Here is a 243,793-nt window from a genome sequence, read left to right on the forward strand (position 1 = left end):
AGAGTACTGTACACCAAGAGCATTGTGCACCTAGAATGACCAACACCGAGAACATTATACAGCCAGAACCAACAACACCTCGAGCATCAACACACACAAAATGCTGGTGGAACACAGCAGGCAAGGCAGCATCTATAGGGAGAAGCACTGTCAACGTTTTGGGCCGAGACCCTTCATCAGGACTAACCAAATGGAAAGATAGTAAGAGATTTGAAAGTAGTGGGGGGAGGAGGGAATGCGAAATGATAGGAGAAGACCAGAGGGAGTGGGATGAAGCTAAGAGCTGGAAAGGTGATTGGCAAAAGTGATACAGAGCTGGAGAAGGGAAAGGATCCTGGGACGGGAGGCCTCGGGAGAAAGAAAGGGGGGAGGGGGGAGCACCAGAGGGAGATGGAGAACAGGCAAACAACTAAATATATCAGGGATGGGGTAAGAAGGGGAGGAGGGGCATTAACGGAAGTTAGAGAAGTCAATGTTCATGCCATCAGGTTGGAGGCTACCCAGCCGGTATATAAGATGTTGTTCCTCCAGCCTGAGTTTGGATTCATTTTGACAGTAGAGGAGGCCATGGATAGACATATCAGAATGGGAATTAAAATGTGTGGCCACTGGGAGATCCTGCTTTCTCTGGCGGACAGAGCGTAGGTGTTCAGCGAAACGGCCTCCCAGTCTGTGTCGGGTCTCACCAATATATAAAAGGCCACACCGGGAGCACCGGACGCAGTATACCACACCAGCCGCCTCACAGGTGAAGTGTTGCCTCACCTGGAAGGACTGTCTGGGGCCCTGAATGGTGGTGAGGGAGGAAGTGTAAGGGCAGGTGTAGCACTTGTTCCGCTTGCAAGGATAAGTGCCAGGAGGGAGATCGGTAGGAAGGGATGGGGGGACGAGTGGACAAGGGAGTCGCGTAGGGAGCGATCCCTGCGAAAAGCAGAAAGGGGGGGGAGGGAAAGATGTGCTTGGTAGTGGGATCCCGTTGGAGGTGGCGGAAGTTACGGAGAATTATACGTTGAATCTGGAGGCTGGTGGGGTGATAGGTGAGGACAAGGGGAACCCTATCCCGAGTGGGGTGGCGGGTGGATGGGGTGAGGGCAGATGTGCAGGAAATGGGAGAGATGCGTTTGAGAGCAGAGTTGATGGTGGACGAAGGGAAGCCCCTTTGTTTAAAAAAGGAAGACATCTCCTTCGTCCTGGAATGAAAAGCCTCATCCTGAGAGCAGATGCGGTGGAGACGGAGGAATTGTGAGAAGGGGATAGCATTTTTGCAAGAGACAGGGTGGGAAGAGGTAGCTGTGAGATTCTGTAGGCTTATAGTAGATATCAGTAGACAGGCCATCTCCAGAGATGGAGACAGAAAGATCAAGAAAGGGGAGGGAGGTGTCGGAAATGGACCAGGTAAATTTGAGGGCAGGGTGAAAGTTGGAGGCAAAGTTAATGAAGTCAACGAGCTCAGCATGCGTGCAGGAGGCAGCGCCAATGCAGTCGTTGATGTAGTGAAGGAAAAGAGGGGGATGGATACCTGTATAGACTTGGAACATGGACTGTTCCACAAAGCCAACAAAAAGGCAGGCATAACTGGGACCCATGCGGGTGCCCATGGCTACACCCTTGGTTTGGAGGAAGTGGGAGGAGCCAAAATAGAAATTATTGAGAGTAAGAACTAATTCCACTAGACGGAGGAGAGTGGTGGTAGAGGGGAATTGGTTAGGTCTGGAATCCAAAAAAAAAGCGAAGAGCTTCGAGACCATCTCGGTGGGGGATGGAGGTATATAGGGACTGGATGTCCATGGTGAAAATAAGACAGTGGGGGCCAGGGAACTTAAAATCATTGAAAAAATTCAAAGCATGAGAAGTGTCACGAACATAGGTGGGAAGAGATTGAACAAGGGGGGATAAGACAGTGTCAAGGTATGCAGAAATGAGTTCAGTGGGGCAGGAGCAAGCTGAGACAATAGGTCTACCTGGACAGACAGGTTTGTGGATCTTGGGTAGGAGGTAGAAACGGGAAGTGCAGGGTGTGGGAACTATGAGGTTGGTGGCAGTGGATGGGAGATCCCCAGAGCTGATAAGGTTGGTGATGGTATAGGGAGCAATGGCCTGGTGCTCCTTAGTGTGGTCATGATCAAGGGGTAAATAAGAGGAGGTATCAGAGAGTTGTCGCTGTGTCTCGGCCAGGTAGAGGTCAGTATGTCAGACTACAACAGCTCCCCCCTTATCAGCGGGTTTTATAGTGAGGTTGGGATTGGTGCGGAGGGAGCGGAGAGCAGAGCGTTCGGGAGGAGTGAGGTTGGAATTGGAATAGGGTGTGGTGAAGTCGAGACGGTTGATGTCCTGTCGGCAATTAGCAATAAAGAAATCCAGAGCAGGCAGAAGACCAGAGCGGGGAGTCAATGAAGAGGAGGAGGGTTGAAGACGGGAGAAGGGGTCATCGGTGGGGGTAGGAGAGTCCTTGTCAAAGAAGTAAGCTCGGAGACGGAGCTGGTGGAAGAAGAGTTCAGCGTCATGGCGTACGTGGAACTCACTGAGGTGTGGGCGAAGGGGGACAAAGGTGAGGCCCTTACTGAGGACAGAGAGTTGAAGGTCGGAGGGAATGGTAAAGACCCGGCACGGATGAGAGATGGGATCAGAGGGGGGAGGGAGGCTGGTAGTGTCAGTGGAGAGGGAAGGGTTGGGGTGAGAGGAAGATGGAGCCTCTGAGGGCCCAGGAGCTGACGATAGGATCTGAGGGGGAGGGGATTGCATAGTGGTGGTGGGGAAGGGGAGACGGGAGTCACAATCGCAGCATGTGAAGACCCGGCCTGGAGTTCAAGGCTGGAGTCGCAGTCGGTGGTTGCGCAATCGCTTTGAAGCTGTCCGTGGTCGTTGGAACCCGCGATGACAGTGCTGGAGTCCGGATTTTCAATATGCTCTGGGTTGCTGGGGCAGCTGAGATCGACGGCCGGGGCAAATCAATATGCTCTGGGTTGCTGGGACAGCCGAGATCAACAGCCAGGGCGAATCAATATGCTCTGGGTTGCTGAGGCAGCCGAGATCAACGGCCGGGGCAAAACACCTCGAGCATTGTACACTTAGAACCAACCCTTGAAACAACACTTACAACATTGTACAGCTAGAACCAACAACAGCTAGAGCATTGTACACGTAGAACACCTAGAAACAACAACACTTACAACATTGTACAGCTAGAACCAACAACAGCTAGAGCATTGTACACCTAGAACACCTAGAAACAACAACACTTACAACATTGTACGGTTAGAACCAGCAACACCAGGAGCGTTTTACAACTAGAACCCACAACACATTGTACATTGCACACCTGGAATCAGAAACACAATGAATATTGCACAACTAGTCTAATCGACACCTAGAAGATTGCACATTGAGAACCAACAGCAGGTTCAATGTTGCACACCTGGAAAGAGCAAAACCTGGGACGTTGCACCTCTAGAACTAGTAACACCCAGAACATTGCATTTTAGAATGAGCAAACATTAGTCCATTGGACCCTCAGAGCCAGTAATGTACGATTCAGTTGCTCCTTTATGACTCCTTTCACATGGCTTAAAGGTCAGGCCTGTTTTTGTTGGAACAGGAGTAAAGGAGGGAGGGAATCAGATACTGGGAGCAAGGGGGATGGGCAACAAAGGAGGAAACTCAGGGTCAGGGTCACAGATGAGGTCAAGTGGTTGAGAGAAGGATATTATTTGCCGGCTGCAGGACCATCCTCCAGTCACCTCTGTGGAAGGTGGACCTTGTTGTGCATTACAACATGTCCCGGGTCTGCTGCACTGCTCCAAGCTCGCATTGTAGTGGGATTCAGGGCACCTCATGTGTTACTGACGTGGACTTGGTGTTGGGTTCACAACATGAATTACACAGTTCAAGTTTTTAAGAAATGCAGATTGATAGGGAAATGGTTGTCATTGTTCTTCACTCTAGAAGATATCAATTTGCAGTTGGGAAAAACATTATGCATTTCAATTAATGGGCAGCTATGAGATGGATAATGTACTGATATACTACTTCAAATTATTGCTTTCCTATATTATACACCTTTGGTTAAAATCATATGATACAGGGTCCATCAGGTTCCATGGGATCAAAAGGTTCCCCAGGCCCCAAAGGTGAACTCGGACTTCAGGGAGTGAAGGGTGAGAGTGGTCCCAAGGGTGAACCAGGACCCATGGTGAGTTATCTGCCTTTCCATTCCAAGTTGATACTCAAATTCCCTATCAACTTTGAGGAACTGAAATGATTTACATCTGTCATTCTGCAAAAATCCTTGTCTAAACAGATTGAAAGCATTTGATTTTTGTGGTAAGTGCAATGTCTGTAATGATTTCTAATTATTTGAGCGCAAAACAAAATTGGCTACAGATTCAATTCTAGTGTGTTCAACCCATCTATTCAGATATAAAATCAATTATGTGCAAAACATTGTCAAAGTAGAAGGGCTTAGAAACCCTTGTAGAAGGCAGAGCGTTTTGGGTTGTGCAAAGTAATTTACTCAGAAGAGCAGTCCAGGGTTTGCACATTCTCCTTAAAGTCCTCAGATTGTTATCTGCATCCTACACATGGAGCTGAAGAGCCCGACTGACCTCAATCAGAGTTTCTGTTTTGTTCTGTACCACTCTATGAGTTGATGATGTTTGTAACCTCCATCTGAGGCTCTCTTGTCCCACCATCAGAACCTTTCATTCCTTTCGCCACCACTTACGTATCCTCCTTCCTCTTCAGCTATCCAAACAACAGAAGTCATCTCATGCCTGCCTCATCATTCAACAAGATCATCCTCCTTTCCTTATTTTGTTGTTTGAGTCCTGTAACACATAATAATCTATGGATCTTGTCCTGAATACATTAGCAACTGATCTCCAGAGTCCTCTCACGTCATACATTCCAGAGAGTCACAGCCCTCTGGGTGAAGACATTTAATCTTATCTCAGGTCTTATCCTTTATTTTAAAACTGTGTCCCCTGGTTCTAGACGTTCCAGCCAATTGTCATATCAACCTTGCCTATCAGAAATGTATGGAATTCTGTGAAATCACCTCTAAGCCCTAGTATGGGTCTATTTACCTTCATTTCTACTGAAAGAACAACATCTGCACCCCAGAAGTCTATCTGCTGAATATTGGCTTCACTCCATTGAGCCTATTCTTCCTTGCCTGGGGAGGCCAGACCCGTGCACAGTGTCCCAGGTGTACAGGGGCCCTGTGTGGTTATGTGCTTTAACTTAGTTTCATTAATTTCAGTCTCCATCTAGAATAACTGACTAACAAATTTCATACTTCCAGGGGCCAGATGGAGTATCTGGAGAACGAGGCCCAACAGGGAAACTAGGAACGAAGGTAGGTGGTGACATTAAATCCCTGGCACGACTAAAATTGTAAAATACATAGTAGTTTACAATGCTCGAGGCCTTCATTATGAACTTACAATTGGAAATCTATCCAATTCACTCCAATCTGTCCAATTAGGGTCCCACTGGTGAGCAAGGACCACAGGGTGAAGCCGGACATCCAAGCAAAATGGTAAATACTAATTCCTTTTTCGAAACTAAGACACAAATACCCTCTTCCCTGCCATATTTTAAATGTACTTTGTTTCCACCTTCAGGGTCCAAGAGGCCAAGAAGGCTCTGAAGGCAAAAAAGGGGTCAAAGGAGAAAAGGTGAAGTGATTTCAAAGAATGGTCGAACCATTTAGTCACGTATGGTGGTTGAGGCTTCACGTTCTCTATTCGGGAAGTTATGCTGCAGCTTTATAAAACTCTGGTATGATTGCGTTGGAATACGGCATTCTGTTCTGGTCACCCCACTACAGGACAAATGTTGAGGCTTTGGAGAGGGAGCAGAAGAGGTTTACCAGGATGCTGCCTGGACTAGAGGGCATGTGCTACAAGGAAAGTTTGCGCAAGACTGAGTTGTTTTCTCTGGAGCAGGGAGGCTGAGAGGAGACCTAATAGAGATTTATAAGAGGCATAAACAGAGGAGACAGACACTATCTGTTTCCTTGGATCGAAATGTCTAATACCAGACAAGATGAGAGGAGGTAAGCTCAAAGAAGATTTATGGGTCTTTTTCTTTTTAGTACACTGCCAGGGATGGTGGTGTAAGCAAGCATGATAGAGGCATTCAATAGGTTCTAAGGTAGAGAATGAAGGGTTATGGACACTTTGTAGAAAGCAGGAATACAGTGCAAAACAGAAAAAAAATACTGTACATTACAATAAATAAATACAGGGGAATTATGAGGGTGTGTCCCTGGTTTAATCTGATGGCAGAGGGGAAGAAGATGTTCCTAAAATGTTGAGGGTAGGTCTTCAAGCTCCTGTACCCCCTCGCCGATGGTAGTAACAAGAAACAGGCATGTTTCAGAGGGTGAGGTTTCTTAGTGATGGGTGCCGCTTTCTAGAGATACTGCTGTTTGAAGATGTCCTCAGTGGTAGGTGATGGAACTGGTTGAATCTACAACCCTCTGCAGCCTCTTCCAATTCTGTTCATTGGACCCTCCATGCCAGGCAGTGATGCAACCGGTCTGAATGCTCTTCACCGTGCATTTGTAGAAATATGCTGGTGTTTGGTGACAGCCCAGATCTCCTCGGACTCCTAATGCAGTAGAGATGCTGCCATACCTTCTTTGTGACGGGTCAGATGACATGTCAATAGGATCAGTTCTACACAGTGTAGAATGGTGAAGGAATTGAGCAAATTTAACTTTAAATTCTGAAGTTAACCACAAATTAAAATACAGAGCACCAGAGTTTGTAATGCCAGAGCAGCATCACTTTCTGTAGTTCAGGTGGTTGCTTCTCAGCTTCCAGTCTGTTAATAAATGAAAGCTTCCAGGCTGATTGTGGTAAATATTTCTGATTAATCAGCAGATCGTAGCAAGGGCCACATCTGTACTCAGCCAAAGTAATTTGCTCAGTGTCATATGGAAACATAAGATATAGGACAGAATTAGGCCATTTGGCCCATCGCATCTGCTCCACCATTTTATAACGGCTGATCCAATGTTCCTGTCTGCCCCAGTCTCCAGCCTTCTCCCCGTATCCCTTCATACCCTGACCAGTCAAGAACCTATCAACCTCTGCCTTAAATATACATAAAGGCTTGGCCTCCATGACTTCCTGTGGCAAAGAATTCCACAGATTCACCATTCTAGCTGAAGAAGTTCCTCCTCATCTCCATTCTAAAAGGATGCCCCTCTATTCTGAGGCTGTGTCCTCTGGTCTTAGACTCCCCCACCACAGTAAACATCCTCTCCACATCCACTCTATCAAGGCTTTTCATAATTTGATTGGTCACCCTTCATTCTTCTGAATCCAAGTGAATACACTTCTCAACGTTGCATTCCATCTGCCATGTTTTTGTCAATTCTCCGAATCTCTGTCCTTCTGTAGCCTCTGTACTTCCTCAAAACTACCTGCCCTTCACCTATCTTCATATCATCTGCAAACTTTGCAAGAAAGCCCACAATTCCATCATCCAAATCATTAACATGTCACATAAGAAGAATTTGTCCCAACACAGACCCCTGTGGAGCATCACTAGTCACTGACAACCAATCAGAAGAGGCTCTCTTTATTCCCACTCTTTGCCTCCTGCTAATGAAACACTGCTTTATCCATGCCAGAATCTTTTCTGTAATACCATGTGCTCAGAGCTTTTTAAGCCGCTTCAAAGGCCTTCTGAAAATCCAAGTACACAACATCAACTGATTCTCCTTTGTCTATCTTGCTTGTTGTTTCTTCAAAGAATTCCTACCGATTTGTCAGGCAAGATTTTCCCTTGAGGAAACCATGCTGACTACGGCCTGCTTTATCATGTGCCTCCAAGTACCTCGAGACCTCATCCTTAATAATCGACTGCAACATCTTCCCAACCACTGAGGTTTGACTGACCAGTCTATAGTTTCCTTTCTTCTGCTTCTCTCCCTTCTTGAAGAGTGGGGTGACACTTGCAATTTTCCAGTCTTCCAGAACCATTCCAGATTGCTGTGATTCTTGAAAGATCATTATCTCTTCAACCACCTCTTTCAGAGGTTTCTCTGGGGTTTACACCATCTGGTCCAGGTGACTTATCTACCTTAAGACCTTTCAGTTTCCCAAGAACCTTCTCTCTAGTTATGGTAACTTCACACGCTTTATTCCTCCTGACACCTGGAACTTCCACCATACTGCTAGTGTGTTTCACAGTGAAGGCTGATGCAAAATGCTTATTCATTTCGTCTGCCATTTTGTTGTACCCTGTTACTACCTCTCCAGCATTGTTTTCTAGTGGTCCGATACCCACTCTCGCCTCTCTTTTACACTTTATGTATCCATTGAAACTTTTGGTAGTGTACTTTCATCTTCCACCTTTACCTTCTTAATGACTTTTTAGTTGCCTTCTGTTGGTTTTTCAAAGCTTCCCAATCCTCTAACTGCCCACTAATTTTTACTCTTATTATATGCCCTCTCTTTGGCTTTTATTTTGGCTTTAACTTCTCTTATTAGCCACGGTTATGTCAACTTTCCTTCAGAATACTTCTTCCTCTTTGGGATGTATATATCCTGTGCCTTCCAAATTGCTTCCTGAAATTCCAGCCGTTGCTGCTCTGCCATCATCCCTGCCAGTGTTCTTTTCCAATAAATGCTGGCCAACTCCTCCTCAAAGTAATTCCCTTTACTCCCCAGTAACGCTGATTCATCTGACTTTAGCTTCTCCTTCTCAAATTTCATGGTAAATGTGACCATATTATGATTACTTGCCCCTAAAGTTTCTTTTACCTTACAATCTCCAATAAATTCTGATTCATTGCACAACACCTAACTCTGTCTTCCTGCCTGTCCTGTCAATACAATGTGCATTCTTGGACAATAATCTCCCAGCTATAATCTTTCAGCCATGATTCAGCGATGCCTGTAACATCATACCTGCCAATCTGCATCTGTACTCCAAGTTCATCTACCTTATTCAGTATACTGCACACATTCAGATACAACACCTTCAGTCCTGTATTCATCCGTTTTGATTTTGTTGCACTATGCTCAACCGTTTGAATCCTACAGTAACTTTGTCTGACAACTTACCAACATCTACCTCCACAACCTCTCCACGAGCTGTTCCCATTCCCCTACAACTCTAGTTTAAACTCCACCGTGCAACAGTAACAAACATTCCTGCTAGGATATTAGTCCACTCCAGTTCAGATACAAACCGTCCCTTGTGTGCAAGTCCCACCTCCCCTGGAAAAGAGCCCAATAATCCAAAAATCATATGCCTTCTCACCTATACCAACTCCTTAGCCACATATTAAACTGTATAATCTCACTAGCATGTGGCACTGGTAGAAATCCTGAAATCACAACCCTGGAGGTCCTGTCTTTAACTTAACACCACCTCTGTGAACTCCCTGTGCAGAACCTCGTCACTCGTCCTATCCATGTCATTGGTACTTATATGGAACACAACTTCTGGCTGTTCACCCTCCCACTTAAGAATGCCCCAAACCCTGGCACCCAGGAGGCAACGTACTGTCCAGGAATCTCGTTCTTGCCCACAGAATTTCCTGTCCATTCCCCTACCTAATGAATCCCCTATCACCATAGAGTGCTTCTTCTCCCCACTTCCCTTCTGAGTCAGAGAGCCAGGCTTGGTGCTGGAGACCCAACCACTTTTATTTTTCCTCTACTAGGTCATCACCCGCGACAGTACCCAAAGTGGTATACCCGTTGTCGAGGGGGATGGCCACAGGGGTACACTGAACTGGCTTCTTAACCCCTTTCCCCTTCCTGACTGTCACCCAGTTTCCTGTGTCCTGCACCTTGGGTGTAACTACCTCGCCATATGTCCTATCTATCACCCCTTCAGCCTCTCAAATGATCCGGTGTTCATCCAGTTCCAGCTCCAACTCCTTTACGCAGTTTGTTAGAAGCTGCAGCTGGGTGCAGTTCTCACAGTTGTGGTGATCAAGGACACTGGAAGTCTCCCTGCTTTCCCACATCCCACAAGAGGAGCATTGCACTATCCTGCCTGGTATCTCTACTGTCCTAGCTGAGCAGATATAAAGAAGAGAAGGAAAAAATAACTTGAGCTTTTCTTTCCTTTGCTTTGCCTGAGTGAAGCCCCTCATTGCTGAAGCCGTAAGACCACCACTCTGACTCTGTCCACTCAGATAACAGCTGCTGTGCTTGCCCTGCCTTCCTTTAATTTGCTAATCAATCCCAAATGGTTGGCCATTGCTCCAAGCTCTATTACACTGTTGTGACCCACCCCTGCCTTTTATCCTCGGGATGACGACCTGATTGAAGTCCTCTCCTCTCCAAACTTCCGATGTCCAGATTAGCCTCTGGTCAAAACTCTGTATCCTCAGAAGTTGCCCATTTTTTTTGTATGATTGAATGTGCTGATGTTGGAAGAAAGGAGGCAGTTAGGCTCTAATTCAGGATTTTGACCCTAAAAGTCAACAATTCTATTCCCCCCGCTACTCTGACCCCCCAAATTCCTCCAGCAGATTGTTTGTTTCTCCAGAATCCAGCATCTGCAGTCTCTTGTGTTTCTCTGAGTGTTTTCTCTGAGCCAAGCAATTTTCCAAAGGCGTTTGATAAAGTAGATGCTTCCCTTCTCAGGAATCAGGAACCAGGGGTATAGTTGTTGAACCAGTTAAGACAGAAATGGGAAGGCTGAGATCTTTTCCAAAACTTTGACTGTTTATTCCCCTCCATAGATGCTGCCTGACTTCCTGAATTCCTCCAGCATTGTGTTTCTCAAGATTTAGAGCATCTGCAGGATCTCTTGTGTTACTTTTACAATAACCTTGGTATTCTCTCAACTATTCCTGTTTCAGGGTGATAACGGGCTTGATGGAATTCCAGGACACCCGGGGAATCCAGGAAGAGAGGTATGCATCAAAATCCTAACAACAAGTTCCTCCTAGACTAAAACAAATCACATTTCTCAGTGACTCATGGTAGTTATTATTCTGGTGACATTCTTTTCTCTGTTCTAGGGGAGGAGGGGAAAAGCAGGACCAAGAGGACTAAGAGGGAATAAAGGACTAAAGGTAAGGCACAGTATTTTGTGTTTTAGAAAGCCTTCACAATTCAGGTCAAAGTTCCTGCTGAGAAAGTATGCCTGCAATTAAAACCATTATCAAGAGAGTTTCTGTATCGTCCTGAGGCTTTGGATATATGCCATGGCAAAGCTATTCAGAATACAGGAAGAGAAGGGTCTCGGCCTGAAACGTTGACTGTTTTTTATTTCCATTACTGCTGCCCGAGTTACTGAGTTCCTCCTGCATTTTGTGCACATTGCTCTAGATTTCCAGCATCTGCAGAATCTCTCGTATTTAAAAATCTAGAGTAGACATGTTGCAAAGGTCCAAAATCAAAATCAAAAAAAGAGAGAAAATTGGCTTTTCAGCCTGTCAAGAGAAACCGAGTAAGGAACATTATACTGGGGGCTTCAGCCACTGATAGTTCTTTACAGATTGCAATGAGCATTGAATTAACAGATTTACTAATCTGTCCAATCCCTAAAGACACTGGAAACATACTGCATCAGTGCCATCCAACACATACATACTGCTCACTGCAGAGAACAAATCTTCACCTTTGTTTCCGTTCCAGTCTTTGATGATGGCGGCTTGCCGGACAAAGTAAAATGAGATCAAAGGAATGACGTAGATGCTGGAAATTTGAAATAAGAATGCAAAGTGCAGGAAAAGACTCAGTAGATTGGCAGCACCTGTGGAAAGAGGAACGACTATTGTTTCAGGTCGATGACCTTTCGTCGGAGACCCCTCCTTAAGAGATCATCAACTAACACCCTATCTTCAATGTATTGAGTCCCATGGCGCTCAGATCCTATATTTACACTGCAGAGACTCACCGCCCTGTCTCCGCTACGTTGGTTTATTATTATTGTCACGTGTAGCGAGGTGCAGTGGAGAACTTTGTTTTGCATGCCAGCCTACAGATCCCTCACAGGTCAGAGCATTGTAGAAGGAAGAGGAGCAGTAACACAATCGTAGACTGCAGAGTCAATGTCACAGAGAAACTGCAGTGCGGGCGGACAATTAAGTGCAAGGTCTGACGGTGTAGATTGTGAGATCAAGGGTCCGTCTGATCATACTACGGGCCAATTCAATATACTTATAGTAGTGGGATAGAAGCTCTCCTTGAGTCTGTTGTTACATGCTGTCAGGCTTTTTAATCTTCAGCCTCATGAGAGAAGAGAGAGTGTTTGGGGTGCATGGGGTCTGTGGTAATGCTGGCAGCTTTACTGAGGCAGAAGGAAGTGTAGATAGGGTCCACGGAGGGGAGGCTGGTTTCCATGATAGACTGAGCTGTGTCCACAACTCCCTGCAGCTTCCTGAAGTCGTGGGCAGAGCTGATGTGATGCAAAGCTCTGAGGCATCTGCAGGGGAACCCGGTGATTGTCGCTCCAACAAATCAAAAGAAAGTTGGAAAACAAGCTAGTTGTCCCTGGTGCTTTTCAAGGGCAGGCATCATTACACCAGAGTCCACATGTACTGAAGTCTAGGCCCCCTGCTGCCATTGGTCCATGGAAACCTTACAGCAGATCACTTTGGATATCCAGTTGACCACAGTAGTGGGCTTGAAGGTTTCAGAAGGAGGTGGTCGTTTCCTTCCTACACACCAAGAAAATCTTTTTTTTTTAATAGATAAGTAGTGCAAAGAAAGAGCAAAATAGTGAGTAAAAACACAAAATGCTGGCAGAACTCAGCAGGCCAGACAGCATCTATGGGAGGAGGCAGTGACGACGTTTCGGGCCGAAACCCTTCATCAAGAGTGCAAAATAGTGAGGTCGTGTTCATGGGTTCATGCTTCATTCAGAAATCTGATGGCAAAGGGGAAGAAGCTGTTCCTGAATTGCTGAGTGTGTGCCTTCAGGCTCCTGATGGTGACAACGAGAAGAGAGCATGTCCCGGTCTGAACAATGACGCTTTCTTGAGGCATTACTCTTTGAAGATGTCCGTGATTGTGGGGAGGCTAGTGCCCGTGATGGAGCTGGCTGGATTTACAATTCCCTGCAGCATTTTCTGATCCTGTGCAGTGGTGCCTTCATACCAGACAAACAAAGCAACCAGTCAGGATGCTGTCCGTGGTACCTCTGGTGATATTTGCTTCAGTGACATCCCAAATCTCCTCAGACTCCTAATGAAATGTAGCCACTGCCACACTTTCTGCATAATTGCATCATTATATTGGGCCCAAGATAAATCTTCTAACACGTTGACACCAAGGAACAGAGAGGATAGGGAAAGAACGAATCTTGGATTTTGAACATGGGTGAGTCGGCGACAAGAACACCGTTCAGATGGGATGTGCATGAGAAGCTGTTGTTGGGGGATGGAGGCCTCAGAGGATGGGTGGAACCGTGGTACAGACTCTAGATCCACTGCATCGGAACGTCAGTTACCTGGGTTCATTTCTGAGCTCAGTGTTGTCAGTGTGGAGTTTGCACGGTCTCCTTGTGAGCACTTGGGTGTCCCCCCATATTCCGAAGATGTGGGCCTAGAGGTTCATTAGACTCTGTGAATTGCTCATCGTGGAAGAGTGGTAAGATCTGAAGAGATGCAGGGAGAACTAAAAAATAGGATTAGTGTCAATGGAAGGGTCAAAGGTCAGTGCAGATTCAATGGGCTGAAGGGCCTGTTTTACTGCTGTTTCTCTTCATGTCTCTGTGACTGTGAGTTGGAGAGATGGGGAGGGATGTGGCCAATGAGTGATTTGCAAACAAAGGCAGGAACAATGCTGAATTCAGCAATGCCTCCAGAGTGACTCAGTTCTCCCTCCAATGAATAGATCACTGTTCTATTGTGAGCACTGTATTAGCTGTTACATACATGAGCCACGGCTGTCTTTGACCATTGAAATACTGACTTATTGTTTCTGAATTTCAGGGCCCAAGGGGCGAGAGGGGACCAGCAGGACCATCTGGATCAATCGGACCTCCTGTAAGTTGTGGCTCATTAACATGGTGCTGGGTTAATAGTTAGCTTAAGGCACAGGAGCAGACATGATCAAGAGGGTCAGTTGTTCAGTTCATCCATTAGAATGGGGAAGAAATGATAGATAGATAGATAGATACTTTATTCATCCCCATGGGGAAATTCAACTTTTTTTCCAATGTCCCATACACTTGTTGTAGCAAAACTAATAACATACAATACTTAACTCAGTAAAAAATATGATATGCATCTAAATCACTATCTCAAAAAGCATTAATAATAGCTTTTAAAAAGTTCTTAAGTCCTGGCGGTTGAATTGTAAAGCCTAATGGCATTGGGGATTGACCTCTTCATCCTGTCTGAGGAGCATTGCATCGATAGTAACCTGTCGCTGAAACTGCTTCTCTGTCTCTGGATGGTGCTATGTAGAGGATGTTCAGAGTTTTCCATAATTGACCGTAGCCTACTCAGCACCCTTCACTCAGTTACCGATGTTAAACTCTCCAGTACTTTGCCCACGACAGAGCCCGCCTTCCTTACCAGCTTATTAAAACGTGAGGCGTCCCTCTTCTTAATGCTTCCTCCCCAACACGCCACCACAAAGAAGAGGGCACTCTCCACAACTGACCTATAGAACATCTTCAGCATCTCACTACAGACATTGAATGACGCCAACCTTCTAAGGAAGTACAGTCGACTCTGATCTAAATGTGATCTAAGTGACTTTGACTGTGGAATGATTGTTGGTGCCAGACCATGTGGTTTGCGTATCTCAGAAACTGCTGATCTCCTGGGATTCTCATGCATAACAGTCTCTGGAGTTTGCTGAGAATGGTGTGAGAAACAGAAAAACAGCCAGTGAGTGGCAGTTCCGTGGGCGAAAATTCCTTGTTAATGAGAGAGGTCGTAGGAGAATGTCCAGATTGGTTCAAGCTGACAGGAAGGCAACAGTAACGCAAATAACCACACGTTACAACAGTGGTGTGGAGGAGAGCATCTCTGAACACACAACACGTTGAAACTTCAAGTGGATGGACAACAGTAGCAGAAGACTACAAACATACATTCAGTTGCCACGTTATTAGGAGGTGCCCCCTCTCTAAAGCTTCCACATCCTTCCTCTGATGAGCTGACCAGGAACTGAACACAACATTCCAAGTCTTGTCTAACCCAAGTTTTAAAGAGCTCTAATATTTCCTCGTTGCTCTTGAACTCAACTCCCTGAATAGGGAAGCCCAACACACCGTACGGCTTTTTAATTGACCCATCGACTTGTGCTGCGTCGTTGAGGGATCTACAGACGCGGACCCCAGGATCCTCCTGTTCCTCCACGCTGTTAAGAACCCTGCCATTAACCCCGTGTTCGGCCATCAAGTTCAACCTTCCAAAGTGAATCACTTCATACTTTGCCGGACTGAACTCCATCTGCCACTTCTCAACCCAGCTCTACATCTTATTTTATATCCCATTAGAATGTACGTCAATCTTCTACACCGTGACATACAAATACCCTCTGCACTGTAGAATGACGTGACTCTGCACATCCGTATTCACGTCATTCTACAGCTGTTCAGTAAGCGAACATCCTGACAAGCTGCATCACTGCTTGGGACGGAAGCTGCACTGCGGCGGGCAGGAAAGCTTTAAAACGGGTAGCCGGAACTGCCCAGCGTTTCACCGGCAGCAGCCTACCCGCCATCAATCACGTACACACAGAAAGGTGCCAGAAAAGGGTCAGTGACATCATGAAGGATCCCACCCACCCTGCTTATGGACTGTTCGTCCCACTCCCTGATGCACCATCAATAACTCTCGGAGACGTGAGGCGAGATAGAGGCTTTTATTGGCTGGAAGAAAGCACAAGCAGCAATTGACCACCACACTACATCCTGGAGACTGAGGCCGGGGCGGAGTCCCCAATCACCTTTATACTGGGGTCCGTGGGAGGAGCCACAGGAGCAGTCAGCCGGGGGGGGGGGGGGGCGTCCAGACAGGTATATGTAGTTCACCACACTCCCATCAGGGAGGAGGCTACATTCCATCCACACCAGGACCACCAGACTCAAAAACAGTTACTTTCCCCAAGCAGTAAGGCTGATCACCACCTCCACCGCCCCCCCCCCAAAAAATTATTGCTTGTTGTTTCCTGTCACCTTATGTACAGACATGCCCATGCTTCTGTACCTGGCAACACTTTGTGGAATATACAATCAATGGATATAAGCAATCTTATGTATTTATATTTATTGTGCTTTTTTAATTCTCTATCTTTTGTGCTGCATCTACCTCATTACAAAATAAAGGAATAACTTGTGCTGAACCTTTTAAAGAATAACATTGAAAACCACAAGGTAACCTTTCATAATCAATGTAAATCCTATGTTGTTTTGCAGGGCATTCCCGGAGCAAGACCTAAAAAAGGGGGTCAGGGGGTGAAAGGTCAGAAGGTAACAGTTGTGACTCTTACCTGTGTAACATTCTGATTGGACTGTCAATGGGGGGGGGAGTTAGAAGGTAACAGTGGTAACACTTACCTGTGTAACATTCTGATTGGACTGTCAATGGGGGGGGGAGTTAGAAGGTAACAGTTGTGACTCTTACCTGTGTAACATTCTGATTGGACTGTCGGGGGGGGGGAGTTAGAAGGTAACAGTGGTAACACTTACCTGTGTAACATTCTGATTGGACTGTCGGGGGGGGGGGAGTTAGAAGGTAACAGTTGTGACTCTTACCTGTGTAACATTCTGATTGGACTGTCAATGGGGGGGGGAGTTAGAAGGTAACAGTTGTGACTCTTACCTGTGTAACATTCTGATTGGACTGTCAATGGGGGGGGGGAGTTAGAAGGTAACAGTTGTGACTCTTACCTGTGTAACATTCTGATTGGACTGTCAATGGGGGGGGGAGTTAGAAGGTAACAGTTGTGACTCTTACCTGTGTAACATTCTGATTGGACTGTCAATGGGGGGGGGAGTTAGAAGGTAACAGTTGTGACTCTTACCTGTGTAACATTCTGATTGGACTGTCGGGGGGGGGGAGTTAGAAGGTAACAGTTGTGACTCTTACCTGTGTAACATTCTGATTGGACTGTCGGGGGGGGGGAGTTAGAAGGTAACAGTTGTGACTCTTACCTGTGTAACATTCTGATTGGACTGTCGGGGGGGGGGGAGTTAGAAGGTAACAGTTGTGACTCTTACCTGTGTAACATTCTGATTGGACTGTCAATGGGGGGGGGAGTTAGAAGGTAACAGTTGTGACTCTTACCTGTGTAACATTCTGATTGGACTGTCGGGGGGGGGGGAGTTAGAAGGTAACAGTTGTGACTCTTACCTGTGTAACATTCTGATTGGACTGTCAATGGGGGGGGGAGTTAGAAGGTAACAGTTGTGACTCTTACCTGTGTAACATTCTGATTGGACTGTCGGGGGGGGGGGGAGTTAGAAGGTAACAGTTGTGACTCTTACCTGTGTAACATTCTGATTGGACTGTCAATGGGGGGGGGAGTTAGAAGGTAACAGTTGTGACTCTTACCTGTGTAACATTCTGATTGGACTGTCAATGGGGGGGGGGGAGTTAGAAGGTAACAGTGGTAACACTTACCTGTGTAACATTCTGATTGGACTGTCAATGGGGGGGGGGAGTTAGAAGGTAACAGTTGTGACTCTTACCTGTGTAACATTCTGATTGGACTGTCGGGGGGGGGGGAGTTAGAAGGTAACAGTGGTAACACTTACCTGTGTAACATTCTGATTGGACTGTCAATGGGGGGGGGGAGTTAGAAGGTAACAGTGGTAACACTTACCTGTGTAACATTCTGATTGGACTGTCAATGGGGGGGGGGAGTTAGAAGGTAACAGTGGTAACACTTACCTGTGTAACATTCTGATTGGACTGTCAATGGGGGGGGGGGAGTTAGAAGGTAACAGTGGTAACACTTACCTGTGTAACATTCTGATTGGACTGTCGGGGGGGGGGGGGAGTTAGAAGGTAACAGTTGTGACTCTTACCTGTGTAACATTCTGATTGGACTGTCAATGGGGGGGGGGAGTTAGAAGGTAACAGTTGTGACTCTTACCTGTGTAACATTCTGATTGGACTGTCGGGGGGGGGGGGAGTTAGAAGGTAACAGTTGTGACTCTTACCTGTGTAACATTCTGATTGGACTGTCAATGGGGGGGGGAGTTAGAAGGTAACAGTTGTGACTCTTACCTGTGTAACATTCTGATTGGACTGTCAATGGGGGGGGGAGTTAGAAGGTAACAGTTGTGACTCTTACCTGTGTAACATTCTGATTGGACTGTCAATGGGGGGGGGAGTTAGAAGGTAACAGTGGTAACACTTACCTGTGTAACATTCTGATTGGACTGTCAATGGGGGGGGGAGTTAGAAGGTAACAGTGGTAACACTTACCTGTGTAACATTCTGATTGGACTGTCAATGGGGGGGGGAGTTAGAAGGTAACAGTGGTAACACTTACCTGTGTAACATTCTGATTGGACTGTCAATGGGGGGGGGGAGTTAGAAGGTAACAGTGGTAACACTTACCTGTGTAACATTCTGATTGGACTGTCAATGGGGGGGGGAGTTAGAAGGTAACAGTGGTAACACTTACCTGTGTAACATTCTGATTGGACTGTCAATGGGGGGGGGTGTGAAAAGTCAGAAGGTAACAGTGGTAACACTTACCTGTAGAACATTCTGATTGGACTGTCAGTCTTCTTCACCTCACATCATCTCAGCAAAGTTTTATCCTTGTCCCAGGGATCGAGAGGTGATGCAGGAATTTCAGGACCTCCCGGTGACCCAGGCAAGAAGGTATGTGGAGGAAATTTTAAATTTTATTTGTATCTTAATATCACGAGTGTAGCTTTGTGAAACGTCTTAGATGAACAACACAGTAGATTGTGGCTAAATGATGAACATTCAAAGTTCAAAGTGAATGTATTACCGGAGTACATATATATCACCATATACAACCCTGAGATTCATATTTTTGCAGGCATACTCAATAAGTCCAATAACATAGCAGAATCAATGAAAGACAGCACCAACTTGGGTGTTTAACCAGTGTGCAAAACACAGCAAACTGTGCAAATACAAAAAGAATGAAATAGTAATAATAAATAAATAAGTAATAAATATCAAGAACATGAGATGAAGAGTCCTTGAAAGTGACTCCGTTGGTTGTGGGAACAGTTCATGATGGGGCAAATGAAGTTCTCCCCTCTGGTTCAAGAGCCTGATGGTTGAGGGTTAATAACTATTCCTGAACCTGGTGGTGTGAGTCCTGAGACTCCTGTACCTTCTTCCTGATGGCAGCAACGGGAAGAGAGCGTGACATGGATGCTGTTTTCCTGTGACAATGCTTTGTGTAGATGTGCTGAATGGTAGGGAGGGCTTTACCCATGATGGACTGGACCTTTCCACTGCTTTTTATAGGATTTTCTGTTCTTCAAGGGCATTGGTGTGAACCATTGATTTTGCAATGGGTCTGAGCTGCCCTGAAGTTGAAAATGTAACTAATGGAAACCAGATCCGGTATTCCAGCTCTCTGCCACTGCCTGTGCCTTCCGAGGCAGATTTTCTGCTCCTTCTCATCAACAATAACTTTGTGACTCACAAATTTGGAAGTTCAGTATTTTCTTCCATGTCTTAACTTCAAAGTGAAATTGAATAGCAGTATTTGTAAAAAGGTTCAATTCTGAATGATCTGTTTGTGTCTCTCTGTTTAAGGGGAAACCAGGACTTGAAGGCTTACCGGGAATATTGGGCCAGAAGGGTGAGCAGGTAATGGAACCCCAAATGCAAGCAGAACCTGTTGAACTCACTCAGCAAGTCGAGCAGCATTTCTGGAAAGGGAATCTCCATTTCTTTCTGCACTGATGCTGCCCAGACTGCTGAGTTTTTCCATCATTTTCTGTTTTTATTTCAGATTAACGTTTCAGCCCTACTTGCAGCTAAGCAATGAAATGTGAATTACAAGCCCCGCTCTGGGAGAGCTGTAAAAAAATTATCCTGAGCACCACCCTGGAGTGGTTTCTCCTGCAGCTAACAGACGTGTCGCCAGATCATCTCCTTGAGCAGGGCAGTAAGCACACCAGGATAAAGCTGCAGCCGATTACCTGTGCACAACGTCGGCAATACACACCAGCACCCAAAGGCAAAGAAATGCTGGGTTAGAGATTCTTCCCCTGTCTCTGCGCTGAATGGACAAACATGGTCTTATGGAAATGTGGCATTGAAAAGCAGGCTTCATTTCGCACACACACTGTCTGTTGATGACAGAAGGTAGCTTCCATCCTACCTACAATTTAGACACATGCATCCGAAGGCTCAGATTGACCACCCGTTTAACACCGCCCATTTCTACTGTCTGTGCCTTCGTTACAAAGTTAAATGCCAGCAATCTCTTTTAATTTGGCTTCTATTTCAGGATATGGACATGGTTAGCAAAGCCAGCACATAGCTCCCTTATTAGAGACCTCAAAGGTGCTGTTAAGCCAGTTTCATGATCCACTTCAATCCTTTTTAGTGCCTTTAAGGTTTGGTGGGTCATTGCAGGCTGAGGCAAAGAGTCAGTCTGGTTGATATTGGGCTTGAGTCGTGAATGGACCAGTGTGGGGAGTGCGGCTCGAGAGACTGAAGTGAACCAGCTGTCCTTCAGTAACAGTCCAGGAGTTTCATGATCTTGATTGTCACAAGGATTATTTTTTAATTGCAAGTTATTTAATTAATTTCATTTAAACTTCACAGATGCCAATTTAACTTGGCATGTTAATCCACTGTTTGGGATTACCAGGCCAGTCACTTACACACTGCAGCACCAGTGTACCCACCTCCTGTGTGCTTGCAAAGCTTCCTGGTCCTTGCCGTGGCAGTCAAATTAAAACTGCGTTGACCTTCTCAAAGTCAGTTTGCATCAATAGACACGCTTTAGCGAGCCTTCCATTGTTTAAGTAAGCATTCATTTATGAAGCAGTCACCTCTCTTTGGCTGATCTGTGGCCAGATTATCAGTTTTCTGGTTGGTGCATTTTAATGAATGTTGCAAAATGTGCTGAGGTGGTGCTAGTTTAGACTATCTGACTAAAAGTCTGTAACATGAGATTCAAAAATTTAAACCAGAAAATTCTAGAAATATTTGGCAGGTCAAAGTCAAAGTTGAGTTTACTGTCATATGCACACATACTTGTATGCCCAGGTGCCATGAAAAAACTTACAGCAGCATCACTGGTACAGAACATCGGATAAGCAGTAGAAAGACATAAACTAAGCATGAACTATACACAATTTTTGCAAGGAAGAATGCAGTGTCCAGGCTGCAGTCGGTGCTGCCCTCTAGTGCTCGCTTGGCAGAAGACAAGCTCTATTGTGGTCTGCCGATTTCGGCAGCGTTGTATGGCTTGAGTTTGGACTCTTCTATTGAATGGCTGTATCTTTCTGTTTTAGACACGCTGTGTGTGATTTGTGCCGTGTGTGACTGTTGGTACTGTGTTTTGCACATTGACCTCGGAGCAACGCTGTCTCGTTTGGCTGTATTCATGAGTACTCATGTAGTTGAATGAAAGTTGAACTTGAATTGAATTGAATTAGAACAAACAAGTCCATTTTAGAGCAAAAGCAAATCGGAGAGGTTATTGTGTTACTAAACTGTAGTGCTGGGGCTTTGCTAGTTGGTTCAAGAACCAAATGGTTGGAGGAAGAAGCTGTCTTGAACCTGCTGGTGTGGAACTTCGGGCTTCTGTACCTTTCACGTTTCGTATCAGGCCGTACCTGAGATAAGAGAAATAGAAGATGTTTTAGGTGCTGACGATACTAAGCTGAGAGGCAACGTGGACTGTTGGAGGATGCAGAGAACTTTCAGGGGATATAGACAGGTTAAGTAAGGGGGTGAGTCGGCAGATGTGCAAACGTGAGGTCATTCACTTTGGCCAACAAAAAAGCAGAGTATGTTTTGATGATGAGAGCTTAAAAGGTGCTGGTGTTCAGAGGGACCTGGGTGTCCTTTTACACAGATTACTGCAAGTTATTGTGTAGGTCTGGCAAGCAATTAGCAAGGCAGATGATATGTTAGTCATTAGAAAAGGTTTGAGTAACACAGCACAAAATGTCTTGCTGCAGTTAAGTAGACCTCCGTTTGTGTATTAAAATTGAATTTACCTTATTCCGTAAATCCTTCACATGCGTGAAGAGTAAAAACCTTTATGTTTTACATAGACCATAGAACAGTAGAGCGCAGTACAAGATCTTTGGCCCATGATGTTGTGCCAATTTTTTTAACCTACTCCACAGTCAATCTAACCCTTCCATCCTACACAGTTCATAAATCTTCATTTATTTTTCATCCCATGTGCCTAAAAGGCACTTAAATATCCCTAATGTATCAGCCTGTATCACCATCCCCAGCAGTGATTCCAGTCACTTACCACTCTCTGGGTTATAAATCTACCCCTAATGTCACCCCCTAAGCCCCCTGAACCTTGCCTTAAAAGGATCTCCTCTAGTTTTACCCATTGCCATGCTGGTAAAAAGGCACTGGCTATCCACTCGATCTATGCCTCTTAAAATCTTATTCACCTCTATCAAGTTGACTCTCATCCTCCTCGACTCCAAAGAGAAAAGCCCTATCTCACTCAAACTATCCTCAGAAGACATATCCTAGTAAATCTCCTCTTCACGCTCTCTAAAACTTCCACACCCTTCCTCTGATGAAGTGAACAGAACTGAGCACAATATTCCAAGTATAGACTAACCAGAGCTTTAAAGAGCTGTAATATTACCTCATTGCTCTTGAACTCAATACTCTGAATAACAAAGGCCAACACGCCATACACCTTTTTAACCGCCCCATCATCTTGCACTGCAACTTTGAGGGATCTATGGATGTGGAGCCCAAGATCCCTCTGTTCCTCCACACTGCTAAGAATCCTGTACTCTGTGCATTAACCTTGTACACTGCCTTCAACTTTATGCTTCCAAAGGGTGTCACTTCACACTTTGCTAGACAGAAGTCCATCTGCCTTTTCTCAGCCCAGCTCTAAATGCTGTCAATGTCCTGTTCTAACCCACAATGACCTTCTACATTATCCATTGCATCAACCTTCATATCATCTGCAAACCATTCCACTTCCCACCTAAGTCACTGATTAAAATCACAAAGAGCAGGGGTCCATGCAGAACACCACTAGACACTGACCTTCAGGTAGAATGTGATCCATCTATTACCGCCTTCTGCTGTTTGTGGGTTTGCCAATTCCACATTCATGCTGCTGAGTTTCCACTGATCCCATGTTTCATAGATTTCTAGATGAGATTTCCATGGGAATCTTGTCAAACACCTTACTAAAATCTATATACACCACATCCACCACTCTACTGTTATCAATTTGTTTTGTCACCTCTTCGATAAAGTCAGTCAGGCTCCTGAGGCATGACCTGTCCCTCATAAAATCATGCTGACTATTTCTAAAAATATTATGCTTCTCCAAATACTGATAATTCCCCATCCCTAAGAATCCCCTCCAATAATTTGTCTAACTGACATTAGACTTACTGGTCTATAATTCCTAGGATCATTTTTATTTCCTTTCTTGAACAAAAGTGCAATATTTGCCATTCCTCAAACCTCAGGTCCTCCAATCCTGTGGCCAGTGAGGATACAAAGATCATCTTCAACTCCCCAGCAATCTCTTCGCTCGCTTCCCGTTGTCACCAGGAGTATACTTCATCCAACCCAGGGACTTACTTATCCTATTATTGTTTCAAAAACTCCAACACAGCCTTGACCCCAACATGTTCCAGCCTATTGCTCTGTTCTGTGCTGAACTCACATTTATCAAGGTCCTTCTCCCTGGTGAAGACTGAAGCAAAGTATTTGTTAAGGACTTTCCCTACCTTCTCTGACTTCGGGCATGTTATCCCCTTTATCCCTAAGCACTCCTACTCTCACTCTGGACATCCTCCTTTTCTTCCCGTATGTGTAGAATGCCTATCCACCAAGCCCTTTAAACTCTCCTAAACTCTTTCTTAAGGTCCTTGCCAGCTACATGATAACTCTCAAGAGCACTGTTTGCTTTTTGTTTCCTAAACCTCACGGGAGGCTAATCTAGGAGATTAAGATGCAAATTGAATATCTAGATTCAGAACAGTCTTGCACATAGAAGACAGAGGGTTGTGGTTGAAGGGGCTTATTCGAGCTGGAGGTCTGTAATTAGTGGCATTCCACAGGGATCTGTGCTGGGTCCTCTGCTGTCTGTGATGTATATAGATGACCTGGATGAAAATATAGATGGGTGGCTTGGTAAGTTTGTGGATGACACCAAGGTTGGTGGAGTTGTGGATAGTATAGAAAACTGACAAAGATTACAGCTCAATATAAATTAGTTGCGAATATGGGCAAAGAAATGGCAGATGGAGCTCAACCCAGATAAATGTGAGATGCTGCACCTCAGTGGGGCAAATGCAAGGAGACAGTACACTACTAAGGGCAAGATCCCTGACAGTGTTTCTGAGTGGAGAGATCTTGGGATCCAAGTTCATAGCTTCATAAAATTGGCTACGTCGGTTGATAAGGCTTATGGAATGCTTATTTTTATTAGTCAAGGAACTGGGTTCAAAAGTCAGGAGGTTACGTTGTGACTTAATAAAGCTTTGGTTAGGTAACATCTGGAGAATTGCATACGGTTCTGATCGCCCCACTCTAGGAAGGATGTTGAGGCTTTGGAGAGGGTGCAGAAGAGGTTTGACAAACAGACAGACTTTATTGATCCCGAGGGAAATTGGGTTTCGTTACAGCCGCACCAACCAAGAATAGTGAGGAAATATAGCAATATGAAACCATAAGTAATTAAATAATAATAAGTTAATCATGCCCAGTGGAAATAAGTCCAGGACCAGCCTATTGTCTCAGGGTGTCTGACACTCCGAGGGAGGAGTTGTAAAGTTTGATGGCCACAGGTAGGAATGACTTCCTATGACGCTCAGTGTTGCATCTCGGTGGAATGAGTCTCTGGCTGAATGCACTCCTGTGCCTAACCAGTACGTTATGGAGTGGATAGGAGTCATTGTCCAAGATGGCATGCAACTTGGACAGGTTCACCAGGATGCTGCCTGGTTTAGAGGGCATGTGCTATCACGAGGGTTGGATAAACTTGAGTTGTTTTCTCTGGAGCACTGGAGGCTGAGTGGAGATCTAACAGAGGTTTACAAGATTATGAGAGGCATGGATAGAGTGGACGGGGAGTATTTGTTTCCAGGATTGCTATATCTAATACCAGAGGGCATGCATTGAAGGTGAGATGGGGTAGGTTTGTGGGGGAGAGGGGTAAGTTTTTTACTCAGAGAGTTGTGACTGCCTGGAATGTGCTGCCTGACATGGTGGTAGAGGCAAGTACATTAGAGGCTTGTTAGAGACATTTGGATAGGCACATGGATGTAAGGAAGATAGAGGGATATGGACATTGTGTAGGTAGAAGGAATTGGTGTTTGGATGTTTTTGATTTGCTTTTTAGCTGGTTCAGTACAACATTGTGGGCTGAATGGCCTGTTCCTGTGCTGTACTATTCCATGTTCTGTACATCTCTCTTCCTCTTGACTAAAAGTTCCAGCTCTCTTGTCAACCCTGGTTCCATCACTCTACCATCTTTACCCTGAGCTGAATACTGTGCTTAGGTCAGACCTCTACAACTGAGGGTAAAGGCACATATATTGGAAGCTCATGTGTAACTAAGAAGAAGAATATTGTTCATTGCATGTGAGGCCTCCTCTAAACGCAGATTGTGTGGAGGTTTCGAAGTCTGCAAGGGTGATGCCCAGTTTCCATTTACCTGTCATGAGAACAGCATTATGGGTAGTTCAGCCATGACTGATCTACTCCTGACCTCAGCCCCACTTCTCCGGAGACGAGGGTGCTGATGATGAACAGCTGCCTCTGAAAATAAATATCTCTTCTTTAGGAAGTGTCAACCTCTTAGTCTGAAACTCAGCCTCCAATTCTTAATGTCCTTTAGAGGAAATTATTCTCTTAGCATCCACTGCTAGGCCCTCTCACTATCTAGATGAACTCTTGATCCCTTGATGATCTTGCACCTTATTGCCTGCCTGCATTGCACTCTCTCTGTAACAGTAACACTTTATTCTGCTCCTTGTTGTTGTTTTCCCTTTTATTATTGGTTTGGCCATGAGACTAAGTGATAAACGAGGTGATCTTGTCAGTGAGTGAGTGAGTGGGAGCAGTGAAAGAGGTGAGACTGTGTGCAAAGGAGCGTAGACAAAATAACAAAAGTGTAGCAGACAGACAGCCAGACAGGTTAGTCTGGGTACAGCCTCCACTCCCAAAGGAGGCAGACAGTCAGACAGGTTAGTCTGGGCACAGCCTCCCACTCCCAGAGAGGGTAAAAAGCTGAGTGGGGAAGAGGAGATGCAGAATACAAACAAGGTGAACCAATATCATAGATAGTCCACCGAGGCGATGGAGAAATCAGGGTGCCTGGAGTTGTACAATTCAATATTGTCAAGAAGGATGCCTCCTGCCCAGACAGAAGATGAAGTGTTGTCTCTCAGACTTGTGGTGGACCTCACTCTAACAGTACAGGGATGACAGACTGACAGGTCAGTGTGGGACTGAAGTGGGAAATTTTTCAGTATTTCCAGCATTTTCTCTTTTTAATTTAGATGGAATTAGAATTAATTTATTTTTGCATATTCGTGCATACTGTTCGTTACATGGTGTATTGAGGCAAAATAATGACAGATTAAGACAATAGACAGTAGGTGCAGGAGTAGGCCATTCAGCTCTTCTAGCCAGCACCACCATTCACTGTGATCATGGCTGATCATACACAATCAGTACCCCGTTCCTGCCCTCTCCCCATATTCCTTGACCCCGCTATCTATAAGAGCTCTATCTAACTCTCTCTTGAATGCATCCAGAGACTTGGCCTCCACTGCCTTCTGGGGCAGAGCATTCCACACATGATGTACAATAAAGTGTAAAAACTACAGAGAAAGTGCTGTGCAGGTGAACAATAAGGTGTAAAATCACTACCAGGTTATTAAGGTTATTATTACAAGGTTATCTTATATGAGGCCTGTTCAAGAGTCTGATAACAGTGGGATATGAGCCTTGCTTACAGGATTTTTGTATCTTCGGCCTGATGCAAGAGGGGAGAGAGGAGAATGTCCGGGTGGGTGGGGTCTCTGATTATGCTGACTGCTGCCTTGCTGATGCAGCAAGAAGTATAGGCAGAGTCCATTGAGGGGGGCCTGGTCTCTGTGATGTGCTGAACTGTAGCCAGCACCTGAAAGGTTTATTTCAATCTTCATTTACTTGTGCTTGAGTTATTAACTGTAATATTTTAAGCTGAAATTTGGATGCATTTTTTCATCTGTTTTTACTCGGTGATAAGGAGAGAGGTGTTTCGTCCCCGCAGTGGGGGAGTTGGAACTGTAGTTCCACACTCGGCCAGAAGAGGGCAGCTTCGAGCCACAGCGGTGAGGCATATCAATCAAAGAGAACTAATTGCCTTCCAACCCCCATCCCTACCCCTACCCTACCCTACCTCCGCCCCTTACCTCCATTATGGACTCCGATTATCCTGGGACTGCCAACACTGCAGTATGAATCTGATACCAACCTGACTGGGCAGAGGTTGGATGTCCACCTGATTGGCTGATTAGATATTTGCATTAACGAGCAGGTGTACCTAATGAAGTGGCCACAGGGAGTAAATTATTTTTTGGGCTTTTAATTATTTAAGCTTAATTATTTAGACTTTAAATTATTTTCCTAAGTATTTAATTGATTTTATTATATTTTAATTTTAAAATATTTTGAGTCACGTAACAGTTTTAAGTCTTTAAATCGGTTATTCCCAGGGAGGACCAGATGGTTTGATATTATTGAGAGTCAGATGTATTTAATTTAAGATATGCTTGGATAAACTTTATCTATTTGGCATTGTATAGTAAATCAAAGTGGCATTGTTTGTGTTGGCAGGGAGAAGCTGGTCACCCTGGTGATGAAGGAAGGAAAGGGTTGCCAGGAGTTCTGGTAGGTTGTGCACGTTAATTAATGCGGTGCACTGTTAAAGCTTCAAGTGGTTCACATATTTTAATCATTACCCAAATTATTTGCCCAAGGTTCAGATCTTGAAGGAAGTGTGGTTGTGTGCTGCTTATCTGGTACATATGCTGCCCGGCACAAGATCCCAGCAAGGCACATGTCCAGTACCTGAACAACAGGGGCATGGAAGAGATATCCCAAGAGATACACCTTAGTCAATAAAGTCAGAGAGCAATACAGCACAGATACAGGCTTTGGCCCAGCCAGTCCACACCTACACACCAGTCCTCATAGAGGGATCAGAAGTGGAGAGAGTGAGCAGCTTCAAGTTCCTCTGTGTCAAGACCTCTGAGGATCTAACCTAGTTCAACATATCGATGCAGTTATAAAGAAGGCAAGACAATGACTATGCTTCATCAGGAGTTCAAAGAGATTTGGTATCTCAAAAACTTCTATAGGTGTACCGTGGAGAGCATTCTGACAGGCCGGTCACTGTCTGGTATGGGGGTGGGGGGGGGGGGTCTACTGGACAGGGCCAAAAGGAACTGCACGGGGTTGTAAATCTAGTCAGCTCCACCTTGGGTTCTAGCCTACAATGTAGCCAGGACATCTTTAGGGAGTGCTGTCGCAGGAAGGCAGCGTCCATTATCAAGGACCTCCAGCACCCAGGGCATGCCCTTTTCTCACTGTTACCATCAGGTAGGAGGTACAGAAGCCTGAAGGCACACACTCAGTGATTCAGGAACAGCGTCTTCCCCTCTGCCATCCGATTCCTAAATGGACATTGAACCTGTGAACACTACCTCGCTTTTTTAATATATATTCTGGTTTTTTTTACGATTATTAATCTATTCAATATACATATACTGTAATTGATGTACTTATTTATTGTTGTTATTATTGTTTTATTTTTTCTTCCCTATTATGTATTGCATTGAACTGCTGCTGCTAATTTAACAAATTTCTCGACACATGCCGGTGATAATAAACCTGATTCTGACTTCCACGGTGCCCACCCAGATAGAACCAATTTCCCACGTTCAGTCCATTTCTCTCCAAGACTCGCCCCTGCATGTACCTATCCAAGTGATACCTGCCTCAGCTACTTCCTTCGGCAGCTCGTTCCATTTAACCGCCTTCGTCTGTGTGAAAATGTTGCCTCTCAGGTCCCTTTTAAATCTGCCCCCTCCCTCACTAAACCTATGCCCCCTAGCTTTGGACTGTGGAGAAAATTCTAATATCATGTCTATGTCACAGTTTGAAACACTTCTATATGGTTGCCCCTCATTCTGTCACATTCAGGGAATTAAAAACCTCTCTATAAACTTCTCTCTATAACTCAGGTCTTCTCGTTATGCCCTGAAGCCATCAGGTGAAGCTCCAGCCAGATCTCATCCCAGGAGATGGCTCCGTAACACATTTTGTGAAGCCATTTCCTCCAAGCTCCAACCCTGAGCTCAGGCGCACGTTCCCCCTGGGGCCACAAGGGTTTCCCCTGGGTGCAACGGTTTCCTCCCTCATTCCAAAGTCATGCTGGTTGGTGGATAATTGCCCCTAGTGTGTGTTTGAGGGGTAGAACGTGGGGTGAGCAAATGAGAATATCCATATTTAGCATAGATTGGTGCCTGATGGCCGATGCAGATTCAATGGGTCGAAGATTTCTTTGCTGTGTGACTCTGTGTCAGTAGATTTGAAGGAGAAGGTTCAGAGGATGTTGAACAACATTAATAGAAAACTATTTTTACCTGGCCATAATCTGTAATGAACTCAGTTCTTTTTCCAGCTTTTCTTTTTGGGAGCGTGGCATGGTCAATCAAATATGTTCGATACAGATTATTTCATGTCATGGAAATCAAGTTCAGTGTTTTGTTCTCTCCTACAGGGTCGCCTTGGACTTAAGGTAAGTGGTTTGCCCCCTGTGCAGTGAGTGTGTTGGTGCACAAGTTACTCCTGTAGTGTTGCACTTGTGGTAAGTGTTTTGCCCCCAGTGCAGAGAGAGCATTGGTGTGGAAGTCATTCCTATGGTGAAGGTCCATTTCATTGACTTTAGTTGTGTACAGAGTGAAAACCCTTTCCTGTCGGGTGTATACTGCCTCTGATCCACAGACAGGTTCCCCCCTCCCTCTCCCCCATTGGATTTAGCTGGATGTTATATGGGTAATGAGTTAGAATTGGAATGTGCTTTGTGCTAAATGGACACCAGGGTTCTACCAAGATCAGGTACAACTGAAACTGATGAAAGTTGTGAATCATGTCGAAGCCCCCATGGTGAAACTCTCCCGCCTGTAACATTTGCTCAGGGTTTCCCATTCAGTGCTACGTTGCCCCAATGTTACATTGATTTTAGATTTACCTACCCACTATCAGCGATTATCAGTTCAACACTCGGCGGGATGATGGAGTTGGAACTGCTTCATCAGTGTCTTGCGAACTGTTCAGGTCGTTACGCGGTGCGTTGGGGTGGAGCGCGGCAACACGGCAACAGAATTCAGAATAAAGTGGAACCGAGGAAGTGTAGCGTAGGTAGGCCATCGGGCGCGAGATCATAACGAGGTCGATTGTGAGGCCAAGCGTCCAACTTAATTGACATCTCAGTGGGGAGAAGCCATCTTTGAGTTTGAGCCCAGGAGCACGTGCTTTCAGGCTTGTGTGTCCTCTGCCCTGGGGAATGGGGGGGGGTGGCAGAAGAGAGGATAAGTCTGGGGTGGATAGGGTCTGTGATTATGCCGGCTGCTTTACCTTTTCAGAGAGAAGTACAGACAGATCAAAATGCAACTAAAACTGAACAGGTTTACCATTTGTTCTCAGGGACTTAAAGGATTTACAGGAAGCCCAGGAAGAAAAGGCATTCGAGGACCACCAGTAAGTATTGAACTTTGTTCCATGTGTCCCTCCAGGTGGGCTGGACATCAAGCACAGTTTTATACTCATAATATCTGCACTTCATTTTAATATACAGTACCCATAATGTTTCAATTCCCTATTGGGCGCTGTTGGATTACAGTCTAAATTGTCATTTTTATTGTGTATTAGCTTTCCTTATAGGTGGTGATGTTTGTATAATCATCTGTTTGTAAATGTTCAGTGATTCAGAGAGCTGCTTCTGTATTTTCTGTACTTCAAGGAAATTTGTAAGCCTGTTGCACACTGGCATAAATTGAACTGTATCACAGATTGTTCTTATCAAAAGAATCTCCCTCATCTACCTGCGCTAGTTTTCAGAATGAAAATGACCATTGGGCAACGTTTATTTATTTATCTATCTATCTGTCTGTATTTAGTGACACAATATGGAGAAGGCCCTTCCAACCCATCGAGCCAGGCTACCCCAGCAATCCCACAACCCAGATTAACCCTAACCTCATCACGGGATAATTAACCTGCAGCACGTCCTTGGACTCTGGGGAAAACACTGGAGCACCCGTTCCACAGGGAGGACTCCTCACAGAGCAGTGCCAGAATGGAACTGTGAACTCCGAGCCGCCCCGACATGTAATAACATCGCGCTAACAGCTACACCTCCATGGCGCCCAGTTTTTCAGCTCTTTTCTTGTTCTCTCCTCCCTCCGTACTGAGAGTAGAGTGAGTTGCTTACAGTTTGAGTTGGAGACCTGCAACTCTGCTTTACTGTTGTACCTTTGTTATGAACGTCGAGTAAAGCAACTGCGACCACAGATTTTCCAACGCTTTCGTGACTTCCGAAGACAATATCATTTCCTTGTCTCCCTTGTCGCTGCACACGCTGTCCCCTCTGTAGATGAGGGACTGAGGGTAACAGTCTCCAGTTGACAGCTGATGTCGGGGTGTTGGAATGAGGTGATCATCCATACAGTGAAAAAGCGGAGTGAAAGCGGAAGGAGAAACAAGTGCTCTCGGCAGGCGTGAGGGAAGTGAGGACCATGCAGGCAGGCAAATACAATCCAAAGTCCCACAACTTTTAGGGAAGAAGAAACCGGGAACTGTTTGATGCCACTGAGAATACAAAGATGGGAGGGAGTTATACCGTGAGCTCCCTGTTGTCTGCAACCAACTGAGTGGTCCTGGTTTTAATTAAAGATGCCAGATTTACCCCCTTCCCTCTCGCTGGGTGTTACCTACCACCTGCCAGGTTACACACTTTCCCCTCCCCCACCTTCTTATTCCAGCTTCTTCCCCCTTCCTTTCCAGTCCTGATGAAGGATCTTGGCCTGCAACGTTGACTCTTTATTCCTTTCCGCAGATGCTGCCTGCCCTGCTGGGCTCCTCCAGCATTCTGTCCGTCTGTCTTTACATTTCCTTTATCTTCTCTGCTGGTCCATCGGGATTCCAGGGGTCCTGGGGGTGCCTGATGAACCCGATGCCGGATCGACGGCCTCTTCTGCACGCGAGCAGGAGGAGCTGGGCGGTCGTGAGAGGGTGCACCTTTCCGCTGGTGACGTGTGTGCTCCCCGTGCCGGGCCCCGACCCAAATGCTGCTTCTCCACGTTGAGCAGTCGCAGGCCGGGGACCGCTGAGAGTCGATAGAGATCACTGCCTTTCCTCAAGGAAGCTTTGACCACATTCTTTAACCTGTTGCCTGCCTGGTGACTTCCTCCCAAGGAACTGTGGGCCTCTTTCAGGAACCTTATGTGACCTGCTCAACATAAGCCAGGTGATAATTGCGGCCCCTGTACTGAGGAAACTCGAGGGATAGCGGATGCTGTCAGCACACAGTTTGCTGGGTGAACTTCGCGGTACGTTCCTCCAGCAGGTTGTTAATTGCTCTCCACCGGGGAGATCAAGGATCAAGGATAGCTTTATTCACCAGATACATTTATACGTATTAGGGATTTGCTGCTGTGTGTTAGCAACAAGAAAACAGGATTCAACAATGAATAATGATGTATAAAAAAGCTAATAAAGCCATTGGCCTGGCAGTAAACACTGACACTGATTTACCTGGCCCTCCTGGAGTTCTAATACACTATGAAACACCTTGGTAAGCAGCAATTCACCCCTAATAGTCTACTAAGCCCCTGTGATGATGTACATTTGGAAAGTTAGAGCAGTGAAGGCTTTCTATGTCGCTGTTTGTCCTATCAAACAAGAATGCTCCTGCTGCAGAGACGGCATCTAGATTGAGGAGATGCGCAGCATCAGAAAACGTGGAAGTTGATTTGATTGTTTGACAAGACTGTTTTCCTCTCTCTCAGGGTCCCCCCGGTCCTCCTGGTCTGCCTGGCCCTTTGCTGAAGATATCTGGAGAGGATTTCCAGGTAGGGAGTTGATGTTTTCCTACACTGTACACAGGTTCTCGTTCGCCGGGCACCAGCGCAGGAGGGCAGTCACATCCCATTCCTCTCCTTGGCCCTTGAGCCAAAGTAAACTATTACAGTAGATGGTGTGGCCATGAGATCAGTGTCACTGATTCAACATACCCACTACTTCAGCCTCAAGTCCCAGTCCTGCGAACCTAGAAAGATGGACCATGTGCAATGATTCTCCTTCCTCTCGGGATCAGGGTCACAGTCCCTCAGTGACCGCAGTTGCTGAGCTACAGACTCGGCATAGCTCGCGTTCACACCACGCTGAGCCACCCCTCTACCAGCTGCTCCACAGGGGCTAATATGCAGACTGCCTACGTCATGCAAGGCCCTGCAGAACTTTTCAATGCTCCCGCCTCAACGCAGATCTCACAGTCGCAGGAAAATGAGGCAGCAGCCTGCACAGTTTCTCAGCCAGAGAACACGGCTGAAGAGCAAGTAAACAAGCCCTCCACAAGGATTCTGGTCTAATGCACTGAGGGTTGAAGGGCTTCCAATTCACAGTTGTCACAGACCAAATACTGGATGTACAGAGGGATCTTGGGGTCTAAGCCTGAAAGTGCCCCCACAAGTAGATGGCGGAGTAAAGGTGGCAAATGGCTTGTGCTTGCTGATAGGGTTAGGGCATTGAGCATAAGGGTAAGAAAAACGTGTGGCAGCTATATAAAACCTTGGTTTAGCTATATAGAGTATTTTGTCCCATTAGAGAAAGGATGGAGAGGTTTTGGGAAAGGACACTGAAGTTTACCAGGATGTTACCTGGTATGAGCTGTCAGGAGAGGCTGGACAAACTTGTTTTCTCTGGAAGCTGAAGGGTGACTCAATGTAAGTTCATGATGTTATGAGGGGCATAGACAGAGTCTTTTTACCAGGGTATAAATATCAAAAACTAGAGGGCATGCATGAGGTGAGAGGGGGAAATATTGAAGGAGGTGGTAATAAGGTGGGAGGTATAGAGAAGAATTTCCCCAATCCCATCACTGGAGGCTCCATTGCAACCTGGACAATCATGCTGATGGATTCCAAGATGCAAGGTATGAGAAGTGGCGGTAGGAATATCACGCACCATTTTTTTGAAATCGTCTATATTTGTCCTTTCAATTCATAATTCAAGTCAGAATGACTGATGCCTAGATGAAGGAAGACAAATTTGCTGGTCTACAAACCAAACAGGTTATCAGTGCCAAGCTATTTGTAAAGAAGTCTAATGGGACCAGAGGAAATCGTATGGAAGGCATTCAAAGATACTGAAAATTTTCTTGGCAACTACAGAGCACCAGACCACAAGCAGCTGGTTGACAACACGTTTCAAGCACACAAAACCATGAAGTGCAACATGCCACTAAAGATTCATTTTCTGCTTTCCCATTTAGACTTCTTCCCTGCAAATCTTGGCGCTGTCATTGACGAGCGTGGTGAAAGGTTTCACCAGGACATTGCGGTCACGGAGAAACTGTATCAGGGCAACTGGAACCCATTAGTGCTGGCTGATTATTGTTCAACACTTAAGTGAGAAGCCTCAAACACTGAGTACAAATGAAAATCCACAAAACGTTTTTTGCCTTGTTGAGCTATTGCAAAGCGCAATATTTATATTCAATAAAAGTCAATTTCTTGTTTCTCCAAATTCCTAAATGATACAGGTAGCCTTCAAGTATATCTGTGTTCAGTGTCAGGTGGTCTATCATAAACAAAAAAATATCTGAGGAAGCTACACTTTCAAAAAATTTTATAGTGCAGTGTTATCATCCAGTAGCACTTACATCCACAGGGATGAAGTGTTTTGAGAAGATGGTGATGAAACATATCGATTCCTGTCTAAGAAGTGACTTGGATCCACTCCAATTTGCCTACTGGAGCAACAGGTCCACAGCAGATGGCATCTCGTTGGCTCTTCGCTCAGCCCTGGAACGTCCAAACAGCAAAGATGCAGACATCAGGATGCTCTTTATCGACTGTAGCTCGGCATTCAATACTAACGTCCCTTCAAAGCTACTCAATAAGCTCCAAGACCTTGGCCTCAATACCCCCTTGTGCAATAGGATCCTTGATTTCCTCACTTGCAGACCCCAATCAGTTTAGATTGGTAAAACATCTCCTCCACAATCTCCATCAGCACAGGTGCACCACAAGGCTGTGTGCTTGGCTCCTGCTCTACTAGCTTTACACTTACGACTGAGTGGCTAAGCACAGCTCCAGTGCCATATTCAAATTTGCTGATCTCACCACTTCGTGGGTCAAATCACAGCATGGCAGCATAGTGGTTAGCACAACGCTTTGCAGTGCCAATGATCCGGGTTCGATTCCCACAGCTGCCTGTAACGAGCATGTACGTTATCCCCGTGACCACGAGGGTTTCCTGTGAGTGCTCCGGTTTCCTCCCATAATCCAAAAACTTACCAATTGGTAGTTTAATTGGTCATTGTAAATTGTCCCGTGATTAGGCTAGGGTTAAATCTGGGAATAGCTGGGAGGCACGACTCGAAGGGTCAGAAGGGTCGATTCCACACTGTATCCCAACAAATAATTCAATACATACCAAAGATGGTGACAAACCAGCATAGAGGAGAGAGATTGGACATCTGGCTGAGTGATGCCACAGCAACGACCTCTCACTCAATGTCAGCAAGGTCAAGAAGGCTGATTATTGATTTCAGGAGGAGAAAACCAGAGGTCCATGAGCCAGTCCTCATTGGTGAATCAGCGGTGGAGAGGGTCAGAAACTTTAAATTCCTTGGCGTTATTAGTTCGGAGGACCTGTCCTGGGCCCAGCACGTAAATGCGTTTACAAAAAATGCACAACAGCGCCTCTACTTCCTTAGGGGTTTGCGAAGATTTGATATGACATCTAAAACTTTGACAAACCTCTATAGATGTGAGGTGTAGAGTATATTGACTGACTGCATCACAGCCTGGTACGGAAACACCAATGCCCTCGAACAGAAAATCCTACAAAGAGTAAGGATGTGGATCAGTCCGCCATCGATAAAGCCCTCCCCACCAGTGAGCACCTCCACACAAAGCGCTGCTGCAGAAAAGCAGCCTCCATCATCAGGGATCCTCACCACCCAGATCATGTTCTCATCTCACTGCTGCCTTCAGGGAGCAGGTACAGGAGCCTCAGGACCCTCACCACCAGGTTCAGGAACAGTTACTACCCCTCAGCCATCAGGTTCTTGAACCAAATGGGATAACTTTACTCAACTTCACTTGCCCCATTACTGAAATATTTCCACAACCTATAGACTCACTTTCAAAGACTTTTCATCTCAGGTTCTCAATATTTATTGCTTATTTTCTATTACTATTCTTTCATTTTGTACTTGAACGGTTTGTTGTCCTTTGCACACTGGTTGATCGCCCAAGTAGGTGCAGCCTTTCATTGATTCTATGATGGTTATTATCTTATTATGGACTTATTTAGTATGCCCACAAGAAAATGGATCCCTGGGTTGTATATGGTGACATATGTGTACTTTGATAATAAATTTACTTTGAACTTTGAACCAGCACAACTTAACCATGTTTTGGGGGGCAGCCTGCAAGTGTCGTCCTGTAATCCGGTGCCAGCATAACACGCCCTCAATGTTGAGCAGAACGACATAAGCAGCAACAACAATGACAAAATCAATGAAACAGGCTTCTTTCCCACCTCACACTACACACACTGACAGACCTCCGTCACACAGAGACAGGTCTCCGTCACACAGACAGACCTCCGTCACACAGAGACAGACCTCCGTCACACAGACAGGCCTCCGTCACACAGAGACAGGTCTCCGTCACACAGACAGGCCTCCGTCACACAGAGACAGGCCTCCGTCACACAGAGACAGGTCTCCGTCACACAGACAGACCTCCGTCACACAGAGACAGGTCTCCGTCACACAGACAGACCTCCGTCACACAGAGACAGGCCTCCGTCACACAGACAGACCTCCGTCACACAGAGACAGACCTCCGTCACACAGAGACAGGTCTCCGTCACACAGAGACAGGCCTCCGTCACACAGAGACAGACCTCCGTCACACAGACAGACCTCCGTCACACAGAGACAGGCCTCCGTCACACAGACAGACCTCCGTCACACAGAGACAGACCTCCGTCACACAGAGACAGACCTCCGTCACCCAGACAGACGTCCGTCACACAGACAGACCTCCGTCACACAGACAGGCCTCCGTCACACAGAGACAGACCTCCGTCACACAGACAGACCTCCGTCACACAGAGACAGGCCTCCGTCACACAGACAGACCTCCGTCACACAGAGACAGACCTCTGTCACACAGAGACAGACCTCCGTCACCCAGACAGACGTCCGTCACACAGACAGACCTCCGTCACACAGACAGCCCTCCGTCACACAGAGACAGGCCTCCGTCACACAGACAGACCTCCGTCACACAGACAGTCCTCCATCACTGTGGTGAACTACATATTCCTGTCTGGACATGCCCCCTGCTGACTGCTCCTGTGGCTCCTCCCACAGACCCCTGTATAAAGGTGATGGAGGTCTGAGCCCGGCCTCTCAGTCTCCAGGATGTAGTATGGTGGTCACTCACTGCTTGTTCCTTCTTCCAGTCAATAAAAGCCCATACCTCGCTTTTACGTCTCAGAGAGAGTTATTGATGGTGCATCTGTCACACAGACAGACCTCTGTCACCCAGAGACAGGCCTCCATCCCCTGGACAGTCGGCCTCTGGACTCCTTGGCCCTGGACACTCAGACACACAGACGTAGGGTCCTCACCCTCCAGACCCTGGCCAACACTTGCAGACATTGGGCCTCCAACTTCAAGACGCGCCAAGGGGCTTTAACTTTCAGGAATTACCTCTGGATTCGCTGACTTCGGAATCAGAATCAAAATCAGGCTTAATATCAGTGGCGTATATCATGTAATTTGTGGCTTTGTGGCAGCAGTACAGTGCAATATGTTTAAAAAACTATAAATTACAATGAAAAATATACTGTTCGTGGGTTGGTTCATTTTCCATTCAGAAATCTGATGGCAGAGGGAAAGAAGCTGTTCCCAAAATGTTGAGTGTGTGTCTTCAGGCTCCTGTGCCTCATCCCAGATAGTAGCAATGAGAAGAGGGCACGTCCTGGGTGATGGATGCTGCCTTTTTGAGGCATTGCTCTTTGAAGATGTCCTTGATGCTGAGGAGACTAGTGCACATGATGGAGCTGGCTGAGTTTGCAACCCTCTGCAGCTTTTTCCGATCCTGTGCAGTGGCCCCTCCATACCAGACACCAATGCAATCAGTTAGACTACTTTCTATAGAAACTTGCCAGAGTCTTAGGTGACAGACCAAATCTCCTCAAACTCCTAATGAAATATAGTCTCTGTCTTATCTTTATTGTACAGTAATTGTAGCAATATGTTGGGCCCAGGATAGATCAACAGAGATGTTGCCACCCAGGAGCCTGAAACTGTTCACCCTTTCCACTGCGGATCCCTGGATGAGGACTGGAGTGTGTCCCCTCAACTCCGCCTTCCTGAAGTCCACAATCAATTCCTCGTTCTAACTGACACTGAGTGCAAGGTTGTTGTTGCAACCCAACTCAACCAGCTGATGATATATCTCACTCCTGTACGCCACCTCGTCACCATCTGAGATTCTGTCTACAGCAGTTGTGTCATCAGCAAATTTATAAATTGTCTTTGAGCTGTACTTAGCCTCACAGTCAGGGGTTTGGGGAGAGTAGATCAGTGGGCTATGCACACATCCTTGAGGTACACCAGGGTTCTTTGTCAGCAAGCAGGAGATATTATATATGCATTGACTGTGGGTTCCTGGTGAGGAAGTCAAGGATCCAGTTGCAGAGGGAGGTACAGAGGACCAGGTTTTGAAGCTTGTTAATTACTATTGAGGGTATGATGGTGTTGAATGCTGAGCTGTAATCGACAAGCAACAGCCTGACATAGGTATCACTTTTGTCCAGGTGCTCCAAGGCCAAGTTGGAAAGCCAGTGAGATTGCACCTTTGTAGACCTATTGTGGCGATAGGCAATTTGCTGTGGATCGTTGTCTAGGCAGAAGTTGATTCTAGTCATGACTAACTTCTCAAAGCACTTCATCACAGTAGAGATAAGTACAACTGGGTGATAATCATTGAGGTCACTCACCCTGTTTTTCTTGGGCACTGGTACAGGTCCATAATCCCTTATCCGAAATCCTTAGGGGCCAGTTGCATTTTAGAATTCAGAATTTTCCGGGATTCTGGATCCCTCCTTATTGGTTCCAGGACCCCTAGCAGATACCAAAAAAACACATATGCTCAAATCTCTCATTTAACCTGTCTTAGTGCAGGTGGACTTTAGGACCCTGCGGAGCACCAGACCTACACACATCCTCCCGTATTCTTTAAATCATCTCTAGATTACTTATAATACAGAATACAATGTAAATGCTATGTAAATAGTTGTTATACTGAATTGTTTAGGGAATAATGACAAGAATTTTTTTTATTTCCAACAAAATCATTCAATAAAACATAAAAATATATAGTTTCAAACGAACCGAATCAAACACGTGGTAAATGATTTATTGGAATAAATGGAGAATGTCACTGTCACTATAAAAATTCAGTAACTTGTCTTTCTGTTTCTTTAAATCATATACAGTGGTAGTTCCAACATCATATTCTTCAGTAAGACGCCGCACAGACACACCACGATGAAGCTTCTGCAATAACTCCACTTTCTGCATATTTGATAATGATAGTTGCTTCCTTCTCCTTTTCTCATTGTTACCCACAGGGGTATCTGCAGCCCTTTTTGACATTTTCACAGTGAAATTAAACAAAGTCAACAGTGAACACAAAATATCAGCGAACAGCAAATGCACGTGTAACCAGTACGAGCGCTGAGCCGCAACTGACGTCTGGCGGCCTCTGCTGGTGCTGCCACGTCACACCTGAGTGACGTCAGCTGTTGGCGAGAAAATCTTCGGTTTTCGGAGCTTTTTGGATTTCAGAATTTCGGATGAGGGATTGTGGACCGGTATGAATGTCGCCCTTTTGAAGCAGGTGGGAACCTTCAACTGCAGTAGTGAGAGATTAAAGAAGTCCTTCAACACTCCCAGCAGTTGAGGTTCTCAGTGCCCTACCAGGTGCACCATTGGGGTGTCACGCCTTGTGGGAGTTCACCTCTCGAAAGATGTTCCAACATTGACCTCCAGAGATCACAGGGTCACCAAATGCTGCAGGAATTCGCACAGGTGTAGTGTTATTCTCCCTTTCCAAACGGGCATAAAAGTTGTTGAGCTGATCTGGCAGTGAAGTGTCACAGCTATTCATGGTGTTACGTTTTACATTGTAGGAAGTAATGGCCTGCAAACCCTAGCTTCAATGGAAATCTTTTTTTTTCCTCTTAAAATAGCTTTCTGTAGGTCATATTGGCCTTCTTGTATACTTCTCGATCACCGGTCTTGACCGCCACAGGTCTGGCCCTCCAGAGACTGGGAATCTCTTGGTTTATTCACGGTTTTCGGTTTGGGTATGTCCAGCATGTTCTTGAAGGCATGCACTCATCCGCACGGGTCGTGCATCTTCAACTGTGGCATCTTCATTGATATTCGAAGATGAATATCTGAACACAATCCAGTTCTTAAAGCAGTCCTGTAATTGCTCCTGTAGTCCTCCTCCCTTGACCATACCTCATAAACCATGTGTGACAGAACAGTATGACATGGCTATAAGCACTGGAGCCCCATGTGGGACTGTATTCTTCTTCTTCCTGAAGAAAGAGAAGAAAGCCCCTAACTTGGAGTGGAGTCATCGCGACGCCGTTGTGACAGCATTTTTTAGCAGGCTTTCTTGACGCTCAACCCAGCACGGACGGAAAGCATGCAAGGGAGCTGGCTGTATTCGAACTCGGGAGCCTTCGCTCCGAAGTCCGGAGCTGATGCCACTACGCCACCGGCCGGCTATTGGCCCTGAGGTAATCAGTTTTATATTTGCCAGCAATATGGTAGGAAGTGGAGGTGTCAGGGCCCTGCATTTCAATCTTACTTGCAGCCCAGCACTCTTCCCACGTTTCCCCTCTCATAAAGGAAAATTGCACTCGCAACCACAATCTGCAGTCTGGTGTCTACTGATTTTGAGGATCGATAGATTTTTTAAAAACACCTTATAACAATGTTGCTTACTGAAGTGACATGTCTGTGACTGTGGATTTCAGCTGCAGTAGTCCTAATCAGGAGTACTTGATAATTCCCTTCAGAGCTGCGTGCAAAGAATTTCTGGCGCCATCTTGGTTCTTGCGGTGCACCCACTTCGTTGGATAAATTGTGAACTCACAAAAAAGAATCATACAGTAGAGATGACTCAAATGACTAAGATAGAATTCTTTAAAAATGTACAGGTGTGTGGATTGGAAGGGTTTTGATGGGTAGGAAGGGATAGGGAGAGAAGGAACAAATGCTGGTCAAGTAAGACTAGCTCAGATGGGCATCTTGGTCAGTATAAACTAGTTGGGCCAGGTGGCGTATTTCTGTGCTCTATGGCTCCATGAGAGATGGGTGAGGCAAATAGATTTTACACAGGGAGTTGTGCGTGCCTGGAACACGCTACTAGGGCTGGTGGTAGAATCAGATACAACAGTGATTAGTTAAGAGATGGTGAGATAGACACATGTGTGTACAGGGAATGGAGGGATATGGATGATATACAAGCAGAAGAGATTTAGTTTAATTTGATATCGTGCCTGGCACAGATATTGTGGGCCAAGTGGCCTGTCCTTGTGCTGTGCTGATCAATGGTTTGTGTAACTCGGTGCCCCACGCCCAGTTACTGGTACACTGCACTCCTCTCCGGCAGGTGGCTGTTGTTTCAATTGATGTTCCATTCATGTATAAATTGAAGGGGAGTGCAATAATCTGGGCAACGTTTTCATGAAAAGACCTGTTTCTATTGTTGCTCAAGGTAAATTACTTCAAAATTCTGAACATAATTCTTAGAGTGCACCCATACAGTTGGATCAATCATTCTTATGATCTGATATTGCTAAGGCTGTTGTGTTTAGACTCCTTGGAATGGTGAAATAAAACAGATTGTTGATGGTAACTGTGGAGAAACAAGCTCAGCCTTTGGTAACTTGTCCCAGAACTTTAACTCTGTTTCTCTTTCCATTGATGTTACTGGAGTTGCTGACTATTCCCAGCACTTTCTGTTTCCATTTCCCATTTCTAGCATCCAAGCTACCTAAGAAGGTCTCATTCTGTTTGGGTCTGGCATCTCCGAGTCTTTCTGTCAGTACCTCCAGTTGAACTTTGTCTTTTTGTGTGTTTCCCTCTAGCCGTCAGTCTGTGGTTTTGTATTGCCATGTGCTCTTGTTTGTTTTCATGCCCCATGTGCCCCTGTCCCCACTCCTGCTCTACTCCGGCCCCTGTATTACTGAGTACGCCGTCTCTCACCTGTTTCTCATTATTACCCGTATTGCTGCCACCTGTGTCTCATTGTGCTCCACTTATCATCTGCCTCTCTGTTTACTGCTCAGTGTATTTCAGTCCTGTGTTTTCACCTGTTTGTTGCCAGATTGTGCCAGTGAGTTTTCCTGAGCCTTTCCAGCATTTGTATCTGAACTCTGCCTGTTTCCTGATTCTGCTTTTGGATTTCTCTGGAATTTTTGATCTGCGCCTGAACTTTGACGCTGACTTTGTGGCCGCCCCCCCCCCCCCCCCAAGGATTTGCTACTCAGTTAATATCACAATGTGCACAGTACACGGTCTGCGATTGGGTCCCTGCTTCAGCGTCCTGACACTTTCTCAACCAACTCCTGTTTTGAGCAATTGCCTCTGATGTCAAAGAAAGTCTAGATAAATCGTCATTTAATTAATTTAAGTTTCTGTACGCTGACACCTGGAAAATGTTTTTTACTCTAAGCACGAAGGCTGTGTTACAGCTCCGCATTGTTACTGCATATCACACTAGTTGGTTATACCGGATGGCTTTACCACAAAGCTCTGGTTATCATCTTCTGTGATCTTTTCAGGGTTGGCATTGTAAGATATCATATCAGTGAGTTAAAACAGAACCTTTAACACTGACTAAGAAAGTTAGTTTTTTTTTCCTAAGCTTTATACACCATTGTTTTAATCATCGATCTTTTCAATATATCTTAATTTTAAGTGCCATGACTAGCTCAATGCAGTGGGTCTTGTGACTGGAGTGTCAGAGTAACTTCTTTACTTCCATCCACATTAAGTTCTTAGCAAGCTAACCAGCACGATCGAGCTCTGGATCTCCGCAGTGTTGGTGAATACCGTCTATAGTGCTTGCAACCAGCATCCATTGCCACTGGAACAGCTGTATGTCAGAAAGATGTGGATCTGCGTTAAGGGTGCTTGGATGTTGACTAAGAAATAGAAAATAGTAAATCGTGAACAAATACAGCAAATCATAAATCACTTCCATCTGCTAAATTGGAATTTCCCTGTGGCCAATTTTAATTCCTGCCTCCACTGCTGTTCCAGCATGTTAGTCCACGGCCTCCTCACTTGCCACGATGAGGCCACTCGCAGGGTGGAGGAACAACACCTCATACTCCGTTTCAGTAGCCTCCAACCTGATGGCATGACCATCGATCTCTCCTTCCAGTAATTTTTCCCCTCCCTCTTCCCTCTTCTCTTATTTCCCACTCTGGCCTCTTGCCTCTGTTTCTCACCTGCCTATCACATCCCACGGTGCTCCTCCTTCTTCCCTTTCTCCCATGGTCCACTCTCCTCTCTTATCAGCTTCCTCCTTCTCCAGTCCTGTATCTTTCCCACCCTCCAGCCTTTACCCATCACCATCTAGCTAATCCTCCTTCCCCTCCTCCCACTTTTTTATTCTGGTATCTTCCCCCTTCCTTTCCAATCCTGATGAAGGGTCCTGGCCCAAAACATCGACTGTTTATTCCCCTCCGTAGATGCTGCCTGACCCGCCGAGTTTCTCCAGCACTTTGTATGTTGCTCTAGAATATAGTAAATTATGTTGGTGATTTACGATGATCGAAAAGCAGGTAAGCACATTGTCTGAATTTGTTGATTTGATGAAGACAGTACGAATCACTGAGTGGGCTGTGCAACATACAAAATCTCTGATTGTGAACATGACTTCACAGTTGCCAGTGCCTCACAAGCTCGGGTGACACAGTTCACAGGTAGGTGATGCTAGTGATCTGCACAATCTCGACGAAGTACAGGCAGTTATTGTCCTCCCATGTCTTGTGGCTGAAGCCATACATCTAGGGAGTCACAGCAGGGATTTGGCACATTCTGTTTCCATACGAGCTTCCGTTAAAAATTGCACCCCTCCAAAGGCATTGAGAAGTGTTATGCAAGAGCTGAACCCTTGTAATGCTCCTGAGATAAGGAAACATATAAATATTCTGTGCTTTTGCGTTTGTCTCTTCTGACAGCTGATGATGAACAAAACCCGTGGCTTGGATTCCAGGAGCATATGGAAGGCTTTGGAAGCTTTAAATATGGAGATTCGGCATATAGTGGCCCCACCCACTGGAACCAAGGCCAACCCTGCCACAACCTGCAAGGAACTACAGCTGTGTCAGCCCCAGCTCCGTGATGGTAAGGACCAGTGTTGGGATTCAGGCCACTTTTCCCTGTGTGCCCCTCCTGTTTGTAGTTGAACACGTGCCATCTCCCACTTCAAGGGGTGTGGCCCTCGATGGCTCAACAGTCCACAGCATATTTCTGTAAGACCGCCGTCCGTATAGGGGAAGAATTAGGCTATTCGCTATGGAGTCATCCCCGCCATTCCATCATAGCTGGTTCACTTTCCCTCACCTGCCTTCTCCCCCATAACATTTGGTGCCCTTACTAATCAAGAACCCATCAAACTCTACTTTAAATATGCCCAATAACTTGGCCTCCACAGCCATCTCTGGCAATGAATTCCACAGATTCACCACCCTCTGACTAAAGAAATTCCTCTCAATCTCTGTTCTAAAGGGATGTCCTTCCATTTTAAGGCTGTGCCCTCTAATCCTAGACCGTAGAAAACATCATCTCCATGTCCATTCTATTTAGACATTTCAATATTCAATAGCTTTCAATGAGATACACCCCTTATTCTTTTAAGTTTCAGCGAGTACAGGCCCAGACCCAACTAAAGCTCCTCATTCCTGGGATCGCATGTGAGAATGTCCTCTGGGCCTTCGCCAATGCCAGCTCATCCATTTTTAGATAAGGGGCCCAAAACTGCTCAAAAATACTCCAAGTGTGGTCCGACAAGTGCCATATAAAGCCTTAACATTACATCCTTGCTTTTATATTCTAGTCCTCTCGAAATAACATTGTATTAACCTCTCTCACCACTAACTCAACCTGCAAGTTAACCTTTAGGGTGTTCTGGACAAGGACTCCCATCTCTTTGTACCTCTGATTTCTGAATTTGCTCCCCATTTGGAAAACAGTATACGCCTTTATTCCTTCTATCAACGTGCATGACTGTACACTTCCCTACACTGTATGCCATCAGCCACTTCTTTGGCCATTTTCCTAATCTGTCCAAGTCCTTCTGTAGACTCCCTATGTCCTCAAACCTACCTACTCCTCCACCTATCTTTGTATCATTCACAAACATAGCCACAAAGCCATTAATACCATCATCCAAATCATTGACATATAACAGGAAAAGGAGCAGTTCCAACATCAACTGCTATGGAACACTACTAGTCACCAGCAGCCAACCAGAAAATGTCCCCTTTATTCCCACTCTTTACCTCCTTCCAATCTTCCATCCATGCTAGTATATTTCCTGTAATAGCATGGGCTCCTGTCTTGTTTAACAGCCTTGTGTGCGGCACCTTGTTAAAGCCTTCTGAGAACCAAAGTGAACAACATCAAAATTATAGACCAGTGAGTCTTACCTCAGTGGTTGGTAAGCTGATGGAGAAGATCCCGAGAGGCAGGATTTATGTACATTTGGAGAGGTATAATATGATTAGGAGTAGTCAGCATGGCTTTGTCAAAGGCAGGTCGTGCTTTACGAGCCTGATTGAATTTTTTGAGGATCTGACTAAACACATTATTGAAGGAGGAGCAGTGGATGTACTGTGTATGGATTTCAGCAAGGGATTTGATAAGGTACCCCATGCAAGGCTTATTGAAAAAGTAAGGAGGCATGGGATCCAAGGGGACATTGCCTTGAGGATCCAGAACTGGCTTGCCGGCAGAAGGCAAAGAGTGGTTGTAGACAGGTCATATTCTGCATGGAGGTTTGTCACCAGTGGAGTGCCTCAGGGATCTGTTCTGGGACCCCTACTCTTTGTGATTTTTATAAATGACCTGAATGAGGAAGTGGAGGGATGAGTTAGTAAGTTTGCTGATGACACAAAGGTTGGAGGTGCTGTGGATAGTGTGGAGGGCTGTCAGAGTTTATAGCGGGACATTGATAGGAAGCAAAACTGGGCTGAGAAGTGGCAGATGGAGTTCAACCCAGATAAGTGTGAAGTGGTTCATTTTGGTAGGTCAAATATGATCGCAGAATATAGTATTAATGGTAAGACTCTTGGCAGTGTGGAGGATCAGAGGGATCTTGAGGTCCGAGTCCATTGGACACTCAAAGCAGCTATGCACGCTGACTCTGTGGTTAAGAAGGCATATGGTGTATTGGCCTTCATCAATCATGGAAATAAATTTAGGAGCCCGAGAGGTAATGTTGCAGCTATATAGGACCCTGGTCAGACCCCACTTGGAGTATTGTGCTCAGTTCTGGTCGCCTCACTACAGGAAGGATGTGGAAGCCATAGAAAGGGTGCAGAGGAGATTTACAAGGATGTTGCCTGGATTGGGGAGCATGCCTTATGAGAATAGGTTGAGTGAACTCAGCCTTTTCTTCTTGGAGCAACGGAGAATGAGAGGTGACCTGATAGAGGTGTATAAGTTGATGAGAGGCATTGATCTTGTGGATAGTCAGAGGCTTTTCCCCAGGGCTGTAATGGTTGCCACAAGAGGGCACAGGTTTAAGGTGTTCGGGAGTAGGTACAGAGGAGATGTCAGGGGTAAGTTTTTTACTCAGAGAGTGGTGAGTGTGTGGAATGGGCTGCCAGCAATGGTGGTGGAGGTGGATACGATAGGGTCTTTTAAGAGACTTCTGGACAGGTATATGGAGCTTAGTAAAATAGAGGACTATAGGTAAGCCTAGTAATTTCTAAGGTAGGGACATGTTTGGCACAGCTTTGTGGGCTGAAGAGCCTGTATTGTGCTGTAAGTTTTCTATGTTTCTAACTAACTCTCCTTCCTCTATCCTTCCTGTCATTTCCTCAAAGAATTCCAACAGATTTGTCAGGCAAGATTTTGCCTTAAAGAAACCTTAGTGACTTTGGGCTATTTGATTACATGTCTCCAAGTACCCCAAAACCTCATCTTTAATAATGGTCTCCAACATCTTGCCATCCATTAAACTTAGGCTAACTGGCCTATAATTTCCTATCTTTTGCCTCTCTCCCTTCTTAAACAGCAGAGTGACATTTGCAATTTTCCGTTCATCCAGTACCATTTCAGAGTCTATTGATTCTTGAAATGTCACTACTAATGTCTCCAGTTTCTCTTTCTGAACCCTGGATGGAGTCCATCTGGTGCAGGTGACTTATCTACCATCAGACCTTCCAGCTTCCCAACCATCTTCTCCTTAATAACAGCAACTACTCTCACTTTTGCCCCCTGATCCTCTCGAGTGTGTGGCATATTGCTGTTCTCTTCCATTGGTGCAAAATACTTAGTGAGTTTGTCTGCCATTTCCTTGTCTCCCATTACTACCTCGCCAACATAATTTTCTAGCTTTCGGATATCCGCTCTTGCCTCTCTTTTACTCTTCATATATCTGAATAAAACTTGATATTTCTTTTCTATTATTGGCTAGTTTACCTTCACATTTCATTTTTCTCTCCTTATTGCTTTTTTCATTGCCTTCTGTTTATTAAAGCTTTTGATTCCTTTAGCTTCCCACTAATTTTGCTACATTGTATGCTCTTTCCTTTCCTTTAATGCTGCTTTGAATTTCCTTGTCAGCCATGGTTGCATCATTATAACTTTAAAATGCTTCCCACAAGAAAATGAATCTCAGGGTTGTATATGGTGACATACATATATGCACTTTTATAATAAATTTACTTTGAACTTTGAGCTTTCCTCAACTCTAGGATGATTCAATCATGTGCCTTCTGAATTGCTCCCAGAAACTCCAGCCATTCTATTCTGCCATCACTCTGCTAGTGTTCCCTTCCAATCAGCTTTGGCCAGCTCCTTTCTCATTCTTCTGTAGTTCACTTTACTCCACCGTAATACTGATACAACTGATTCTATAGCTCCTATCTATCACCTCCTCATTCTCCTCATCATGCTGGAGCTCCAGTTCTCTAACACAGTTTGTAAGGAGCTGCAGCTTATGCTGATGTAGTTATCAGGGAGACTGGAGGTCCTTCTGAAGGAAACACTACTGACCCTGGACCCACTCTCAATGCGCTAGTTATGCACTAATGGACAAAGGAGTAAAGAAACTTGTCCGAAATTTCCCTTAGCCTTTCCTCGTGTCATCTAAGCCTCTTGAGCAGAAACCTCTAGTTAACCACACTAACACTGTCCCACTCAAACAATGACCACTCACACAAGAACTGCTCCATTTAAACCTGACCTCTTTACTTGTCTTTGCCAATTGCCTAAAAAATTTCGATGACTGAAGCCAGCTGAGAAGTTCCGAAAGGCCCCAAGCTCTTTCAAAACTTTGCGCTGCCTCACCGAAACGAGTGGCCTGGTGCATTAGACAGTGGAGATTGTTATCAGGGTTTACAGAAATATATTGATCAGCTGGGTAAGTGAGGTGGCAAGTGGAGTTTAATTGGATGTGAAAGCTGAAAAGACAGCTGAGGATAGGACTTTCATAGTGAATGGTAGGGTCCTGGGAAGTGCTGTAAAACAGAGGAATATATGTATATACTTCCCTGAAAGTGTGTCATAAGCAGACAGGGTATTGACAAAGGCTTCATCAGTCAGTGTATTGGGTATCAAAGTTGAGATGTTATGGCACACGTGTACAAAACATTAGTGAGGTTGCATTTGGAATATTGTGTTTGGTTTTGGTCACCCTGCTATATGAAAGGTGTCATTAAACTGGAAAGAGTGACGAAATGGTTTACACGGATGTCGCCAGGGCACGAGAGGCTGAGCTCTGGAGAGAAGTTGAGCAGGTTGTCACTTTGTCCATTGAGGAGGGATCTCATAGAGGTGTATATAAACATGAATGCACACTGCTATTTCCCCAGAGTTGGGGAACTAAGAACTGGAAGGCATAATAAGAACCTGCGGTGCAACTTTTTCACCCAGAGTGATCAGTATATGGAATGAGCTGCCAAAGAAAATGGTTGAGGCAGGTACATAAACATTTAAACGTACCTCAGATAAGTACATGAATCGAGGGATATGGGCCAAATGAGGGCAAATGGAGCTAGCTTAGGTGGGAATCTTGGTTGGCAGGGATCAGTTGGGCTGAAAAGCCTGTTTCCTGTCTCCCACCCCCCATCCTCATCACATTCTACAGGGGTTGTATTGACAGCATCCTGAGCAGCTGCATCACTGCCTGGTTCGGAAATTGCACCGTCTCAGATCACAAGACCCTGCAGCGGATAGTGAGGTCAGCTGAGAAGATCATCGGGGTCTCTCTTCCCGCCATCACGGACACTTACACTACACGCTGCATCCGCAAAGCAAACAGCATTATGAAGGACCCCATGCACCCCTCATACAATCTCTTCTCCCTCCTGCTGTCTGGGAAAAGGCTCCGAAGCATTCGGGCTCTCACGATCAGACTATGTAACAGTTTCTTCCCCGAAGCTATCAGACTCCTCAATACCCAGAGACCGGACTGACACCTTACTGCCCTATTGTCCAGTTTATTATTTATTGTAATGCCTGCAGTTTTTGTACACTTTACGCAGTCCTGTGTAGGTCTGTAGTCTAGTGTAGCTTTCTCTGTTTTTTTTACGTAGTTCAGTCTAGTTTTTGTACTGTGTCATGTAACACCATGGTCCCGAAAAAACATTGTCTCATTTTTACTGTGTACTGTACCAGCGGTTATGGTCGAAATGACAATAAAAGTGACTTGATTTGACTTCTCTGCTGTTAGATCTACAAATCCGTAAATGTACAGAGAGATCTTGAAACTCTGACTTCTTACCTAGAAGTGATAGAATGGATCCCTAAGAGGCTTCCTGCAAGGGTATTTATATTTACCAGCCTAGAGCGACTGCTGCAGTTATCCGTGTTGTTATCGATGATTCTCGTGTTTCAACTTTGCACCAAAACACTTAGGGTGATTCATTCATCAACTGCCTTCAGACAAGCCCTTAGGAATTCTTCGTATAATGGTACCGATCTTCAATTCCTGAGAACCATTGGTCCCTATGTCCGGGACAAGCTCTTCATTCCAGAGTAGCTCCAGAGCTCAGTCTTCCATAAGGAGCCTGGCTCCCCGATCAACTCTGTGTGTGTGTGTGGGGGGGGGGGGGGGGGGTTGCTGTGCAGCTCGAGCAGCTGACTGCACTCGTAGAACGGTGTTGAGGCCCCAACTCCCTCATACCCTCCTCAATAACTGACTGGTCCATTAGTCCGGGGGGGGGGGGGGGCACTGAAAATCTTCATGAGGTGGGATCTGTTGTTGGAACAAGGCTCCAGAACGAGCAATGGGTAATGTACCATTTCTTCTCCAAAGGATTCTTTAGAATTCTGCTGCCCCCAGGGAGCTGTGGACCTGTGGCTTTGAAACAGGCAGATGCTTGTCTTGGGGAGTTTGAGGGTTATGGGGTATAAAGAGGAGATTGAAATGATGACCTGTGTCAGACCAGCAGTGATGTTTTCTATTAGATGATGGAGTTTGCTGGAGAGGCAATGTGGCCGATTCACATTTCTTATATTATTCATTGTCTCTTTATCAATAAGTGACTACAACCCTCGGTTCTTGTGCCACTTAAAGGGGTGCTCCGGATGTTAAGTGTAAGACAGCTCAGATGGCTGTACAGGACGAGGTCCGTAATGTTGGGCATGAACTTTGTGGCTTGTGGCACCTTGTCTTTTACAGCAGTTCTAGATTGAACTACATTATGGACAGTTTTGTCCACTGCTATCTATTTGCTGCCAGTTTCTCAGCTTCTATCCTATAAGTAGGCCATACGGAATCTGTCTAAATGTTTGGCAGCCTCCATAAGACAGTCTGCATAATCAAAGACCCCACCAACCCCAGATATTCTCTCTTCTCCCTTCTTCCATCAGGGAAAAGATACAAAAGCCTGAAAGTACAAACCACCAGGCTCAAGAACAGCTTCTAACCCACTATTATAAGACTTGAATGGTTATCTAGCATAATATATGGAGTCTTGACCTCATTATGATCTTGCATTTTATTTTTTACCTGCACGGCAATTTCTCTGAGGGTGTTACACTTTATCCTTCATTCTGTTATTGCTTTACCTTGTTCTACCTCAATGCACTGTGTAATTAACCAATCTATATAAACAGCATGGAAGAAAAGTTTTACACTGTACCTCAATATATGCGACAACAATAAACCAATATCTACCAATTGCAAGTCTTTGAAAGTGAAAATTTTTGCTTTCCATTCATAAAAAATGATCAGGCAAAAACAAAATTTGAATAATATTTTCTTTGAATTTTTTTGTTAGGTTTCTATTACATTGACCCCAATCAGGGCTGTCCTTATGATGCTCTTCTGGTGTTCTGCAATTTTACAGCTGATGGAGCTACGTGTTTGCCAACCAAGGAAAATGAGGTACTGCAAGCTGAGCAGATAAAGATCGGATGATAGATTGTGTTGTTATTCCATCATAGAGCAGGAGCTATCTCCTGTCCATTAGTGATTGCACAATGATTATGGTTGCAGAGTTCATTATTTAGGGGTAGATTGTTCTTCATCTGGATAAGCTGGAGGAAACAGCAAAAAGCAATCTGCTCTGTAGGTTGAGCAGTACTATAGGGAAGGGGTTCTAAGGAGTTATCAATATTTCAGGTCAAAATCCTGCAACAAATTGAAGGAAAGCTGAATTCTTCTATCAGCAGTAATATCTGGCACATAGAACACCTCCCTAAATCTGGACAGCAATATTACAGACAACAACACACACAAAATGCTGGTGGAACACAGCAGGCCAGGCAGCATCTATAGGGAGAAGCGCTGTCAACGTTTCGAGCCGAGACCCTTCATCAGGACCCTTTTGTGTGTGTTGTTGTTTGAATTTTCAGCATCTGCAGATTTCCTCGTGTTAGCAATATTGCAGCATAGTTCCAGTATCGGAATTATACCGTATGACATCCTTAAGCTATTCTGGACATCACTGCGGTGGGCAAAGCAAACAGATGGAATTCCATTCCCAGACTAAAGGCAACGTGGTCAAGGGAAATAAGATGGCAGGTACCAGACAAGTATTCAGGCTGTCACTGAGAAAGCAGAGGAGCTGGGGTTCTCCTGCTTCGAGGGGAGAAGGTTCAGGTGAGTACGAAAGATACTGAATATTGCAAGGGGCTTTGATCAGCTGATCCTCCGGGCGGAAGGACTGTGAACAAGACGTAGGTTTGTGATGGGTGGCAAAGCAAATGTGTGAGGAGGTGCAAATAAATACCTGTGCTGTGTACATTGTTCTGGCAGAACAGAGTGCTGGGAGCAGAGTCAGTGTCAGATTTCTGAAGGGAATTCGATAAGTACTTCAAAAGGGAAGTTATGCAAGGCTGGACAAGTGTTTGGGAGTGGGATGTTTCAAAGAGCATGTGAGGTCTGGAAAGGCCAACTCTATTGGTTCCACGTTGGAGGAAATTGGCTTGCAGGTGGCAAACTATTCTGTTCCTTTTTGGCTTTCTTTTTAAAAAGAAAAAATCTTTACATGAATCCTATCACTTTCAACATATTGTCCAGGTACCTCCAAAAGGATGGTTCAAAGAATATTCAAAGAAAAGTACATACCAATGGTTCAGCTCTACTGAGGGAGGATTCTTGGTGAGATAACTTTACAATCCAAGATTTAAAATATTGTTTAAAAAATTTCCAGAAATATCAGTGTGCCAGACGTTTAATTTCTAGACTTATATTGTCCACACCTTGCTTTGAATTTATGTTCACAGTTTGAATATCCTGGAGTGAATATTGTACAGCTTCGTTTGTTAAAACTTCACAGTACGTATGCCAGCCAAAAAATAACCTACAAGTGTAATCCAGGCCTTAATTCATTCAGAAAAGACCACAGAACTATTCAGTTCATGGGGGACAATCGAAAGAAAATATACAATGGATACAAAGGATTCACAATCAACTCTGATGGATGCTTGGTAAGTTTTTGGTATTTTATTAATCAGACTTTCTTCACCACATGTCAAACATCAATGAAATAAGTCACGGAAGAAACAAAAATTTCAACGTAGAAAGTGATCTGTTTCTCCTTGAGTTTCACTTGTTAACTGCACCGCTCAAGAAGAATGAAGCAATAAAAGTAGACGAGGACTTGATGGGTCTAAGATCAATATAGATTCCCATGGACTGATTTCCTGCTGTGGGAGTCAAGGTATTCGCAATCCCACAACGAGTGAGTGTGAGTGTGAGTGTGTGTGTGAGTGTGTGTGTGTGTGTGAGTGTGTGTGTGTGTGTGAGTGAGTGTGAGTGTGTGTGTGTGTGTGAGTGTGTGTGTGAGTGAGTGTGTGTGTGTGTGTGTGTGTGTGTGTGTGTGTGTGTGTGTGTGTGTGTAACTCCTGTGGAGCCCTCATTACAAGCCTTTTGCACTGATCTTTTTTGGCCATTGCTCATCGTACGGCGTGTCTTGGGCATCTGAAACCTGGCAGAGCCCATCCCTCTCCAGGTTTTTTTTATGAGGTTGAGTTGCTAGCTCGACTCTCAACCCAGGCACGGATGGAGAGTGTGGAGATGGAGCTGGCCGGACCTCTCGCCCCGAAGTCCAGCGCTGATGCCACCAGCCGGCTCCACAACGAGTGACAGAATGCACTCTGAATACTGGTCTGGGTTATCGACGAGGACAACAGCGGCCAGGACTCCACTTAACTTAAATGACAATTTGATTTTTTTACTGTATGGTCTTAGCTGACTTCAAATGAGATGGTTCAGCAATTACATTGTGGACCTCCCTTTCCCCTGACATGCCAACAGCTGTAACGGGTGGGATGTGTCTATTAGTGAAACTTCCCTGCACTATGGGTCTACGGTTTATCAGACAAAGGGGAAAGAAGTATCATTCTTTGACTTACTTTATCTTCGTATTTTCACTTTAATGTCTTCAATTATTTGTGTGTTTTAAGTAATTATTTTACATTGACTGCATCTTTAATAGTTTTTACACGGATTTCAATGACAGACCAATAGGGTGTCATCTTGCTGACTAACCCACCACCCCATCCATGGCTACACGTGTTCTACAGGTGCAATCATACTGAAACATCACTGTCTTTGAAGTAGAGACGGCTAGGAGCTGTGGCCAGCCCTTTGTCAAGGTGTCATATGACACCTTATTTGTCATATAAGGTGTTGTTCCTCCAACCTGAGTGTGGCTTCATCTTGACCGTAGATGACCGTAGCCCTTTATCATTCTGATGAACCCCTCCTGATGAAGGGTTTCGGCCCGAAACGTCGTTATTACCTCCTCCCATAGATGCTGTCTGGCTTGCTGAGTTCTGCCAGCATTTCGTGTTTTTTATTTATTTCCAGCACCTGCAGATTCACTCGTGTTGCCTCTAAATGCTCCTTATTGCCTTTAAAACATCATGTTTAGCGGAGCATGGTTTCAGTCCAGTCACAATGAAACAGACTGCAAAATGTGGACCTGAGACTCCTTCTGAGTGACATTCAGCTTGTTGCTGAGAAGCTGATATCACCGCACCCATCCACCTCATTGAAAAGTGAAAAGCAGTGAAGTATTGAATAGTTGGTCTACTAATGAATGCTCTAAAATTGTTGATGAAAATCATTTGCACTGAAATTAAATTCAGAAATAATTTGTAAATATTTGTAGCTTTAAATAAGATTTGAATAATTTTTACAATTATTTATCTTTGCTTTGAATTTACAGTTCCTATTTTCATTCTCTGCGCATCGTAAATCAAAATTCTTTATAGTTTTTATGTAATTTCCTGAAAGGGAGAGGGGGCACTGGGAATATGGTCTGGGAGCCAAGGGGGAATAACCCAAAAAAGTCTGAGAACCACTAGACTCTGGTTGGATTACCTTTATTATCTAATAATTTGTGAAAATATTTCTAGAATTGATGGAATTTTGGGAGGTGACAGTGTATCCACTCTCTCCATAGTCACCTTTCTAAAAACATTAGGATGCCGGGTAATACAGTGGACTGAAATGCTTGAGCATATAGACATTAAGAAGAAGGATGTGCTGGAGCTTTTGAAAAGCATTAAGTTAGATAAGTCACCAGGACCAGATGAGATATGCCCCAGGCTACTGCGGGAAGCGAGGGAGGAGATTGCTGAGCTTCTTGTGATGATCATTGCATCATCAATAGGGACAGGAGAAGTACCAGAGGACTGTAGGGTTACAAATGTTGTTCCCTTGTTCAAGAAAGGGAGTAGAGATAACCCAGGAAATTATAGACCAGACAGACTGACTTCAGTGTGGGCAGGTTGTTGAAGATCATTGGATGAGCATTTGGAGAGACATAAATCTGATCAGGGATAGTCAGCATGGCTTTGTCAAAGGCAGATCATGTCTTACGAGCCTGATTGAATTATTTGAGGATGTAACAAAACACATTGATGAAGGTAGAGTGTATTGAGGTGTATAAGATGATGAGGGGCATTGATCATGTGGATAGCCAAAGGCTTTTTCCCCAGTGCTGAAATGGCTAACACGAGTGGGCATAGTTTTAAGGTGCTTGGAAATAGGTACTGAGGGGTTGTCAGGTGAGTTTTTCACACAGAGAGTGGTGGTGCGTGGAATGCACTGCCAGCAGTGATGGTGGAATGGATACAATATGGTCTTTTAAGAGCCTCTTAGATAGGTACATGGAGCTTAGAAAAATTGAGGGCTATGCAGTAGGGTAATTCTAGGCAGTCTCTAGAGTAGGTTACATGGTCGGCACAACTTTGAAGGCCGAAGGGCCTGCAATGTGTTGTAAATTTCTATGTTCTATGTTCTATAAAAGTGAGATTTCGCCCTTATCGGCCTCTCTATTTCCTCTTATTTTTGTTTATTATTGGGCTCCCCATTTGCTCCGGATCTGCTCTCCTCCACTGTTTACACTGTGACTTCCATGAAGACAGGAGTCAAAATATCTGCTTAGTGTCTCTGCTATTTTTTCATATCCCATCATATTTCTCCTGTTTCAGGCTTTAAGGGAGCCATGGGAACAGTAGTTAGATATATATCTATCTACCTATAGAAGAATTTCAATTTTCTTTTTTTTTGTTTCTCACTAAAATGTTCTTGCTCTCTATTTCTCCTTATCAGTTTCCTGGCCCTCTTTTAGCTGAGTTCGTGAATGTTTCCTGTCCTTGGGTTTACTGCATTTTCTGGCAAAGTCACAAGCCTTTTTTTTTTAAATGTCCATTTCTATCTTTAACACATTTTGACTGCTGGACCGTGTTCCTCAGTGTGTCCCCGCAAGAGCCAGGGCATCCTGCTGTCAGAGCCTCGAAGTTTCTTCCCAACATCTCTCATTGAATCCATTCCAAAAGCTGTTCAATACATTGGAAATCATTCAGATCAACATCAAATGAAAATTGTTTAAAATAATTTATTAAGATAGAAATTAATTTAAAACATACAATCAATAAAATAAGTAAACAGAAACATAATTTTTCATTTAAAGCTGGCAACCCTATTCAAATGAATGTGCTTGTGTTACGTACGTCAGTCATGGCTGGTGTGAAGCTGAGGGACCAGATGTCTGATCTTCTGCTTGTTCCCGTGTTGTAATGTGCAGATGTGGAAATCTTGAACAAGCTGGCCCATCTACTGTAATTAGTCAGAGTTAGAGCCAGAATCAGCCCACTAAATCCGCACCAACCATTAAACACCAATTTACACCAATCCATTTCCTAACCCCATTTTATTCTCCAATGTCTCCATTAACTTCTCTGAGCTTCTAACTCTCATCTGCACACTAGAGGCAATTTAAGTTAATGACCTGCATACCTGCAATTTAAGTTACTACCCAATTAAGGTACTAACTTGCACATCTTTAGCAACTGATTGAAAGCCATGGGGGTCTCAGGGAGAACATGTATAACCATAGCTGACCGGTGGTGTAGTGGGAACCGCACCAGACTTCGGGATGAGTGGTCCCAGCGACAACACTTCACGTAGATGTGCTCAATAGTGGGGAAGGCTTTACCCATGAGGGACTGGCCCATATCCACTACTATTTGTAGGAGTTTCCGTTCAAGGCCATTGGTGTTTCCGTACCAGCCTGTGATGCAGCCAGTCAATATGCTCTCCACCACACACCCAAGTTTGTCAAAGTTTTAGATGCCATGCTGAATCTTCGCAAACTTCAACGTAGAGCTGCTGCTGTGCTTTCATCGATGTGCCCAGCCCAGGAGAGGTACTCAGTTGCTGATCCTCTTCACCTCTGATCCTCCAAAGAGGACTGGTTCATGGGTCTCTGCTTTCCTCCTCTTGAAGTCAATGATCAGCTGACAGAGTAAGAGGTTATTGTCGTGGCACCACTCAGACAGATTTTCAGTCTCTCTCCTACAGGCTGATTCGTCATCGCCTTTGATTTGGCTGACGGCAGTGGTGTCCTCAGCAACCTCAAATATGGAATATGGAGCTGTGCTTAGCCACGCGGTCATAAGTTTAAAGCAAGTAGAGCAAGGGGCTAAGCATACAGCCTTGTGGTGCATCGGTGCTGATGGAGATTGTGGAGGAGATTTTGTTGCTAATCCAGACTGAGGATCCAATTGCACAAGGAGTTATTGAGGGCAAGGATTTGAAGCTTGTTGATTAGTTTTCAGGGATGATAATATTGAATGCTGAGCTACAGATGATAAAGAGCATCCTGAGATGCATGTTGGCTCTCCAGATGTTTCAGAGTTGACTGGAGAGACAATGAGATGGCATCTGCTCTGGTAGGCAAATTGGAGCAGATCCAAGTTGCTTCTCAGGCAGGAGATGATATGTTTCATCACCAACCTCTCAAAACACTTCATTACTGTGGAATTACAGTGAGTGCTATCGGATGATGGCCATTGAGGCAAGTTACCATATTCTTCTTAGGCATCAGGGTAAGGGAAGTCAGCTTGAAGCAGGGGGGTGCCTCGCACTGCTGAAGTAAGAGGTTAAAGATCTCAGTGAACACTCCAGCCAGTTGGTCAGCACAGGTCTTTAGTGCTTGGCCAGGTACCCTGCTGGGCTGATGCTTTCTGTAGGTTCACCCTCCTGAAGGCTGCTCGCATGTCAGCCTGAGAGACTGAAATCACAGGACCATCAGGGGCCGTGGGAGCTTTTGATGGATCCCCCATGTTTTGATGATTAAAGTGAGCACAGAAGGCATTGACCTCATCTGGAGGCAAAGTCTTGTATTGCCTGTGTTGCTTGATTTTATTTTGTCAGAAGTGGTAGTATTCAGGCCCTGTCACAACTGTCAAGCATCCTTCATTATTTCAAGTTTAGTCCAGAATTACCACTTCATCCACGAGATGGCTTTCTGGACAACATACCTGGACTTCTTGTAACTTTCTTGGTCACCGGACTTGAATGCCTCTGACCTGGCTGGACCTCAGCAGATTGTAGATTACATGGTTCATCCAGGGCTTCTGGTTGGGGACGACTCTGACTGGTTTTGTGGGGACACACTCGTCTACAACTGTTCTAATAAAGTCTGTGACAACAATGGTGTATTCGTTCAGATCGACAGATGAGTCCTTGAATATGGCCCAGTCCATTGACTTGAAGCAATCCTGTAGCAGCTTCCCACGACCACCTCTTTGTTGTCCTAATCTCTGGAGCTTTGCTCCTTAGCCTCTGCCTGTATGCAAGTAGGAGGACAGCCAAGTGATCTGATTTACCAAAACACAGCCTGGGCATGGAGAAGTTGGCACTCTTTATATTAATATAACAGTGGTCTTGTGTGTTGGGATCTCTGGTGCTACAGGTTATATGCTGAGAGTAATTGAGTAGGGCTTTCTTCAAACTAGCCTGGTTGAAGTCCCCAACTATTCTTGCCCGTGTATGATTGAAAAAAGTCGTTTTACTCTCATTTAATGTGTTATTTATTCCATGTTTCTGATCATATGTATAAATATTATATTTCTCTGCCCAATTATAACTATTATAATATTTTAACAATAGGCTAATTTTAATGTCTTGTTATTCTGTTTCAGTTGAATGACTCTGGGCCTCACACAGTTGAGTTTGAAGTCACTACCGATGAAGTTGACCTACTCCCTCTGAGGGATTTGGCAGTGTTTAATAATGGTGCAGAAACTCAGGAATTTGGCTTTTCTATTGGCCAAGTGTGTTTTTATTAATCAGTCCAGCCTCGGGGAAGCCGTTGCAGTTCATGAAACCTGAGTCAACCAACCTTGGCGGTGCAGGTAAACCTGGCATTGCAGGAAAAGCACTTTTTTCCAATGGCAATTTTGTAAAGATTTTGGTTTCCTCTCTGAGGTCTTGATGAATATTTTGGACTAACTCCCTACTGAATGGCCAAATGTTGTTTACATTAACGGTGCAACTCGAAAACATTCGCTGGCAACTTTTTCAGCCATTGCCACCAACCCGTGTGTTGAACTGTGCTGTTTAATGGTCAAAGATGGATTACGGTGTGTCCCCATGTTCAATTCTGCACTTAAAATGAACTTTTCAAGACCAGTTTACAGAACGTTGATCTGGCAGTTTACAAAGGAGCATATGTATAATGAGCTGTTTGGAAACAGTTGTATAAAAGCATTGCTATTTGTCAGTACTTTACCATTTATACTTCACCTAAACTTTAACTTTCCAAATGTTAAATGTCGGGGTTTCAAAATCATTTCCATGTTTCATCCTGTGCCATCAGAGCTTTGTTCTTAAGCAGTAGCTGTGATGCCACAGGGAATTTCCAGGTGCCTACTGAACCATCATCTCAATTTTGTTGGTGGATTTGATACAGTTTTCCAAAGTTCAGAATAAGACAGCCGAACTATTTCAGTGGTGATGTAACTACTGGAATTAAACAATGCAATGATGTTTTCTGTTACACATTCATAGATAATTCACCCTTTTTTTTCCTGTTCGGAAGGCATTCTATTGAAAAGTATTTCATGTATACAGCACATTGTACAGTTGATCTGTAGTGAGCATGAAGAATCTTCCAAAAGAGAATGATCTTGTTATTTTTGTCATTGACTATGTTGTAAAAGCTGATCGATCTGACTTGCCCATGTTGTGGGTATCTTCTGCATACTCATTGTAACATTATGAAAGAAATCTCTGTTGTCATTGCATTTCAAGACAAAAAGATAACCCGACTGATGCTCAAACCCTTCTGTGGAAGAAAGACAACATTGTGCACAAAGCCTTTGCTAGCTTTGCGATCTTTGCACATTGGCAAACTTGTCTTAACTAAACGAGTCTTCATTTTAATCTTCTTGTTCCGTTTTGATACCTATAAGATTTATACTTTTTTTGTACATTAGGCACATTTAGAGCTCCCTCTGTAATATTGATCATGTACAATAGTCCGAAGAATTGCTGGAATTAAAACCAGACAGGCTACGCCAGAATACTTAGCTGACAAAGGACAGCTGTTCTGTGTTTTTCAACAAAAACCACTGTAGCTCTTGTCGTTTTCCGTACCATGCATCCTGGTGCTTACACAACAATTTTAAATGAAAGTAATATGCTGGTCATTTTTGCTGATAAGAATGTGTTTTGTTAATAAATCTACCTTTAAAATGATGTGCTGAATAACGTCTCTACATTCCTCTCACTTTGTTGTAGAAGCTAATTCTGCTGTAGGTAACTTTAATTGGAATCAATTTTGTTTTGGAAAACTTCAATAACTTCAGATATGGTTTCTATCTTACATTGATATACCTCTTCAAAGGAAAGAGGAAATTTATGTGAACATTGATGAATTATAGAACAGGAAAAAAACTCAAGTATTAGCTTATGCCAGGGGGAATACTGGGGATCTGGGAAAACATTTTCACCCAGAGTGTGGTGAGAATCTGGAACGTACTGCCTGAGGGGGTGGTGAAGGCAGAGGCTCTCACAGCATTTAAGAAGCATTTAGCTGAACATGTGAATTAACTTGACTTTATTTCTTACATCCTTCACATACATGAAGAGTAAAAATCTTTACACTACATCTCCGCCTGAGTGTGCAATGTGCAAATTGTAGTAATTTGTAATAAATGGTATGTACAGTAAGATGTACAACAGAATAGCCACTATAGCTTAGAAATACAATTATATCAGCGTGAATTAATCATTCTGATGGCCTGGTGGAAGACGCTGTCCCAGAGCCTGTTAATCCTGGTTTCAATGCTGCGGTACCATTTCCCGGACGGTAGCAACTGGAACAGTTTGTGGTTGGGGTGCCTCGGGTCCTTTTTACGCACTTGTTACTGTAAATGTCCTGAATATTGGGAAGTTTGCATCTACAGATGCGCTGGGCTGTCCGCACCACTCTCTGCGGAGTCCTGCGTTTGAGGGAAGTACAGTGATGCAGCGAGGATGCTCTCAATTGTGCCCCTGTAGAAAGCCGTCAGGATTTGGGGACTCATGCCAAACTTCTTCAACCATCTGAGATGGAAGAGGCACTGCTGCGCTTTTTTCACCACAGAGCCAGTATGTACAGACCAAGTGAGATCCTCGGTGATGTGTATACCGAGGAACTTAAAGTTGTTCACCCTCTCAGCCCCGGACCCTGATCCCCAGGTCCTAGACTCCAACCCCAGATCGCAACCCCAATTGCCAGTGCAAAGAAGGTGATTGGACAAGTGCTGGGAAATGGCATTGGTAAGGCCAGTACAGGAAGAACAGCGCAGACAAAGTTGTATGGTCACAATGGTATGGTCAGTACAAGAGGGGGAGCATAGACACAATGGTATGGTCACGTTGCTAAGGTCAATGGAAAAAGAAATGGTATGGCCATAATAGTCACATCGATATGGTAGCATTGGTATGGTGAGTACAAGAAAGATAGCATAGACATAATCGTTGGTCACATTGGTACAGTCAGTACAAGAAAGGCAGCACAGACACAATGGGTTAAAGGTCCTGCTTCCATGTCCTACTGCACAAACAGTGATGACTAAGTTAGATGTATCTTTCTTTCCCAGGGACCTTATGAAGGGAAAAAGATCGGTGTCAATTGTGTTGAGGAGTGGGGTTGAACAGGTAGATTTAAAACTTTAATGTTTTACATCATAAAGGAGGAAAGTAGGTTTTTGGGAAGGAATTGGTAAACACTGGCAGCTAACGATGTGTCACCTGTTACGGAGCAATTGAATTTAAGAATAATCCTGAGGATGAGTTGGACAACAGATGCGAGTAGGGTTCTAGGAGATTAAAGGAATAGAGAGGGGTGAGACAATGGAGAGATCGGAAAACCAGGAGGCACAGAACCAAATTCACAAGTTTACCAATGACAAGATTTGATGGATAAACAGATCTTGGTCCAAGTGAGCCCATGGGTAACTGGGTGCCCTGAAGTTTATAGAAAGCGAAAGAAGGGAAACTAGTCAGAAGTCATTGAAATCATCATCTCTAGAGCTCAGCAAGCTGTGCGCATCGGTTAAGCCACAGATAAGTTGGGGAAGGGTGCTGCTGGAGGGAAAGTGGACATGGACCATCTTAATCTAGAGATCCAAAACTCAACTCAGATGAAATGTGAAGTTCATGAACCAGTGGGTTTAACTTTGACATTTCCTGTGCAAATTCCACCGATTTTCTAATACCTTTGTGCGGCAATTTGGATAGACAACAGCAAATTAAAATCAAATAGCACTAATAAACTTTTTCAAACTGAACCCGTCTACAAAGGGAAGATAAGTGCTTGCTGTGTAGCAGGTTAACAAATGTCTGGGTTGTCTTTGGAAGCTCCGTGGAAGCCAAGTCCAAGCAGAGGCAACAGAGGAAATGAGGCAAACCTAAGCTGGGTTCAGCACTGGGGAAGGGAAATGCTAGCAGGGGAGACACTACCAGCACAGTGTAGAACTCTGGGTTGGAAGGGAGGTCAGTTCGAAAGGGTACTCCGAATAACTGAAGCTTAGCAGGAGCAACTGTCAGGAGGGGATCTAAAAGGGGATTAGTAATTAAATAACAGGGACCCTTCTGAGTTGATTTCCTGCACAGTTTGGGAGCTATTCAGAAGCAGACTTTACAACCATGTTGGAAGCCACTGTCTGTAGCCCTAACCAGATGCTGGCCACTCAAGAATGCACAAAAGTCCTAGACGTCACATCCAAATCTTCCTTTATTATCAGTTGACACCCACATCCAGGCCCTCCACATGCGAGCACGTTACCTGCACAGATAGACCTGGCGTGAAAATAGCAGAGTTTGGCATCCACTTGGGAATTCTCATGGAAATTGGATTGCAAAGGGAACAGAAAATGCTGCTTGTTAATCTGATTAGTTACGTTGTAAAATTACTTGGATTGAGTTCTATTTTTAAAATAATATGGAATTCAAGCTCTTTAATGTATATTAGAGCGTAACATCTATGAAGTGCCAACGTATATGTAACTGGGTCACCATTGCAGCTAGCAAGGCCACTGGTGATGGTGATAGTGACCATAAAATGTTACTTTAGCCACTTAACACCCCATTTACCAGGAGGTATTGTCATTCCTATGCTCATTGACTCTGGTAATCATATAATGCCAGTACAGATTTTAAACCTCTCTCGAGAGGATGTATGGCTCGCGCCTAGGACCCGGCTGGGTATCCTGTCAAAGGTGAAGTGCGTAGATAGTGATCAACAATGTGCAGTAAGATTTCAGCGCCCTGTGATTCACCATCAATAACTCTCCGAGATGTGAGGCGAGATATCGGCTTTTATTGACTGGAAGAAAGAACAAGCAGCAATTGACCAGCATGCTACATCCTGGAGACTGAGGGCAGGGCTCAGGCCCCAATCGCCTTTATACCGGGGTCTGTGGGAGGAGCCACAGGAGCAGTCAGCGGGGGGTCTGTGGGAGGAGCCACAGGAGCAGTCAGCGGGGGTCTGTGGGAGGAGCCACAGGAGCTGTCAGCGGGGGTCTGTGGGAGGAGCCACAGGAGCAGTCAGCAGGGGTCTGTGGGAGGAGCCACAGGAGCAGTCAGCAGGGGTCTGTGGGAGGAGCCACAGGAGCAGTCAGCGGGGGGGGGGGGGGGGCGTGTCCAGACAGGTAAATGTAGTTCACCACACTCTGTGAGAACCATCCCACTCCAGCTCCCCAAAGGAGACTGCAAACTCCAGTAACTCAGGCCAGCTCACCCCTGGGGCATGAATCAGATTCTGAGGGTTCAGAAAATGGTATGATATTGGTAGAAGATACGTCAGAACAGGGTGTACAGAGTCTTGACCCTAGCCTAGACAGCATATCCTCTGAGAGTATGACACCTTCTGGAACTGAGACGGGGGAGCCGACGACTGCTAATGCAGGGGCGGAGGTCGTTAGCCATCCTGAGACAGCACCCCGCAGGAGTAAACGAGTAAATGCTGGACAGCACCCTCACCCACATCACGAACCAAGGTCAGTCCTTGATTTGGGTTAGGGTTAGGGTCCATCAGTCCAACAGCAGTGTCTGAGATACTAGCTAGTCTTAGTTCAGTTCTCTTTCGAGAAGCAGTTAAGGAGGTTAAAAGTACCCTTGCAGTGAGCGAGTAATCGAGGACGAATACTTGAATGCAGGGGAGAATGTAACCGGGTGACCGTCGAACCTTATCCATTATCGTTAAAAGTGTACTTAGGCATCCATCTGGGTAATGCTAGAATAGTTGTCTGTGCCCTTAAGTGGAGACAGTGACGTCATTACGCACGCACGGGATAGTGGGAAGACCATTTTGTTTTCGGCTGAAGGAACTGGTGGGGCTTTGGGATTAAGTTCCTCCCAGAGATACTGGGCATGGTGAGGAAAAGTGAGTATTAATTGACGATATCCATGTGAATTCATTTATGCTTGTTGGCAAATCGAGATTATCGGTACTCTGACATGTTTTACATGTGGATGCTTTAGATTTTCACGAGTGAAGGCACTGGCACTGGATAGCGTGGCTTGCAAAGTTCCTCACCGGCCAAGTGGGTCAGTCTTCCTGTAATTTAACTACCAGGCAATATCTTGTAAAAGTTGTGCCGAAGTGTAGCTTTTGTCTAACTTTATTGTCTCATGACTGATTGTGAATGTAACCGCGTAACATGAACGTTTAGCCTCTGTTTGGAAGTTAAGCATGTGTGTATTAAAAGGGAGTAGACGTCTTAGAGGGGCTGTATTCGCTTACTTTTTTCGCTGCTATGTATAAGGTACAGGGTTGGTGGGATTCTAATGTTGTTTGTATTGTATTCCTTCAGAATTGCCACTACCGTATTAGTTTTGTGCGGTTTGCTTTATGTATTTTTATACTGCATACGCAATCCGTCGATACACAAGGGTGTGGATCGAAGGTCAAACTGAGATTGTAACGGCAGGAACTGGTTGTAAATTCATTTGTTTTGTTTTAAGATCTTCTTCCGGCACTAAAACATCTAAAACAGATAAAGGAATTAAAACCCAAAAAAAGTATTTGTTGTCCTGAGTGTGTACTTTTCCCCAGGCTACAAAATATAATAAATATTTTCCACCAAATATGTCTTCCTAAACCATTAAACCACTGGGAATCCTGTACACATCTCTTGGAACTGCAACATTTTTAGAATTGACATAATCCAGTCAAGAGGAGGAAGGAAGAATCCTGAAGACTTCAGAAGCAAGAATACCACAGGGTTCTTGAGAGTTATAAGGTAGCCAGAATGGAAAGCTAGATGGGGACATGGGAAGCCCTGGGCAAGTAGGATTAAGAAAAATCCCAAGGTGTTCTACATGTACAGGTATATGAGGAACAGGAGGATAATTAGAGTGAAGGTAGACTGATCAGGGATAAAAGAGGAAACATGCTTAGATTTGGAGGAGGTAAAAGAGGTCCTTAATGAATTATTTGCTTCAGAATTTGCCAGTGAATTCCCATCACCTGCTTGCCCTTCCTGACAATCTGACTGCACGCTATCCATCTTATCCTGATTCCCTTCACTCCGGTTCCCACTCCTCTGCCAAGTTAGATTAAACTCTCCCCAACAGCTCTAACAAACCTGCCCACGAGAATATTGGTCCCCTTGTATTCAGGTGCAACCCATCACTTTTGAACAGGTAGTACCTCCCCCAGAACAAATCCCAATCATCAAAGAAACTGAAGCCTGCCCCCTGCATCAACTTCTCAGCCACGCATTTATCTGCCAAATCATCCTGTTTCTACCCTCACTGGTGCGTGGCACAGGCAGCAATCCTGAAATTACTACCCGGGAGGTCCTGCTACTCATCTTTCTACCTAGTTTTCTAAATTCTCTTTTCAAGACCTCATTGCTTTTCCTTCTTATGTCGTTGGTACCAATATGTACCAAGATATCTGCTGCTCCCACTCCCTCTCCAAAATGTTGTGGACGGGATCTGAGACGTCCCTGACCCTGGCACCTGGGAAGCAACATACCATCCAGGTGTCCCGTTCACGTCCACAGAATCTCCTGTCTGTCCCCCCAATAAGAGAGTGTCAGGGGGCAGATGTAAGTGTAGTTGCTATTACTAAGGAGAAGGTGCTTGGAAAGAGCATAAGACTATTAGACCATAAGATATTGGAGCAGAATTAGGCCGTCTGGCCCACTGAGCCTGCTTTGCCATTTCATCATGGCTGATCCAATTTTTCTCTCAAACCCAATCTCCTGCCTTCTCCCCATATCCCTTCATGTGCCAACCAATCAAGAATCTATCAACCTCTGCCTTAAATCTACATGAAGACTTGGTCTCCACACCGGCCTGTGGCAAAGAATTCCACCGATTCACCACTCTCTGGTGAAAGAAATCCCTCATCTCCATTCTCAAGGGATGCCCCACTAATCTGGGCCAGTGTCCTCCGGTTTTAGACTCTCCCAACATGGGAAACATCCTCTCCACATCCACTCTATCAAGGCTTTTCACCATGTGATGGGTTTCAATGACGTCACCCTTCATTATTCTGAATTCCGATGAACACAGGCCCGGAGCCATCAGACGCTCTTCATATGACAAGCCATTCAATTCTGGAGTTAATTTCATGCACCTCCCTTGACTATATACTTTCCAACACTGTATTCCATCTGTTATTTCTTTGTCCATTCTCCTAATCTGTCCAAGTCTTTCTGTCGCCTCTCTACTTCCTCAAAACTACCTGCCCCTCCACCTATTCTCATATTGTCTGCAAACTTTGCAAATAAGCCATCAATTCCATCAACCAAATTATTGACATATAACGTAAAAAGAATTGGTCCCAACACAGGCCCCTGTGGAGCACCACTAGCCTCTGGCAGCCAACCAGAAAAAGCTTCCTTTATTCCCATTCTTTGCCTCCTGCCAATCAGCCACTTTTTTATTCATGCTCAAATCTTTCCTGAAATTCCATAGGCTCATAACTCGTTAAGCAGCCTCAAGTCAGGCACCTTGTAAAAGGCCTTCTGGAAATCCAAGTACACTACATCAACCAATTCTCCTCTGTCTATCCTGCTTGTTATTTCTTCAAAGAATTCCAGCAGATTTGTCAGGCAAGATTTTCCCTTGAGGAAACCATGCTGGAAATCATGTGCCTCCAAGAACCGTGTGACTTCATCCTTAATCCATCATCTTCCCAACTACTGACGTCAGCCTAACTGCCCTTTAGTTTCCTTTCTTCTGCCTCTCTGCCTTCTTGAAGAATGGAGTGACATTTGAAACTCTCCAGTCCTTCGGAACCATTCCAGAATGTAGTGATTTGTGAAAGATCACTGCTAATGGCTCCGTGATCTTTACAGCCGCGTCTTTCAGAACTCTGGGGTGTACACCATCTGGTCCAGGTGACTTATCTCCCTTCAGACCTTTCAGTTCCCAAGATCCTTCTCTCTAGTTGTGGTAACTTCACACACTTCATGCCCCCTGACATCTGGAACTTCCACCGTACTGCTAGTGTCTTCCACAGTGAAGACTGATGCCAAATACTTATTCAGTTCATCCACCATTTTGTTGCCCTCCATTACTACCTCTACAGTATCATTGCCCAGCAGTTTGATATCCACTCTCAGCTCTCTTTTACACCTTACATATCTGAAGAAAGTTTTGGTATCCTCTTTAATATTATTGGCTAGCCTACTTTCATATTCCATCTTTACTTTCTTAATGATTTTTTAGTTCCGTTCTGTTGGTTTTTAAAAGCTTCCCAATCCTCTAACTTCCCACTAATTTTTACTCTATTATATGCAATCTCTTTGGTTTTTAAGTTGTCTATGATTTCCCTGGTTAGCCACAGTTGTGTCAACTTTCCTTTAGAATTCTTCCTCCTCTTTGGGATGTATATAACCTGTTGCCTTCCAAATTGCTTACAGAAATTCCAGCTGTTGCTGCTCTGCCGTCATCCCTGCCGGTGTTATTTCCTGATCAATTCTGGCCAATTCCTCTCTCATGCCTCTGTAATTCCCTTTACTTCACTGTAATACTGATACATCTGACTTTAGCTTCTCCTTCTCAAATTTCAGGGTGAATTCGATCATATTATGATCACTTTCCCCTAAGAGGTCTTTAACCTTAAGCTCTCTAATCAATTCTGGTTTATTGCACAACACCCATCCAGAATAGCTGATCCTCTAGTGGGGTCAACCATGAGCTGCTCCAAAAAGCCATCTCAGAGCCATTCTAAAAATTCCCTCTCTTGGAATCATCACCAAGCTGATTTTTCCAATCTACCTGCATATTGAAATCTCCAATGACTATTGTAACATTGCCCTTTTGGCATGCATTTTCTATCTCCCGTTGTAATTTGTAAGCCACATCCCTACTACTGTTTGGGGTCTGAATACACCTCCATCAGACTCTTTTTGCCCTTGCAGTACCTTTGCTTTATCCACAATTATTCAACACTTTCCAACCCTATGTCACTTCTTTCTAATGATTTGATTTCATTTTTTACCAATGGAGAAACAATGCCCCCTCTGCTTTCCTGCCTGTCCTTTTGCTACAATATGTATCCTTGGACATTACACCCCCTGCTATAATCTTTCAGCCATGATTCAGTGCTGCCTACAACATCATACCGTGCTGAAAGGTTATCCACATTATTCAATATACTGTGCACATTCAAATACAACCCCTTCAGTCCTGTATTCACTCTTTTCGATTTTGTCCACCTTTTACGTTGCAACTCATCCAGTTGACTGAAACTTTGCCCTATCAACAGCCTCTACTCACTACACGTTGCCTCTGTTTGTAAACCAGCCACCTCACCTTCAGCACTATTATCCACCTTTCCTACGATGCTTCTTTCATTAAAATATAGTGCATAGTATGGTGCATCGTTCCCTGAAGGTGGAATCTCATGTGGATGGGGTGGTGAAGAAAGCTTTTGGTATGTTGGCCTTTATAAATCAGAGCACCTAAGAGTTGGGATGTAATGTTAAAATTGTACAAGGCATTGGTAAGGCCGAATTTGGAGTATTGTGTAGAATTCTGGTCACCGAATTATAAGAAAGATGTCAACAAAATAGAGTACAGAGAAGATTTACTAGAATGTTACCTGGGTTTCAGCACCTAAGTTACAGGGAAAGATTGAACAAGTTAGGTCTTTATTCTTTGGAGCGTAGAAGGTTGAGGGGGGACTTGATAGAGGTATTTAAAATTATAAGGGGGATAGATAGAGTTGATGTGGATAGGCTTTTTCCATTGAGAGTAGGGGAGATTCAAACAAGAGGTCATGAGTTGAGACTTAGGGGGCAAAAGTTTAAGGGTAACATGAGGGGGAACTTCTTTACTCAGAGAGTGGTAGCTGTGTGGAATGAGCTTCCAGTAGAAGTGGTAGAGGTAGGTTTGATATTGTCATTTAAAGTAAAATTGGATAGGTATATGGACAGGAAAGGAATGGAAGGTTATGGGCTGAGTGCGGGCCAGTGGGACTAGGTGAGAGTAAGCGTTCGGCACGGACTAGAAGGGCCGAGATGGCCTGTTTCCGTGCTGTAATTGTTATATGGTTATATGGTTATAGGCAGCTCAGGACACTAGTCGTACCGTGCTCAACCTTTTGATTCCTGAGGTCTTACCAATATCTCCCTCCACAACCTCTCCACTGACTGTTGTGGCACTTTGGCTCCCATCTCCCTGCAATTCTGATGAAGGGTCTCGGCCCGAAACATGGACTGTTCATTTCCACGGATGCTGCCCGACCTGCTGAGTTCCTCCAGTGTGTTGTGCGTGTTTAATGTCAGAGAAATGTATACAATATACATCTTGAAATGCTTTTTCTTCACAACCATCCACAAAAACAGAGGAGTGCCCCAAAGAATGAATGACAGTTAAACATTAGAAACCCAAAGGTCCCCCGCCAAGCTGCCCTCCCTCCCGCACGTAAGTGGCAGTGAGCAACGATTCCCCCCTCCCCCACCGGCAAAAAAGCATCGGCACCCACCACCGAGCACTCAAGCGTGAGCAAAGCAACAACAAAGACACAGACTTGCAGTATTCCAAAGACTCCATTGTTCACCCGGCATTCGACATCCCACAGGCATTCTCTCTCCTTAACAAGGGAGAAAGAGATTTCTCCGTTTCACAGCAAGAGAGGAGAGTTATAACACATAACTCGCTGGTTTATGATGTTAAAAGTCCGCTGTGTCGGTTTTTCCGAACACTGTGCCCGAAGATCTCAGGTCTCTGGGCACACAGCCAAAGATCTTCCAGCTCCTACGACACACCGGTCTGTTGGGACACCGACCTTTGATCCACCCATCTCCAGAGCCCCGAGGTCCTAGCCCTCCAAATGCAAGCTGAACTCTCAGGCCGTGCCCTGGGCATGTCAGATAACGGCCAGTCGTGACAACCCGAGAGCGGGTCCCATTCCTGCAAAGAACCGAAGTCAGCGTGTAACTCCAGGTCAGGGACTTCAAAAGAACACGGAAAGGGAAAAATAGAGATATTAAAGATGGAAATAGAGCAGTTTCCAAAGATGCAAGAAAAGGAATCGCCATTTAGTGCCATCTTGACTAAGCTCCGCCCTCCTAACTTGATAAGCCAACTGGCCTAATTCTGCTCCTATGTCTTAGGGCCTTATGGTAGTCTCCCTCAAAGAAGCCATGCACATTGAATGTGTTGTTAAGAAGGTGGATGGTGTGTTGGCCCTCATTAGTTGGGAGATTGAGTTCAAGAACTGTGAGGTAATGTTGCAGCTCCATAAAACTCTGGTTTAGACCACACTTGGAGTTTTGTGTTCAGTTCTGATCCCCTCATTACAGGGAGGAAATGGAAGCATTAGAGACAAGGCAGAGGAGATTTACCAGGAAGTTGCCTGGATGAGAGAGCGTGTCTCATAAGGAAAGCTTGAGGGAGCTAGAGGTTTTCTCTTTGCAGTGGAAGATAGGTGACTTGATCAAGGTGTACAAGATGATAAGAGGCACAATTGAGTGGATAGCCGGAGTGGTAATGGCTAATAAGACAAGGCATAACTTTAAGGTAATTGGAGGAAAGTATAAGGGGATGTCAGCTATATGCTTTTTACACAGAGCGGGAGCGGGAGATGCATGGAACGTGCTGCCAGGGGTGGTAGTAGAGGTAGATATATTGTGGATATTTAAGACACTCTTTGATAGTGACAGAGGTTTGGTGATGGCCCAAGTGCAGAGGGAGAGATGCAGACTCAGAATGAACAAGTCGCTCAGATTTAATTAGAACTATACAGATCAAAGGAAAATAATAAACATTAGGCCGACAGGGCTGCTAACTAAAAACTCAGAAGCAGTAACTTTGACCTAAATTAACACTGCTCCTTTAACAGTGTCTTCTTTCCCAGAATGTGGGCAAAGGTAAGCAGGGAGCATTGTTGTCACTGTGCTTTGGTCAGAACTTGACAAGACTGAAACAAAGGGAAGCGAGTTAAATACAATTACAGAAAAAGCTAATTGTCGAGAATGTCCATTCTCACATGAGTGATTGCTGTCATATCTCAACTGAATGTTTGCGAGGGGGCCTAGTCTCCACAGTAGAGTCCCTGGTTGAGAGGACCCCCACCTCCCTAGGCCCAGCTCCTGATGTTCCCTGGATGAGAGACTTGTCCAGGATGTTACCAGCCAGAACCCAAGAATGTTCCTCTGAGCCGCATCCCCCACAATCCACGAGGTATTGGACCCTGCCCCGCAGCCAGCGAGATGCCAGAGGGTGCCGCAAAGAATAGTCCAGAGACCCACCCACCAAGCTGGGAGGAGGTGGGTCACCGGCTTCATCTGGGAAATCTGGAACACTGAGTGAACCCTCATGGATGACAGTCGGCACAGCCTATAGGAAGCTCTGCTGATAGCCCTCTGCAATACGAATGTTCCCACATAGCGTGGGCCATCTTGCAGCTCTCAACTTTCAAAGGAAGATCTCTTCTCTCTGGTTTGAGAGGCCTCACCTGTTGCCGGAGCTGATTGACTTGCTGTTTCTGGGTGCACAGCAGAGAAGCCCTGGCCCATCTCCATGTGCACTAGTAGCCTCGGACCAACTGTTCAGCAGCAGGGGTTCCCATGTCAATCTCTTGGTCAGAGAAGAGAGGTAGTTGGAATCCCTTTTGACGTTTAAGGGGAGACGTGCTAGTGGAGGATGTCTGGAGGTCATCATGGGTGATCTCTGCCCAACCCAGTTCAAGGCCCAGGCTGTGTGGTTGGAAGTGACAAGGCGGCGCAGGGTACACCAACTCTCTCGGTCTGGCCGTTTGATTGTGGGTGGAAATCTGATGGGCTGTGCCTCCCCAAAGAGACAGAAAGCCTTCCAGAAATGGGACGTGACCTGTGGTCCTCTGTCCTGAGGGAAGTCATGCAGCCTAAACACATGCTGAACCATGAGAGCGGCGGTCTCACGAGCTGAGGGGAGCTTGGGGAGGAGCAATGAAGTGGGCTGCTTTAGAGAACCGGTCCACGACTGGCTGAGTGGCAGTGTTCCCATCTGACAGGGGCAGTCCAGTGATGAAATCCACCGGGATGTGGGACCAGGGGTGGTGAGGCACAGGCACTGGGCAGAGCAGACCTGTACGGTGCTGATGTGATGTCTTGTTCTGAGCACAAGTGAGACAGGCAGGCAAAGTCTCGGTCATCTGGTGACTTAGACAGCCATCAAAATAGTCTTCTTATAAAAATTCCAGGGTCAGTTGAATCTCCAGGTGGCCAGCCAGACAGGAAGAATGACTCCAGCACTCGGGGGTGCACAGCTGCAAGGACAAATGGCCTGTTGGGAGGTTCCCCACTGGGCCTGGACCTGATGGCTAAGCAGCCTTTGCCCCTGTTTCTTTTCCCCAAATCACCAGAGCAGCTATGCATGCAAAAGGAAGGGTGGGCTCTGGATTGATGTTGCTCTCAGATGTCAAACTGGTAGGTGAGAGCATCGGCCTTGGTATTCTTGCTACCAGGACGGTAGGTGAGGGTGAAATCAAATCGGGTGAAGAAGAGCCCAATGGGCTTAAAGGGAGTTGTGTCTCTCGGCATGACGAATGTAGGAGAGGTTTTTGTGATCTATCGGTGCCATAAAGTGGTACTCTGTTCCCTCCAGCCGGTGTCACCATGCCTCCAGGAACCTCCTTGATGACCAGAAGTTCTCAGTTCCCAACATCATCGTTGAACTCTGCAGGAGTCGAGCCACTTCTCAACACAGCCTTCACTGACTCTTTTCCTAACTGACCAACGAATTTCAGGACCATGGTCAGCTGTTCTCTCTCTGCTGGATCCATTTGGTGGTTGATGCTTGCTGACACGGCATTCGGTGATGGTGCAGAGGGAGAGACACTGAAGTGGAATAAACAGTTCACTGAATTTTATTGTACAAAACAAAAGAAAAATAATAAATATTAGGCCTACAGGGCCACTAACTAAAACTCCTGTACTAAAAACCTAATGCTGATGCTACAGCTCGGAAGCAGTAAATTAATATCAAATGAATACCACTCCTTTACAGTGCCTATCTAAATTGTAGCATCCTTTCCTGGACTGTAGACAAAGGCAAGTAGGGAGTGTTGATGCTGCTGTGATTCAGTCAAGACTCGACAAGACTGGAACAAAAGGAAGTGAGCTAAATTCAGCCACAAAGAAACCCTAACTGGCTGGAATGTGCATTGTCGTGAACGTAATTGCTGACCCCTTTCAGCTGCCCACTGCAAACTCGCAGACTCCGTGGTTGTGAAATTCCTTTCTTTACCTTGAGAACGATACATGTAAGCTTGTCTCACACACAAGATATAGCCCCTCACCAGCAATAACCCTGGAATGGTTCAGATTTGTTTGTCGAAACTTTCCTGAGTGTAAACACTTCGGGAAACATGTCCTCAAACTGATGAGTGGTTAATACTTACAAACATTCCCAATTGGTACCTTAAAAATAGTTCAAAATAATGGATTAAAATTACATTTTAAATTATGTACGTGTGTGTCCCTGACTCAATTATCCCTCATCCTATGACTACTTCATCAGAAGCGTATGGCTTTTCTTCACTCCACAGAACTTTTACAGTTTCGTAACTGCATGAACTTGGAGGAACAGACAAAAAATGCCGGAGGGACTCAACAAGTCAGGCAGCATCTATGGAAATGGATAGACAGTCAACATTTCTGACTGAGACCCTTCATAAGGACTGGAAAGGAAGGAGGAGAAAGCCAGAATAAGAAGATGGGAGGAGGAGGAGGAGAACAAGCTACAGGGTGATAGGTGAAGACAAGTGGGTGGGGGAGAGGGGATGAAGTAAGAAACTGGGAGATGATAAGTGGAAAAGGCAAAGAGGTGGTGAAGAAGGAATCTGGTAGGAGAGGAGAGTAGATCATAGGAAAGGGAAGGAAGAGGGGCACCAGAGGGAGGTGATAGGCAGGTGAGGAGAAGAGGAAAGAGTGGGGAAATGAAGAAAAGGGAAAAGGGAGGGGAAAAATTACTGGAATTGGAGAAATCGATGTTCGTGCCATCAGGTTGGAAGCTGCCTAGATGGAATATGAGGTGTTGCTCCTCCAACCTGAGAGTGGCCTCATCATAGCAGAAGTGGAGACCATGGACTGACATGTCAGAATGGGAATGGTGATAGGAATTGAAATGGTTGGCCACAGGGAAATTCCACTTTTTGCAGATGGAACTGCAAAAAGCAGTAGCCCGATGTACATTGGGTCTGGCCAAGATAGAGGAAGCTGCACCAGGAACAACCTCAGAAAGGACTATTTGGGAGGGAGGAGGTGAATGGGCAAGTGTAGCACTTCTGCAAAATGGAGATTGTTGATAATCATTTATGCTGGAAATGTAAAAATGAGGTAAGCACATATTTTCACTTCTGCCATTTTTAGGGATAAGTGCCGGGGGGAGTTTAATAATGGACAAGGGAATCAAGAAGGCAGAGAATGGAGAAATGGGGGAGGGGGTAGGTAAAAATGTGTTTTGTGGTAGGGTCCCTCTGACGATGGCAGAAATTACGAAGAATGATGTGTTGAATGTGAAGGCTCATGGTGTGGTAGATGAGGACAAGACGAACTCTATATCTGTTAACTTCATCCCTGTTAAGATGTCAGTTATCTCCTGATTTTGTCATATTGGATGCCAGCAATGTCTGCATGACTGGTCATTGTATAGGATAGATATTCTGGTTCTGTGCCTTTCGTTGCCCTTTTCCAACTGGCCTCACCCCACTCGGTGATTGTGAGGATCATCGCACATCCCCACCCTGCTCCTTCTCTTTGCTGCACCGTTGGTGAACTCAGAAATACTGTATATCTGAACCATTACTCATGGAGTTACAGAAACAGGCCCTTCGGATCAACAGAATCAGGTTTAATATCACCGATACATGTCACGAAATGTGTTGATTTTGGCAGTCATACAGTATAATACATAAAAGAACTGTAGATTACAGGAAGAAATATATTTATTCATTTATATACAAATTAAATCAAATAAATCGTGTAAATGACAGCAAAAATAGTGAGGTAGAGTTTATTGGGTTGGTTCATTTTCCTTTCAGAATTATGATGGTGGAGCAGAAGAATCTGTTTCAGGCTCCTATACCCCCTCCCTGATAGTAGTAATAAGAATGGAGCATGTCCTGGGTGATTGAGGTCCTTAGCCACCTTTTTGAGGCATTGCCTTTTGAAGATGACCTTGATACAGGAGAGGCTAGTGCTCACGAGGGAGATGGCTGTGTTTTCAACCCTCTGCGGCTTTTTCTCCAATTCTGTGCAGTGACTCCTCCATTTCGGACAGCAAATGGAATGTTGGCCTTTATTGCTAGGGGGATTGAAACTAAGAAGTTATGCTGGTGAGGCTGCACCTCGAGTACTGTGTGCAGTTCTGGTCTCCTTGCTTGAGGAAGGATATACTGGCTTGGGAGGTGGTGCAGAGGAGGTTCACCAGGTTGATTCCAGAGATGAGGGGGTTAGACTATGTGGAGAGAGATTGAGTTGTCTGGGACTGTACTCACTGGGATTCAGAAAAAGGAGAGGAGATCTTATAGAAATATATAAAATTATGAAAGGGGTAGATAAGAAACTTGTTTTCACTGGTAGGTGAGACTAGAACTAGGGGGACACAGCCTCAAAATTCAGATGGAGATGAGGAGGAACTGCTTTTCCCAGAGAGTGGTGAATCTGTGGAATTCTCTGCCCAATGAAGCAGTGGAGGCTACCTCAGTAAATATAGTTAAGACAAGGTTGAATAGATTTTTGCATAGTAGGGGAATTAAGGGTTATGGGGAAAAGCCAGGTAGGTGGAAATAAGTTCATGGCCAGTTCATCTGTGATCTTATTGAATGGGGGAGCAGGCTTGATGGGCCAGTTGGCCTACTCCTGCTCTGATTTCTCATGTTCTTATGTTAGATGGTGATGTAACCAGTCAGAATGCTCTCCACAGTACACCTGTAAAAATTCGTTAGAGTCTTTGGTGACATTCCAAATCTCCTTAAACTCCTAGTGAAATATAGCTGCTAACATGCCTTTTTCATAATTACATCAATATGTTGGATCAGGAGAGAAAAAAACATCGATATATAGGACCCAGGATAGAAACTTCATCAATATGTTGGGCCTACTTCCATGCAAACCTCATTGCTCATGTGTATCAATACAAACTATTGGAGAAAGTGCTAATTGAGCTCCAACAATAGGAATCAGGACTGGCAAATGGAAAGCTAATGTTTTAGGTTGAGGCCTTGCTTCAGTCCTGATGCAGAATCTTGACCCGAAATGTCATCAATGCACTTGCCTCCACAGATGCTGCAGGACCCACTAATTCTTCCAGTCCCCTATTTTTCTTGCCAGGAGTAGATGAAATCTGTAGGGAAGAGGAATGAGGGGAAGGATGAAGGAAAGGGAGAGCATACTGGGGAGGACTGGTGAGAGTGGGATAGGTGTGGGTTACCTGAAACTGGAAAATTCACTGTTCGTATCACAGCAGAGTTTCCACCTGATACGTCAGCAATTCCTTTACTCTCACTGCTGCTACTCAACCTGCTGAGTTGCTCTAAAGCAGGGTGATGCATTATCAAAAACCTAGCAGCATGAGACATGGAACATAGAACAGTACAGCACAGTACAGGCCCTTTGGCCCACAATGTTGTGCTGAACTTTTAACCTACTCTGAGATCAAACTAACCCCTTCCACATAGCCCTCCATTTTACGTTCATCCTTGTGCCTATCTGTCACAACCACTGATTCTGCCATGGAGTCTGAATGCCCTTTCAGGCGGGCAGCTGGAAAAAGACCAATTGTGCACCTGAGAATGCACGTTCCACCCAATTTGTGTGTCTTTGTAATTGTTTTTAACTTCCTTCCTTTTGCTTCAATCTTGTCGAGTTTTGACTGAAGCGCAGTGGTGGCAATGCTCCCTGCTTATCTCTGCCCACAGTCTGGGAAAGAAGACCAGTGCTTTAGATAGATGCTGTTAAAGGAGCAGTGTTAATTTAGGTCGAGGTTACTGCTTCTGAGCCGCAGTTATAGCGTGAGTTTTTAGTCAGCAGCCCCGTTGACCTATCGTTTATTATTTTCCTTTCATCTGTACAGTTCTAATTAAAATTGAGTGACCTGTTCATTCCAAGTCTACATCTTTCCCTCTGCACTTGGGCCATCACCAAACCTCTGTCAGCAAGAGCTGACCAACAAAATGGTCCCATCAAAGAGAGAACAGCTGAAACTGGCTCTCAATTTCATCGGTCGGGTAGGAGAGAAGTTGAAGTCAGTGGAGGCTGGGGACGCAGAAGTGGCCCTCGCAGTTCGACAGCTGCTTTCAGAGTGGCAAGCCCAGCCCAAGCCGAATTTTGTTGCTCGGGTGGAGAAGTTCAAGTCAGTGGAAGCTGGGATGGCAGAAATGGCTCAAGTGGTACTCTCAGAGAGGCAAGCCCAGCCCAAGCAGGTAACAGCACTCAGAGCGATGGCTTAGTAACTTGCCACAGACAGCCAGAATCATTGCGGCTCTAACTGCTGCTATTCAGAATCAGAATCAGGTTTAATATCACTGACATACATGGCGAAATCTGTTTCTCTACAACAGCAGCACATTGCAATACACAATAATAAAAACTGTGAATTGCTGTATAAAGTTTTATCTATATCTAATGGTTCCTTAAGGTTGTTATAGCTAGGGCTGGTAATGGGAACAAGCTCCCACTACCTGTTAAATGCTCCCAATGGCGTGTGCCTCAGATAGCCTCTGACAACCAAGTCCAGCTCCTGGCCTTCACGTGTGGCTTAATTTGAAGCCTGGCGGAACAGTTTCTACTGACAGAAGAGACGAAGGCGGGTTACTGGTGCCCAAAAACCAGTTGCTTCAGGCAGATGGGGCTTGTCAGCTGTGGTTGGCAGCTCATCTAGGAGAAGGAAAGCTCTGATCGCAAACCTCTGCAGACTGGTGTCTAAACCCACTCATGGGGAAGGCTTTGGGAGTAAACCCCGAGGGAAAAATCCAGAGCTAGGGTCCCTAAGGCAGTCCCACATTGAGTTCAATGCTGACTGGCAACTCCCGCGATGCTGTTGGTACCAAACTGTATCGGTCTCTGCCGTTCCTTTGGGTTCATCAGCTGCGTGGAGAAGAGGAGCTTGCTACACGGGTAACAGCTTGCTCTCCATATCGTACTGCCCAGGCTTGTGCATCTAGACAGCTAGGACGCAGTATCATTAGTCAAATCTGACCAATAGAGGCCTCAGATATATAAATATATATATTATATATGTATTTAATAGTAAATTAAATAAGTACTGCAAAAGAAGTGGTGAGGTAGTGTTCATGGGTTCAATGTCCATTCAGAAGTCTGTTGGCAGAGAGGAAGAAGCTGTTTCTGAATTGTCAAGTGTATGGCTTCAGGCTCCTGTCCCTCCTCCTTGAGGGTAGCAATGAGAAGGGAGCATGTCCTGGGTGATGGGGGCCCTCAATGATGTATGTGGCCTTTTTGAAGCATCACTCCTTGAAGGCATCCTGGATGCCAGGGAGGCTAGTGCCCATGATAGAGCTGACCAAGTTTCCAGCTTTCTGCAGCTTATTTCAATCCTGTGCTGTGTTCCCCCATCCCCTCCATACCAGACAGAGGTGCAGCCAGTTAGAATGCTCTCCACAGTACATCTGTAGAAATTTGCCAATGTCTTCGGTGACATGCCAAAACTCCTCAAACTCCTAAATGAAATATAGTCGCCTTTGTGCCTTCTTTGTAATTATAGCAATACTTATTTATTTATATATAGCACAGAATAGGCCCTTCTTGCCCTTTGAGCCTTGACACCCAGCATTCCGATAATTTAACCCTAGCCTAATTATGGGCAATTTGCAATGACCATTTGGACTGTGGGCTGTGGGAGGAAACCAGAGCACTCGGAGGAAACCCACGTGGTCACAGAGCAGAACATACAAACTGTTTACAGACAGTGGTGGGCATTGAACCCGGTGTACTGGTACTGTAAAACGTTGTGCTAACCACTACGCTACTGTTGGGCCTATGTTGGGCCCAGGATAGATGCTCAGGTATGTTGACACCATGAACTTGAAATTGCTCACTCTTCCCGCGTCTAATCCCTCTACGAGAACTGGTGTGTGTTTCCTCATCTTACCCTTTCTGAAGCCCACAATCAGCTCTTTGGTCTTACTGACACTGAGTGCAAGGTTGTTGCTGCAACACCACTCAACCAGCTGGTCTATCTCGCTCCTGTACACCTTCTTGTCACCATCTGAAATTCTGCCAGCAATAGTTGTTTCATCAGCAAATTTATAGATGGCGTTTGGGCTGTGCATAGCCTCACAGTCATGAGTGTAGGGAGAGTAGAGCAGTGAGCTAACCGCACATCCTTGAGGTGCGCCAGTGTTGAATAGGAATATTTTTCCAACACCAACTATTCACCCATCTAACTCCTCTCTAAATTTTCAGTCAGTCTTAACTTAACATAGCCTAATGTTCTTCACACGTGGTGACTTCTCCATCAGCCAGAACGCCCATTGCTATCTGTCTATCCAGAGATGGTTATCACCGTTTCCTTTACCAAGCAACCTGCAGCTGGCAGCTTCTGTCATGCTGATTTATCTACACCAGATCCACGTCTTTCATATCATTTTTAATTGTAAACAAAAACACAAAATGCTGGCAGAACTCAGCAGGCCAGACAGCATCTATGGGAGGAGGTAGTGACGACGTTTCGGGCCGAAACCCTTCATCAGGAGTCGGGTTTCCGCCCCATTAGACACCATTTGTGTCTAATGGTGAGCACAAAACCACGTTCGGCTCCACTTCTCGACCAACTCGCAGATTAAAGCATTGATCAAGATTGAAGTCAACAAGGCCAAGAGCAGGAGGCAAGCAGCCGTTCAGAGCCATCTGCCTGTGTTTGACCGGTCTCTCTATCCACCTTGTTGACTGCTGCCTGAGGAAGATGCAGGAGTCTTGGGTCTTGGACAATGTTTGATTGGCACGGTTTGTAGATTGGACTCATTTTTAGAGGACTGCAGTTTATGTTATATAAGTTTCTGGTTATAAGTTTCTCTTATTTTTATTGCTATTTTGCTATTTTTATCAGGGCAGAGCCGTTGTGTCTCACAAATGACACATGCTAAATTTAACTGAACTAAAATAAACTGATCATTTCTAGACTGTTTCAAGGACTCTGTGGTTTGATGTTTACTATTCTCTGTGCTATTCGCTCGTTTTTTGCCATGTGCGCGATTTGTTCCTTCATTTCTTTGCGTTCCATGGTGTTTGTTTCGTGACTGCCTGCAGGAAGATGAATCTCAGGGCCGTACACAGCATACATACTTTGATAATAAATATACCTTAAATCTTTGAATCTTTGATCTTTGAATATTACCAATGGTATTCCAATTTGTGTGAGTCATTGCAAATGTTGTAGTCATTGTTGTTGCAAATGGTTGTTGCCATAATGACTTTCCTGCTATTGTAATGGCTGTAGGTGTAGAGTTAGGTAAGGGAGAAATACAAAGAGATCTAGGAGTCCTTGTTCATCAGTCACTGAAGGTGAATGAGCAAGTGCAGCAGGCAGTGAAGAAGGCTAATGGAATGTTGGCCTTTATTACAAAGGGAATTGGGTACAAGAGCAAGAAAATCCTCTTGCATTTGTACAGAGCCCTGGTGAGACCACACCTGGAGTATCATGTACAGTTTTGGTCTCCAGGGTTAAGGAAGGACATCCTGGCTGTAGAGGAAGTACAGCATAGATTCACAAGGTTAATTCCTGGGATGTCTGGACTGTCTTACGCAGAGAGGTAAGAAAGACTGGGCTTGTACACGCTGGAATTAAGGAGATTGAGAGGGGATCTGATTGAAACATATAAGATTATTAAGGGATTGGACAAGATAGAGGCAGGAAATATGTTCCAGATGCTAGGAGAGTCCAGTACCAGAGGGCATGGTTTGAGAATAAGGGGTAGGTCATTTAGGACAGAGTTAAGGAAAAACTTCTTCTCCCAGAGAGTTGTGGGGGTCTGGAATGCACTGCCTTAGAAGGTAGTGGAGGCCAATTCTCTGGATGCTTTCAAGAAGGAGCTAGATAGGTATCTTATGGATAGGGGAATCAAGGGATATGGGGACAAGGCAGGAACCGGGTATTGATAGTAGTCGATCAGCCATGATCTCAAAATGGCGGTGCAGGCTCGAAGGGCCGAACGGTCTACTTCTGCACCTATTGTCTATTGTAGCTGCTGAGTCCCCTAATCATTTTGTGTTGTTTTTTCTAGATTTCCAGCATTGCAGAATACGGATATGATTTATGAGGTTATTTCTGGTTATCTGTGAACTTTCTTGTATCAAAAGTTTATGAACAGCATCATGGAAGACTTGCATTTGTCTGTGAGTTATAGGAGGTCCTATCTCTAGACAAAAGGCTGAGCAAAACACCCGAGTGTTTTCAGCAGCTACTTCTCAAGGATAATTATTTTTTCCTGCCACCCTGCATATCTCTCCTTTCTCACTTTTTCTTTGAATCTTTACTAAGTTGTTTCCATGTATGCATCATGAAGTTAGTATACCAGTTAGTATCCAACTGTAGGAGACATTTGAATTGACTTGATTTCACATACATGAGGAGTAAAAATCTTTATGTTATGTCTCCATCTAAATGTGCAATGTGCAATCATGGTAATGTATAATAATTTATAATAAATACAACAGTCAATGTAAAATAGAGTACCCTCAAGTTGGCGTGCGTTCATCAGTCTGATGTCCTGGTGGAAGAAGCTGCCCCAGAGACTGTTGGTCCTGGCTTTTATGCTGCAGTACCGTTTCCCAGATGGCAGCAGCTGGAATAGATCATGGTTGGGATGGTTTGGGCCCCCAATGATCATTTGGGCCCTTTTTACACACCTGTCCTTGTAAATGTCCTGAATCACGGGAAGTTCACAACTACAGATACGTTGGGCTGTCCGCACCACTCTCTGCAGAGTCCTGCGATTAAGGGAGGTACAGTTCCCATACCAGGCAGAGATACAGCCAGTCAGGCATGTTCCGTTGCTTTAGCATTTTGGTACGTTATTAAAATACAACTTGCAACCATACCTGCAGGGAGCGTGAATATGTAAGTCAATGCTTTACAATACCTTGCCAAGGTCAAGGCTGATGTGACTTTTTTACGGGAGTGCGGACAACCATACCTCTGCAACTGTTTGCGATGGTGATCTGTGTGGTTGGGGTGTGGGGGGTAGCAACAATGGTTGTGCTTCCAGCCTAGAGATTCTCCTACAGGGGGACAACTTCTCAATCACCAATGTCAGAGGGGTGATGAGGCGGGGAAGGGGGTGCACCTCCTTGTGACAGACATAATGTACTGAAACACTCCGCTCCGACTCATTAACCTTGCCCGTGCAGAGTGACTGGCTGTCCTTGGGCAGCTCCCACTGCTGCTGCCGACATTCCAGTCGGTTGCTCTAACCAGTGACTTCAACAGCATCATTAATGCAATTGGACGATCCAGTAGTGGGGACTGTAGGGTGGCCAGCACCTTCAGATTCCTGATGGAAATGGTTAAAATAGCCGAGCTGTGTGACGTCTTCAATACTCCTGCAGGCAGGCCACCGTCACAACCCACGTGGTCACAATCAGATGGCTCGGTCCACTCCCAGATCAATTTCCTCTTTGTGTCAGAGCCTGTCACGGTCACATCATGCCGGTGTTCCTCTCTGACCGCTGCCTCCTCCTGTCCCTACAGCAGGGGATGGAAGCTGAATGTCAAGCTGCTGACCCCAGAGAACACTGACCCTGTTTGATTATCCTCTCACAGGTGGGAAGCGACCAAGGAGAACGTCAAGGTCTTCTTCATCTACAAAGGCATTCAGAAAGCAAGGCAGGATGAGAGAGCACAAACTCTAGACAGAGTTGCAACAACTTCTCCCTCTCCATTTGGGGGGGGGGGGAGGGGTGGATATGAGGGAAGAGTCACAGGAGGTGAGGGGCCAGCAAGGCCAGAAGTTCACTGCCAAATCATCCAAGATCATCTTCCGATCAGGGGTCTGCACCATAGAACAGGATGAGCCACGCTCACATTTATTCTTCCAAAAGGTTCACAGGGGGAGTTCTGAGATACACAGCCTGGACAAAGAGGATCGGCTCAGTGGCGTCCTCACATTTGGATATATTGAGGATTTGCGGACACCTCAATGCCAGCCTGTATGATAGAAAAGTCACAGAGAGCACACCCCCTCTGAGGTTTCTGTCTTCTATAAGGGAGATGTTAGATGACAGCAAGTGAGAGAGTCTGACCAGTCTGAAGGAGCTGACTGGCTCCATTTGTTCCTTTACTCAAATAAAACTCCTGAAAGTGAGTTGTACTCGGCTCCATGGATTGGATGGCCGTAGACCTGCGTGACACGTACAATTCTATGCACTAGCTGGCAGCTTGTCACACACCATGAGGAAAAACACTACAACCCACATCTACGAGCAGAAGGGGGAAAGGGATTATATCAGGAATTAGAGACCTCTTTTATAGACTACAAGACCCTGTCCAAGGCCTTCACCAACAGGACCAAGTCTGTTCTGGGACAGATGATCTATCTGGACCAAACTTGTGTTGTACCTGGCAGGAAGATCTTTGACAGCTTTGCTCTGCTCAGGAGCACCATAGCCTACATGCAGGTCAGGAGGTGGATATCTGCCTGGTTCTCGAGAAAATTTTTGACAAGGTATCACACACATACATGGTGGACATTCTCCGCAAAATGGGCTTTGGGTTGGGAATCAGCCCAAATTGGAACCAACAGTTCTACACAATCAGCTGTAGTGCAGTTCAAATCAATGGGTGGGAAACAAGTCTGGAGTCAGGCAGGGTTGCCCGCTCTCCCCTGTCTTTTATGTGTGCTGTATAGAACCCTTCGCTGAAGCCATCAGGAAGGACAAGAACATAAGAAGAGAGACCTTGCTGGGCAATGAACGGAAGTGTTACGTACCCCGTAACTGGGTGTCTGACCAGCAGAGAAAGAAGAATCCATTGGAATCTGGTGGTACCAAACTAAAAGTGTTTATTAGTAAACTACACAATACAATATCAAAAATGCAAATATACATATAAAACAAGTTAGCAGTAATAAACCTAAAAGTGTAGGAATAATAATAATCAATAATACACAAGCTCTATCGATGTCTAGGGGTAAATGAATTGTCATAGGAAAGTATAGAGTTCAGTTCATAAATGCTGAAGTAGTTATGGTTGTTGTATTGAAATCGTTGAAGAGAGAGAGAGAGCGAGCGAGATGTAACAGCAACAGCTGCGGCAGGCAAACCTTTTGTGGCTTTCTTAATCCGTCGTGTCATTGTGGCCATTCAGTTATGACCCCTCTGGTCTTCAGCTAGACCGTTCTTCTGTGGTGGACTCGTCACTCTGGCATGAGTGGACACAAGTCCCCACCGGCCCTGCTGTAACACTGTGAGCTTTACTGACCGATCTCCTGGTTCGGTCTCCGAAGCCCCCACCTTTCTGTGAGTTCCCAACACTCAGTCAGTGTCCACTGGTGTGTCTGAAGGGTGTCTCTCCAGACCTGTCTTTTATCCCCACTCACGGGGTCTCAGCTATCCATCAACTCTGAATGACTGTGTCCATCAAATCAGGTCACTCCTGCTGTCTCCTGAGGAATGTTAATGATCAAAGTAAAGTCCTTGTAGTGGAAGGTAAATAATCCAGGAAGAGTCATAATACAGTAAATCAACAGTCTCTCTCCCCCTCTTATCTGTAGCAGATGTTCTTGCCTGGGCTTTATCTCTCTCTCTCTCATGAGCAGCATAGCAACAGCAATAGTTCGTAGTTCTCAGGAGGGGGGTTGGGAATGGTTAACTCTGCACCCCATTGACCATGAGGTCTGTTCATCACTCATAACAGAAGTAAGCGAAAATCTGCCTGTACACGGACATCACTGATTTCTGCTTGGTTCTGAGGTCAGTTTGCAGACTGATCAGCATCTGCAATCGGTGGGGAAGCTGACAGCAGAGGCCAGAGTCAACCACAAGCAGACCGAGGCCGTGGTCTTTGGCAACAGGCCCAACTGATCCAGTGTCCTCTTTACCGTGTAAGGAGGCCTGTGTTGCGGTTCATCCCAAGCAGCAGAGTGACAGAGAACAAGCGTCAAGTGCTGCTGGCAGATCATCAATGCCAACGCTCTTTGGATTGCCCGGAAGTCGTTGGTCTGGCCAACTGCTGGAGGAATGCTGCTGACTGGCACAATCCAGGCTGCTGCAGGCGTATGGGGGATGCACTGAAGCTTGGTGCAACCACTGCAAGGGCTCAGCAGGGAAGGAACACAGTACAGGGGTTGTGTGAAGAAGCCCCTCAATTATTGCAGTAGCAATCTGTACAACCAGAGGGCCATGAGTTGCAGCAGCGCTTTTGGTGTGTCGGAATGTAATATAGCAATCTGGAAAGTATTGATAATGAACGTGATGAATGGGAAGACATTGCACGGCTTATAATTGTATTTTTTATTAGGAATAAAGTTTATTCTGATAAAAAAATGTAGTTAAAGGGAAGCTTATGACTGTGCAGAGGTCGAGAGGGACACAATAATTAACGAAACAATACATGTTGTCAGGAATCATTACAGCTCCATGAAAAACTCATAAAGAATAAAATGGGAGCTGGAGGAGATGGGGAAGGCTGATGTACTGGCTGAAGTTAAAGAACAGAGTTTGTTGTAAAGACTCTGAAGTTTACATCAAAATGTATTTGATTGATAATGCTAACGTCCTGCTGAAGGGTGTCGGCCCGAAATGTCGACTGTACTCTTTTCCGTGGATGCTGCCCGGCCTGCTGAGTTCCTCCAGCATTTTGTGTGTGTCACTCGGATTTTCAGCGCCTGTAGATTTTCTCTTGTTTGTGAGTGATCACGATCCATCTTTGGCCAGAATTGAAAAACAAATAAAACTGTAGGTGTAGGAAGCTGAAACAAGGGAGCAGAGGCCAGAACAAGAAGGTGGAAGGAGGGGGAGGAACTCAAGCTGGCAAGTGATGGTTGAGTCTGGGGGAGTGGCAAGGTGGGTGAGTTGGAGGGGAGGAATGAAAGGGAATGATGTGAAAAGGTGGTAGGTGATAGGCGAGCCTGGGGGAGGGGGAAGGTGGGTGAGGTGGAGGGGAGGAATGAAAGGGAATGATGTGAAAAGGTGGTAGGTGATAGGCGAGCCTGGGGGAGGGGGAAGGTGGGTGAGGTGGGGAGGGGGGAATGAAAGGGAATGATGTGAAAAGGTGGTAGGTGATAGGCGAGCCTGGGGGAGGGGGAAGGTGGGTGAGGTGGGGAGGGGGGAATGAAAGGGAATGATGTGAAATGCTGGCAGCTGTGACAAAGGGTCTCAGCCAAAATGGCAACTGATTATTTCCCTCCATAGATGCTGCCTGACCTGTTAAAACCCTTCACCTTTATATATTTTGCATTTTGTATGCGTTCTCAAGACTTTTAGCACCTGCAGAATCTCTTAAGGCAGATGGATGGATCAGGTGATACAGAGCATGAGTACTGACTATTAAAAAGACATTTCAAAGAAGGGGACAACAAACATGACAATGGGAAATATTTCTTCCCATACCCCAAGGACATGTGGCATGTTAGATTAATGGGTAAATATCAATTACTCCAACTGTAGGAGGCATTTTACAATGGCCTATTAACCTACCAATCAACATGCCTTTGGAATGTGGGAGGGAAACAAAACACAAGGACAAACACATGGGGGGGGGGGATTGAATTGATGGATTTGCTCAGAGCTGGCAGAATGTCCTCCTTCTGCAGTATGTTAGGAAATTAATATTTGAAAAACAGTGCAAGGTAAAAAAAAAGGCTATTATAAGAAGTTTCAATTGGAGAAGCAATATCCTAATCTACAATTACAAAAGGAAAGTTGTGAGTTCCTGGGTATGAACATCTCTGCTCATCTGTCCTATGCCCAAAACATGGATGCAGTCTGAAGAAGGCATAGTATCAAAGTCAGAACTTTCACTTTGTTACTCTAATAAATGGTATTGTGAAGATACTGTGACCATAACTTGTTCATTTTTGCTTTTGGACATTGCAGTGCTGCAATTGTATTCAAACAGCTTTTCTGAAGGAAGTTTCAAAGACAGGCCAGATCTTGTAAAACATTGTTAATGACAGTTAAAGCTACTCAATACTGTGCATTGGTCAAAATTTGTAGTTGCTGATTGGATTGTTACATTTGCTAACTTCCTTTTTGCAATACTGGATCAAAACTTTGTAATTCTTTATCAAAGAAGTATGGCAAAGTGTCTTGACAGCCACCTCACTTTGTTAAGTGGTGTAAATGACACAACATCAAATTCTGTGACTTTACGTAATTCTTTTAGCTTTCCCTTTTTAACCGACGGCCTGCTGCACATTGTGTACACTGTTTGTAGCAGTGTTTCTATATTCTGCATTTCCATTTGTTGTCTAATTCCAGGTCTTCTCTGTGTGCTTTATTTCTTGTCGGAGAATTGCTGCCACACCATTATTCTTTCCAAGCGTAACATTTGTCGCATCTGACATAAACATCACAATATTTTGAATATCAAGATTTTTGTTGATATAAAATATTTTTATTGCTTCACCAATAGTGATACTGTCACATACGGTTAGTTTCAAAATACCCATAAACAGTCTTACAAGAAGTTTGAGTTTCCAGTCAAAACTTAAAAAATAAAGTTCTGTACAGAAATGTACTTTTGTCAGCAATTAGTGCACAGAACGCAGATTTCCGCAACACTTCCATTCTCTGTTTCTGAAGCACAAAGCTGATGCACTCAACAAATTCAAATGCATAGTTCTTGCTGTGCCAACTCTCTCGTATATTTGGCCACATGTGCATGAATTTCTTGCATGGAATTCATACAAGCATTAATTTTAATTGCTAAGGTAATGTTATCAATTACCACTCCGACCATATCAGAGTCAGACTTCTTTCACGCATTTTGTTTCACTCTTGCTTAGCACTCTTCCGGAGTCTCGGTAAACATGTGCAAAATTCCACGTCTTCTGGTTGTGTGATTTGGGAACTGCATCTATATGAATCTTCTGGTTAAGATGTCATTTTAAATAACCTAACTTCCATTCTTCCTGTTTTTCTCCACCACTGAACTTGCCCCCAACTTTGGCTTCCACACAAATAGTGCATAAAACATCACCAGAATCTTGACATGTAAAATTATTGCTGACTTTCATATTTTGTTTCCGATGCAAAGATGATAATTCAGTATCTACGAGTTGCAAAAGCCATTCTACCTCAAAATTTGAACAAGCTTTGTTCTTCGAAGCATTTAATTTCTGCTTTTTTTTGACATCCTTAGGATACTCAAAATAATAATGAATATTATTTGAGAATACTAAAAATAATAATTATTTGCAAAATTTAATAAGGTAAGTCAACAAATTATAATTTTAATAAAATATCTTCAGTTTTAACAATTTTATAATAATGAATTTTTACCACCTTCTAACATTTTTTTAATTACGATTTTCTTATTGGATTATGATTTCTTTGGAAGATTGCTTACAAAAAAATCAGAATATGGAATTTTTCACCGGGCACTATATTCACTCTTCAGGATCTCATCCCACTCCTTACCTGTGTTGTCGGTATCGATATACTGTATACCATGATTTCTGGCTGCTCACACGCCCCCTTTAAAATGCTGAGGACCTGATTTGTGACGTTCTTGACAGTTCCTTCCTGACACGTGGGAGGAAACATGCACTCCGGGTGTCTCTTTCACATGCACAGAATCTCCTGTATGTTCCCCCAGTTACTGAATCCCCTATCACCACCACTCTCCCCCACCCCACTTCCCTTCTGAGCCACGGGGCCAGCTCAGTGCCAAGACTTGGGAGCTCTAGCTTTCCCTGGTAGGTTATTCCTTCCCAAAGCAGTAACACCTACCCAAAGCAATGTACTTGTTATTTAAAAACAGGGCAATGTTAGGTTAGCCATGGAGGCTTTCAATAATGAGAACGTCTGGGAAAATCTGGCCTTCCATGGTGACACCAGCAATATGCCAGAGACTAGAAACTGTCAGTGGGCAGAAGTGAGAGTAGTTACTATTACTAAGGAGAAGGTGCTTTGAAATCAAAGTTCTGAAGGTAAATAAGTCATTGAACTTATTTGCACTACACCTCTGGATTCTGAACAGGTAGTTGAAGAGATTATGGAGGCATTAGTAGTGATCTTTCAAGGATTTTTCAAGTCCGGAATGGCTCTGGAGGACTGGAAAATCACAAATATCACTCAGGTCTTTAAGAAGAGAGGGAGACAAAAGACAGGAAATTATAGCCTATAATTCCACAACCTGCTGAGGGCCGGATAAGAGGCATTCAAGTCTGGTGACCAAGAAAGTTACAAGAGGTCCAGGTACAATCTCCAGAAAGCCATCTCACAGGTGAAGTGACAATTCTGGTCTAAACTTGGATCAATGAAGATGCTTGGCAGTTGTGGCAGGGCTTGAATACTGTCACCTCTTAGAAAGTTAACTCAAAGTTCAAAGTCCATTTATCATCAATGTACATACACATTATATAATCTTGAGATTCATCTCTTAACAGGGAGCCATGAAATGAAGAAAGCTAAAAGAACCCATTGATAAAGGAGACCATCAAACACGTAATCAAGGACCCCCACCACCGAGTCCATGCTCTCTTCTCACTACTGCCATCAGGAAGGAGATACAGGAGCCTCAGGACTCACACCACAAGGTTCAGGAACAGTTATTACCTCTACTATCAGGCTCTTGAACCAAAGGGGATAACCACTTGCCCCATCATTGAAATGTTCCCACATGCTTCAAACTTGCTTTCAAGGACTCATCTCCTGTTCGCAATATTTATTGCTTATTAATGTATTATTTCCTTCTTTTGGTCAAGATGGTGATAGTGAACAACTCCTCCTCGGGCAACATCTTCCAGATGGTCCACAGAACAGTTTCTTTCAATTATGTCTTTTTCTTTTAAATGTGGTTTGGAGCCCATGATCTTTGGTTTGATGATGTGTTTTCAGGCAGATTGAGTGATCTGGCTCTTTGCTGAGTCCAAGAAGGCTCCAGGAGGTGGGCGGCCTCAAGGCCAAGAAGCTTAGAGACTGGCAAGCCCATGATTGGCTCTGTTTCTCGCTGATCTAAGCATCGAGAAAGATTGAGGCACATGCAGAAGGCAATTGAGTTTTCTCAATTGCCATCTACCAGCCTCTTGCTTACTGCTGCTGGAGGAAGGTGTCTGCGTGTGATAGTCTCTCTCTCTCCCTTTTGCTCCCTGCTCTCGAGGGAAGGACCCTGCCTTCAAGTGGTCTCTCTATCACTTGATGCTGTCAGTTGATGATACCAAAGTTCTGAGTTTGTGGGTTGGACTGTAGTCCGATTGGACTCTTTCAACTTTGTGCGTTTATGTTCTATGTTGTCACTCATATTTTTCTTGTTGCAATTTATTTGTTTTTTACACATTGGGGGGGAGGGTTAATGTTCTTGCTGCCATTTACACGATTTGTTTTTTTGCATGGTGGGGCGGTTGATGTTTATCTTTGAAAGGGTTCCTTGATTTTCTTTGCTTTTGGTTGTCTGGAGAAGACGAACCTCAGGGTTGTAAACTGCATACATACTTTGGATAATAAATGGACTTTGAACTTTGTATAGCAGTTTGTTGTCTTTTGCACACTGGTTGAATGCCCAAGTTGGTGCAGTCTTTCATTGATTCTATTATGGTTATTATAATGTTATGGATTTATTGTGTATGGCTGTAAGAATATGAATCTCAAGGTTGTATATGGTGAGATATGTTCAATTCAATTGAAGTTTAATTGTCATTCAATGATACATGAATACCCATGAATACAGCCAAACAGGATAGTGTTACAGTGGGGCTAAGATGCAAGACACAATCCTAACAGTCACACACAGCACAAAGCACACATAGCACATACAAGATAGCAAGCACATGTATGATATTAGTAAAATACAGCCATGTTAAAAAAACAATCTAGACCTCGAATCCATAAATGCTGATATGTGCTTCAATAATAAACTTACTTTACTTTGCTAACCTGACATGAGTGGTTGGGAAGATGCTGGATTAAGGATGAGTATTTAAGATACTTGGAGGCACATAATAAAATAGGCTAAAGTCAGCATGCTTTCCTTAAGGGGAAGTTTTGCCTGAAAAATCTGTTGGAAACCTTTGAGGAAATAACAGGCGGGATAGACAAAGGAGAGGCAGTGGATGATGTTTACTTGGATTTTCAGAAGGCTTTTGACAAGGTACTGTACATGACGCTGTTAAACAAGAGCCCTTGGTATTACAGGAAAGATGAGCATGGATAGAAGATCGGCTGACTGGCAGGAAGCAAAGGAGTGGGAATAAATGTGGCTTCTTCTGGTTGGCTGCCAGTGACTAGTAGTATTCTGTAGAGGTCGGTGTTGGGACCGCTTCTTTTCACATTATATGTCAATTATTTGGATGAGAGAATTGATGGTTTGTGGACGATACAAAGATAGCAAAGAACAAGGTAGTGTTGAGGAAGAAGGGTGACTGCAGAAGGACTTAGACATATGAGAAGTGGCACATGGAATGCAGTGTAGGGGAAATGTATAGTCACGCACTTCGGTAAAAGGAATAAAGACAAAGATTATTTTCTAAACAGAGAAAAATTTCCATTTTTCGGAGGTGCAGTGCAAAGGGACTTGGGAGTCCTCGTGCAGGATTCCCTAAAGGTTGAGTCCATGCTAAGGAAGGCAAACGCAATGTTAGCATTCACTTCAAGAGGACTAGAATATAAAAGCAAGGAAGTAATGCAGAGACTTTTAAAGACATTTGACAAACTTTCTTTGGAATATTATCAGCTGTTTTGGGTCCATTTTCTAAGAAAGGATGTGCTGGCATTGGAGAGGGCCGAGGAAACAAAAAGGTTAATAATGAGGAGCATTTGATGGTTCTGGGTTTGTACTCGCTGAAATTTAGAAGAATGGGTGGTGGGGGAATCTCATTGAAACCTACTAAATATCGAAAGGCCTTGATAGAGTGTGTGTGGTGAGGATGGGATCAGAGGGAACAGTCTAAGCATAGAAGGACATCCCTTTAGAACAGAGATGAGGAGGAATTTCTTTAGTCAGAGGAAGATGAATATATGGAATTTATTGCCGCAGATGACTGTGGAGGCCAAGTCATTGGGTATATTTAAAGTGGAGGTTGATTGGTTCTTGAACAGTAAAAACATCAAAGGTTACTAGGAGAAGGCCGGAGAATGGGATTGAGAGAAATAATAAATCAGCCATGATGGAATGGCAGAGAAGATATGATGAGCCAAATGGCCAAATTCTGCTCCTATGTCTTGTGGTTATTGAGGGGAATAGTCACAGTGGTACTCTGCACCATCTGCATATACCCTTTCCATCTCTTATGAGACATCCAGCTACCAGCCTCCTGCAACTGAGGTACGATTACCTCTCTGTAGCTCTTTATCCAGCTCCAGCTCTGTTTCCGTAACACAACCTGTAGGGAGCTGCACCCAAATGTACTTACCACAGCTGTAGCGATTAGGGAGACTGAACATCTCCTAGATCTCCCACATCTTGCATGGTATCCATTCTCACTACTCTAGCTAGGCACTAATAAAATCCCCTTCTATCACTCTGCACCGTCCTCATTCCTCTTACTTCCCCCTCCTACCCTCATTTCTCTCCCATCCCTTACCCAACTACCAGTTCATGCTACATTCCACCCTCTGCTCTACCTTTCTCTCCTTTCCCCTAACCCACTTACCCTTCCTCCCCAACCCACTCTGCTCATTCGACTTTCCCCTCCTCCTGCTCCTTTGTTCTACTACCCCTCCTCCCTCCTCTTCTTATCTCTCCCCAGTCCCCTCCATCCTTTCCGGACTTCTTTACCTTTCACCTCTTCTTCCAATTCCCTTCTCTCCTCTCCACCCCTTTCATCTTTTCCCTTCCCTCTCACCCCTCCATTCTGTCACATTACCCATCACTCACCCTCTGCCACTTTACCCCTCCCCCACAATTCTCCACTTCTCCTCTTTTTCACCCTCTCCATTTCCAAACCTCCCACCTCCTCACATCACTCTTCCCTTCTATCTACCCCTCTCCCTCACCTACCCAGCCTCACCTATCACCCATCCTTCCTCATATCCTGCTCTGCTCCTCATATTTTCCCTTCTCCCCATTCTCCCCCTCCCTATCTCTCAGCACCCTCCCCCATTCTGCCCCTCTCATCACCCTCCCCCATTATCTTCTTCCCCCTCCTCCTCTCTCCTTCCGTCCTCCTTCACCCCATTCGCTCCTTCCCTCATCACCCTCCCCATTCTCCCCCTTCTTCACCCTCTCCCTATCTCTCAGCACCCTCACCTATTCTCCCCCTATCACCCTCTCCCTACTCCATTTCGCCCCTCTCCCCTCCTTGTTCACTTCCCTCCCTCATGATCCCTTCTCACTCCATTCCCCCGTTTTTCTAATCCCCACCCACAGCTACACTGATTGGCAGTCTGGTTTGTGACGTAGACAGTTTTGACAGCTCTCGGCCGGCCTGCCGGATTCGCTCCGCCCCGAGCGGAAGTGACGCAGCAGGAGTCGGAGCTGGCGTTGCTGTGCGGATGAATCGGCTGTAGGGTGAGGAGAGACCCGGGCGGCGGCGGGCAGAGTGAGCGGGTTGAGAGGACACTCGGGGTCGGACTGCCGTGGTGGGTGTAGAGGGAGTTAGGGGAAGGTCCCGAGGCTGAGGTTGCTGTCAGACAATTTCCCCGTAATACTCCCCCCCAACCTCGGCCTCCAAATCCCCTCGCCCTCCCCCTGCGCCTCCCTCCCACCACACTGACACTACACCGACCCACTTCCATGGGGCGGAATTAATGCTAGCTGTAAAAACGTTTTTAATCTTTGTTCTGTGTTCCAGTTGTTAGATATGTTTAAGACGTTGTGCTGATCTTAAAACTTTGATTAAGTGAGAATTTTCCAGCTGCTGATAGCTGTAAACAACCCCTTTAAACCTAGCAGTTAATGTGTTACACTCAGCAATGCACGAACCAAGATGAAGGGTCTCGATCCGAAATGTCGACTATTTATTTCCCTCCACAGATGCTGCCTGACCAGCTGAGTTCCTCCAGTGCCTTGTGTGTTGCTCCAGGTTCCGGCATCTGCGGCCTCTTCTGTCTCCAGGTGTTACACCCAATTACTTATAGTTGCAGGATGTTGTTTTGAAAGTATCCAGCATCTTAACTTAAAACTTAATGGGATTTGGAACCGGGTACAGGAATGCAAGAGCTCCAAAAATCCTGCATGTCTGTCCATTTTATCTTGGTGTTTTAGTTTAATTATTCTCGTAACTTTTGTCCCTCCTTGCTAACTAAAAGTGAAGTTTGCGAATGTAATGAAAGACACCAGGAGCATCCTGTAATGTTGATTCTTTATGGTGCAGCCTATTAAAATTGGGTGGCTGCACTAAGGTGAGAATGTCGGAATCCAAGGTTCCCTGAAAGTGGTAACAGAAGGAACGTGGACTGCCTGACTTCATCACAGGCATTGTCTTATGATTAATGAGGGGTAGCAGTAACTTTTTACATATTGGTTGAAATCTGGAGTTTGCTGCCAGAGAAGGAAGTGGAAAAGGCTAATTATGTTTGCAAAGCATTAATGTACACTTAAATATGCAAATAATAGAAAGATTTGGCCCAGATGTGGGCAACTGGGGTTAGTGCAGCTGGACTAAAAGTCGGCATGGAAATATCTGATGGGCTGAAGGGCCTGAATCTGCTATACTGACACTCAAAGTTGGTTTATTTTCATTCCTAATAAATGCTGTGTCATTTCTTCATTCATCAAAACTGCAGCTGATTTCTATATTATAACCACTACTGCTCTAAGTTATATTACCTTCCTCTTTTCTTCTTGTGAGGGGGCTGTTTAGGAAACTAGATGTACAAACTAGTTTACTGTTAATTTTTCTGCTCATGATTTAAAACAGTGGTTCCCAAACTTTTGTGTTCCCTCATCCTTGGCTCCAGACCACATCCCCAGTAACCCCCTGCCTTTCTGGCCATTACATGAAAACTAAAGAACTTTGATTTATGATGCATAGTGCAAGAAAATAGGAACTGCAAATTTAAAACTGACAAATGCAAAAATTCTTCAGATCTGTTTAAAGATACAAATAAAATTACTTTACACTAAAACAATTTTCATTAACAAGCTTGGAGGTTACGTTAGTAGTCCAACTATTCAAATTCAAGTTTAGTTGTCATTTAACCATGCCCATGAATACAGCCAAAAGAAATAGTGTTTCTCTGGGGCCAAGATGCAAAACACAGTACCAACAGTCATACATGGCACAAGGCGCATACAAGATAGAAGTAAACATGCAGTCCCCCAAAAAAAACAATATAGCTCGAGTGCCTGAATGTCCTATAGATTGATAGTACATGATTGTTGTGTGCAAGAAAAGAGTCTGAAAATGAGCACAATCCAGTTTTTCACTGAGCAAACACTGGAAGTCAGCATGCACACTGTACCACGCCACCTCTGGCGTCTCTATTAGGCATCTGCAACAGGCAATCACACAGAATTGGGCCTAGTCCATGCTACACCTGAGGCCATGCCACTCCCCCACCATCAGTATCTCCAATAAGCCAGTGAACAAGATTTGTAGTGTTCTACATCACCAATTGCTTCAACTACCACTGCTTCATTGCTTTTTCACTTTTCAGTGAAATGGATGGGTTTGGTGCAGTGATATCAGCTTCTCAGCAACAGGCTGAATGTCACTCAGAGTCTCAGGTCCACATTTTGCAGACTGTTCATTGTGAAACCACGCTCTGCTAAATATGATGCTGAAAAGACAATTAAAAGCACCTTGGCCTTTTTCCACAGTGCAGGATAGTATTCAAGTTCTTTTTGTGATTAAATGTCTTGCTATGATTTTTTTGAAATGCATACTCAGCTCACTCATTTTGTCATGAGATCAGTTCTTCCTCTATTGTTCCTGTTAACTCCTCATTGCAAGTGTTCAGGGATGGAATAATTACCCAATCTGGAATTTCAAAGAGCGCACAAGTGTATTTAGGCATTTTCCTTTTGTGAACCATCTGACTTCTGTGTGCAACAGCAAGAGTTCAAACTGTTCATCATGCTCAATACAAAGCTTTTAAAATAAACAAGAATTGAGAGTATGCGACTTGATTTTATTTCTGCTGTGATAACAGCAGTTAATAATTTGTGCAGCCGATTACAGATGTCTGTGAATCACACACTGAATGTTAAATATGTTAGGTACAGCTTTTTTAAAGCAAATAATAACCTCATTCTGGCCTAGAAAGTTTCACTGCTTCATTAGAAAAAATATTTTCACATAACAGACACATTGGTTATGTGTTGGTTGCTTAGTGTTGGTATAAATCCATTTTGCAGATACTTCACACTATACTGTCTACACTTTTTCATCTGCTTCTGCCATTTTTGTTATAGATTAATGACCACGGCAATCGCCTATTGTTTTAAGTCCAACCTCAAGTGCTGTGATCAATAAAGGAGAAAGTTATGACATCATAATAGCTTAGGCAAAAACTTGACTCTCTGCCTGAAGATACATGAAGTAAGGCAGTGATTCTCTATTGGGCTGTGGGCTATAGAAATCTGGTTAAGACCATTCAAAAGGGCAGATTCTGAACTTTACCCCATTGAAAGCCATACCCTAATTCAAAGGAATTTCATTACCCTGGGATATTTAGTATGGGAATCGTACCAGCAAGCACTACTACAGCAGTGAACAGCAATAGTGCGTGGGCTGCGCCTGGCAATAACACGACTTCTTCAGTCCAGAATTCCCATGATATGCCAAATACAGAAGTGTCACATTGCTTTTCAACAACTTGAACACTTTTCAAGCAGTCTTAAGAGAATGGTGGGTTAGCAAGAGATCAGGTGATTATGAGATCGTTATAATCAATTATGAGGCATTGAGGATCAAATGTTTATAATAAGTGATTCATTTCTTAAATTAAGCCTGTAATCCCTCAGCTGCCGCCCCCCCCCCCCCCCCCCCCCCCCCCCCCGGCTACTGATCGCAGCCCTCTGCCCTCATTATCTTTGAAACTCCCACTGTCCCTCAGGTGGGTGATATCGCCCACTTTACGAACCACTGATTTAAAGCATTTTTTTCCCCCAATCTCTGCTAGGTTGTAGGTATATGTTTCAACAGATTTTTTTAAGGAAATATGAATTGTTTTGGATTTGGGAATTGATATGGTAATTTTTAAACAAAATATCAGCAGAAGATAAACTCAAGAGGGAAGCAGGCGATGACAATCAGCACAGAACAACTATGCTCAGAAATCCAGGAGGTTTATTATCTGCCTCAGTAGTTGATGTATTTTGCACTCCTCCAGAACTCACCACAGCCTGTTTCAATCACATTTTACAAAATCACTGAGCCTGTTTCCCTCACTTCTTTTAAATTAGTTGTTCCTACCTTTTTAAACGCACTGTGATTTTCCTTATGAGCTCTCTTTCAACTCAACTGGTCCAGTGGAGTTATTTCACTAGAGTGTATAGAATCTTAAAATAATTAAAATTGTGCCTGGTATTAAAGGGAGTAACATTGGAAGATCTACCTGTCTGGCCCCAACCAAAGCCCTAATAATTCCACATTATTCTATATTCCCTTTACAATTCACAAACCTTTTTACAGCCGTTCAGGACTGAAGTGATACACTGACATATAGTAAATAGTACAGATAGCTAAGGTTCATAAAAAGACAAGAAAACCAACTACCATCCATTTTTAAGGATAGACTGAAAAGCACCACTATATTCATCCTTCATGAAATCTTACTTGGACCACAGAAGAACTGGTACTTGTGCAGTGTCACAGAGTGTCGTTGAGCCTTTTGGGTGTGTGGGAGTGTTGGAAAGGCAGTCTTATTACTTGGCTTTCACTCTATAGTTTTAGATTTTTATTGTCTCTATGTACCCAAGAACTCAACTTTGGATTTGTTTTGCCATTAACTTACAAGGACTCTTTATTACTGGACACACATCTTTGAGCTATGGGGGGGGGGGGGGGGGGGAAGGTGGTAGAAGCTCGAGGACACAGGGAAATTTTGTGCAGGCAAGGGGAGAATGTGCAAATTATGTTCAGACAGCACTCCAGCCCAGCTTCAAAGCAGGATCCCAAGATTCATGAGGATCTGTGCCTCCTGTCATTAAAAAAGGTCGTATAACATTTGGAAAATTGAACAATATAGTGAAAGGAAGCAATAGGTGTGACATTAGAGCACCATTATGCTGCTAAGCTGTCTTGTAAGGCGGACAATGTTAAATTGAATATTTTAATTTTTAATATGAATATTTTTGTAATGCTGATGACTGATGTCTCTGGTCAGTTTCCTATAGGTTCTTCAAATTGTTCTTGTTCTGTAAACACTTTTTCTTTTTGATTTGTGGAACTTGATTAAAAAAAAGAATAATGTACTTTTGAATGCAAACATTTGTGAGCAAATCTGCTCAGAGTGCATCATCTTGTTGATTGTCTGACTTCGTTGTGCCTTGTGTTCTTTTAATTGTTTAAGGGGATTAGCCATGGTCAACTGGCAGAACGGTGTGAAGGAACATATGTTGGTTCTGTTTCTATTACAGATTTGATCCCTAAGCCCTTTTCTTTTTGGCTGTTATGTCATTCATTATACATTTTTTTTGTGTGTGGGAGCATATGCTAGTGTGAAAGCTAATTTATTTTGCTCCGTGTTAGGGAAAGAGTTCTTGTTCTGTTAAAAACAACTCTCATTTCAGTGCTTCTTCATTGAATTAATTGCAGCATACCAGAAAGTGTTATCATCGCAGGAGTGTGAAGGATGTACTCACCACAGCGAAGGGACTTCATTTCAGTGACACTGGGTAGCCAGACAGGAAGGAGCTATGACAATAGTAAAACCTGGCGAAGACAATCATGCTGGAGGGTAAGATGTATTATGTTGAGAATTTTCAGTGGTTTCTCACAATGTTTCATTCAGTGTGAGCATTCAGTCATTATACAAACTTGACCGAGATTGAGTCTGTCTCACTTAGTTGAATCAATATGGTTTGTAAGGGAAGTGTGTGGAACTGATATATTTGCATTCAATCCTCACAGATATATTGCTGTTTCCATGTCCCAACCACTTTGCATCTATGACTGAAGCTGACAGGTTTTGTCCATTACAGTTTTATCCCCTAATGAGGCAAAGGTGTTAAAATAATAACAGCTAAATGATTAGTGTGCTGACTTCCATGCAACTGTTCAGGTGGCTATAATTCAAACAAAACAGGTTATGGGAAATGGAAATATAGTCAGGTGTAGCTTTCAGATACAATGCCCAATAGTTAAAATGTATCTGGTTCGTTCTGTTTGTTCACGAGGCAGGATCCCCGATTGGCTACCCATTTTAATTTGACTTCCCATACCCATACTGATATGTCTGTCCATACCATCCTCTACTGCTATGATGAGGTCCAACTCAGGTTGGAGGAGTAACACCTTGTGTTCCATCTGTGTAGCCTCCAACTTGATGGCACAAATATTGATTTCACTAGCTTCCAGTAATCTCCTCCGTATTCCTTCCACTCCTCCAACGTTAACTAAATTTTTACTGCTGTGCAGGTTTTTTTTAAACAACCGTTGCTCTGAGCAGGAAATTTTTACACAGCCTGAAAACTGTGCAGCACTTTAAATTAACATTTTGTATATAAGAAAATTCTGGCTGTGCAGCAACAAAGGCTATGCGTGTCAGAGCATTTTGGTTACTGAGCAGCCGTACACGAGTAGCTCAGAGAGAACAGTGCATTCCTCCCACCTTATTCTGGCTTCTGCTTCCTTCCTTTCCAGTGCTGGTGAAAGGTCTGGGCCTAAAACATTGATTGTTTGTTCCCATCAGTAGAAGCTTCCTGACTTGCTAAGTTCCTCCAACATCTTGTGTGTGTTGCTGTAGATTTCTAGCATTTGCAGAATTTCTTGTGGTTAAAATATGTTGATGTTTTATGTAAGTTTGGTATGATGAACAGATTTAATTCCTTACCTTTGTAATAGAGACAACATTTCAAAATTCATTGTTTCAAAAATTCTTTTCATGATGTAAGAGTATAAAATGTGATGTACCACTACAAATCCTTCAGCTTGTGAGGTATTAGGTACAATGAGAGGAAAATCTTCGCCATGCTCTACTTAAAAATAATATGCTTCCAGATATGGGTTGTGGAAGTTTCATCGCGGATTTACAAAGCATTGTAAAACTTGCAGTGAACAATTTTGTGAATACAGTTAATTGTACAGTTGCCATAGTCATCTTATTAGGCAATCCCTTGAGATCAAGAGGAGAAAATCCAAGCAACACACACAACAAGCTGGAGGAACTCAGCAGGCCAGGCAGCGTCTATGGAAAAGAAAGAACAGTCAATGAATTACAGTCTGGTTTTGTACGTTTTGAGTCAGTGAATTAGACCAATATGGATACTGCAGACACTGCTACAGATGGGGGGGGGGGGGGGGGGAATGGTGACCACCATGGCACATGGTCAAGTAGTTTGAGGTAGTTCATTCCTTCCACTGCTTACTAAGGGCTTCTATTCTCCCAGTGTAAGTCCAGATGGTTCTGAATACCATACAGAACTTTCTTTTTCCACACTTAGTGGTGATGAACAGGAAATTTGCCATTGTTTGGTAGGTATGTTGCATTTCCTCAAGGAGTCTTTGAGCAAATCCTTAACTCTTCCTCAGTCCACTTCTCATTGAGGAGGTCAGAGCAGAGTCTGGTGTTGGGTAAATGAACCTTAGTGTAACCAGGGCATTGGTGGTGAGGACGTTGGCCTGGGAGAGAACAGCAAACCAATTTTTGGTCCTTCTGGTGATTTTAGAAAATTTTGTGAAGACATCATTGGTGGTATCTTTCCTGTGGCTTAAGTTGCATTCTGGTGTTGTAAGAAGAAGTTGGTTGAGGACCTTTGTATATGTTTCAACGAAGAATGCTTTGCCATGTGGTCTGCACTGGGCTAGCTGTGTGGCGCTGAACTGAATGCTACTAGACTCTTGGTTTAATGTTTGGTATTCTGTGTTGTCCGCTTATTTTTTGCCGTTTGTACAATTTATTCTTCTTTCATGCATTAAGTATCTGATTTTTTTTCTTGAATGGGTTCCATGGTGTTTTTTTGTTTCGTGACTGCCTGCGGGAGGACAAATCTCAGAGTTGTACACCAGGGGTCACCAACCCTTTTTCCACTGCGGACTGGTTTAATATTGACAATATTCTTGCGGACCGGCCGACAGCGGGGTGGTGTTAATCACGACCGGAATATAGGTGATAAGTCAACTGTAAGTCACTTATAAGTGGCTAATACACTCAATTTCGTTTCTAAAAGGGCTTATCTAATGAATTTAATATTAAACAGTGCATATTTTCCTCGTATGAACATGTAAAATCATTGCAACACACCAGTGAGAGGACGAGGTAAGGGTCGGAGGTCCCCGTGCTGGGTCCGCGACAGTCACAGTCTGGAGCGAGCGACCGACCGAGCGAGGACTGCGACAGGGCGCCCCCCACCCCATCCTTGTAGGTAGGTAGGATCTATCGGCCGATAAAAGTTTGGCTTGAGGGATGACTTTCAGTAGATTGCAGCAAGGTAGCTGCTCTGCTACTTACAAAACCCTGAGCCCGAATTAGGTTGTTTGCGAATATTTTAGCACCAGGTTCCCCCACGAACATTCGGTGTGCTAAACAGTTTTAGAGGTGGCACCCATCTGTCCGCACTCCAGGCCAGTAGCAACGGCACCTCGCCGGCTATGCAAGGTGGCCAGTTACCCGAGGCCAACCAGTGATCCCTGGCGCGAGGGTATCACTGCATTTAGGCAACTGATGACCTCACGTGCGTTCAAGTTCATCAGTGGGCGTGAAGGAATGAGGAAAGCTGCAGCTGACTCATATCATTTCATATCGCCAAATCATATCATTTCCTCGTGGCCCGGTAGCACATTCTTTGCGGCCCGGTGGTTGGGGACCACTGTTGTACACTCTATCCTCGTTATATGAGGGGGATACACTAATAGTCGACACATAATGTGAGTATTTAAATGGAGAAAATAGGGATGCATTCCAGAGGGCTTCCTAAATGTTTTATCTGTAATTTATTCACATTTTCATACCAATACAACACAAAAGCAGTACCACAAGGCAACATTCGTATTATATTTCATCAATATAAGGTAATATTCAATGTAATAAATCATAGAAAGTTAACATACTAGGGTGTACAGTACTCACCAACAGTGTGTTCGCTCCGGGAGATGAGTGGTTGTTGTGGTGTTGGGCAGCTTCACTTGGATAAGGTGGATGGTTGTGGTCGTCAGGATCATATCAAGCACAGCACGGGGTAAAGGAAGACTCACAGAGCTCTTAGAGCTGCCGGCAGCAGGAGATAACACTGGTTTGAAGTGTTACGAACCCCGTAACTGGGTTACTTACCAGCAAAGATAGAGAGGTCCGTTGAAGTCTGATGGTACTATTTTTAACAGTATTTATTAGTAAAAATACACAAAAATAATATCAATGCAAACATACAGATAATATACGTCATCAATACTAAATCTAAAAGTGCGGGTATAATAATAATCAATAAGAAATAGCTCTATCGTTGTCTAGGGGATAATGTATTGTCCGATGGAAATATAAAAATCACTCAGTTCATTCAGGCTGCAGCCTTTGGTTGGAGTCGAGAGAGATTTTTTAGAAACTTGCCAGCTTTTCCTTTTAATGATTTCGAACCTTCGAGAGTTCCGTTGGTGTGGCCTCTTCTTTAGCCAAAGCCGTTCTTCCGTGGCGAGCCCGCCAATTCCCAGGCGAGGGAAAAGGTCGCACGCGAGCCCCACTGGCTGTCGCTATTAAACGCTGTCACAGGATTTCTAGTGTTTCTCCTGGTGCGTCTAAAGGGGTTGTTCCCCAGACCCTCTTTTATCCTTACTCACGGGGTCTCAGATGTCAATCAGGTTGGGATGATGCAATCCCTCAACCAGACCACTCTGGTCATTCCCTGAGGGCTTCAATGAATAGTACAGTACTCAATACACAATTCCGTCTCCAAGAGACAATAGCCGTTATCAATGGTTCCGCCTTGCTGAGGCCAGGACACATTCCAAGCCTTGTGTATTCTGGACGTCTCTCTCTCATTTCCTGGGTCCCAGACCTGAATTAATAGCGATCTTGCGATTCTCAAAAAGGAGGGGCTACTTTGTACCCTTCGGCCCCTCAGAGTTGTGACACATTCGTAACAGAAGAAAGTGCTGAGGGTTGTTTGCTTGGCAGCATTTTGTTTTTCAGCATAAATTTGCTGGTAGGGAAGAAGGGTTGATGGCAGGGAATGACTGAAATGCTGACTCCGTTCTAAACTTGGGTCCATGTCCATCGCCATTTGTGCCAAGTGTTCTGACTTCCACCATAGTTAAATATTTCAAGCACAAAATCACTGCACCGTAGGTAAAACCAACAAAAGTTTAGGAGCGCAAGATCGTACCTTGCCAAAACTAATGCGAGACTGGCGGGAGTGAGATTGTGAGACACGTGCACCTGACTTGTATTGGCGGGAAAGTGGTGCCCCTCGCTTAACTGTGAGTTTTGGACACATATTAGGAGACATTGGTAGAAATAGGTTCCTCGCATAACTGTGAATCTGCATTGTCTGAAGACGCATATAACGAGGATAGAGTGTATCTGTAAAACATACCTTGTACTTTGAATCTTTGAAAGGTCCTTCCCTGAGCCTGCACAAGTAAGTTAATTGATCACTTCGTGCAGCTTGAGTAGGGGTGTTTGGATGACCTTGTTCTGGAACGTAGTCATCGTCTGCTTTGCAGATTTGCTGTACTGCCACTGGTAGTTTGTTGAAGGTGAGATGCAGTATTGTAGCAAAAAGTATTGGGGTAACAATGCATTTAGTTTGGCACTGGTCTTCATTGAGAATGGTTCTTTTGCAATAGATCAATGGATTAATAGGACAGTTTCCATTTCTGATAGAATCAAAGGCTTCAGAGAGGTTGAAATAGCGGGTGTTGTGCTCTCAGCACTTGTTATTGCGCACAAAGTTCTTGTCCTGTGTCTCTGGATGCATGGAATCCATACTGCAGTTCTTCCTTCAGTGGGATGATGCAGAAGTGGATGACCCTGGCAGTGATGTTCTCTGTGACAGGTAACAGGGTCATCCTTTCAGTAGTTATCATACTCAGACTTCTTGAAGCTGATCATTATTACAGCGTCTCTGGAGTTCCTTGGAAATTTTTTCCCTTTCCTGCCATGGGTGAAGAGGCTATGGGTTAATAACCGAAATGCTTCACTGTTGAAACTACAAAAAAAAAGCTGAAGAACTCAGCAGGTCAGGCTGCAAACTGTGGGGGAAATGGACAGTCCCTCATTAGGACTAAGGGGGAATAGTGAGTATGATGAAGTAATGGATAGGGCCCAGGGGACTCATGCCAACGCTATAATGGTGGAAAGGGTGATTAGCTTCAAGTTGCTGGGCTTAACATCTCTGAGGATCTCTCCTGGGCCCAACACATTGAAACATTCACAGAAAAGGCTCATCATTGGGAGTTGGAGGACATTTGGTATGTCACTGAAGACTCTTACAAATTTCTCGATGTTCATTGGAGAGCATTCTGACTGGTTGTATCATTGTCTGGTACTGTAGACTCAATCAGTTCCATCACAGACGCAGTCCTCTCCACCACTGAGGTCAGAGCCTCAAGAAATGGCAACTATCATTAAAGCTGTTACATTGGAATAGGTACAGGAGCCTAAAGACACACGCTCAGACCTTTTAGAACAGCTTTCTCCTCTCCACCATCCAGTTTCTGAACAGTCCAGGAACACAAATTTGTTATTCATTGTTTGCATTATTTATTTATTTATTTTAAAAACTTATAGTAGTTTTTATGTCTTGCACTGTACTGCTGCTGCAGAACAAATTTCATGACATGTGGCAGTGATAATAAACCTGATTCATAGTTGTGGGTGAGGAGCTGTTGAAGTGTTCCTTCTGTCAGGCATTGACTATCGTCTTGGGTCTTGTTGAACTGTTCTTGGTGGGGGGGTCATGGAAAGCTCTTATAGTGTTTAAAAGCCTGGGCATAGCTGCCAGTGTGTTGCAAAGCTTCCTGCAATCTCTCCAGCCACCACCCTTTAGGTTACAGGTTTTCAGCTGGACCAACGCCCATAGAAATGTTTTCCTTCCCTTGAATGGTGGAGCATCTAATCCAGGACAACTACTCGTGGTTAATTAGCTCCTGCACCTCCTGTCCATTTTTATTAAACTGGTCCAGGATAGAGAAGGTTTTCACTGTTGACTTTTATGTCAAACTTCAGGGTAGCCGAGTTCAAACGTAGAAGAGTACAGCGCAGGAACAGACCGGTCAGACCACAAAGTTGTGCCAGACTAATTAAACTAGTAACTAAACTGATCCAATTTTACTATTCTTCCATACTCCACACATTCTTGTGCCTATCCAAGAGCCTTTTAAATGCCAGTATTGTATTTCCTTCACTGCCATCCCTTGTAGCACATTCCAAGCATCCACCACTGTGCTTTTTGGAAAAAAACCCTGCGCCACACATCTTTGAATTTATCCCTTCTCACCAGAAATGCATGCCCTCTAATATTTTGACCTTGGGAGGAAGAAATCAGCTGTAATATCTTCATGGTTCCTGTGTGCTGGAAATTGTAAGGCTACTTGAGTTGCTGTCTGAGAAGAGCCAGCTTTGTGGGTTCCTCAACATTGTTCTTCTTATGGCAGACTTGGGGCACATTGAAGGACAGTGTGGAGTAAATTGGATGGTGGTCAGTCAGCATCTCAGGATACTGCATCCATGTCAAAATGCCACAATTCCCAAGAGCAAGTTTTACAGTTAGGATTGTGCAGTTGAGTTCTGACATTCCAAGTCCTGAGCTTGGTACTGTGGCGAGGAAGGTGTGTGAGAGAGATTGAGAGAGAGATTTTCCAATGTGGGGTAGCTGTACCATGCCAGCTATCACGTGGGTTCTACAGCAGGGTCTTGACTCGACCAGCAAGGGCTTCAGGAAAGCAGGTGAGTGACGTCAGCCCTGTACCCGGAGGAAGACAGTCGTACCTGGGCAGAGCACAGTTCAGAGGAATTTCTGATTTTTTTTTTGTTCTTTTGCTTTTTCTCCTGTGATCTTTGCCGGCAAATTGGTGATTTTCCTTCCAGCAAGGTCAGACGTATTTATCATACACTTATCTTAAACATTTCTGGCCGGGTACAGTTTAATAGACTGTTTGTCTGTAGCTCTGCACTTTATTCTTTTGCCTGAGGAAATGATATGGTTAACTATTGGGGAAGGAAAGAAATCACACCACTTGTTTTTAATACAAAAAAGAATGACGGTGCATTTTTGAGAGAGGTTTTTAATAAACAAATTTCTCCCAACTTTTTGCATTTTTCTACTAGAAATGGAAACAGCTTTCAAGATTGCAACGGAGTCTGATTGCCTTCCTATTTATTTTCATGGTGTTCTGTGGTATTGCCGTGTATCCTGTCCTGTTTGAACACTGGCAAGGTAGGAAGCATTGCTGGCTTTTACACTTAGTCTTTCTCAGCTGTCAATTTAAAGACATTCTGTATTTCCACAGTAAAAGGACATTTTGCTTGAAAATATGTTGTAATTATTTCAATAGTAGTCATCTAATCATAAGTGTAATATGTTCAGAATAAAAATATAGAAATGAAAGCAAAAAGTGCTGGAACACTTGAGTGATGAAAGGAAAGTTATTGGCATTTCTGGTGGTTGATCTTCAGTTGATGTGAAATGTTGTTCTCACCAAGAGCCTGGACCTTACTTAACCCAACCTGTAGTGTGTGGTTAAGGCTTGTCACAGGACATTTCAGACTAATGGAGGGCTGCCAGCATCCACAACATCATTTTGGTGAGTGGACTAGGTCTTTAGTGGTGACCAGATCTCATCATTTGGAGCAAGGTACAGCCTTTGACTTTGTACCTTTTTAACTGTCTCTGATAATCAGGGATCTTTGAAAACTTGAAATTATTTAAATAATTCAACAGATTTATTTTGGATTCTCTGTCATCAGATTTCTGAAAGGTCCATGAACATTACTTTGTTATTCTGTTTTTGTATTATTTATTTATTTTTTGCAACAAAAGCTGAGGGACACAGATACACAAGGGGATTTAAGAGACCTGCAAGGTAACTTGTTTACTCCTAAGTGCAGTTCCAGAAGATTGGAGGGGGCTATTGTTCATTGTTCAAGAAATGTCCTGTGGCAAGGACAAGCCAGATAACCACAGACTGGTAAGCTTGGCTTGGTACGTGAGAGTACATGATTCTGATGAACCTTTTGGAGCTTTTCAGAGAGGTGTCGAAGTGGGGGTAGATGAAGGTAGGTCAATGGATGTTGTCCGTATGGACTTGAATGAGGGTTTTGACAAAAGCCTGACAGATTGATCTTGAAAGTTAGTTAACATAGGATTCAGTGGAGTGGGTGTGGTGGGGAGCTAGTGAGGTGGATTTGGAATTAGCTGTGTTGTGGAACAGAGGGACCCGGGAGTAGAAGTGAAAGCAACTGCATAATTAGGGTGGTGAACATGGCCTTCATCAGCTAGAATATTGAATTCAGGAGTAAGGACATTATGATGCGGTTATATATGACCTTAGTAAGACTGCACTTGGATTACTGAGTTCAGTTTTTGTCACTCTGTTGTAGGAGAGACATTGTCTAGCTGTAGAGGGTGCAGAGAGATTTGTGAGGATGTTACTTGGACAAGAGGGGTCTGAGTTATAGGGAGAGCGTGGCCACGCTGGAATCTTATTCCCCAAGGTGTAGGAGAATGAGGGGTGACCTTAGAAGTTTATAAAATCATGGGGTGTATGGATAAGATGCACGATCATAGTCTTTTCCCCAAGTTGGGGAGTCCAAGACTAGAGAAAACAGATGTAAGATGACGGGAGAAATTTAAAAAGGGACCCAAGAGGGAACTTTACAGAGGATACTTGCTACCTCGAATGAGTTGCCAAAGGAAGTGATCGATCATCGACATTAGTTGGTGGGGAGGGGTGTAGATGTTGGAATCCAGGGAAGTTAAAGTGGGATTAGAGTGAATGATTAAAACCAATGGTTAGTGTAGAATCAGTGAGTCAAAGAGCCCGATTCCATGCTGGATGATTACATCAGTTCAATAATTTAACCACCATGCATACGCTGAAGTTAAACCGGTTGATAATCCTCTCCTAACCTTTCTGAATGCAGCTAATTTGGAAAATCTAAAGCAGCAAACCCTTTTGTAGCTGTTGACTGGATCATGCTAGCTGTATGAATCTACTGTGTCAGATCGTGTGCTCGTCTGGAGTAGGACATTACTAAATTGCAGTAAACAATGAGGGGGGAAGGAAGAGTGTTGGCCCGTAAGCACACAGACTGGATTGAGTTGCGCAACACTTTAACTAGCACAGAACATTCTGAGACGAAAGCCACCTGTCGTACATTTTCTGTGATATGCAGGTGTAACAACAGCCTGCATCACCTATATTTAAATGGCTTTATAGTTGTTCATTTCAACAAAATGTAAAGCATGCTGGAATACTGTGGAGCATCACTTAGAAGTAGATTATCTCTGAACCTAGAATCATGAATGTCCTTGATGGTAAAAGTTCTAATTTTACCCAGAGTTTAAAAGAATCACCTGTAAAATAAGAGGGACTAACAAACTGTGCTGTATTAGTAGCAGGCAGATTTGACACATGGACTTTGCTCACACTATTAACTTGCACAGGATAAACCTTCGTGCTGCTAAACAAATGTGTTTATAGTCCATATAGTCCATATTTTTTATAACAAAAATAATATTTTCTTTGTTTCCCAATTTTGCTCCCCTGTCATCTCCCTGTACAACTCATCATCCTTCCTTGGCCAAAAGGACAGGGTGGAGACCTCCTCCCATGCTTTTGTCAAAGCACAATAGGAACTTCATCTGACAGGGTTCAGTAGAAATTTTTTCCTCAAGCACTTTGTAAACTCAGAAATGATGGTCGAGTATAGAGTCTGAAGCATCACTGCTAAACAATCACCTAGTGTTCATTGTTTTCATGTGCTTTGGAAGTGAAAGGTTGGTGTAAAAGTGATCTTTGAATTCTGCACATCTAAGTAAGCCATTGAAATATAAAAGTTGGATTTCTACAATTTTCATTTTTACTTTTTACCCTGAAGGTAGAATACCTCAACTTTTTAATCTAAAGCATACTTAAATTAGTAAGTACAAATGTAAAGCATTTTCTTTCGGTTAAGACCAATAATTCAAGAATTTTCCAGTTAAAAATATATTAATAATCCCAGTATTTGGGCAGTATCCTTTTATAGTGCAGCAAACTATAGAATTTAAAGTGAAGTTTGTGTTATGAACCGTAAAAAGTATCGTTTTAACTTCAGAATGATTTCCCACTTGATTGAGTTTGGTGTGGGCAAATGTAATAGATATATTCTCTTGCTATATTACAGATACTTTATAATTGGTAATATGATTGGTTGTTAAGGTAGCTTGTGGGCTTGTATTGGCTCTGTAAACCAGGAATGTTTTTTAACCTTTGGCATTTATTACAGGGCAGAGCATATGAAATGGGTCATGTATACATTTATATGAAATGAGTCATGAATGTATTCATCATCCTTTTTGATTTGGCCCCTCCCCCATGTTACACTTAAGTGGTATGATTTGAAGCGTAACATGGCAAAATTGAAAAGAGTGATAAATACAGGACTGGAGGTGTTATATTTAAATGCAAGCAGTATACGAAATAAGTTAAATGGTTTTGTAGCACAGTTAAAGATTGGCAGGTATGAAGTAGGTATCAATGAATCATGACTGGAAGAAGATCATAATTGGGAGCTTAACATCCAAGGTTACCTGTACATATTGTATCAAAAAGACAGGCAGTGAGGCACAGGGTGTAGGGTGGCTCTGTTGGTAAAAAATGAAATCAAATCCTTAGAAAAGAGGTGACAAAGGATCAGAAGATGTAGAATCCTTGTGTGTAAAGAAACTGCAAGGGTAAAAAGACCCTATGGGGAGTTATACAGGCCTCCAAAAAGTAGCCAGGATATGGATACAAATTAAAACAGGAGATATATAAGTCATGTAAAAAGAGCAATTTATGATAGTCATGGGGATTTCAATGTGCAGGTAGATTGGGAAAATCAGGTTGGTGCTGGATCCCAGGAGAGGGAATTTGTAGAATGCCTACAAGATGGCATTTTAGAGCAGCTTGTGGTTGAACCCACCCCACTAGGGGATAGGCAATTCCGCATTGCGTGCAGTGTATTGAAACATATATGATTAGTGAGCTTAAGATAAAAGATCCCTTAGGAGACACTGATCGTAATTTGATAGGATTTATCCTTCAGTTTGAAGGAGAGAAGATACTAAAGTCAAATATGTAAATATTCCAGTGGAGGAAAGGGAATTACAGAGGCATGTGAGGAGCTGGCGAAAGTTGATTGGAAGGCGGACACTGTCATTGATGACAGCAGAGCAGCAATGGCTAGAATTTCTGGGGACAATTTGGAAGGCACAGGATAGGTAGATCCCAAAACTGAAGTTTTCTAAAGGGAGGATGTGACAACCATGGTTGACAGGGAAGTTAAGGGCAGTATAAAAGGAAAAGACAGGGCATATAATGGAGCAAAAATTAATGGGAAGTTAGAAGATTGGGAAGCTTTTAAAAACCAATAGAAGACAACTTAAAAAAAAACTATAAGGAGAGAAAAGATGAAATATGCGCTTAAGCTAGCCAATAATATTAAAGAGGATACCAAAAGTTTTGACAGATACACAAGAAGTAAAAGGAGTGAGAATGAATATCGGACTGCAGGAAAATGACACTGGAGAGCTAGCAGTGGGGACAAAGAAATGGCGGACAAACTTGAGAAGTATTTTGCATCAGTCAGTCTTCGCTGAAAGACACTAGTAGTATGTCAGAAATACGGGAGTGTCAGGGGATAGAAGTGAGTGTAGTTGCTATGAATAAGGAGAAGGTGCTTGGGAAAGTGAATGTGCTTGGACTACGCCTCAGGGTTCTGAACGAGGTAGCTGAGGAGATTGTGGATGTATTAATCTTTCAATAATCACTAGTTTCTGGAATGGTTCTAAACGAATGGAAAGGAAATCTTGCCTGACAGATCTGTTGGAATTCTTTGAGGAAATACAGGTAGGACAGACAAAGGAGAGTCGGGAGATATTCTTTATTTTGATTTTCAGAAGGCCTTTGACAAGGTGCTGCACATGAGGATGCTTAATAAGATAAAAGCCCATGGTATTACAGGAAAGATACTAGCATGGATAGAAGTTTGGCAGGAGGCAAAGAGTGGGAATAAAGGGAGTCTTTTCTGGTTGGTTGCCGGTGACTAGTGGTGTTCCACAGAGGTCGGTGTTGGGGCTGCTTTCCACATTATATGTTAGTGATTTTGATAATGGAATTGATGGCTTTGTGGCTAAGTTTTGCAGATATATGAAGATAGGTGGAGGCACAGGTAGTATTGAGGAAGCAGGGAGTCTGCAGAAAGACTTGGTTTGGGAGCTTTGGTAATACAGTGGCAGATGGAATATAGTGTAGACAAGTGTATGGTCATGCACTTTGGTGGAAGGATTAAAGGCAGAGACTGTTTTCTATAGAGAGAAAACTCAAAAGTCAGAGTGCAAAGGGACTCAAAAGTCCTTGTTCAGGATTTACTAAAGGTTAACTTCCAGGTTGTGTCAGTGGTAAGAAAGGCAATACATTTCAAGAGGACTAGAATGTAAGAGCAAGGATGTAATGCTGAAGCTTTATAAGGCATTAGACAAACTGCACAGAGTATTGTAAGCAGTTTTGGGCCTCTTATCTAAAAAGTGTGCTAGCATTGAAGAGGCTCCAGAGGAGGTTCACGAGAATGATCGTGGGAATGAAAGGGTTAACACGTGACTGGCATTTGATGGATCTGGGCCTGTACTCGCTGGAATTTAGAAGAATGAGGGGGGGATCTCATTGAAATCTATAAATTGTTGAAAGGCCTAAGTAGAGTAGAGTGAATGTTTCATGTAATGGGTAAGTTTAGGACCAGAGGGAACAACCTCAAAATGAAGGAAAGTCCATTCAGAACAAAGATGAGGAATTTCTTTAGGCAGGTGGTGGTGATTCTGTGGAAGTGATTGTGATTGCCACAGAAGGCTGTGGAGGCCAGGTCATTGAGGATGTTTAAAGTGAAAGTTGATAGGCTCTTGATTAGTCAAAGTGTCAAAGGTTGTGGGGTGAAGGCAGGAGAATGGAGATGAGAGGGATAGTAAATCAAGCATGATGGAATTTCAGAGTAGACTTGATGGGCCAAATGGCTTAATTCTGCTCCTTTGTCTTATGAGTCAATTTGCATAAAAGGAGATAAAATGACGTAGATAAATCCATAATTATTCCTAGATCATTGACTTTAAGATTTAATGCTACACATGACAAGTTTTTCTGAAACTTGCTAGATTTTTTGGAACTGCATTATAATACATGAGAAATACCCTTTAGTCTTTGCAGTTTAATTCTTCAGGAGATTTTATGTGCATTTGTTGCAAACACATGAAATGAGTTATGCAAGCATTTGTGAGTAGAATTCATTTAATACTGTCTAAAATTGAATTATATCTTTGAACATTTGCTAACAGTTAACTGCAGTCCATGATTCCTACTGTTCTGTAGCATACTGCATGGTTATAGGACAGAAAATGGTAAGTGCAGGATCAGACCCATCAGCCCACAGTGTCTGTGCTGAATACAATGCCAAATTAAATTCAATCTCTTCTGCCTGTGCACAATCTGTATTCCTCCATTCCTAAAAGCCTCTAAATGCCACTATCTTATTTGCCTCTGCCTCAATTTCTGATAAACTGTTCCATCTGCCCACCATTCTTGTTTTTAAAACATCTTGACCCATACATCTTCAAAACCCTGCTAAGAATTTTAAATGATGTTCTCCTAAATTTTAACATGTCTACTCTGGGGGGAATAAGATTTGTGACTGTCTACCCTGTCAGTGCCTTTCATAAATTTATTAACTTCTGTCAGATCTCCACATATCAGATGTGGACTAACCTAACAGTAGCTGTTCTCAATTAACTCTTAATTCCAGTCTATTAATGTCAAAATTTGCCCTCTTCAAATTTAGTACTTTCTTGCAAGGTCCAGACTAGTCATTATTCATAACTATCCTGGAAGTTAAGTTGTGATCATGGTTCCCACATGTCCACTGTTTCCAACTGACAGGCCAAATCACCTGGCCAGGCTCTTTTCTCAAAACAAGATCTAGCATAGTCCCTCCTCTATCAGTTCTATCCATGTACTGTTTCAGGAAACACTCTCAGATGCCTTCAAGAAATTCTGCCCCATCTTGTACCAAGGAAGTCCCAATCAATATGAGGGAAACTGAAGTCACCCACTATGACAACTCCGTTGCTTTTACATCTTTCTATAATCTGTCTCTATATGTTCCTTCATCTCCCAGAGGCTATTGTGGGGGGTTGGGGGGAAGGCATGAGTCTATAGTACAACCCATCAGAGTGATTTCACCTATATTTGAGCCCTACCTATATTGCCTTAATGTATTAGCCTTTTCATATATTCTCTGACTGCAGTTGTGACATTCACTGATTATTGATGCAACTCTTCCACCTCTATTAAATCCCTCTCCATCGTGTTTAAAGCATTTAAATCTGAAAATATTGAGATGCCAATCCAATCTCACTTGCAAACAAGTCACAGTAATGGTTGCTGATTCAGGCTTTAAGTTCATCTGCCTTACCCAGTCTTCTTGAATTGAAATAAACACACTTCAGACCATCAGTCCCACTATTTATATTGAACAATCCTTTTGTTCAGACTCGCTTGGCATGGCATCTACTTTGTTCTCAGCCCCTCTGTTCACTGCCTTGATGTTTCCCATCTCTGTGCCTTTCTAGTTTAAACCCTGCCAAGTAGTACAAGCAAACTACCTTGCTAAAATATTGGTTCACCTTCAGCTGAGATGCAGCCCCTTCCTCTTATACACCTCCTCCATTTATCTGAACCCTGGCCTCCTGCACTAGCTCCCGAGCTGCAAATTGAATTGAACAATTTTCCAATTTCTTGCTTCGCTAGCATGTGGCAAGGGTAGTAATCCTGTGATTACAATCCTCAGGATTACAGGATGTGGGGAGACCTGTGCACAGTGGAGTGGTGGAGGTTGGGTTTGAAGGGATTCAATAGATCTTGAACATTTGGGTGGTACTGTAGTATAGTAGTTAGCATTATGCTATTACAGTGCCAGGGACTGGGTTCAATTCCGCCATTGTCTGTAGGGGCTTTCCTCCGAGTGCTCCGGCTTCCTCCCACATTCCAAAGATGTACAGATTAGTAGTTTAATTTGTCACAGGGGTGTGATTGGACAGAGTGGGCTGTTGGGCAGGAAGGGCCTGTTGCTGTGCTGCATCTCCCAACGGTTAAAAAAATGAACCTGACCGAACTCTCCAGGATAACAGCAGAACCTTCTAGTTGTAGGGGACTTCATTTGTTCAAATTAGACTTGGATATTTTCAGGTATTGCTGTTAGTCTTTTGTATGCCGCTTTAAAACATTCTCATCAGAACATGGCAATATACTCATGCGATTTTAAATTTGAATGATAAATTCTTGTGTTGAACAGTTTGAGCATGCAAGCATTATCCTGTGTTATAAATTCTTGAATTTTGCCTAACTCCATGCATTGTGACTGAGGTTATGCCACAGGATTTCAGGGATTATGGAAAATAGATTGTACTTTAATTTTCTAAAAGGTTAAGTGCCTTACTATGCATTCAGCAGATGAGAGCCACGAGGAAGGGCTGAAGCAAGTTAAGCCAGTAGTTGTACCTGCCTTAGATGGGCTTTTACCCAAGGCACCGTTTATCTCACAGCCACTGGTAAGTAACCTGGATTATTTTTTTATTTTTTTTAAAATTTTTTTTTATTAGTTTTTCAAAACATTTTACAAAATTAAAAACCCCAAATCCCAATGAGGAGCATTAATACAGTGCAAGATTAAGCATACAATAACAATATGCTACAAAGGAAGAGAATTTAACAAAAAACCACCTACCGTAGATTCCGGACTACAGAGCGCACCTGATTAAAAGCCGCTGGCTCTAATTTTAGAAATAAAATCAATTTTTTAATTGTACAGGCCGCACCGGATTTTAGGCCGCACCGGATTTTCGGCCGCAGGTGTCCCACGTTGTAATATGAGATATTTACACAGAAAGATATTACACGTGAGGATTTTTTAACTTTTAATTAAATCCATATGGTAACAAAAACAAATACATATTGCAAATGCTTTTTTTCGAACCGTGCCCGTAACGCGGCTACTTTTAAATATATGTTGCGTATACTTCTTTACTGAACAACATTCCAATATCTCCTAACGACTGGTAAAAAATATATATACTGCAGCCTACCAGGAAAAGTTATTGATCGCCTTTAACTTAAAAGCAGCGTTCGCTCAGATCCAAAGCCGCTCGCGTAATGCGCTCCCTCCCTCCGTCCCGTTTTATCGCAAACTGGCATTTTTCCCACAAGACGCGGCGAAACCGGGTGTGACGTCATAGCATCCCGAGATGTAGTACAGAAAACAAATATAGTTAAAACTCTTCTAACTTTAACTAGAAAATGAATTACTAAGCGAAAATATTATAAACTAAATAACTGCCATAAGGCAGCACAATGCTTCGAGTGTTTTCCATGTTGATGAGGGTGAGTACAAATGACTGATTTACAATAATTTAATTGTGAAAGTGCGCTTGATTTATCGTACAATTTCATTGGACCTCTGTGAACTACTCATCAATTTTATTGGTCTACTGTTATGAGGCAAAATGTTTACGAGGCGGCATGAAAAAAATCATGTATTAGCCGCTCCGTTTTAAAGGCCGCAAAGTTCAAAGCTGTTCAAAATGTGGGAAAAAAGTAGCGGCTTAAAATCCGGAATCTACAGTAAATTAAAGACAAGTGAGCTTAGTGTCCTCCCCAAGCCCCACAACACAAGAAAAAAAAACAACAACTCCAGACCAACCACCACACAGTATAAAGAGTATAAGTCCGGACAGTCAAACTCCCAGACTGTGAATACACTTAGTAACAGAGGATAATAATGCCTACTACCAGAAAAAAAAGGGAGCTGAAAGCAAGGGACCGAAAAGAAGAAAAAAAAAAGAAAAACCCTAGTCAGGAGGAAGGTTATGAAAGTACTCGATAAAAGGTCCCCAGACCTTATGGAACTTTAGATCCGAATTAAGAACTGAATAATGAATTTTTTCGAGGCCCAATCAGGCCATAATGTCGTTAAGCCATTGCGCATGAGTGGGCGGGGCAGCATCTCTCCATCTAAGGAGGATCAAGCGTCTCGCCAGGAGAGAGGCAAAGGATAGTATTCGGCATTTGGTCGGACCCAGACATAAATCTGTCTTGCCCCAAAAACCGAACAGAGCAATTAAGGGGTTAGGTTCTAGGTGCTGATTCAGAATACCCGATATGAATAGCTAAGGCAGATTTAGTAGGTGATCTGGTAACAGAGGACGATTGGTCCAGTTTAGGATCCAACCAACAGTTGAAGTCACCACCCAGTATACGAGAGTATGAGTTTAAGTCTGGAAGTGAGGAAAAAAACCGTTCAAAAAAGTTAACATCATCAAAGTTGGGGGCATACAGGTTTGCTAGTGTAACTTTAGTGTTATATAGTTTACCAGAAACAATAATAAAACGGCCATTTGTATCAGATATTTTATTATGGAGTTCAAAAGGAATATTTGAGTTAATAAGAATGGAAACTGCCCTAGCTTTAGCGGCAAAGGATGAATGAAAATGCTGACCCGCCCACTTTGACAGAAGCCGGGAGTTATCAGAACAACGAATATGAGTTTCTTGGAGGAAAGCAATGTCAGCTTTGAGTTGTTTAATATGTGAGAATACCTTCCTCCTTTTAACAGGGTGGTTCAATCCCTTTACATTCCAGCTCACGAATTTAAGTGCACTAGCCATTATCAATTACTAATGCATAAAAGGCAGCAGGCATATAAAAAGTCAAGCAATGCAACAGCAGTCTGGGAGCAGAGATGTAAACATAGATTCGTAAGGTCAAAGTATAAACATGTCCTAAACAATAAAAAGATGTTGGAACTGGAAAATCCACCCCACCCGCACAACCCAAAACTAGACGGCTACCAAAACAAGTAGCTAGCTCTACCAAAAAAATTAACCCAAATACAACTTCCAGATCTGTGTCATTAACAACAGTTCCGTATAAATACTATAGCAAATAATAACTAGTTTATGCACTAGAAAACATAACTACAGATTAGAACACCTTCTGCAGAAATATAAAACTTAATACAGAGGAAATTGGAAGAAAACCAAAACTAACCTACCCGCGAAAAATTATAGAAGAATAAAGTAAGAGAAAAGGGAAAAAAAAGGTAAGGAGGAAAAAGAAAAAAGAGGAAGGGGAAAATTATAAATTCAAGACGAGTATTTATCAACCGTTTACAGAGAAGGGAGAAAAAAATTCATAGATTAGAAAAAAAGGGTGAAGAAAAGAAAAAGATAAAATAAATAAATATTTAAAACAAAGGGAAAATGAATCAGCAGTTGAACTGTGACCCGACAAACAGGGAGGCCTTCACTAAAGACTTCGAACCTCCAAAACAAGTTAGAGTTAGTTGTAGAACTCTGTAGGTAAAGTTATACAAGAATAAAAATAGATTACACACACACCAAATCCCGGGAGAGATTGTCAGCAGCCCTTAAAGTTTCAATGAATAATGTCTGAGTGATTCAAGTGAATTCCGAGTCCAAAGAAAGTAATTTTACTACGAGGAGTACTTATCCACCATTTTAGGAGGTCCGATCAGATTCCGAAGATGACTGGATAGCCGGAAGACTTGCCACAAACGCTTCAGCTTCCTTCGCTGATTTGAACCACTTGAATTTCCCAGTATTAAGCTTGATTCGTAGATCAGCAAGGTTACGAAGGGAAGGTTTAAAACCATGATCAAAAAGCACTTTCATTACGCCTTTAAACTCAGCGCGCATCTTTAAGGTCTGGAGTGCAAAATCTTCCACAAAGCGAATGGTTGTATCCTTGAAAGGAAGCGACCCCCTGCGACGCGCCTGTACATTCAGACTGTGTTTTACCTGGTATTGATGGAAACACAAGATTACTGGTCACGGGCGGGAGCCCAGAATTCCGGGGGGAACGTAGACTCTGTGTGCCCGTTCGAGCTCAGGCGGCTTCGGAAGCAAATCTTTCCCGAATAACTCACAGAGAAACTCGGCGAAAAACTTCACGGTTGATCCCTTTTCAGTCGCCTCTGGTAATCCCAGAATTCTGAGGTTGCAGCGTCTGCTACAATTTTCGAGATCCACCATTTTGGAAAGAAGTTTATTAGATTTTTCCTCTAAGCTGGAACAGAGAGTCTCCAAGTATCGAACACGACTCTCTAAACCTTCAGAAGTCGAATCGATGCGAGATAAGTGTTCAGCATATTTGTCCACTTTATCGTTGATCCGATCCAGTTTGTCTTCTGTTTGAAAGCGGTTTTAAATACCTTTAAGATTTCGTCTCGGAGCTTTCCAAGCGCAACCAGCGTCTCGTCCGATGGGGTCATTGTTTCTTTTCTCCCGGATTTAGAACTCTTGCTAGACATTGTAAGTTAGATATATTCACAGGCAAGTAAGAGATACCGAAATAATTCCTAACTAAGGTTTAAAAAATGAAGACATTTAGTGCAAAGATAGCGACAGTAACGGAACAAAAGTTCGGAGCAGCTAAGCAATCGCCATCTTACCAGAAGTCAGTAACCTGGATTATATCCAATGCTATTAGCTACTTGTGGTTGGTTTTGACTAAAGCAAGTCAATGAATCATTTAAAGAACATTTCTAATGGTTAAATCATAGCAAATTAACCTTGGCTCTTGGTATCTATATTCCATCTGTTATTTTGCAGCTTAGTGAAGAAAGAAATGTAATAATTTTGTTTTGGGGAATAGTCATTTTTTTGGTCATTAATTATATAATCTTTCATTTTAATTCTAAGGTATTTTTCCCCTGTCTATTTGTTGATTTTTTTTTTCAAAAGTAACCCATGTAATTATATTCTTGCATTAATGTTAAAATAAATCATATTTCAATCACCTTTGCTAATAAAATGCACCTGGTTTACTGGAGATACAAGAGACTGCAGATGTCTTACTGTTTTGTGAGAAAGATGGGAGAAGAGTCTTTTATCCAATATCTAACACCATTTGGTTAGAAATGTGCCTTCAGTGCTAATGTGTAATTTATAAATCTACTTTGGTAAATAATAGACATTGAAATTGAATGTTAATGCTTTGAAATCGTTATGTAAATTCCTATCATTTAAACCAGCTGCTCTTTCCAGTTAGAACACAAAATGAGTGAGAAGGATTAACAAAATGGTAAATACTATTTGACCAATTATTCAAAAAGATCAGTGTGAAAGATCAAACCACAGGTAAAAATCAGTAATTCAGGTTGGATGCTACCTTCTGTTATACCTCTGTCCAAATATTATCCAGTATAACCAGTGCTACTTATTTCAAGAGAACAATATGCACTTGCTGCATTTTCATTCCTTTGAGCAGATATATAATTTTACAGTTATGATTTATTTGAAATTGTGTGCCTGTTCCATACTGAAGAGTTGGGCCTACAAAGATTGCAACACAGCCATTCCTTGAATATAGAAATGTCAGTTTTCAAATATTATTCATAACTTTTCCTAGCTCTTCGTGGCATTGCAAATCTATGTAATCACAAGCTACTCTCATTTTTAGACTGGTAAAAGTTGTTTTATGTTCTCAGCAGGATTTGTCAGATCCCCAAGAAACAATACAATTTTTTTTCATAAAAATGTAGAATTATTTTGCTCTATCTTCAACCAACTCCTAGGTTTGTTTTAATCCAGAAACTCAAAGGACCAAATTTGAATAAGCGTGGGCCCCCATTTTTACAAAATCGATTGTCAAAGAAAGGAAAAAAGGAAAGTAAAATAAGGAAGGAAGATAATGAAGCTGAAGCTGTTCCTGACGACAAGGATAAAGAACAGAATAAGATCAGGTACTTGATATGTGATACTGGACATTTTAATGTTTAACACAGCATTTACACATTAGAAAACATAGTTGGTTTTTCTCTGAAACCTCTGCTTTGAATTTCATGGTGAAAGATCCTTTAGTGGTTTTTAATTTGAAAAGCTGATAAATGTTTATTTCAGCGAATATGCCACTTGACATTCAGGCCTAAGCTGTGGATAAATGACCAGTTAACTTCCTCTTGTGTCATATTGCCTTTGCTTTAATTGATGGTCTATATCCTATTTCCCAGCATGCTGTTCCATCACTGCAGTAACTTCCTTTTCATATCCAGCCCGACTGTCTCTGCCCTTGCTTCACGCTGCCAATCTCATGGTTGTAATTCTGGCAGAATAGGATGTCAGCATCTCAATATCTGGCCTTTCAAAGGTAGACGACGATTTTGTAATTTTACACCGTCTTCAGAATCAAGTTTATTATGACGCGCATGTTTTATGAAATTTGTTAATTTAACAGCGGCAGTTCAATGAAATGCATGATAATATAGAAAAAAATATATAACTAAGTAAATCAATTATGGTAAGTATATATGTATATTGGATATATGATGATAATATATTTTTTTTAAATGTGAGGTAGTGTTCGTGAGTTCAATGTCCATTTAGGCAGAGGGGAAGAAGCTGTTCTTAAATTGCTGAGTGTGTGCCTTCAGGCTTCTGTACCTCCTTACTGCTGGTAACTGAGAAGAGGGCATGTCCTGGGTGATGGGTGCCTTTCTGAGACACCACACATTTTGACTAATTTTACAACTTTCAGTAGTTTCTTTCAGTCCTGTGCAGCAGCTCCCAATACCAAATTGTGATGCAGCCTGTCAGAATGCTCTCCACGCTACATCTATAGAAATTTCAATATTTTAGTTGACAAACCAAATCTTTTGGAACTCTTTTGCACATTGTTTATTACTTCTCTGACAATAAGTAGTAACTGTTAGCAGCTTCCTGGCCCTACTTGTAGTCCTTCATCCAGCTTTCTGGCGGAGTTCTCCAATCTCCACTGTTCTTAAAGCTGCCACTTCTTAAATTTAATAGCCATTCAATACCTTCAAAAAAATACTTGTGCAAGTCTGAGTTCTTGCAAGACTTGGCTATTTGAGCTAATTTTACATTAATTTTTACACTAACTTTTCTCTGCTGTGTCTCTATTCTCTCTTTTTCCCCATGCTCTCTGTTCACTCCGTCTTCCTTTCTGGTCATATCCAAGGTTCCACCTCAGCAGCCTGAACTCTACAAGACATTAATGGGTTAGATGTTACTGGATGTCCCTTGCTTATTAACTCAAAACTAGACTTGGGAAGTCTTAATTATTTGCAGTGGACTCACTCATTCTGAGGTACAAATGTCACTTGTCTGTAAATGCTATTTATTTCAACTGATGTGAAGGTGGAGTGATAATTGAATTAGTGTGCCATATATGCATTCAAAAGAGAGATCAATTTAATTAAAGGACAATGGGGAATGTTTTTGTATTTTTCAGAAGGGCGCTTTTGAGAATATATGGGGCTTCAGTAACATTCATTGCTGCTGTTATAAGCATAGGGTGTGTCAGGTATATTATAACTGGTTGGCAGCTATGTTCTTCTAGTTCAAAACCAGGAAGGTCATGCTGACTTTAATGTGCTTGTTGAACCATGTACTTATTAACATTAGTTTAAATTTCTTTATACGTAATTCTCCAAGACTTTTTAAAAGCATCTCAGTTTCCATTTGCCCTTCAGCGAGCAAGGGAGCTGTCACTTGTATTCCAAGAAGTTTTTAAATTGGCGAACTGGCAAGAAAGTAAACACAAATTGATGAATGATTTTCTTTCCTGAACAGTAAAGCTACTCAGCTGTATTGCCCAGTCTTGTGGTTTAGTATTGTTTCTAGCTTTTCAGAACTGTGAAATCATCCTGTCCTCCAGTTTTGCAAACTTCAAATTTGAAATATATTTGGCCTTATCAACTGTTGTTTTGTTAATTTTTTCTCAATTGCTATTTCAAACTTGATACTTCCTTGCTCTCGGGATCTATTAAATTTATCACTTGGAAAGATATTTGGTTATCTGCTCGTACAAATCATTATTTCATTTTGGTATGCTTCCACTTTCCCGTTTTTGGAAGCTGCTGCATTTTGCCAGCTGAGACTATCATCCTTTCCATTGTGAAAACTTGTAGCTTTCCTTTCTTTTCTCCAAAAGCCTGCTGTAGTGTTCTTGAACTTGGAAGAATGGGCGCATGAAGGCTGTGTTTCGGAGATCTCTCTATTCCTGCCAAAAGTAACAGACTGAAGTTCAACGTGCATTGGTACTTGAGGGGAATTTTTTGGCATGTAACAAATGGAGGAAAAGAGAGTTCCTTGTTTCAAAATAGTGATTTCAGTCATGATTTCTTAAAAAAAACTAAATATGCAAACTGTAAGACCAGATGATAATTCTTTCTTCAGTATAAATCTATCTTTCCTTCATTGTCCCTTTCTGGTGTTGGAGGTAAATTGTCTTTAATGGACTCTGGAAACATAAAATGTGAAATCTCTTAATACAATTTAGAAACAAGTTGCACAAATCTTTAAGATGAGAAAATCCAGATTCTGGAAATCCAAGCAACACACCCAAAATGCTGGAGGATCTCAGCAGGCTAAGGAGCATCGAAGGAAAAAATAAACAGTTGATGTTTTAGGCTGAGACCCTTCATCACACTTTTGTTTATTTTTTTCGATAGATACTGCCTGGCTTCTGAGTTCCTCCAGCTTTTTGTGCGTGTTTCACAAATCATTGGTTCTGGTAAACTTGGTGTTTTATGTGCAGTCTAGTCAATACAATAAAGGAAGGATGTGATTATGCCTGAAGTTTCTGAAAAGATTCATAGCACTTTTGCCTGGATTAGAGGGCTTGAATTAGACTAGGAATGAAGTGAAGAAAGCCAAGTGGTAACCTTATTGAGATGTATAAAGTAATGAAGGGCGTAGATAATCTGGATAGCAAGTTTATTTTGCCAGAATGAGTGAATCTAAAGCAGAGGTGATCAGTTTCTATGAGAAGGGAAATAACCATAGGTGGTGGTTATATGAAATAAGCTGCCAGAGGAGGTGGTAGAGGTGGGTACAATTACGACATCTGAAGGTTATTTGGACAGGTACATGAATAGGGAAAGTTTAAAAAGATTTGTGCCAAACTCAGGGAGATGGGACTAGCTTAGGGAGGCATCTTATTAGACATGGACATGTTGGGACAGAGGGACTTGCATCTGTGCTGTACAATCTGGATCTTAGAACACTAGGATATTTTTGGCCAAAACATCAGAATCAAGATTTTGGGCATTCTGAAGATGGGAATCATTGGCCAAGAGATCTTTACCTGTTGCAACAAGTAAACTGTGGTCAGCGGTGAGCAGTTCACCGAGCAGCTAATGTAAAGGTTGGCAATTAATGCAAAAATATTAATTTGAATTCAAGGTCAAATTAAGTGAAATATAAGTTGTACAAATAATTTTTTTTCTATGAAATGTCTGCTGTTATGCTCTTCTAGCTCAATGTATTTCTCAAGGTACTGTTTTTTTCTTCTCTTTCCACTTTCAGGATCAGGTTTAGTATTTCTGACATGTCATGGAATTTGTCGTTTTGTGGCGCAGTACAGTGCAAGAAAAAATAAAAATGACTACAAATTAAAATAAGTAGTACAAGTAGCGACCATTCAAAACTGTAACGGCAGATTTATTTACCATATTTTCAGCAGTAAATCTCCAATAATTTTGCACTTTGCTACTGGACTACATCCTAACATGATATAAATTACTTTTATTTAGAAGTTACAGTATGATAACTTTTACAGTGAATCAGTAATTGGAACTTGGGGTCCCCTAGGTTGTTGGAAGGGAGTGTGAGAAACATTGCTGAGCTATTGGGATCTCTGATGGTGGGATTACCTGAGCTTTACTGTAAAAGCAAACCATTGATGGAGACTTTTTCTTAAGCAGACCCTTTGGAGAGAGGGTGACTTGATTTCTTTCTGATTGTGGATTCTGAGCCTTTAATTGAGGCCACGGTGGGGTCTCTTCCAGGAGGACAATTACCTTGTCACGATTTGGAGGCTTGCGTGCATCAGTGACCTGGAGCTATACATGAGCTACATTGGCTGGAGTCAGCACTCTATACTTTGGCTCTTTGTAGGGCAGGGGTGTCAAACTCATTTTAGGTCACAGGCCAGATTGAGCAAAATGCAGCTTCATGCGGGCCGGATCAGTTGGACGCGTGCGAACGCAGCTTTCGTTGCCTCCGTTTTTTCAGCCTGCTCTCATGTGTCTCAGTCTCTGCTATAACTACAAAGTATTTCACTTTACAAATTCCGTTTCTTATGAAGAAGACTGCCGAGCAAGACTGCCGAATAAACACTAAAAACCCTGAAAACCTGGTACCTGAATAAACTCAGCATTAGCCATATCATACGCCATAGGCGCTTCGATTACTGGGGCCAGCTTTAATAGTAATTAGATATTATCTTGCGGGCCAAAGATAATTGCACCGCGGGCCGGATTTGGCCTGCGGGCCTTGAGTTTGACATATATGTTGTAGGGTCACCTATGCTGAACAGGTCAAAAGGTAAAGGATAGACCACAAGTGGTCCACCGGTCCTTCAGATTCGGAGGTTCAGCTCAGGGCCAACAACCCTGATTGGTAAGACAAAACTGTTACAGAAACTACAGTGAAGAATCCTTCTACATCTGAGTGCAATGGTATTCCTGAGTCTCTACCTAGGACTTGCATGACTAATAGTTGTGAAAACTGAGAGGAAGCTACTGACATGATGAGGAAAGCTATGAACATCTCCAGAGAAGTAGGACCTTCATTGCTGCTTAACAGGCAGTTATATATAGTACCTATGAAAGGATTCACCTGCTCCTTGGAAGTTTTTATATTAAGACTGAGGAAAGTCTATCTCCCACCCCCATCCTCATCGCATTCTACAGGGGTTGTATTGAGAGCATCCTGAGCAGCTGCATCACTGCCTGGTTGGGAAATTGCACCATCTCGGATCGCAAGACCCTGCAACAGATAGTGAAGTCAGCTGAGAAGATCATCGGGTCTCTCTTCCAGCCATTACGGACATTTACACTACACGCTGCATCCGCAAGGCAAGCAGCGTTATGAAGGACCCCATGCACCCCTCATACAAACTCTTCTCCCTCCTGCCATCTGGGAAAAGGCACCGAAGCATTTGGGCTCTCACGACCAGCGTATGTAACACTTTCTTCCCCCAAGCCATCAGACTCCTCAATACCCAGGACCTGGACTGACACCAACTTACTGCCCTCTACTGTGCCTATCGTCCATTATTTATTGTAATGCCTGCACTGTTTTGTGCACTTTATGCAGTCCTGGGTAGGTCTGTAGACTAGTGTAGTTTCTTTTTTTCTGTGTTGTTTTCACGTAGTTCAGTGTAGTTTTTGTACTGTTTCATGTAGCACCATGGTCCTGAAAAACATTGTCTCGTTTTTACTGTGTACTGTACCAGCAGTTATGGTCGAAATGACGATAAAAAGTGACTTGTCTTGACTTTTGTTGTTTTACAACATTAAATCCACTGTGATTCAATCTGGCTTTTCTGATCAACAGAAAAGGCTTTCATGTCTAAGCGAAAACAAATTTCTACAAATTGGTCTAAATTTATTACAATTATTAAACACAAAATAATTGATTGCATGATTACTCACCCCCTTCAAGTCAGTATTTAGTAGATGCACCTTTGGTAGCAAGGACAGCCTTGAGTCTATGTGGATAGGTCTCTATCAGCTTTGCATATCTGGACACTGCAATTTTTCCCCATTCTTCTTTACAAAACTGCTGAAGCTCTGTCAGATTGCATGGGGAGTGTGAGTGAACAGCCCTTTTCAAGTCCAGCCATAAATTCTCAATTGGATTGAAGTCCGGACTCTGACATGGCCATTCTAGGACATTAACTTTGTTGTTTTTAAGCCATTCCTATGTAGCTTTGGCTTTATGGTTGGGGTCATTGTCTTGCTGGAAAACAAATCTTCTCCAAAGTCACAGTTCTCTTGCAGACTGCATCAGGTTTTCCTCCCAAGATTTTCCTGTATCTTCTGCATTCATTTTAACCTCTACCTTCACAAGTCTTCCAGGGCCTGCTGTAGTGAAGCATTCCTGTAGCATGATGCAGCCATCGCTATGTTTCATGATGGGGATGGTATGTTTTTGATTATGTGCAGTGTTTAGTCTAATGGCCAAAAGCTCAATTTTGGTTTCATCATACCATAGAATCTTCTTCTAGCTGAGTTTGGAGTCTCCCACGGGCCTTCTGGCAAACTCTAACCAAGATTTCATGTGAGTTTTCTTTCGCCCAACAGTGGCTTTCTCTTTGCTATTCTCCCATAAAGCTGTGACTGGTGAATCACCCTGACAACAGTTGTTATTTGCAATCTCTGCCATCTCAGTCACTGAAGCTTGTAACTCCTCCAGAGTTGTCATTAGGTTTCTGGGTAACCTCCCTCACTAGTCCCCTTCTTGCATAGTCACTCAGTTTTTGAGGACTACCTGCTCTAGGCAGGTTTACAACTGTACCATATTCTTTCCATTGCTTTGTGATTGACTTAACTATACTCCAAGGGATATTGAGTGACGGAAATTTTCTTGTATCCATCTCCTAACTTGTGCTTTTCAATAACCTTTTCACAGAGCTGCTTGGAATGTTCTTTTGTCTTCATAGTGTAGTTTTTGCGAGGATACTGATTCACCAGCAATTGGACCTTCCAGATACAGGTGTATTTTTACTACAATCAATTGAAACAACTCAGTTAGTCCAGATTGGGAGCAGCATCTCCAACACCATCACACTGAGTATGGGGGTCCCCCAGGGCTGTGTGCTCAGTCCACTGCTGTTCACTCTGCTGACCCACGACTGTGCTGCAAAACACAGCTCGAAACGCATCATCAAGTTTGCCGATGACAAAACCGTGGTGGGTCTCATCAGCAAGAACGACGAGTCAGCTTACAGAGAGGAGGTGCAGCGGCTAACGGACTGGTGCAGAGCTAACAACCTGTCCCTGAATGTGAACAAAACAAAAGAGATGGTTGTTGACTTCAGAAGGGCACGGAGCGACCACTCCCCACTGAACATCAACGGTCCTCAGTAGAGATCGTTAAGAGCACCAGATTTCTTGTGTTCACCTGGCGGAGAATCTCACCTGGTCCCTCAACCCCAGCTCTATAGCAAAGAAAGCCCAGCAGCATCTCTACTTACTGCGAAGGCTGAGGAAAGTCCATCTCCCACCCCCCCCATCCTCATCACATTCTATAGGGGTTGCATTGGGAGTATTCTGAGCAGCTGCATCACTGACTGGTTCAGAAATTGCATCATCTCAGATCGCAAGACCCTGCAGCGGATAGTGAGGTCAGCTGAGAAGATCGTCGGGGTCTCTCTTTCTGCCATCACGGACATTTACACTACATGCTGCATCCACAAAACAAACAGCATTATGAAGGACCCCACGCACCCCTCATACAATCTCTTCTCCCTCCTGCCCTCTGGGAAAAGGCCCCGAAGCATTCAGGCTGTCACGACCAGACTACGTAACAGTTTCTTCCCCCAAGCTATCAGACTCCTCAATAGTCAGAGCCTGGACTGACACCTCACTGCCCTATTGTCCTGTTTATTATTTATTGTAATGCCTGCACTGTTTTGTGCACTTTATGCAGTCCTGGGTAGGTCTGTAGTCTAGTGTAGTTTTTTTTTTCCTGTGTTTTTTTTTTACATAGTTCAGTCTAGTTTTGCACTGTGTCATGTAACACCATAGTCCTGAGAAAACGTCTCATTTTTACTATGTACTGTACCAGCAGGTCAGGTCAAGTCAAGTCAACTTTTATTGTCATTTCAACCATAACTACTGGTACAGTGCATAGTAAAAATGAGACAACGTTTTTCAGGACCATGGTGTTACATGACACAGTACAAAAAACTGGACTGAACTACATAATAAAAAAAAACACAGAGAAAGCTACACTAGACTACAAACCTACACTGGACTGCATAAAGTGCACAAAAACAGTGCAGGCATTACAATAAATAATAAACAGGACAGTAGGGCAAGGTGTCAGTCCAGGCTTCGGGTATTGAGGAGTCTGATAGCTTGGGGGAAGAAACTGTTACATAGTCTGGCTGTGAGAGCCCGAATGCTTCGGAGCCTTTTCCCAGACGGCAAGAGGGAGAAGAGATTGTATGAGGGGTGCATGGGGTCCTTCATAATGCTGTTTGTTTTGTGGATGCAGCATGTAGTGTAAATGTCCGTGATGGCAGAAAGAGAGACCCCGACGATCTTCTCAGCTGACCTCACTATCCGCTGCAGGGTCTTGCGATCCGAGATGATGCAATTTCCGAACCAGGCAGTGATGCAGTTGCTCAGGATGCTGTCAATACAACCCCTGTAGAATGTGATGAGGATGGGGGGGGTGGGAGATGGACTTTCCTCAGCCTTCGCAAAAAGTAGAGACACTGCTGGGCTTTCTTTGCAATGGAGCCTGGTGTTGAGGGACCAGGTGAGATTCTCCATTAGGTGAGCACCAAGAAATTTGGTGCTGTTTACGATCTCTACTGAGGAGCAGTCGATCTTCAGCGGGGAGTGGTCGCTCCGTGCCCTCCTGAAGTCAACAACCATCTCTTTTGTTCACATTAAGAGACAGGTTGTTGGCTCTGCACCAGTCTGTTAGCTGTTGCACCTCCTCTCTGTAAGCTGACTCGTTGTTCTTGCTGATGAGACCCACCACGGTGGTGTCATCGGCGAACTTGATGATATGGTTCGAGCTGTGTGTTGCAGCACAAACATGGGTCAGCAGAGTGAACAGCAGTGGACTGAGCACGCAACCCTGGGGAGCCCCTGTGCTCAGTTTGATGGTGTTGGAGATGCTGCTCCCGATCCGGACTGACTGAGGTCTCCCAGTCAGGAAGTCTAGGATCCAGTTGCAGAGGGAGGTGTTCAGGCCCAGTAGGCTCAGCTTTCCAATCAGTTTCTGAGGGATGATTGTGTTGAATGCTGAACTGAAGTCTATGAACAGCATCCGAACGTATGTGTCTTTTTTGTCCAGGTGGGTTAGGGCCAGGTGGAGGGTGGTGGCAATGGCGTCATCTGTTGAGCGGTTGGGACGGTACACAAACTGCAGGGGGTCCAGTGAGGGGGGCAGCAGGATCTTGATATACCTCATGATGAGCCTCTCGAAACACTTCATGATGATGGATGTGAGTGCAACGGGACGTTAGTCATTTAGGCAGGACACTGAAGACTTCTTCAGCACGGGGACGATGGTGGTGGCCTTGAAGCACGTTGGAATGGTGGCGCTGCTCTGGGGGATGTTGAAGATGTCAGTGAGAACATCTGCTGGCTGGTCTGCACATCCTCTGAGCACTCTACAAGGGATGTTGTCTGGTCCAGCAGCCTTCCATGGGTTGACCCTGCACAGGGTTCTTCTCACATTGGCCATGGTGAGACACAGCACCTGGTCATTTGTAGGAGGGCTGGACTTCCTTGCCACCACGTCATTTTCTGCCTCAAACAGGGCATAGAAATTATTCAGCGCATTTGGGAGGGAGGCATCATCTGCACAGTCGGGTGATGTTGTCTTGTAATTGGTGATGTCCTGGATGCCCTTCCACATGCGCCACATGTCACCGCTGTCCTGGAAGTAACTGGATTAGCTGGGCATGTGCACGCTTTGCCCCTCTGATGACTCGGGACAGTTTGGCTCTTGCTGTTGTTAGAGCTGCCTTGTCGCCTGCTCTGAAGGCGGAGTCGCGGGACCTCAGCAGCGCACGCATCTCTGTGGTCATCCATGGCTTCTGGTTAGCGTGTATAGTGATGGTCTTGGACAGAGTAACATCATCAATGCACTTGCTGATGTAGCTGGTCACTGATGCTGTGTACTCCTTTAAATTGGTAGAGTCGCCATCGGTTGCAACCTCCCTGAACATATGCCAGTCAGTGTGCTCAAAGCAGTCTTGAAGAGCAGAGATGGCTCCTGCTGGCCAGGTTTTCACCTGCTTCTGAACTGGTCTGAAGCACCTGAAGAGCGGCCTGTATGCTGGGATTAGCATAACAGAGATGTGGTCTGAGTAACCGAGGTGGGGGCGGGGCTCTGCCCGGTACGTGTCGGGGATGTTTGTGTAAATCAGGTCCAACGCGTTCTCCCCTCTTGTTGCAAAGTCCACGTACTGATGGAATTTGAGGAGCACTGACTTAAGATTCGCGTGGTTAACAGACCATCAGGGTGTGTGTTCTGCAGTTCACTAATAGCCCCGTACAGTTCACAGAGCACCTCCTTAGCATTAGCACTGGGGGAAATGTAGACACCAAATATAAGGACAGAGGTGAATTCCCGCAGCAAATAAAATGGTCTGCATCCAACTGCCACAAACTCCACTAGCGATGAGCAGTGTCTGGAAACCAGCACAGAGTTCTTACACCATTCCGTGTCGATGTAAACACTCAAGCCACCACTGCGAGCTTTACCGGAGACAGCTGCATCTCTGTCCGAACGAAACAAAGCTAGCCCATCTAGCTGGATGGCAGTGTCCGAAATCCCACCAGTGAGCCATGTCTTTGTGAAGACATACACGGAGCAAACTCTGTACTCCCGCCGAGTATTACGTTGGAGTCGGTTGTAGTCCATTTTATTGTCCAGGGAGTGGACATTGGAGAGCAGAATGGACGGGAGAGCCAGCCGGCTACGGTTTGCTTTTAGCCTGGCACAGACCCCTGCCCATTTGCCTCACTTCTGCTTCCTCGCACATTGCTTTTGACATCTCCATCTCCGGCTCCCAGCATCAGGCAAGTCCGAGGAATGTAGGCCTGTTCCCCTCAGCAGGCCAACATCGCGTAATTCAGCCAGCAGATTTTTGTGAAGGTTTGTTTTTGGATGATCTCTGTATTGTAGTAGTATCTGGCGATGGTAGATAGCCACTCTGTTATCCATGTGCCCTAATCGAAAATTGTGTATCAAACTTAAAATAGAAAATTAAATTAAAGTAACACCAGGTCTGAAAGGCCGCTGCTGCCGTGCCGCGCCACCTCATGCGAATACCATTTATGGTCCAGTTATGGTCGAAATGACAATAAAAGTGACTTGACTGCACACAGATGATCTCCATTGAAGTAGATATGTGACTTACAAAACCAGTTGGCTGTAGCAGTGATTATTTAGTGTGTCATATTAAAAGGGATGAATACTTATGCAATCAATTATTTTGCACTTTATAATTAATTTAGATCACTTTGTACAGATCTGTTTTCACTTTGATACGAGAGTTTTTTCCTGTTGATCAGTATAAATAAAAAGGCAAATTAGATCCACTGATTCAGTGTTGTAAAACAAGCAAGACATGAAAACTTCCAAATTGGTTGGGGGGGGGGGTGTGGTGTGAGTACTTTTTATAGGCATTGTGTAGTAGTGTAGGTCTCTGTTAGTCTCGATGGACCATGGATTTGCGCCTTGGAAAGTTTCCAGGGCACAAGCCTGGGCAAGGCTTTTTTTAATGGAAAACTGGCAGTTGCCCAAGCTGCAAGTCTCCCCTCTCCACACCACCAATGTTGTCCAAGGGAAGGGCATTAGGACCCATACAGCTTGGCACCGCTGTCATCACAGAGTTAAGTGGTTAAGTGCCTTGCTCAAGGACACACGCAGCCTCAGCCAAGGCTCGAATTAGCAACCTTCAGATCACTAGATGAATGCCTTAACCACTTGGCCACGCGCCAACACATAGGCACTGTATATACCGTGGGGTCTGCAGATTCTTCCATAGGTGGAACAAGTATGTGTGGTGGATGGGTACTTTGTAAACTGAACCTCTGTGTTTCCCATACATGGCCGAAAGGTTCTGAACAATAACCTAACATTTACCTGGAGTTTGTAAGAATGTTGTATTCCTCTGTAAAGGCTTTGAGCCCACCTTTTCCTCTCTGTACCTGGTAATCCCTTTCTATGGCAGAACTTGAAATAAACACTGCTTTGGAAGTTTGGAGTTGAAGTTGGAGGATTTTGGAGAGGTAACATAAGTATTAGCTTTCTCATGCCTTGCGATGACAGTTGTTAGTGATCTCAGGTCTCAATAGTTTTTGCTGGAGCAAGTTCCCAAGTGTTATTCTCCTCTGGACAACCCACCTTTTTTTTGTATGTTCTTAGTAGTAAGTAACTATCTTCTGAAGCAGACAGAAACAAATCGCAGATTATAGAGCTGAAGTGGATTGTACAGTGTTAAACAATGCTGTCCATGCTGACATTTCCATCCTTCTGCATGTCCTACACTTGCCTACATTAAGTACGTATTCTTCTCTGCTTTGTCTTTCTTAAACATAGTGGTTGTAGCTGACTTCACCATCTCCTCTGGCAGTGAATGCCAGATGTAAGCTACTTTCTGTATAGATTAAAGAAAAACTCAAATCCCCTTCAAATCTTTTATCTCTCACCTTAAATCTATGCCTTCGTTTGTTGATACTCCTGCCCTCTCACTATAGTCTTTTATCAAGCAAGTGAGAATAGTGGGTGATTATAAACACAAACAGCAAAATAAAGATTGTAGCAGGCATAAAATATTAGGGATGATGTTGAAATAGCATTAATGTTTTCAAAACAAGAACTAGTATTTTAGGAAGTATACATCTTTTGAACAATTTAGGCATTATAGTTTTCCTTCACTGAATTTGAATTTATTGAACAGAAATTATGGGATGGTAAGTTATTGAAAGCTTATTTATGCCACAGGTGACAAAGTTAACATTTTTGGTAATTTATTTTTTTCCTCTTATTTACATTGAAAATGGATCTTGAGGCCATACTTGTTTCCTGGAGATTATGCTGGTGAAGCTTGCCAAATGGTTGTGAAATATATTTAGCCCTGAAGTATTTATGAATTTATAACTTTTGTAAATTGTAATGTGACAAAATGGAACCTGTATAATCCCAGAGTGCTTTGCTAATTTGCTGATGTAGTTGGATAAGAAGTTTGCCAGAGTATGTGATTTAGAGCAGGGCGTGCTTTGACATTTCATGACCAAAAGCAGAATAACAGGATGCAGCTGTTGGGTGGGGGGAGGGGGGGGGCGGGGGGTGAGAGAGAAGCCTTAAAGACAATCAGGCTCATTCAAGGCAAATGCGAGATAAGATAGGAATGCATTTAAGGAATTGAATGACCTCAAAGACATGAAGTTGATGAATTACTGGACTCTATAAACATATAAAATGACCTGTTTTGAACTGTAAGATTGAAGCTACCTACTGATGATTTAATGTACAGAGGTGGTCTTCCCTTGCAAGTCATAAACACGTTTATAATCTGATCCACTCTGAGTTTGTTATATCTGTTACTGTGTATTTAGAAGATCTAGTTGAGTGGTACACACCACTGTACACCGTGTGGAGGAGCAGCATGGCCCTGAAGTTTGTGTTTAACTGTACAGTGTGATCCACAACAGCTGCTGTTATTTTCATGTTTAATGAAGGTGACTATTGACTGTTTTGCAGTTTAAAATCTGCACCTGTGTTAACTCAGTTCCCCACATGGAACATGATATGCTGTAACAAGATCCTTGTTATCTTACTATGATAGTTAATCCACTGATCTCCAGGTCGCGGATCTTTACTGCAAAGCTGTGTATTTTTTTTTAGTTTAACCTTTAAGACTACCCCAAAATAGCAAAAAAATGAATGAACTCTTCTAAAACACAGTGGGAATGATTGTGAATAAATGAGCAACAATAGTTTGAGGATTTACTAGAAATGTTAATGTTTGACCTTCTTCACTCTGATTCCTGGCTCACGTGTTTCATGAAAATAGTTACCATAGTGATGTTTGTACTTGCAGCTGGCATGGGATGGAGATCGCACCTGAATTGGTAACTGCAGCTTTACCCAATTCAAAGCAAGAGGAGAAACCAATGGCCCATGATAAAGTGAACGGCAAAGAAACAGGTAGCACATCCATGTGAGGTGTACTCGTCTTAGTCTTTTCACACTGTTATAACTATATTGTGCAGTTTAAGGAGTAGCAGCAGACTGGGGAATTGAAACAAGGCAGGTCAGTGTATAGCACTTAAGCTTTTATTTTGCCATCATTACAAATCCTTATGAATGGATTTCAGACAGGGTGGTTTCAGAACCTGGAGGAAAACTTCATTTTAGGAAGTTACATGCACTTCTTACCTTTATTCCTTTGGATGGCTTAATCATCGTGGAGTCCTACTGTTAATGACACTTAGAAAGGAAGCAGTTTTCCAATGTGAGGCGTGCATTTAGTTTGGCACATTAGCTTGAGAGCAACTCAGCAGCCTTCTAGATGTGGCTAAAGGAAATGTTTGCCTTTCAATAACTTTTTTTTGTAAAAAGTAACATTGTGGTAATCACTGTACGTTTCATCATAGACAGTGCAGCACAAGAACAGGCCATCCCCATCCCCATCACCTCATGGTTGCGCTAACCATGGTCCCAATGTAAACTAATTCCATCTGCACATGGTTGATATCCCTCCATTCCCTGCCAGTTCACATGTCTGTCAAGATGCCTTGTAAATGTTAGTATCATATCTGCTTCCACCACTTCCCCTGTAGCACATTCCAGCCACCTACCACTCTGTAAAATAAAAAGCTTACACATTTCCTTTAAACTTTTCTCACTCACCTTAAAGCTATGGTACTTGGGGGGGGGGGGGGGGGGGAGACTATCTACCCTATGCTCCCATAATTTATATATTTCTAAGGTGTTCCCTCTGGTCCTCTTGAGAAAACAATCCAAGTTTATGCAACCTGCAACCTCTCCTTGTAGTTAATGCAACACTTAGTGAACCTTCTCTGCACTCTCTCCATAGCCTCCACATCTTCCTGTAGTGTGACCATTCTGCACAAGCTACACCAAATGTGGCTTAACCAAGGTTTTATACAGCTGCAACTTGACTTCCTATTTCAGTGCCCTGTCTAGTGAAGACAAGAATGCTATATTCCTTCTTTACTACCTTACCTACTTATCTCTCGCTTTCAGGGAGCCATGAGGTTGCACCCAAAATCCTCTGTCAGTGCTCCTTAGGATCCTGTCATTTACAGTGTACTTTCCTCTTGCATTTAACCTCCCACAAAGCATCTGTGCATTATAATACTCCTTTCCCATGGTGTCTCACTGTTGGGAGTGTCACAGGTCGAATGAGTGTACTCATTATACTGTTTATATTGGATGCACTCAGTTCACCTATTTGATAATTTCCTGATTTATTTTTTCTCATTTAACTTGGTCAAAAATAAGAGGAGAAGATGTTGGGAAATCAATAAAGGCCTGCATAGGACTGTGGACATGGAATTGATTTTAAAATAGATATTTTCATAGAACATAGAAATCTACAGCACATTACAGGCCCTTCGGCCCACAATGTTGTGCCGACCATGTAACTTACTCTAGAAGTTGCCTAGAATTTCCCTACCACATAGCCCTCTATTTTTCTAAGCTCCATGTACCTATCTAAGAGTTTCTTAAAAGACCCTATTGTATCCGCCTCTACCACCTTCGCTGGCAGTGCATTCCACACACCCACCACTCTGTGAAAAACTTACCTCTGACATCCCCCTTATATCTACTTCTAAGCACCTTAAAACTATGCCCTCTCATGTTAACTATTTCAGCCCTGGGGAAAAGCCTCTGGCTATCTACATGATCAATGCCTCTCATCATCTTTTACACCTCTATCAGGTCACCTCTCATCCCCTTTCATGGGCTATTTTTGTTGTATATGGCCATATCAGTGTACATTTTGGCATTCAAATTAAATGAATATTCATTACAACTGCTTTTCAGCTCATTGATATTCTAATTATTTGGGTTTGTAAAGACCAGTTCCTCAAAACCTAGAATTATGTTCACAGCGCCAACCATATGTCCAGTAGCTTTGAAATGTTGCGCCATGCACCTTTTTAAATAATCCCACCAAGATTGAGAAGAGCTGAGGTGATCGGAAAAGGTCTTTACACTGTGCTTCCATTTTATCCTCCACCTCCAATACCCCACCCTTAGTTAAAAAAAGTAATATTCTAGTAGGTGGATCTGTAAGGGAGGAGGCTGTTCCTTCAGACCACATAATCAGATTATTCAATTTTTTTGTTGCTTTATTTTTGTACTTTATTTCCTATATCGATTTCCCCACAATGAAAAATGCTGACTTAATATAAATTCTTTATTTTACAAGTTTGAACCTATGCCCAGTTACGCAACACATTATTCCAAATTTTCTACTTGTTTTTTTTTAACCATAGAACATTACAGCACAGAAACAGGCCTTTTGGCCCTTCTTGGCTGTGCTGAACCATTTTTCTGCCTAGTCCCACTGACCTGCACCTGGCCCATATCCTTCCGTACACCTCTCATCCACGTACCTGTCCAAGTTTTTCTTAAATGTTAAAAGTGAGCCTGCATTTACCACTTCATGTGGCAGCTCATTCCACACTCCCACCACTCTCTGTGTGAAGAAGCCCCCCCAATGTTCCCTCTAAACTTTTCCCCTTTCACCCTTAACCCATGTCCTCTTGTTTTTTTCTCCGCCAGCCTCAGTAAAAAAAAGCCTGCTTGCTGAAAAGCTATTTACTTCCATTTCAAACATCATCAGTCTGCAGAGAGGAAAAATGTTTCATCATTTCTCCTGAAAATGCACTGCTGTAAAGCAATGACTTGCCTGTTTAAATAATGTACTTAAACCAAAGTTAACCTGATGTCAGAGCCTTCTGTCTCTGGTTCTGCTCTGAGCCAGACCGCACCTTATTTAACACAGTACATGTTTGTATTGTTTGAACAAGTTGAGTGTTTCAATCCATCAAAAGCCATCAGGTCCTTTAACCATTCGAATTCAGAGTACACAAATTACTTTATTTTTCTAAATACAAGAAATTCTGCAGATGCTGGAAATCCAGAGCAACACACACAAAATGCTGGAGGAACTCAGCCGTCAGGCGACATCCATGTTTTGGGCCGAGACCCTTCATCGTCATTTTTCTTCCCAGTTGGAGTGATTTTCCCTTGATGTTAATAAAGGTGTTTTTCTGACAATTAAATGTTCTGTTCCTCACTCTTTTCTCACGCAAGCAGTAAATGTGAGAGAGAATAAAAGTAATCAGATCTTGTTTTCTGATTTTTTGGTTACTTAGCTGGGAAAAAGTTTGAATGTGGTCATCTGGAAAACATGTTAGAGTGCTCTGACGAACTTGAGGTACTGAAAATTTACCAGCGGAAGTAGAACTCTGGAGCAAGAGGAATTAGGGCAGAAGCTTAGATAGGCATGTCAGGAGGGACAATAAACTACCCATTTTGAAACACAGCTTTTTTAGGAGTTCTTAGTATTTTTATCTTTTTGAAACTTATATAAGAAATCTATATGTTAACATTTAAAGTAGCTGTATCAGCCTCATTTTGTTCTTTTCACATGTAGCCACTATAAATGAACAGCAGAAGGCAGTGATAGAAGCATTCCAGCATGCGTGGAAGGGATACAAACAGTACGCCTGGGGTCACGATGAACTGAAGCCGATTTCTAAGTCTTACAGTGAATGGTTTGGCTTGGGATTGACACTAATTGATGCCCTGGACACAATGTGGATTTTAGGCTTAAAACAAGGTGAGATCCGTGAATTGTGTAACCTAGGTGTCATTTTCCTTTGGTGTAAGATGGAGATTGCAGACACCAAATCTTTTAGATAGCAGGGTACTTTTGTTTTTTCTAGTTGGAAAATGACATTGATACTAATTAATATCAAATGACCTTAAGACATTTGTGATTTTGATGAGAGGATGTGTTTCACATTTAGTCAATGAAAACTACAGCACAGGAACAGGCCCTTGTGCCCATCTAGTCCATGCTAAACCATTTAAACTGCCTAGTCCCATTGACTTGCACCAGGACCATAGCCCTCCATGCCTCTCCTATCCAAACTTCTCTGAAACATTGAAACCACTTGCGCTGGCAGCTCGTTCCACACTTTTACCACCCTCTAAATGAAGAAGCTTCCTTTAAACCATAACCTCCAGGAGTAGTCTCACCCAACCTAAGTGGAAAAAGCCTGCTTGCATTTACCCTATCTATACCCCTCATAGTTTTGTATATCACTATCAAATATCCTTTCAATCTTCTATATTCTAGGGGATAAAGTCCTAATCTATTCAATCTTTCCTTATAACTCAGGTCCTCCAGACCCAGGAGTATCCTTGTAAATTTTCTGTGTACTCTTTCAATCTTATTTGCATCTTTCCTGTAGGTAGGTGACCAAAACTACACACGATACTCTAAATTAGGCCTCACCGACATCTTATACAACTTCAACTTAACATCCCAACTCCTGCACTCAATATTTTGATTTATGAAGGCCAATGTGCCAAAAGCTATCTACTTGTGACACCAATTTCAATGAAGTTTGGTCCTGTATTCCCAGATTCCTTTCTTTACCACACTCCTCAGTGAACTACCATTCATTGTTAAAGACCTACCCTGGTGGTCCTCCCAAAGTGCAACACCGCGCACTTGTCTACATTAAATTCCTACTGCTCTTTTTCAGCCCATTTTTCCAGCTGCTCCAGATCCCACTGCGAGCTCTGATAGTCATCCTTGCTGTCCACTACACCCCTAATCTTGGTGTCATCTGTAAATTTGCTGATCCTGTTAAACACATTATCATCCAGATCATTGATATAGATGATAAACAACATCAGATCCAGCACCAATCCCTGGGATACTCCTCTAGTCACAGGCCTCCAGTCAGAGAGGCAACCATCTACTACCTCTCTCTGGCTTCTCTCACAAAGCTAATGTCTAATCCAGTTTACTACCTCATCCTGAATGCCAAGTGACTGAACCTTCTTCATCAATCTCCCATGCTGGACCTTGTCAAATGCCTTGCTGAAATCCATGTAGACAACATCCACTGCTTTTCCTTCATCAACTTTCTTGGCCACTTCCTTGGAAAAATTCTTAAGATTGGCTAGCCATGCATAAAGCCATGCTGACTATCTCTAATTAGTCCCTGTCTATCCAAATACTCATATATCTGGTCCTTTAGAATACCTTCCATTAACTTTCCCACTACTGATGTCAGGCTTACCTGCCTATACTTTCCTGCTTGCTTTGCCTCAGGACAGCAAACAGCTCCTCTTCTGTAATCTGTATAGGGTTCATGATCTTGCTGCTGCTTTACTTCACTTCTGTAGATGCAATGCCCATCTCCCAAGTAAAGACAGATGCAAAAAAATCCATTTTACATCTCCCCATCTCCTTTTGGCTCCACACTGAGATTACCATTCTGATCTCCCAGAGGACCAGTTTTGTCTCTTGCAATCCTTTTGCTCTTAATGTATCTGTGGAAGCCTTTAGGATTTTACTTCACCTTGTCTGCTAGTGCAACCTCATGCCCTTTTGCCTTCCTGATTTCTTTCCTAAGTGTTCTTGATACATTTCTTATACTCCATAAGAACTTCATTTGTTCTACCTGCCTATACCTGTGACACACCCTTCTTTGTTTACTTAACCTAGGCCTCAATATCTCACAAAAGCCAAGGTTCCCTGAACCTGTTATCTTTGCATTTTATTCTGACAGGCACATACAAGCTTTGTACTCGCAAAATGTCACTTTTGGAGGCCTTCCACTTACCAAGTACACCTCTGCCAGAAAACTGCCTGTCCCAATCCACACTTGCCAGATTCTTTCTGATACCATCAGAATTGGTGTTTCTGCAATTTAGAATCTCAACCTGAGGACCAGACCTATTCTTTTCCATAATTACCTTGAAACTAATAGCATTGTAATCACTAGATGCAAAGTATTCCTCTACACAAACTTCTGTCACCTGCCCTGTCTCATTCCCTGACAAGAGAACAAGTATTGTCCACTCTCATGTTAAGACTTCTGTGTCCTGATTAAAGAAACTTTCCTGAACACATTTGACAAACTCTATCCCATCTAGTCCCTTTATAGTATGGGAGTACGTTAATATGTGGAAAGTTAAAATCACCTCCTGTCACAGCCTTGTTTCTTGCAACGGTTGCGATCTCTCTACGAATTTGTCCCTCTAAATCTCTCAGACTGTTGGGTGGTCTGTAATATAGCCCCATTAACATGGTTATACCTTTCTTATTCCTTAGTTCCACCCATAACACCTTACTAGAGGAGCTCTCCAGTATGGCCTGACTGAGCATTGCCATGTCATTTTTCCTGACTAGTTAACATCACACCTCCTCTTTTAATCCTGCCTGCTCTGTCATGTCTAAAACAATGGAATCCCGAAATATTGATCTGCCAGTCCTGCCCCTCTTGCAACCAGGTCCCACTAATGACTATAATATCATAATCCATGTGTTGATCCATGCCCTGAGCTCATCTGCTTTTCTGATAATACTTGTTGCATTGAAATATTTGCAGCTCAAGAAATTAGTCGCACTGTGCTCAACCTTTTGATTCCTGACTTTGTCTGGGATCTCCACAACCTTTCCACTATCTTCTAGCACTCTGGTTCCCATCCCTAGCAACTCTAGTTTAAACTCCCTTGTGCAGCCTTAACAAACTTCCACACTAGGATATTTGTCCCTGTCCAGTTCAGGTGGAAACCATCTCTTCTGTACAGGTCCCACCTTCCATGGAAGAGAGCCCAATGATCCAAAAAATTTGATGTCCTCCCTCCTACACCAGCTGCTTATCCGTGTGCTAAACTGTATGATCTTTCTATTTCTAGCCTCACTAGCAGTTCTGAGATCACATCCCTGGAATTCCTACCCTTTTAACTTAGCACCTAAGTCCCTGAACTCACTTTAAAGAACCTTGTCACTCTTCCTACCCATGACCATAACCTCTGGCTGCTCACCCTCCCACTTAAGAATGCTTAGGAGCCAATCCGAAATGTCCTGGAACCTGGCACCTAAGAGGCAACATTTCATCCAGGAATCTCGTTCTCGTCCACAGAATCTCTTTTCTCTTCCCTTAATTAATGAATCCCATGTCACCACAGCTTGCCTCTTCTCTCCCCCACCCCACTTTCTTCTGCTTGTCCCTCCCAACAGTATCCAAAGTGGTATACCTGTTGTTGAGTAGGATGGCCACAAGCGTACTCTGCAATGGCTGTGAAATCCCTTTTTCCCTTCTGACTGTCACCCATTTTCCTGTGTTCTGCATCTTGGGTGTAACTACCTCTCTATATGTCCTGTCTATCACCCCTTCAGCCTCCCGAATGATCCAGAGTTCATCCAGTTCCAGTTCCAGCTCCAACTCCTTAACACAGAGTGTTAGAAGCTTCAGCTGGATGCACTTCTCACAGGTGATGTCGTCAAGGACACTGGAGATCTTCATATCATCCCAAATGCTGTGAGAGGACCATTCAGCTGTCCTGCCTGGCATCCCTACTGCTCTAACTGCAATTTATAAAGAAGGAAACATTAAATAAACTGAAGCAAAAATCTAACTAGTTTTTCACCTTTTCTCACTCAAGCCTGTCCTTGCTGAAGCCTCGTAAAGCTAAAGACTCAAAACCCTACCCTAACACTGTCTACTCCAACGTTGGCCGTTGCCTTGCCCCTGCTTTACTTTTATTTGTCCTTGCTAATGAATCCTGATCTCTTATTAGCTGCTGTTCAAACGCCAAAATTGCCATGAAGTGCTGCTTTTTAATGCACATTTGCCGACCTGTGTGATTCACCTGTACTCTGGCTCCTGACCTCTGGTTGCTGTCCAAACATTTAAAAAAAAGTTAAACAGTCCTTGAATTGAAGAAAGTTGCCCTGTACCAAATGGCAAATTGTTTTCAAATTTGATAGTTCTCATCACTTTATGTTCCCTTTTTCAGAATCAGGTCTGTACGTAATTATTTTGTGATTTTTTAGAATTTGAAGAAGCCAGGAATTGGGTGATAAACGAATTGAATCTTGGTAAAAGTGTGGACGTGAATTTGTTTGAGACAACAATTCGTATTCTCGGTGGATTGCTCAGTGTTTACAATCTAACTGGAGATCAGGTTTTCCTGGATAAAGCAGTAAGGATTTTTTCTTCTCTTTAAATCAGCTCATTATCAGGCATTCATATACTTATGTTTGACATTAAAACAACTAATACAGAATAGTTATTATCTGCTGCTGTACAGTTCCTAATTTAGTGAATATGTGTTAAGATTGTGGAAGCAGAAAAAGGATCCAGTGCTTTCCTGGCATATATGACGAATAAACTCCAGCCAGGTACAAGTGTCGATTATAACTGATTCGATGACAAACTTTATCATCGAAACGTTGGCTATAATTAATACCTGTACCCGGCTGGAAGCCCGAGAGAAGAGTTTATTTCTGGAAGCAGTACACTACATTTCATCGGAGGGTAGGCCCCTGATTTGCATAAGTAAGTTAGTGACTCAGCTGTGGAAGCATCTCTGATGCTTGTGCTGTGTAGCTGGAAAAGCTGGTGTGTGACCCACGTCCTTATCCCCACCTTCCAGGATCCTACCGTGCCTGATGTTGGTTGTAATTAGCTACTTGAGGGAGGAAACGTAGGATCTATCAGTCATGCTGGGAAATGGTTGTAGAGTTGTACATCCCAGGAACCTTTGGTCCACCGTCTCCACGGCTAGTTATGCTAATCCCATTTGCTTGAAGTTGATCTATATCGCTCTGCTTATTTCCTAAGCAGATACCTGTCCAATTGTTCTTTAAGTGTTGTAATTATGTCCACCTTTACTACCTGTTTGGTGATGTGTTCTAGATAACCAACATTTTCTATGTAAAGAAGTATGTCTCAAATCTCCTTTAAATTTCTCTCCTTTCAATTAAAGTCTGTGCCCTGAAATATTAGACTCTCTTCGAAAAAGATTGTCCCTACCCTATCTATACCCCTCACTTGTATAGATGTCTGTAATGTCTGTATTCCAGTGAGAATAAACCCAGTCAATCCAAACACTTCATGCAACTCATAAACATGAGAGATTCTGCAGATGCTGGAAATCCATTCCAACACACACCAAATGCTTAAGGAACTCAGCAGGTTAGGCAGTATATATAGAAATGAATAAACAGTTGAATTTTCGGGTTGAGACCCTTCTTCCGGACTAGGAAGGAAGGGGGAAGATCCTGGAAAACTGAAGGTGGAGGGATGAGAAGGGGGATAGCTAGAAGGTGATGGGTGAAGCCATGTGGTAAAGGGCTGGAGAGGAAGGAATTTGTTAGCAGATGAGAGTGGACCATAGGAGACCAGGGGAAGGTGAGAAAAGGTGAGAGGCTCAGGGTGGGGAATAGAAGAGGAGATGGAGAGGGAATTATTTTATTGATATTTATGCCATCAGGGTAGGGGGTACCTGAATGGAATATAAGATGTTGCTCCTTTACCCTGAGGGTGTTCTCCCCTTGGCACAAGAGAAACCCATAGACTGACATCTCAGAATGGGAATTGGTATGAAAATGTTTGGCCACTGGGAAGTTGCACTTCTGGTGGATGGAGCGGAGGCGCTCAGTCCCCCATTTTACGATGAATCTCACCAACATAAAGGAGGCCATATTGGAAGTATATGTCCTTTTGGTATTTAATATCCCAAAGTGCATTATTTTGCACTTGACTGGGCAAAATTCCATCTACCACCATTCTGCCCATCTCTCCAAATGATTATTGATCTTCTGTAACCTTTCACAACCTTTATCACTACTTCATTCTACTAAATTGAGTACATGCATAGCAAATAGGAAGCTCAAAACTGCAAATAGCAAGCTCAGAACTGACTTCATAGTTTTGGTAAATTTATACTTTTATACTCCAATATATTCCCCTTTGAGACCCAGAGGGGTCTCACACTCACACAGAGAAAGAAGACTAAGAGTCTGCGCACAAAAGCCCCAATAAACTCAAGCACTTATTCCCAAATCTCGGGTTAAACTATAATTTTCTGCGCCAAGACCTCAAAAGTATTCTCTCCCTGTTACCCTGGGTCGCTGAGCCAAAAACCTGTCCCTTTGTACCTGAGACAGGGAAAAAGACTCATCAGCCCTTACAGTCTACTCCCACACTGTCGTTTTGCTGTTGTTCATCCTGCAGGTGTTGTAGGCTGTAACGATACATTTTTGGTGTTTCTTTCTCCACTAAGCTTGCTTCAGTAATTGCCACGAGCATCGGAAATTGTTTCGTTGCAGCACGCACTACAAGAGATTTGAGACAAGGAAGAAAACAGCACAGCACAAACGCACAGCTCAACAATATAATACTGACAGTTATTGCTATTTTAGTCAGCCATGCTCCCCACCCTCCGAGTCTACTTTCTAACCAATCAAAGAACTGATGTCCGAACCCTGCGTTCTGTTTGACCTCCGTCCGCAGATTCTTTAACTTATTCATTGCTCTGGTGAAATACCCTTCTGGGCTAGTATTGTTCGGTATGAAAGTGCAGCATTGTTCTCCAAACATTACACACACACACCCTTTTTCTGCCAAAAGCCAATCCAGTACCTGTCTGTTTTGCCACGCCACCCTGCTAGTTGCATCTAGCTGTTGCCCTAAGGCCTCCAGTGCATCATCGGTGTAGTTGATGAACCTCTGTTGATTGTAGTATATATAGTTTATCCATTCAACATTTTTGCTTACCCCTATCACAGGTATGATAGCTTTCCAGCCTGTATCTCATGTGGTGTCAGGCATGTCATTCGATTAGTTTGCATGTGGTAACTCATCAATGCTAACGGTAAAGCATCGACCCAATTAAGTTTAGTGTCTGCACAAATTTTGTTTAGTTTGGCTTTCAGGGTTCCATTAATTCTCTCTACCATGCCCTGCGACTGAGGGTGGTATACACATCCAAATCTTTGCTTTATCCTCAGCACTTGTAGTACCAGTTTGACCACTTTCTGGATAAAAGCTGAACCATTGTCTGAGCTAACTTCCAAACCTTGGGATCACTTCATTTGTCAGAAATTTTACCACTGTCTTTATCATGTCTACGTAATCGATCACTAAATGTTTAAATGGTCCTTCAGGTACAGGAATGTGACCTATTGGGGTTGTAATTCCCTTCCAAACATTATTTTGTGCGCATACCTCGCACTGTGACAAGCCAAAGTCCACTGAAGCCTGTAAACCATCCTTCTTTATTTTCCTTATCACTTCCCCCCTTGCACAATGGTCCATCCCATGCGCTTCTGAAATCAGAATCGTCAGTAGAGGGGTGGGTGCTACCAACAAACCGTCTTCCGTGCTCCACAAGCCTTCCGGGTTCTGCTTGGCCCCCCTTCTCCACATTGTCTGTTCTGCCAAAGTTGCCTTACCTTGTATTTCAATTAGGTCCTCTACGTCAGGTTCTGGAGTTAGGCTTACCTGGGGGGGGGGGTAATGACAGCTGACGTACACCCAGACGCTTTTCTGGCTGCCTCATCCGCAGCTTGATTTCCCTTTGTTATTACATCCTTTCCCTTTTTGTGTGCCTGGCATTTTACTATAGCCAATGCTTTAGGTTTCATTATGGCTTTTATTAAGTCTAGAATTTGCTGATAATGTTGTATGGGATCTCCATTACCTTTTTTAAAACCTTTCTGCTTCCACACTGCCCCGAACAAATGGCATACTCCGTGAGCATATGCTGAATCAGTATAGATGTCTACTTTCTCACCTTCCATCATTTCACACGCAGCTGTCAGGGCTTTGATTTCTGCTAGCTGGGCAGAACACGGTTGGGGGCAGGACTCCATCCTAATAATCTTATAGCTCGACTGATCCTGCTGCACCACTGAGAATCCTGCGTGATTTCCATCATAATCCCTATAACAAGAGCCATCTACGAACAGAACCTTTTTATCAACTATTATGTTATCAGCAAACATATTGATCAGGCCACCTGTATTCTCATCCAACTCGATTTATACCTAACAACAAAGGATCCAGCGTCAATTTCTACAGTGCATTACATCAGCCAAAGACGCTTCTGCACTGCCTTCTCTCACCGAGGCAACTTTGGATCCAGATAATCAATTAACCTTCGATCCCATTTGTCCTTACCTTGAAGAGCTTAGCATGTGGGACTTTGTCAAAATCTTTGCTAAAGTCCCTGCTTTTTATTGCCCTGCATTCATGAACTTTAATTATTTTGTCAAAATGCAACCATATTTGTGTGATAGGATTTCCTCTGCTCAAACCATGTTGACTCCTCCCAATCAGTCTTTGCCCTTAGAATTTGTTTGCAATAATTTCCTTCATTTTTATATGTGGCTCACTGGCATGTATTTCCCAGGCTTATCACTTCTACACTTCTTGAAGGAAAAAGACATTAACTATCTTTCAGTGTTCTGGAACCTCACCTGGTATAATGAAAATGCAGAAATCTTTGTTGGTGCTCTAGCAGTCTCCTCCCTTACTTCCTATAGTTTTCTGGGATAGATCCTATCTGGTCCTGGGGATTTATCCACCTTGATATGTAGCAGTATCTTCCTGACCTTCCTGATGAAGGAATATTACCTTCCTGATGCAGAAGTGCTCCAGAACATCAGTGTTGCCCTCCCTAACTCTCCATGATGTGTCCCAGTGAGAGATACTCATTCAGGACACGCAGCTTCATACATAATTAATCTTCTGGTCCTTGGGGACCTGTTCCTTCCATAGGTACCCTGTTTGTACCCTGTCTAACATACTTCACAAAGTTTTGTGATTATTTCATGGCCTCTTTTCTGCCCTTCTAATGTATACAAATTTTCTCCTACATCCCCTGTAATCTCAAAGGATGCTACAAAATGCCTACACCCGATACTTAGTCTTCCTTTCTAACCAAATCCTCAATTTCCTTTCACAAACAAGAGAAAATCTGCAGATGCTGGACATCCAAGCAACACGCACAAAATGCTGGAGGAACTCAGCAGGCCAGGCAGCATCTATAGAAAGTACAGTTGACATTTTGGGCTGAAATGTTGACTGCAATTTTCTTCTATAGATGCTGCCTGGCCTGTTGAGTTCCTCTAGCATTTTGTGTGTATTGTCTCAATTTCCGTTGTTAACCAAGGATCCCTAATTTTACCGTATTTGCTTCTTGTTCTTGCAGGTATGTTGATTTCTCTTAAGTCTTCATTGAAGAAGCATCAGCAATCTAAATTAGTAACTGGGGGTCAGTGGTAGAATTTGGGAAGGTTTCTTCATTTGAGGTTTGTTGGAGTATGTAATGGTTGATGCAGGAAGGGGAAATTGACTGGATATTTGAAGCAGACTTTGTTCTTGGACAATGAGATTACTTTAGAACCCTTACTGATGGTACACCAAATGGTTTCTTTCTATACAGGGAAGGATTCAGTTGAGGAAAAATATCAAGGTTAGCTGGAATGGCTTTTTAATATTTGTTCTGAACTTGGCACTAGGCTAGTAAGTCTACACATTCTTCAACAGAGTTAGTCTACACATGGGTTGACATTGGAGCAGTGTCAGGAGGAAGAGGTGCCTGTGGCTACCTGTAAGTGAGGAGGGGGAAAGGGAAAGTTGTAAGGAATGCCATTATTTTAACTCTTATTGTGATTTAAAAAAAAAATCAGACTTTCATTGATAGCCGAGAATTGAGCATGAATAGTATAGCACAGGAACAGGCCCTTTGGCACACAGTGTTGTGCTGAACTAATTAAACTGGTGATTAAGTAAGAGAAGGGACCATACTAGATCTAGTGTTGGCTAATGAGTTCGGATCAAGTGACTGACCTTTCAGTGGAGGAATAGTTAACAACAGCAGGGAACAGTGGCCACAACTCCTTAAGCTTCAAGATGGCTATAGATCTATAGATGAGGGTAAGTAAGGATCATTCAGGAGAATATTAAAATAGAGCAGGACAAATTACCAGAGCATTGGGCAGGAACTAGAGGGAGTTTATTGGGAACAGCTATTTTTGGGTTAAGTCCATATCTGGTGTGGAAGCTGTTTAAAGACTTATCTGTGCATAGTATAGGACAGGTGTGTTTCAGTAAGAAGAAAAGACAAGGTTCAGAATTGTTTAATATCATATCCTATACATAAGTGTAAAGGTGACTGTCAGAAAACAATAAAGTAGTAGTGAAGTTAGTGGGTGGAGGTATTGATCAGCCTTACTGTGGTAAAAGTAACTGATTATGTGTCTGGTGGTCCTACATAGCGTCCTCCCTGATGGGAGTGGGACAAATTGTCCATGAGCAGAGTTGGTGGGATCCTTCATGATGGTATTGGCCCTTTTCCAGCACTTTTTGTGTATACGATAAGTCCTTCATGGCAGATAGGGAGTAGTTCTGACTACCCTTTGTAGAGCCTTCCTGTCTGCCACAGTGCAGTTTCCACACCAAACTGATGCAGCTTGTCGGGATGCTCTCTACTGCACATCTGTAGAATGACGTGAGTTTGGATGTGCAATGTCCAGCTCCCTTCAACCTCCTCAGAATGCGGAGGTGTGGGTGAGCTTTCTTGACTGTGTAGAATGTGTTTTGGTACCAGAGAGGCTGTGTGTGCTATGCACTCCCAGAGTTTGAGACTGCTTATAGTTTCCATTGTTCTCAGTGATGTAAAGAGGTGTGTGAGTGGTGCGAGTTCTCCTGCAACTAATAACCATCTCCTTTGTCTTGTTGGCATTAAGGAAGAGGCTTTTTGCCGGGCACCAGGCCTCGAGCTCTTCCACCTCCTCCCGTAGGCTGTCTCATCGTTGTGGGTGATGAGCCCTACCATTGCTTTGACTTCAGCAGAGGTAACGATGTGATTGCTCGCATGTTCGGCTCTGTGGCCATGTGTGAGCAGAGTGAAACACAATGGGTTGAGCACATGGCCTTGGGAAGCACTCATGTTGAGGATGGGGAGGCAGGAGCAGTCGTGAATCCTGACTATCTGAAGTCTGTTAAGAAGTCCAACACCTAGTTACATAGTGGTGTATTTAGACCAAGGAGTTGGAGTTTGTTCACCAGGGTCTGTGAGACAGCAGTGTTAAATGTGGAACTGAAATCCAGAAGCAGCATTCTGGTGTGTCCTGTTTTCTAGGTGGGTCAGGGCCAGGTGCATGACATGGCAGAGTGATCCTTATGTCGATAAGCATATTGATGAGAGACCAATATGGCAGGAATGGCATATTTGACATGTGCCATTATCAGCCATTCAAAGCACTTCATTATGATTGCTGTCAGTACCACCAAGCAGTAGTCATTTAGTTCTGAAGTTGTAGAGTCCTTTGGTACAGGAATGATGGTGGCTGATATGAAGCATGTAGAGGCAGCAGCCTGAATGAATGAAGTGTTGAAGATGGTGGTGAAGATGTCAGAACACTGGTATGCAGACTTCACGTATTCAGCTTGGGATATTGTTTGGCCTGGCCACCTTATGGGGCTGACTCTGCAGAATCCTTCTCATGTTTGCTGCTGTTACAGACAGTGGCAATTCACCTGGACAGTGGTACTTTTCATGACTGGCGTGTTGCATGCCTTGAACTGTACGTAAAAGTTGTTCAGAGTGTCAGGGAGTGAGACATCACTGGTGTAGTTGACTCTGTTTTTCCTTGTGTAGTTAGTAATGCCAGGGATCATTATTGGACAAGTATTCCTGATTTTTTTTTTTGTGTGTAGGCAACCTTAGCCACCTTGAAACCTAACACAAGGTTCCCCGGCTTCTCCAAGAGCTGCTCTTTCACTATACTTGAAAATGGCATCCCAGGCTTTTAGTAACAAGTACATAAGGATGCAAGGTAAAGAAACCTTGGTATTGAGAGAGGTGGTGAATTTAGTCAAGAAGAAAAAAGTAAGTATATGTAAGGCTCAGAAAGCTAAAAGTCCAATGGAGCCCTTGAGGATTATAAAGAAGCCCAAAAAGAACTCAAGAAGGGAATTGGAACAGCAGGGGGAGCCATGAAAAATCCTTGGCAAGTAGGATTAAAGAGAATCCCAAGGCATTCTATACATACATCAAGAGCAAGAGGCTAACTAAGCAGAGGGTAAGGCCACTCGAGGATAAAGGAGGGAACATGTACTTGGAGGCAGAGGATGTGGATAAAGTCTTAAATAAGTATTGTGCATCAGTATTTACCAAGGAGAAGGACATGGATGATGCAAATCTGCCAGGGCATTTTGAGAGAAACGAGGTAGTGTTGGGTTTCTCAAAGAACATTAACATGGGATACACCCCAGATTATTGAGAGGTAGAAGACGAGATATAGTTGGAGCTCTGACCAATATATTTATGTTCTCTCTAGCCACAAGTAAGATCATGGAGGACTACTGAATAGCTAATATTGTTCTATTATTCAAGAAGGAAAAGAAGCTATGAGGCACTTGAATGTGCAGGAAATGGAAAGATATATAGGTATTAAGTAGGTTGGCTACGAATCTAATCAGTTTGGCATAGCATTGTGGGATGAAGGACCTGATCCTGTGTTTATTGTTTTGTGATCTAAATGCCTTACTGTATTGGTTGCTTGTGCTTACACAATGTCCATATCCCACCATTCTCTGTGTATATCATGTGCCTATCTAAGAAAGTCTTAAGCAGCTCTATCAATGGACAGTTATAATCTGGCCTTTAACAGCCTTTTTCCTATCGCACTTCTTTACCAGTACACTTGCCTCCGTTACAAGCCCTGACAGACCATTCCAGGCATCCACTACTGTGTTTAAAAAGGCAACTTGCCCTTCATGTCTCCTTTGAAATTTCCCCCCTCACTTTAATTATCCTCAATAGATAAGCTTTATTTCTGCTCAGTTTCAGTGGTGTCACTTTACCAATGATGTTTGAGACTTAATGCCTATGTTGAGGAGATGGGGAAAATGTTGTGTCCTGTGGATCCAAACACTGGTTATCTCTTAAAAATCCATCTTTGTGATCATTAGAGCCAAACAACTAATATATAATCAAAACCAGTATTTTTCAATTTTAGTCACTTTCTTTTATATTTTATTCTCAATAGTTGGGGCACATAATTTGACTTGTACCATAAATTTATGAAAATTTTTACAATTTTCAATCTCAGTAAAGGTTTCCCCAAGATAGTTTGTGTTAGTGAAAATGTTTACCTGACTTGTGATTGCACAGCATAATTATGTCAATGCTTAGTCCATGTTATATAAATGTCACATGTCTGAAGGTTTTCCATTAGATGAGTTTTACAACTGCTCCCATCAACTTAGCCAGTGATGTTCAAGTAACTTGGATTTCTGTACTTTTATTCCCATCTTATTTACTATTTTTCTTTGTATACACTCACTGATTTTCTTTAAATTTATCAACTTTGTTCCTTCTCTCAGCCAGTCGTCTGGCTTCTCCTTCAGTCTATCACGAGGAACATTCTCTAACATGTAGGAAGAACAATGTAATCTAGAAGTACTATGTTGTGGAAGAGTTTCATTGATGGTTGGAATTCCCAAGTATTGCAGTGCCAAAGTTCAAATTCAATGGACATTGAAGATCGGCCTTTACCAGCCCTATTTTCCTGTCACACTTTGTTTACCATTATATTTATACTGGCTATTTTGGTGATTTTTTTTTGCCCTTGCCTATCTGCCGTTACATTATACATTTATCCGTTTTAATTTCCAATCCAAAAAGTTTTAAACTTGATTATGCCATTTCTTAAAGTTCAATGAACAATAATCCAAAAATATAAATATTGATTAAAAATTTGGTAATGACAGCTGTAAACTGTTTTTGATCAGCAATAATGTGGACAAAATGCTATTGCCTCCTGTACTAACAGAGTGAACTTGGAGATCGCCTTATGCCAGCCTTCAGTACTCCATCCAATGTTCCATACTCAGATGTGAATATTGGCCGTGGAACTGCCCATCCACCTCGCTGGACCTCTGACAGTACTGTAGCTGAGGTGACCAGCATTCAGCTGGAATTTCGGGAACTCAGCAGGCTCACCAAAAAGGAAAAGTATCGGGTATGGCAGGCTGTTTATTTCACTGAAATCACTTTCAAAGTCTGGTTGTGATTTCTCCACCCCCCACTCCCCACCCGCCCCAGTCACAGTGATGTAGAACTTTGAATGTTCTTGAGTGACCTTTAATTTTTTTTGATGCTTTGAATGTTTTTTGGTTTGATGTATTCTGAGATAAATGTAGTATATTTCAATACTCAACCTTTCAGTAATATAGTTTTTTGAAAATTTTCATAGAGGAATTATCAATTCTTAATAATTTGTTGTATGTTAAATTAGAATTGTGTATGTTTTGTTAAGTCTTCATTTAAATCCACATTGTAGTCTTGTAATCTATGTACATAAATAGCTGTAGAATAGACTATTTGGCTTCTCGTTATCAATAAGATAGTGGCAGAATTTTGAACCCACCACAATTTTCCTGCACTGTCTAGATATTCAAAAATCTATGGATTTATTTTCAATGTGCTGAAAGGCTGAGTGGGTCTCCACAGCCTTTATATAGAGGGTTAATGACATCCACTATCCTCTGCGTGAATGAATCTCTTACCTCAACCAGAAAAGGTCATTTTCTCATTCTTGAGTTTATGACCTCTGGCTCTAGAAACCCCACTCGGGAAGCATTGTCCATACATCTACCAGTCAAACCCTATCATTTTTTTTTTGCTTCTATGACCTTATGCATGCTCAAATGTCTCTTAATAAATCTGAATTCAAAATTTGCCTGTTATTCAATAAAACGGAGAGCCAGTATAGTTTCGTGTGGGCAAGTTGTATCTTAATAAATTGATAGAGTTTTTGATGTGCTGACAAGTGTGATTGATGAAGTGGAGCTTGTGCATACTATGTGAATTTTATAAGGTATTTGACAAGGTTTCTCATGAGAGGCTCAACTAGAAAATTAAGATGCATGGGATCCATGGTGAATTGGCCATTTGGATTGGTTTGCCCATTGAAGACAGAGCGTATAGTTGAAGGAACTTATTCTAGCTGGAGGTCTGAGATTGTGATGTTCTGCTGGGATCTGCACTGGGACCTCTGCTGTCTGTGATGTATATAAATGATCTGGATGAAAGTATGGGTGGGTGGATTAGTAAATTTGAGGATGATTCGAAGAATGGTGATGTGGATAGGACTGAAGACTAGCATAGAATACAGCAGTAGTTTAACCCGGCTGAATGTGAAGTATTGCATTTTGATAGGTCAAATGTAAAGAGACAGTATACTGTTAAGGGCAAAATTCTTACTGTTTTGATGAGCAAAGGGATTTTGGAGGTCTAAGTTCATATCTCCCTGAAAGTGAAGGGAGGTTAAGAAGGCATATGGCATGTTTGCCTTTATTAGTTGAGGCATTGAGTTCAAAAGTTAGGAAATTATGTTGCAGCTTTATAAAACTTGGGCTACATCTGGTCGCCCTGTTATAGGATGGATATCGAGGCTTTGGAGTGGGTGCATAGGAGGTTTAACAGGATACTGACTGAATTGGAGGGCATGTGTTATGATGAGAGGTTGGACAAACCTGGGTTGTTTTCTCTGGAATGGCAGAGGCTGAAGGGAAATCTGATAGAGCTTTATAAGATGAGAGGCATTGATAGATAGACTTTTTCCCAGGGTTCAAATGCCTAATACTAGAGTGGATGCATTTAAGGCGAGAGAGAATGTTCAAAGGAGAGTGAGGTGCGAGTTTTTTTAGAGTGGTGGGAGCCCGATATGTGCTGCCCAGGGTGGTGGTAGAGGCAGGTACATTAGGGATTTTTAAGTAATATTTATGTAGATACATGGATGTAAGGGAAAAGGAAGGAGATGGATGTTATGTATTGTGTAGGAATTAGTTTAGTTAACCATTTGGCCAATTTAGTTGGTTCTGTACAACAGTGAGGCCAAAGGGTAAGCTCCTGTGCTGTACTGTTCTGTGTTCTAAAACAAAAGCAAAAAGACAACATAAAATTGGGATCATTACATTGTCTGTGGATTTTGCATATTCTCCATGTGACCATGTGGTTTCCTTGGGTATTCTAGTTCCCTCCCACATCCTAAAGATATGCAAGTCAGTGGCACACCACAAGTCACCTACTTCATTCTAAGAAACAACTTTCATCCACCACCCTCTGCTTCCTACATCCGAGCCATTTCTCTCCCTGGATTCCATGGAACCTAATCATCCAGACCAGGCTACCATGCAAGACCTTGTTGAGGGGCTTGCTGAAGTCCAAATAGACGATATTCACTGCCCTACTCTCATCTACATTCCTGGCTACATCTTCAAAAATCTCATCAAAGATTCATCTGATATACTTTCCACATGCAAAGCCATGCTGATTCCTCTTAATCAGACTTTGTCTACTCAAAAGCTGGTAGTCCTGTCCCTCAGAAATCCCTTTAGTAACTTCCCCATCAGTGATGTTTGACGGACTAACCCTGCTACCATTCTTAACCAAAGGGTTGATGGATTAATGAGCCCCTAGTGGGGTGAAGGGGAGGAGAATCACAGTGTGAATGGGCATTGAGAGAGAATGTGGGAGAATGGGATAGCTGAGAGTTACTCTTGACAAGATGGGCCAAGTTGCCTTCTGTGGCATAAGAAAATGGGAGAAAGAAAATACTGAGTTATATTTATCGAGGACAAACAAAACCAATATTGTACTTGTGTTTTCAAACTGCAGTCTGTTGTATGCCTTATGCAGTACCCCAAAGATCTTTGTTTCTGTTCCTTGATATTAGGTTGATGTAGTATTCTTTATATCAGGACTTTTAAAATGTTGACTTTGAAAGAGTGTCAAATTATTTTTGTCTTAACATTAACAAATTATGATTAACAAATGATTAACAATGATTAACAAATCATTGACTGAGGCATTTATGTAAATTGTTTTCTTTAGCTTTTTTCCATTTTTAACTTTTGCTTTTTATTTGTCCTTTTGATTTGTTATCTTGTTCACGCACAGCACCATATTTACATTTTCCGACACTGAGTGTTTTCATTCTGTTGCAAGCTTTCTCTGAACCCCTGGCTGAGCATGTGTTCGTATTAGGTGGATCTCAAAGTATTTAGATTTTTGTGCAAAATAACTTCCAACAGAACATGTTCTTTTATCTGTACATTTATGACAACTCCTCTGTACCCAAATAATCTTTCTCCTCTTAAACAGACAGCAGTAGATAATGTAATGAAGCATATTCACGGACTTGGAGGGAAGAAAGACGGATTGGTGCCAATGTTCATCAATACTAACACTGGACAATTTACCCACCTTGGTGTCTATACACTCGGTGCCAGGGCTGACAGCTATTATGAGTATCTGCTTAAACAGTGGATCCAGGGAGGAAGAAAAGAGGCAGAGTGAGTAATACAGAATGTAAATTGAGCTAAACAAAGCAGCAGGTATTAGTAAAATTTTAAGCCGTTTCATTCTTTATTGAAATCCCAGAAATAAATGAATCAAAAATTAAACCGAATGTTGTGGTTTGGCAATTACAGAAAAACTTGTAGTCCACTATCTGGCTGGTCAAAGTCCTGATGATTAGGCATTTGTTCTCCAGTGAATGTTTGCTGTACCCCACTCCCCCCCCCCCCACCTTATTCACCAGCAATCTGGTTTGTCCCTTGCCCGTTCTTAATTTGCTGGGACCCCAGTTCCAGCACCTCCCGCCCACCTTCCCGTTCACCGGCACCCCGTTCCTGCTCCTCCCTGCTTCCCATTTGTCAGCACCCTGGTTCTTGCACCCCCATTTCTGCTTAGCTGGTTACTGGAATATTTCTCATTCCAGGTGACATCTGAAAGGACAGAATTAAGAATGTTGAGCTATTATTAGAAATACTATCTAACAGTCTGAAACATCTGCCTGTCTGGCTTCACCAATGTTAGGTTATCATAAATTTTATAATACTTCTCTGCACCTGTTGAAACCGGTTCAAAGCCTGTGAAGTGCTTTCTCAGGATGGCTTTGTGGATGCTGGAATGATTTAGTTTGGGCATGCTCTTGAACTTAATCATTTGCATTTAACAATTCTGAAATGAATTTATTCAAGAGCAAACAACAGAATGTAAAATGCAGTTTGATTTTTTCCTTAATTTAAGTAACACTTAAATTTTACACTTCCCTACATAATTTTGATAATCTACTTTCAGAACTATTTACACAAATTTTTAATGCCTGTGAGACTTATAATTTTAAGGACATTCTCAAAACCAATATTTGCCTCCCATTTTCATTCTTCTCAGATGTTTAAATTTCACTGGATGGATGTAGCTTCTAAACCAGCTACAGTATATCAACAATAATGCAGCACCCTGGGATTTTACCAGTGCCGCACTGGCAGATTTTCTAGATTATTGAGTGTTGCCCTCCTTTATATTAAATATACTTTTATTTCATTTTTTTCATATAATTCATTTGTGTCATTTGCTTGTGAACCCAGGAGTGAGGAATAGAAGATAGTCCAGACCCTGGGTCTGACTGCTGAGCCACCCTCCCCTTTCCTGACCCTAAACCCAGCTCTAGTCGCAGATTCAGCTTGTACTCTGGCCTCCGGCTGACATTCTGGTCTAATGAAAGAGCCTACTACAGGACAGTGTGGATTCTCAAACAATTGGAATTTTACTGTTTATTACTAATGAGGAATAATTGACTTCTAATTACATGGGTATATGTTTCACCAGTATCTATCATTCCGCTGTAAACCATTAACAATTTACATTAACATCTTGAATCGTGTGAGGTGAAATTTGTAATTTACTTTTTTTTTTGTTTGTTAGCTTGCTAGAAGACTATGTACAGGCCATAGAAGGTGTTAAGAAGAACTTGATTCGAAAGTCAGAACCAAACAAACTGACCTTTGTAGGTGAATTGTCCCATAATCAATTTAGTCCAAAGATGGTAAGTAGCTTTCACTAAATTAGACTGGAGCATGATTGGCATAGTTTGATGCCTGTCACTAGATAAATTGTGATGTTTGTGAGTTTTTTTTGTGTGTTTGTGTTGGGATTTTGATGTTTTTCTTTGAACAGGTTCCATGGCGTATCTTTGTTTCATGGTGTCAGTGGGAAAATGAATCTCAGGGCTGTATACTTTGATAATAAGTGTACATTGAAGCTTTAAACCAGTGATTATAGCGCTATCAAAAGCGGTTAGTTCTTTAAAGGGCTCCTTCTCTGGGGAAGGTTACAGAAGGATTGCTTTAATAGTTACATTTTACTGAGTACATTGCAGTAAAACTCTGATCCACATTCTGGATGTTCAGAAACCCTGAATTTGGCATTGGTTCACCAGCAAATATTTGCCACACTCATTTCAACATACTGGGGCCCCAGTGCCTACACTCCCTTTAGATTCACCTGGTTCACTGGAAAATGTATTATACAGCAATGCAATATCTAAGAAAAGAAAGTTTAAAATATGCTGAGATATTACTATAAAAAACATTCCAGAAGTTTGGGCAGTTCCATCATAGTCCTGAGCATGCTGGATTATCAGTTTTACAGCGTTGTAACAGAACGGTACAGTACAGGAATGGGCACTGTTTCCAGTTGTTAAGGACAATCAGTGAAGTGATAGCTTAGCCTGCTGGAGCCATTCTGGCCTGTTAAATCATGGAAGATGCTGTTGCAGGATCTGACCATTTGGAATGGATGGCTCATGCAAGCAAATTCACAACAGCAGAATTATAAAAGGAAAATCTGCATTTCACATGAATTCAACTCAGTGTTGATTTGTACAATGAGACAATGGTCCAGTAATTAATTCCAAGAAAACAACACCTTGTTTTAATTGCATGTTTTTGTACACGAACCAGATAGATAAGGAAAGCCACCTACTCAAGATCTACTAAGTTTATCTATTTAATTTGCAAATCTTTCAGTAAACTTGCACTTTATGCTGCTTAACCTAATTCTACTGTACATCAATAAAGTGTTCCATGTAGAACTGATTCTGAGAATTTTATACATTTATTGTTGATGTATTTCTTCACTGCTTTTTCAGGGAAGTAGTATAGTTAACTTTACTTGTATAGTTAATTATAGCTATTTTCAAAATGTGCGGTTTTGATTTGTGTCACCAGGTGACAGAATAAAAAAGACCTGAGCTTTATTCCTGTAAAACTTGAGTGACTTGATGTGTACTAACAAAACTTTGTAACTACAGGTTTATAGTATTTGTGGACCTAGGACTGCAGAACAAATATTTTAATGTTGGAAAAGTTGATAAATGACAATCTAAAGTGTTCTTTTGACATGTGGTGGGAATTTAACTTTGTGTTTCCACATGTCAGTGTTGCTGCAGTTTCAGGGTTGCTTACCATAAGTCATGGAAGCAGAATTAGGCCATTTGGCCCATTGACTCTGCTCTACCATTTCATCATGGCTGATCCATTTCCCTCCCAACTCCAATCTCCGCCTTTATGCCCTGAGTAATCAAGAATCTATCAAGCTCTACTGTATGACTTGGCCCCCCAGAGCCACCTGTGGCAACAAATTCCACAGATTCACCATTCTCTGGCTGAAGAAATTCCTCCTCCCCTTCATTCTAAATGGACATTCCTTTATTCTGGGCTGTGTTCTCTGGTCTCGGACTCCCCACCACGGGAAACATTCTCTCCACATCCACTCTATCGAAGCCTTTCAACATTTGATAGATGTCAGTGAGAACCCCCTCCCCATTCTTCTGAATTCCAGTGAGTGCAGGCCCGGAGCCAATGAATGCTCCTCATATCATAAGCCTTTCAGTCCTGGAATCATTTTTGTGAATCTCCTTTGAACCCTCTCCAATATCAGCATATCCTTTTGTAGATAAGGGGCCCAAAACTGCTCACAGTGCCTTATAAAGCCTCCACATTACATCCTTGCTTTTATATTCTAGTTCTCATGAAATGAATGGTTACATTGCATTTGCTTTGCTCAACACTGACTCAGACTGCAAATTAACCGTCAGAGAATCCTGCACGAGGACTCCCAAGTCCCTTTGCAACACAGATTTTTAAAATTTTCTATTTAGGAAATACTCTAAGCTTTTATTTCTTCTGCTAAAGAGCATGACCATACACTTCCTAACACTGTATTCCATCTCCCACTTCATTGCCCATCCTCCCAGTCCAACTCCTTCTGTAGCCTCTTTGCATCCTCAACACTACCTGCCCCTCCACTTATTTTCATATCGTCCTTAAAAATGGCCACAAGCCATCAATCCCATCATCCATACAGTGTATGACATATAATGTAAAAGGAAACAGTTCCAACATAGGCCCCTGTGGAATACCACTAGTCAGCAGCAGCCAACCAGAAAAGGCTCCTTTTAATCCCACTCATTTTCTCCTGCCAATCAGCCAATTTTCTATCCATGCTAGTAACTTTCCTGTAATACCATGGGCTCTTAACATATTAAGCCACCTCAAAAAGGCCTTCTGATAATCCACGTACACAGCATCTACTGATTCTCCTTTGTCTAGCCTGCTTGTTATTTCTTCAAAGGAATACAACAGATTTGTCAGGCAAGATTTTCCCTTAAAGAAATCTTGCTGACTTCGGCCTATTATATCATGTGTTTCCAAGTACCCCGAAACCACATCCTTAACAGTTGACTCCAACATCTTCCCAACCACTGCGGTCGGACTAACAGACCTACAATTTCCTTCCTTCTGCCTCTCTTCTTGGAGAGGATTGATGTTTGCAATTTTACAGTCCTCCAGAACCATGCCAAAATCTATTAATTCTTGAAAGCTCATTACTAATGCCTCCAGAATCTCTTCAGCCACCTCTTTCAGAACCCTGAGGTGTAGACTATCTGGTCCAGGAGTTGGATTCTACCCAGTCAGTGAATGAGAAATGCCAATTTCACATAGATCCATGATTTAAGATTTTAAAAATGCAGTGCTTTGTGGCAGTTTAGAGTTGGACTATGCCCAATCAGTGAGCAGGAGCATGAGAAGAAGTGACAATTTTACATAGGTCTGTGATTGAAGATTAATAAAGCGAGTACTTCATGTCAGCTTTTCAGAGTAGGATTGGGCCCAGTCAGTGAGCAGGGGCTCAAGAAGTGGCAATTTCAAATAGGTCCACATTTGAAGATTAAAAATGGCAGTGCTTCGCAGCAGTTATCGGAGTTGGGCTGCACCCAGTTGGTCAACAGGATTCATTAGAAAGGGTGAATAAAAATAAGACAAGGGCAAGTGAAGTGGCTATTGTGTGAAAGGGCTAATGTTGGAATGGCCTTGGCTCATCAGACTTGGGTGAGGTAGGGATCTGATAATCTTCTTTATTCTTCATTCCTTCTATTAGGGCACAGGGGCAGCGTTTTGTTCTTTGTGTGAGATGTGAGAACTCTGGGAGACCTCCAGCCTCCTAGATAACGACATCTGCACCAGATGCACTGAGCTGCAGCCCGATGACTTTTGGCTCATATGGAAGACTGAGGCTGTAATAGATAGAAGCTACAAGGAGGTAGTCATCCCTAAGTTGCAGGAAGCAGGTTAACTGGGTGACTGTAAGGAGAAGGAAGGGAAATGGGCAGCCAGTGCGGAGTACCACCATGGCTCACCCCTTAATAATAAGTATACCAACGTGGATACTGTTGAGGGGGATAAAATACCGGGGGATGGAGCTGCAGCAACTGGGCATCTGGCACTGAGGCTCAGGAGAAAGGAGAGATCTAGAGTACTGCAGTTCTGATAGGAGATTCCACAGAGGAGTAGAGACAAGAATCTGTGGATGTGATAGTGATACCCGGATGGTATATTGCCTCCCAGATGCCAGGATCAAGTATGTCTCAGGTTGGGTCTACAGCATCCAAAAGGAGCCAAAAGTCTTGGTACATACTGACACCAAAAACATTCACTGAGGTAGTCTTGGAGAGATTTTAGGGAGCTGGGTAGGCAGCTGAAAAGCAGGATCTCCAGGGTAGTATTTTCTGGATTGCTGCCTGTGCCATGCACCAGTGAGGGTAAGACTAGGGTGATTTGGCAGATGTATGTATGGCTGAGGAACTGGTGGAGGGGGCAGGGGTTTAGATTCGTGTATCACTGGCAACCCTTCTGGGGAAGATACAACCTGTACAAAAGGAACAGGTTACACCTGAACCTGAGGGGGGACCAATATCCTTGAGGGCAGGTTTTGCTAGAGATGTTCAGGAGAGTTGAAACTAATTTGGCAGGGGGATAGGAACCAGAGTGGGGGTCTCAATCCAAAGTGCTTAATGTTTACTCTTTTCTAAGTCCTGATAAAGGATCTCGGCCCAAAAAGTTGACTGTTTATTCTTTTCCGTAGAGCTGCCTGGCTTGTCGAGTTGTTCCAGCATTTTGTGTGTGTTGCTTAGGAACTGGAGTGATAGGGCTGAGGATGGGGTAGTTGGTTTACAAACAGAGGCAGTGTAGTAAGACTGCTAGCAAGGAGAGTCTGATAATAGGGTAAAATTGCAGTCAACCAGATGAGTTGCAATGTAAAAGGGGGACAAAAATCAAAAAAGGTGATGAACACAGGATTGAAGGTGTTATATTTGAATGTATGCACTATACGGAATAAGGTCAATTGTAGCACAGTTACAGATTGACCTGTATGACATTGTTGGCATCACTGAATCGTAGGTTAAGGATGATTATAGTTGGGAGTTTGCATCCAAGATACATATTGTAGTGAAAGGACAGGCAGAGGGGGTGGGTAGCTCTGTTGGTTAGTAAATGAAATCAAATCATTAGAAAGAGGTGACCTAGGATCAGAAAGTATAGAATCGTTGTGGGTAGAGCTAAGAAACTGCGAGGGTAAAAAGACCCTGATGGGGGTTATATACAGACCTCTGAACAGTAGCAAAGATATGGTCAACAAATTAGAATGATAGACAGAAAATGCATGTCAAAAAGGCAATATTAAGATAGTCATGGGGGATTTCATTTTCCCAATCAAGTTCCCTGATTGGGAAAAAACAGGTTGGTGCGGAATTCCGAGAGAGAGAGTTAATTTGTAGAATGAACCAGAATTGTTTAGAGGGTTTAAGGTAAGGGAACCCTTAGCAGCCAGTGATCATAATATAGAATTCATCCTGAAATCTGAGCATCTAAAGTCAGATGTATCATTATTACAGTGGAATAAACAGAATTACAGAGGCGCTAAAGAGGACCTAGCCAAAATTGATTGAAAATTTACACTAGCAGGGATGACAGCAGAGCAGCAATGGCTGGAATTTCTGGGAGCAATTTGGAAGGCACAGGATAGATACATCCCAAAGAAGGATTAGTATTCTAAAGGCAAAATGACACAACTGCGGCTGACGAGAAGTTAAACCAACATAAAAGCCAAACAGAGGACATATAATAGAGCAAAAATTAGTGCAAAGTTAAAGGATTGGTAAGCTTTTTAAAAGCAGAAGGCAATTAAAAAATTCAAAGGAGGAAAAGATGGAATATGAAGCTAAGCCAGCCAATAATATTAAAGAGAATACCAAAAGTTTCTTCAGATGTGTAAAGGAGAGGCGAGAATAGATATTGGACCGTTAGAAAATAATGGCGAGATAGTAATTTGGGGTGGGGGCAAGGAAATTGCAGACAATTGGAATAAGTATTTTGCATCAATCTTCACTGTGGAAGACACTAGCAGTATGTCAGAAGTTCGAGAGTGTTACAGGGCAGAAATGAGTGAAGTTGCCATTACTAGGGAAATGGTGCTTGGGAAACTGAAAGGTCTGAAGGTAGATAAGCTTGTGTTAGTATACTTATTCAGCACCTTACTATCAACGGATACCATGAAATACGTGTATTGCAAATTAATTTATACAGATGAGAATATTCTCAGATTTCTGATACAATTGGAACATCCACAAGCGGTATTGAATTGTTGCCCTCCTTGAATCTACATTGGGCATGTATTAACGACAAATTTTTTCACATGGTTCGATAAAGGCAGAGTGATGGTTGAGGATTGTTTAGTGATTGTAAGCCTGTAACCAGTGGTATACCATTGAGATCAGTACTGGAACTCCTACTGATGGTGATGTACATTTGTCACTTGTTATTGGAGGAGCTACAGTATACTTTGTAAGTTTGGGATAGCACAAATATTGGCCATGACGGTAGTGAGTTATAGGCATAGACGTGAGATGATATTGCTAAGTTCAGCAGGGCAATGCAAGATGGAATTTAGTCTTGATAGTGCAAAGAGATGCATGCTGGGATTTGAAGTAAAAGACCGGCCAAGTACAATAAGTGATAAATTACTGAAGAACAGAGGGCACATAGTGTACAGGTTCAAAGTTCTTGAAGCTGGCAGCACATAGGATGGTGAAGAAATCATTTGTGGTGTTAGTCTTCATTTAGCCAGGGAAATTATGTTGGTCCTTCATTCAATATGATGATGGCTGATCCATGCTTCACCACCTCTTCTATGCCCATTTTCCATAACTCTTAATTCTGTGATTTTTCAATAATTATATAGCTCTACCCAGAATGCATCTAATGATATGTTAGCCTCCGCCCTTGGAATAGAATTCTAGCAATTCACTTTGCTCATCTTCCATCTGGGCACAGCGCAGACTTCTGAACGATATCAAATTTTCCAGCTTGCTCTCTGTGTAAGAAGTGGCTTTTTCTGCCTGAAATGCACTTCAGATGTTGGCCTAATTGGTTTCTGTGTCCATTGGTAGATCCTAACCTGCTGGGCACGTCCCACAGCAACACCTGACAAAAACAAACATCTAGCTATTTGACCTGGTCATGCCCTAAGACAGATATGACCTTTGTCCTGTTAATTTCTTGAGCTACCTTTTCTGCAACTTAAAATTTACTACCAGCTCTTTTCCCAGTTCGGACAAAAAGGTTCATAACTCTGATATTTCTCTTTCATAGATGCTGTCTGTCCTGCGTCTTCCCATCATTTTCCCTTTTTTATTTTTCTCTTTGTTTGAACTGGCCAGTACTGGTGTAAGGTTATGAACTTGTTTTTCTCTCTCCCTCTTGTTTATAACTTTGGATTATTTTGGGAGAATGTTCTAGTCCAGAGGGCATGCTTCACCAGAGTATACTTTCAGTGGTCATTGTTCATTGTAGAGAAGGAGGTATTTTCATAACAGAGAAGTGGGAGTAGGGTAGAGGAAAAGGTAATTCTGGTCCAATTGGCTGAAATGAAACAATTTTCCTGTCTCATCATTGCTAATTCACAGTGCAGGCTTGGTTGAATTTCAAAAACGCCTAGTGCCCTCCCATAGATTGCCGTTCATTCCAAAGGTGTGTAAATGGTAATTATGTTTACTTTTAACATGCAGAGTTCAGCACTTCTTACAGTGAACTGATATATACACGTCATGAATTTCTCTGCATGATCTCTACCTTCTTGACAAAATTGAAAGATCACCAATTAATCGTTACCTCCAGGATGTACTTGCTATTCTATCAGATTCCAAATTATGAAATACTGTAACAGCTGGAAAACTATACTTTTAAATTGCAGGTATCATAGTTGCAGTGGTTCTTGGCAGCTATGCTGAAGGCAACTAACACATTTACTTTGAGAGTTGCTGGAACAGATTGAATTCCTTGTCAAAATTATGTTTATTGTCAAGATAGCATTTGAAAAATTGTCATAGCCTATCCTTGCTCTAGTTTTGTGAATAAGCAGCATATTTGTCTGCGCGTCTGTAATTTGCGTATAGAAGATGTTTAATAAATTTTGATTTTAGGTTGAATCTGTCCACCTTTATTACTAATGCTGCATTTCCAGTTAATGGTTTTGCATCACAAATGAGAAAAGCTGAAGGTATTGAGGGATACAGATTAAATGGGTTGTGAAGAAAAGGTCTGTGGATAAAATCCTGAAGACTAAATGAGAGAAGGGAAAAGGTTAGGAAATGTGAATGGAGTCTTAAGGAGGTACTCAATATCAGGTAGAGATTTGGCTTCTATTTTTCTTTTGCTCCTGTTTCTCTCCATTAATGCTGCTCTACATAAATGCTTTCTGCAAGAAGATGAAGCTCAAGGATATATATACTTTAAACTTTTCTGTTTCAGGCTTGCAGCATCTGCTGTGTTTTGAAATTAGTTATTACAATACAATTACAATTAGTTATTACAAAGTTCAATGGAACAATACCCTAGCAGGGAAGACAGTGGAACAAAAATGGCAGGTATTTCTGGGAATAATGCAGAAGCTGCAGGATCGGTTCATTCCAAAGAGGAAGAAAGATCCTAAGGGGAGTAAGGGGCAGCCGTGGCTGACGAGGGAAGTAAAGGGCAGTATAAAAATAAAAGAGAAGTATAACATAGCAAAGATGAGCGGGAAACTGGAGGACTGGGAGGCTTTTAAAGAGCAACAGAAGATAACAAAAAAGGCAATACGCCAAGAAAAAATGAGGTACGAAGGTAAACTAGCCAAGAATATAAAGGAGGATAGTAAAAGCTTCTTTAGGTATGTGAATAGCAAAAAAATAGTTAAGACCAAAATTGGGCCATTGAAGACAGAAACGGGTGAATTTATTATGGGGAACAAGGAAATGGCAGATGAGTTGAAAAGGTACTTTGGATCTGTCTTCACTAGGGAAGACACAAACAATCTCCCAGATGTAATAGTGGCCAAAGGAACTAGGGTAAAGGACCGCAGCTGTTTACAATATATATTAATGATTTAGATGAAGGGATTAAAAGTAACATTAGCAAATTTGCTGATGACACAAAGCTGGGTGGCAGTGTGAAATGTCAGGAGGATGTTATGAGAATGCAGGGTGACTTGGACAGGTTGGGTGAGTGGGCAAATGTATGGCAGATGCAGTTTAATGTGGATAAATGTGAGGTTATCCACTTTGGTGGCAAGAACAGGAAGGCAGATTACTATCTAAATGGAGTCAAGTTAGGAAAAGGGGAAGTACAACGAGATCTAGGTGTTCTTGTACATCAGTCAATGAAAGCAAGCATGCAGGTACAGCAGGCAGTGAAGAAAGCTAATGGCATGCTGGCTTTTATAACAAGAGGAATTGAGTATAGGAGTAAAGAGGTCCTTCTGCAGCTGTACAGGGCCCTGGTGAGACCCCACCTGGAGTATTGTGTGCAGTTTTGGTCTCCAAATTTGAGGAAGGACATTCTTGCTATTGAGGGAGTGCAGCGTAGGTTCATGAGGTTAATTCCCAGAATGACGGGACTGTCATATGTTGAAAGATTGGAGCGACTGGGCTTGTATACACTGGAATTTAGAAGGATGAGAGGGGATCTGATTGAAACATATAAGATTATTAAGGGATTGGACACATTGGAGGCAGGAAGCATGTTCCCGCTGATGGGTGAGTCCAGAACTAGAGGCCACAGTTTAAGAATAAGGGGTAGGCCATTTAGAACAGAGATGCGGAAAAAAATTTTCACCCAGAGAGTGGTGGATATGTGGAATGCTCTGTCCCAGAAGGCAGTGGAGGCCAAGTCTCTGGATGCATTCAAGAGAGAGTTAAATAGAGCTCTTATAGATAGCGGGGTCAAGGGATATGGGGAGAGGGCAGGAACAGGGTACTGATTGTTTATGATCAGCCATGATCACAGTGAATGGTGGTGCTGGCTAGAAGGGCTGAATGGCCTACTCCTGCATCTATTGTCTATAATAGTGATGTTTATGTTGTAAGCTGATTTCATTGAGTTTTCATTTTCTTAAAGGATCATTTAGTGTGTTTCCTCCCTGGGACACTCGCTTTAGGAGCTCATTATGGCCTCAGTGCTGATCATATGGAACTGGCCAAGGAACTAATAGGAACCTGTTACCAAATGTACACACAGATTGAAACTGGGTTAAGCCCAGAGATTGTACATTTCAATCTGAGTCCACACAATACCAAGGACATTGAAGTTAAGGTAGGTACAATGAACAGCTAATTGATACAATAATACAGCATAGAAACAGGCTCTTAAACCCCCAAACTCATTCTGACCATCAAGCACCCATTTGCACTAATCCTATTTTATTCTCTCCGCATTTCCATCATCTCTCTACAGATTTTGCTCCTCATCTACAGTGGCATGCAAAAGTTTGGGCACCTGTGATCAAAAATTCTGTTACTGTATAGCTAAGCGAGTAAAAGATTACCTGATTTCCAAAAGGCATGAAGTTAAAGATGACATATTTCTTTAATATTTTAAGCAAGATTACTTTTTTTTATTTCTGTCCTTTACAGTTTCAAAATAACAAAAAAGAAAAAGGGCCTCAAGCAAAAGTTTGGGCACCCTGCATGGTCAGTGCTTAGTAACAACCCCTTTGGCAAATATCACAGCTTCTAAACGATTTTTGTAGCCAGCTAAGAGTCTTTCAATTCTTGTTTGGGCGATTTTTGCCCATTCTTCATTGCCTATTCTTCTAGTTCTGTGAGATTCTTGGGCCGCCTTGCATGGAGGTCTATCCGCATATTTTCGATGATGTTTAGGTCGGAGGACTGTGAGGGCCATGGCAAATCCATCAGCTTGCGCCTCTTGAGGTAGTCCATTGTGGATTTTGAGGTATGTTTAGGATCATTATCCTGTTGTACAAGCCATCCTCTTTTCATCGTCGGTTTTTTTTACAGATGGTGTGATGTTCGCTTCCAGAATTTGCTGGTATTTAGTTGAGTTCATTCTTCCCTCTACCAGTGAAATGTTCCCCATGCCACTGGCTGCAAAACAAGCCCAAAGCATGATCGATCCACCCTGCACTGAATTGCGGCCTAACTTCAGTGTCAGAAGCTTGCAAAGGAACATCTAAACAAGCCTGATACATGCTGGAAACAAGTCTTGTGGACTGATGAAGTTAAAATAGAACTTTTTGACCGCAGTGAGCAAAGGTATGTTTGGAGAAAAAAAGTTGCAGAATTTCATGAAAAGTACACCTCTGCAACTGTTAAGCACAGGGGTGGATCAATCATGCTTTGGGCTTGTTTTGCAGCCAGTGGCCCAGGGAACAAGAGGCGCAAGGTGAAGGCTTTGCCATGGCCCTCACAGTCCCCCAACCTAAACGTCATCAAAAATCTGTGGATGGACCTCAAAAGAGCAGTGCATGCATGACGGCCCAAGAATCTCACAGAACTAGAAGCCTTTTGCAAGAAAGAATGGGAGAAAATCCCTCAAGCAAGAATTGAAAGACTGTTAGCTGGCTATAGAAAGCGTTTACAAGCTGTGATACTTGCCAAAGGGGGTGTTACTAAGTACTGACCATGCAGGGTGCCCAAACTTCTGCTTTGGGCCCTTTTCCCTTTTTGTTATTTTGAAACTGTAAGAGATGGAAATAAAAAAGTAATCTTGCTTAAAATATTAAAGAAATGTGTTATCTTTAACTTTATGGCTTTTGCAAATCAGGTCATGTTTTACTCGCTTAGCTATACACAGTAAGAGAAATTTTGACCAGGGGTGCCCAAACTTTTGCATGGCACTGTATGTATGTAATTGCATGGGCAATTTACAACGGCCCACTCTGCTTTGGGTTGTGGAAGGGAAGTGGAGCACCCAAAGGAAACCCAAGTGATCACAGAACTTGCAAACTCCAGACAGTACAGGAAGTCAGGGTTGAGTTTGTAACATTGTAACTACTAATTATGGGTTGGGCTGCTCATGAATTTTATTTGTAGTATAGTGCACAATACTTAGGATCCTTTGGAGATGTATGCATTTCATAAGATAAATTCGCATTCAATTCCTTTTGAATTTGGAGCTATCTTTTTTTAAAATCAAATGTCCACAATCACATTGAATTTTAAAAAGTTCTTGATTTTTTTTAAATTGCACATTACGTATTGACTATAAAATGAGCTGAATATCAAACAGCTCTGGACAGTAAACAGTGAGAATGCTGCTGTGCATTAACTGGGAGGTATTTTGGTGATGATGAACAGTGCCCAGTGATACTGTACAGTACAGTTGACAAATAAAAGGGGTATTAATTAACTACCAAGTTTATTTGATACTGACTCTTTCTAGAACGGTTTAATATGAGTCAGTTATACCATGTAATGAAAATTAATGAGTTGCAGCTTTGGAATGTTGACAGTTTATTTCACTGTCCTCCATGCAAGAATGACTGACATTAAAAGCAAATATGGATTGAATTTTTTTGCAGTCAGTTAGTAAAGCCAACAAGGTCACACACTACTGGGTTAGAATGAACAGTTGGGTGTAAATAAAAAAACACAAGATGTTGGTTGCAAAACCTGATCTATGAAACAGTATACCTTGATGTAATGTGTGTGCAGTTTTAATGGTTTTTGATTAACTCTGTCTTTCCGGTAGCCTGCAGACAGACACAACCTCTTAAGACCAGAGACGGTAGAAAGCCTTTTCTACATGTATAGATTTACACGGGATAAGAAATACCAGGACTGGGGCTGGGAGATGTTTCAAAACTTTAATAAATATACCCGGGTAAGTATAGTGTGATTTAATTTTAGAATGAAAAATTGCTTTCAGGATATGTGGCTTCCTATGAGCGGATAAATCTGTCAGCTTGTATCTTGCTTCCTGGTCAGTCAGCAAGCCCTATAACAATTGTAGATCTTAACCTAAGTGCCTGCAAACCAAGCTAATTATATTCCTAGATAGAAATATATTGTGAAATCCAGGTGTACTGAGGCACGTGTAAACAGTGAAGCATCATGATGTTTACTAAGGTGTAGAATCATAGAAAACGACAGCACAGAACTAGGCACTTAGGCCTATCTAATCAGTGCCAAATCATTTAAACTGGCTGGTCCCATTGATTTGCACCAGGACCATACCCCTCCTTATCCCTCCCATCCATGTACCTCTTAAACATTGAAATTAACCCCACATCCACCACGTGCTGGCAGCTTATTCCATACTCTCACTAGCCTGTGGGAAATCACTTCCCTTCATGTTCCCCTTAAACTTCTCACCTTTTACCCATGACCTCTAGTTGTGTCACCCAACCTCAGGAAAAAGCCTGCTTGCATTTACCCTAACTCCATTCCCTCGAACATAGAAGATTGAGGGGTAAAGTTCTAACCTATTCAATCTTCTAACTCGGGTCTTCTAGTCCCAGCAACATCCTTGGCAAGTTTCTCCATATTCTTTCAATCTTATTTACATCTTTCCTGTAGGTAGGTATATGCCTTATACAACTTCTGTATCTCAACTCCTGTACTCAATACTTCCCTCACTCCCTTATGATTTAATAGCATAATCTAAATGGGTTTAAAGAAATGTTTAAGCTTTTCCCCAGCTTCTAAAATAAATATGCTAACTCTTTTGTAATTACCATGATTAATAAAAATATCACTTTTCTGCATCTTTAAACTTTGTACTCAACATAACTGCAATTTCTTAAAGTTCTTTTCAGTGATTAGCTACATAGGTCTTTAACTATGAACAAAATTTCAACTTGCCCTTGCATCAATTTTCTTAAATGGCAGAAAATTCACAGCCTTGTACAATTATAGTAAGGTTTCCCTTGTCCTATCTCATACTCAATCTTTATCTATAAAGGGATGGGGCATGGGCTTTCTAGTTATAGAAACAAAGCGATAGCACTGAGGCTCAATACTGTACACCTCCCAAAGTAATGTTCTAAAAACTTTGATATTCTTTTTGAGGTTGAAGAGCCACTCTGCTGTCATAAATGTACCATGCCTTTTTTTTTAATGTAAATCTTGCTGGTGCCAAAACTTTTCGCAGGTAACCAATCTAGAGTTTCTAATGCATGACTTACTTGTCTATTGTTACCCTCTAGCAATTACCTTGTAACCTCCACCTAGGACATTTCACACTTCTCTAGAGTACAATGCATAACTGCAGTGGTCACTCCTCCCATCGCTTGTGGATGTGATTGCCTTTAGTCTTTGTTTACACAGCCATACTTAGTATTCATAACTGAAGGGTAGTACTTCCTGATGCCAATAGTCCACATTAATCCTTAAGCCTATGAGGGGTAAAAACTGGGAGTCTAGGACTGACTTCAGAAACCAACTGATGAACTGAGGGTATTCAGTTAAGGCCCCTGTCAACACCACAATTCCAAAAATACCCCATTTTATCCAATCTTTTCATCTGGTTATTTTTTCCCCAGTAATCACAATATAAACTTAATGGAACCCAAGAGGAGGAGAGAGCAGTGATGGGAGAAGGGGTCAGTTGGGGAGGGTAAAGGAACTGGATGACTGGACTGAGAAGGGGGTGGGGTGTGTATAGGAGGACTTGAATAGATCAGAAGAGAAAGGGGCAGAGTGCAGGTTATCTGTAACTGTAGAATTCAATGTTCATGAATAGCACACAGCCAACAACTTCAGCCTCAATTCATCCAGTTGCTTTTCCCCCTTCACCCACTCCATCAATCCCTGGGTCCCCTTCCCCACTGTTCCCATATGCCTTCCCCATTATTTGGTTCCATGCTCCACCATTCTTTATCAGACTCTGTCTGATCAGCTACAGCCCTTTGTTACCTCCACCTATCACCTGTGAGGCTGTCATAATTTCCACCTTTCCTCCCTATCTGCCTAGCTCCCCTTCTCACCTGAATCTCCCCATCATCCACCAGCTCTAGTGCCACCCTTCCCCATTACCCCTTACACTTTTCTGTTTTTCAATCCAGATGGAGGGTCTCAATTTGAAATGTTGACTGTTTGTTTCCCACCACAGATGCTGCTTAACCCACTAAATTCCTCCAAGGGTTTGCTTTTTGTCTGATAGGTCTAATATTCTTTATTGAGGTTATGTGACACTCTGCTTTACTAATAGGCTCACCATTTCCAATAGCCACTTCTGTCTCTGCTGGTTGAATGTGTGGCATTTTTTGTCTGTTAAAGCACTGGCTTATGTATTAGTGTGGGTCCAGAACTAACACAATAATCATAGTAAGTATTGCTAATGTAGCTAACAGCTATCTAAAATGACATTTTCTTTTTGCGGTCACACAGGCACGGTTAAATTCGAGCAATCCACTAGTTTGCTAGTGCTGCCAGCTTAGTGAACAGCTTTGAGGTGAAGGAGCCCTATCACGCTGCTTATAGCAACTGGGCTAGGGTTTTATAGCCTTCTGATTAACACATTAAATCAGGTCCATCTCTCCTCTCAGCTGGCCATCAAATATCCATGGCATTGGTATCATTTAGATTTAGATGCAGCATGGTAACAGGCTGGTTCGGCCCAACAAGCCCACATCACCCAATTATGCCCATGTGACCAATTAACATACTAACTTGTACATCTTTGTAATGTGGGACAAAACTGGAGCATCTAAAGGAACTCCATGCAGTCATGGGAAGAAGGTATAAACTCCTTGCAGATGACAAGTCACTAGTGCCATAGTAGCATATGCTAACTGATTATCCTTGTCTTGTGAATGATTATAATTTACAATGTAGTATTAGTGGAATTGGATGCAAGTCAGGGTTTGCAGGTCATTATTTCCAACAAAGCGAAGCCTATCATGAATGGCAGTGATGTCACAATGCTGCCTAAGTTCAACGCCTTTTACACATACTTCGAAAGGCAGAATAAGACTACAGCTGTGAGGATTCCCTGTGATCTGTCTCCAAGACTGATGTCAGGTTGTCTTTCAAGAGGATGAACCCTCACAAGGCGACAGACCCCAATGGAGTATTTGGCAGAGCTCTGAATACCTGTGCCAACCAACTGATGGGGGTATTCAAAGACATTTTTAATCTCTCATTGTGACAGTCAGAAGTTCCCACCTGTTTCAAAAGGGCAATAATCATGCCGTGCCCAAGAAGAGCAGGGTGACATACACCAGATGCTGGAGGAATTCAGTAAGCGAGACAGCATCTATGGAAAAGGAGTACAATCGATGTTTCAGACTGAGACACTTCAGCAGAACTGGAGGAAAAAAAGTGAGTTGTAGATTTAAAAGGTGGGGGTGGCAAGGGGAGGGAGAAACACAAGATGATAGGTGAAACTGGGAGGGGTGGGGTGAAGAGCTGGGAAGTTGATTGGTGAAAGATACAGGGCTGGAGAAGGGGAATCCAATAGGAGAGGACAGAAGGCCATGGAAGAAGGAAAAGGGAGGAGCACCAGAGGGAGGTAATGGGCAGGCAAGACGATGAGGTGAGAGGGGGAAAAGGGGATGGGGAATTTCTTGCCTGCCCATCACTTACCTCTGGTGCTCCATACCTCTTTTCTTTCTTCCATGGCCTTTTGTCCTCTCCTATTGGATTCCCCTTCTCCAGCCCTGTATCTTTCACCAATCAACTTCCCAGCTCTTTACTTCCCCCTCCCCCTCCCAGTTTCACCCATCACTGTGTTTCTCCCTCTCCTCTCCTCCACCACCTTTTAAAATTAGTTGAATATTTTTCCTCCAGTTTGCTGATAGGTCTCGGCTCGACACGTCGACTGCTTTCCATAGATGCTGCCTGGCTTGCTTAGTTCCTCTAGCATTTTAGTGGGTGTTGCTTGGATTTCCAGCATCTGCAGATTTTCTCTTGATTGAGGCAAGAGCAGAGTGAGCTGATTTAACTATTATCCAGTAGCACTCATATCTACAGTGATGAAGTGCTTTGAGTGGTTGGTTGTGGCTAGAATTAACTCCCATTTCAGCAAGAACCTTGTCCCACTGCAATTTGCCTATTGCCACAAAAGGTCTAGGGTGGATGTGATCTCATTGGCTCTTCTTTATGCAGCCTTGGATCACCTGGACAATACAAATATCCACGTCAGAATGCCATTTATTGACTCTAGCTCAGTTGTTAACACAACTCATTCCTACAGTTCCAACAAAGAGCTCCAGATCCTGGGCCTCTGTACCTCCCTCCGCAACTGGATCCTCAACTTCCTAACCAAAAGACCACAATCAGTATGGATTGGAAAGAACATATCCACCTCCCTGAAATTCAGCAATGTTTCACTTCAAGGATGTGTGTTTGCCCACTGCTCTGCTCTACTCTCTCTACACCCATGACTGTGTGGCTAGGCAGAGCTCAAATGCCATCCATAAATTTGCTGACAATGCAACTATTGTTGGCAGAATTTTAGATGGTAACAAGAGGGCATACAGGAACAAGATATATCAGCTAGTTGAGTGGTGTTGCAGCAACAACATTGCACTCAATGTCAGTAAGGCCAAAGAACTGATTGTGGACATCAGCAAAGGTAAGACAGGGGAACACACACTAGTCCTCAGAGGGATAAGTGGAAAGAGTGAGCAACTTCAGGTTCCTGGGTCTCAACATATATTGGACTCAACATACCAATGCAGCTACAAAGAAGGCACAACAGGCACCACTATATTTTACTAGGAGTTTGAGGAGATTTGGCATGTCACCAAATTTCTACAGATGTACTGTGGAGAGTATTCTTACTGGCTTCATCACCATCTAGTGTGGGGTTGTGGGGGACCTACTGTACAAGATTGAAATAAGCTGTAGAGTTGTAAACTTTGCTCCATCTTGGGCACTAGCCTCAGTGGTGTCTTGGACATCTTCAAGGAGCATCATTAAGGACTTCTATCACCTTGTTCTCATTGCTGCCATCAAGAAAGAGGTGTAGAAGCCTAAAAGTGCACACTCAATGATTCAGGAACAGCTTCTTCTCATCTGCCATCTGTTTTCTGAATGGACAGTGAACCCTATGTCACTATCTCTATTTTTTAACTACTAATTTAACTATTTAATATACATGTTAAATTATATACACACTTACTGTAATTCACATTTTTCTATTATGTATTGCATTGTCTTTGCAGCAGTAGTACAATTTTTATGACACATGCTAGTGATAGTAAACCTGTTACTGATTCTTAGTCTAGAGTTTAATGGTTTATAATTGCAATAATTTATAGCCTCAACCATCAGGCTCTTGAACCAAAGGGCATAACTTTACTTGCCCCACTGCAATGTTCCAATAATCTATGGACACACTTTCAAGGACTCTTCATCTCAAGTTCTCTATTTATTACCCCTCCCTCTCTCCTGTTGAATGCCCAGTTGGTGGAGCTATGTTAATTCTATTATGGATTTATTGAGTGTGCCTGCAAGAAAATGAATCTCTCAGGCTTGTATATAGTGACATAAGTACCTTTGAGCTGTTGAAGAGCTTTCAAAGGCACCTTTAATTGGGTTGCTTTAACTTTGCACAGGTTGACACAGGAGGTTATACTTCTATTAATAATGTGCGGAATTCTGAAAACCCTGAACCCCGGGATAAAATGGAGAGCTTCTTCCTTGGAGAGACACTGAAATATTTCTTCCTCCTTTTTTCTGATGAGTTTAACTTAATCAGCCTGGACAGATACATCTTAAATACTGAAGCACACATTCTTCCAATATGGACAACTTGATCAATGTAGGAATGATTTGAGATTTGTCTTGATTCCCAGTACATCGTGGTTGTGGAATCTACAATACCAGTTGGAGCTAACCACTATGGAGGATTGTACTAATCACTGTGAAAGTTCACAGCTACACAGGTTTGTGTATAAAATGTGGTCATGCTGCACAGGTTGTTGAGACAAATGTGAACATAAATGTTATAAACCAGGGAACAATTATACGAGTGTACTTGAATTGACTTTTGTACATTACAAAATATGCTTACCACATGTTGCCTCCTGCCCATTCATTCTTTCCTGCTGAGTTCAGTCCAGTAGAGGAATATTTCATGTAACCTTTTAAAAAATTAAATGGCCTGAATGCGGAAATAGAAGAGATTTTATGGACATATATATATATATATATATATATAAAGACTGAATTGATAAGGAGAATTCTTATAAATATCATTGACCAAGAAAGCTAATTATATACATATAGAATAATCAAAATTGATTCATTCATGTTATGATTGACATTTATGTAAATATGTTATTGAATTATATTTTCAATACCAATGTGTGAAATATATTAAGGAAAATGCGGGTCCCAATTATGTATGTGTATATAAATACTGTTGGTTTATTTTGAAAAGTGGTTGGTATATTCCATTTGACTAAATTTCCTAGAACAGGTTTTGTTCGGTGATTAAATATCGCTATCCCCATATCGGAAAAAGATGCAGAGACTGGATTTATTTGTTGTAAATATTTAGTATTTTTTTCTCTCTGCTTCAAGCTGCAACTTCATTGCATTGGAGTTCTAAAAATTTGCATTCCTGATTTTATAAAAGCTGGTTCTTGAAAGAGCCTATGAGGATTTATTTAGTCAGCATTCGAATGAATGTTTTAGTGATGCTTTTCCTCTTGCTGCAATATGAATAATTCGGAGCAGTAAGATACAAGTTAAATTCAAGCAGCCTTTATTTATTGCTCATTATGGGGGGGCGGGGGTTTACATAATGACATGCAATCAGATTTTTTTAAATGAGGAAATGAGCCATAATTTTTGCAATTATTTAAGTTGTCCAATTTGGGCATTAGTTTCAGAGGGTAAAAGTAATCTCTAGCTGTAGTAACTGGAAGCAAATACATGTAATGCAGATTATGATTTTTGTCACTTTTGAATTATTTGTAATGCACTTGGTGTTCCATTTCTTACATGGTAGGTTACAGGTACAATGTCAGTTGGAAATAAAACTATTCTGGGAGACGGTGGGGGGGGGGGGGGGTGGAATTGAGAGTCTTTTTACATTTAACCGCACTATTATAATAAAAGTGCCATATATTTTTTAAAAAGTGACGCTTGATTGAACTGCAGCTAAATTCTTAAAGTTGAGTAATTAATGTGAATAATGGCTCATGAATTATATGTAAATTAAAACACTTTACCTGCATCTCTTATAAGAATAACTTGGAGACAAAGATTAGATGAGTTAGCCAAGTTTCAATTCCTGTATCAGTACAGTGATTTCAGGGTAATAGCTTTAATATAGGTTATTCGGCATCAAATTGCCTGATTAGCAATACTCCTGTTCCCATCAGTAAAACATTTCTGTCTATACCTGGTTCTTGTTTATGTACTCAAATGGTTTTAAATTGAGCAGCAGTGAATGTAGCTTCAATTTCTATCATTCCTTTATTTAAGTGTTATATTCAACAACCATTATGTACTCTGTGCCATTTTCAATAATTAAGTGACCTTGCTCAAGATTTTTCCATAAAAAATCTGTTCTGTAAATTTTTTACATTGTATAAAAATTTCTCCAGTATCAATGCAAATAAATACAAATTACATCTCTCAGACAATATTAGTTTGTTTCATATATTTCCAAATTTTCAATATCTTTTTCAAACAACACAAATAACAAATGTCCTACTCTTATTCATGTGGATTGGTTCAATGTTATCAGATGTCACATCTAACTTGTCAAACAGAATGACGCTGATACTTTTTCACCCATTCACTGATGATACTTGATTCCCTTTTACGAATTATAGTAACTGATTGTGGATCAGCTGGATTAGATGCTCTGAAAGAGAACAAATTACATGTGAACCACTCAGTAATTTAGACCCAAGATTCTGCTCCAACTCTAAGTTATTACATTGTCAAAATCTTGCTGTATTTCTTAAGGGTCAGCCTCTTGTCAATTACACAATAGGTGCATGTGTCATTAATACTAAAGCTGATAAGATGAAGGAAGTAGTTTCATCATTTTTTAATCACTGACCTCAGGTCAAGATGATGTGCTCCTCCCTCTATAATATAAGCAACCACAGAAGGGGTCATATTTTTGAGTATCTGTTTCAAGGAGGAGAAAACAGTTAGTTTCCACCACCTTTGTTCTGCACTGTTTTCAGTATAGTCAGATACTTACACCACCATTTGCCCATGGATCCAAGTCACCATTAGAAAATATTATATTGCTTGCTGCTTTAAAATCTGCAATAATAGTATATTTATAGTTAGATACTATTCCTCCCACTCAAAGTTGTAAGGCTGATTTTTTAAAAAGTTACCTTCTCCCCAGTACTGGATTTTTAACCATTCTGTATTGGGATATACACCCCATTTACTGTGACAATAACTCCTCCTCATTCCTTCAGTAAAGGGAAGTACTGGGAACATATCGGTCTCATTGTTGGTTTCATACAGTAGGTTTACCTCTGTGCAAACCTAAAAATAAAATTAGAATAAACCATTGCTGATCAGAATTGCTAAAGAGTAGTGTAATAAAATTAAAGATTAAAATAGGTAGAAACATTTTTATTCTGAAGTTAATTCTGAATATTTTATATCGTTTGTACACAGAGAAGCAGATGGCTCAGGTAAAACTTAACTATTTTAAAGCTGCCTTTGTACAATGATCCATCCTGGGCAAAAGGTTCATTTCTTCCTTTTATGGAAACATTAAGCTGCCTTATATCTGAGCAAAACAAAAACAGTATTTGTATAATTGTACTATCAATCCCATTTCAGGAATTAATGACGTGGATCTCCAGAGTGCATTCCTAAATCATACTGTACATAGAATAGTACAGACCCTTCAGCTCATGATGCTGTGCTGACTTTTACATGTACTCCAAGATCAATCTAATGATTCCTTCCTGCATAGCCCTCCATATTGTTTTCATTCATGTGCATATCTAACAGAGTTAAATGTCTCCAATGTATCTGCCTCTACCACCACTCCTGGCTGCGCATCCCACACAACTGCCACTCTTTTTAAACCTATCTCTGACACTTGCCCTATACTTTCTGCTGATCACCTTTAAATTATGACCTCTCGTATTAGCCATTTCCACCCTAGGAAAAAGGTGCTGGCTGTCCATTCTATCAATGCCTTGTCTTACCACACCTCTTATTACATTAGGACCCGTCCTTTGCTCCAAAAAGAAACGCCCTAGCTGGCTCAACTTGTTTCTCATGACATACTAATCCAAGCAACATCCAGGTAAATTTTCTCTGCACCTTCTCTACAGCTTCCACTTCCTTCCTACCAGAACTGAACACAATACTCCAAGTGTGATCTAACCAGTTCTATAAAGCTAAGCACTACTTCACAGCTCTTAAATGCAGTCCTTAACTAATGAAGGCCAACTCACCATAGGCCTTCTTAACCACCCTTTCAACTTGCATAACAACTTTGAGAGATCTATAGATGTGAACCCCAAGATCCCCATGTTCCTCCACATTGCTAAGAATCCTGCCATTATTCTCCCTTCAAATTTGACATTCTGGATTGAACTCCATCTGCAACTTATCAGTCCAGCTCTGTATCCTATCAATATCCTGTTCTAACTTATGATGCTCTACACTATCCACAACATCTGCGAACTTACTAACCCACCCTTCCAATTCCTTGTCCAAGTCATTTATAAAAAGCACAAAAAGCAGGCGTCCCAGAAGAGATCCCTGTAGAAAACCAATGATCAATGACATCCAGGCAGAATACACTCCATCTATACTACCTTCTACATTCTGTGGTAAGCCAGTTTTCAATCCATGCAGCCACGTTTCACTGGATCTCCATGCCTCTTGATTTTCTAAATGAGCCTATCATGGGGAACCTTGTTGAATGCCTTACTAAAATCTATGAACATCACATCCACTGCTCTACCTTCAGTTTGTTCTGCCACTACCGCAAAGCATTCAATCAGGCTCATGAGGCACGATCTGCCCCTCAAAGCCATGCTGACTAACTTTAATTAGGCCACACATCTCAAAATGCTCATAAATTCTGTCTTCAAGAATCCTCTCCAATAGTTTGACCACCACTGACATACATCGGTAAGCTTTATAATTCCCAGGATTACCTTTTTTAAACGAATGATTAACATTTGCCAACCTCCAATCATCTGGTACTACTCCTGAGGACAGTGAGGACACAAAAATCAAAGGTGGAGCAGTTTGCCTCACTTTCTGCAATAACTTGCAATATGTCCTGTCCGGTCCCGAGGACTTGTCTATCCTAATGTTTTCAAGTTACAACACATCCTCTTTCTTAACGTCAGTATGTTCCAGCATATTAGCCTGTTCTACACTTTTCTCATTGTTCTAGGTCACCCTCACTGGTGAATACTGAAGCAGAGTATTTGTTATGGATTTCTCCAAACTCCTCTGCCTCCAGATATGTTTCCTCTTTTAGCTCTGATTTGTTCTACCCTCACTCTAGTCATCCTCCTGTTCTTCAGGAGTATAGAATGCCTTGCAATTATCCTTAATCCTTTTGCATTAAGGTAGTGTCAGTCAAAATTAAAGAAGTAGAAGTTCACCATGACAAAATTCATTGTTTGTACCTTTCCAAAATCTTCCTCCCAATCTGTTCTTCGATGTCTCTGTTCTAATGACAGTATACAGAATATTCCCAAGAGTGATTGCTCCCTTATTTATAGAAACATAGAAAACCTACAGCACAATACAGGCTCTTCAGTCCACAAAGTTGTGTTGAACATGTCCCTACCTTAGAAATTACTAGGCATACCTATAGCCCTCTATTTTTCTAAACTCCATGTACCTATCCAAAAGCCTCTTAAAAGACCCTATTGTATCCACCTCCACCGCCATTGCTGGCAGCCTATTTCACGCGCTCACCACTCTGAGTAAAAAAACTTACCCCTGACATCTCCTCTGTACCTACTCCCCAGCACCTTAAACCTATGTCCTCTTGTGGCAACTATTTCAGCCCTGGAGAAAAGCCTCTGAATATCCACACGATCAATGCCTCTCATCATCTCTATCAGGTCATCTCTCATCCTCCGTTGCTCCAAGGAGAAAAGGCCGAGTTCACTCAACCTATTCTCATAAGGCATGTTCCCCAATCCAGGCAACATCCTTGTAAATCTCCTCTGCATCCTTTCTATGGCTTCCACATCCTTTTTGTAGTGAGGCGACCAGAACTGAGCACAGTACTCCAAGTGGGGTCTGACCAGGGTCCTATATAGCTGCAACATTACCTCTCGGCTCCTAAATTCAATTCCACGATTGATGAAGGCCAATACACCGTACGCATTCTTAACCACAGAGTCAACCTGTGCAGCTGCTTTGAGGGTCCTATGGACTCGGACCCCAAGATCCCTCTGATCCTCTACTCTGCCAATTAATACTATATTCTGCCATCATATTTGACCTACTAAAATGAACTACTTCACACTTATCTGGGTTGAACTCCACCTGCCACTTCTCAGCCCAGTTTTGCATCCTCTGTAATCAATGTCCCTCTGTAACTTCTGACAGCCCTCCACACTATCCAAAACACCTCCAACCTTTGTGTCATCACAAACTTACTAACCCATCTCCCCACTTCCTCATCCAGGTCATTTATAAAAATCACAAAGAGTAAGGGTCCCAGAACAGATCCCTGAGGCACTCCACTGGTGACCGACCTCCATGCAGAATATGACCCATCTACAACCAGTTCTGGATCCACAAAGCAATGTCCCCTTGGATCCCATCCCTCCATACTTTCTCAATAAGCCTTGCATGGGATACCTTATCAAATGGCTTGCTGAAATCCATATACACTACATCTACTACTCTTCCTTCATCAATATGTTTAGTCACATCCTTAAAAAATTCAATCAGGCTGGTAAGGCACGACCTGCCCTTGACAAAGCCATGCTGACTATTCCTAATCATATTATACCTCTCCAAATGTTAGGAAATCCTGCCTCTCAGGATCTTCTCCATCAACTTACCAACTACTGAGGTAAGACTGATTGGTCTGTAATTTCCGGGGCTATCTCTTCTCCCTTTTTTGAATAAAGGAACAACATTCGCAACCCTCCAATCCTCCGGAACCTTTCCCGACCCCATTGATGATGCAAAGATCATCACCAGAGTCTCAGCAATCTCCTCCCTCACCTCCCACAGTAGCCTGATATATTTATGACTTCCACCCACACTGACTCAGTAGACAATCCCTCGTTCTACAGCTGTGATACTATCCGTGATTAGCCATACCACTCCCTCACCTCTTTTACCTCTCTCCCTGATCCTTTTGAAACTTCAAAACATCCAGCTGCCAATCTTCCCCTCTGACAGCCAAGTCTGTAATGGCCACAGTGTTGTAGTTCCATGTACTGTTCCATTTTCCAAGTTCATCACCCTTGTTCCTAATACTTGTTCCATTATAACAGACCCATTTCAACCCATCCAAATGACTGCAATTATGCCCTAACCTCTGCCCATCCTTCAGTCTGTATGTACATTTCATCTACTTGCATACCAACTGCTCTCCTCTGGCCTACCACTCTGGTTAACCTCCCCAAAACCTCTAGCAAACCTTCCTGCAAGGCTATTGGTACCCTTTGAGTTCAGGTGCAGCCTGTCCCTCTTGTCCAGGTCATAACTTCCCCAGAAGAGATGCCAATGATCCACAAATCTCAAACCTAGTCCCCATGCCAATTTTTCAGCCATGCATTTGTCTGCCATATCATGCTCTTCACTGGCACAGGTAGCAATCCAGAAATTACAATCCTTGAGTTTTGCTTTTCAGCTTCCTACATTGATCCTTATATTCACTCTTCAAGGCCTCATCCCTTTTCCTACATATGTCATTGGTATAGATATTCACCATGAGTTCTGGCTGCTCACCTTTCCCTTTTAGAATGCTGTGAACCTGATCTGAGATGTCCCTAACCCTGGAGGCAACTTACCATCCAAGAGTCATTTCCACATCCACAGAATCTCCTATTTGTTCACCTAACTACTGAGTCTACTAGCACTACTACTCTTCTTCCCCTCCCCTTCTGAGCCATAAAGCCAGACTCAGTGTCAGAGACCCAGTTGCTGCAGCTTTCCCCTGGTAGGTCACCCTCCCCCCCAATCGACCCAACAATACCCAATGCAAAATGGTTTGCAAATTGGTGGTTCCCTATATCCGATGTGCAATTTCTGTCAACTTCTTTGGAAACACAGATTATAAAACATCTCAGCTGTTTTCCTTTTTCCTCAATCAAGAATTCTCTCTAAGCCAATGCCACAATAATAGCAATGTTACACAAGTTGCAAGCCAGCAGCTGTGAAGGAGCATCTACTTAGACAAGCATTCCACAGGATGGTTAAGGACAAGGGCATGTGGTGCAATAAAGGCACTCACTGTACAGCACACATTTGGATTGTTACAATTACATCTGCCATCTCACTAGTACTTTAGTGCAATGTGTGATATCAAATTGATTAACAAAAGCTTTGTGGTAGATTTCATGTGTACATGGAACAGTTCAGTACCTGGAAATCCCATGCTTGACTTGCAGAGCCCAAGCCACAACCTGTCGGATCAGCACAATGTTGATATTCAGTGTAGATATCAAAGCATTTTTTTGTCCCCGTCGAGTTATAAAACATATCTGTTAGAGTGTAATGAAAATACAAATTAACTACTAGTCAAATGAGTTGTTAGCATTGCAAACAAAATTTGTGAGTTTGTTGAGAATAGACTTCTGAGAAAACAAATAAGCTGTTTGAATACATGTACAAATGGCAGGTTAAAAATCACATTTTGGTAGAAAGAATGAGGCAATATTAACTAAAGGGCTCAGACATGGAGACTTGCAGGTATGCATGATTATTGAAAGTGGCAAAGCAGATTGAGGAAGTAGATAAATTCATCAAACAAGATCCTACCATATGTATAAACTGAAACATTGCGCAAGAGTAAGCGCGTCATGATGCTTCAGTTTTTGTTTTAGTCCTTTGGAAATTAACCTTTGGAAAAGTTAAAAGACACGTTTTCTACTTCAAGCCCCATGATGATGAAGAAAAATAAAATCAAAAGCTCGGCAAGCAGCTGGCACAACTTGATTTCTACTGCTTATAAATAGAATTTTAAAATGGAAATAAAATAAATAGGGTAAATCCATAGTATTGACAGAAATCCAAACAACTACGTTTGGGGAAAATTTGCATTCAACCTGACAATATTTCAATCAGTAAATTCTACTTACAGCAACTATTAATTTAATATGATCCAAATCTTCATCCATAAGCAAAGCCAAAATATTTTGACAAATAAAATTACCTTTGGAATGTTGAATACATTGTTTTAGTCACACTATGACGTTGGGTATCTAAACACTAATTGCATTTTGTCTGTGAACAAGTTCAGGCAAGTACTGCCGACAATTTAAATACTTCACAAAGATAAAACACTAAGAGGAGCCAAGCTGCAATAAACCATTGTGATCTGTATTCTAAACAGTTCAGTTTAACTAAATGTTGAATCAATGTAGCAGAGACAAGCCAATGATAGTCAATGTTAATAAGCAGGATTTCTGGGAGTTGGTGATTATTGGACATAAAAAAACAAGTATTTGAATAATGCAATATGTTTACTCATGAAACAACTCCAAGAAGCAACCAATATCAGCAACAAGGAATCTAATGGTTACAGAGCTTCAAGAGCCAGCAGTTGGACTGTGAATTAGTCAAACATGTGAATTAACATACCAATGCAACAGATAACCTGAACATCACTATTTATCCCTTGAAGCATCTCAGAAGTATCTGATGAATTTCACTTACAACTGACACTATCATGACTATTATCAGAAATTCTTCAGTTACTGAAGTTCATGGTCACTATAAATGTCCCACCTTTAAAATATGGGACTAAATATATTAGTAGATTTAGCATGATTTTTTTCTATTTTTATTTATTGAGATACAGTATGGAATAGGCTCTTTGAGCCACACCACCCAGCACCCCTCAGTCTAAGCCTAGCCTAATCATGGAACAATTTACAATGACCAATTAACCTACTAACCGGTACGCCTTTGGACCATGGGAGGAAACCGGAGCACCCAAAGGAAACCCACGTGGTCACAGGGAGATCATACAAAACTCCTCACTGACGATGGCAAGAATCAAGCAGGAAAGTCAGAATAAGTAGTAAAAGAACTGTGCAGAAGTACCGTATATTCTACCTTAGAAAAAATGTCTAACAGTTTCCAAAATTCATGATTCAGTTACCTATCCTTGCAAGTTACTTGAGGGGCTCTTCCATTTGTGGGTAAGGAACATTTTGTGTGACATTACGCTGGAGACTAAAGCAGTCACCTTCCTCGTACACAACTTTATTCTAGCATCTGTGAGTAGTTATCGTTAGAAAGTCGACATGACAATACTATCAAGTTAATTTATGTCACTGCAAGAAGGCTGAAACGCGTGTTGGATTTCATTTACTCAAACAGATTAGATCCTCCTTTAGAAATAATTGAAGATATATTAAAGGCAGCAGAGGTTTGGTGGTCTGGTATGCAATTAAATTATGTTTCAGGTTTCTTGAGGAACATCTCAATCAGGAAAATTCCTTGGATATTTTCAAAATAAGTCAAAATTTGGACTAATGTTAAAAACAAAATTTTGTTTCTAATTCATTTGTTTATTGCGATACAGCGCAGAATAGGCTCTTCTGGTCCTTATCAAAACAATTTTTTTAAACTCTTATTTTGCTATCTGGGACAAAACCACAAATATATATTAGAAAATCATCAGAACCTTGTGGAGCTGGATAAAACAGCAATGCAAAGTTCTAGAGAATGATGAAATGCAAGAACAGAGTGAAATGGAACTATTCAACTGTGCATCAAAATGCTGGAGAAACTCAGCAAGCCAGGTAGCAGCTATGGAAAAAAAAAGTACAGTCGACATTTTGGGCCGAGACCCTTCAGGACTGGAGAAAAAAATGATGAGGCGTAGATTTAATAGTGGGGACGGGAGAGAGAAACACAAGGTAATAGGTGAAACGGGGAGGGAGAGGGATGAAGTAAAAGAGCTGGGAAGTTCATTGGTGAAAGAGATACAGGGCTAGATAAAGAGAGAACAGAAGGCCATGGAAGAAAGAAAAGGGGGTAGGAGCAGAGAGGCACGATGATAGACAATAGACAATAAGTGCAGAAGTAGACCATTTGGCCCTTCGAGCCTGCACCGCCATTTTGAGATCATGGCTGATCAATTACTATCAATACCCGGTTCCTGCCTTGTCCCCATATCCCTTGATTCCCCTATCCATAAGATACCATCTCGCTCCTTCTTGAAAGCATCCAGAGAATTGGCCTCTACTACCTTCTGAGGCAGTGCATTCCAGACCCCCACAACTCTCTGGGAGAAGTTTTTCCTTAACTCTGTCCTAAATGACCTACCCCTTATTCTCAAACCATGCCTTTTGGTACTGGACTCTCCCAGCATCTGGAACAAATTTCCTGCCTCTATCTTGTCCAATCCCTTAATAATCTTATATGTTTCAATCAGATCCCCTCTCAATCTCCTTAATTCCAGCGTGTACAAGCCCAGTCTCTCTAACCTCTCTGCGTAAGACAATCCAGACATCCCAGGAATTAACCTCGTGAATCTACGCTGCACTTCCTCTACAGCCAGGATGTCCTTCCTTAACCCTGGACACCAAAACTGTACACAATACTCCAGGTGTGGTCTCACCAGGGCTCTGTACAAATGCAAAAGGATTTCCTTGCTCTTGTACTCAATTCCCTTTGTAATAAAGGCCAACATTCCATTAGCCTTCTTCACTGCCTGCTGCACTTGCTCATTCACCTTCAGTGACTGATGAACAAGGACTCCAAGATCTCTTTGTATTTCTCCCTTACCCAACTCTACACCGTTCAGATAATAATCCGCCTTCCAGTTCTTACTCTCAAACTGGATAACCTCACACTTATTCACATTAAAACGCCATCTGCCAAGTATCTGCCCACTCACCCAGCCTATCCAAGTCACCCTGAATTCTCCTAACATCCTCATCACATGTCACACTGCCACCCAGCTTAATATCATCAGCAAATTTGCTGATGTTATTTTCTATGCCTTCATCCAAATCATTAACGTAAATGGTAAACAGCTGTGGTCCCAATACCGAGCCCTGTGGCACCCCACTAGTCACCACCTGCCATTCCGAGAAACACCCATTCACCGCTACCCTTTGCTTTCTATCTGCCAACCAGTTTTCTATCCATGTCAATGTCTTCCCCCCGATGCCCTGAGCTTTGATTTTACCCACCAATCTTCTAAGTGGGACCTTATCAAATGCCTTCTGAAAATCGAGGTACACTACATCCACTGGATCTCCCCCGTCTAACTTCCTGGTTACATCCTCGAAAAACAGATTAGTCAAGCATGATTTACCCTTGGTAAATCCATGCTGGCTCAGCCCAATCCCATCACTGCTATCTAGATATGCCACTATTTCATCCTTAATAATGGACTATACCATCTTTCCCACCACCGATGTCAGGCTGACAGGTCGATAGTTCTCTGTTTTCTCCCTCCCTCCTTTCTTAAAAAGTGGGATAACATTAGCCATTCTCCAATCCTCAGGGACTGATCCTGAATCTAAGGAACATTGGAAAATGATTACCAATGCATCCGCAATTTCCAGGGCCACCTCCTTTGGTACCCTAGGGTGCAGACCATCTGGACCTGGGGATTTGTCAGCCTTCAGTCTCATCAGTTTTCTCGTCACCGTTTCCTTCCGAATGTCAATCTGTTTCATTTCCTCTGTTACCCTATGTCCTTGGCCCATCCATACATCTGGGAGATTGCTTGTGTCTTCCTTAGTGAAAACAGATCTAAACTACTCATTAAATTCTTCTGCCAGTTCTCTGTTTCCCATAACAATTTCACCCAATTCATTCTTCTTTCTTTTTCAATCTCTTTATTAGTATTAATAATATTATGAACAAAATACAATTGATATATTAATAAAGGGATTACAAACATACAAATTCCCATTACACATGAAAGAATACATAAGCAATGATTACAATATAAATGAGTTTTCCCAAAACATGAACCATACAGTATATGTATGAACAAGGTAAATCTAGGTATTTAAATGATATAAAAAAAACAGAAAAAAGAAAAAAAATGTTTGCAAAATTGACTAAACTACTAATCTAATAGCTAATGAAGAAGAAAAAAGAAGCAAAAAAAGAAAAAAAAGAAAAACTAGAAAAAGAAAAAAAAAGGGCTGTTTATAATATCTCACAAGAATACATAATCATCAGTGTCGTCAACTCCGATCCTCTCAACATTAATAAGATTAAAGCTGGAAAATCCAATAAGCTTGGAACAGGGTCATATTACATCATATGAAAATATTGAATAAATGGTCTCCATATCTTTTCAAATTTGATAGAAGTATCGAATACACCACTTCTAATTTTTTCTAAATTTAAACATAACATAGTTTGAGAAAGCCAATGAAATACAGTGGGAGGATTAATTTCCTTCCAATTCAACAAAATAGATCTTCTAGCCATCAAAGTGAGAAATGCAATCATTCGACAGGCGGAAGAAGATAAATGAAGTGAGTCCATCATTGGTAAACCAAAAATTGCGGTAATAGGATGGGGTTGTAAATCGATGTTCAATACCGCAGAGATAATATCAAAAATATCTTTCCAATATTTTTTCAAAAGCGGACATGACCAAAACATATGAGTTAAAGACGCGATTTCAAATTGACATCTATCACAAATAGGGTTTATATAAGAATAAAAATGAGCTAATTTATCCTTGGACATATGGGCCCTATGTACGACCTTAAATTGTATTAATGAATGTTTGGCACATATAGATGATGTATTAACTAATTGAAGAATTCTATCCCAATTCTCAATAGGAATAATAAGATTAAGTTCTCTTTCCCAATCATTTTTTGTCTTATAAAGGGGCTCTGAACTTATCTTCATAATTATATTATAAAGTTTTGATATAAGCCCTTTTTGAAAAGGTTTTAATTCAAACAAACTCTCCAAAATATCTGAAGACACAAAATTTGGAAACATAGGAAGTACCGTACTTAAAAAATGCCTAACCTGTAAATATCTAAAAAAATGAAATCTAGGCAAATTATATTTATTACATAATTGCTCAAAAGACATAAAATAATTGTCCGAAAATAAATCAGAAAATCTTAGTAATCCCTTAGTTTTCCAAGCCAAAAAAGCTTGATCTATAATTGAAGGGTGGAAAAAGCAATTAGATACAATAGGAATATTTAAAACGAATTGAGTCAACCCGAAAAATTTCCGAAATTGAAACCATATACGGAAGGTATATTTAACTATCGGGTTGGCAATTCGTTTCGGCAATTTAGAAAAAGCAAAAGGGAGAGAAGTCCCTAAAATAGAACCCAGAGCATAACCTGGTACCGATTTAATTTCCAAACTCACCCAATGAGGGCCAAAAGAACCATCCCAGTCTTGCAACCAACATAACAAATATCTAATATTAACTGCCCAATAATAAAATCTGAAATTAGGTAATGCCAACCCACCTTCCTTCTTTGTCGTCTGTAAGTATATTTTACCTAACCTGGGATTTTTATTCTGCCATATATATGAGGAAATTTTTGAATCAACATTAGTAAAAAAAGATTTCGGAATAAAAGTTGGTACCGCTTGAAAAATATATAAAAACTTAGGTAAAATAACCATCTTAATAGCATTAATCCTACCTATCAGAGATAAAGATAATGGTGACCACTTAGTAAACAAGCCTTTAATATGATCAATTAAGGGTAAAAAAATTAAACTAAATAATTCTTTGTTTTTTTGTGATTTTAATCACTAAGTAAATAAAAGAGTCATTAACTAATTTAAAAGGTAAATTTTTGAGTTCAGCGGGAGACGCTCATGGAGTGAGTACTGTTTCAGATCCGCTCCATAACCTTTACTTTTTCTAACCTCTGATCACCCTTAATCAACTTATTGTTACCTACACCAAAAGATTTTTGCTACTTTCTCGGGCTTATCGTTAAGATTTTATTGTGAATTTTGGAAGATATGCAAACAGAAATGGCTCTTAGATCCAAAGGACGAGAACCGGAGCGAAACCCGAACGGTAATGGAAAGAAGCTAGCTCAACCGCAACGCACTGAGTTAACTTATGAACTGCTTATGGAGGTTTTGGATAAAAAATTTGAGGAACAACATCAGGCTTTTCAACGAGATATAAAGGCTTTTCAAGATTATATGGTTAAGACGGATTCAGTAATTAACCAGCAGCAAGCGCTTATCGCGTCTCTGCAACATGAAGCGCGGAAACGAGATTTGACAATTGAAAAATTGCAACAGGATTTAATTTCGACCATTAAACTGGTGGAGACACTTAAAGCCAAGAGTGTCGATTTGGAGAATCGGTCCAGAAGACAGAACCTACGCATACTTGGTCTCCCAGACGGCATAGAAAAAGGCGATCCTTCGAAATACTTTGCTCAATTTCTAAAAGATGCGTTTCTGTCGGTTTTTCCAGAAAACCCCCCGGTACTTGACCGTGCACATAGAATTTGGAGTCGTTCACCGACGGTTTCAGATAAGCCCCCGGTGGTAATCATCCGATTTCATTACGTACACGACAAAGAACAACTCATTCGTGAAGCTCGAAGGGCTGGGATGATTAAATTTCATGATTATTGCTTTCATTTGGTGGAAGATTTTAGCCCAGAAGTTATGAAGAAAAGGCTGCTTTTTAAACCTCTGATGTCTGAATGTTATGAGAAAAATCTAAAACCTGCGCACTTATACCCGGCGAAGCTCAGGATTTCCCCCCCGAATGCTCCGCGTAAAGTATTTCTGTCTACCTTCGAAGCGAAAAAGTATTTGGAGGAGAACTTCCCTACTGATACAGTTACTACTCTCCATTAAATGAGTGATTCTGATCGTGAAAGATGGTTTTCGATTCCTTAAACCAGGGTTAGTCTCTGGTTATTGGTGTAGGTTTATCCTATACTTCATATTTAAGTTAAAGTGTGTTTTTGTTATATTAATCGCTTTGTCTTATACACTTTAACTACTATACTATATTTTTGTCTATTATTTTTGTTCCCTTGAAGGTATATTTTTAACCTTTCGAAGTGAATTTTTTGTTTAATATCAAGAAAATGGTTTTTTGCAAAGTATTGGTTTTGTTTAAGATGGCGTTATTGTTTCTTTTTTTTCGTCTTCTTCCTATAATGCATCGCTTATCATAGTTTAAATACTTCTTGATTTGTTTGGGTTATAACCCGATTTATAAACTTTTAGTGATTATACTCCTTTTTTCTTTACAACTCAGCATATTAAGAAGCGTAGTTTTTAGTACTGCGATCATAATTCTTAAAGTTCGGGTGGTTTTTTTTAATATATCCTTTAAACACGGAGTGGTCTGCCGCTGATATGGGGGTAGAGTTAGTCTCAATTCTTCTTTTTTCTAGCCATATTTTGGCTTTTTTTCTTTTTCATGTGGGGGTGGGGGTTGGTCTGTTTTCCTTTTTAATTTTTCTCTTATCAATTTGTTTTAGTTTTTTTACTTGGGCTGTTCTTGAACTACAAATATGTCTACGATGTCGTCACTTCCGGGTCCGCTCTTTATTTTTGTTCCTCTTCCGGGTGCATGAGTTTATAACATGGTTAACCCTTTATATACCAAAGGGATGACTTTAGAAACATGGCTCAAACCATTAACTTTGTGTCTTGGAATACTAATGGATTAAACCATCCGATTAAACGAAAGAAGATTTTCAAAGTATTCCAAAGACTTAATGCTCATATCATTTTTGTACAAGAAACTCATGTGAGGAAGGAGGACAAATATCACTTTTTTAGGTCTTGGCGGGGTCAACAGTATCATTCGAATTCGAATGCCAAAGTTAAGGGAGTTTCAATTTTTATTGACTCCTCTATTGCATTTGTTCAACATGATATCCTTTCGGATCCGAATGGTAGATTTTTGTTAATTACGGGTTTACTCGGTAATAAAAAGGTTGCTATGGTTAATGTTTATGCTCCAAATGTGGATTGTCCTGATTTCTTTAAGTCCTTATTTACTTCTTTACCTAATTTAAATGAATATAAGTTAATAATGGGTGGTGACTTTAATTGTTGTCTAATTCCTTTGATGGACAAATCTACACCTATTCAGACTCTACCCAATAAGTCGGCCACTTGTATTAACTCCTTTTTGACTGATAATGGAGTTTTTGATATTTGGAGATTTCGTCATCCTAATGACAAAGAGTTTTCTTTTTTCTCACATGTTTATCACTCCTATTCGAGAATTGATTATTTTTTTATTGATTCTTGTTTTATTCCATCGGTAATTGGTTGTAATTATGATATTATAGCTATTTCCGACCATGCTCCATTAAAACTTTCTATTAATTTTATGGATTCAGCTTTAAGTGCTAGACAATGGCGATTTGACTCTACCTTATTGCAAGAGCCGGACTTTATTAAATTTATGAAGGAACAGATCGATTTCTTCTTTTCAACTAATTCCACGGAGGATATCTCTTGCGGAATACTTTGGGACACTTTTAAAGCGTATATACGTGGACAGATTATCTCTTATTCTGCTGGTCTGAGAAAACGCATTAAGAAGGAAACTCTTTTGTTGGTTGATAAAATTAAAGAGATTGACAAGAAATATTTGACTACTCCTAGCAAGGAGCTTTACAAACAAAGGGTTGAACTTCAAATGGAACATAGTTTATTACTCACATCTCCGATTGAAAATCAATTAATGAAAACCAGATCTGATTTTTATATACATAGTGATAAATCGGGAAAACTGTTAGCTAGTCAGCTGAAGAATGTTTCAGTTAAACGTCAAATCACTATGGTTCGTCAGCAGAACGGGGATTTGACAGTTAACCATGATGAGATAAATAAGTCTTTTCAAGACTTTTATACCTCCCTGTATCAATCTGAATTCCCTCAGGATCATAATACCATGTGTGATTTTCTTGGGAAATTGAATTTTCCAAAACTATCATCTGATGATCTTTCAGTAATAGATACTCCGTTTACAGATGCGGAAATTAAAGGGGTCATTTCCTCAATGAATTCTGGGAAAGCACCAGGTCCAGATGGGTACACAGTAGAATTTTTAAAATGTTTTTCTGCTACTCTATCTCCTTGGCTATGCAAGGTTTTTGAAGAAGCAATTAGATTGGGGAATTTGCCTCAATCTTTTTATAGAGATTCCATTTCCTTAATACTGAAGAAAGATAAAGACCCTACTGATTGTGCATCTTATAGACCAATATCTTTATTGAATGTGGATTCTAAGATTTTTTCCAAGTTACTGGCTTCCAGGCTGGAGAAGGTATTACCCCAAATTATTTCGGAAGACCAAACCGGTTTTATTAAAAATCGCTATTCTTTTTTCAATGTTAGGAGATTATTGAATATTGTTTATACTCCTTCACACAATACTTCAGAATGTGTTATTTCATTAGATGCAGAGAAAGCATTTGATAGAGTTGAATGGCCTTACTTATTTTATGTGCTGGAGAAGTTTAATTTCAGTCCGACCTTTATTTCTTGGATTAAACTGATATATCAAACTCCAGTAGCCTCGGTGTTTACTAATAATCAAAGATCTCCATCTTTTCGTTTATTTCGGGGCACTAGACAAGGTTGTCCTCTTAGTCCATTACTATTTAACATCGCTTTAGAACCTTTGGCAATTGCCATCAGAGAATCACAGGATATTTTGGGTATTAATCGTGGAACAGATATTCATAAGGTATCTTTATACGCAGATGATTTATTATTATTCATCTCTAACCCTGAGAAATCTATTCCAGCAGTCTTATCATTGTTGGCTCAATTTAGTGAGTTTTCTGGGTATAAGTTAAATCTTAATAAGAGTGAATTGTTTCCTTTGAATAGACAGGTCCCAAACTATGGTATTTTACCATTTAAATTAGTTAAAGACTCTTTTACTTACTTAGGGATTAAAATTACAAAAAACCATAAAGAATTATTTAGGTTTAATTTTCTACCCTTAATTGATCAGATTAAAGGCTTGTTTACTAAGTGGTCACCATTATCTTTGTCTCTGATAGGTAGGATTAATGCTATTAAGATGGTTATTTTACCTAAATTTTTATATATTTTTCAAGCGGTACCAATTTTTATTCCGAAATCCTTTTTTACTAATGTTGATTCAAAAATTTCCTCATATATATGGCAGAATAAAAATCCCAGGTTAGGTAAAATATACTTACAGAAGACAAGGAAGGATGGTGGGTTGGCATTACCCAATTTTAGATTTTACTATTGGGCAGTTAATATTAGATATTTGATATGTTGGTTGAAAGAATGGGATGGTCCTTTTGGCCCTCATTGGGTGAGTTTGGAAACTAAATCGGTATCTGCTTATGCTCTGGGTTCTATTTTAGGGACATCTCTCCCTTTTGCTCTTTCTAAATTGCCGAATCGAATCGACAACCCGATAGTTAAATATACCTTACGTATATGGTTTCAATTTCGGAAATTTTTCGGGTTGACTCAATTCGTGTTAAATAGTCCTATTGTATCTAATTGTTTTTTCCACCCCTCAATTATAGATCAAGCTTTTTTGGCTTGGAAAACTAAGGGATTATTAAGATTTTCTGACTTATTTTTGGACAACTGTTTTATGTCTTTTGAGCAATTAGCAAATAAATATAATTTGCCTAGATTTCATTTTTTTAGATACTTACAGGTTAGGCATTTTTTAAGTACGGTACTTCCTTCATTCCCAAATTTTGTGTCTTCAGATATTTTGGAGAGTTTGTTTGAATTAAACCCTTTTCAAAAAGGGCTTATATCAAAACTTTATAATATAATTATGAAGATACGTTCAGTGCCCTTTGATAAGACCAAAAATGATTGGGAAAGATAGCTTAATCTTATTATTCCTATTGAGAATTGGGATAGAATTCTTCAATTAGTTAATACATCATCTATATGTGCCAAACATTCATTAATACAATTTAAGGTTGTGCATAGGGCCCATATGTCCAAGGATAAATTAGCTCATTTTTATTCTCATATAAACCCTATTTGTGACAGATGTCAATCAGAAATCGCATCTTTAACTCATATGTTTTGGTCATGTCCGATTTTGGAAAAATATTGGAAAGATATTTTTGATATTATTTCGGCGGTACTGAACATTGATTTACAACCCCATCCTATTACTGCAATTTTTGGTTTACCGATGATGGGCTCACTTCACTTATCTCCTTCCGCCTGTCGAATGATTGCTTTTCTCACTTTGATGGCTAGAAGATCTATTTTGTTGAATTGGAAGGAAATTAATCCTCCCACGGTATTTCATTGGCTTTCTCAAACTATGTTATGTCTAAATTTAGAAAAAATTAGAAGTGCTGTATTTGATACTTATATTAAATTTGAAAAGATATGGAGACCATTTATTCAATATTTTCATATGATGTAATGGCCCTGTGCCAGGCTTATTGGTTTTTTCAGCTTTAATCATATGTATGTTGAGAGGATCGGAGTTGACGACATTGATGTTTATGTATGCTTGTGAGATACTATGAACAGCCCTTTTTTTTCTTCTCTTTTTTTTTAGTTTTTTTTTAGTTTTTTCTTCCTTTTTTGTTTTTTTTCTTAGATATTAGATTAATAGATTAGTTAACTTTCATATATAGATTTATTTTTTTTCTCTTTTTTTATATTATATATTATGGAATATCTAGACTTACCTTGTTCATATATATACTATATGGTTTATGTTTTGGGAAAGCTTACTTATACTGTATTCATTGTTTATGTATTCCTTCATGTGTAATGGGAGTTTATATGTTTGTAATCCATTATTAATATTTTAATTGTATTTTGTTCATAATATTTTTAATACTAATAAAAAGATTAAAAGAGAGTAAAAGGTAAATTTCCATAACTTGGGACCTGTCTATTCAAAGGAAACAATTCACTCTTATTAAGATTTAACTTATACCCAGAAAACTCACTAAATTGAGCCAACAATGATAGAACTGCTGGAATAGATTTCTCAGGGTTAGAAATGAATAATAATAAATCATCTGCATAAAAAGATACCTTATGAATATCTGTCCCACGATTAATACCTGAAATATCCTGTGATTCTCTGATGGCAATTGCCAAAGGTTCTAAAGCAATGTTAAATAGTAATGGGCTAAGAGGACAACCTTGTCTAGTGCCCCGAAATAAACGAAAAAAGGGAGATCTTTGATTATTAGTAAACACCGAGGCTACTGGAGTATGATAAATCAGTTTAATCCAAGAAATGAATGTTGGACTAAAATTAAACTTCTCCAACACATAAAATAAGTAAGGCCATTCAACTCTATCAAATGCTTTCTCCGCATCTAATGAAATAACACATTCTGAAGTGCTATGTGAAGGAGTATAAACAATATTCAGTAATCTCCTAACATTGAAAAAAGAATAGCGATTTTTAATAAAACCGGTTTGATCTTCCGAAATAATTTGGGGTAATACCTTCTCCAGCCTGGAAGCCAGTAACTTGGAAAAGATCTTGGAGTCCACATTCAATAAAGATATTGGTCTATAGGATGCGCAGTCAGTAGGGTCTTTATCTTTCTTCAGTATTAAAGAAATGGAAGCTCTATAAAAAGATTGTGGCAAATTCCCCAATCTAATTGCTTCTTCAAAAACCCTGCATAACCAAGGAGAAAGAGTAGCAGAAAAACATTTAAAAAATTCTACTGTATACCCATCTGGACCTGGTGCTTTCCCAGAATTCATTGAGGAAATAACCCCTTTAATTTCTGCATCCGTAATCGGAGTATCTAATATAGAAAGATCATCGGATGATAATTTTGGAAAATTCAATTTCCCAAGAAAATCACACATGGTATTATGATCCTGAGGGAATTCAGATTGATACAGGGAGGTATAAAAATCTTGAAATGACTTATTTATCTCATCATGGTTAACTGTCAAATCCCCATTCTGCTGATGAATCTTAGTGATTTGACGTTTAACCAAAACATTCTTCAACTGACTAGCTAACAGTTTACCCGATTTATCACTATGTATATAAAAATCAGATCTGGTTTTCATTAATTGATTTTCAATCGGAGATGTAAGTAATAAACTATGTTCCATTTGAAGTTCAACCCTTTGTTTGTAAAGCTCCTTACTAGGAGTGATCGAATATTTCTTGTCAATCTCTTTAATTTTATCAACCAATAAAAGAGTTTTCTTCTTAATGCGTTTTCTCAGACCAACAGAGTAAGAGATAATCTATCCACGTATATACGCTTTAAAAGTGTCCCAAAGTGTTCCGCAAGAAATATCATCCGTGGAATTAGTTGAAAAGAAGAAATCAATCAGCTCCTTCATAAATTTAATAAAGTCTGGATCTTGCAATAAGGTAGAGTCAAATCGCCATTGTCTAACATTAGAAGCTGTATCCGTAAATTTAATAGAAAGTTTTAATGGAGCATGGTCAGAGGTAGCTATAATATCATAATTACAACCAATTACCGATGGAATAAAACAAGAGTCAATAAAAAAATAATCAATTCTCGAATAGGAATGATAAACATGTGAGAAAAAAGAAAACTCTTTGTCGTTAGGATGCCGAAATCTCCAAATATCAAAAACTCCATTATCAGTCAAAAAGGAGTTAATACAAGTGGCCGACTTATTGGGTAAAGTCTGAATAGATATAGATTTGTCCATCAAAGGATTTAAACAACAATTAAAGTCACCACCCATTATTAACTTATATTCATTTAGATTAGGTAGAGAAGTAAATAAGGACTTAAAAAAATCAGGACAATCCACATTTGGAGCATAAACATTAACCATAGCAACCTTTTTATTACAAAGTAAACCCGTAATTAACAAAAATCTACCATTCGGATCTGAAAGGATATCATGTTGAACAAATGCAATAGAGGAGTCAATAAAAATTGAAACTCCCTTAACTTTGGCATTCGAATTCGAATGATACTGTTGACCCCGCCAAGACCTAAAAAAGCGATATTTGTCCTCCTTTCTCACATGAGTTTCTTGTACAAAAATGATATGAGCATTAAGTCTTTGGAATACTTTGAAAATCTTCTTTCATTTAATCGGATGGTTTAAACCATTAGCATTCCAAGACACAAAATTAATGGTCTGAGCCATGCTTCTAAAGTCAACCCTTTGGTATAGAAAGGGTTAACCAAATTATAAACTCATGCACCCGGAAGAGGAACAAAAATAAATAGCGGACCTGGAAGTGACGACATCATAGACATATTTGTAGTTCAAAAACAGCCCAAATGAAAAAACTAAAACAAACTGGTAAAAGAAAAAGAAAATTAGAAAACAGACCATCCCCCACCCCCACAAGAAAAAGAAAAAAAGCCAAAATATGGCTAGAAAAAGGAAAAAATGAGACTAATTCTACCACCATATCAGTGGAAGACCACTCCCTATATAAAGGATATATATAAACAAGACCACCCCAACTTTAAAAATTATAATCACTATACTAAAAACCACGCTTCTTAATATACTTAGTTGTAAAAAAAAAGAATATAATCACTAAAAGCTTATAAATCGGGTTATAACCCAAAAAAATCAAGAAATATTTAAACTATGATAAGTGATGCATTATAGGAAGAAGACGAGAAAAGAAAAAATAACGCCATCTTAAACAAAACCAAGAATATTTTTCCAAAAAACCACCATCTTAATAAAAAAGAATTTACCTTCGAAAGGTTAAAAATATACCTTCGAGGGAACAAAAATATAGTATAATGGTTAAAGTGTATAAAACAGAGCGATTAATATAACGAAAACACACTTTAACTTAAATATAAAGTATAGGATAAGCCTACACCAATAACCAGAGACTAACTCTGGTTTGAGGAATCGAAAACCATCTTACACGATCAGAATCACTCATTTATTAGAGATTAATGTCTGTGGCAGTAGGGAAATTCTCCTCCAGATACTTTCTCGCTTCAGATGTAGAAAGGAAAACCTGGCGTGGAGCATTCGACAGAGAGATTCTAAGCTTCGCAGGGTATAAGAGCGCAGGTTTTAGATTTTTCTCATAACATTCAGACATCAGAGGTTTAAAAAGAAGTCTTTTCTCATAACTTCAGGACTAAAATCTTCAATGTTGAAATTTAACCATTCCAACCCGCCGAGCCACACGAATAAGTTGTTCTTGGTCGTGTACGTAATGAAACCGGACAATTACAACCAAGGGTTTAGCTGGAGCACTCGATGAACGACGCCAAATTCTATGTGCTCGGTCAAGTAACGGAGGGTTATCTGGGAAAACCGACGGGAACGCATCTTTTAAAAGTTGAGCAAAATATTTCGAAGGATCGTCTTTTTCTATGCCGTCTGGGAGACCAAGTATACGTAGGTTCTGTCTTCTGGACCGATTCTCAAAGTCGACACTCTTGGCTTTAAGTGTTTCCACCAATTTAATGGTCGAAATTAAATCCTGTTGCAATTTTTCAGTTGTCAAATCTCGTTTCCGAGCTTCTTCTTGCAGAGATGCGATAAGAACTTGCTGCTGGTTAATTACTGAATCCGTCTTAACCATATAATCTTGAAAAGCCTTTATATCTTGTTTAAAAATTTGTTGTAGTTCATCGAATTTTTTATCCAAAACCTCCATAAACAATTCGTAAGTTAATTCAGTGCGTTGCGGATGAGCTTGCTTCTTTCCATTACCGTTAGGGTTGCGCCCCGGTTCTCATCCTTTAGATCTAAGAGCCATTTCTGTTTGCATATCTTCAAAAATTCACAATAAACTCTTAACGATAAGCCCAAGAAAATAGCAAGAATCTTTTGGTGTAGGTAAAAATAAGTTGGATAAGGGTGATCAAAGGTTAAAAAAAGTAAAGGTTATGGAGCGAATCTAAAACAGTACTCACTCCATGAGCGTCTCCTGCTGACCCTCTCAATTCATTCTTCAAGGGCCCAACATTGTTCTTAACTATCTTCTTTCTCTTCACATACCTAAAAAAGCTTTTGCTATCTTCCTTTATATTCCTGGCTAGCTTGCATTCGTACCTCATTTTTTTCTCCCCGTATTGTCTTTTTAGTTAAGTTCTGTTGTTCCTTAAAAACTTCCCAATCAAATGTCCTCCCACTCACCTTAGCTCTGTCATATTTCCTTTTTTTTAATGCTATGCAATCTCTGACTTCCTTTGTCAACCACTGTGGCCCCTTTCCCCCCTTTGAATCCTTCCTTCTCTGGGGGATGAACTGATTTTGCACCTTGTGCATTATTCCCAAGAATAACTGCCATTGCTGTTCCACTGTCTTTTCTGCTAGGCTATCCATCCAGTCAACTTTGGCCAGCTCCTCCCTCATGGCTCCATAGTTTCCCCTGTTCATCTGCAACACTGACATCTCCGATCTGCCCTTATCCTTCTCAAATTGCAGATAAAAGCTTATCATATTATGATCACTACCTCCTAATGGCTCCTTTACTGCAAGATCGCTTATCAAATCCTGTTCATTACATAACACTAAATCCAGAATAGTCTTGTCCCTGGTCGGCTCTCGTACAAGCTGTTCCAAGAATGCATCCCGTAGGCACTCTACAAACTCCCTATCCTGTGGTCCAGCACCAACCTGATTCTCCCAGTTCACCTGCATGTTGAAATCCCCCATAACTACTGCAACATTACCTTTGCCACATGCCAATGTTAACTCCCTATTCAACTGGCACCCAATATCCATGCTACTGTTTGGTGGCCTGTAGACAACACCCATTTGGGTCCTTTTGCCCTTACTGTTCCTCAGTTCTATCCACACAGACTCTACTTCTCCTGACCCTATGTCCCCCCTTGCAAAGGACTGAATCTCATTCCTCACCAACAGGGCCACCCCACTCCCTCTGCCCACATTTCTGTCCCTACAATAGCACGTATACCCTTGTACATTCATTTCCCAGGTCTGATCTCCCTGCAGCCATGTCTCCGTTATCCCAACAACATCATAGTTACTCATTCACACCTGGGCTTCAAGCTCATCCGCCTTATTTCTGACACTTTGTGCATTCAGATATAGAATTTTTAACCCATTTCTCCTCTCTCTGTTTGAATCGCTGCCTATTGTGCTTAACCCAGCTCCCCGAACTCCCATCGGGCTATACACCCCTAGAATTTTGTTGTCTTTCCTAAATTTACTTATTCTTTCAACAAATTTAACTCCATGTTCCGTCAGACCATCCCTCTGTACATGATCAGGTGAGAGAGGGGAAAAAGGGGATGGGGACTGGTGAAGGAGAGAGGACAGTGGTGGGGTGCCATTACCCGAAGTTCGAGGAATCAATGTTTGTGTCATCAGGTTGGATGCCACCCAGACGGAATAAAAGTGTGGCCTCATCGCAACTGTAGAGGAGGTCATGGGCTGACATATCGGAATGGGATTTGGGAATGAAATTAAAATCGGTGCCCACTGGGAAATCCCACATCTGGCAGAGTGTAGGTTCTCAGTGAAACAGTCTCCCAATCTCCTCATCTACCAACCCAGCAGCCTCCACGTCCAGAACATTATTCTCCGCAATTTCCACCATCTACATCAGGATTGCACCACCAAGCACATCTTTCCCTGCCCCAGCCATTTTATGCTTTCCTCAGGGATAGCTCCCTACACAACTCCCTTGTCCATTTAACCCTCTCCACTGATCTTCCTCCTGGCACTTATCCTTGCAAACAGAACAAGTGCAACACTTGCCCCTACACCTCCTCCATCACTACCATTCAGGGCCCTAAACAGTCCTTCCAGGTGAGGTGACACTTCACCTGTGAGCCTGCTGGGGTCATATACTGTACTGTATCTGGTACTCCCGGTGTGGCCTCCTTTGTCATCAGTGAGACCTGACGTAGACTGGGAGAGCGTTTCACCGAGCACCTACGCTCTGTCTGCAAGAAGCAGGATCTCCCAGTGGCCACTCATTTTAATTCCACTCCACATTCCCCTTCCGATATGTCAATCCATGTCTCCTCTACTGTCGCGATGAGGCCACACTCAAGTTGGAGGAATACCACCTTATGTACCGTCTGGGTAGCCTCCAACCTGATGGCATAAACATTGAATTCTCTAAGTTACAGTAATGGGCTCCTCCCCCCTCTCCTTCACCATTTTCCATCCCCTTTTCCCTCACTCATCTCGTCTCCTTGCCTGCCCATCACCCCCCTCTGGTGCTCCTCCCCACTTTTCTTTCTTCCATGGCCTTCTGTTCTCCTTTCAGACTCCCCCTTTTCCAGCTCTGTATCTCTTTCACCAGTCAACTTCCCAGCTCTGTACTTTCCCCCTCCCAGTTTCACTCATCATCTTGTGTTTCTCTCTCCCCTCCCCCACATTTTAAATCTACTCATCCTTTTTCCTCCAGTCCCGCTGAAGGGTCTCAGCCCGAAACGTTGACTACTTTTTTCCATAGATGCTGCCAGGCTTGCTGAGTTCCTCCAGCATTTTTATATGTTGCTTGGGTTTCCAGCATCTGCAGATTTTCCTCATTTGCAACTGTGCATCAAAGTGGCTACGTCACAATAAGAACAGACTGAAATCTGGATGAAATGAAAAGAATTCAATTCTGCCTTGTTTCAGCAGTCAACTTAAAGAAATATGTTCAAGAAGTCTGAGTTAAGAAAACTGATTCCCAATGTTACAAATACCTTCAAGAAGCATTTAGTTAACCATTCTCGATTATAGTATACTTAACCTGTGATGATATTTGAATATTTGCAGATTCAGTCAAAACTGAAAATATGTAAACTCTCAAAGACCATACAACATACAATAGTACTTGCAGTAATATCTGGTTGCAGGTAAGACTATGAGCTGCTGGAGAAAACTGGGAGAAATGCATATTCTCCTGTGCAATCAAGGTGCAGTGGTTGTTAATTTGGTATTTGTAATAGGTGGACAAAACAGTTTTGATGTCACTGGAAATCAGCAAATCGTTATAATTTAAAGAGCAAACACGAGGAAATCTGCAGATGCTGGAAATTCAAACAACAACACATACAAAATGCTGGTGGAACACAGCAGGCCAGGCAGCATCTATAGGAGAAGTACTGTCAGCCCGAAATGTCGACAGTGCTTCTCCTATAGATGCTGCCTGGCCTGCTGTGTTCCACCAGCATGTTGTGTGTGTAATTGTTATAACTTGCAATGTTACTGAATTCTTGTGCACAAATTTTAGATATTTCAAAAGTTATCCACTAGTTACAATGCTGTGCCACTCATGGGGGTGGGGAGAGCAAATTTAAAAGTATGGATCAGCTTCTGATTATATTGGAGTTGCCTCTGGGTTTGTCACTGTGGCACTAAGCCTATCATGACTATAAGACCATAAGACATAGGAGTAGAATTGGGCTATTTGGCCCATCAGTCTGCTCCGCCATTTCATCATGACTGATCCATTTTCCTCTCAGCCCCAATCTCCTGTCTCCCCCCACCCACCCCATATCCCTACTTGACTATACTCAAATATACTTGAGAAACAGACTGTTCTTAGATGCTATTGATGCTCTCCATGACTAGTGAGCAAGCTAGAGGCTGAATGGACTGCGTAATGAAATATTCAGCTTTTGTTTTTATAAAGTCCATACAGAATTTTGGCTTTTTATGAAATTGGTTAAGTGAATACTTATCTACAGCAGACATGAATGCTGTGCCCACTCATGTTTCCAATCTGTAAATGTTATGTATTAATGCTATATCTCATTTCAGTGGGAACAGCCTTGTTAGGTTAAAATAAAATTAAATAAAATGTATTTATTTATTTTACAAACCCATTACCAGTCAGGGAAATGTCATGGTAGTGCTCAATCAGGACAGACTGGAGAACTCATCTAGTGAGGCTTTATGGGTGGAACTGAGGAATAAGAAAGGTATGACCACATTAATGGGGCTACATTATAGCCCACCCAACATTCTGCAGAATTTAGAGGAACAAATTCGCAGAGAGACAGCAGACTGAGGCAAGAAAATAAGATTGTTATAATAGGTGACTTTAGCTTTCCACATATTGACAGACTCCCATACTATAAAAGGAGTAGATGGGATAGTTTCAGGAAAATGTCCTTAATCAGTACACAGAAGTCCTAATGAGGGAGTGTGTAATACTTTATCTCCTATTAGGGAATGAGACTGGCCAAGTGATGGTTTATGTAAGGGAACACTTGGCATCTAGTGAGCATAATGCCATTAGTTTCAAAGTAAATATAGAAAGATAGGTCTGGTCCACAGGTTGAGTTTCTAAATTGGAGATCTTCAAAAGTGAAATTTTCAGTACAAACCATATGTGCCCAACACACTAAAAAATAAGACAGTAGATTTAGAGAACCTTGATTTTCAAGAGATAGAGGTCTTGGTTAAAAAAAGATAGGTGCATAGGAATAAATCAGCTACTTGAAGTGTGTAAGAAATGCAAGAGAATAACAAAGAAATAAAAGAAATCTTTAAAAAAAGGCACAAGGTTGCCCTAACAGACAAGCTGAAGAAGAATCTCAAGAGATTCTACAGATATGTTAATAGCAAAAGAATTGCAAGGGACAAAATTGCTCCTCTGGTAAATCAGCATGGTAATCTACGCAAGGAGTCAAAAGAGATGGGGGTGGGAGGAAGAGGGAAGAGAGAGATCTTAAATGGATTTTTTTTTTTGCATCTGTATTTACTCAGGAGACAGGCACAAATTCGAAAGAGGTGAGGCAAAGTAGCAGCAAGTTCATGGACCCTGAGGAGTTGTCTACCGTCTTGAGGCAAATTCGATACATCCCCAGGGCATAACAAGGTGTTCCCTCAGACCCTGTGGGAGGCAAGTGCAAAATTGCTGGGGTCCTAGCAGAGATATCTAAATCATCCTTAGTAACAAGTGAGGTACCAGACGATTAGAGGATTACTAATGTTGTTCTACTAGTTAAGAAACGCTCTAAAAATAAAACCAGGAAATTATAGGCTAGTGAGTCAGTCATCAGTAGTGGAAAAGTAATTGGGAAGTATACTAAGGTATCATATATATGAGTGTTAATTGGACTGATTAGGGATAGTCAGCATGGCTTTGTGTGTGGTAGGTCCTATCTAACGAATGAGTTTTTCCAAGGAAATTACCTGGAAAGTTGATGAAGGCAAGGCATTAGATGTTCCCTACATGGATTTTATCAAGACTTTTGATAACGTCCTGCATGGGAGGTTGATCAAGTAGGTTCAGTCACTTGGCATTCAAGATGAGGTAGTAAATTGGATGAGACATTGGCTTTGTGGGAGAAGCCAGAGAGAGGTAGTAGATGGTTGCCTCTCTGACTAGAGGCTGGTGACTAGTGGAGTGCTGCAGGGATCAGTGCTGGATCTGTCATCTACATCAATGATCTGGGCGATAATGTAGTTAACTGGATTAGCAAATTTGCAGGTATCACCAAGATTGTGGGTGTAGTGGCGAGCATGGACGACCATCAGAGCTGGCAGCAGGATCTGGACCAACTGGAAAAACGGCCTAATAAATGGGAGATGAATTTAATGCAGAGAAGTGCACGGTGTTGCAATTCAGTAGGACCAAACAGGATAGGTTTTACACAGTGAACGTTAGCGCACTGAGGAGCGCGGGAGAACAAAGAGATCTGGGAATACAGCTCTATAATTCATTGAAAGTGGTGTCACAGATAGATAGGGTTGTAAAGAAAGCATTTAGCACATCAGCCTTCATAGATCAAAATACTGAGTACAAAAGATGGGATGTTATGTTGAAGTTGCACAAGATGCTGGTAGGGCCTAATTTGGAGCATTGTGTACAATTTTGGCCATCTACCCTCAGGAAAGATGTAAACAAGGTTGAAAGAATATAATGAAAATTTATAAAGATGCTGCTGAGACTGGAGGACCAGAGTTATAAGGAAAGATTAAATAGGTTAGGACTTTATCCCTTGGAATGTAGAAGATTGAGGAGAAATTTGAGAGATGCACATTATGAGGGGCATAGATAGGGTAAATGCAAATGGGATATTTTCACTAAGGTTGGCTGGGACTACAACTAGAGGGATCATGAGTTAAGAGTGAAAGGTGAAAAGTTTGAGGGGAACATAAGAGAAAAATTCTTCATTCAGAGGGTCTTAAGTGTGTGCATGCAAGCTCGATTTCAATGTTTTAAGAGAAGTACGGATGGTAGGGGTATGGAGGGCTATGGTCCACTCGGGAGTAGTCAGCTTAAATGGTCTGGTGCAGGCTGGATGAGCCGGAGGGACTGTTTCTGTGCTGCATTTTCCAATGACTCTATAAACCGAGCATCATCTGTGCATCAAAACATGGAGAAATGCATAATTTGCATTAATGATAACCACTACTTGGATAGCCAGTGCCTCTTCCCCAGGGCACCACTGATCAGTACAAGAGGACATGGCTTTAAGGTAAGGGGAGGGAAGTTCAAGGGGGATATTAGAAGAAGGTTTTTTTTACTCAGAGAGTGGTTGGTGCGTGGAATGCACTGCCTGAGTCAGTGGTGGAGGCAGATACACTAGTGAAGTTTAAGAGACTACTAGACAGGTATATGGAGGAATTTAAGGTGGGGGGTTATATGGGAGGCAGGGTTTGAGGGTTGGCACAACATTGTGGGCCGAAGGGCCTGTAATGTGCTGTACTATCCTATGTTCTATGTAGTATCCAGGAATGTGCCACCACACATTCTGGCACCAACAACACAACAACAACTGAATACAAGCCCCTTGCCATCTTCCCACCTAATCATTGTTACAAGCCTGCGGTCATTTATTGAGACTGATTCTTTAAGAGCGCCTGAGTGAGGCGCGACTATGACATTTGGAACTCTCCTATGCCCACAAAGGTGGGTTGATCATTGGCATGCAGTGCATAACAGATAAGTGACTGTCATTTTGTATAATCCATAGGAGTGGATTTTGGGATATCCTGTGGGACCATGTGTGTTAACCCATGCCTGGGTATGTTGTGTGGTAACCACTCGAAGACAATATTCCTATGACAGGTCGCTTTTGATGCTAATTCATATGTCAATATGGACAGATTCTACAGACAAGATCTACAGCGGCTATTACTTTGTTTACTTGACATGGAACCTGTGGAATTCTTCGTACTTACCTTCTCTCTCCATTACAATGTGGACTACAAATATCTCTCTCCCATCATTTATTACATGGATGACTGAACTTTCCTACTTTACGATCTCAAGACTCTATGCCTTGTTCCCCCAAACTTGATAGTTTGGGAGCTATACTTACACATATATACACATAACACCGTTAACTTTTGTTTATCTTGTTTAAGTTATAATATTATAAGTAGTTACTAATAAAGATAGTGGTTTTAACATTAAAACCTGACTCAGTGTGAAATCTCCTGCTGCTGGTTCATTTCTAAAACGTTACAGTTCATAACAAAATTGGGGGCTCATCCGAGATATGAACAAAATTGCAGCTTATTGATTAATTGATTATCGATCTAATTGCTTGATTTCTTTTCAATTGATTTTTGTGTGGAAATCAGCAGCAATAGATGTTGATGCATTTCTGGAATCGCCAAGCCCTGAGACATTAGAGAAGGCCAAAAAGGACGACTTGTTGCTTGTCGCTAAAAATCTAAAACTTACTGAGTTAAAACAGTCTATGAAAAAGGTACAGATTCAGAGGATAATAGCTGAGCACTAAGTAGAAAAGGAGGAATTTGAGGCGGAAGTGTTAGAGAGGTTTCCTGAAAGTAAACTTGAGACCCAGTTACAACTAGAACAAATGAAGTTAGATTTAAATTAGAGGCTGGGGAAAGAGGAAGAGACAAACAAAGGCAGGTTGGCTCACAAATAGAGAAAGCTTGGAGACAGTGAGAGAGGGAGGATAGGCAAGTGATAGAGGAGGGACACACTCAGACTGATGGTTTGAGATGTATCTATTTTAATGCAAGAAATATTATGAACAAAGTGAATGAGCTTAGAGCATGGATTAGTACTTGAAGCTATGATGTTGTGGCCATTACAGAGACTTGGAAAGCTCAGGGCCAGGAATAGTTACTTTGAGTGCCGGGTTTTAGATGTTTCAGAAAGGACACGAAGGGAGGCAAAAGAGGTGGGTGGTGGCACTGTTGATCAAAGATAGTGTCACGGCTGCAGAAAAGGAGGAAAACATGGAGGCATTGTCTACAGAGTCTCTGTAGGTGTAAGTTAGGAACAGGAAGGGGTCAATAACTCTACTGGGTGTTTTTATAGACCACCCAATAGTAACAGGGATATTGAGGAGCAGATAGGGAGACAGATTCTGGGAAGGTGTAATAATAACAGGGTTGTTGTGGTGGGAGATTTTAATTTCCTAAATATTGATGGGCATTTCCCTAAAGCAAGGAGTTTAGAATGGGGTGGAGTTTGTTAGGTGTGTTCAGGAAGGTTTCTTGACACAATATGTAGATAAGCCTACAAAGGGAGAGAATGTTCTTGATCTGGTATTAGGAAATGAACCTGGTCAGATCTCAGGTCTCCCAGCGGGAGAGCATTTTGGAGATAGCGATCACAATGCTATCTCCTTTACCAAAGCATTCAAGAGGGATAGGAACAGACAAGTTAGGAAAGCTTTTAATTGGAGTAAGGGGAAATATGAAGTTATCATGCAGGAACTTGGAAGCATAAATTGGGAACAGATGTTCTTAGGGAAATGTGGCAAATGTTCAGGGGATATTTGTGTGGAGTTCTCTGTAGGTAAGTTCCAATGAGACAGGGAAAGAATGGTAGGGTACAGGATCCATGGTGTACAAAGGCTATGGTAAATCTAGTCAAGAAGAAAAGAAGAGCTTACAAAAGTTTCAAAAACTAAGTAATGATAGAGATCTAGAAGATTATAAGGCAAGTAGGAAGGAGCTTAAGAAATTAGGAGAACCAGGAGGGGCCATGAGAAGGCCTTGGCAGACAGGATTTTAAAAAACCCCAAGGCATTCTACAAGTATGTGAAGAGCAAGAGGATAAGACATGAGAGAATAGGACCAATCGAATGTGACAGTGGAAAAGTGTGTATGGAACTGGAGGAAATAGCAAAGGTACTTAATGAGTTGTTTGCTTCAGTATTCAATGCGGAAAAGGATCTTGGCGATTGCAGGGTTGAGTTACAGCGGACTGAAAAGCTTGACCTTGTAGATATTAAGAAAGAGGATGTGCTGGAGCTTTTGGAAAGGATCAAATTGGATACGCCACCAGAACTGTGGGAGGTAAGGGAGGAAATTGCTGAGCCTCTGATGATGATCTTTGCATCATCAATGGGGACAGGAGAGGTTCCAGAGGATTGGAGGGTTGCAGATGTTGTTCCATTATTCAAGGAAGGGAGTAGAGATAGCCCAGGAAATTATAGAACCAGTGAGACTTACTTCAGTGGTTGGTAAGTTGATGGACAAGATCCTGAGAGGCAGGATTTATGAACATTTGGAAAGGCATAATATGATTGGGAATAGACAGCATGGATTTGTGAAAGGCAGGTCGTGCCTTACAAGCCTGATTGAATTTTTTGTGGATGTGACTAAACACATTGATGAAGCTAGAGCAGTGGATGTAGTGTACTGTATATGGATTTCAGCAAGGCATTTGACAAGATACCCCATGTAAGGCTTATTTGAGAAATGAACAAGGCATGGGATCCAAGGGGATATTTCTTTGCAGAATCAGAACTGGCTTGACCACAGAAGGCAAAGAGTGGTTGCAGGTGGGTCATATTCTGCATGGAGGTCGGTCACCAGTGGTGTGCTTCAGGGATATGTTCTGGGAACCCTGCTCTTCATGATTTTTATAAATGACCTGGATGAAGTGGAGGGATGGGTTAGTAAATTTGCTGATGACACAAAGTTTGGAGTGTTGTGGATAGTGTGGAGGGCTGTCAGAGGTTATAGCGGGACATTGATAGGATTCAAAACTGGGCTGAGAAGTGGCAGATGGAGTTCAACCCAGATAAGTGTAAGATGGTTCATTTTGGTAGGTTAAATATGATGAATATAGTACTAATGGTAAGACTCTTGGCAGTGTGGAGGATCAGAGGGATCTTGGGGTCTGAGTCCATAGGGCACTCGAAGCTGCTACGCAGGTTGACTCTGTGGTTAAGAAGTCATACAGTGCATTGGCTTTCATCAATCGCGGGATGAGTTTAGGAGCCGAATGGTAATGTTGCAGCTATATAGGGTCCTGGTCAGACCCCACTTGGAGTACTGTGCTCAGTTCTGGTCGCCTCACTATAGGAAGGATGTGGAAACCATAGAAAGGGTGCAGAGGAGATTTACAAAGGTGTTGTCTGGATTGGGGAGCATGACTTGTGAGAATAGATTGAGTGAACTCAACGTTTTTTCCTTGAAGCAACGGGGGATGAGAGGTGACCTGATAGAGTTGTACAAGATGATGAGAGACATTGTTCATGTGGATAATCAGAGGCTTTTTTCCCAGGGCTGAAATGGATAGCACAAGGGGGCACAGTTTTAAGGTGCTTGGAAGTAGGTACACAGGGGATGGCAGGGGTAAGTTAGTTAGTTGGTTTTTTAAAAAAACACAATGCAGAGAGTGGTGAGTGCATGGAATGGGCTGCCGGCGATGGTGGTGGAGGCAGATACAATAGGGTCTTTTAAGAGACTCCTGGACAGGTACATGGATTTCACCAAAATAGAGGGCTATGGGTAACCCATGGTAATTTATAAGGTAAGCTCATGTTCAGCACAGCTTTGTTGGTCGAAGGGCCTATATTGTGCTATAGGTTTTCTGTTTCTAATGGGAACGGGAAGTGGAAATGAAACAGGCAGCCACTGGGCAATCTTGACTTTTGTGGGGAACAGCATCCCATCAGATGCTTGATGTAGCAGTCCCCAATCTACAGCAAGCGTCACTGATGTAGGGTTCATACAGGAACACTGTATACAATAGATAGCCCAGACAGACTTGCATATGAAGTGTTGCCTCACCTGAAGGACTGTTAGGGGCCTGTATGGTGATGAGAGAGGTGTGGAACACCTGTAGCACTTGCCATAATTGCATGAATAAGTGCCAAGAGGGATATGAGTGGGGAAGATTGACTGGACAAGGAATTCATGTATAGAGTGATCCCTTTGGAAAGCTATGAGGGAGGAGGGTGGAGAAGGAAAGATGTGCTTTGTGCTAGAATCCTGTTGGTGATGGCAGAAGTTACAGAGAATGACGTGCTGGATACAGAGGGTCTTGGGCTGGTAGGTATGACAAGATGTTCTATAATGGAAAGCCTCATCCTGAAGGGAACAGCATTTTTGCAAGTGACAGGGTAGAAAGAGGTATAGTCAAGATAGTTGTGAGAGTTGATAGTTATGTAAAAGATGTCATAAATAGCCTTGCCTCCAGAGATGAAGACAAAGAGATCAGCAAAGGGGAAAAAGATGTTAGAAGTAGACCAAGTAAATTTGGGCAGAGTAAAAGTTGGAGAGAAAGTTGATGAAATTGACGAACTCAGCATGGGTGCATAAAACAGCACCAAAGCAGTTGTCAATTCCTTCTCCAGCCTTTTACCCCTCTCACCCATCACCTCCCAGTTTCTCACTTAATTTTCCCCCTCCCCCATCTTCTCCCGTGTGGTCTCATCCATCAAGCCTGAAACACTGACTATTTATTCCACTCCACAGATGCTGCCCGACTTGCTGAGATCCTCTAGCATTTTATGTGTGCTGCTCAAGATTTTCAGCATCTCGTGGTTATTCTAAGGTTGTACACCTGGACTGCTTATCAGTTCCCCAAAATAACTCAGTCTAGCCATTTTCTGCATTAGAATTCTCTAAATTGAGTAAATTGTCTTTTTGTTGCATTGACTGACACTGTGCTGGATATCTCACCCTAACTGCAGCCTAACTGACATTTTATGCTGTACTAAAGTTAGTTTCACTTGGTTATATTCATGTATGGTTGAAAGATAATCAAACGAACTTGATCTTTTTCTACATCACAGCCAATAAAGGCATCTGTGGGCACGCAAAATAAATAAGATCTCAATTACTCTATATTTCTGAATATTCTGCTTTGTTTCCTGATAGGAACATACAAACTCAGTATTCTCAAAATTTCCACTTTTGTAAGTCTCCCAAATACCAAGCACAACTTGGCCTGGAAACAACCTGTCCCAACTCACTCATGCCAGACCCTTTCTGATATAATCAAAACTGACTTTTCTCCAATTTAGGATCTCAATGCAAGGACCAAACCTATCTTTTTCAATAATTACAATATATTGAAATTAATGGCATTATTTTATTTTATTTAGATATGTCGAAAACAAGCCCTATTGGCTTCACCTATTTATTTCCTGGTGTCTCAAATTTCATTTTTAACACTGTCTGTAAGTCACATGCATACTTCTTAATCATGATTCTAAAGTTCATTAAAAGACCAGGAAAAGCAGGGTCTGTACCAATGGGGCTTTAGAATTCCAATTTCATTTGCTAATAGGTCACCACAGAGTCATTTTTTGAATTCAACATTTTTTTTCTTGTATTCATACTGTTTTCACTTTCTGCTTAGTCTATCACATGGAACTAACCAATTATTTTAATGTGCTTCCAGATTAATTATTCTGAGTACTTAAGGGTCAAATTTATTACATTCCAAGAAAAGTATATCAGTTAGGTGGCTTCTTGGCTTGATCTATGAAATAACTCATCACCGGAAGGACTCACACGGTTTTATGTGGATGCAATTTTTGACCGTATTATTTCTGTGGCAGAGGGCATATTATTAGGGAACCTCACTACTACAGTAGAAGAATACAAATGTGAAGAGAACAAATGGGAGATTGTAACAGTCATAGAACCATAGAACACCACAGCACAGTACAGATCCTTCAGCCCTCCATGTTGTACCGATCCATATAATCCTTAAAAAAGTACTAAACCCACACTACCCCATAACCCTCCATTTTTTTTTTATCCATGTCCCTGTCCAAGAGGGTCTTAAATACTCCTAATGTTTTAGCCTCCACCACCACCCCTGGCAAGTCATTCCAGGCACTCACAACCCTCTGTGTAAAAAACTTACCCCTGATGTCTCCCCTAAACTTCCCTCCCTTAATTTTGTATATATGACCTCTGGTGTTTGTTATTGGTGCCCTGGGAAACAGGTACTGACTATCCACCCTATCTATGCTTGTCATAATCTGGTAGACCTCTATCAAGTCCCCTCTCATTCTTCTATGCTCCAAAGAGAAAAGTCCCAGCTCTGCTAACCTTGCTTCATATGACTTGTTCACCAAACCAGACAACATCCTGGTAGATCTCCTCTGCACCCTCTCCATAGCTTCCGCATCCTTCCTATAATGAGGTGACCAGAATTGAACACAATACTCTAAGTGTGGTCTCACCAGAGATTTGTAGAGTCAACAGTCATCTCCTGTTGCAGTAGTGAACTGTAACAGAGCTGTGCAGAAAGAAATACTCTATATTACAAGGATGGGAGAAAAATTACATACATTTAGAAGTCAGACTTCAAGATTATTTATTATTAAGTGTAAAGATATGCAGAAAACCTTTAGCTTCACCCTACATCTCACAAATAAAGCAGACTGCAATAACAAAGTATATTTAGGTGTTTTAGAAAGATGAATACCTTTGACAACCTGCTAGCACTATCATCACAAAGGTGATGACAGGTGGCCTATTACTGCAGGGTGTACTGCCTGTGACACTTAAGAGAAGGTGGGGGGAGCGGGAGTAATAAAGACAATAGAATATGATCTAAAAGGAAGTGAAAATCTGCAGATGCTGGAAATCCAAGCAACACACAAAATGCTGGAGGAACTCAGCAGGCCAGGCAGCATCCATGGAAAAGAGTAAACAGTTGATGTGTTGAAATGTTCTAACTCCAAAAATAGAAATTTCTCTGCAGTTGATCAATGCTCAATTACAATAACCCTTTAGCTATAATAGTCACATTTAGAAAGTACACATTATTTTATATATACAAGTTCCCAGAATATGTATTCATCAAAACCACTAGGTTATGTTAAATTTCTTTCCTTCTATTCCTTTGAAACCTTGTGTGTCTATAACAGTTTCATATATTCTTGATTTCTTTGCCCTGATATTAATGGCTGAACTTCACCAGTTCTTTGGAATCCCTTCCCTAGACATCTTTGCCTCTCCAGCTTTAAAATTTCTACTTAATATGTCCTAATATATTATTGGTTAGTTGCAAATTTAGAACATGGAACATTACAGTACAGTCCTTTGGCCCACAATGTTGTGTCCTTTTACCTGTCAAAATAAGAAGGGGAGGAGCATAGGACGAGACAATGGTACCTAACAGCGACTCCTTTGCTTGCATCTTTGGAAACTGCTCTATTTCTATCTTTAATATCTCTATTTTTCCCTTTCAGGATTCTTTTGAAGACCCTGACCTAGAGTTACACGCTGACTTTGGTTCTTAGTGGGAATGGGAACTGCTCTCGGGATTTCACGAGTGGTCGATATTCAACATGCCAAGGGCGTGGCCTAAGAGCTCAGCTCACCTTTGAAGGGCCGAGATCTGGTGGCTCTGGAGACGGGCAAATCAACGGTTGGTGTCCTGGCTGGAGATCTGTGTGTTGTGGGAGTCAGAAGATCTATGGCTGTGTGCCCGGAGACCTGAGATCTTTGAGCACAGAGCTTGGAAAAAGTGAGGCAATGGACTTTTAACATCGTAAACCAGCGAGTTGTTTGTTAAGTCTCCCTCTCACTGTGAAACGGAGACATCTCTTTCTACCTTATTAGGGAGAGAGAGAGAGCCTGTGGTATGTCGAATACTGGGTGAATGAGTAATCTTTGGAATACTGCAAGTATGTGTCTTTGCTGTTGCTTTGCTGCATGCTTCAGTGCTCGGGTGGTGGGTGGCAATGCATTTTTTTGCTGGTGGGGGAGAGGGGATCGTTGCTTGCTGCCACTTACACATAGGAGAGAGGGGAGCTGGAGGGGGCTTCGGGGTTCTAACGTTTAACTATCATTCATTCTTTGGGAACACTCCTCTGTTTTCGTGGATGGTTGCAAAGAAAAAGCATTTCAGGATACATATTGTATACATTTCTCTGACATTAAATGTACCTTTGAAACACCTTCTAAATGTTTATGTCTCAACCTCTTCCTCTGGCAGATCATTCCATACACTCACCACCATGTCAATGAAAAAGTTACCCCTCGGGTTCTTATTAAATCTTGCCTCTTAACTTAAACCTAGGCCAACCAATTCTTGGTTCCCCAATCCCTAGGGGGGAGGTATACTAACCTTTAAGATTACCCCTCATTTTCCTATTCTCCATTAATAAAGTCCTAACCTACTCACCCTCTCTTCAAGTCCAAGCAATATTCTTGTTAATTCCCTCTGTACTCCTTCTAGCTTAATGGCATTTATTTTTCCTATAAAGATGACCACCAACACTGAACACAATATTCTGAATATGCCCTCAACAACACCTTGTACAACTGCAACATAACACTCCAACTTTTATGCTCAGTTTCCTGACTGAATGTTAGTGTGCCAAAAATCTTCTTCAACACCTTGAAAACTGTGACTCTTTCAGGGAAGTATGTACTCCTATGACTCTCTTTTCTACAACACTCCCCTGAGCTTACTATTCACTGTAAATATCCCACCAATTTGTCTTCTCAAATGCCCTGCACTAACCCAGATTAAGCTTCATTTGCCATTCATCAGCTCATTTGGTGTTCACCCTGTATCACTGAGTTCCAGATCTCATCACAGCCTTGGGCCAAACATGACACAAAATGCTCAATTTGAGACATGAGGTGTAAAGAGCTGCCTTCAGCCATCAGGCTGTTGAACCAGATGGATAACTTTACTCAACTTCACTCACTCCAACACTGAACTGTTCCCACAACTAATGGACTCGCTTTCAAGGATTTTTCATCCGATGTTCTCGATATTTATTATTTATTTATTATTATTTTGGCTATTTTCCCTCTTTTTGTATTTGCACATTTTATTGCCTTTTGCCCATTGTCTCTTTGTCTTGTTGTGTGCATTTTTTAATTGATTCTATGGGGTTTCTTTGTATTTACTGTCACTGTCAGCAAGAAAATGAATCTCAGGGTTGTATATGGTGACATATACGGACTTAGATAATAAATTTACTTTGAATGTTTGACTAAATAAGGTGTCATGGTACCCTGGTAGAAGTTGCCAGAGGTTGGAATCTCTTGTAAAAAGGCAATATTTCCAATATTATCCAATATTAGTCCAGATAGGATCATGGCAAAAATAAAGATTTATTTTTCAAACTGGCACTTACCACAGTTCAACACCAGTAAGAACAAACTGCTTTGATTAGCACTCTACCATTTACCATGCCTGCAGTATAATCTCTCTATAAAGTGTATCACAGCAATTGCTTAATTCTTCAGCACCATTATTGTTTCTACAACATGGACTAATAAGGGTAACAGGGCAAAGGAACTTGCAAGTTTCTTAAGTTACATGAAAATACATCACCATAATACATCACACAATATTATCACTAATCGAAAATTCTGCAATTTCCTAACTTTTCGCAATGCGTGAAGCACTTCAGTAACAAGGACTGCGGCAATTCAAGGTATAATCTCACCAATATCTTTTCAAGAGCAGTTAGAGATAGGCATTAACTACATTGGCTAGAAACACACTCTCTGAAAAGATTAAAAATAAACATACATAAATGAAAGTGGCAGTCGCCAAGTATATGTGTTACTCAGGACCTTTGCTGTGACAAAATGGAAACAAACGCAAGATAGCAGATGGATTTAGTTCATTTCCAGTTATTAAAGTTTACCTATAATCTCTCAAAACAGAACAATAATGAATGTAAAATGTAGAACCTACGAGCAATAAAGATTCCTATACATTGTTAATATAACAATAGGTCTCCATGTATGACCTTTTTCTAATTTGAAAAGGGATGCAATTTTATATGTCGGCCCTGTGCCTTAATGAACTCTTCCAATTGAGTCGATGAGAATATCAACCTCCCACTTGATTCCCTGTTCAGAAAATAGTTTTCTGCAAAGTTTACAGTATACTTACTTAATATAGATAGTAAGCCTCCAATAAGTTCACTCTTCTGAATAATGTAACGGCATGCAACCTTAAGAAATCAACAGTCACATTAACATGTGCAGATATATCTGTGTGTTTACATAAAAAATTAATCTATAAATCTATAATTCTTCTACATTTTCAGGTTTTAGATATTTAACTTGGGATATGCAGTTGAACTATGTGTGTGCTTATTAATATGCTTATTAAACATACTGAGGATGAACACATATATAATCAGTATTGTAATCTATAGTGTGTAATTGGGACACCATACTAGCGTAGTGGTTAACATGAATCTATTACAGCTCAGGGTCGAGTTTGGAGTTTAATTCTGTCCTCATCTGTAAAGAGGCTATACATCCTCCTTGAAGAATGCATGGGTTTTCCCAAGGCACTACAGTTTCATCCCACAGTTCAAAGACATACTGGTTAGGTTAACCGGTCATTGTAAATTGTCCCATAATTAGGTTTGGGTTAAATCAGGGTTGTTGGGGGTTGCTGGGGCAGCGTGGCTCAAAGGGCTGGAAGGGCCTATTCCAAGCTGTATCACCAAATAACTAGAAAATAAATAATTTTAAAAAGCTCTTAGTTCAGGAAAGCTACGATACTTACATCCACTGGGTTTGCTGGAAAGTGCAATCCCATTTCAGTCTCATATGGGTAGTTAAACATCGCTAAATACGTAAAAGCATTTCGTGCCCATCCGTATAGATGATCAGCTTCTTTTTTTGATTTCAATGGCTTACACAAAGATAGTTCATTGCCAATTTTGTTCCATGCTATAAAGCAAGTATTTAGAGGACAGAAAATAAATTCAACACCTGATTTTCTCACAGCACATCCTATCACTACTGAAGTCTTTATTATTCATGTTATTACTAGAACAATACTACTCCATGCATAAAATATGAACAGACAAGTGTACAACTCACATTTGCAAGTTGGAGATAGATTGCAAAAGGTCAAAGTTCAAAGTAAATATATGCATCAGCATACATAACTGAGGATTCAGTTATCTCCAAGAGATAGAGTAATAACCATAACAGAATCAATGAAAGACTACACCTGGGTGTCCAACCAGTGTGGAAAAGGCAACAAACTGTGCAAATTCAAAAAAGAAATAATAATAATAATCATCATCATCATCATAATAATAAATAAACAAGCAATAAATAGAGAACATGAGATGAAGAGTCCTTAAAAGTGAGTCCGCAGGTTGTGGGAACTTCTCACGGATGGGGCAAATGAAGTTGAATAAAGTTATTCCCTCCAGTTCAGGAGTCTGATGGTTGAGGGGTAATTGCTGTTCCTGAACTTACTGGTGTGTGTCCTGAGGCTCCTGTACCTTCTCCCTGATGGCAGCAGTGAGAAGAGAGCATGTCCTGGATGGTGAGGATCCCCGATGATAGAATCTGCATTCCTATGACAGCATTTCTTGAAGGTGTGCTCAATGGTAGGAAGAGCTTTACCCATGATGGACTGTGCTGTATCCACTACTTTTTGTAGGATTTTCCATTCAAGAGCATTGGTGTTCCCATACTTGGCTGTGATGCAGCCAGTCAATATACTCTCCACTACACCTCTATAGAGGTTTGTCAATCTTTTGAATGTGATGACAAATCTTTACAAACTCTCAAGCAGAGGTGCAGCCATGCTTCCTTTCTAATCACACTTATGTGCTGGACCCAGGACCGTCCTTCTGAAATATTAACGCTGGAGAATTTAAAGTTGCTGATACCGTCCACCTCTGATCCTCCGATGAAGACTGGCTCATGGATGCCTGGTATCCTCCTCCTGAAGATAATAATCAGATCCTTGGTCCTGTTGACATTGAGTAATGTTACGAACCCCGTAACTGGGTTACTTACCAGCAAAGATAGAGACATCCGTTGAAGTCTGATGATACTATTTTTAACAGTATTTATTAGTAAAAATACACAAAAATAATATCAATGCAAATATACAGATAATATACGTCGTCAATACTAAACCTAAAAGTGTGGGTATAATAATAGTCAATAAGAAACAAGCTCTATCATTGTCTAGGGGATAATGAATTGTCCGATGGAAATATACAGTTTGTTTCAGTTCACACAGGCTGCCGTCGTTTGTTTGTCGCTGTGTTGCAATTGTTGGAGAGAGAGAGAGAGATAGAAGAATGGGAACAGTTACCACTATGTGTTTTGCCAACCTTCCGTTATGATTTTGATCCGTCGGTGTCTCGTTGTTGTGGCCGTTCAAGTATGACCTCTCCTTTAGCTAAACCATTCTTCCGTGATGAGCCCGCCACCCAGGCAAGGGAGGACACACACGAGCTCTCACCGGCTTTTGCTATAAAACGCTGTCATTGGATTTCTATCGTTTCTCCTGGTGTGTCTGAGGGGTGTTTCCCCGGACCCTCCTTTTATCCTCACTCATGGGGTCTCAGATGTCAATCAGGTTGGGATGATGCAATCCCTCAACCAGACCACTCTGGTTGTCCCCTGAGGGGTTTCAATGAATAGTACAGTACTCAATACACAATTCCTTCTCCAAGAGACAATAGCAGTAATCAGTGGTTCCGTTCCGCGTTTGTTAGGAGACATTCCAAACCTTGTGTATTCTGCGGTCTCTATAACAACTGCCTTTGCTGTTCCTGTGTCTCTCTCATTACTGACATGCTGTGTATCTCTCTCATTTCCTGGGTCTCATACCCGAAATACTAGCCATCTTGCGATTCTCAAAAAGGAGGGGGCGACTTTGCACCCTTCGGCCTCTCAGAGTTGCTCCACATTCATAACAGTAGGATGTTACTGTTATGGCCCCACTCAGATTTTCAATCTCCCTCCTTCATCACTGCCTTTGATTCGGCCTATTACAGTGGTCTCATTAGTGAACTTTAATATGGCATTGGTGTGAAGTGGGTAGAGCAGAGGGCTAAGCACACAGCCTTGTGGCATACCTGTGCTGATAGAGATCTTGGAGGAGTTGTTGTTGCCAATCCAAAATGACTGAGGCTGGCAAGTGAGGAAATCAAAGATCCAATTGCACAACGAGCTATTTAGGCCAAGGTCTTGGAGCTTATTGATTAATTTTGAAGGGATAACGGTAGTGAATGTTGAGATAAAGTTGATAAAGAGCATCCTGATGTATCTTTGCTGTCCAGATGTTCCAGGGTTGAATGAAGGGCCAATGAGATGGCATCTGCTCTGGAAGCTAAGTCACTTCTCAGGCAGGAGTTGATATGTTTCATCACCAACCTCTCAAAACACTTCATCACTGTGGATGCAAATGCTACTGGGCTATAGTCATTGAGGTAGGTCACCACGTTCTTCTTAATTGAAGCCTGCTTGAAACAGGTGGGTACCTCAAACTGCTGAAGCGAGGTTAATGATCTCAGTGAACACTCCAGCCAGATGATTACCACAGGTTTTTAGTACTTGATCAAGTACCCCATCTGGGCCAGATGCTTTTCGTGGGTTCACTCTCATGAAGACTGCTTGCATGTCAGCCTCATAGACTAAAATCACTGAATCATCAGGGGCTGTGGGAGTTCATGATGGTCAAAGCAAAAATCGAAGTTATTGAGCTCATCTGGAAGCAAAGTACAGCCATCAATCATGTCAATTGATATAACTTTATAAGATGTGATAGTATTCAAGCTCTGCCACTGTCAAGCATCCTTCATTAATTCCAGTTTAGTCCAAAACTGCCACTTTGCCTGTGAGATGGCTTTCTGGAGATTGTACCTGGACCTCTTGTAACTTTCTTGGTCACCAAATTTGAATGGCTCTGATCTGGCCCTCAGCAGATTACAGGTCCCATGGTACTTCCAGCACTTCTGATTGGGAAAAACTGAATGATTGAGGACACATTCATCTACAACTATTTTAATAATGTCTGTGACCACAATGGTGTATTCATTCAGATCTCCAGATTAGTTTTTGAACACGGCTTAGTTCACTGATGCAAAGCAATCCCATAGTTGCCCTTGCTGCCTCCTGCAACTACCTCTTTGTTGTCATAATCTTTGAAGCTTTGCTCTAGCCTCTGCTGTATGTAGGTAGAAGGACTGCTAAGTGATCCAATTTACCAAAATGCAGTCCTGGCATTCCTTAATGTTACAGTGTTGGGAAATCTGTTGCAGCAGATTATATTCTGATGGTAATTGGGCAGGGTTTTCTTCAAATAAGCATGGGTAAAATCCCTGACTGTGATTTAAAATGCATCAGGATAGACTGTTTCTTGTTTGGAGATGGCATCACGCAGTATCTCAAGCACTTGATTATAGTCAGCTGCTGGTAGTTATGTAAACTATGTCAGGATTATGCAGAAAGCTTATTTTCCCTAATATAGTAAATAGAACAGACGCTATTTGATCATTAGGTGTTCAAAGTCAGAGGAACACTAATTCAACAAAGCCACTACATCAGAGCACCACCAGGAGTTCAGCATGAAACACACACCTCCACCTTTTGCCTTTTCCAAATCAGCAGTGCGATCCCTCCAGTAAATCAAGAAGTCTTCTGGTTTGGTTGCTGTATCTAGCGTCCCCGTAGACAGCCCAGTCTTGTTCAGACATAGAATACAACAGTCCCCCACTTCTCTTCCATACAGCAATCTTGCCCTCAGGTCCTGTTTTTTTACTCCAGCAACTGCACATTTGCTAAGACGATGCTTAGTAGAGGGGGCCTCATCCCTCTGCATCTCAGCCTGGCTTGATGTGTTCACACCCCCCCACCACCACTTCACTCCCAGACATGGTGATGAACTTTTATTTGCTTAAAGGTGCCGTACCTACATGATCTGTCCAGTCCTTCGAAAGATCCTGAAATATGTAGATCATTAAGTTGATTAAAAAATATATGGTTTAAAGAAAAATAACATGCTGCAGATTGCAGTGATATCCCACAGCCTTGCCTGACTCCTGTCTGAGCTTTGAACTCAAGGAGGAGTCAGGCAAGGTTGTGTAATGTTGGCAAAGTTGTTTATCCTGGTGATTGACTGGGTTATGAGGCAAACAACAAAAGACTAGCAGAGAGGCATTAGGTGGACTCTAATCTCTATTTAAGACCTTGATTTTACAGATGACCTTGCATTACTATCACATAAGTACACACCAGCACATGCAAGAGAAAACTCAGCGCCTGTGTACCTTGGTGGACAGGTTGGATTCAGGATCAACCAGAGAAAGACTGAGACCAATAACCTCAAAATAGAGTATTCTCATTGCTTCAAGATACATGGCCTCTATTTATCCGGCACCGGCAGATTCACCTCCACGGGCAGCATCATTTGGCAGGATGGTAGGATCAAGGACAACATCCAGTGCAGACTCAGCAAAACTAAAATGTCTTCAGATCAATCAGCAACATATGGGGATCAACCAAATACAGCATCCAAGGTAAAGCTGTACCAGAGCTATGTTCTGTCCACACTCATGTAAGGGTCAGAATGCTGGCACATTACAGAATGACCTTGCCAAAATGTTACCATTCTATGCCACAAGCCTCTGAAAAATCCTCTATATTTTCTGTCCAAGAAAGATCTCAAACCATGCCCAAGTCCTTCAATGTCACCAAGAGGACATGACCACAATCATGAGGAAACATTGGAGATGGATTGGGCACATGATGAGAAGAGAGGCCAACTCCATCATCAAGGCAGCACTTCATTGGATCTCGGAAGGCCAGAGGAAAGCTGGGAAATGAAAGCCATTTGGGCACCAAACCACACAGGCAAAATGAGGACCCTGAACCACACCTAGGGCACAATGGAGAAGATGGCCAATAACAGACAGATGGAGGACCTTAACTGCTGCTCTACCAGCCAAAAGCATAAAGGATACCAAGTAAGATTGCAGTGACAGTATTTCAATAGAGGTATATCTAAATGCATTGTTTGTAGCCTGCAGAATGTTGCTGTGGTTCACCGGCAGCATCGAAAGTAGTCCAAAAGCAAAAACTACGTAAATATCAATATATAATTATTTAGGTAAGTATAAAAGTTCTGCAAATATATCATTTTAAGATGGTGCTATGAGTAGTTGGAAAGGCAAGAAATATGACTAAAACATTAGTAATAACACCCTTTCTGAAGAAAATTGTGGGAAACCATCACCACAAACAAGGAAGAAGCAAGCAGAGGTGAAGCTGATTCGAAGGATGGGCCATGCGGGTACATCAAAGCTGAAGCACACCATGCTCAAGACGTGGTTGCAGATGGAGATGATATTATTGTCAGAGTTGAAGTGAGCTGTTTGGAGAAAAGTTGATATAGAAGGGTTTCAATGCCTGTCCACCTAACCTGGATGAGAGGTTGGATCGCTCCAAGTGCCGACCCAATTGCTTCAGGCTGAGGGGCCCTAGTGTATCGCTAGGCCAGGGTCTGTGTCCTAGAGTGAGGCAATACCTGGTGCTTGAACAATTTAAATGACAGTCCAGACCCATGTGTCAGGACCTGACGTGAGGGTCAGGCTGATTTCGTTCGCTCTCCCACAATGTTCATTCATCTCTTGGCGGTGAACCGCTCCAGCTGCTCCAGGGAGAAGATCTAAGGATTCAATTTGGTTTGGAACACTGTATCTTGCTTCTATTGTTTGTATTATTGTGTTTTTTAATTTCTCTTTCTCTAAGGTGGTTTTGTTTTTTTAAAATATTGGGTTCTTTGGGTTTCTTGCTTTGTGGTTCCCTATGAGCAAACAGATTGCAAGGTGTATAATTTATACATACTTTAATAATAAATGTACTTTGAATCTTTCAGTGTTGCACAATATTTTCATAATGTGGAATACAAAGACAGAGTAACTTTATTTTATCTCATTACCTCACACAAGCTTGAATTTTCCAGATGGAAGTCTATTGAATAATATTAGAGGGCTTTCCCAGATTTGCTGAAAAGTCTGGTTATTGCAGACTTAGTGGAAAAACTTAAAATTATTTTCCGAAGTTTGAATTTAATCATCTGACATCAGAACACACAAGTGCTCATCGCATCCAGCAATATCCTGATATATAGGAAGACCACTCAAGATATTTTACTTAATTAACTGCAAAATTCAATTCTTGTATAATTTCTGTGAATTAAATTAGAATCAGTCTGAATTATTTTATCTTGTGCTTTAGGCACATGAAATTTTTTGACCAACTGTTCCAATACCTTGTTGCTGTATATACTTTTCCAGTTCTTTGAAAGCTTCTCGGATTTTTGAAACACAATCAGGTGAAACCCGCTCAAAATCCTGTTGAAAGAATTAAAATACAATGTAAGAATTACAGCAAATACAAAAATTGTCGAATATAAAATAAAAGGCAAAACATCTGAACATTTTCCTAAAACACAAACGCAACCTTAAAGATAGTCATGGTTATTTTATGTGTAAATGTACTAGAAAATAGGAACAGCAGGATACTACAACAGAATTGAATCACTGACGAATTGATCAGCCATATGTTAATGGTTATGCATGAATTTTGCTTAATATTCCAGAAAAATTACTTGCTAGTCTACTTACACTAAGGGATATTGAGGCAATTAAGATAATGGTTGATGGTTTCAAATCAAAAGACCCAATCTGGGGCTTGTGCTGAATTCACTGTGGAAAATCAATCTTGCAGATTCCCATAGGCAGTGGGAATGAGTAAAATGGACGATATGTTAAAAACATGAAATAATCTAGCACAATTTTTCCAATAATTGTGATTTTTTTTAAAATAAAAGTTGGATTTTTATAGGAAAATGCTATCAGTTGCATGCAGTTGCAGCATTCCCCATACCACATAGTTTCGGATTCCTGCATGAATAAGAGCAAACGAAATTTGCAGAACACCGAGTTACACTTTCAAATGCAAAGTTGTAATAGTCTGCAGTTCTTCTGTAGGATAAATGTGGCGCCATGATTTAGTCAATCTACATTCTATTATTTGAAATTATATAGTTGCTTTTGTTATTAAGTGTTTTGAGAGCTTTAATTTTAGAACGATAATCACTCAACAATTCTTCCTTTGTAGGGTAGTGTAATTGGGAGAAATTCAAAATTTCATAATTCAAAACTACCGACATTGAGTTGGGGTTTCACCTTAAGACGCCGGTCTGATGTGATGATGTTGTTACATAAAGATATTTAGCAAGCTTTTGTGTTCAAGTTTTGGAGTTCAATGAAATATGTTACTGGTTTTATTAAACATGAAACACCTCACTATGTTCTATTTTTGAAAAGCTACAGCATGATTGGGACATTTGGACAAACATTAAGTTCTTTACCATACTAAGCACAAAAGCAGTGGAATTAAACACATCTAATTCTGTTGTTTCACTGCCACGGGTTTATTATGCCTCCTCCACCCCCTTTTCACAGCATTTAAGCAAGCAAAGTCTTGTTCTTGTGCAGGGCCCCACATTTATGATTGGGCTGGGACTTAGTAGCATTGTACTTTGTCCTGTACATGCATCTTGAAAGGGGGCAGCTCACTGCTGGAAGGAAATTCTGGATTCTAAAATATAAAAAGAAACACCTACTTCCTTTAAATTACAATACAATGTCCCAGAAGACAATGGGGGGAAATAAAAGAGGGAAGATCCTCTTAGAATGATCTAACATTGATCATCAAGTGCTGGTATTATAATAGATTGGTGGAAAGCTGGAGTTATATGATGAAACCCAAAATGGACTTACATCATAAAATATTACTTGAATCAAAATGAATAAACATTTAAATACTAAAAGAAAATATACTTCAAATTTGAAGTGATGTATTTTTCCCTTTGATCAATCCACTTTGATTCCATTCTCTTATTTCAACAAGTAGCTTTGTCCATAAGACCATAAAGCACAGGAGCAGAATTAGGCCATTCACCCCATCAAGTCTGCTCCACAATTTGATCATGGCTGATCCCTTTCCCCGTTCAACCCCATAACCTTTCACCCCCCCCCCCAACTTATCAAGAATCTATCAACCTCTGCCTTAAATACACTCAATGACCTGGCATCCACAGCCAGCTGCAATGAATTCCACAGATTCACCATCCTCTGGTGAAAGATATTCCTCAGCTCCATTCTAAATGAATGTCACTCTATTCTGAGGTCATAGACTCCCCCACTTCTAGTCTGGTCCTAGACTCCCCCACTTTCGGAAACATCTTCTCCACACCACTCTAGGTCTTTCAACATTCAATAGGTTTCAATGAGGACCCCACTCCTCCCTCCTTGTTCTTCTAAATTGCAGTTAGTTGATCCAGTTGCAGAGGGAGGTGTTCAGGCCCAGTAGGCTCAGCTTTCCAATCAGTTTCTGAGGGATGATTGTGTTAAATGCTGAACTGAAGTCTATGAACAGCATTCGAACATACGCGTCTTTTTTGTCCAGGTGGGTTAGTGCCAGGTGGAGGGTGATGACAATGGTGTCATCTGTTGAGCAGTTGGGATGGTACGCAAACTGCAGGGGGTCCAGTGAGGAGGGCAGCAGGGTCTTGAAATGCCTTGTGACGAGCCTCTCGAAACACTTCATGATGATGATGCTAAATAAACTTCAGGGTTTGTCAACCTGCAAAATAACTTTCAGGAAGAATCATGCATGAGGACTCCCAAGCCCCTTTGCACTTCAGATATTTGAATTTTCTCTCTTTAGAAATTTTTCTCTATTTAGAAAATACTCTCTACTTTTATTCCTTCTACCAAAGTGCATATACACTTCCCAACACTGCATTCCATCTGCCACTTCTTTGCCATTCTCCTCATCTGTCTGTCCTTCTGCAGCTTCCCTGCTTCCTCAACACTACCTGCCCTTCCACCTATCTTGTTATCATATGCAAACTTGGCCATAAAGCCATCAATTTTGTCATCTAAGTCATTGACATATAATGTAAAAAGCAATCCTAACATCAACCCACACTCGTCAACAGCAGCCAATTAGAAAAGGCTCCCTTTATTCCCACTTTCTGCCTCCTGCCAATCAGCCAATGCTCTATCCATGCTTGTATCTTTCCTGTAAGACCATGGGCTCTTACCTTACTAAGTATGTCTCACATGCAGCACATTGTCAAAGGCCTTCTGAAAATACAAGTACAGAATATCCACTGATTGTCCTTTATCTATTATCCTTGTTATTTCCTCAAAGGATTTCAACAGATCTTCCCTTAAGGAAACTATGCTGTCTTTGGACTATTTTACCCCGTGCCTCCAAGTACCCCAAAACTTCATCCTTAGCAACTGACTACAACATCTTCCCAACAACTGAGGTCAGGCTAACTTGCCTATAATTTCACTTCTTCTGCCTCCTTCCCTTCTTGAAGAGTGGAGAAACATTTGCAATTTTCCAGTCCTCCAGAATCATGCCAGAATCTAGTGATTCTTGAAAGATCTTTAATAATGACTCTACATGATCTTCAGCTACCTCTTTCAGAACCATGGGTTGTAGACCATCTAGTCCAGATGATTTATTTACCTTCAGCCATTTCAGCTTCCAAAGCAGATTCTCCCTAGTAATATCAACTGCAATCACTTCTGTCTCCTGACATTCTCAAACCTCCAGCGTACTGCTATTGTCTCCCACAGTGAAGACTGAGCAAAATACTTATTCAGTTTGTCCACCACTTCCTTGTCTCCCATTTCTATCTCTACAGCATCATTTTCCAGTGGTCTGACATCTACTCTCGCCTCTTCTACACTTTATGTATCTGAAAAAAACTTTGATATTATTGGTTAGCTTATCTTCATACTTTTCTTTTCCATCCTTATGACTTTTTAGTTGCTTTTTGTTGGTTTTTATAAGCTTTCCAATCCTCCTACTTCCGACTAATTTTTACTCTATTAAGTGCCCTTTTTTTGCTTTTATGTTGGCCTTGACTTCCTCTTTCAGAATGATTGTGTCATACTGCCTTTTGGAATTACCACTAATTCTTTGGGATGTATCTATACTGTGACTTCAGAATTCCTCCCAGAAACTGCAACCATTGTTGCTCCGCCATCATCCCTGCTAGCGTCCCCTTCCAATCAACTTTGGCCAGGTCCTCTCTCACGCCTCCAATTCTCTTTACTCCATTGTAATACTGATAGATCTGTCTTTATCTTCTCCCTCTCAAACTGTAGGGTAAATTCTATCATATTACGATCACTGCCTCCTCAGGGTTCCTTTACTTTCAGGTCCCTAATCAAATTCCTTTTCATTATACAACACCCAATCCAGAATAGCCTTTCCCTTAATGGTCTCAACCACAAGCTGTTCTAAAAAGCCATCTTGTAGGCATTCTACAAATTCTCTTGGGATCCAAAATCAGCACCAACCTGATTTTCCCAATCTACCCACATATTGAAATCCCCATGACTATCGTAATATTGCCCTTTTTAAATGCATTTTCTCTCTCATGTTTGCAGCTCACATCCTGGTTACTGTTTGGAGGCCTGTATATAAATCCCATCAGGGTCCTTTTACCTTTGCAGTTCCTTAACTCTACCCACAATTCCACATCTTCTGATCCTATGCCACCTCTAAGGAATTGCTTTCATTTTTTTTTACCAAGAGCCATGCCACCCCCTCTGCCTACCTGCCTCTTTTGATACATTGTAAATACTTGGACATTAAGCTCCCAACCATAATCTTCTTGCTACAACTCAGAACTGCCCACATCATCATGCCTGCCAGTCTCTAACTGTACATGATCATCTACTTTTTCTGTATACCGAATGCATTCAAATACAACACCTTCAATCCTGTATTCACACTTTTTGATGTTGTCCCTGTTACACTGTAGCTCATTCCACTGATTGCAATTTTGCAGTATCATCTGCCTTTCTTTCCTGACAGTCTCACTACACATTGCTTTTATATCAACTGCCCCATCACTCAGTTTCCTATCTTTCTGCCAAATTAGTTTAAATTCTCCCATACAGCTCCAGCAAACCAGCCCACAAGGACATTGGTCATCTTTGGGTTCAGATGTACCCCATCACTTTTGTACAGGTTGTACTTTCCCTAGAAGAGATCCCAATGATCCAGAAATCTGAACCCGTGCCCCCCTGAACTAGTTCCTCAGGCAAATCATCCTATTCTTACCCTTACTGGCACGTGGCACAGGCAGCAATCCAGATATTACTACCCTGGAAGTTCTGCTTTAAAGTTTTCTACCTAGCTCCCTAAATACACTCTTCAGGACCTCTTCCCTTTTCGTACCTATGTCATTGGTGTCAATATGTACCACGACTTCTGCCTGCTCACCCTCTCTCTTTAGAATGCTGCAGACCCAATCCGAGATGTCGCTTACCTTGGCACCTGAGATGCAACCTAAGTGCCCACAGTGTCTCTATTAGGGTCCACAGAATCTCATGTTCACTTTTCTAACTATGGAATCCCCTATCACTAATGCAGTCCTCTTCTGCCCCTCTTCCCTTCTGAACCACAGTGCCACACTCAGTGCCAGAGACCCAGTTGTTATAGGTTGTTACCCCCAACAGTTTCCAAAGCAGTATACATATAATTGAGGGGAATGGCCACAAGGTTAATCAGCAATGGCTGCCCATTTCTTTTCCCTCTCCTGAGAGGCATCCAGGTATCTACCTCCTGCAATTTCAGAGTGCCTACCCTGCTGTCTCTGATACTCAGATACTCCTTCGTGCTGGCTGGTGGTGTAATGGCATTAACACTGGATTTCGAGGTCGATGCTCCTGAGTTCAAACCCCGCTGGGTCCCAACCTGGGTAGCAGCAGTATCTGCACTGAAGGAAGGTCTGGCAATCTACTTCCGTATCTTGCCATGAAAGCTATGGTCCATGAGGTCACAAAGAGTCAGACTCGACTAAATGACTAAACAACAAACCTCGCTGTAGTTCCTATCCATCACCTCCTCAGTTTCACATACGAGCTGAAGGTCATCGAGCTGTAGCTCGGTACACCTGGTGTAGACTGGTTATCTGGAAGGCTGGAGGTCTCCCAAATCCCATATCTCACACAAAGAACATAAGATGACCCCGGAGCCATCCTCACTGCTCTATGTACTAACAGACAAAGAATGAAGAAAGAAACTTACGAGATACGTACCTCACCCAGGTCTGTTCTCACTGAAGCCTGATGATTCAAAGATTCCCACTCTAACATTGGTCCATCCACAGGATGGCCACTCCACTTGTTTTTATTTGCCTTACCTATCTTTTCCCTTGCTAATGAATTGTTATTTGATTGGACTGCCGAAAAGCACCAAAGGCCCTATCCATTTTACCATCAAACTTCTGGATGTAGAGGATTAGTGAGAAGTTCCCTCATATCCCCATATATGAGGGGATTGTAGGTTACAAATTGGGGCAATCATCTGGATCTTTTGTGATTCTGTCCTCAATTTCTCAGCAAGGTTGGATTACAGACTTTACAATATAGAAATGGAAGTTTACATGACTAAATTTAACAATTTAGACTTAATTATATGGGCACAATAAAATATTTGAAGATTCTAAAACAGACCACTGAGAAAGAAACCTTTAGATTCCAGGAAGATATCAAGTCAAAGGGGAAGAATTCAGTATTCTAAACTCTGATGTAATATGGGGAAATGCAACAAGGGAAGAGAGTGCATAGTAAATTAGAGGATGTGAAGGGGCAAGGTGGAACAGATAAATCTTGAAGTAGGAAGATATATTGGTAATGTGGTTTTTAAAAAAAAGCACAAACCATGTAATTCTTTATTAGTTGAGACATTCCATTTGAGTACAGGAGTGTTAGACCTCCTTATAAAACAGTTAGGCCTCAGCATGAATGCTGCATTACAGGAGACACCTTGTTGCATTGGAGAAAGTGCAAAGGAGAATTACAATAACACTGCCAAAGCCGAAAAATACTTAACCATGGGGGAAAAAAATAGTGGTCTTGTATTGTTTCTTTAGAACAGAGTTGAGATTTAATTGTGCATAAAATTATGAGTTGCCCAGATCCGTAATTAGGAAGAACCTATTTCCTTTAGCAAAGGCATCAAAAACTAAGAGCAAATTTAAACTAATGAATGAAGAACTAGACAGATGAAGAATATTTTCATCCAGAAGACAGGTGGAACTCATTGTTTGAATAGGTTGTAGGGACAGGAACTCTCATTACACCTGGGGAGGTTGGAAATGCACCTGAAGACCTGTAACCTGCACAATTGGGAGTTATAGAGTACAGCATAGACATGAGGGGAGACTGACTTCATTCTGTCATAAATCTTTCAGGATTCTACCAATTTTCCCCCATTCTAATTTTCCCTCATTCTAATTATCCTCTCATTTCTGCTGGAATTATACAACTGTCCTCCTCTCAGTTTTGCACCAAGCCTCACCTTAATCAGTTCATCTTAATCACTACAGTGTAATACAGTACAGTATCTCATCACTCTGCCTAGAACCCACTATATACACAAATAAGGTCAATATATTTTTTCCGTTAAAATAACATCAAAACATATAAGCAAAATATGTTTGTAAATGCTATGAGGACTTTGACAGCATTGCATAAACAAAAGTAAGCTGACACTATGGTAGCACCTTGCTCACACTCTATAAATGTTTTGATGCATTATATAGCTAATTCCAAATTTATTCATTTGGACTTGATTTTCCATGTTTGTTAAAATTATGGTAAAATCAAGTAATATCTCAAAGGTGCATATTTCTTTCTCTAATGCCCTGGTAAAGGATTCAATGCTAACATTGTAGGATATTTCATGTAATGGTCTTTCTGTAAAAGCAGTGTTTGGGTTATAGTTAGAGATAACAGGTGCTTCAGAATGTGACCCATCCAATCAGGGAGCGTGTTTTTTTTGTGTGCCTGACACTGATGTGAGCTTTGGTCTTTGTTCAGCTGGAGATGGAAAGAAAAGACACTGGAGAGAACAGATCCATGATTCAATGGAGCAAGATGCGGGAGTCTACTGAGGATCGGTGAATATGACTTTTGGAAGAGTTGAGCTCCAACCTGTGCACATTTGACTGTTTAATTATAACGGCCTTTGTTTTCTTCTTTCTTTTCCATACTAATCCTCTAGTTAAGTTAATATTCATAAATATCCTTCCTTAATTATATGCAGTGTGTGATCAGTTATTTCCTTGTAACAGGGCAACAAATCACACAGCATTCACACAAACCAGGCTTGGGTGGATCTCATGGATTTGGCAGGACTGGAGTGTGTCTTCCCTAGAAGTATGCGGCCCGAGAACAGTGGGTCTTTTGGCACTGAGTTGGGAGACTGCCAGCGAGGGTGAATGAGCCATTCCCAGAGACACCCAAGAAGAAAGGGGGTTCATTTAAACTAGTTAAAATAGGGCTTTATTTTAATTATCCTTCAAACCATTTAGATGCAGCTGAACAAGACAGTTTTCCTCTGGGGCCAAGGTACAAAATATTGAAAATAGCAAGACAGCAAGCAAAGAAGCATATTCACACGAAAATCAATGGTAGTCTCCCAGCAGCATGCAGATGCAAGTAATCCAGCCTGTATTCCAGCACTTGAACACAGGAGGGCAGCACCAATGGGAAAGACCAGGCCCTGACCAAGCACAGACGCCACACTATAATGCTTCCATGTCTTCTCACTGGGTCTGCATCAGCAGGCAAGCCTAAGGGTTGAGGCTTAGTTCTCGCTACAACTGGGGCTATGCAGCTTCCACGTTGTCCGTCCCACCACCAGAGAAGGGTAACTGGTCTGCAGCAACTTACATTACCACTGTCCAACAGAGTCTTGCAATCGCAAAGGAAATGTCCGAGACAATCTTCCATGTTTATACTGCATCAACTTCGATGTTTCCAAGTAGCGGGCAGCAACACGGTCTGCAGCCAGGTCAGCTCCTCCACTGTCCCGGCTGGCCCCACAACCCACACAAATCCAGCTACTCAGATCAATGAGCAGCTCACCGATGGAGTAGCCCTACAGTACTTGAAGTTTTTGGAGTATAATTGTCTTTAGATCATAAAAAACATGTTACAAAAAGGGAAATGCACCTTTGGTTGGATTGCAAGAGGCCGCTGCATTCGCACACACCTCCACCTTACCGGATGCAGAGTTTTGATTTATCAACAATTCCCTGCCTCCCCTACATGCCCCAGATGATATTCAACCCACTGAGTTCCTCTAGCAATTTATGGCTCTTATTATACAGTATAACCTAATTTAATACTAAATTATTGACAGGATTGCCATTAGAGGGCTCTGTTTCATTGCAATGTCACTATTTCTTTACCAGCTACGCTCATCATTTGTGAATCAGAAGTGGAAGAAAATAATGCCAAAGCAATCATTTTTAAGTTTGCTGATAGACCCCTAACAGAGAGCTGTGACAGCTTTGAAAAAATCACATTCTAGATTCTTGCAACAAATTAGACTTTCAAAGTAAAACTGCTCAACACTTACCACAAAACAATAAGAAATTGATACAAATTTGTCTCCACATACTCACTTTAGTGACATCATGAAAAAATTGCCGACTATCTCCAATATTTGCAGCAGACACGACAGGCGCACTTGATGCCAGAGCACCTTCCACAATATTAGGATACTTAATTCTAATATATGCACTTAACATTCCTCCATAGCTGAAAGAAAATCAAGAAACAGAACATCAGGACAGCAAGTTTCTTTTTCATTAACAGCATCTTTCACCTCAAAGAGAAAATATAAACTTTTGTTTAGTTTAAACAGATAAAGGATCCAAGTCTCATTTACCATGGGAAAAGATGCTTAAACGTAGGTTTTATTTTCCCCTGGAGAAGTGTTTATCTTTCTCCTGCTTTATCTATCTGGAGAGGGTAGTAATGCAGATTCAACATTACTTTCTTTATCTTAAGAGAGTTGTTCAGCACCTGACACTAAGTTTATCTCTTCTAGTGAAGTTTTTCTTCACTACTTTATTTAGAAACAAGCTAATAAACTATTTGCCTTGGTGTGATTTATAGCCACTCTCATCCCTTGTATATGGCAGTGTTTGGTGTGTCCAGGGAGGGTTAGACCTCTGGTGAAGGGGCTTGTTGTGTCCATTCCAGGGCAGCTCACTCACCTTTGGTCCTTAATGGATGCTCAGCTCTCACCTGTGGTTCCAAGTAGCTGTTTGCATATGACAGGGGCCACACCCCGGTACACCATGATTGGGCGTGTTAAAGCAGGTAGGGTAGCCAACAGCATCATATGCCAGTTAGATTGGAACATGTCTGTCCTAGCATGCAAAGTCAGCTCCAGTGGACTGTGTGGATGAGATCTACAGTGAGATCTATTGGCTAGGAAAGTGGTACCACAACACTTTGTGGAGAGTAAGAGCATGACAAGATACAGAAAGCATCATGGTCAGCCCCTGCAACCAAGGAAGACCTCAGTTTGTGATGTTTGCTAACACCACTAGACCCGGACTTCTGAGGTCAAAAAAAGAGTCAAACTGCCACAGTGTAACAGCTTTTCCACTTTAAAAACTGCCTTGCCCTGGTTTCCTGGTATGGTTGGACATGACAGACCACCACCAGGTTCCTTGTGAGGCAGGCCTAAGGTTTCAGACAACGTAAGCAGTATTATTCCCTCACATCTGCTGCTAATATCAGTAATTTCCAGTGTCAATCACCTCACAGAAAACAGATGCTTCCATTGACCAGTCTTGCAGATATCAATCAAATGAGATGATAAAAAAATGCATTAAAATCAGTTGGCTCAGTGGATTTATTGTGGAGATCAGTTCCACAATTAAAATAGCTGCAGAGGAGATAAAATAGCATCCTCATTTCTCTGGTAAATCAAATACAACACTGAAGCATAATATCAAATGTAGTTCTTATAAATGGAGGACTATGTATCCTTAACATTGCACCGAGTTGATTTTAAGCCATTTTGCATTGTATCTATAATAACCTAAAGTCAAGTGGAATTTTGCTTTTCTAACAACAACCAAATTTTTAATTTTAATTATCCATACCTGCCACCAAATGCAATCACAGGACAGTTTTCAGCATCAAGCTCTGATTTCAGTTTTGTAACAAGTAGAATATAATCTGCTATAGCTTGCTCTACTGTCAAAAATTCGATGTTTATTCTCTCATATGTTTTCTTGCCAAAAGGAAGGGATTTGCCATAGTATCGCTGTAGAACAAGGACAGAAAGTGCTGCTGATGTTCTTGTACATTTAATTTGTTTTACATCAATCATAGATGGAAAGTAAGCAGTGAATCACTAATTTATTGTCCCACATTAACAATTTCAAAACACTAACATGGAAACCAACAAAGCATCACAGACTTCAAAGTATAATCATATTATTGGAAAAAAATGTAGTCAATTATTTCTTACATAAACTTACATTAAGTAGTGAGCTATACACTCAGTGGCAAGTTCATTAGGTAACTAATAAAGTGGCCACTGAGTGAATGTTCATGGATTTCTGCTGCAGTCCATCCACTTCAAGGTTTGGTGTGTTGTGAATTCAGAGATGCTCTTCTGCACACTAATGTTGTAACATATAGTTATTTGAGTTACTCTGACCTTCCTATCAGCTCGAACCAATCTGGTCATTCTCTCTGACCTATTAGCAAGGCATTTTCACTCACAGAACTGCTGCTCAGCATGGAAATCCCAGGAGATCAGCAGTTTCTGAGATACTCAAACCACCCTGTTTGGCACCAACAATCATTCCGCATTCAAAGTTACTTAGAGTTGTTGCCACGTGCTTGCCTGATTAGATATCTGCATTAACAAGCAGGTGTACCTAATAAAGTGGCCTCTGAGTGTAGATACATGCTGTTCATAATAATGTTACGTTACTTCAATTGAAACCGTAGATGAATATACACATACTGGCTACTCTAAAATCAAACTTAGTGTTCCACTCAAAATATTTACCAACTACAAAAAGTTTCCACTTAAAAAATTTACCACCAACCACATTCAGAACAAGCAATAAATGTTCGTCTTGATAATAATCAGCCATACCCTGAGAAATGAAGCACAAAACAATTGCACAGAACTGTGTTTAATTTTAAAATCAGCGTGAAACATTCTATTTTTCAACTTTTATTATTAAGTAATCTGTTCGCAGAACCAGGTAACGTTCCCCTAAGCACCATTTCACATCACATTAAAAACATCTCATATTTTAGTACAGCTGATTTTTAAAACAGGATCATGTATTGTGGGCCGAAGGTTTTCTATGTACTTTTCTCTGTGAACTTCCCAGAAGATATTTTTTCCTATCAGAATATGGATTAGATTATAAACCATTGTACAGATTTTAGAGCAAGCACATCTTCCTCTGTCCTGTTTTCTGATGTGACAAAATTACATCTTACAAAATGTGAGTAAGTGCAGCGACAAGCTATTTAACCCCCGGGTGGCTTTATTGTTCTTAGTTGTTCTTTACTTTTGCTTTAGATTTGCTTTAATGTTCCACACAATTCTCTTCCCACCTTACTTTACCCAATTTTTAAAAATTATAGCATCACAACACAGACCATATAAATACAGATGTTTGTTGCCCATCTACAGAAATTTGATTTATCTGCACTAAACCTGCATCATTCTATAACTTGCTGGCTCAAGTACTTCTCCTAAATATAGTGATTGCATCTGAATGCACTACTTCCTGTTGTCAATATCAATAACTGTGTTTTAAAATTTCTTCCTCAACTTCAAGCTATGCCTTCTTGTTTTGATATCCCTGCGATGGAAACAATGATTTTGACTATCTACCCTATTTTGTTTTATTTACTGCTATCAAATCACCTTTCAGACTCCATCTCTCCAGAGAAAACAAACCCAACCTATCCACTCTTCCCCATTACAAAAGTACTCCAAGTCGTACCTTGGGGAGACCCGCTGCAGACTGGGAGACTGTTTCGCTGAACACCGGCGCTCAGTTCTTCAGCAGTGGCGGGATCTCCCTGTGGCCATACACTTCAATTCCACAGACCACTTCCACTCCGATATGTCTGTCCATGGCCTCCTCTACCGTCAAGATGAGGCCATACGCAGGTTGATGGAGCAATACCTCATCTCCCGCCTAGGTAGTCTCCTACCTGCCAGCATGAACATTCAACTCACAGACCTCTGTTGATACCCCTGCCCCCCCTTACCCCATCCCTATCTATAATTTTAGTCTGGTTCTCTTTCTCTTTCTTTTTCCCCCTCACTATAATCTCCCCCAGCCCTACCTTTCTTTCTCTTTTATTTCCTATAATTCCCTAGACCATTTCCCTTCAGCCTATCACTTCCCAGCTCCCTACTTCATCCCTCCCCCCACTTCTTATCCCCCCTCGACCATCCCATGTTACTTCACTCCTGATGAAGGGTTTCGGCCCGAAACGTCGTCACTACCTCCTCCCATAGATGCTGTCTGGCCTACTGAGTTCTGCCAGCATTTTGTGTTTTTATTTATTTCCAACATCTGCAGATTCACTCGTGTTGCCTTGGTGAAACTCCTGGGTACTCTCTCCTGCATAACCACATCTTTCCACGGTGATGGGAACTGTATATATTACACTACATACAGGATAGCCACTATTTTGTGATGTTGTAACATGTCACAACTTTTATATTTTAATACCCTGACTGTAAAGACAAGCTTGCCATTTCCTTCCTTCACCATCCTATCTCCCGATGTTGTTGATCTTGTGGAACTATGACCTTGAACTGGAATTGTTTTTCTTCAGGAGCAAAATTTAATTCGAACTTTAACAAGAAATAAATTTGAGTAAGGGCAGTGGGGCTATATGTGGAGTTAAAATAAAAAAATAATTACTGAAAGTCCAATCGATAAGTTATGAAGCCTTATGAAATGCCAAGATTATGAATATGGGTCGGCTAGATAGTGTCTAAGAATCATTTACACTGTGCATATAGCATGAGCCAAGATGATGACTGAAATTTTAAAAAAAGATAATTCATTCAATACAAATGTTTAAGAGAGAATGTCTGGGTAGGTGGAGTCTTTGTTTATACTGACTAAATTACCAAGGCAGTGAGAAATGTGGATAGGTGTTTGTTTAGGGGAGGCTGCTTTCAATTATGTGCTGAGCAGTGTCTACAAATCTCTGCAGCTTCTTGCAATTGTCATATCAAGCCATGATGTATCTAGATTGGATGCTCTGTATGAGGAATCAATAAAAAATTCATGAGGGTCAAAATGGACATACCAAACTTCTTTAGTCCTGAGGAAGTAGAGATGCTGGTGAGCTTTCTTGGCCATAACATCAATATGGTTAGGCTAGATCAAACTGTAGGTGATGTTCATTCCTATGAACTGAAAGCACTCTACCCTCTCAACTGCAACATTATTGATGTAAACAGGAGCATGTGAACCACCCAAACGCCCCCTTACTGAAGTCAATGACATGCTCTTTTGCTTTGGTGGCATGAAGAGGAAAACTGCTTTCATTGCACCATGTCCTTCAGCTTTCTACCTTCTTCTGTACACCAACTCATCATTATTTGATATGTGACCACTACAGTGGTATCATCTGCAAACTTACAGATAGGTGTTGGATGAGAATCTAGCCACACACTAATAATTGTGTAGCAAGTAGAGTAGGGGCAGAGGACACATCCTTGTGGGGCACCAGTCTCGTGGAAAAGTTGTCGCTAACTATCCTTACTGTTCATTAGGAAGTCAAGCATCTATTTACAAAGGCAGAGGTTGAGTTCTAATGAGGTCTTGGAGGTTTTTTTGGAGTTTTAGTTATGAAAGGCATGGTATCAGGATGTAGTCAATAAACAATAGTCTAATCTTGGTATTGACCAGACACTCCAGAGGCGCATGTAGGGCCGAGAAGATGGTGCCTAGTGTAGACTTGTTTCAGCAGCAAGGAAATTACTATAGGTCAAGGTTGCCTAAGGGGCTGCACAATGAATGTGGATTCAGGTACATTGGAGTGGATTCGGGTTCACTTCTGTTCAAACCATGCATAGAATTATTAAGCACATTGTGAAGTGATGCACTGTGTTGTTACCTACTTGCTGGTGATAAAAAGGGAAAGGACAGTGAGAAGAAAAAAGTTACTGAAAAAAACTATTGAATTCATACAGTACGAGGTGAGCATAAATAGCTAACATTCAGCATTTAGTCAATTATTCTTGTTGATCTCACACAGAAAACATGAATATTTTCCAACTTACTTTTAAGACTACGAGGAAACTTACATGTTCAGCAAAAATGACCAAAGCCTGCTGCTCTGCTGCTAGTTCAGAGATGAAACCGCAGTTTTTAGCGAAGTCCCATATATCACCTTCATTTCCAGTATAAAGGAAAATTGGTCCAATGCTTTTTGACCAAAATTGATCTGAAAAATTAAGAATTGGAAAAATCTCTCTCATTAAGGAGCATTTTTTAAAATAACAAATACACAAAATAGCACGGGGCCAAAACACAAGAAGCAGATGAGTCCAACAACGAAGAGTAAAGTAATATGTCCTAGTAATTAATTTCTTAACTTGGCTTTAACACAGCTAGCTCAAAGATAATTGAAAAGAACCAATTTTACTGCAGCTTAATGTACATCACTAGCACATTATGATTGCAAAATGCACTGTCTACAGGAGGTACTGCAACAATATCAAGGCTATTCAGTCTGGTTTTCCAAATTCACAAATTATCAACACATTGAATGTACATGTATCACAGGTACATGTGATTCAACCACGTTTACTCCCTTCCAAATCACTCGTTAATATCTCATGCCTCAGACCGCAGAAGATGCAGAACAAAGCCACAAAGGAAGATAATAAAAATCAGTTTAAAAATGGTTAATTAAGCCATATGAAAAAATGAATACTAAAGCCCATTTGAGGGTCTGTAATGTAACTACTGTAATCCATATTCTTTAGCAGAATGCAAGTGGAACTGACAGGTATAAAAGTTATTGCATTAGCAATACTCATCTTGTGCAGTGATACATCATGCTACTGAGGTTGCACCAATAACGCAGACAATTTAAGCTTGGTATCTGCACTGAGTCTGAAACTGCCCTTCACTTTGGCATCAGACTCAGTCCAAAGTCAGAGAATCAGGCTGCATCTATACCAGAACCACAGAATCCATCAGAGAATTGCTTCACAGCAAGACCAAATAGGAATGCACAACGGTTTCACAAACAAAATTAACAGTTTAATGAAAGTCCTAATGAAAAATAATAGCCTGCATCAGTCTTTACCATAGACACTACAAATACCCCAAACATAACATGTAAGCTAATTTCAAATAACATGGAAGAACTTGTAAAATTCACAATTGCAAGGGACAAAATATCCAGGAGATTCACAAGGTAAGTTGCCCGGACCCAAGGAAGATGTTGTAAAGATAGTGGCACACACAAAATGCTGGAGGAACTCAGCCAGCCAGGCAGCATCTATGAGGGAAAAAGAACCTTTTTCCATAGATGCTGCCTGGCTGGCTGAGTTGCTCCAGCATTTTGCATGTGTTGCTTAGATTCTCAGCATCTGCAGATCTTCTCATCTGTGTAAAGATAGTGAATTCATTGGTTGAATTTTCAAAACTCACTGAATTTGGGAAGGATACCAGAATGTTGGAAAAGTGCAAATGTTCCTCCCTTGTTAAGAAGGGAAAATGAAATGCTGGGAACTACAGTTAGTTTAACACCATTTTTGACAAGAAACTGGAGTCAATAATTAAAGAGAAAATAACTTATTTAAAGCAGCTGAAGTAAAACAAACTTGGTCTAATTTGTTTCTGTCATGGTTCCGGTTGGCTGTTCCCCTTTAACGCTCCTTTCTCCCAGATTATGCCCTAATTTCAGTCATTAGATTTCCAATTGCTGCTCGTTTACTTAATTACAATACACCTGAGTTTTCATCAAAGACTGTGAAATAAGTACAATGGTGTCGCTATCACAGGTTGCCAGTTTGTTGGTCTTTTCCTGTGTGATAACTACGATTCCTGACTGCTTAGAACCGTTTGTTCTAAGTTTTGCTCCAGTTTCTAGGTTTACCTATGAAGTTCCGTGTCAAGATCCCTCCTGTTTGCAGTTCAACGTTCAAATCTGCGTAAGAATCCTAACTCAATATTTGTGCCCGTGTCCTGCGCTTGGGTTTGCTCCAGTCGTTCATTGCAACAAAACAAACTGGCCATAATGAACCCAGTGGACACGAATCCCCTGCAACAAGCCTTTGCCAGCCAGGGCTCCCTACTGGGCTTGCACGATCAGCTGCTCCGGGATGTCATGGAGAACCTCCATTCCTTGTCAGTGAACATAAGAAAGGTCAGTGAACAGGTCAATCGAGTATCTGCCCATTTTACCCCGTCGACTCCGGGAACTCTGTCTGACAAGCCCAGACAGCCTGTAGTGGTGACGCCTGATCCGTCGTCAACACATCCGCTAAGAGAGCCGCACGTACCTGAACCAGAACCCTATGCCGGAGATCCGGGGAAGTGTCAGGCTTTTCTACTGCAATGCTCCTTGGTATTCGAGCAGCAGCCATCCACGTACGCCATGGACAGATCAAAAATAGCTTACATTATGGGGTTGTTGCTGTGAAATGCCTTAGCATGGGTCACCGCGATTTGGGATAATCAGCCAGAGACCTGCTCTTCCTTCCCCACCTTCATCTCAGAAATAAGGAAGATTTTTGACCATCCTGTCTGCGGTAAGGATGCTGCTAAGCATCTACTTACCCTTCGTCAAGGCTCACACAGTGTTGCCAAATACTCCGTGGAGTTCCGGACGCTAGCGGCCAACTTGGGCTGGAATGATGAGGCACTCCAGGGGGTATTCCAGCAAGGCCTCTGTGACAAGATAAAGGATGAGTTGGCAGCTAGGGATGACACTAACAGCCTGGATTCAGTGATCTTCCCAGCCACCAGGCTGGACAACTGACTCCGAGAACGTCAGAGAGAGAACCGGTCGTCCTACTCCTTTGGCCACCCCAGGGCACGCTTTACCATCTATTCCCAGCCCTAACCTCTCTCCTCCTCCTGTTCCTAGAATTTCACCCAGCCCGGCCATTTCCACCACCCCGGGAAAGGAACCAGTGCAGCTGGGACGGAACTGTCTTTTTCCAAAAGAGTGACTCCGGAGATTCAGAGCCGGGGATTGTTTCTACTGTGGTCAGTCTGACCATTTTCATGCTACCTGTTCCCTTCGGCCAAAAGGGAGGGCTCACCAGTAAAAAGGGTGAGTCAGACAACATTCCCTTCTGTCGCCCAATCCCGGATGCAGATCCAAGATACTGTAAGCTACAAGCAAGAATTCCTGTCCTTGTCTGCCTTGATAGACTTCGGTGCTGAGGGGAATCTGTTGGATGAAAACATAGCTTCCCAGGCTGGAATTCCTCAGGAGCCATTGAGTACCCCTCTGGAAGCCCAGGCACTGGATGGAAGACTTCTGGCCTGAGTCACTCACTGTACACCACCACTGTCTTTGGTTCTCTCTGGAAACCATTGGGAACAGGTACAATTTAACTTAATTTCCTCTCCTCAAGCTCCTACACTTCTTGGGTACCCCTGGTTGAGCCCCAATAATTCTTACATTGATTGGTTCACCAAGAAGATAGCCAGCTGGAGTCGGTTTTGTCGCTACACTTGTCTACAGTCAGCCCTTTCCCCTGTAAGAACCACCACGACCTTATCTGCCGTTGAACCCCCCAACTTGTCCAGGGTTCCGGCGGAGTACCATGACCTGGGACAAGTGTTTAGTAAACAACGCGCCCTTTCCCTGCCTCCACACCGACCATACGACTGTGCCATCGACCTTCTCCCCGGAGCTCCTCTACCCACCAGTCGGCTGCATAACTTGTCCTGG

At 42.1% G+C, this 243,793-nt stretch overlaps 3 protein-coding genes across 5 annotated transcripts in view; 2 read left to right on the top strand and 1 right to left on the bottom strand.

Annotated features, from left to right (window-relative positions):
• LOC140730960 (uncharacterized) overlaps positions 1–61,224 on the top strand; it is a 405,020-nt gene extending 343,796 nt beyond the window's left edge. Inside the window, exons 49-67 of the mRNA XM_073052071.1 lie at positions 4,082–4,189; positions 5,300–5,353; positions 5,483–5,536; positions 5,622–5,675; positions 10,838–10,891; positions 11,000–11,053; positions 13,919–13,972; positions 16,360–16,413; positions 18,728–18,781; positions 19,700–19,753; positions 27,962–28,015; positions 29,910–29,927; positions 30,836–30,889; positions 33,199–33,261; positions 44,714–44,879; positions 51,989–52,095; positions 53,233–53,313; positions 53,439–53,642; positions 59,655–61,224. Coding sequence (XP_072908172.1) covers positions 4,082–4,189; positions 5,300–5,353; positions 5,483–5,536; positions 5,622–5,675; positions 10,838–10,891; positions 11,000–11,053; positions 13,919–13,972; positions 16,360–16,413; positions 18,728–18,781; positions 19,700–19,753; positions 27,962–28,015; positions 29,910–29,927; positions 30,836–30,889; positions 33,199–33,261; positions 44,714–44,879; positions 51,989–52,095; positions 53,233–53,313; positions 53,439–53,642; positions 59,655–59,801 — 1,488 coding nt within the window. The 3' untranslated portion in view covers positions 59,802–61,224. The remainder of the gene's footprint in view (positions 1–4,081; positions 4,190–5,299; positions 5,354–5,482; positions 5,537–5,621; positions 5,676–10,837; positions 10,892–10,999; positions 11,054–13,918; positions 13,973–16,359; positions 16,414–18,727; positions 18,782–19,699; positions 19,754–27,961; positions 28,016–29,909; positions 29,928–30,835; positions 30,890–33,198; positions 33,262–44,713; positions 44,880–51,988; positions 52,096–53,232; positions 53,314–53,438; positions 53,643–59,654) is intronic.
• A 33,754-nt stretch (positions 61,225–94,978) lies between these two features.
• LOC140730961 (endoplasmic reticulum mannosyl-oligosaccharide 1,2-alpha-mannosidase-like) lies at positions 94,979–178,570 on the top strand. 3 transcript variants are annotated; one of them, XM_073052072.1, is made up of 15 exons: positions 94,979–95,073; positions 95,539–95,619; positions 100,268–100,409; positions 107,931–108,039; positions 116,339–116,439; positions 121,499–121,650; positions 135,516–135,622; positions 139,110–139,295; positions 143,538–143,686; positions 153,336–153,524; positions 156,671–156,861; positions 158,279–158,399; positions 168,127–168,321; positions 170,719–170,850; positions 176,531–178,570. In XM_073052072.1, the coding sequence occupies exons 3-15, from the start codon at positions 100,305–100,307 to the stop codon at positions 176,729–176,731; spliced, it is 1,938 nt and encodes a 645-aa protein (XP_072908173.1). In that variant the 5' UTR covers positions 94,979–95,073; positions 95,539–95,619; positions 100,268–100,304; the 3' UTR covers positions 176,732–178,570. The 3 variants fall into 3 exon arrangements, with proteins under 3 accessions (XP_072908173.1, XP_072908175.1, XP_072908174.1); XM_073052074.1 differs by having other exon boundaries at positions 116,342–116,439; XM_073052073.1 differs by having other exon boundaries at positions 95,038–95,144.
• On the bottom strand, positions 178,560–242,102 carry dpp7 (dipeptidyl-peptidase 7). The gene is made up of 12 exons (XM_073050283.1): positions 242,054–242,102; positions 240,180–240,319; positions 235,969–236,132; positions 234,472–234,607; positions 225,226–225,307; positions 218,701–218,867; positions 218,074–218,134; positions 184,497–184,615; positions 179,285–179,441; positions 179,143–179,207; positions 178,996–179,066; positions 178,560–178,794 (listed from the first exon to the last, which is right to left on the bottom strand). Exons 1-12 carry the CDS (start codon positions 242,100–242,102, stop codon positions 178,692–178,694), a joined length of 1,314 nt encoding a protein of 437 aa, XP_072906384.1. The 3' UTR covers positions 178,560–178,691.
• Between the last annotated feature and the right edge of the window lie 1,691 nt (positions 242,103–243,793).

Source organism: Hemitrygon akajei, chromosome 7 (assembly GCF_048418815.1).
Source record: "Hemitrygon akajei chromosome 7, sHemAka1.3, whole genome shotgun sequence".
Lineage (NCBI taxonomy): Eukaryota > Metazoa > Chordata > Chondrichthyes > Myliobatiformes > Dasyatidae > Hemitrygon > Hemitrygon akajei.

Excerpts from the sequence above, each read along its gene's own strand:
- LOC140730961 (XM_073052072.1), top strand. The coding sequence starts at position 100,305 with ATGTACTCACCACAGCGAAGGGACTTCATTTCAGTGACACTGGGTAGC. Across the intron at positions 153,525-156,670 it reads CCAAAAAGGAAAAGTATCGG|ACAGCAGTAGATAATGTAAT; the intron begins GTATGGCAGGCT and ends CCTCTTAAACAG. Across the intron at positions 168,322-170,718 it reads CCAAGGACATTGAAGTTAAG|CCTGCAGACAGACACAACCT; the intron begins GTAGGTACAATG and ends TCTTTCCGGTAG.
- dpp7 (XM_073050283.1), bottom strand. The coding sequence starts at position 242,102 with ATGAACGACTGGAGCAAACCCAAGCGCAGGACACGGGCACAAATATTG. Across the intron at positions 236,133-240,179 it reads TGGTCATTTTTGCTGAACAT|CGATACTATGGCAAATCCCT; the intron begins GTAAGTTTCCTC and ends CTTGTTCTACAG. Across the intron at positions 179,208-179,284 it reads AATCCAGTACTGGGGAGAAG|ATTTTAAAGCAGCAAGCAAT; the intron begins GTAACTTTTTAA and ends CTATTATTGCAG.